We start from the raw sequence: 288,358 nt of genomic DNA, 5'->3' as shown, positions 1-288,358 counted from the left end.
AACTTGTAGAATCACAACTTAAGATAGAAACAAACATTTTGTTGGGGGAGAGGAGAGGGGTTGTCGATTTTTCATTTGTGCAAATAAACAAGCATATGAAATTGAGGTTCTTGTTCATTTGTCAAAACACAATAATGTCAGACAAGAATTTACCAGTGACGACAGTCAGGCAATCGGCACAACCAGGTCTTTGTCTCCCTCTAGTGTTGTGAACGACACCTCTCACTGGTGCGTGGAGGATCAAGGCCGTTGGGATCCAGTACCGACAAGTGAAAATCCCTATGTTTTCCCACCTGTGTTTAATCCACTCTCATAACTAAGGCAGGAAAGCCAGCGAGTCCTCTCAACCATAAGAAGTTTTCCCAATAAGAGAATAATGGCAAAACGTTCGACCAACGTCTTTGACGTAAGAGCATAGACAGGGAAAGCACAGATGTCTGTGTTGCACAATGTACCACGATCTATAACTGGCGTCGATTTTAATCACCAAAGCAACATACCGATACAACTGCAGACCCAGACTATTTCCAAAACAGCTCTGTTTACCGACACAGCTGGATATGCCTGTAAGGCAGAGCCATCATTATGCACCGTTCTCAGATTTAATAAGCTAGTTACACAACATAACTGGAAATAACATCACTTTGTTATATTTTTATTTCCCATATCCCACCATGCACCTTTGGGAAGAACTCAATATTTCAGATCATATATTGTACCACAGAATGTTTGCACTGTATAGAAACTGCAAAGTGCAGCTATAATATTGCTGTAATGTTCAAATCATAGTGAGGCCTTAACATTCAATTCAATAAGTCTGACTGTCTTTGCAAAAATAAAGATTAAGAATGTAACAAATGCAGCTGCTTGTATGAAAATTCACATAGCACCGTTTGGTGCAAATATAAAAAGCAAAACAAAATGTGCACACTAATTACAATACATCTCAACAGTTATGGGAGGAACTGGCCACACAGCACAGGTCATGACTACATAAAGCAACACAGATATAGCAAACACTTTAATTCACTTGTTTGTCTGTCTGCAGTGTCACTCTATAATGAAATTCCCCATTTAACTAGTTGAAGGGTGACAACATAGTTTATAGGACAACATTTCTTTTTTTCAGGTATCACATCGACATATGCCATCAAAAAAGGAAATACACAAAAATGTGTGATTTTGTACAGTCCACTCCTGTCCCACTCTATTTACCACTCGGCACTACTCCACACCCTTCAGTAACTCAGTATAACACAAAGTGGTGACTGATTTGTATTTCAAGGAGGACAAAGCAATGACTGCTGAAGAGCCACCTGTCAATGAACCCAACCAGATGATGTCCCCAGAGGAGCAGACAGGGTCTCCATTAGCCCTCTGGATGATGTTGAACACTAAAGCCACCGCAGAGGCCCTTACCGTGAAACCAATACCAACGGTTGCAGAGAAGGACCCCGGAATGAACTTGCCCTGGTCAAACTGCACCAGTAGTGATGTCTTTCCAACTCCGCTGTCACCCACCAGAATGGTCTGTGGACAACAGAGTAATTACTGCATTAATAAAAAGCCTAAGCTTTCATGCATGGTGTGTGTAAGCATGTACTGTACTTGTGCCCATGTAAATGTGTGTGTGTGTGTGTGTGTGTGTGTGTGTGTGTGTGTGTGTGTGTATGTGTGCGTGAACAGTTTCTGAATAATCAAGAAACCGAACCCAGTGCAAATTAACAGTCACACTGAAAATCTCTGCTTTTATTTTTATCTGAACAGATTTCTCAGGTCCTGAAGGGGAATGTAAATATCACGCTTCATTTTCTCTTGACTGAAAAATCTCTCACACAATGAGACACATCTCTCACTACATTGGTTTTCCAGTTAAGGACTTCCTTGGTATAGAACCATGTGATGCTCTTCTCTTAAAAATATATTTGTTTTCCTTCATAAGGGCAATTATTCTATGTGAGGATATGGGCATCCATCTGCCTCATCACCATGGTAATCACATCCCATCTTTGAAGAGTCTCCCTGATCACATGATTAGAAAAAGGCTTGCTGTATTTTATCAGTTACCTTACAGTACTTAACACCTGAAAATTATTCTCAAGTTTAAATCACTGAAGACAGAGACCTTTCTCTTTTGCCCATCCTCACAAAGAATGAGTTTCCCATGGGGTCTCTTTTGAAGAAAGTCGACACAACGTCAGTTCCTGATCGTCTCCCTTTTTGTGGAAGCTGAAACCTTTCTTTTTAGGTTTGGGGGGGGGGGGGGGGGGGGGGTCTATAGCCAATCCCACTTAAAGAAACAAGGGAGAGGTGCAGACAAGTTGGAGGAGCTTGTGCATTCAATCCCCGCAGTTACATAACAAGACTTTGCAGTCAGCAAGTCCGGGGGATTTCTGAGGCTTCCATTTGCTTCCAATTTGGAGCACAAAAATATTTAATAGCAGCTCAAAGGGTATTTTCACAGTTTGCAGACTGCTGCAGAATTTTTCAGGAGATAAACAGGCAGGCATATTGGCATTGTTAATGCATCGAAACACCATATCAAGTAATGTACAAAAATAAGCAAATTGTTCTGTATTTAAGAATGTGAATTTTAAACTAGAGGTAAACGTTAATTTATCAACCCACCGATATTTACACTAATATTTGCACAGCCTTTGCTTAAGACAGTGAACTCGACTGAGGGCTTTTCAAATTAGATGCACAGTAATGAAAGGATTCAAAGCAGGCACATTAAAAATGTCGACCATAGTGCTCAAAGAATAATTGTTCCATTAAGACTTGTTTTGTGCTTCATGGTAAATCTGTTCTCCAACTGAGAAATAAGGTGTAGTTTCTCAGTTGGAGAACAGACACAGCTTCAGTAGCAGCAGGTATAAGCATGTCTCTATTCACCTTTCAGGCATTTGTATGAGCTAAAATGTTAAGCACAAGCACATGTGTGCATCAGCTCACAGAAACCTTTCTGTGTTCATTCTGTCAACTTTCAAATTACAGGATCTGGCTACATTAAACTGACTGCAGGGAAGGAAAAGTATTCAAATGGAAACAGATAAAATGTCAAAGGATGAACTATGTTGCTCATGACAGCAATTTTATTAATGTGAAAATAGAAAGCAGCCAAAATGAAATGGAAGAAATAAGCAGTTACTTGGCATGTAAAATGCTCAGAAAGCAAAAGTGACAGTCAGATTGTACTCAAGGTTCTGACTGTAGTAAATATGTTTTAAATCATATTCATATACCGTTTTTACCTCTCAAATAAACATTTGTAGTCAGCTATGGCTCATGTGCACTCAACAGCTTTTGGATAATGAGATTGAGCGTGATGTGATGTGATGTGTGCAGCTTGAAAATGACAGGTTGCACTTAAACAGCTATATTACTTTTTTATACTGGCTTCATTAAATTTTTATGTCTTCATTTAACTACAGTCACGACTGTGTAACTTCCGGCTGGGACGGGAATAAAGAGAACTGGAGCAGGCGGGGTTAGTTGAGTTATTACCATACCAACTGTTTTATTTGCACAGGAGATCCCATGCGACTTAAACATTTTAGGACAGCTATGAAGGAGCTGCATCATAATGGTGTGCTTAGAGTGAAACTGGAGCAAAAGAGATGGATTTGTAGATGCAGACAACTAGATGTAGTTCTTTACCCCAAAGACTGAAGGATCTGGGGCACTAAATAAATTGCTTGAAAAAGAGGGCAAAACATGAACCATCATAAAGAAAGAGAAGGCAAAAGAAATTTGAATAGCTACCGAATATCAGTGCACTTGTTCACTGGCGGAAGCCATCAGGCCAGTTCTGGCACAGTGAGCCCCTTTCCCAGAATCATGTGTTATGATTATCATCAGGGCTGAAAATAACCCACCCCTCTGTTTTAGTGTTGATACTGACCCCATGGTGCGACATGTATAACTGCATCTGCAGTTGGATGTCACAACCACACATCAAAATGTAACATTATTTATGTTCATAGTGGGCAGCAACTTAAAATGGCGAACACTGACTTTTTTCATGCTGTGGGATTTAGCTGATCAATGTCCGAATTTAAAGTCTTATTTAGCATGATACCACAAAGGGACCCAATAGCTGCTAACCACAACATGTTAGTTTTAGTTAAGGCTTGGCAGAAATCATATTTTCATATCTATTAGTTTTTTTAATGAATTGAAATCTATCCACTGTTTATCTGCATTAATTTAACTGGTGTCAGAGAACAAGGTGCCACTGACTGATGTAATTCGGGAAAATAACTAACTCTAGACACTAGAAAATAAAGGTGATGTATTAGAAAGCCTTTTTTGAATAATTATTAAAAGATTAAATATATATATATATATATATATATATATATATTGTTTACCATTGTGCACAGAAAGGTTAAATATTTGACAAAATACAAAACTGCATTCAGTAAACACGCTTTAATGTCAAGAATAGTTCCATAGCTCCCATACATAATGCTTGTAATATTTGTAAACTGCATACATCAAAGCTGCCAATGAAAAACTTATGTAATGCTAGATCAGGATGTCTGGAGTGTGATGGAAATTACTCTCTTAGTTCCCTCCTCACTCTTTATTTTATTTAACATTTAAAATGCAGTTGTCCTCCCTACACCAGCACAAACTGCCCAAGAACCAGAAAATCTTAAATTTATTGTTTTGAGTTTATTAGCGCCCCAAGTATTCTATACAAATATAGAAATGAGCTGTGAAACGTTAAGCTGCAAGGAGGTCGGTACGAGGGAGTATGACATATAATTAATTGCAGTATGCAGTCCTGCCATCCATTTTTACTGCAGTTGGCAAACCGTTACGCAGATTAATTATAGTTAATTATATAATTATATTAATTATATAACATATATATTATATATATATGTTTTCAGAGCACAAGTGACTCGGTAATAATACAGAAGAAAACCTTCTCGTGTTCATCTGTCTGTCTATCTACCTATCTATCTGTGTGTCTGTCTGCCTGTCGTGAGAGAGATACATAGCCAGATATAGATGTAGATCTATGAAGTACATTGTCAAATCATGTATCGTGTCAAATTCTGCCAAAAATATTGTCTGAACCTATTGTAACGCTATCTTGCAGAAATAGCAGTAAATACTTTTCAAAACAGAGGACTTTACTCTGTCTTGAAAAGTTACTCTGTCTTTTTAAGACAGAGGACTTTACACCCCTTTTAATGGAATTGTTTCAGACTTAGTGGGAAATGCTTCTTTTTAACAAATCAGTACCTGTATTTGTAGAAAATGAGTGGGCTGAAGACATCGATCAGATGGATTGCTGTAGCTTATAAGTTAATTATCTGTATTACAATTCAAATGGTACTTCCAATTGGAAACAGAAGATTTTTGATTACTGCCCTGCTTATTATTTTTAGGCCATTTTCAGGCTAAGTGTGCATTGTCTGAAATGTTTACAGCCCATTATATTCAGGAGCATTTATGTCAGGGGGTTACAGGAGAATCAAATCATATTGCCATTACTATTTTTATGGTGCTGTTCCCTGGATCTTTTGGACTGAATCACCAGAAGCTCCACCTCACTCCTTCACCACCACCACCACCACTCCCACGCTGAGGCCCACAGTCCCTGAAAGGGTTGAACAGGTTTTGTCTCACAAGGTTTGTGGTCAGTGATTTCTGTCACCCTCCTACGCCTACACCTACGTGCCCTGTCATGGATGCTCTCTGTATTTTTAATGGAAGGACACATGGACGTTTGTCACACTTTAAATATATGATTTAGTATTTATTTTGAATAACATCTATAATTATATTATTTGCAAATGTTCAGCCAGTTCTGTCATGATAGCTTAAACATATAATTACCAGAGAAACTGCAGCCTTCCACCACCCACACTCCACCTCACTCCAGCATCAGCAGGTAGTCCCAAGCAGTGCCAAAAATCCTTGGATTGCATAAATTGCATGGGTGTCACTGTAGAAAAATCCAATGTTTGTTTTTCATTAAGTCAATTACACAGCCAATACTGTCCACAAATGCAGACAAATTGCATTTGCATCAGCTCTTTTTTATCCACACATGAAGGGGTCTGTAACCAAGGCTGCTCATTATGTGTGAGCTCCACCTCTGCATAATGATATTTGGATGTGTAAATATATATTGATTTCCATTTAGTGAGACTACTTTAGAGGAAAGCAGATATTTAGTTATTCTGTAAATTATACTGAACATAAATGAGTGAATGTGGCTGTTTCCAAACACTTTCCCAAATATGTGTTTACTTCATTTTCAGGGCAAAATATTTATACTCTTTGCTTTCTGTAGAAGCAAATAAGTAGGTATTATACAGTCACTTTGTTTTTAAAGTGACATGATGATTCAGTGAGTTTTAAAATGGCTCTTGAGGGGGTGTTTCCTGAGCCTCTTACCAAGGCTCCTTGCAGAAAAACAGAAGAACTCAACTTGAAAACCTGGAGAGAACATCATTTTCATCTTACACTTATTAACACAGCCTAAATGAAACTGGTAGTCTGGCCCTACACTATTCACTGCTCCTGCATCTCTCTCCATCACAGTCAGTCCTGAGCGGGGGGATGTAGACACCATCAGTGCATTACACACAGCCCTCTTCCCAAAGGTGGAGGGTCACACCTTTGCCATTTGTCTCATCTCATTAGAACACATACTGTTAACTAGTAAATGAAGCTGCAAGGGGGAAATGCTATGTCATCTATGGAGAGTGCAGCTTTGCAGTGTATGGGGGAGGGGTGACTGTCGGGGAATAGACAGTAAATCAGGGTGTGTTAGGCCAGACACATCCTTTGTGTACTGTTTTCAGATGCTTTTTATTTGTGCTCTCCCAGCTTCAACGTCAGCAGTGTTGGGCTGGTCTATGGTCTGTAAAGACAGTGTAAATCCATGTCACAATTTTATGACACTGCTTCATTTTGGCACATAAAAGAAAGACTGAGGAAAAAATATACCTAGTTATTGCTGAAAGCACAAGGTCTGGGGTGAACCTGATTCTAAGCTCTGTACTATACTTCACTACTCCCTTACAATTAGCATCCATGTGATATTGCACATGGTTTTATTGAAAAACCATGTTTACCAATCATTTCCATCCACTATATGATATGAAACAGAGTACACAGTGGCAGACTGCACTTGGGGTCATGTGTACCGCAGGCAGCTGAGGCAGCTGTGCCTGTTTGTGCAGAACCGCCTTGGGGACAAAGACAGGAGGTTGACTCAGCCAGGACTTACACACTTGACTGGTAAAGCTCACCCTTGAGCAGGTAAGGGGATTAATAACAGATACATGAATGCGAAGAAATTACGTGAGCTGAGACAAAGTAACAGCCAGTTCTCCATCACCACATGCTCCTGCTCTCTTTTTGCCATGTTAGCATTTTAGTCTATAGCCTATAGTCTTTAGTTCTATAGTTAAGAAATTATGTGAACAAGAGTTACAAATGAGCTGAAATTATTGTTTTATTTTCAGTCCCTGCAGTGTTTGTTGTGGTCATTGTTTGTGTAAAACCAATTTCTCCATTCCTGTACCTCTCCTATGAAAGGATGATGAAACTAGAAACAGAGAATGTATCACAGTGCATGAATACTTACGCATACTGTAATCAGTTTTCAATTTACCCTAATTGATATTCTTAGTGGCGATTGCATCAAAACAATTTTCCCATCTGGCAACACTTTCACCGTCTCCTTTTAGTTTTGAGACATAATACATAACTTCAAAAAAGGGTCACTGAGATTCTGGCACATTCAGGGGCTGGACGATACTGACAGCTTCCTGCACATCCATCCAAAACTTTGAGTCTTAGGTTGCTGGAATCAGCATGAAAAAACCAGAAACAACGCACCTCGGTAAAGCCATGTGGAGCATTAAACGAGCCCTGCAGGAAGTAGTTCTGGGAAGACATAATATGCTACTTATTTCTGGCACACAGAAATGTCTCTGAAGATGTGGCCTGTGTTTAACCACCCAAGCATTTCATCCGGCCTATTTCCTCACAAATTATTCATATGGTGCTTTGTCAACAATCAGTTTTTCCTCTCTTACGTGTACATGTGCGTGGTACAATGATGCACTGAGGTGATATGTTCAGCACAGATCAAAGGCTCTCAAACAGTGCTGTGTCTCAAAAGGAATCTGACTTTTCTGTCCTTGCAGGTTATAAGACCATCATACTTAAACACAGACTCTCCCAGAATTGCTACAAAGCACAAAAGCCATTCAAAAAGCTTATCTGTAAACATACTGTATTTGCAATGCTACTCAAATCCATAATAAACATCATTAAGTATTTTGGTGACTGTAGTGGTAGCAGATAAAAAATAAACAGATTGAATGATTTTTTTATTGTATGTAAGTAAAGTACATTGTCCTCAATACTGTAATGTGCCCCAATGCTATCCACCTTATCATCATAGCTTCACTTTCCAGCTCACAGATGACCATTGCTCACAGATGACCACCGGCTACATAACCTAAATATCCAGTACATCTATAAAAAGAGACACTTCGAAAGGAAGTGGGGCATGACAGTCAAGAACAATGATGAGATGAGATGAGGCCCATATGCTGACATAACTTAAAATTACTATGTTCACCTATCACTGAAACGTGTACTTAACGTCAACGAGACACTCTTGCAGAAAACACTTGAAAAAGATCTTAGTTGCACGGTTATCTAAACTCAAGATCCAGCAGTGGCTTGTGTAATTCTCTTCACAGTACAATACTGTGCAGTGGTGCTGGCTGAGACGCGGGATACCCCGCTGCTCGACAGGAATATGACAAATCTAACTTTTGCCAACACAGGAGAAGCAAACAAGCACGGCGCGTTGTGCAGAGATGAGTGAAGTCCAAAGGCTTATATTGCACATGCAACGTAACAGTTCACACGCTGTTAGTAATTTGAACAGTGGTGTTATAAAGAAGTGGTGCATTGGAAAGCGCACACTGTAAATACATTACAGTCTAGATTATAATCGTATAAAATCGTTGTTTTCAAAACTGGATACTTATTAAACGTGCGTACGCAACGTCACCAGAGAGGTAACAGGCTACAGTGGATTACAGAATGTTCACCACATCACACGGTTTTGAGCCCTGAATAATACAGTATATTTAAATGAAAGTAGCACTGTTACACCGAACTGCAATCACACGTTTTCGCATACAGAGGTCCAACCTCCGGACGGTGTTAGCTCATCGAGCAGTAAGTTCAATATCTCAATTTCCATATTTTAACAATGGCAGGAATTTATACTGTGTTAATGAAATAAAATGGGTGCAGTTAGTCAAACGCATCGAACAACATATGTCAAGGTAAGTTCGCTTACTATTAGTCGTCTGTGCAACTTTAAGATAAGCGTGGGGGAAAAAATCACAAAGTATTTAAAAAAGTAGCTCGATTGAAAAAATAATTATAATCATAATAACATTTACCTTATGCATCAATTCTTCGTCGTAAGATGACGTGGACGTGGAAAGGATCTGGCCGTCCTCCGCGTCCGTGTCCATTGCAGATGACCCATACGCACTGTCGGGATATACCATTTCGCCATGGCAAGTAGTCTGATGTTCAGAAATCGACTCCATAGCGTCGATTAGTGCAAACCAAATCTCCGTGACAGCGCGAGGAGCAGCCCCTTTAAAGCACACCACGAAAAAACACGCAATTCCGCGCACTTGCTGATTCCCTCCCTCCCACTGAGCCTCACATGCTCTCCTGTGCAAACGGATGCTTCAGACACGAAGTATAAGAGCTGCGGAAGCCAATTTCCGCGAAACCCACTGAATATTTTAATAATCTGAAAAAAAAAATCCCAGTGGAAGGGAAATAACTCAAGTCGTGTCAACGTAACAAAGTCTGTTACAGAAATAATGTTCAGCACTCTGGAGAGCGACTGGCAGGATGTGTCAGTTTACTGTCGTATGCAGCCTTCACCAAAGCTAAAAACATTAAACGAAGGCTACGTTTGTAAGTTAAATTTGTATGTCCAACCATTGGATTTCATAAGAATAATCTAACTGTTTTAATTCATAAATATATTTCACAACCTGGGGTAACCATGACCCAGTACCACCTTTCTCATCGAAACGTTTGTAGACTATGGTCTGTTGAACACTGGATTAGACTGTTCGATCGAAACGATCAGCACGAACACGGTATTTTATATTGTACAGCATACAGATCTATTTTTCAATTATTCGATCAAGACATTAAGTAGTGATAAGTCGGTCTCACAACATATTTGTATGTGAAATTGCGTGTTTCGATATTTCAAAGAGAAACTGCATCCCATAGATATTATGCTGTGCACCGCCCAGACTCAGGGGAAACAAAACGTATCCCCTGTGTGTTTTGCATCTATCCGCAATCACATGAAATCGCTGTATAAGGGCATTCCTGGAAAATACTCAATAAAAAGCTCTCACTATCTCAATGGATTTCAAGACGTTCCTTGCTGGGGTTTAGGATCTTTGGTAGCAATAGTGGGAAAAAAAACATACCCAGAACCCCTTTATAGTTTTTATTTGGTGTCATGGGAGTGAAATGTTTCTTAAATGTCGTGAGACTCATGACACACAACTTCCAAAAAATGGTAGTTCGGTTATTAAACCCCTGTGTTTTGAGGACTGTCTGCTACAACAAGGCCCAATAATTCAACAACCCCTTGAGACTGAACAAATGAACACGTGCGAGAACAGACGTAGCCTATTACGTTAATAATCTAATTTTCCCCTCTTGATGGGTTCCATTGAATGTTTGAGTCGATATTAGGTGGAATAACACGGGTAAGGCCCATGTGCACTAATGTTCCGGCCACTAACTCCAACAGCTCATTAAGATACTATCTTTTATCGCTTAAAACAAAGATCAAAGCCACAATCACAGCAATGTGATTGTGACCAATTACTAATGCCCTTGGCAATTCATTGGCTATTATTTCGTACGCATACATGGGATAGCTACACCATAATGGCCTACATTAATACTACAGAATGAGTAAATACGTCCATTTGCAGTAAACTACGATTCACAAAGCATATTGATTTGCAAATGCTAGGAACTACGGATTGCACTCACCCCAACCAACCATTTTGCACTTCTTGAAACAAAAAATATATCTCACTCCATTCCGAGAGTAATATGACTTAGCCTGCATCAGTCTCAATGACAGATATTTGACGTACGAAAATTCTTAAATAAATGTTGACAATAAATGCGTAAGTAAATAAAGTAATAAATGTACAAACATGTAATTGCGAAGAATAAATACATACATAAATAAATCTCTATCATTTATGCATTCATTCATTTCTGCATTCGATATGATAATTAAATAAACTAATCTTGCACACCATTGATTTATCGTGGTCTCTAGAATATGCTTGATTACTCTTGCTTTGGAGTGACTCATTCAATGAAACGTAGTATATGGACTTTTTAAAATGTTCTTAACTATTCCAGTAGCTTAGTTTTGCCCTCACAAATTGTCCATTGTTACTACCATTAATTGGGTTTCAGGACGACACCATGCTCAGTGACGAGTCATTGGGCTCTCCGCCTGTGGCTCTGAACCAAGTAATTAAAAGTCCTACAAAATTGCCTATTATCAGACTTTAAAGCTCTAAAGTCACACTTGTACACCTAAATTATCAGAACAACAATAACAGAAGCTGGCTACATATCCCTCTTTCACTTATTCTTGTGAGATTTTAATTTAAATTTGTTGGCATGGGGTCACCATCCTGATCCGTTTCCTGATAAAGTTGCATGACTGTCTAATTACATGTTATGGCTGACAAAAATGGATATATTTCTGAGTCATGTGAGTGGGTCTGAAAATTAATTTATGTTTAACACAGACGTCCTTCATGCCAGGTACAACCGTATGTGCTCACTACTCAGCCAGTAGGCTACACTTTTAGCTAGCTTGCAGCTACATAATTACAGATCTAACTTGCAAGCTAGCTAGTAAACAAGTAGAACTATCACAAAAACCGGGAACGTTCCATTTGGATTTCTGACCCCTGGGAAAAGTCAAGACATGCTGGCCAATTAGCTAGTTATGTGTGCACCAGCACCTACAGTACTTAGCTAGCTAAAAACCTGCCGCCTGATGTTAGCACTGCCACTAATTTTTACCGAACTTAAATGAATGAACAGAAGGGATTTAAAAGTTACCTAGTTGGAGAACTACATCCCGGAACATTTTGAGAGAACGGGCTCGAAACATTAACAGAAGCTACAGCGACACGAATTTATTAGCATTTTTGTTGCTTGTGTCTAACAAGCCTACCCGTACGTGCTCCACCAATGGCGCATTAGAATCATGTTAGGATTCCCTCCCCCGCCCCAATCCACATTATAGACTATAGACGGAGAAGTAAATAAATGTAAGCTGGTAATGTAGAGATGCAGAATTAAATACATGTAGATATGTAGAAATAAAACAACAACATTTATTTGTTTAGTCATTTATTTATACAGTTACGTATTTACTGACTTACTTATTTACTTAATTTTAAATAAGTCAGCTTTATACCTGCAGCACTATCAGTTGAAATCTACATGTAGAATTATGTAGTGAATGAGTCAAAGTTAATTTCACCTTCTTTGATTTGTAGCCAAATTTAAAATGCGTTTTACCTTAATGCGCTTTACCTGTTAAGAATTACATTGTTTTGAAACTTACATATGCAGTTCTTCCACTTCTGTTATTCTGATTGTGTTTCTCGAATGAAGATATGAAGCCTATATGCACGTTTGATGAAACGCCAAAGTGACGAAGGGTTCTGATTTGAAGTCCCGAGTCCTTATATAAATATATATACCTCAGGAAGAGAACAATGAGATTGCATCAGCCCGGGGAAGGTTAAAAAATTGCACTGGGCTCCATCAGTCCACTGTGAGACAAATAATACACAAATGGAGAGCATTTAACATGGCAGTGACCCTGCCTAGAACTGGGCATCCCACTAAAATATCACCAAAAGCCACAAGAAAATAAGAAATCAAGTATAAGCAACCCAAGAATGACATGCAGAGATCTATAAACCTCCCTTGTGGCATTTGATGTCATAGTGCATCCATCAACAATAGGAACACTGAATAGAATTGGCGTTCATGCAAGGGTAGCCAGGAAGTAGCCTCTGCTGTCTAAAAAGAAACAAGCTATCCATCTTAGGTTTGCCAGAGACCACCTGGAAGATTTCTGGAAGTCTGTTCTCCAGATGAGTCCAAAATGTACCTTTTTGGTCACAATAAAAAATGCTATGTTTGGCAGAAACCCAACACCGCCCGCCAACAAAACATCCTTATCCCTATGGTCAAGCCTGGAGGTGGGAGTGTCATCCTCTGGGACCGCTTTTCTTCCTCTGTTCCTGGACAACTCAATGTCATGAAGGGCACCATGAATCCTGAGGGATACTAAAGAATTCTTGAACAGGATGTCATGTCCTCAGTCTGAGAAAGTCAAAAATGGGTGTTTCAACAAGACAATGATCCAAAGCATTCAAGCAAATCTAAAGAATGGCGCAGAAGAAATAAGGTTTGTGTTTTGGAAGTCAAAGTCCTGACCTAAATCCAACTGAGATGCTGTGGGCGAGAATCCCTCAAAGAAGATGCCAGGGACTGATTAGTGGCTATAGGAGACGTTTACTTCAAGTCATAGCAGCTTAAGGAGATGCTGAAAATTACTGATTGAAGGGGCTGACATGTTTTTTTACACAAGGATGTATTACTTTTTGTTAAATAAACAAGGAAAACATATCATATTTTGTTGTGTGTGCCCTTTATTTGTTGTATGTTAAGAATTGAGGTTTAGATGAAGATTTTATAAGGTTGTTTTTCTATAATATATGAAAATAATGCCTCCTGTTGGGTTTACAAACTCTCAAGCACCACTGTAACTAGCAAGGTAGTCATCCAGTTCACACAGGTATATATTTAAGTCTTTATATGCTAGCTTGTGTTACTTGGCAATACAAAATACGCTGCCTTCATTTGGCTAGCAAAACACAAATGCAAACTGGTGTATTGCATATCTAATATCAGCAAATTTTGGATCTATCAATGTTTACGACCTGTAGTAACCAACTTTATGGTTGTTTGAGACATGAAGTCTAAGACATGTTTGTTGTATTGTCAACTAGCTACCTACAGTACCTTGGGAAGAAGAGCATTGCTACTATTTGGTTGAAAATAATTGACCTTGACATTGGTAGAGTTAGTGTTTAGCTCTGTTCTCTTCTTTGTCAATACAGTGCCCATTTACTGTGGTGTCAGTAAAATGTCTCTTACTTGCCAATGTGTACATTTGCCTGAGGGTGGATGGAGCAAGTGATTCGAGACACACAGCCTTCATCTCAAAATAGCTAGTGAAGGCTTGAACATGTTCACACATTGCCCTCCAGTGGTCATAGAAAATATTACTCACAACAAAAACATCCACATTAATTAATTTTGCAATGTATGTAAACAAAGAAATAAGAAAAACTAGTCACAACCAGTTGTTGTAATCGAACATTTTATTGTCCCATCAGTCAACCACACACTTACATTTAATTGACAGTAAACTAGAGGATTTCAATTACTGCACTCCCATATTCCAGCATTAAGGCTTAGGAGCTGCTTATTGACCATGTTAACACTGCTTCAGGATGCCACAATGCAGGGGACTGTCTCAATCCAATCCTCACCCATTAACAAAGAATGAAAGGATGAGTTGTGACCAATGTGGATCTGGGCTTCTTTCTCTTCTAGTTCAGTTACTGGCACTGGTAGCGCTGGCAGGATTAAAACCATTTTTCTTTTTATAAACTCATGTGCATGTGGGTGTATTTTTCCAAGGCTTCAATGAAATGTCTATCCTTCTAAAAGGTCACTTTAACCCGTGCAAACATGTGAGTCAAAAACAAGGGGTCTAAGCAGGCGTAACATTTGCCAACCAAGTTTAAATTTGTAAGACCACATAGCAATTGCATGAACTTCCACATTCTGAGAAAAACATACTTGTAGTTGTTTTGTGTGACTTCCCATATTGCAAAGTACCTTTACAGAGAGGTTACAGAAATATTGTCTTTATTTCTTGAGTTAGAACTATGAAGGGATATTTTGCTTTTGAGGTCTCAGTCTATATTGTGTGGAAAATAAATTTCCATAAAAATACTAAGACTTGCAAAGGCTTGTAAACAGAGTGAAAAAGGTAGTTTTATTTAACTTGACTCTTTACCCACTAGACTGTGGGTAGACCCACTGAGACTTCTGCTCAGATCTTATCCAAGCTAGCTACAGCAATTCAAAGTCATCATTTAACTCAAAAATGGAAGGGACACTCCTTACAATACCAAATTGATGTGAGTAAGGTACTGAACATCTGGGACCAATATGTGTAAATAATGCAGGCAGGCACTTCCTCAATACCCAAACAAATGGCTCTGCCAGAATGGACGGTAATACCATGATATCCCATGAAAAGCTTATAAAGAAACAAATAAATAAACACAAAACAAAATACCAGGCCGTAAATAGCCTGGGAAATTGTATTGCAAGGGCATACCTTTTCAAATCCCAGTAAGGTTTATGTTGTCTACACATACGCAGCCATTGATCTTAGCTATCACCCTGTCTAAGTTCAGTCAGTGGAACAGTGTAGAGCAGAGTAGAACTTTGCAACAGTTTTGCAACAGCATACGGGAACACAGCAAATGAAGATCACTGTTCTGTGAGATGACTTCACCCACCATTTCTAAATAAGTTCCTCCATTGCCCAAGCTCCAGCCACTGGCCCTCTGAAGGAAGGCTCACTGTAGTAAAGTCTTACAGTAAAGTGCACTTCTTCTATCAGTTCCTAATGTTTTCACAATAAGGCCCAAATGATGAGCATAAAAAAAAAAAAACAAGCACCCCTGTTTTCCAAAAACAAACAAACACAAAAACATGAAATGTGGTAGTCAGGTATAAAGTTGGCCAGTTTCATTGTCCTTAAATTACAAAAGGCTTCTTGTTCATTTCAGTTTCACATCTGTAATGTTTGTGACACTGTCAAAAAAATAAAGACCAAAGCCCTCACCTCTTTAAAGTTCAATCCGCAAGGCCTCTGCCAAAGCCTGCATTTCAGAGTTGTGTTTCAAGAAACACAAAACAATGCCTCAGCGACAAAAGTCTCCTTCCAAAAATAAAAAAAACCCAAAAAGTAAGTCTAAATATTTATGTGCAAAATTCCAGAGCTTTTCTTCGGCTTCCTCTCACAGGCTCTGCTGACCACACTGTTGTGGTCTTTACTGAAAGGAACCTCCCAATTGCCTCCGGCCCCACCAGCATTACAGTCCCTGAGGCCTTGTTCCTTACGCTTGACCCTGAAAGAAGTTTTTCTTTTCATGACTCAGTGTCCGCCAGCTTCACACACGGGGTTTCTGGGGGCTACCTGATACGGCCGTCTTTTTTGACAGGCCCCAATTCGGATTTGGGATCAGGGGAGAGAGAGCTCCAGCTGGACGTGGTACAGGGCACCAGAGACGGGCAGGGCGAGGGCTGAGCGGTGCAAATGTCACCCGTTACCCAGAATGCCCCGACGCTAGTGTCAATCCAGTCCTCAAGGGGCTTGTCCACAAGCTCAGCATTCCGCTGGGCTTCCTCCAGGGCCTCCTCCCCCTTGGTCAGCTTCAGGACTTGGTTCAGCTGCTGGAAGCCCTGCTCCATGTACAGATTGCCAGGAGGACCAGCATGCAGCCAGCTGTCCTCATCTAAAAAGAAAACAGCACATAAGTCACCAAATATCAATACAGCAGAGGGAGACAGTGAGAGTGTTCATATCATGGTAAGAATAAGCCTTTCTGGACACCTCAGAAAGAGAGATGAGGTAATAAGGGGAAGATGACCTGGCTAACGACTGAAATTATCATCACCCTTTCCTATACTGTGGCTCTCCAGAGGGAGACCTCATGTAGTGAGAAACACCACACCCATGGGACATGAACAAACAGACAAAGAACAGTCCCTATGGTCACAGGCCCTATGGTTCATCAAGATTAGATTGGACCACTAGGGGAAACCGAAAAAGACTCTACAGTGTAAGAATGTCACTGGAGTCCCTTTGGAATAAGGGGTGGGGGTAGATGAATGAGGGCTTGCTTCACTTCCTCCTAAGATATGAGTGACCCAATCATTCGACAGGCCAAGCACTACAAACACTGATAGCAGAGCCTCAATGAGAGAACGAGCGGGGGGGGGATCTTCACCTTTTTGCAGTGGCTGTCGCCCGTTGAAAGCCAGGGGCGTGACGAGGAACCGTGTCTCCGCCACGCTCTCCCACAGCCTCAGTACTCGCACGGTCCAGGCTCCCGGCCGCAGGGGGCGCTGCAGGGGGGGCTTGTACTGCGTGAACTCCGCCTCCACGTCCACGCTGATGTCGTAGGAGGCGGCCACCACCTCCGATGGGTCGATCCAGACTATGGTGGCTGTCAAATTGGGGCCCCTCGCCCACTTCTGCACTGCCACTGGTTCGTCCAGGGGGCCCATCACCCCCCCAAAGTTCCGGAAAATCCTCTCCTTGGGGTCCCACTCTGTCCCCACCTGGTGTGAAAGTAGACATATATATTACAAATAATAATAAAGTACTGTTCACATACTTCGTTTGAGAACAGACACGGCTGGGACACAAATCATAAAAAGGGCAGGAGGATTTGTATGGTAAGGCAGGCAAAATGGAAAATCCACAGTAAGTAAAGGAACTGAGTTCCGGACTATGGTAAAAAACCTTACATGAGAATAAAGTACAAGCTTAACACTGCCAATCTTTGGCCAATTTATCCATTTGCATTCAACATCTTGACCAATGTGCAAACATGATCAGCATAATTTTTATATCTAATATTGATCCTAATACAATATATCATTTTTATACTCTTCATATTACATAAATGAAGGTAGGTCTTTTACTCTAACTTTTACTCTAACATGTCGCAGACAATCTGATAAGGACAATATTGTTCACACAGAACCACAGCTGATAAGCATAATTTAGGATGACACAGTGTTTACATTGGCTCAAGTCTTGTTCTTGATTGATTTCAACTATATGAAATCACAGTGCTTAAAATTATTTTTACTGTACTACTCTGACTTTCACAGGCACTATTTCCCATGTTGGACAGTCAGTATATTGGTATGTACACCACATCGCTATTAATCCAAACAAGACCCCCTCCCCTTTCACAAGCCTACTCTCACCTCCAGGTTTTTGAGGCGCTCGAATTCCCGCAGGTTGCCCTCTAGCTGCAGCGTGGTCTGGGGCACCGCCCAAACCTCCAGGGTCTGCCTTTCCCTTGTTGTTAAACTCAGAACCTCCTGCTTTACTAGGTAGCCTTGGAAACGGTCGTCATAGAAATACAGGTGCACTGAAAGAGGGTAGCCAATGGGCTCATACCTGGATCAAAAGGGAAATACATAATTTGGGGAAACATCTAAAAAAATCAGAATAAAAAAAAAGAACTGTTGTACTTTGTACTTCCAAATATCCAGTTTCAATTATTTTCTGATTTGGAATTAAAAACTACACATAAAATATTGATCCTTTCAGTTCAGTATGGCATCTAAGACTCCTTTCACTTGTTCTCACATCTTTAAATTTCAGGTCTTATCTGGACTAATCCAGATAAAACCACTCAGATGATTTTACAAATTGTCAATTTATTTTAAATCCTTCATTTAACCGGGAAAGATTAACATTTCTTACCAGCGAGACCTAGCCAAGAGGACAGCACTGACATACATTTCAGAACAATAAAGTTTGATATGACAAACAAGCACAGTAATCACAATACAGCCAATAACACGTCGGATTTCCAGCCGGTCTAAAGGCATATGTGCCTGAGTGTAGAGCTGGGCAGAGTAGCACAGTAAAAGGTAGTGTCATGGCAACGGCGGCGCCAGGGCCTCACCTGCAGGCCTCGTTGCTACCCTGTGTGGCCTCCAGGCTGCGGAGCCCCAGCCGGAAGAAGGAGGAGTAGGAGGTGAGGGCCACGTCACTGAGGGAGCTCACCCCATCTGCGCTCTCGAACAGGCTCTCCCAGTAGGCCTTGAGCGCAGGTGTGCCGGGGGGGTAGTGGCCGTACAGATGGGCGTCGAGGATGCTGATGGCCTCCTGGTTGACTGTCGACTCAAACTTGCGGGCGAAGAAAGTGGGCCGGGTCAGCTGCTGCTCAGAGGAAGAAGGAAACAGGAGCTCACTCCAACCTTTCAGACATGTGCCGAAGACACACCTCTTCAGACTCTACCTGGACTGACACCCTTGCCATTTGACCTTGTAAATCTAAGATTCTTGGCTCATACTTGTAGCACTATCTCTTACGTTGTATTTGTATCACGTTTTTGCCTAGGTAGTATAGCAGCACTTTATTGTCCCAGTGACTGTATTTGATATATGTAACCTTAGATCAGATTAGTTCTGTCACCGACCTTTTGCTCAGCTTCAGCACTATCTGCATTGTATGACCTGTACACATCTTGCCCTTGTGCCTGTTGTTTGCCCACTATATGCACTTTTTTACGTCGCTTTGGATAAAAGCATCTGATAAATGAATAAATGTAAATGTAATGTAAATGAGTTATGCCTTTTCCAAGTAAGAGAGGAGGTACACAAGCCAGATTTGGTTTCAGAATTACAAAATTCTGGGAACACACACCTCGTCAGCTAATTAGTACTAATAGTCATGCCAAAATCAACACCGCTTTGATTCCAAGTCGCCTTGTGAGTTGCAATAATAGACTTGCCACATTTCTGCCTTACATAACAAACATATATATGTTTTTGAATAAGACTTAAATTTTCTCCATAATCATCCAATATAATCTGCTGCTGAAATCAGAATATCTTCACATTATCATCTATGCTTTATTGTCCTATACCCGTCTAGCAATATGTCTGTCTAAAATGGGAGAATAAAAACTGACTTAAGCTTAACGCATCACTGTGCAATATCAAACTTTTAAATGTGTCAAGATAATAATTATCTGAATTCAACCAGACACAATAATCTGCACGCAAAGCACACGTTGTCATGCTGGCTGACCTGGATCCTGACGAGGTCGCTGGGTTTGAAGTCATTGGGAGAGCAGCCACACCAGTCTACAATGTGTTTGTACTGACACTTGCAGCCCAGCTTGCGGTTCCAGTTGGTGACGCGTAGGTTATTGTCAACCAGAGAGTCACACATGTGACTGTTGCCTAGCACTGTGTGGAAGAAAGACTGGGGGGTGGAAAATGGAAAAAAAAAAATTAAATGCATTTTTACATGAGCCAAGACCTCAAACAGTGCAGTTCATAAACCTGGCTGAAAACTTTATATAAAATGCATTCACAAATTCACAAACTCACCTATATAGCCACCCTATTTCTTAATGCCTTACTTCAAAACATTGACTGAAGACTGGATTTCACAAGTCTGACTGACGGAGGCCACAAGTTGGAAAAAAAAAAAAAAAAGGACAGGTGAGAGTGAGGAGGTTCTGTACCTCTGCAGGGAGGAGTGTGTATGTGTAGAACTGCTTAAGCCCTGACACCAGCTGGTCCTGGGAGTTGATGACGTACTCGACGAAGCGGCGGTTGAGAGAGAACCAGTCGGATCCGCCCGACACCTCCAGGCCCTGGGGTATGATCCTCTCGCCCAGCCTCCACATGTGGGAGTCGCACTCGTGAAAGAGTCGATCCAGACCCTGCTTCTTAATGAACCTGATACAGTACCACAGGAGGGAATCATTGCCTTTGTCACAGGATTACAAGCTGCATGTGGTGTCTGCCCTGCAAGGGTATGATGATGGGCACACAACATCAAGGAGCCAAACACAACCCTATATCTCTTTAAAGAAACATTTTCATGAAAAATGTAAAAGTGTACCATAATCCACAAACATTTAATTATTAAATTACACCATGGGCAGGTTCTTTTAAAACCAAGCAATAATGGCTTATTTTTTTTTTTTTTAACCAATGGTATGGTACTAATGGTACTACAAAATTTTTTCTCCCGTATCATGACAGTTGGGAACCAGAGCTACAAGGGCTGGAGCTCAGTTGCAACTGCAGTGACAGTGGAAAGCTCTTCTAAACATTTTTGTTTAAATTTTTGTAATGACTTGGATCTTGGAGGATGTCAACACACCAAGATTACCTTGCATTTTCTCTTCCGTGTGACTTCAGAAAGTTTTTGTCTCGATACCGGGAGAGAAAGTCCACTAATTCTTCATTGGTCCTGTCGAGATGAACAGAGAAAACCATATGCATAAAAAGAGGTGATATTAGAAGTAAATACACAACAGAAGGAGCAATGCAAATGTGCTGACTTTTGCCTCGATAGAATTAAGTTCTTTCCTCAGGATTTGAGAGGCATCGGCTTTGCTGTTCTGTGAGCCATTCAGTACGCATTTATTTATAAACCATGGATGCTTCAAGGATTGGATGTTGCTCGGGGAAATCTCTCATGTCCTTCAAAAATCTGTCCGTGACTGACTGGCTAAAAAAGACAGATTTTCAAGCATCCCTCTGTGTATCAGGTGCTGAATTGATGCTTACAACACAAAACTGTAAAAGCTGACAAAACTCAAATGCAATAGGACCAGCGGCTATCACGTTTTTCTGATTTAGAAAACACTTTGTCGCTTAGTCATTTGTATTAGTAAAAAATATTATATCTGATGTTTTTAATAGATTTTTAACACAAAGCACCTTTCAGAGTGCATATTTGTAAAATCCTATAAGACCAGCAGAAATTAAATTCAGGGGTTACAACATACTTCATGATGCAGCTACGTAAAACAGAACAGAAAACAGAACAGTCAAATTTACAGACTATACCTTTAGTGGAAATATACATAAATATACTGGAATAGAACGGTGATTAAAAACTATAGCTGAAGAGAACATTATTCACCAAAATAAACATAAAAAGAAGCTACAGCAGAAGCTATAGCTACTGTGCAGATAATAAGCTGTATGTTAAAATGTTCTTCTCTAGAGGCGGAGCACTACCTGGTAGGGAAGTCGGTGGCACTGAGGTTGATGAAGAAGTCCCACTTCCAGTCCAGCATGGAGAGCAGGTCCTGCATGCTGCGCAGGTAGGTCTTCAGTAGGCTGGCGCCACCCCAGATGGTCACCATGCGCCAGGGTGTGGTGCGCACATTGGGGTACAGTTTGGCAATCTGCTGCACCTCACGGTGCAGGTAGTTTGAGCGCTGGGAGAGGAATGAGGCAGTAAGAAATCTGAAAACCGTGCAACAAATTTTCATTAAGCTCTTTAAAAGGACCCAACAAGGAGAGGAGGCCTGGGCCTTGTGCAGTGCCCACTCACATGCATTCATGTGCACTTCTTATTACATCAATTATATAACAGCATAACAAGGAGATTGGGTCTTGATTCTAAAAAGGATCAATCGATTTTAAAATAACAACAGCTAACAGCTTTTTTTAAATTTAAGTAAAAAATATTTCATGTAAAGTTTTAGGTACTGCTATCACGTTGGACACAAGAAGTACCAAAGGAATTCGGCTGCTGACTGGTGATCCCTACTAAAATATGCAATTGTGTTCATTATGAAAACGATCAGAATGGGCAGAGGATGGTTGTCAGTTCAAAGGCAAGTTCTTCTTTTTCCTCACATACTGCTCAAAGCCCAACACAACACAAACAATATCAACAATATATCACACAATGCGTGAATGAACAACAAACACTTACAGCACAAAAACAGCACTGTAAAATGCAATGGGAAACAGACTGTGTAAAAAAAAAATGTTAAAAGAGGAAGAGCTGACAGATACTTTCAGTCACAGTCTAAAATCCTATCAGTGCACAGGACTGCCCTCAGTGCCTGACAGACAGACCACTGTGCGGCGGATGATGGATTTACTGCAGCACACAAAGAACCTCCTCTTCACTTGAATCCTTCTTCGGCTCTTAAGCACTTTCATGTTCAAAATTCAAAAGGTGTGACGCACGAAACGTTCTCCTGCCCGTGTGGACGATTCTCATTTATCCTCCCCTTCTTAAAATTCATTCATTCATAAAGCACCACTTCGGTGGATAATTGAACCTTATAATGCTGCAGCACTCCTCATTTCCTTATAGTCCGTGATCCTCCACATCAAGCGCATCTAAGAAATGCCTTCCGCATCATTCGAGGCCCCTGTATCACCCTCCTTACCTTATCCACATGGATGTAGTAGAAGTGGTCCTGGTGATATATGGCTTTGATCAGACGCTTCAGTTGCCGAATGGCACGACCGTGGACCACCAGGACAAAGGCTAGCCTGACTGGGTTATCCACCTTGGGCAGGTCATTGTCCAGGTCATCCCCTTGCAGCATGGGACTTGAAAGAGCTGTGCGGACAGTCAGGAGATGGAGAGGTAAGACTTGAAAGAACGTTCACACATTCACAAGCCGAAAGAGTGACCGAGATGACGGCGATGATACAGACAGCTGTGGCAGCTTACTCACCGTGCTGCTGGCAGAACTGAGGCAGTGACTGTGGCATGAGCAGCCCTTCCTGGTGTTGGCAAACAATGTTGGCAATCTCCTGCTTGCACTGGCGTGTGCTGGCGCGGTGCAGGGCGGACAAGGCGTCCTTGCCGGCGATCTCGCACTTGGGGACAAAGTCACTTGCGGGGGCCTGAGGGGCGCCCTCCACGCTGCCCATGTCGCCCTGCTGCGCCGGCGCGTTCCTGGCCGCCCCCTCCCCGCCCTTCAGCTCCGTGAAGTTGCGGCTGCTGGAGGGGTCGTGCGGCAGGCCCTCCGCCGCGCCGCCCTGGCCCTGCGAGCCCTTGTCGCGGCCGCCGGCCCTGTGGCGCTGCGGCCCCCGCCTCAGGGCGCTGGCCGCCGTGGCCCCCGGTCGCTCCATCCCGGGCTTCCACCGGCTGCGGTTCCGACCCAGCCGGTCATTCTGCCGCTCCCAGGTGGGCGACTCTTTCTTTGGGTTCTGGCTGTTGTTGTCTGGGAGCTTGGACCTTCTGTGCTTCCTCTATAGGGACACCATGAAGAAGATCATGGGTTAAAAGGTATTGATTACCTGCCATCTTCTACCCCCTGGCAACCTGCTATCCAGCTTAAATGAATATCCAACAGCTTGCTATGGTGCCAATTCAATGCTCAAGCAGTATGTTGAAAACGAGGAACACACTTTAACTGGGTGTCTATCCAAGGATAATCAATAGTGAAAATGACACAGACACAGGCAAATAACAAGAACCATCACAGGTCCACAGCATTCATACAAAAATGGCAACACGACTTTTCTCCTGTTTCAGGAAGGTTGTGACTAATAAAAGTTAGGAATTTGGAAGACTATAATGAGTTTCTCCATCAGCAACAATGTTATAAATAGGCTGCTACAAGACCTGAAAAATCTGAGAGTGAACATTGCATTATTTTCTGAAGCTACGACACTTGCTAAATGGCCTCTTGTTCCAATGTCTAATGTTTCTGTTTTTTTATTCTGTGATATTTTATTTCCATTACATGTTAAAATGATGAAGAAAGCTACACAAATGTAAGACACACAGAGTGCTTATGAGTGGAAAAAGGCATGCAAATCAGCCATTAGTAAAGCACCTTTCACTTGACATGTCCTTGGCACCCAGCTTAACATTCTCTCTCATACTCAATTACACATGCTAACTAAACTTTATTTAACATTCCAATTAAATATACATGTCAAATGATAACAGTAAAACTAAGACCGAGAATGTTTTCAGAGAACAATGTTATAGAAAATATTCCAAGAGACATTTGTGAGAAATGAAAAAAAAAAATGCTACAAGCTGTTGCACAGCATGACAAGGAAACTTATTTCGCAGTTCGTTTCCTCTTGCTTCAGATTCGTTTAACTGCTGGCCTGCTGCTTCATCATTTGCTCACTTTGTCGTCTTATTGCATCAGAATTTAAGTGAAAGAGCAATTGAGCACTGATCATATAGTGTCCATTATCCTTTTTTTCCATAGTTAGCTTTTTTCATTATTGTTTTCAAGTCAGTGATGAATGTAATTTGCTTGCCATCAAGCTTGGCTGATATTTTTCTAAAGGTTACTGTCAGTAGTTCTGTGTCACAGCTCATCCCGCTCCATTTTCTCCCCAGCAGGCCATACTGACCCATCCCCTACGTGACTCTCAAAAGCATGGAAGAAATGTAAGAACAATTCAGAATGGACACCTCACTAAAGTCATCTGCTGAAAAAGAACGCCTTTTCTTGAGAATAACAAACCTCTAATGCATGTGGATTGTACTTTTTGAAGACGTAGGTTATATACAAGATGGCCGCAGAGACCGCGTGTGTTTATTGGTTTGGGGTGTGTAGGCCTAGATGAATCTATAGATCTACCCTCTCAATTATTCTCATGAGAACAACCACCGAATAGCATTGCCTTTCAAATCCACTAGGATTACATAACTGGTTGCAATGGAAATCTGTTTTATTACAGTTACAAATCTCCAGCTACAATGGAAATGAGACCTTCCATTACGGGTGGCCAACTCCGCAATTAAGTTAGTGATTCTGTGATTCAGCAAGTGATTCTGTAGTTCATATACTGATTCTCTGACTCACCTAGTGATTCTCTGATCCACCTAGTGATTCCCCAATTCAGCTAGAAATTCTGGAGTCTTACTTCTCAGATGCTACAGCAAGCAGAGCAATGAGGAGATCGAGTATTCTAAACTGGAGGCAGCTGGCGGGCTGCCGTACTTAGAGAAGCCTAAGAAAAGCTCTGCCGGAGAGGGAGCAAATGGCCTTATCAGCACCATCTCCTGCTGCTCTAGGAACACTCGCCTATTAATTATCCCTGCAGTGCATGGGGCTGTCAGTTAAATTTAGCAGAAACATCTTCCCTACAACACTCACAGAGGGGCAACTAATCTCAGGCCCGCCCTGTACGGCAAAATGATGACGACCTTCTCTGGCTGCCCACCGACTTCACCGGCCTTTCTACCAACCTCAAGATCATTAAACAATAAACACAGTTACATGCTTCAGTGTAATTAAACTCACGACACACTTCTGTTTTTTTTCCCCCTCCTTCGAATATGAGGTCTAGCACATGGTTCTACTCCATCGTTTCCTGCCACAGCTATGGGCACACTTTGCTGACGCTTCAGCAACGTGATCCCTTTCGGCACGGAGCAGACCAGTGTTTACGGCACCATTACCCGCACCTTGGGAAAAAAAAAAAAAAAAAACGATTTCTGCCTCAGAGTGCCGTTTCCCACATGCAGAATAAAAATACATTCCTTTTCGGGGAGCTGCTGCAAACCACACTTCGACCGCTGTCGCACCCCATTACGCTGCACCTCATCTCAGAAGCGGGAGACTGAACCACAGCCAGCAAGCAGCTGGCCCGGGGAGACCGGGGATCGAATCTCTAAAGTGTTACCGCCCAGGGAACAAAGCAGAGGAAAACGACGTGATTAAGCTCTCCCAGGGCTCGTCAGACAAACACCAGACGACACAGTAACATTACCGATTACTCCTCTGATTACCGCGTTCGAGCAGATAGAGGGGGAGGCATCACAACAGGAATATGACTCAACTGCTGAAATCCTGGCCAAAGGCCACTCTTCTGTTGTTTGTGTGAAGGAATTTGAACCCCCTGTTTAGACTACGATTCTTTGTAATTATTATGACAGTGGTTGTTGTCATGTTGGCTTTGGAAAGTATCTCTAAATTGAGGCGTACCTCAGTGAGTGTGAATTAAAGCAGACTCAATGCTATCCCAGACTTCCAGGAAGGCGGCTACAAAGCAGCTCTGTGCTAATTTAAGCATTTTTTTCTTCAGTGATGTTCTCACAACGTAGACAGTAAGTGCTGTTTATATTCGGTAGCAGCTTGTGGGCTTGAAATAGTATGGGCAGAATTTATATACATATATCTAAATATATTACATATGTATATTACATATACACACACACATTATATATATATATATATATATATATATATATATATATATATATATATATATATATATATATATATAAAGGTCATTGCCCTCAACTTGTTTTTGTGTATTCTACTTGATTAAACAGTGTGTCTACCTGATTAATCAGCACTCACTTCAAGGTAACTCCTGTCCACATATGTATGATCACACTTCATAACCTATGTAAGTATCTCTGGATAAGAGAATCTGCTAAATGACAATAATGTAATGTAATGTAAATGAACATCACAGAGGCTATTAGTGCAAAGTGCAACAACAGATTAATGCATCTTTACAACAGCATGATCTGGTGGCACAGAGAATATCCAGGTGGTCAAAGACCCAGCAGACATCTACAAATGCTACTGAATGTTGCAATGAAAAGGAAAATTTCCACAGAATACAATTAAGAGATAGAGAATTTGCTGCCAACTAGTATGGATTGCAAACTAGCGTAAAGAACCCATATTCTACTTTTCAATAATTTACTGAGTATTTACAGATATTACAGTACACACACGTTTTTGGAATACCTGTAAGGCTGTTTTTTAACAGTAGCATTTGTCTTATGGAAACTTTATATGGGTAGGCGGTCAGCTTTTATTGGGGAGAGAGACATCCGAGGCACTCATAACATTGCAGGGGACATGCTCCCTCCTTTCCCCCATATTTCTACTCTCTGGAGAATGTGCCGTTTATTTATACAGTTTCAACTGCAAGCGCTGCCAGGGTCCAGTGGCTGCAACATCACACTCATTACAGTTAAAATAAACTTCGCCCATGTGATGATTTTCATGGCATATTCATTGTGTTTTCTGGCATTACCAACTGTTGCCCCAACCCTCATAGTGCCAAAGTAATATTAAAGAAGCTCTGAAACCACCACCACATAAAAGCGGAGAGATATCTCATTTTGGGGACACAAAAACGAGCTCATAATTTGGCACAGTGCTACTGTATAACAATACTATACTGCAGTGTGCTGTATATTATTCAGTTTGTGGCAAAGGATGCTCTGTAGACTGTATCAAACATTCCAGGGACATTCTTTAACCCTCAGTTGTACATTCCTACACACACACACACACACATGCGTGCGCGCGTGCGCCTCCCACCATACCAGCTTCCTTCCACACTCTGAGCCTGCAGTACAGCCTACACCCTGAGACAGCACACTGACATACACAAGTCGAAGAGACAGCGCGCTGCTGTTTGAGTCATCTCATTGGGCTGAGCTCACTCTTCATACTTGCTCCAGGCCTTCCATTTTTCTTGATTGCCCTGCAGGCACCCCACTTAATTAAAAAAGGTTGACATTGCTTAGACTGCACAAGAATAAGTCCAGTCTTGAATCTTTAATTCTAATAAGGCTACTTACAGACAGTGACCACAGTACTAGTGGCTTACATTACATGGCAAGCTTGCCTTCAGCTTAAGCCTACAGAAGTTAGGGTATCAAAGAGATATCATGCCAGAGTTCACTCAAAACCAACACAGGTATTGACTACAACACACACTACAGCCCAGTGTCAGTTGTCACATCACAGTTAATACCTTGCATATTTCTCATGATTCAACCTGACTTCTGCCATTCACACATATGATGTAGAACCACCAAATGAAAACACAGCTACGAACAGTATTGCTAAGCATTCATCCAACATTAGACTGCCCCTGGCATGCATTAAAATTGACTCCTGCCTTCTCTATAGGAAATCCTCAAGAACCGAATATTACTTTTTCAGAGTTGTAGAGATCAGAAGCTCCGTTTTTTGCTGCAGTGAGCAGACAACATTTTGTCTTACTTAGCCATAGGAACCTGCACCTTATGCAGCGGTCACACAAAGCTACATTTGTATTTTTTTGACTGAGTACAAATACTTTCCATTCACTTTTTTCAGAGTTTAAAGCAACATGCGACACACTGCTTGGAATAGCCTAAATCCAATAAGCAAACAGTTTACCGAAAGCAACTTTCTTCATTTGTTGACAAAATGGAACAGGCACTTCTAAAGAGAGAGCGACATTATGCTTTGAGAATACGTGCTGGCCAGTACCTCCAGAATCTGAGATGGTAGGCTCAGTGAAGGTGCAGTGATTACTCCATGAGGAGTGACTATGGTGATGTCTCTACTGATTGACTAATTGAGTGTGATAAAATTACACATTCTACGAAATGAAAGCACTTCAGCCTAAAAGGGAATGCAGTCCTTCTGTTATGGACATTTAGACTGTTTCAATAAATGTCATACATACTTAATACCCTATGTTTAACCCCCTTGGGGGATACTGATAAATGATAACCACAATAGACAGTAAGCAGCCACAAGCACATTCTTTATACTTGCAGAAACTTGTTGCCAGTTATGATTTTAACATTAGCCCAATGCAATAATCCGTGCACAAGGCTGCTGTGGGTAGTTTGGTGCAGGTTCCACAGAATCAGTCTACAGAGCAGGTTCACTGTCATGTTAGTATTTACATGTTTGCTTATGACTGGCCAATCCCTGTTTCTGCTAGATGCAGATGGCTCCAATACATAGCAGTGTGTAATGGGGTACAACTCTCCTAACTTATGTGCCTGTCTGAAATTCACAAAGACAAGCATTTTAACACCAGACTTTGCTGCAGTTAGTCAGCATCTATGCATAAAATAACCACATTCATAAAACTAACATAAAACTATGCATATAACAACATCTCAGACATTTCTTTACGCGGTTGGGGGGGGGGGGGGGAGTTGTTCCTAGATTACACAGTACAATGGTAAACTTTTATGTAGTGATGTATAACATAATATATATGTGTGTGTGTGTGTGTGTGTGTGTATAACTGGATTATATTTTCCTCTAACCTATATATTGAAATCTAACCCTCACCCAACCCCCAAATAACAGCATTTTCTAAAATGCACTGGTTGCTCAGTATTTTCAACGGAAAAAATGTATGTGAAATCGGCACAAAAGGAATCTGTTTTGTGGCATGAAATTTAGCACGGACAACAGCTGATAAATCACAACTGAGTTTCTGCCCAAAATGTCACAAGTGTCCTGAAGTTGTGGGAACATGACTGTATAACTAACTGTAATCAAGTTCGTCTACTTTTCCACGAGACAGTCATACGGATAATCGAATAGACAGCCCTTTGCTGTCGCTGGCTAATACTTATGAATACCATGCCTGTGTCTAACACGTTGCTTTTGGAATCCAAGGTAACACCAAAATCCAATTATGAAATGGAATGTGTGTGATTTTTTTTCCGCACACACCATTTCATAGCCAGTTGGCTAGCACATGGTGAGAAAACGTAGCTTTGCCACCTACATTAGCTGGCTGTAGTGTTAGCCAATGTTAGCTACTTATCCCAATACGACAGAAACATGGGTTCGATGAGCCAACACTTGACAATTAGCGAGTACTCTTCAGCTAGTCTGCAATTACCTAGCCAAACAGCAAACGGTGTATGAAATGCTGTGGTAATAAGTGTCATCTTATTTTAACACTTGTAGCTAGCTAACATTACTTAGCTGTGTAGCAGTAGCAATCCAAGAGTCTTGTCTTGCTTAACATTTTACATTTAGCTAGAAGCTAGCTCCAGCTACAGCTAGAGTTCGCTAGATAGCTAGGCAGGTAGTAAGACAGTTAAGATAGCCAGTCAGCTCTACACAAAACACAAGCTTGCTATGTAATTAGCTTACTCTCTGTGAGGCTAAGTCATCTAGCTAGCTAGCTCGCTAGCGTTAGTGACAGACATCTGAGCCGTCACCGCAGCAGTGTTGTGTCGAACATATACAGCACCCATAACATGGCTACTCACCTCCACCTCCCCTTCCTCCAGAGTCCGCAGGCTCCACACAACTAGTCCCTGAATGAGAAGAATAGTAAGCGCGGCGGCGATCGCCAGTTTGTATCGGCGGAGTAGCTTCTGAACCCGTGTACTCGCCACCATTTTTTCAGTCCCAAGCTTCCACACGGGGACGAGCCAGCAAGGCAAAAAGGGGAGGCGTAGCAGCGCGGACCGCGCACGCAACAGCATACGGAAGAAGGTGCGTAGAGGGGTCTCTTGTCCGCATACAGGGGGGCGTTCCGATCCTGGCTTCCAGCTGCCGAACGCTAGCTATATACGGTGAAGCAGGATGCCAAAAATTTACATTGCGGCCACGTGTGGGCTTTGAACGTGAATTATAAAGGACACCGAAGTTGACAATATTGGAAGTCTGTATTTGCTTTCTGTGTTGTAATAACATTTTAGCTAGCTCACAATGAGTTACGACAGTTCTTGGCTGTTTACTCATTTCCGTAGGTTATGTCTAAGTTTTGTAGAAATTTCTGGATTTCTAGAGTATTACTAATAATAACTAAACACACTCAGAGCACACAGCAAAACGAAACCACGAACACAATTCACTGAAATTTCTGTTACACACAGATGTGGGTAAACAAGGTACTTATGAAAAATTGCTTAAGTATATATACACCTGTATGAAAAGACGATCTATAGGGCAGCCAATGTAAGTTGCTCGCTCGGGATAAGGATGTGTAATGTAAAGACACAGTATGCAAGGCCAAAAATATGGCCTTGCATACTGTTAAAATGAAAAATAAATATGGTATACAGCACATTTTATTCAAACTGTAGAGTATTTTCTTCATATATTCAAAAATTAAAGATTAGAATTAATTACTACAACACATCTATGCTTAAGATGTTTCACTAATGGTAGCTTGTCTCTAAATTACATTAATTTAAGTGGAGATACATTTTAATGTGTAAGTATTAAATTTAATCTATTGGAGTTATTTGTGTTTGCATTTTATGTGGAAGAAACACAGAATATGGCCCTGTCAAAAGGTTTATTAGACATGCATAATTATTAGATGTGAAAAATTACATATAGAATGCTACTGATCATTAAAACTTAACTACAGAAATACTTGATAATTTTAGTGACAAAGCTATCACTGCACCACATATTTTCCAGTAACAGAACACATACAGACATTTTTGTAATAAGCAGACCTAATCTGTTATTTATCACAGGTAAGTGTTACAGGTTATATATTACTATAGGTAATAGTAACCTACAGTGGCTTTGGAAAGTATTCAGACCCCTTCACTTTTTGCATACTTTGTTGTTTTATAGACTTAAACTAAAATGGATTAAATGTATTCTTTTGGCGGTCTACACACAATAACCCAAAATGACAAAGCAAAAACTTTTTTTTAGAAATGTATGCAAATTGATTAAAATCAAAAACTGAAATCTCATTTACATAAGTATTCAGACCCTTCATTCAGTACTTTTAGAAGCACCTTTTACAGCAATTACAGATTCGAGCTTTCTTGGCATTCTACAAGCTTTGCACACCTGGATTTGGGCAGTTTCTCCCACTGTTCCCGGCAGTTCCTCTCCATCTCAGATTGCATGGAAAGCATCAGTTCGGTCTGCAGATCAAATGCCCTGAATTATTCGCGAAGCCACTGTATATGTGTCATTTCAAATTACTTTGTAGCCATGTAGTTAGTAGGTTACTCCAATGTCTACAACATTTTGATTTCAATCAGTTGTCTCCACTAACAAAGGTGATACTAATGTGAAAAGGCTTTCACTCCTGGCCCTGACAAGTACACATTCATATACCAAATAGAAACATGGAGAAACATGTTTGTGAAGTTTGTGTTATCTTCTCACCTTGGGATGGTGTGTAGTGAATTTCAGGTCAATTTGTATTTGGTTATCACACTGTAAATGAAAATGTAGAGATTCCTTTTAGAAGAAGAAGAAGAAGAAGAATGAAACTACTGGATAACAATAGTTATACTTGCAATGCTTCGCATTGCAATCACACCAATGACACTTTAGAAGGGCAAGACAAAGCATTTAAAGGGTGCTAGCAGGCTGTGGTATGGGGTGAATGGGTGCCTCAAACTATGGGTCTCAAGACTTTTGCACCGTGTCCTCAGAAAGTGTGATGAATTGTTTTTCATTTTCAAATAAGAAACAAACTGTTTAAATATCAAAAATTTAAACTAAAGTTTAAATGTCTCCTTCTCACTCTGCTTCCTCTGTATTACCCCCTTTTAACTGTGCCCTCAGTGCAATGGAAATTCCTCATTTAAGTCCTTACAACTGAAATGGACACTTACCACTGCTATGTGATAATGCCACTTGTTGGAGGAAATGCCACTTATTGTTGTTATATGATAATGCCACTTGCTTGAGAAAATAACCCTCTAGACAAGGATACTTGACAAATGCCTATCTTAATGTATTTTCGTCATGGCAAAATATTCAGTTTAATTTTTTATTACGTACATTCACTGCTCAATGTTTCCGTAGGCTACCCTTTAATGCGACCACTACAATGGGCAAAAGGTTACTTGTGTATATGTTACATGTACATGTTAGGTAAAGGAAAAATCCAATTTATCTTTGCCACTTGAAAGGAAAATGTACTTATAATTTAGAAAACTCATTCTCTAATGATAATGAATAAACGGTTAAAACGACGTCAAGCATTTGGTGCCCATTTAGTTTTGCAGTTCCGCACAGTTCCAGCAGAGGTTGCAAAAGACTTTTTCTTGGCATCTCGATTCTCGAAGTAGCCAGCGGTAATGACCAGGGAGCGAAGCGGTGTCCGCTGCTTGCGTTCCACTCACGAAAAGAGAGAAAGTTGTTCTCTAAAACGCTACAGAATTATAGTTGCCTTTGTCGCCAGGAGCCAGGGAGTCACTTGATAGTACTCACCCAACGTATTCATCATAGACACGCTAGGCATCCAGCTAAGTTTTCTAGCTTATCTACTCTAACTTTCCAAGTTTAGTAAGAATGTAGTTAACGCAACAGTTTAACAGGGTCGCCAGCCAGCTGATGTGCCACAACAAGAGTGGCCATGTCAGCAAGCTGCCAAAAACACAGCTTTCTGGCTTGTTTGTTAGCTAGTGTAACGGTATCGAACGGTTTTTCATACAGTAGGAGTGCACTTCATTTTTTTTTTTTACCAGAGAATCGAGGTAGGTAGCAAGCTGTGTACAAAGTCACCTATTTAGTTCAGTTGAAACATGAAAAACTAACTTAAGATGGGAATAAAGTCATTTTACACATCGTAACTAATGTACAAATTACGTTATAGCTAACTGGGCGGATCCGCGTGTGGTTGGAATTTCGTGCTCACTATAGTGAGTCTCCTGAGTCTGTCATTGATAAATTGATTGTTGTTGTGCTAGCTAAGTTAGTCGTGACGGTGACAGCTATTCAGTGAATGAGAGTGCAACTGGCTCCACCACACCACTCAGATGCGGGGAAAGTGTAGATCAGTGGCTGAAGTTTGACGAAGCTTTTCGGTACACTTCGTCTGTTTAGACTACATTTTAGTTCGTGTTCCGTGGTAGTCAAGATGCAGCAGGGGCTAGTGCCAAGCAAAACTTTGGGTCAGCACTCCTAATAGCGCCAACAGGTCTTTCGCCTCTGGTTATATCCCTTCTTCTGTACTGCGAATTAGTTGACTTGTTTAATAGAGATGTCCACGTCGTCTACTCCTGCAACTGTCTCATCTTCACACCTGACACCAGATCAACTCACAATCATCGTGGCTTCTAGTAAGTAGAGAGATGAACGTAAAGTTTTCTGTCACTTTTCTAGTTGTATCCAGGTAACATTAGGAAGCAACCATAACATCTTAACGTTAGTTCGTGCAGACAAGAAATAACGTTAGCAGCTAGCTAGCTAACTGGCATAACAGTCTTTAAACACGCCTTTCTGTTTTTATTTGCTTTTTAATTTCAGCAGTAATGATAGTTTTTTCTTTATTCAGCGTTGTAGTATGGCTTGACAAGGAAAATCAGCTATAGCATGTTGCAATAGTAGTACTGTATTTCACATGAATAGCAAACCACAGAAATTAGTAATGTTAGCTAGACATCTGGCTGGGTAACTAGACACTTTCAATGTAGGTGTATAGAAGCATAAAAGTGTAATTTTAATGACGTTATTGTTATAGGCTATTTAGCTAACCCACTCACTTAACGTTTGTTATAAACAGCTTGATAACTAGTTAACGATAGCTAACAAGCCACTGTTTAGACTTTGATTATACGCGTGTTTAGCACTATTGATATAGTAGCCACTTAAACAAAATGCTGTTTTTTTAGCTGGATAGCTAATTTGGTTTATCACCCTTAGTTTTCCCGGTCTTGTCTGTTTATGTGTAGACACTAAATGACTGATGTAAATCCCAAATTCATATGCAAATATAACTGTAAAAATAAACTAAAGGGGAAAAGCTAGCTAATAGTACAGCTGCGATGTAGGAGCAATGTTGAGAGCAAGCAGGCTGAAGCAACAACCTGCAAATGCAAGTAAAATAGTAATAATAAATCTAGTATGTAATGATAATAAATTATCACAAGAACACCTAACAGTAATCATTCACACTAGAAATTCAACTACCACATGCCAGCTAATGTTCGACTATATCAACTACTTATTCATTGGTGAGCTAGCTGCCTGAGCACATGCCTGTGGACTGAAATGCAATGATATAAAACAGTTGTGGGAAAAATTCAGTGCTTAATTTTTAGTTGCATAGTTTCTGTAGTGAATGATGTTTTCTCTCTCTTTCTCTTTTCACCTTCTCCCCTAGTCTCCTGCCTGGTGTTTTTTGTGGTGATCCTAGTGTTGCTGACTATCCTGTATCGGAAGGACCCGCTCTGCTGCAAAGTCAGGTCTTACCAGGAATCGCATCAGTACTCTGTAAGCCCTGTTTAAAATTTGGTGTACTATACCCCGAAAAAAGTGTAACAGGAACCCAAGTGCAGTGACACAGCATAGGGTTGCATTGTCAAATTTATGGGCGCTGTAAAGTACAGAAACCTTATCAAGCAAGAAAGGTCAAAATATCATGCAAATTAAGAGCAAGGATATTCAGCATTAATTTGCTTGGGCAGTCAATCATTCAGTTAGGTTTGATAAAGTACAGCAACCTTAAGAACTGTACTGATATTAAGTACTGTGCAAAGCAAGGCATACAGATGTAATTGCAAGAAATTTATTTCATGTGTAGCAAAGTATTTGAGTAAAGGTTAATCGTGGAAAAGAGTTTAAACTGTTATCATTTAAGATTTTATAACCTTTCTACTACAGATGTCTTGGTGTCATATCATGCTCAACATCGTACTTATGACCTTTGAGATGTGTTCATTCTTGTGTTGCTCTGCCGGCTATTGTAAAATAACTGCAAATGAATAAATAGGTGGTTTTAAGGGCATGACCTTTGATGGTTATGCCAAAGTTGAGTTGTTAAACCACATATCAGTGCAGCTAACTCTGGAAGATTACACATCTGTTTAGAGACAACACAAAAACAAGAACCAGTTCTTGAAGCTGAGAGCAATCGTGTGTGTCGTACAATTTCCCCGCATGACAATAGGGTAAATGTAGCCATTTAGAGGGAACATCCACTTAGTTTAGCGCCCTTCTTAGCACATTCCAAATGGTTAGTTTTCCACAAGTGTCTTAGCTTCAGTTTATGCATTAAAATCACCCTTCTCAGTGGTACAACAGTAGCACATTTTAGTACTTCTTTTTGGGCACACTTTTCAGCTTCCCTGTCTTATGATGTGGTAAGGCTCTGAAAAAGGTGTTTCAAGTAATACATTCAGGGTTTGCTGCATGTGTTTCCTAAGGTTCAAAGTGAACTTCTCTCCATAAATAAAACCAGGAAGTGTGTGACAGGAAGTGTAATCGATCTCCAAGGGATCCCCTTCCTTTTAAAGGGGAAATACTATCTGTTGCTGTGTTTGTCTGATTGAAAAAATAATAAATCGATTGGACAGGATGAGATTTAAATGACTTCTCTCACAGTGTGACCTCAGTGACCTGCCATTCATCACAGCATTACAGGAAACCAGTGGTGCTTTCACGTATCCCTTTTTGGAATTTGTGTTGAAGAGCATTTGTCAGCTTAACTGGTGTTGTCTGCCATATGTGAAACCAAAACATGCTGTAGAGAGATGAATCTGGAATAGGAAGATGAAGTGGTTCAGAGTCTGGGCTAAGCTGGCCCATGTAATTTGATACTGGGTGGGATGTACCCCCAGCCTGTGAACTGGACATGCAAAGGGCTGTGGGCATGTTGCTGTTGGCAACAAACAATACATTTGTTTGTGGAGGTACAGCGAAAGAGAATTGTGTGTGTGAAAATAATGAAAAATAATAGGAAAAAACAAACATGCGAAGTGGGCAGTGGAGTGATGAATGTAAAAGAAGCATGTTGTTTTTATTTCAGTAACCCAGGCACATATTGAAATAGTGATTTTTTTTTTTTGTGAGGGACAACAGTGCCACTAAACTTGTTTACACTGTCACTCTCCCAGCATGTTTGAGTTGTGTATTTCACCTGCTAACAATTTCCAAAAGGTTGTTACTTTCAGTGTACCATCTGTGTGAGTGATAATGTGTACATATTTATTGGACTGTTTGTTGAGGAATTTTTGAAAGTTTTTAAAAGATTTTTTTCTTAGTTTTTTTTTTTTATATAAACTTTAACCAGTGGAACATTATACCTACACTGAGAAAAAGGTTATGTGGTTGAAGATTAATTCTGGTATAACCATGTTTTTATTACAAGGACACACATTTTATGAAAGGAAGCCAGATTGAGAGGGAGGCATACTGGAGTTAGAAACATTTCCAATTTACTTTTTATTTATAGGTAACTTCACTGAATTCCATGCTCCTAGCCCTTTTGCAAGAATACTGGTAAAAGAGTGCAGTTGGTGTGGGTGTGAAGAGGACAATACATTCTTCATTTCAATGTAGACAAATGCAGACTTCCAAGGGACTCTTCTGGGGTTTCAATTCTGATTTTACACGCTTGTGCCTTTTAACATAGGGTGAATTAGCTTAAAGAAAAGTAAAAGGACGTCACATTTTCCAGAGTCACTTTTTTGATTCTTTAAAGTACAAACCAGTGAGGAGAGAGTGACCTTTGGCATTTGCTTTTCTTTGGTGTCTCTGTGTCACATGCTGGGGGGTTTCAGAGGTCAAAGTGTGCCAGAGTTTGTGCGTCACCGTCCAAGTCACAAACGGCTTGTCTCTGTGTTGGTCTTTTCCCTTTACTCCTTTTAATTGAAACACAGCTCTGCAACTTACAGCTCTTATTGACATATAAATACATTGAAAGGTGTCATATTTCACCTTCCTGCATGTATCAGGTAACAGTAGTGGTAGTAAATGTGCACGATGCTGTGTAGTGCTTATACCCTCTCTTTAAGAGCTACCTGCTTGTAGTTAAAAGGGGAGAGGAAGACATACAATAGGCCATCCTGTGGGCTGTTGCCAGGATCCCCATAAAAAGCCAGAGGAAGACACTGCATTATCCCCAGCACAAAGACCCTCATTTAGACCCAGTGCAATCACTGTGTTTTCCAAATGACGTCTTAAGAGTTTTAGACTCACACACAATGGACGTGTCCAGTCCCCTTTCTTCCTTTATGGGGATGGGGGCTAGTGGAGTAAATTTATTGAAAGATAACCTTTTCCTTTTATGTGTAATAGTAACAGGTAGCGGGACAAAGAGATCATTGATTGTCATTGTGCTTCTGTCTATCTGTCACTGTAACCGGTCTATCCAGTATGAACTTGCAGATAATTCAGAATTTGAATATTGCAGCACTTCCTCATATTAAAGTCAAAGTACCTGACTATATCCATGGCAAAAGAATCGTCTACTAATACATACAATGTGATTGTCACCTTTTCTAGGAAGCCCCACCTCAGTACTACAGCAGTAGGCAGACGCTTGTGGGGTCTCCATATAATGAACAGAGCTCAGAGATGGCCTACGACAACATGAGTACTGAGGTAAGAAGCCCCAGATTCTGTGCCACCAAAACACCTTCATAAAGGAAAATATTTCTGTGATGGCTATATTTCAGTGCACATTAGGCCATGTGCTAACTTAGTGACAGTGGTAGTGATGTAAGTTAGATTACTGTGAATGTGATGAGATGTGAATTTAATTCTCACTGGGCCGCATAGGACCAAACGTGATAAATGTTTGGAAGTCAGCATCAAAGTTTAGAAACTGTTTCCAAGTCTTGATGCAAATTTAGCAGGTTTTTCCGCATTTAATGGGATGTTGCAACTCATATTTTTCAACAAGTGTCCCCATGGCCTCTTGTTAAGAGGAAACACTCTTTGATATACTTTAAAGTTATGCATATACATAATAGTACCTGCCTTTAGGGTCAAGAGGTAGGTAGGTGTACATATATATTTGTATAGAGAGAAACAGAGAGGGGGTTAGGGATGTATATTTACTGTGCTATTGAGCTGTTGTCATCACAACAGATAAGCAAATGATATTTTGTGTTCTGAAGGAAATGTAATACAGCCAGACACCATTTGTAACATTGAACATGTAAGCATGTTCAGCTTCCTTAATAAAAAGACACACTCAGAATGAATGCTAATTCTTTACATTCATTTAAGTCGTTCGTTTTGTCATTATGTGAATTGCTACTGTAACACTGGAATTTCACCCTGAGGATAAATAAAGTAATCTATCTATCTGTCTATCTATCTATCTATGTATCTGCAAAATGTTGTGTTTCAGTTCTACAGGTAGTTTGAGGCCAGTGTAATATCAATAACAAAGAAAAAGAAAGATATGTTGTGTCTTTCTTTCAGTTTGCTCTCTCTGAGTCATGCTTGTAGCAAGCCAGGTGGCAAAGACGGCTTACACAGTGGCAGATATAGCAAAATCATTTAGGTATACTATTATGAGCTGTTTGACAGCAGAGTGTGATTCAGATATGTACCTGCTTTGTTTGACAGCTGAATATTTACAGATATGAGGTGGGGTACAAAGAGTAACAGTTTTAGTTTAGATCGTGAGGCTGGAAAACATACTGCGGAATTATTAAATTCAATTAATATGCGAGCCAGCTTCTGTACTGTTGGTTTTACCACATCCCCTAATGGTATAGTATGCGTGATGCTGCTACACGTGTGCTTGCGTGAGAAGAGAAAGATCAAATGTGTTTTTGAATCGTGATGCAACAGCTTGCCAAGGATTTTGATGTTTGGATAGTCTGAAAAGGGCCTGTATCACACAAAATTCCACTGGGGAGAACTGGGGAGTCTTGCATCTCGGCGGACAGTTAAATTAGTCCATATCTCTACTGCAGCAGCCAGGACAGCTGTTTGTCATCGGGCAGCCCAGCAGCTACCATCTGCCATCCTTGGAAGTGCCTCTCCCTCGCCCGCCCTCCTATGAGAGTGTTCGCAAAAAGGACCGCCAGCGGCAGATCCACATGATGATTGCAGACCGATTTGGCCTCAATGCCCCCAATATAACTGAGGTGAGCGCTCGAAACCGGTCATTGCTGAGACTGATTCACAGGGAGGCTTTTGAAACAGTTTCTCTGAACATCACTATTTTTGATTGAAGTTGTGTTTGCAGCACCGATAAAGGTGCCTTGTGTGAAAGTCTTATTTGAGACTTTTGAGTCCTCTTTGGGAGGCATTACAGTTGGACATACACCAAGTGCACTAACTTGGTAAATCAGTATTCTTTTATGCAGTAGAGTACTTTAAAGTCTTATGAAACAATGTCTACACTTCACCGAATATTAGTAAGAAGTAAGGTTTGGTTTACATTTCATGATCATTGTTTTTGTGTCATGACATGGATTTTTTCGGGTTTTCATGCATTTTTTTGCAGTGAGGTTTATCAAGCATAAAGCCTGAACACACAAGTTAATGAGATTAAAAACAGGATTGTGTTCCAAGAGGTGAACAGTGCTAGATATGACACCTCTTACATATGCATTTCTGTTCTCCTACTTCTAAATGACTTAGGGGTCACAAACTCTGCCTCTCTGGCAGTTAAGGGTTTTATTACTTTTAATTGCACCATTGGAACAAGGTTCTGTCTGCGCAGAAGACAGAAATAAAACGTAGCCCCATTCAGCAAGTGTACAGTCTGCTTTTTTATTGTTCTCGGAAGAGGAAAGGGCTGATGCTGCTGTCTGTGGAACCTGCAAGCATCTTAAAGATAAGAGATGCTAATTAACAAAGCACACAGCCTGATGAGGGAAGTAGAGCAATGCACTCTGGGTTAGACTGCTCACCACACAAATTTATCATGCAAGTAAATACCCAGATTGCATTTGGTGTCCGTGGGTCATTTGGAGAAGACTGTGGAACACCTTTCTGGAATGATATCGTTATTGGTATGGCCTTGGTCCTCTTTAACGGTGCTTCTTTAAACTTTATCTGTGCTCAAACGCTACATAGTGAGAATGACGTAAAAAAGCAGCTTGAACATAAGGTTTTGTTACCATATACATATAACAAGGTGTGAATTCCCACATTTGTGAGTACAAAAAATACTGCTAAATTTGAATGCAGTCAGTGCATTTGTTGAGCCAGTCTAATGTGTGAAGGTAAACACAAGGACCTGCTGACCCAGTTGCTTGCTATCCAACAAACATTTGTGCTGTGATGCCATGTCTTTGCTTATATTTTATAATGACGGGCCCAGCTGAGTAGAGTAATGCGTATGTGATATTAGTATTTGTGGATCTATACTGTGCATGCTGTAAAACTGTGTGGGCACAGGCAGAGGAAGGAGGATATAAGGAGTATTTATGGGGCTGTTAACTGTGTGCATGCAATGAAGGGGGAGCACTTCCTGTCCAGTATGCTGAGCTCAGAAATTGATTGGAAAACCTTTTGAAGCAGTTGCCTTCTGCATTTCCAACCTCAGCAATCCATAGTTTGATGTTTTCCTTAGACTTTGAAGATGTGAAGAAATGTATTAGGTTCACACTCTTAAGTGAATTTCGCATTACTAACAGAGAAACATATGATACAAGTAAAACAGTGAAAAAATAATCGGCCACTTTATTCAATTTTCAGTCAGTGTTTTGCAGTATTAAAATAATTTTAATGCATCACTGAAACCCCTTATTGATGTCAAAAGCCCCAGGATGTATAAAACTATATCAAGAACTCAGGGTTTGTTGATACCCATTTACATCCACATCTCTCACTGTTGTTTTGATCTTCTCACGAGCATGTCTTAATTTCCGCAACTCATTCCAGCTCATTTGAAGAGTTGGGTTCATGCACTTTTCTTTCTACAAATGTTTGTTTTTTCTTTTCCCCACAGCCACCCCCCACTTATGAAGAGTCCATTCGTCAGTCTGTGGAGCTGTCCTCTGTCAGCTTTGGGTCTGGCGATGCAGAAACCCCAATACCTCCAGCGGCTCTGTCATCCCTTGGTACACACTCCACTGTACCACCCCACTCAGAGAGCCAACAGAACCCCTCCACCTGCCCAGAATCAAACACCTGAGTGCTTTCCGCTGCCCCCACACACACAGTGGGAGAAAGAAACATGCTCCAAAAATGACCTATTGAAAAGTTACATGCTTTTCTGTTTAGTTCAGATTTCAGGAGGATTTTGAGCTTTCTTTTGAATGCGCTCGATGGAAATGTCTGGTGAACATGGAATGACAAATGTAATGAAGGGATTGGACAGGAAACCTCTTGTGCAATGTGGAAATTGGCTGGACAATAACTAGCATTCAGTTGAAGGAAAAAGCTTTAATTTGCTCAAAGCAGTGGGGAAAAAACCCAAGGCTGTCATAGTCACCACTGATACTGGTTATTTGCTTATGAAGTCTAGAGGTATGAACTTATGCAGTTAGTCAAAGTCACATTTAATGAGTTAAACAAAAATTGCTACTGTCGTTTTGAAGTACACCGAGACATAAATGACTAACAGTTAGATGAGAGGACATCAGTTAACAACCTCAAAACCAACTTAAAATGATTAATCCAAGAAGGCAGCTCACACTCCTGTTTTTCAGCCGTTGTGGAATTACTCTTTAACTTGGGTCAAATTCCATCCACAGGGTCATACATCATGTCCCAGTTGCTACCAGAGGTGCTCCTTTGTCCACGCTTTTGCTTTCACACGACTGTAGTTTTAACAGTTCAGCAATTTTACTTCAAACATATTTAGAGTATTACCCTGCTTCACTAAGCCTGCTGCTGGCTTCCCTCCCTCACCCTCCAGACACTTTCAATTCATCACACTGTCATCCTCCCTCTCTCAGTTCACCACGGCCACGTTTACATACCCCATCGAGGAAATTAAGTACATGCCCATTACAGTACGCAGATGTGCTTAATCACATCTGCCGGGGCAAGCTCAAGTACCAGGCACTCGGGCTACCCCTCTCTCTCCCACACACAAGCCCAAGACATTTTTATCATCTTCATCGTTCCATGGTTTAAGAGAATTTCAATCATTTAAGACATATTTTTCTAAAGATATTTAAAATTTTTCACATAATACTTTTTCTTGGAAATTTCTTGATATGATATTTGTAGAAAACCAACCTCCAGGTTAATATTTATAAGAAAAGGGAAATAAACAGTGTATTTTTCCAACGACCTACCTGTGGAAGAACTACAGCATCAGATTACAGTTGCTTGTGGCTGAAGATCGACAGCAAGACGAATGAGGACGCTGAAAAGGGACCTTTTTTATTGTTTTTTTTGCACTACTGACTTCAGCATCATTCCTGAGCCTTGACCTTTGACTGGTACTCCACCTGATTCGTTCAAGAGGGAGCCCAGCTGAGTGGTAGTGAACCAGAGGGAATTTCTTGTCTGCATATCTTGTTCTCACAGAAGAAATGGACACGTCTTTCCTCAGATGGATAATGTTGTCTATAAATATAACTTGGAGGACACCGATTTGTAAATGATATACTGTACCATTCTCACGAATGTCACAATGAAATGTCTGTAAATAAAATTATTTTCATTTTGGAGTTTGGTTTGTTCATTTCTTTTCACCATGCCTTTTGTGAGAGTGAGTTAATCCTGTTCAAGAACTATCAGGGAGTATCTTGGAATAGACTGAAGAAACTCTAGTTCTGGGGTACAGCATGCTAGCTTTGTTGCATTTTTCTCACCCTACAACACAGATAATTCAGCACAATTTATCTGAAGATGAGCAGTTCGTTTTAACATACTGTTAATCTTTCCTGCAAGGCATTTTTGGAAGAAATCATATTCTATAAATAAATGTACTGGAAGAGGTTTTTCTCTTGCCTCAGCTGCATCTTGAGACACCTTGTGGTTGATTGATGAACTGCATGTCTGACCACTACAATCTCTGATTCTCAAGGTCCACCTTTTTGTTGTGTACTATTTAGATACTATTTAGATAGATTAGAGAATTCATCAAATAAAATAAATTCACAGCATGGCCTTGATACTTCCAGACTAGCTCTATATGTACTTGTAAACCAAGTATATTTACCCTAATGGAATTTCCATAGAAAGGTTTTAAAACACTGCTCACACATGCACACTTTTTGTGAATGGCCTTGTATTGTTGTATGCGGACAGATATTTTTCAAACCCCAATGAATGACTCAATCTCATTGTGATGTCATGGAGGTCAGAAAAGCAATGGGGAAAAAAACAAAAGCACAAGAAATACAATTAAAGGCCTGAGGAATGACTGAATTTGTTCTAACTGTTCAGGACATGACAGACAGTATTTAACTCCCCTGGTGTTTTTCTGTGGTTTAATGGGCCTAAATCCCCTGCGAAAGAGGGTATCTAAAGACTCTTTTATTGAACACTTAAACAGCACAGCTGGGTCCTTTGGATGGAGACACTAATGGGATCTATCATGCAGTACATTTTCCTAATTGAACAAACACATTTGAACTACTCTAAAATCCTCAGTTCTCCTTAGTAAAAACAGCTAACATCGTACATTTAACAAGCACTGAGGCATTTCAGACTCTTTTCCAAATGAAATACAGACCTCTAAACGAGGTGTCATGGGAAGCGTGCTTCATCAGGCACGTTACTCTTAACTGAGTGAACAGATAAGATCACAACAGCTTACACAAAGGAAGCCATTGTGTTTATGAAAACGCCTTTCAAATGACACCAATTACATCCTTGATATCACACAAACCTCAAAACAAAACACTGAATATTTGATGATGTTTAACTTACCTTCAGAAAGTAGTTTTTATGAATGCTGTTTCCTCAAGGTAGTCTATTATAAATGTACCTTAATTGTATTAATGTATTTTGGCTTTACAGTGTCAAGCAGCAACTTCCTGACCAATTCTGATGCAACTGTATATACAGTATTTTATTGTAGTAACAAATAATTGCAATGTTTGCAAACATATGATACTGCCAAACTGACACTGCATTAATTAAGCATTGCTCTCATTGCAGGAACACACAAAATCCATGACCAAAGTGATGCAACTGAAAAGAATTTAAAAAAATGAATAAGTGACAGATGAGTCTGGTGGGGCAGTGCAAACATATTGCCCCTTACAGGCAGAGATAACATCTCTGTGCTGTGGCGTTCCACTGGGCAGGGAGACGCCAGTCTCATAACATGCCCACAAGTTTGAAGTTTCCCTCCTGCTTTTTTGGGACGACATTGATGAATGTCTTATAGAGCAATGCACCCTTCGGGAGCTTGCAGATCACTGAGAACGCTTCTCTGCTGCGAGGAGGTGGTATGTAGACTTCCTTGGTGAATCTGACAATACCATCTTCAAGGGCATACAGGGTATTGTTGGTTCCGATCCCGACCTGAATCATTTAAACATATGAACTCTCAGTTTAAACACGTAGTGTGGGAGAACAAACACGGCACATCACAATGGAATATGACTGGTGAAAAATCTCTTACATGCGCTCCTGGATGCCAGCGTAAAAACCGCTGTGTTGCTAGGATGTTTCCAGCATGGACAAAATTTCCTGGAAATAAATTCAAAATGTGGCCATGAAATCACACGAGTAGGTTTCAGAACTCACAGAATTAAAACAAAAAAGAACTCAGAAAAAGTTTGTTCAAGTAAATATATTTAAAAGCTGGTGCACTGATTTATTAAAAAAATGCAAATGAGTTTAGCTAGCTCATCACCAAAAGAACTCAAGGAGGTCTTTTGCCTGCACTCTATCACATCAATGAAATCTGTCATGCGATTCACTAAATACAACAGACAATTGGACAGAACTCGATTTAAGTTTTTAACAAAATTACTAGACATATCGTGAGAAATTCAATTTCAACGTACCATCTCTTTTCTTGTATCCATATCTGCGACCAGGACTTTTCCCACCCAGATTCTTACTGCTTCCTCCTGCCTTCTTGGACGCACACCTCGCAGACACTGTTATGGAGGGCTGGCAGGACAACTGGATGCCTTCCATGAGAAAGGTTGAAAGACTACGTTAGATGTATGACAGGATGCAGCTGGTTAGCCTAGATACCTGGCTATGTTCTGAGCATATCGCTAGTTTATGGGGACCTCAACAGACCAGCTAGTTTGAGCTTGGTGGCTAGCGCGGTAAACGGACAGATTGCAGACAAAATCAGCGTTAAACACCTTGCTAATAAGGACGCTAGTTAGCTAGACAGCTATGCTGCGGAAAGGCACTCGGTAGCCAATTTAACTTGGCTAGCAGCATGGTAGCTAGCTAACGTTGCATACAAGGACTTAGGGAAACATAGCCTACAGGACACTGCGAATTAGGAATTCAAAATCCAATCACAGACGAAGTTAAAGCTCGCTAGTTTTTGATATGAGAACATTCACCATCGATTCCATGGCAAGGGAGCCCTATTAGGACAATAACCCACATTTACTATTACCCAGTCTGGATTTCAGAAGCAAGGACGCGAGCAACGCCATCTTGACATCCCACACACACTTTGACCTTTCACACTGCTGTACTCGTCACATGAGAACAGTATTGTCCAATCAAGTATCTGAAGATTCCCTATAGTAACGAGATGTTCATTTCGAAAGCGCTGATACACGCTGAACACAACCATACGTTATCTGGCCAAGCAAGCTGTTACCGGAACTTATTTTTTTTGGTAACTTAACTTATTCTCTGAACTAGGAAGAAGTGAATAAGAAGTACTCTCCGAGGTCGTAAATTGTTATGGTTCCATTCATCAGACGAAAACCCGGGAAATCCAAGATAAAGAGTTGAACGACGTACAGTTTTTTTACGGATGTGTGCAGGTCAGTGCTCAATCACATAAGTCAGTTACAGTTTTACAGTGGTAAATTACAGATATGTTTCTAAGCCGTACATCTGAAAGGATGAATATACATGCATAAACGGAGCATACACATGTATTGAACTTTCGTTTGGATTGCTAAATTGCAGAGCATTTCGGCAGCCATCCAGCTCATCGGCTTGCAGAGTAGTAGCCAGAGTCAGAGGTATTTCTTGGCAAAGTGGCTCGCTAAGTACGTAGTTTACTCTCATTAAGTTATCGTTCGTTGCCGATCATAACTGAAGGCATTCGTTCGCCAGTTCACTATTTATAGTTAACTAGCTAAATTAAGTGGGTGTCACACTGGTGCTTACAGCTGAAGAGCCACTTAAAATGACAATGCTGCAACGGCCTGTATTGCGCACTACCATTTAACAGCTGTTATTATTGACAGCTAAATACACATAATCCAGTTATTTCAATACTCTGGTTTAATCCCAGTCTTCTATTTGTTTTTCCTCTATGGCTTTTCCGAGGATAAAACTTAGCGAGATAACTTGTGTATATGAGATGGACATCATCACTTATTTTTTTCTTGATTCACCTGTTGCCATATCAGAGACCACAGCAAGCGCAATCAACCAGAAGTGGTGAATTTCGCCATGAGGCGCAGCAGACTGGATGCCCAGCCCAGTGACAGTGACTCCAGTGAAGCAGAGGACCTACCTGTCTTTGACTTCTTAAAACCCACACGCAGTCAAGCAGACCACAGTCGAGCGGAGCCGGCTCAGTTGGTGGTCCTTGATAGCTCAGACTCGGAGTCCCTGGGGCCGCCTTCCCCTGTATCACACCAAGAGCCCTGTCCTGCGGTCCCAGAGCGACAGGGGCCCAAGGTGTTGATGGTCAGCAGTGACAGCGAAGAGGAGGAAGCTTCTGTGCCCCTGGCACTGAGATTGAAACAGCGCCTGGGTAATCCTGTCACGTCCACCACCGCCGCTCACCAAGGTCGGCCCCAACACCCCCCCTCCAGATGCCCAGACGTCTCTGTGCAGCCCCACTGTGCTAAATCCAGCTCGGACCCCACTCCAGCTGGCGAGTTCAACACCCCTCTTCTCCGCAACCCGGAAGCCGATGAGGAAAACGAGGGCCCTAAGGGATCTGCTGCAGTCTGGCGTTCAGCAGAGTCCTTCCCATGGACAGAAGGCGGCGTGTCTCCGCCTAAGAAGAAAGTGGCCAAACGGACTCCAGCGGAGATAGAGGCAGCCAGGCAGGAGGCCCTGAGGAAGAGGGCTGTGCGACAGAAGCAGCAAATGGACAAGGAGGAGCGTAGGCTAGAGCTGGAGAGGCAGAGGGCTGAGAAGAAGGCCCTGGCCGATGCTGTGAAAGCTCTGAGGCCTGAGGAGTGCATAAAGCACATAGTGGTGTCTGTGGACCCAGGCAGGTGTCACGTCCTCACGGGCACACTGTTACACAGTGTCGGCGATCTTATCAAATACAGTATCACATACCGCAATTAAACCCAGCAGCACTATTCTAATTTATCAAAGATAATTGCATTCAGTCACTTGCTGAATACCTGAATACATTGTGTATAATGCTATGGTAATTGCGTGGCATAACCTATGTTAGGGTAATTAGTGTGAAGTTGTTGTAGGGGACATGTTTGAATCTGGCTGACTGTTTGTACAGGTTTGCTGCAGCTGGAGGGTGGGGGTGCACTTCTCACATCCCTTCAGGCTATGGGGTGCAGCTGTGCCATCGAGAGTCATGTTATACCCTGCAGTATCACCTGGGCAAGGAGGACACCTAGTACACAGGTGAGTCAAGCTAATCGCAGGCGTGCACACACACACCCAACTTCCAATTGGCTTTATTCACATATGCATGAACACTCACGCTTTCATACATAGGTACATACCAGGGTTTCTGCTAGGATTTTTTCTTGCCGGTCTGGTGTCCAGAAAGAATTTATTTTACCGGACAAATCTGAAACTTACCGGCCACATTTCAATAACAGTCTATGTTACAAACGCAAATATAATGTACACCTAGAATGACGAAAGAATGACAACGACCTTAAATCAGTTTGACTATTTAATGAAGAGTAATGGTTAAGCAAAACTAACAGTAATGATTGAGCAAAACCTCAACATTAGCCGCTAAAATGTAGGCTATTACAAAACATCTGTAACCTGTAACATCTGTAGCCTGTTTAAAAAAAGTCTGAGCCTACATGGCATCAAATGTAGCCTGTAGGCTACTAGGTAACATATTTTCTCCTTTTTTTCATTGCAACAAAGTCCTCTGCTGCCGACTTGAAATCAGACCTTTCCAATGTGTCTTTGCAGCTTGCAATGCGCATAAGCCGCGTCACTCTCTCCTCCTCCAGAGTCTAGACGACTTCGCAGAGCCATCTTAATTCGATTCTGCAGAGAGAAGCCTCTCTCTGCTGGCATGCTTGACACGGGCAGAACACAGGCAATTTTAGCCAGTGTAGCCCAGCGCACCCAGATGTCCTGTTTAGGGATAGCCTTTGTTATAGCTGCATTTTGTATGAGCATTATTGCCAGACATTTTGACCGGCAAGTTTTTAATTTATCGTTTTTTATAAATTTTACTAGGCAAAAACCAGTAATTACCGGCTAATGAAAACCCTGGTACATACATGTTTTGGTATGACTATCTGGCATATTTTAGGTTTTACAAACCGCTTGGTTTTATAAACATCTGACTGCTGTGCTACTTGACCAACAGACAGGAGAAGTACAGTGTGTTCCAGAATCCCAGGCAGTGATCAATGTACCGGTGGAAGACTTCATTGCTATGACCCATAGCTACAGTCAGGTATGACCAGTGGTCTGGAGAGGCATGGGTGAAACAGTGAAGCTTAGATGCATATTCAGACAGTAAAAGCTGATATCAGATTTGCTGTGGACTTTGCAGGCACTGCTAATTTCATCAGTTGCATCTCTGCTGTGTTAAGGTGGTTATCATCTCATCCTCAGGAAGGAAAAACGGCCAAAAACCTGATTATCTTATTTTCTGACACTTCCAGGTGCAGAGAGGCAATTCATTTGATTATGGCCCAACTCTGACTGCCTGGACGCTCCGCCTCCTGGCCCGGAGTCCAGGCCTGACCCTGAGCTTAGTTGTGATTGACCTAGAGAAGTACTTCAGGTAAGGAGGATGGCAAAACTGTTGAAACCTAATGTGCAGTTAATGCTTTCCCATAAACATTTATTAAGTTATTCACTCCCTTTATCTTTTTTCCTTATAAGATTGACTTCTGACAGTGGGTTCTCTCATAGGGAAATTCGGAAGTGTTTGTTTTCAAAAGTGCACTCGGCATTTGTATCTTTGAAATGGCTTAAATTCATTCTGCAGGTCCCAGAAATCCCAGGCTCAGAAGAGGTACCGTAAAGCTGTGCTGGGAGAGGAGCAGGGGGCAGGCGCAGGGGCGGCAAAGAGGAGGAAGAAGAAGGAGGAGGGGGAGCAGCTCCCCGAGGTGTCCCGGGTAGAGGTGGAGGAGGCAGGTTCCTTCTCATCTATAATACTGATGTGCATCTGTTTCCTCCACATTTGAAACCCGTATCACTTTATATTCCACAGAGGAGGGAGCAAAAAAAAAGGAAAAAAACATAACCTCATTTTTTGTTCTGTGCAGCGCTGTGTTATCTGTCACCTCAGCCAGCGAAGAGACGCTGTCTGCATTGTAATTCTCGATACCCTCAAAAGAAGTACATTTTGGGTCTGTCTCTAACCTTTGTGGTTTCGCACCTTATTCTTGCTGCCCTGCCAGGCCCTTGTGGACCTGCAGCTGCACACAGGGGTCCAAGTGCATTTCCTTCCCACATGGAAGGAGTTCACAGATTATATCACCATGTCAACCAAAGCAGTAGCAGAAGCGCCTTTCAAGTAAGTACCTAGATACACCATATATTACAACATGTATAATGCTTTGTTGAGGATGTTAGATTCTTTAGATTCGTTTGACGACAGTCGATCCAGTCTAAGAAAGTCTAGAATTCACCAGTCTGAAAATGTTTAAAATGGATGTGTATCACTACTACAGTTGTGTAGAGCTGTATATTGTACTGTTCCCACCTCTTCAGACTACATCTAGGTTCCACCTCAATCCCTGCCTCCTAAACACCTGCTACCTCTAGCTTTGCAGTGTATTTTGGATTTTGTGTTCGAGTGACTGATGTGTGCCGGTGTACTTTCATTCCCTAGTCAGATCGCACAAGTTAAGTTGTGGTACAGCTTGAATAGTGTCATGCTCATAGCCACTGGTCTGGGAGTGTTTTTAGCCTGGTCTGACACTCTTGCTTTTTTAACTTGAATAGATGCACGTATATTCTGTTGTGCTGGAAATCACTCTGGATAAGGGCGTCTGCTAAATGATTGTAATGTAATCTAATGTTCCTTGGCTTTGATTGACAGGAGGGATCGGGACAGGACAGGCTTCAGTTTCTGCCTGGAGAGTGAGTGGGCAGGGGGGCAGAAGGTGGACAGAGGAGGGAAGGGCCTGCTGCAGGTCTGGAAGAGACAGATCCAGCAGCTGAACCGGGTCAGTGCTGACATCGCCAGCGCCATCCTTGCTGCCTACCCCTCCCCACAGCTGCTGGCTCAGGTGATTGCATGCGCGCACACACACAAACGTGAATACACATTACACACACACAGATGTAGGCACATATGACTGTGTATAAACATAGGCCGAAATGCAAAAAGGTGTAATGCTGATCAAACAACAGCTACAAGTAAACAGATGCGTAAGTGCACTTTAGCAGTAGCAATAAAATGTATGGAATGGTCTGAGGAGTAAACTCTTCATCAAATTTTCACATCGCTCATGAACTTCAGCAAAGGGTGTCTGAACTGTTTCGATAACAGTATGATTAGATGGTTGCCAGATGAGATTTTTTTTGCATATATTTGTATATTTTCCTGTCAAAATGTGATGAAAGACCCAAATCATTCTGAGTCCACACTAAAGGCGGTAAGATGGCAACATATTGAGTATCTGTTTTATTAGTTTCCCTTTGCCATCACCAACAAGGACATGACTCTTTACAAATCTCTGCTTTTGATGGTAATAACTTGAAAGTCTTATTGAAATTCATAGGACCATTGCGCTCAATTAAGGTGGCAAACTGGCTCAGAATCATGTATGATAGAGAGAGACTGTTGTTCATTGGGGAGTCCATTCAGTTCTATTAGTCGTCACATTGTGATCCATTATCACTCAGCATAATAGCGTGTGATATGAGGTGTTATTCAGCGAGAGATGTTACTCCTGTCCAACACCTTCACTCAGATGTTAGCTGGTTGGTAGTTAGTAAGACGGAGCTATTTATGGGTAACCAGGACACTATTCTTATATAGTCACTGTAGACAATAGTGATAAATTTCGTTAAACATTTATTTGCGTGTAAGAAAATTGCATTATTTCTCCAGTTTGCACATGATAAGCAAATCTAACACGCGAAAACCCCCATGTGTACTTTCTCACCTTCTGTTTTCCAGCCTTGTTATTTGATTTTAATGTGCTCAGTTGCTTTGCTTGTCTAAAACAAATCAATGCCATCTCACGTGAGTGGTTAATTGCTGTCTAGAAAGATGCAGCATTGCCACATTAGTAAAGTGGGATTTTGACTCCAAATAAAGACAGTATTTTATTGTAAGATCAAAAGAGTTTTTTTTTTTTTTTTTTTTTAACCAATAGTGTAGTGTGGTATCATGAGGCGTGGGCTATACTTCATTTAAAGGGTCCTTTATACAGCACATGTTACACGTCCTTGTCAATTGATTATTTGTGTCGGGGGCAGGCATATGATCGATGCAGGTCAGAGCGTGAGAAAGTCTCCCTGCTGTCGGACATTCTGATTCGCCGTGGGGAAGGTGTGACCTCCACAACACGGAGGGTTGGCCCAGAGCTGTCTAAACGCGTCTTCCTACTGATGACATCGACGGACCCCAACCAGGTTCTTGACTCCACAGGCGATTGACTCCAGATGTGAAGAGCTCAGGGGAGTTGGAGCTTCAACTATAACTACACACGTGGACAGACTACATACACAGTATATACTATAGCAGGCATGGTGGGATTGCTTTGATATTTAATGAATTTTAAACTTTCAGTTTTATAGTGGATATCTTTATGGTTTTTATGTGGTATGTTTATTCTAAATTAAATGTTACCCAATAAAAATTCTTGGGGTGTTGAGTTTTTCTCACAGTACAGCTGATGGTCTGCATCAGGGCATTTTAAAGCAGAGGCTGTCATCTGTTTATGTGACCTAGGGTACTGACATCTCTCCTGGCAGCAGCCACATAGAAAGTCTGTTTCTCTCTCAAGACATTTTGTTCTCGCCACATAAGAAATCCATGAAGTTCAGAAAATTTGGGGTAAACACTTATGGAAGTTGTTCATTTCGTGTTGATATCCAAATAAAACCACCAAAAAGACCTAGGTAGTGTGTCAAGAACAGAGTGAGTGTTGTAGCTTTATGGGTATTTATAACAGTCATTTTTCATGCTGAGCTGCTCGCTGTCTGATTGTCAGTAGCTACACGTCGTTAATAAGGAACAGCTTCCATTTTGAGCAGAAGCTGATATCTGGCTCCAGCAAACTCCATCTGGTTTTGCTGTGTTTGGGTTGGAGGCCCATTGCAGCGTCTATTGTCCTTTCAGCGTGTGGCTTCACGCGTAGCCTCAGTGCAAAAGGCCCGTTGTCATGACTGGAGCTGTTTTCTTCCTACCCCAATGGCTGTGTCACTGCTCGCTGTGTTTCTCAGCTCTTGTTTGTTGCATTTACTGAACCCGTCGTTTGCTGTGCTGTGGTGCAGCTTTAGTTCCCAGTGAGGATCGACGGCACTGACTCAAGACTGCACCGCTCACGGCTCATTTCCACCACATTAGCAAATGGCACCTGACCAAGAAGTGGCGTGCGCCTGAAATGAGGAGCAGGTAACGAGCTGTGAAATGTGCTTAAGAGATGAGCCTCGTGTCTCGCCTGTGTTCCTGAAGGCGGTGTTGACTGCACTTTGAGAAGACCATGTTAAGTGAGGCAGGGTTGGGGGGGAGGAGTTTTGGGAGGAGTGTTCAGCCTCTCTCTTTATCATTGCTCTGGCATCCCGAGTGGCAGGAGATCAGTGTTTTAATTTCCTTCGCTTTGACAGTGAAGTCGTGGTAACAGTGAGTGACGTGGGCTTTTTGTCGCTGTCCATGGTACATACAGAGGAAGAGGCAGGGAGCACAAGTAAAACAAATATGGGCTTCGGCATATTAGTACAGTGATATACAGTGTTATTCTCTTTCAGATTAAGATTAAACCAAGAAAACAGAGCAGCACACTACCCAACATGTCATCAGAGCATTTCTCCAGGGAATGCCAGTACTGGTAGTGTCTGTGGCACGGTCCGCGTGTGGTTTTCTTCTGAACTCCAAGATATGTTACTTCATAGAGACAATGTGATAAGAGCTAGTCTGATGAGGGCCTGAAAACATCAAACAGTATGTTGTTGCTTGCTTTTGTAACTTACTTGTATAATTTCATTTTGAGGTATTATTTGAATAGACCAGACATATTTTTTGGAATCAATATAGTAGTAATTGACAAATTAATTCTAGAAGGGTAGTCATTTTTCCTTACACATGAAACAAATATTTTCAGAGGAAATTCCAAATGACATGTTTGTTCTTAATCAATGGATATGAAAGCAGCAATTTTCTTGTAATTGAGTCAGTAGAAAGATATGGTCCTTGAAGTGTCTGAGAATACACATCACTTCATTGTGATCATTGAAAGCAGCTGTTGTTTAGAAATTGGTGCTTCTTCTCATGCCAGCCTGAAAAGTCAACTTCCAAGGCTTAATAAATGCCACATTAAGCACCGATTCTTCACTAAAACACTAAAGCACCTGAGGCCGTTCTTCTGACCTCATCCAAACAGATGAACATGAGACAGAAAATGCAGAGAAACAAGTCTACATTTATTTAAACAGCAAACCAATGTGTGGAGGTCTGGAACATTACCTTGCTGCTGGCATTTATCATCAATTTTCATTGGTTCCTGTAAAAAAAAAAAAGAAAACCCTGTCGGCCTTTGTAATTCTTTTTACTTGCAAACAGCACACAGGTGATGTTCAAGTACTCCCAGCGATGCATGTAAAAATAATGGATGTGAATTGTATATGTTTTACCCTCTGGCAATCAAGCCATGCACTCTGCTTTCTGTAACTAAAACTGGGGAAGATTTTTACTTGGAGCTGCATAATGATTGTTGAATTACACCATGTTGTAATTGTCTGTCAATTCCACTGTAGGGCACACAGTATCGTCTCAAAGGTCATGTATCTTTGAATTTCCGGGACAACAGAGAAACTTACCATGCGCCACATGGGGGCAGACTTGTTCCATGTTCAGACCATCATATAACCACGTCCAAAAAAAAAAAGGGACCAGCACGCACGGGTAATTTTTATAATGAATATCCAGACTCTGAGGTTTAAAAGGTATTCAAAAAGGTATGGAAAGGATCATATCTTACTGCCAATCAGGTCTTTAATAATAGCACTGGGTCGTATATTGGGTGCATTTTCAAAATGACAAGAACTTGATTGATCTAAAGTATACAGTGGAGAGGGCAGCTTGGCTCTAGAGCATGAGATTTTGTGAAACCAGCGCTTGTTCTCACTCCCATTCGCTGCCATACACAGAAAATGTGCATCTCTGCATCTGCAATAGTGTTTTTTACTGTCCTGTCAGCTAATTAAGTATTTATGAAACAGAAGTGCAATATAATGTTCCTGTGACTCAGGGGACACAGATGGAATAGAGTGAGTCTCTGCAACATGGGGGCTCTAGACTGGAAACTCCCCTCTATGTCTGCAGACATGACATTGTACTTGGAGATGAATGGACACACTGTCTCATAACTGCCTCATTCTATATGGAGGACGGAGGACTGATGTATCCCAGTATGTCCAGCATGCTTCTGGTAAGAACTGTGATGCGTGCCTGAGTCAGCCTTGCTTCACTGCTGAGCATTCCCTGTCTGGCCCTCTGCCCTCAGTCTGGCATCCTCCATCTTACAAATCTCCCATTAACTTAGCATATCTTTCCTTCTACAATTTTGATCTAAGCCTTGAAGAGTTTAGCAGTACTGGCTTTACATGTTTGAGGTTCCATACCACTGTACACCCTATCATTTCTGTACATTACAGCTTTGACTTGCTGGAGGGGAGGACAAGTGGAATGATCTATGATTTTAGTAACTGCTGTATGTGAAATATGATCAGTAGCCACAAAATAAGATTCAGCATGGCTTAAATTAGATTGAAAGGTGGAATAGATGTCATACACAAAATTAGAATTCAATTATTGGAGAAGATGGAAGACTAACCCCCTCAATCCAGATCTTTTGTTGTCCTCATGTAACTTTAAATGGGAAAATGCCTGTCAAATGTATAACTTTGGGTTTGTATTAGTTTGAAATTTGACTGCTACAGGGAGGAGTTGAGTCTGCGCACTACTGCTAATGCTCCCAAGTATTTTTGATAAGTTATGATTGTGATTTCCTGCAGTGTTCTCACAGCCCTTCTTATTATTTTCATAATTCATTGAAAGTTAAAAAATCATGGAAAATTCCCCAGATCTGAAAAATGAAGTTCATTCTTCTTCCATCATTTTCCATCATTAGATCATTTTTGATAACTCGTTAGCCTGGTGCCATTCACTATCGAGTTCATTGTTGTGAAACAAAACTGCTCACTCTACATTTAGTCATTGGTAGTACCAGACACTGGTGGCTGGTTTTTGCATCTGGTGTATGTCCATAGGGATTCAAAATATTGTTAAAGTGTGTCTCAAAGAGTAACCCCCCCCCCCCCATTTCCATATTTGAAGTACCATGATTGCAGTATCTATGATTGCAGCAGTGAAAAATAATCCTTGAAAACCATATATGAATCCATATATGAATTGTTGGTAGAAAAACCATGGAAAATATAAATATGTTTTGGGTGGGAATGCAACTTCTGTCATTTTGCTAAATATGTTTCTAATATCCATTTCCAAGTCTTGCTCAGTGAGTGAGCTTAAGCATTGAGTCAAATTCAGGCAATGGGGGACTGGCTGTAGAAAGACATGCTGGTGCTGGGTGCACGTTCTGGGCTCTGTGTTTGGCTGTAGAAACGTGCGCAGGTGCTGGGTGAATATCCCGCGCTCTGTGTTTATCTGCATCTGAATGCAGAGGCGTGCACAGGCGCTGGGTGAGTATCCTGAGTGGCGGTGCTCAGTATTCATTACACACCGTCACCCTCCAGGGCTTTTTATTAACATTCCGATCAGCACTGTGCCAGATTGCTTGATCCTCAGAAACAAATTGGGAATAGTCTTTGATATAGGAGCTGAAAACACTCACACAAAATGCGCTCATAGTTACACGCCCTCTCTCACACACACTGCACACACAAAATGGAGTTAATAATTTAATTCTGCTGGTACACTGTATACCTACTTTAAATGCTTTATTCACAGATGTTTCCGTACTGTACTTCTCAGCCTATACATTCCTCCTTACTTGAATTCCTATTGTAAGCCAGCAAATGCAACACTTTTCCAACAGAGTATTTTTTTTTTGGAGGGGGTTACAGGGGCTCTTGTCTGGCATCATCTTTTCTTGGGTTGCGGATGTTATTTTTCTCGCCTTCGCAGACTGATTGCCAAAATTGAGGTTTTTGATTGCCTAAGTTGTTGACGAAAGGGGCGCTCAGATTTCACAGGAAGCAAAACGTGCAAGGTACAGGCATGAGCAAGACACATGCTGCCATTCTTCAAGCCTTCAAGACTGTCACAGTCCTATGTGAAAAAAAAAGTCCCACCAGAGGTGGCATCGGAGTAACTCTACAGGCTGATTCACAGTGATGATTCAGTGTGTGATACAGTGCCATGGGTCCTTTGGTCAAAACAGGTACACTTATATTCAAAAGCCATAAACAGGTTGTGTTTCCTTGTGTATTCAATCTGTTCTTGTTAGTGAATCTTCATTTCATTTGTTTTTAAATGGGTGGTGGTTGATCAATTAATATACGCGTGCTGTATGCTTGCGTAAGGAATTGTACACACCTATGAACTGTGTTTCAAAGGACAGGTCCTTTACTATCTTTTCTGAGGTACAATGTGATTAATAAGAATGTTACATTTTAACAAATTGCGACAGAACTAAAGCAAATTCATGCTCAGTTTAGGAAAATGTGATTTTCTGCTTATAGTTGTGCATACATATTTTCATGTGTTTTTTTCAGGGTTTCACATCAAAGCCATATAGACGGTTAGCTGGCCAGAGATCACATTGAAGCATGCATCTGTGTGGTTGTATGCCAGTATATTCACGCCTTACAAAGACTGTCTCTGCTGAGCTCAACAAGCCACGTGCAACCCTGCCGGAACGAAGCCTTGATCTTTTATATATTACATTTATTTACTTAATTCAAGCCCTTTTGCTTGGGGACCTATCTGTACAATGGAACATCTGGAACATATGTATATTTATATAGCTCTTGATGTATTTAATGTTTTGATTTATTTGGAAAGCTCAGAGTGCATGAGTATATGTGAAATGAAGAATTATATGTTTCCCTGGCCTTTCCAAAAGAAAATGCAATTAAACTTTGTCTTCTCATTGTCAATTCAACAGTTTCTTAAAAAAACTGTTAATTCAATTTCATTGACTGCTTTATATATGTAAAATTCCCTACGCTATCCACGTCAACACTAGCAGTGAACATTTAGGTGCAGATGGAAGATAGATAGATAGATAGATAGATAGATAGATAGATAGATAGATAGATAGATACCAAAAGCAAATTTAATCAAATATTTCATAATCATTGCTGGATATGAGGTCAATTCAGGAAAACATAGCTACTAGAAGTGGTGTAGGTGGCAGTCTTCCCTCTGACACTGTGCTGTTAGAGATGCCATCTTTCAGATGTTAAAATGAGGAGATCCCATGGCATTTTTTGCAAAGAGCAGAGGGTTCCCCTAAATTCCCAATCAGCACTATAATTCCCGATTGCTATATAAAATGAAACCTATTATTCATAAAAATGGAAAAAATCATAAAAAAATAATAATCACATAAATGACTTTTCTTGCCCTACATAAATTTATTCAGCTGCTTTTTAGTGGCATTACTTAAGAGAAAATTCTTTCTCAACAACTTTAGTCATTATGACAACTCAATATAATAATGATTTTCTAACACAGAATCAACAGAATATAGAGTACAAAAATGAAAGATGATCATAGACCTGTCCATGGCATTATACAGGCCTGTTGTTTCACTTTTGCAGACACCAGAACATGAGGATACAATTTTGGCCATAGGCTCTGTCTCTGTTCAGCAGGGTTGAGTCTTTGAAGTCAATGAATTCCCCCTATAATGGCTACTATTTGCCAAATGAAGATCAAAATCATTTTGTTTCCACACAATGGGGGCATTTTTGTAGACTGTATTCTTTTTAATGCCACCTACATTTTCTCCAGTGGCATACTGGACCAGTGCCATTATTCTTTCACCAAGTCCCATTGAGAGTTCTCCTCAGCTTCGATTGGTCTTCGAGCAGTCTGGTCTTCATATACCAAGGATTTCAATGATATTGCATGCTGGAGTCGGTAAATAATGTTGAATATGGAATGTACTTTGCATTTTGGAAGCTCTGGGATTTCTGTAATTTTCTAGACATGTAATAATGATTGATAGATAGATAATGAGGTAATTATCTAACAGAGACTTTGGTGCACATCCATTAAATTGGGTAATGTTGCTTTTGTCCTTATGGGTTTCAGCATGCTGCTAATTTTACCCTTTCAAGCTATTAGTTGAAGAACAATTTAAAATTTCCTTAGCCTGCCCTGCCATGTGAAGTGCAGCTGCAGGGTCAAATACAGCCTGTAGGATGAGAGTCTCTTGTTCTTCAGTATGATCAGAGGCTGCGTCTGTTTTTGAGCTCTAAAGTATCCAAATGTTATTTTAATTACACTTGGTAAATGTGGTAGGTGAACTTTGCTCTCAGTGTGTTGCGTGGAATAATGTTAAAAACAGAAAAGTATACTCTGCCTTAGTTTTGCCTTGCCATCTTTCTACAGCATCCTGCAAGACCAGTCATGACCACATAAGTAATACAACCCAATTCAAGATGTTGGCATATTACTAGTGTTTACAAGAGGAATTTACATCATTTTAATTAATGTATTTTTGATTGTAGGCAAACCACATACATGTTGTAAGATTTGATTCAAGCTTTGATTCAAAAGCTAAATGACACTTGTACTTTTCATCTAAACTAGTTAGAGGCCTTATGAATTCTTCCTGCAACATATTTGTATCAGGCCCTTCAGCATCAGCCTTGTACATAAAGGTCCACCAAACCAAATGATTTTTCATTTAAAATGAAAAAACAAAACAAAAACAAAAACCCCCGCAAAACATGAAAGCTTACTGAGGATTGACAAAAAGAATGTCAGGCATGTTTGATGCACCAGATGTGTGCTATTTGATATGCTAGTGAAACAGAGTCACAGTTTGTTTTCATAGACACCGAGTTAGGGTGTTTTGTGCCCCCTGCATGTTTCATGTCAACCAAATACAAAATCACAGACTCTACCGTCAAACCCTCACTCCGCTTCACAGTCAGCTCCGACACCGACTTCTGCTGGTCTGTCTCCAGCCTGCAGCTGAAACCGTGAAGAAGCATAAAGAACCATGGGAGAAAAAAAGAGAGAAATAAAAATAAAAAGCAACATTTTTAAGCCCCTCAGTTTGAAAGATGACACTCACATTTGTAGAAAACTCATCAACGTTTTTGTTTACTGGAAAGCTTCGATGACAAATAAATAAGAAAATGAAAATAGGACTTGTTTTCTTAGCTCTTCATTTCTGAGAATAATTGTTTTTCCTTTTCAGACAATCTCCAAAATGTTGCAGAAAATTAACTGAAATTGCTTTTGTAGTTATGAAATAAGAAATGTTTGTAACATTTGAATCAGCAAACATACAATTAAAACCAAATATCATTACTTTGCCAGCTCATTGAATTGATTGACTAACCATCAATGATTGTAGTTAGCAGTTCATAAGATAAGTAGATAAGTAGTTCAATTAGTTATACACCATGCTTAACCTCCAGGTCTGTTCCCAAAGAGCATCATTAAACTTATAATGGTAGCTTTGCGCAAAAAATGGCATTTTCCTCAGTCTTATCTTTGCATCATGAAAGGGGGTCTGACATGGCTTCTGTACCTGCTGAGCTTCTGAAAAAGCTGATGATGTGGATTTGTCACTAGCATTGGAGTGTCAAAATGTGTTACAGACAAACGGTTGCCATGGCACCTGATGCAAGACCCTCTTTATTTTGGGAAATCAAAGACATTTTGTTTCAGATGAGAGCTTTGTGATGAATTTCAAATGGAATTCAAAACACAAGCCAAGGTTATCTCCACTTACACCTCCGATACAGTATACAGCTGCATAAACACATTTCTTATTTGCTAGTAGTCCTTCAGGTCTGTTCTGGGCAGAGAGTGCAATGTATCTCTAAGTGTATAGGGCAATGTGGTCACAACAAGCCAATGAGCCTGGGACATGGGAAATGCCATACATAAATAAACATCACACGCAACATCAGAAAGGAACAACACAACACACAATGTTTGGAGGAGCGCTGTCCTGTGGGCAAAGCCATGATACCGCGTGACAGCGCTACTTCTCAGAATGAAAAATAATATAATTTACTGATATTGAAAATATAATAAATTTGAGTGATTTGGTGTGGTATTCATAGTCTGGCATTTTGTTGTGCCCTGCTGAAGTATAGCACTCTCTACAAGGGATCAGCCACAATGACAAGGATAAATTAGATGCCACCCTTACTGGAGAATTGGTGTGTGTGAGAGAGCTGATCTGAGTGTGTAGTAGCCCTGACATGTGGGGTGGTTGAAAAATGTGTTGAGTCAGACTGATATTCCACAAGTTTGTCAAAATGCTGGCATAGCAGTCTCAGTGCAGGTGCTAAAGGATTGTGGGAAATGCTGGATGTGTCATGCTTTTTCTTTACTGCCTGTGGAATTTCATATTAGATGCACAGATCTGTTCTGTTAATCTTCACAGGTCTCCTACAGAAAAATCACACCCTGTCCATTTTGTATGGTTTGTCACAGAGGTGACATATCATTTTTATTGATTAATGACATTTTAGATCTATGAGTTTTTTAAACTATATCTAAATAAATAGTTATAAGAACTGTCAGTGGATTTTTTTTCTATTAGTTGATTCATTTGATGGTTGAATATATATATATATATATATTTTTTGCTAGTGAAACTGGTATACATTCCTGCAAATTTAGACAGTCTAAACAGTTACTTAATTATGCATTGCTTTGTTGCACTTGTTGCACTCATAAATGCAATCCACATTGCATTTGGGGTAGTAAAGGCTTTGTGCTTTGATTCTCGACAGGCATCCGGTCTGACACATGAGCAGGGCTGTCTAGTTTGGCTTTTTCAGCCAAATTGGCTGAAGTGTCACTGTTTTTCCACTTACATGTGGGATTGAAAAGCCAGCAGGCATTTTGGCTTTTTTCTGGCTTTCTGCTAAAGCCACATCAACTGAACAAAAACAAGCATTTTGAGTTAACAATAGCAAGATGGATTTGATGATAATTTTGCTTCCTATGTGACTAGGTTGTTGTTAGAAGTTAGGTGGCAGCCTGGTCTTCTTTTCTGCAACGCAGTGTCATGGTTTGAGCCTTTTTTTGGCTCAGAGATGATGTTACTTGAGATTTTGAAATAATGCTTGCAGCCCCACTCATCAGAGGAAGGTTGCTTGCCTACTTTCCAAAGTGGTGTTGACTATTGTCAAAACTACTCCAATTTAATTTTTCTGCAGTGCGCTACCTGCATTAGCAAAAGTATGCCTTCCTCATAGCTAACTCAAATGATACTCCATTTTCATGTTTTCTTCACCAACAAATTTGAAGGTAAACCTTTAATGCAGAGTTTCCGTTTTACTCTTGCTGATTTGTGACATTAGATGTGGGTAACCTTTTCATGGGGATGCATGTCTGTGAATTTGCAGTTTCCTACCTGCTGCTGCTAATGGTGAGTTAATGGTAGGTAGGTATCTGAAATTATTGTTGACTTTATCTAGCTAGTTACATCAGAATAACTAGCAATGAAGTAGCTTCCAAGCTATAACAACCAATAGTAAAGCAACTGCTGGCTATTTAGTGATCAAAAGTGACCCAGTCAGGGTTGATAGCCATTTCTGAGGGTAGATCTAGAGTAGTACATAGTAGCTGTAAAACATGGCCTTGATCTGTAATGTTTTATTAACTCAGCCTATTGCCATGGGCTATGCATCCTCTTTCCTGTTTGGGAGAAATTGCTAAACTGAAAGACAAATGTTTAGGCTACTCAGTAAATTTGCATGTGCCATCTGATCTCTGCAATAACTGGCTTTTCAGTCTTATCAGAGTATGAGCATTATTGTGGGCAAATCATATGAAGGTCTGGATGTTCAAGTTGTTTGCTACAAAGATTGATTTGGCTTTGAAAATTTGTGCATGGAAACAGCACTCCTATGTTTGAAAAGTTGTTATCTGATATAAAAGTGTAAGAACAGTGTTCCTCTGTACATGCAAATGCTTTATTTCAGTTACGGGGCAATAAGCGGTAGAAAATGATCCATTATATTTGTGAAGCACAATAAAATTAAACACTGAGGGAAGACACTTAAGATCTAAAGGACCAGGCCCATTGCTTTCCCAGAGCCAGATGCAGTACCTGAAAAGTACAGCATAGCTCCCCACAGAGTAGCGTAGTGCCTCAAAACACTGATCCAGGATCAGATGAACCAATAATAATAATCCCCAAACCAGATATTTTGTACAAGTAGAAACTGCAGTGGGATCAATTCTTTGGATGTTATCTATCTACACCAAACCGTTGTGGGAGACCCAGTTCAAGTTGTTTTGGTTGTCATCTGCGGTAATTACCATGGAAATACATCATTCAAACCAGATTCACTGAAGCAATGCTGCTCCACATTTGGTTTGCACATTTGTAATCAGATATTTTAAATCAATGTAAATTGGCATATATTCTGTGTGTAATACACAGTAGTGCTTTATAAAGATATGTAATTGATATTTAGCACATCTGAGGAGAGTTGAAATGAGAGCACAGAATTACGGTCTCATGTGATACACTATAGAATACCCAGCCTTTAAATGGATTTACATGGCTGAATATTCCCTCTGATTTAATATGTAAAGCAAAATTGACCTATTTTGCTTCTAAATTCCTTACTCTGCATACTTTATCATTTGATCTCCCTCCACAGGACCCTTTATGCCGATTTTGTCTCATAGAGAGATTGATTAGATATGCTAATCAGAGGGGATAATGGTGCAGTTTGCTGCTCCTGTGAAGCATTCTGTGTTCATGTGCCCTGCTGTGAGTACTCATGCTGTTTACACTCCTAACCGGCATCATAAGGGTGAGCAGCAGCTTTGCAGATATCAACATAATGTGCGCCGAATGTATTTCCACACACGAGCGCAAGCCAAATAGAATTACGTTAACAGCGTCTTGAGACGGCGCAAATAATAGAGCAGATTAGAGATCTATTCTCTTTTTTTCTATTTTAGTCCCTCCTCTCCTGGCAGACAGATGCTTTCAAACATGAGTAACTGCTGACAAACAAAAGGTGCTGTAGCAGTGTGACAAATAGCATGCTGAGGAGGGGTTAGGATGCAGGAGAGAGCCATGCCCGTCACTCCTCTTGCATCCCACCTCTCCTGAACCCACACAGGTACACAGTGAGAATAACTCGTAAGACATCACTGAGGGGAAACCAACAACTGCATCCTTGAGGTGATAATGAGTGATACCACCAGCATGCGGTTTTTGGAAGCTATGCTTTTTGTCATGGGAGGAAGAGAAGAAAGGACCACTTCAAAATGTTCCTCTCTAACTATTTTTTTTTCTGTTTTGTTCCAGAGCATCCCTTGTTACCAGGTCAGCTGAACTGAAGGTAATGCTGAGCCTGCAGTGTGAAAAACTGTATTCTCTTCAGTCCTCTAAGTGACACAGGATCATCACTTCAGAACACACTGCTGAAACATGCAGCACATGAAACAAAAGTGTTTCATGAAACAAAGAGCAAGACAATAAATTAGGTGACTTCCAACGGCATTCTGCTTTACCTTAAACCCATTCCCAGTAAGTATGGGAAATTAGTTAATATAGCTGTCTGCAGGCAAACCTGCAGGCGAACTTGAAACATTGCTGAGAACACTAATCAGGCATTCTCACTCAGTGCTATTTATGTATTGGCTGCATAAATCCTTTGCTGTCATATTGACTTTTTCTACAAGGGGAAATCAGCTTAAATAACTCATAATGCACAGAGGGAGTATTTATATCTGATATTAACATCAGCCCTTTAGGGAGAGAAAATGCTGGTATGACTTTTATAAAACTGTCAGATAATTATACACTGTAGCACTTGCAGAAAGGCATTAATGCCCCATTGCCCATAGGCCCAGCGGTGATAAAAAATACAAATCAAACCAAGAAATTTTTGTTCAATAAGCCATAGACTGCCCTTTCTCTGTATTGATTGGTCGTTTGCACCCATAACACTGCCATAATTTATATGACGTAGCCAAATTAGTCTTTAACATCGATGAGATCCCTTTTTCCATTCCTCCTTTTTAAAGGTTACTATTGGCACTGTACTTTGGAGTTGTTACAGCAATGTCTTTCTGAACATTTCATTTCAATTCCAAGGGGGCAGAAAAAGAAAGGAAAAAACAATCATTTCTTCTGTAGACTGAATTTTGAGTTACTGATAGACATCTTGCAAATATGTCAACTTCAGTAGCCCCATTGTCCACCTCTTCCTGTTTCCCCCAACCCTAACTCACCCTCCCCGACCCCCGCGCCCCAAAATAAAAAAAGGGAAGTAAGGCTATCACAATTGATTGTGCCTTTTTGAAGTATTAGTTTCCATTTGGTACAAGAGGCAGTATCTTTGAAATGGCTATCTTTGAGCACCAGGGCACAGTAACTGACAGTACCCTTTAGAATATCAAGGCTAGGCAGCCATAAGATGCTCACTTGCATGCTAATATGTTGCCCACTTAAGACGTTCCCCTATCATGCAAAACTCACATACACACACACACAAGAAGGACTGAAGGATGATGGGAAAGGGCTTTGTTTACATTGGGATTACTTAACTATCAAGCAGCTGCAATGGTCAGAATGGAGTGGCTCAATAGTCTCTTTTCTCTTGTTAGAAGTATAACTCAGAAAAAGGATGACTAATGATCTAGTTTTTCCTTTGTCCTCTCGCATTTTCTTGTGAGGCGCTGCCCATTAGACCAAAGCAAAAACAATAATCAACACACAACTAAAGGCTGATTCGCATTAGAAACACAATGCAACAATGTGGTTTCAGTATTTTCAGCTCTCACGGAGTCCTAACTACTCTAGCAAGAATTGGCACAGTGGCACTGCTGTCTGGCAGCTTCAGGTTCTGGAGTACAAACCTGTATGGGCTTTGCATGTTCCCCCTGTATCCCTGTGGCTTTTCTGTGAGTGCTCCATTTTTCCTCTATAGGCCCAATATGCTGTCAGGATTAATTGCTATATCTAAATGACTGTATCCCTTATGTTCGCCCTGCATCCAGGGTGTGGTCCCGTCCTGTACCTGGAAGATTTGGCTCCTGCTCTTTTCAACCCTCTATAGGATAACGCAGTTGCTAAAATACATGTATGGATGGATGCTCTGATGAGAGTGCACTGAAAGAAGGAGATTGTCTTCAGAGGGAAAAATGTACTCAAAATGTAATCAACTACAGTACAGAGTAAATGATATGGCTAGTGTATGGAAGTAATTTTGTACTGTGTGTTGGAGCCTGGACGAGAGAGTCTGGTCACTTTTTGGCAGCGGTTTTATTGCATGGATGCTTCAGATCTCTATTGTAATATAAGTCAATTAGATCAAACTATGTTTGTGATGTAATAACAAGAAAAAATAGTAGGCAGGTAAAGACTGACCGGGTGAAACTTAAGATGGTCTCAGTGAGTCCACAAGTACATGGTATCATTTCAGCTTCATGCCAAAGTGTGGCAGATTTTAATCGGTGCAGTTGTAATCTCTGACCTTACAGTAGCTCTTATGAGAGCTCTATCAGACAGTCTGGAGTGGAGCAGCTTTATATGATCATATCTCACATTTCAAAAAAAAAAAAAATGACACGCAGCCCTGCATATCGCACACCTCTCTACCTTATGGAGCAGATGCCTGTGTTTCTCTGTCTAAAGGTAGCCAACACCATGTCAGACTCGGTTCACTGGTCTTAGTACTGTTGATTACAATTCACGGTGGGAGATGGAATGATTCTCTCAGATGGGAAGCTGACATCATCAGCTATTCCCCTTAGACAGAACAGATAATAAAACAAGAGGCTGATAAAACAACAAGTTGGAACATTTTTTCACATACCAGTGCAAATGTATGTTTTAAATGTAACCAAGTTGTGCTCTGAGGTCATCTGTGACAATGAGTTTTCAAGAATATTCAGCTTTGACAAATGTACAGTGTTCTGTGCAAATTTCTGTAACAGCACAACACTGCAGAATGAGATAAAAAATACAAAAGTAGAAGAATCATTCAGCTGAGGGAATGTGGTGTCATCAAAGTGACATCACTGGCGTGTTAAGGTTTGCCCGAACACAATGAAATATTCAAGGAAAAGGGCAGCACTTTGACAGAAATAGGGAGAAAAAAACTCCTGGTTTATTCTTCAATCAGCACTCGTTTCACATTTACTTTCACTGTCAGATCGTTGAAAGATCTCCTCTCTGCTTGTCTCATGCAGACTGATTCAGCGTCAATCTCCAGAGCGGCACAGCCTCCGTGGGGCCCTCCCGCCTTGATGAATTCTCTCAAGGACCAGGGATAAATTGTCAGCTTTTTCCTCCATCTCTCCATCAACCCAGCTCCTCTTGCACACTCGGAGCTGCGCAGCTATTTTCAAGGAGGTCCTCATGCCCAGTGTTTGCAGTGAGATCTGTTGGGAGGGGGGCTGTGTTCACACCCATCCATCAGGCCTTCCTGTAAAGGGGCACAGACAGGCCTCCTCAGAGTTATTACAATGGCTCTGTAATATAATAAGAAAGGTTCACCAACAAGAATCAATAAAAGTATATGTATGTATAGATACATTTTTTACAACTCTTTAAGATGGCAAGATTGACCCTTTGACTGTTTGCATTGCATTTATTCTGAGTCTACCTTAAAAGATTTATTAGTCTGTGACCAAAGCCAGATTGTTTCAAATAATTTATTCAGCTCTGCACATCATTTCCCACATATTAAAGCTGATTTTGAATTTAGTTACATTTGCGGCAGTCCACTCAATCTCCTACTGCTGTATGTAAATGAAAATGTAAGAACTTGGAAAGCAACCTGTTTGAGAGGAAAGTACATTATTTGCACACATAAACGTACCTACCACACACAGCAGACTTCTTAATAAATGACATCTTTTGGAGCCGAATGATTCCAATAATGAGTAATGAGGTTTAATCAGTAAAAAGCAGCCTATTTGGCCAGAGGTTGTGTACACGACGAAAGGCTAGAATAAATCTAACCCATACATGCAAAATATTATGGCTGTCATTGAATAATCATAACTGGAATACTATGCCACCACATATGTAACTAAGCTTTGCTTTGTTCACTGCTTCCTCATTATGTGTGATTCCCTTAATGGCAAGCTGAGCTTAACAATTTCTTGATTTAGACTGAACACTGTTGAATAAGTCAATTATTGACTTTATCACAGTGAAATCCGTAGTTGAGAAACACTGAACTAATTTCAACCCTGTGTTTCACCTGTTATAGTATGGTGAAACTGGATCTGCCAAAATTATGTTCATGTTCTGCTAGATACTTTGATAGTGCTGAATTTCCCCCTTGCAAGCTTGGAGATCATTCAAAGATGTTTTGCTCGCTGGTGTGTACACCTCTTACAACAGAATTTCAACCGTAAATGCTGAAACAATGCCTACAAAAATATGTATACACACACACACACACAAGCAGTTCACTGCCCCCTGTAATGGCAGTTCCTAGCAGGGGAATGAAGTTTCCTGGATGCCTAACAGAATATTGTACTATACTGAATGTTTCGTCCCATAGCCATACCAATGTTTTCCCTCTGAAAATTGTTTTATTTAGCTGGGTCGCACATTAAGGGTAAACAGAAATGGGTCCTCTCCAGTAAAAAAATCAATAAAATGTAATGATCCATTTAATTAATCTAACTTGCCTGTTCTGAAGCCCTCTTAGAGACTAACATGTGAGAAACCATATATTTGCAGAGTTACAAAGGTAAAGAGTATATCAATATGTGCCAGTATATACCATCACCAGGAAATATACCTTGCACTGATATAGCACATCTGTGCTTCCATTGCTTTCCATGAAATCTAACAACATTAACAACTGACACCAAGGTGATAGTTATAGTGATAATGTGAATCATATTATGATTGCATTTATTATTTGTTCACACTTTATTCCTCATAATCATATTTATTTTTACAGATGCAGTATGTTCTAACAATATGCTATATGGGATTTACATGCCATTTACCTGCCATTTTAGCAGAAGGAACAAATAATGTGGGTTTACACAGTAGGCTGCTTCCCTCTGTCCTGAAGCCATTGCTCCATAACTAGCACTTAACAGGCAGCACACTGAATGGATTGCACAGTGACATTCATTTGCTGGGCTTTTGATACCCCGGCACAATATGATTACATATGATCCATCCCTTCATCAAGGTCTCCCTGTTAATATGTGTTGGAGAGTATGAACAACTGCAGGCACAGGTTTAATATGTTTGTGTGCCATATAATTTTCAAAAAAATTATTTGTGAGTGCTTTGATAGGGAACAACATGTTAACCAGGAAATAGGAGCCATAACTCCTGTTAAAATGGAATCAAACAATATTTTTTGTTTGTTTTATTCCAGCAACCTCTCTTTAAACAGGCTGCCTCTTTTGAATGGGGCTGATTGCCACTATTTGGGATATTCACATCCACAGCAACAAAAAAAAAAAAACAATATTTGTTGGCCACATGGTTGTGGGTGAGTTGAAATGGCTCCATCAGCGGATCGGTGGTGCTACGTGTCCCATGAAATGACACCCACTGGGGGAAATGATGCTCCACATAACACGACAGCAGATTAGTGCGAGCCAGGCGGACAGAGGCCAAGACACATCATTGTTTCGTGACACCGAGCCAGAGATCTCCTCAGCACCACTGCTCCTCCACCCCTGCTTCAATCAGACTCCAACTAAGGCTCAGCGGGCCTAATGTGCAGCGGGCACAAGCGTACCCCTGCCAATGGAATGGTGTGTTGGCAAGATGTGAAGCTGTCACATGTTTAGGAAATAAAAAAAAAAGAATAAAAGAGGCCGGTCCTGTATTGTCCCAAGTACCTTTAACAACTGACCTCCACACTCTCCGAGCTGCATTTTATGAAGTGCTATTCAAATTGAGATATTGGATTTAAACAAGGGAATCAAAGAAATGTAAAGACAGAAGTCAATGACAGCAGAAATGGCATTTGAACTAACATTAAACAGACACACACTGGAGACGGGAGAGAGTGACCGAATAGAAAATACATGCACTGGCCCCCCATTCCCCCATATAAAATCTGTCTTTTTAAATTTGCCTACAAAGGCTGTCATGTGCAGTTGTAACCTGCTTTTGAACCTTGTAAAATGTTTGGGGCTTCTGGAAAACCTTAGTGATGGTGGTGAGAAAAGAATTCGAAAGTATAATTTAATAGTTACTAGGTACTTTTTTCACCTTTTTAACTATTTATGTGGAAGGCTGTTCATAAACAAAAATAAGTACAAAATTATGCAAAGAAATACATTACATACATGCAGTTAGTGATCTTATTTTGACAGAATTATCTGAATTCTTGCACATCAAAAATATACAGTTTATTCACATTTTCCCCTCTAAAAACCTCTTTCATGTATTAAGTATACATTTCAATGATTATATTTAATATTACATTAATCTTGCTTATGAGTATCTGTGGGCTATAATTCTAAATCTCAAGAATTAGTTTTCTGTGACACTTCACTAAGCATAACTATAAAATCATCCTCAGGAGAGACTAACATAGAATCCAAAAAGATTAGTCAGGCCACTTGAAGAAATTGCTTTATTGTTTTCACACTGTTATCAGGGATGAAAATGGGAACTGAGCAACAAGAGAGCCTTCAAAGTCAATACTCTACACACCAGTAGCTCACATTCACAAATGGAAAGTCAATTTAGTGACGGTAGTCAACTGTAGCAATGCAGTCCCTTTATGTGGCTGCTGCTTTGTGCAACGTTTATTTACAAAAAGTAGACAAGAGGCATTAAGAACCAAAATACGGTAGTGGAACAGCATTTTCTTGATATACATTGTGAAATAAGAGCTGAAGTATCACAAAAATTAAAGTTCTCGTGTAGAGTACAGTACAAGACCTGAATAGACTGAGTGTGTGAACCTGAGTGAACATGAGTCCCCGTGAACCTGAACTCTGTGACTGGAGAGTGAATTTCACAGGGCACTGGGAGGTTTCTGTCTGTGGATTAGATGACCTCTTGAGGCCTTGGAGGCTGAGCGGAATGGCTGTGGAGGCCTCAGTACGCACAAACATTTCCCACTTCATCTCGGCAGTGTACCATCCATACGCCCACTTTTCTTGCTGCCCCCCAAGAACAGGTGAGGTTCAATGTTCAAGGCGGGTCCAGGTGAGGATGTGAAGAAACTTGAGAGGAAACAGAGAGCTGTGTTGCTCTCTTTGTGTGCAGATATTTTAAAATCATTACATTTAAATTAACATTTTTTTTACTCCATTCTATCTTATGCCACTCAATACACATCCTAAAGAACTGGTGAGTCTTTGCGATGATTAGAGCTCCCTTCCAATATTTTTAAGGGTGGAGCAATCAACATTGTTATGCGATCAGTTGCTTAACTGAACGTGACATACTCTCATTCAAATGCTAATGTTTTCTTCATCATCGCGCATAGCCTCAAAATGGATTGTTATGCTGTAGGTGTGACCAAGTCAAACCTGCCAGACACAGAGGTCTACTTAGAGGGGCATTGCTGTGTCAAGTACACTCATAATACTGGAACTGACCAAGAATACTTATACGTCAAAACAACACTATTCTTATGGACCCAGCACAGTTTCACCTTTGATCAGATTGGGAGATCTGTCTTAGGACCAGCTGCACAACATTATGCAACAGTTTTGCAGCTCTGCTTTCTGTTTTAATTTTGTGAATACTATGTTGTCTGTGTGTGTGTGTGAGAGAGAGTACGTGTATGCGTGTGTGATACATTATTCATAAGATACGAGGTACAGCTAACGCTTCAGACTGCAGCAGATCCTGAGGCGAAGCCAGACCTGGATCCTCTGTGTGGGTAAACTCCAGCCAGTCTGAGAAGAGCCTGTGTTGTCTTCTGTTTTAGCTGCACAGCCTTTCTCCCACAGAGAGCCTCCTACTCAACATGCATATCCGCTGCTCCAGAAGCAAGGGAGAGACTCCTGGCTGGTGCTTGGGAAAAGGTCACAGTGCTGAATATTTAATAGTGCCCACAACATCTGTAACCAAAAACTTTATCTAATGTAGTTAGGCAGGTATAAAGGACATATTTGGTCTGTTGATTAGCGCCTGCATTACCACCAAAAATTATTAGAAGAGCCATTGGGAAAAGAATTTTTAATACAGGAGGTTCTATTTCCTCCAAATTACAGTCTGTGTTTTCAAAAGCTGCTGCAGTGCACATTGACTGTAGCTCTTCACCTCAGCAATAAAGCAGGCACAGATTTATTCATCTCACTTTCTGTTATACAACTGTGACATTTCTGAGAGCGGTTTATTAGTACAAAGGGGAAAATTATATCTGATTTTGATAAATTACGACATGGTCAAGACATCTGCGGGATGAAAAGCTCTGAGAACCCTACCTGGAAGTGAGGTATTCCGTGCAAAATTGCAGATGAATACTGTAAGGCAACAGGCACACAAGAGCCACGTCAGTGGTGTCTAAGAGCTTCAGGCTCTTCCTGGACTGACCTCCCTCCATCTGGATACAAATCCCCAACATTCGCCTTTGTAATGTGGACATGACTTCTTTCTGTCACTGTCCCCAAAGGAAGGAAGGACGAAAATGAAACAAAACAAAGGTGCATCCTGCATATTTTATTTGATTTACTTTGGTTTCCTGCCCATCTTTCCTTTTGCAGAAATAGAAGATTCGGGTATGGTTGAATAATTCTCTTTGTGAAAATAAACTTTTTTTTTTCTTCCAGAAAAGGTTAAGGAAACACTGTCTTTCAAAAGATCTCCCTTGGGCTCTAGAACCTTCAATAATAAAATACCCCCTCCCACAATTCTCCTATTTACTTTCAAAAGCTAAAATAATACTGTTAAAGATTACCTTGAGCAAGTAAATCTGAGTTTACACATACAGTATGTAATTGTCTGTTTTGACACCAGAAGACTCATTTTTATTTCCAAATCAGATTGCCTTTTGTCCTTTGCACAAAATGTCCTTTTATCATAGTTCTGATTCTCAGAAGTTCAAAATTCCTCCCATCACTTTTCAAAGTTGTCACTTCAACAGTTGTGACAGGAGAAAGGAATTCATGACTTATTCCCTTGTGTCCCCAGGTGTACTTTGTAATTATTATATTATTTTTATTTCTTATTTTTTGTAAAAAAAAAAAAAAAAAAAAACTTGACTTGATTATTTGCTTTGTTCTGATCTTTTGTTGCTTTGTCAGTATTTTCTGTTGCTTATCCCATAAAGACTATATCAATGTAGGAAATACATTGCTTAAAAAGCAGCCAAATGTTAGGGGGTGAATGGATATGGCTGATGAGTTTCAGTGGTGCTGCATCTTCCATGAGGCATTGTTATTCTGTGACTGAACCAAACTAATTTTCTCTATCAAAACAGAACAGGGCCAACATTTGTTTATTAATTTGTTCTGCACATCATTTCCCACATATTAAAGCTGATTTTGAAATCGGTTACATTTGCGGCACTCCATTCAGGCTCACGCTGCTGTGTGTAAATGAAAATGTAACAATTCTGAGAACAACCTGTTTGAGATGAAAACACATTATTTGCACATTTAAACGCACCTACCGTACCCAGCGGCGCACTGCTTAATGACTGACAGCTTTAGGGAACCCGATGATTGCAATAATGAGTAATGAGAGGTAATCAGTAAAAAAAAAATCTATTTGGCCAGAGGGATAATATAAATGTGACTCGGACAATGTCTATCAAATTGATGTCTCCTTGTCAGTGAGTTGCTGTGTATGTATGTGTTGGAGAGATTGAACAAACACACCATTTATATAAATGTGTGTGTACACAGGTAAATTCAAGTGTGTGCTGGTATCTTGGAGTTGCAGCATTTGTGTGTATTTATATTAGATGAAATAGACGACAATGCCAATGCAACCAACCAGGCAAAACTCTCCTCAAGTTAAAAAGGCACTGGATCACACGATCATTACTTTCTCATAAGAACTTCAAAATTCAGACATCCAACTTGAACACATGACAGTCAGAGGGGTAAACTGCTATATTAAAACAAATTCATATATATGGTGCCCTGTATATTTATTCATTATTTATACCCCTGACTACTTAAGAATAAAACATTAAAAAGCTATTAAAAATTTACATAGTGGACATTTTTTTCTGCTCAGAAAAAAAAAAATGTTACACTTATTAATACTGTTGCACAGAACAAATTCAGAAGCCCTATTTTATTTTATTCAAGAAAACATAACAGTCATATTTGCTCACACTCACACAGTTTGTATTTTGTACTCCTATGTTATCGACTAAACATAAAAATGCTTCTGGTGCAGTTTTATGAGGTTCTGGTATACCTGAGGGGAGAATTTTATGCTTTTTTGCCTTTCATGCAATCCTGTTTTGGAATCACCAATTGTACATTAGGCTCATCTCACCGTGACAACCTCTGCACTCTTGCAGGAACACACTGAAGTGCGACAAAAGCAATCCTCAGATATGCTTACAGCCAATGGCAATTTTTTTCACACTGCAGATCGCACAGAGCAGCACAGAGAAATGAGTGCTCATCGAAGGATAGGTGCTGCACAACAGACGTCATCCAAGCAACTTCCAAGCTTCTGATGAATCGCTGAGTGCCTGAGAGTGGTGATACGAGTAAGCCCTGGCTGACCTCTCCACCCCTACACCCAGTGAAACAAAACCATCTTGTTCTGCCAGTGTGGACTCCCAGTCATTTTTGGCAGTTGACATGGCTGGTTTTGAATCCAGGCCATAGGGCTCAGCCTGCACTCAAAACAAATGCCTTGCCAACCAAGCCACTCAGTAATCAGAGCAAAGATTTTTGACCATTCCTCCTGGCAGAATTGGTCTAGGTCCTTCAGAACTTTTAAACCACAAATGTTTGATTGGATTGAGGTGTTAAGATTAAGATGATGAATTGAAAGCATTTACTTTGTGCTCTGTTGTTTTTGAACATTTGTGAAACCATGAAAAAAAAAACATTATTCCTCTAACAGTTAAAGAGAAATAGAATTTGTAGATCAAAAGTTTTTTTTTTCCAGAATGTAAGTTATGTATACATAAATGGGCTAGAGGATAAGTGCAGTTTCATGAGAGTTTGGTTTTTATCCTGAAGTGGTATTGAAAAAACTGAAATCCCATGCTGATTAAATTTTATTTTATTCCCTTTTTCGTTGTAGTGACTAAACCATTTTCTGGTTTTCGCAACAATTGTTATGTGATCCTGATTTAGGTGAGGGACCTAATTCACTAGCAACCCAACTCTTCAGAGTGATTTTTTGTCATTTTACAATATTTTTTATTTTGAAAGTGTCTTTTGCCTGCTTTTGAAAAGTTGTTCCATTTTACAATAAAAGAAATCAGCCACTGTGAAAAAGGGTTAAAATGGAACTGATTAGAGTGGCATTTGAAACACTTAGCCTTTGTGATGACACCAGAAGAAATAACAACCTAAATGACACAGCACTTATTCAACTATGTCACCCACCTGATCATGCCAATGGTGACATAAGTTTTATTTATACAGACATAGGTTATATTCTGTAAACATTTTCCATTCACAAAATCATTTTCTTTTTGATGATTTGCTTAGGAAATATCATCTTCTATATCATCATTTTTTGTGGTTTCCACAAAGAGTTGTTCTGTAACCCCAGTCTGGATGAGAACTGCTGTAACTAGCTACACAAGCCCCTCACCCTGTCTTCACTCTGCCTGGCCCATTTTCTGTCTCACAACCGTGTCGATCACCAGAGCAGAGCTGAGATTTAAGATATAAACAAATTTAAATCAGATTCAAATTGTTAATTTAATCAGCACTTGTCTTTTGAAAGGGAGAATGGGTGAGACAAAAGATTTTAGTGTCTTGGTAGTAGGTGCCAGACACGCATGCATAACAGTGGCACAGATGTATCGAGAATAGTCCACCATCCAAAAAGCAGTGGGGTTCTATGCTCGGAAACAGACTGTTGATGGCTGACGGAGGCTGAAATGACTTGCACAGAGTAGCAGATAGTCAACAGTTAGTCATCTAACAGCTGTGAGTACAACTGTGGTGCCGAAAGAGGAATATCAGAATTCATAAATCGTTGTACCCTACAGATGTTGTATGGCAGCTGAGGACCTGACTGAGTTCCACTCTGGTTAGCAAAAAACAAGAGGCTGCAATTGCAATGGGCTAAGGAACACAAACATGTTCGATGGAGGATGTGAAAAACATCACCTAGTCTGATAAATCCCAGCCCCTGCTGTTTCATGCTGATAGGAGGGCCACAATATGGCAAAAACCATCCATACTATACGATCCATGGACCTATCCTGCTGAGTGTTAACAACACAGGATGGTGGTGGCAGTGTAACGGTGTGGCATGTGTTTTCATGGCTCTACCCTTGATATGTGTAGAGCAATGTTTGAGTGCCACAGCATATCTAAACACTGTTGCAGGTCAGGCCCATCCCAACATGGCAGCAGTGTATCCACCTGCAAATGGGCTTTTTCAGCAGGGTAATGCTCAATGCAACAAGGCTAGGATTGTTCAGGAATAGTTCTGGGAACATGACACTGAATTAAGGTTACTGCAGTGGCCTCCGCAGTCTCAAGATTTCAATCCAATGGAACATTTGTGGGATCAGATGGAAAAAGTTATTTGGAGAAGAGATCCACCTACTATGAGATGCAACAATTATGAGACGCATTGGAATCGACTGGAATGGGCCAGCATCCCTGTGCCACACTTTTGACACCTTTCTGAGTCCAAGCCTTGACAAATTCAAGCTTTCCTGAGGCTAAAAGGGGGACCAGCTTGCTCTCATTGTAATCTGCATTTCTCTCCGTTCCGCCCTTCCGTCTCTGTATGTTTCCCCTTGGATCTGTCTTGCATCTCCATACAGCATATAATAGGCTGTATAAGGGTCCACTACAGGTCCTTGCCCCCTCTGCAATGAACCATTGGCTCCGCCCCTGGTCTAAACTTTTTATCTCCATCTGAAAGATGAGAGTCACAAGTGTGAGATTGTTTATTTGCTAGTGCTGAATGCAATTAATTCCAACTATGAATAACAATTCTGTGTCACATGCTTTCTCACTGCATTTAAACATTGGTATTACACTTATCAGCCCTTATCGTTGCTTGGGTGGAAATAAATGTCACATTAGAAAATTTTGCAAAATTCTGGTGTCTATTGCACTAACTAAGATGCACTGACAACATGGCATTAAAGTGTGAGTGATAGCCATCTATTCCCTTTTCTTAAAGTGTCAGTTCATCAAGGTGTAACAGGGCTCTAAGAATTATATACACAGTTTAAAGATTGAAGATGCTTAAGGCAATCTGTGTGAGAAATGAGCTCCAGAGAGCCAATTACACTGCTGTGTCTCACAGGCCAGTGCCAACCAAAGGAGTGTTGATAGACGACAATATCTCTATGTGCATCAAGATAGGGAGAAATGATGACAGCTGCTATGCTATTTTTTCCCTGCATAAGATAACAGTAATCTGAAAGAGGGAGAAAACAGAGTAACAGCCTTTGTCACCATACATAGCCTGTGAGTGTCGTGTCTCTGTGAGCTTGTGTGTTTAAATGGTACGTCATGCATGAGGTAGCATTGAGTTTATTTTACAGCATGCTATTTCCCAGGAAAGTACATGGAAACTTTGATGAAACAAATGAGCAAGTACTTGGTAATGCCAGTATGGATACTAATATGTTTACTAGAAAACTACCTGCTAACAACTGGTACTTATCTCAAGTAATTCCAGTGAAACTAATTGGCATTTGTATAGTAGGATTGTCATTGTCACTGGTAATTAATAACTGTTTAGAAGAAACTATGAGCATATTTGTGCTTGATTTGTGTACTGACTAATTACCCTAAATTTTTCAGGTAAGTTTTATGAAACTATTATGTACCTAAATGGTAATATTATTTTCCATAGGAACTGGACTGTAAAATAGTAATACTTTTTAGCCAGTGTTTGCAATGATCAACGACTCCCCCAGGGTTTCAAAAATGTGCATGCACATGTGTGCACACGTCTGCTTTTCTTTTGCAGCTATATGGCTACACTGAAACAAAATGTGAATCATTTTAATGCGGTCTATACAGTTGACACACACACCAGCTGGTTCACGGAGCAGCATGTTAGGTTAATAGGAGACTTACATAGCATCACCTGCACAGAGTATTAATGTTACACAGGTCGTATTGGCAAAATTACTGCCTGGAGCATGTTAAGCCAGGTGCCTGGAGCAAGTTATAATCTCTCATTCCATACCAAAACCATGAACAGTTCATGTCCTCTGTGTAATTCAGTCTGATGAATGATCCTATAATGTCAAAACTGCTCTGAGTCCTTCAAAGTTTGAGAATGGAGGAATTTATCTGGAATCTATCAATGTAAAAAGCTTCAGGGCGGGATGCAGCGGTAGATGTAACAGAGTTTGGATGTATGCAGATTGTTTAAAGACAAAAAGATGTGTGCCATTTAAATAAAAAACACTAACAAAAATTCAAGCAACTCTGTAGCAAGAATCCTTGTTGGATTAATCAATAAAGCAATAATATATGAGAAGGTGTGCGTTATTGTGATTATTGACACGACATTGATGAGGTCGTTACACATGTCGGCAACAGCTAACCAACAGCTAATAATCACGATAACTTACACCCGAGTGTATGCTATTATTTCTTTTATAAAATGGATCCACATGCTAATTTTAATTTTTGTGATCAAATACTTAAATCTTATATAAGAGATACAGAATTCACTGCAAGCTTTATTGATTAAATAAAATATTTTCATTACAAAATTAGTGTAATGCATTGACAATCATACCACATATTATATTTCAATTTTATTACAAGTTAATTAAAGTAACCAGAAAAGTACAGTACCAAGTTAAAATTCATTTCCAGTGGGCATTGTTCTATTATAAACAGTTTGTAAAGACTGGATATGTCAACATTAGGCTACAAAAGTAGCTATCTACTCAGCTAATGAGACCTAATTTGTCAACTCCCTTCGGTCCTGTTGCTGGGTCAGCATGTCACACCTACTTCATCCACAGCAGCTAGCTAGATAACTGCTAGTTAGGCTTACTTTTATACAGATTCATTTGTGCATTAAAGGTAATGGAATAAGAGTCCAGGTCCTGGCCATATTACTCCAGCATTTTCTGGTCTCGTTCGACGGCTACCTCTGAAAGGAGCTGTCTGTCTGGTGGCAACCGCTGACATGATCTCCCCTGTTTGTAATCTGGCGACAGGGTGTATTTTTTGGATTTTGTGGACTACAGGTGCCCCTTCTTTATTACCTATGTAGCATTAGTATATCATGCAAGCCAGTTTAACCCTGATTACTCCAATCATGGCCAAGCAACTTGTTCAGCTTTGAGATACATCCCATGCTTATTGATAGCATAGCAGCCTGTCAGCCTGTAAGTAGAGCTAAAGCTAGAGCTGAGTATTTCTAACCACATTACTGTTAGCTATTGCAACGCTGTGCTGAGCGAAAAAAAAAAAATTAAATCAACCTCAGATTCAGTCAGCAAACAGAGAATTCGTGATATGATTACTTACACGTTTCATTCACATCATAAATTAAATTTACTTAGTACGAAATTCTAAAACTGAAGAAATGCACAAGAGAACTTAAAGACTGTCTGTCAACATGCTGCAGGTGTGCTTCATAACAGCCTGTGCTGGCAGTGACGCTAGCACACAGCATCTTGGGACTCATGACTGCCCTGACCATTGGCTTACAGAAATTTACCGATCTGACTAAAAGTCATCGTTACACCGGTGGAATTTATTGTCGCCATTAAAACGGCAAATGTTAAAATAAACACGGGACCCCATGGGGAGAGGGCTTGTGGCTTGTAGGTGGTCCCAGATCCTCCAACCCCCCCTCATTTTGAACTCTGCGTTTTCCTGGATATAGTTACCCATTAGTTTTGTGTATCCAACTATAAATCTTGTATTGGAGTTTTACATAATAAATAGCATCTTGCCATTTACTATGCCTCTATGCCTATACCTTACTTTAACTCATCCGGTTGTTATCCAGTAATTGCCCTTTACCTTCTACATTCACCTTCCATGACTTGTACGTCTTGAAAATTACCAGCAATGTCTTTATTTTTTGTGCTGAGACAAAATTTCCTTGTTCATAATGTCTGATGCCAGAAATACATGATTAGATAAATATATACATACATGCACACATGAAAGACTAGTGGGTCTGCACAGTGCCCCCTCCAAACTCATTTCTTACGATTAAACTCATTCAAGGGAGCAAAAGGCTCACCAAGATATGATATGCATGTAGTTAAGGAGGACTGCTTCCTGCCAAGCCTAGAGTCCAAATGGAAAACCATCTTTTCTAATGGAATTGATTTTCTCATTGCCATCTGCTTTGAACAGCAGCTGGATGTTCATGCTTGCCATAGTATTATAAACACAGCAATTGCTGTTCAGTTACAAATCTTGGTGCGCACAGTGTGTGAATACACTCTACCCGACTTCACAGGTTTGGTTAATTGGTATGATTTAATGTTGTAATTAATGAGTAGTAATATGTGATATTAGGAGCTTGTCTCCTGTGGTGACAAATTATTTCAAACAATTTTGATGACACTTGGTGTAAATAAGCAGCAAACATGCCAGTAGGTAGGATATCAAATGGAGTAAGAGCGATGTTTGTCATGAAAAAAAGGTTAAGTATTAATATAAAGTTTATAGTGCAAGACTCCAACAGTGCTCAAGCACAGCAAAGATAGGATATGCAAGATACATTTTTACCTGGTCTACCAATAGATGCAATGCATTTCTGATGAACACACAGTTTCACATTGCATATGGCCATACATGTACTTTTTGCTGTTTATTGCTATGGATACCATTGATCACTGCATCAGTGTGGTTGCTTCTTATAATACAGGTCCTGTTCTCACTCAGCTTCTGAATGAAATGTCTGGTCAGAAAAATAGTGTGTGCTCCCTGCAAGCCTTTGCCTTTGAGTTAATTAATGTTTAATATTCAAAGGGGAGCAGAAATAAGAAGGATCAGTACTTTGCTGAATGTGCACTTTCAGAGGAGAATAATATGTTGTATGTGGAGAGACCCTGGGGGAGAAAGGTGGAAGTGAGGTTCTCCCTCTCTCTGCCAGATTGTTAGAATAGGGGAGCTCTGCTGAGCCCCAGGTCTCCTGGCTGGCTCCATTTTAATAAAATGATCAACCAGAGGCTCTGGCAGGCAATTTCTCATCACCGCCTAGCTCAATACATGGAATTCAACTGCTAATGGATTCAGACATATAAGCCCATCTTAGAGTGTCAGTGGTAACACTTTATTTGACACTCCCTTCCTGCAATAAGGATTAGAATCCTTTTCTGTGGATGTTTAAGCAGATGTGAAATGACTGAAAATTATGATGTGTGCAATGTTACAAAATGATAAAAATGTGCCTGATGTTGCAGAAAAAATTCATATTAAATAGATCATTATAACATAAGCCATTTAACCCTGTATCATACATTGCCTGCCATAAATACGTTCAAAATATGATATCCATTTAACTAGAATGAAAAAGGAGTAGTTAATAACAAGAGCAACAATAACAACAAGAATATTACTACTACTTTTAATAATAATAATTATTATTATTACAAGATGAAGGAAATGTAATAACATAACAATAATAACAACAACAACAACAATAATAATAATAATAATAATAATAATAATAATAATAATAATAATTACCTTTATGGTGAAGGGAAGGACTCACCTCAACCACCACCAATATTTAGCACCAGCCTAGCTGATCTACAGCAGTCGGTTTGCTCCAGAATGCTCACCACACATCACATATTATTTACCTAATACATTAGGGGATTATGAGATGTACAGATTGAAAGAGCCTGATTGGTAATTTAGCCGGGACACTGAGGAACCCCTTGCTCTTTGTGAGTAGAACCATTGCATCATCATTGCATCAAGGGGATTTGTGAGTGGAGCATGCACAGTATCAGTACAGTACCTGTCTTACACCTTATATACCTCTGCATTTGAAAACACAATAGAAGGAGACATAATTTATCACACAGTTCTAGGAAAAAATGTTAACTCAATAATAACTAATGAAATTGGTATTACCTTTGCCCTTCAGGAGCAACTGCCAATATCAGCTTGTTTCTTGACTAATGCTCGTTCAGTTGGTTAAGTCTCTGGAAAAGTTAGTAAAATTTAATGTTTCAGGAATTATACATGTGATTGCATGTTTAAGTCTTTTAAGTGGAGAGATTCAGGTATACAGATTTTTATTTTTTATAATATGGCTTGCTGGCTGGCTTACTAGTCTAAAAAAGTTAACTAGTATCTCTTGATTAAAAACCTTCATTCTAGCTAGCTGTCTCGTTATACTGCTAGCTATTGTAACTGTATTTAATTAGTTACAAAATGAACATTGCTAGCTAGTTAGATTATGTTGGCTATCAGACAGCTACCACCCTTACTGCTGTCTGATAGCCAACATCTGTCTGATAGTCTTTCACTCTCACATTTAACAAGAAAGACCTCACTTTTCTCCAGGCAGGATCCAATCACTCTGGGGAATGTGGAGAGTGGTATGCTGTTGTAAGTGTGGAAAATTACTGTTCACTGCTCCAGGTACTTGCACTTTACATGGTCCTTGTATCCCCCTCCTGGCAATGCCACTTGTAAATTAATTTTTCTCTGAATGAATGTGTTTTGTCTCTCTTACAAAAATCAGCTCAAACAATAACAGTGAAGATATATTTTCTTGGATTCTCAGCCTGCTTCATGACATTACATACATTACATTCATTTAGCAGACCCTCTTCTCCAGAGCGACTTCCAGCACAAAAGAATGTAAGTGTATCCATTCAAGTTGAATGAGCTACAGCATCAGACCAGGCTAACAACACTCCCAGACCAGTGACTGTGAGCATAGCATTATTCAAGGCTTATCTCAAGTTAACTTGTGCAACCTCACTATACAAGGGAATAAGTATACCACCATACATCAATCTACAAGTAGCAGGTATTAAGGAGTGGGGATTGAGGTGGAACTGAAATGCAGTCTGAAGAGATGAATCTTTAGGCTGCATTGGAAGCTGGCCAGTGACTCTGCTGTCCTGACCCCCATGGGGAGTTCATTCCACTACTGAGGGACCAGTATAGATAGGGATTGTGTCTGAGATCCCCACTTTATGAATTTTAGTGTAGAAAACTGGGAAAGCGCATTTCCCCCCAACTGTTTTAGTATCTATACCTGAAGTGGCCGATGCCCAAATATTGGCGTGGTGAAGGTACAATATGTCAAGAATGAGGCCTGAAGCAGTTAGGTAAGGACAGCACGATGGCCAGATGTTTGAAGAATGAAAGATGTCCTACATGGGCATTGTGTTGTATTGAAAAACATAATTAACGCCTCCCTCATTATATCGTCCCCTGATACTTTGTTATTTCATTATTTTCGGCTTAGGCAGTTTTGACAGAGACTCTGCCAGCTTCTTATTTCACGAGCATAAAGAGGAGCACAAAGGAGAAAGATGGCATACTGCATCACTGCTGACTCCCTTTGTGGTGTATTACTTAATATTGTTTAATCTTCTTTCTTCTCAGCTGAGATGCCAGCATCAGTCCATGTGGAAGTAGTGAGGATCAAAGATGAGGGTCATTAATTCATAGCCACAAGCCCCCAGCTGCTGGATGATCCTGGAAGGTTTGACATCTTTATCTCGGGCCCTGCTTCTGCTGATGGCTCTGATAAGAGAGGCTTCCTCCTCCTGTTCATGTACAGAGGCGCTGTGAACAGCTGTTAAAGACAGCCCTCTGCATGCACTCTGTTTAACTCTTCCATCTGAGCCTAAGCATACTCTGTGGCACCGTAAGTCAGTGAAGGCCATCTGCCTTCCTCCTGCCCATCCCTCACATTGCAAGTGCTCCATTTTGTCTTTGAAGTCAGCAGTGTAATGAGTGAGAAGACACAGGTTTTTCTGGCTTTAAGTGTAGCGACAATAAAAAAAAAAAAACACAGGAATCCACAAAACACTCAAGGTCTTGGGTAGATCATGCTGGTGGGAGAGTCAAGTACTCATAAAGAATGGGGGGGGGGGGGGGGGTGATTGAGGACCAGATCATTAGTGGTTTTAACACTGGATTAGGCCACATTTGACCACTCTTTTTTTTTTAACCATCATCACAGCTTGTGACAGAACACACCAGACTGGTGATCTGCAGACGAAGGGGCAGTCCTTTACAAAAGGCTGGACAAGCATGACAGTGCCATGAAGAGCTCAGAATCTAACCTCGTTCATCACCCCTTGTCCTCAGCAATGATTGTTACCTTAAGCACTTCAATCAAACTCCAATCCCCGGGATAGTTGCCTCTGTTTCTCACCTAATATTTTAATGGCCCTCTCAGGGGTAAAAGCAGGATTAGATCCTGATTTTGCAAGCAGATTATTCAGGTGAGCTGTAATTTGTTTCATAGTTAATGATGATGGAGGTCATACCAGGTTGTCACAACAAACCACTATAATGGCCATAGATCAGTACAATCAGAAACTCTCATACAGACAGATTACTATATAAGTAGCAAATGAGCATTGCTGTGTCTTCCATGTGTTAAGTCTTCAAACTCTACTTGTCATTGAAAGTGCTCATCTATACCTGGTCAGCTGTCTGACAGAGAAGTTTGGGGAGAGAAAGGTGTTTAATCTCACCTAATTTTCCTGATGTAATTTTTAAATGGATGTTCAACTTGGCTCATAATTTCCTTAACCAGACATATTTCATAAACAGCAAAAGGGCAGTGTTGTACTGGGTCATTACAATTAGTATGTATACAATTTTATTGAAATTATTTTAATATTTATATCTACCATCTGTCATTCCATACAAGCAATGATACTAACAGAGAGAGTGGGAGAGAGAGCGAGAGAGAGAAAGGGAGAGAATTTACAAAGAGAAATTTATTTTACATAGACTAACATTTAGTACAATGAAAAGGTCTTTGAAGAGATAAAACCAAAAAGAAGTTTAGTTTCATTTCTGAACAATGTATTTCTGTTGGATGAGACTGGTTAATACAACTTGCTGTGAAGTAGTTTACTGACTCTGTCTGCTCCTTTAATTTGGTATTGAAATCCAATATGAGGAATTTCACTACATGCTGACAAGAGCCTCTCTGTGTTGATCAATGCAAGATAAAAACAAGTATGAAACGCAGCCAGAGATTATTTGGTTAAAAGTTTCTGTATCTGCAGAACCAAACTCATTTAAGGAGATTTAATGGTGATAAATAAAGAAATAAAACTGTTAAGTATGCATTTTGCATTAAGGGCTGTATAACTATGCAGTGAGCAAATATGGCTTTCCTCATGAGTGAAGTATTGGGTAAAGCCAGTGCCTAATTGCATATTGATTAATCAATACTTTAGGGAAAGTCAGATGGTGCTGTGTACATAACATTTCTTAAACTGTGGCAGTATGGCAGAACCTCTGAATGACTGCAATGAATTTCAGTTAGGGATTAAAGTTTAATCAATTGAACTTTCAAAACTGAAGTCCAGAAGGACAGAGCACTTGAAAGACAACCATACCATACTTTACTAATCAGGTTCTTAACAAGCTATCAACTAGTTGTAAACCATTAATTTAAAAGCATATACACATTTATCCTGATTCCAAATCATTATTTCATCATTATGTACACATTTGAAATATTAGCATGTTACTGTCTTTGTCTCTGTGGTAGCAGTCCTTCTTCCTACCTATATATACTGTTGGGGCGAGGACACTTATTCAAGCATGTCTTTTGAGATGCAGCTCTAACTTATAAAGGTAGAAACAAGACAGGAAAAGGAAGTTAATGGGGACTTACCCACCTCAGGGCTGAGGGACTTGCTGTATTCAGAACAAATATTGGCAACCTGATACCAGAGCAAGATATAAAACAGGAGGCCTTTTTTTCCTATCACATCTTTATACATCTCACCAATTAATCAACTAATGTGTTAGTTGACAACTATTTTTAATTAAAAATGATCTGCTAAATAAACAGTGTGTACATGAACAGCTGCGGGTACCCTGGGTCTGCACATTGTCTTTCCCTCCTTGCTGTTATGTCATGCATGTTAAGTTTTTTTTTGTAAGACGGATGGGGTATGGGTTAATTGGCTTATAGAGTAGGAGGTGGGGCTATCAAGGAAAGAGAAGGCCCTAATTATATTCTGGCAAAAGGCAAACTAGGCCATTCACAAGCAAAAAACTTGTCATAAGTCACCAAAAAGTGATTGACAAAACATGGACAGCTACTTCACTAGCTACACAGGTTTGACTGAAAACAATGGGTTGAGCTGCGTTGCCACCACACTTCTGGTTAACTTGGCTACTGTAGCCACCTTTTAGTTCTGCAGAAATACAATGTAAGATGTGCGGCTTTTTCTCCTTTCTTCAGTTCAGCTATTAGTGAGGTTTGAGGTGAGCACAAAGGCTTAAGATGGCAAGCACTGCTTTACAGGAAGTTTTGAAATGTCACATTTACATGGGGGAAAGCAAGTAAGTGCTGATGTAGTTGTAATGTTTTCCCTAAATCTGCTGATTCTGTTTTTTGAAAAGGAAAAAAATATGCTTTACAAATGTCAAGGACAGATCCACACATTTCCTGTAGGAAGAAATCAGCAAAACATCAAGTGACTTTAGATATGTATATCAGAAATGCAAACAGCTCTCTGGGTGAGGCCTTAACTGACAAGCTCTCTCCATAGTTAATGCCATAAAATGTGAATGGATTGTTCCCTGGTCAACACTTGTTATTATACAAAACTAATACTAGATAAGGGACAATTTTGATATTTGCTCTTAATCTATTAATATAGATAAATAATCACAGCCCAACAAAGGCATGTTGTAAGGGGTGAAAATTTTATCTGGGGTGGAATCTTTGTCCTCAGTATACATGTACCTTTTCATGTACTTACGTACAACTATGTGATCAGAATTTGATAGAGGGATTCTAGGAAGTCATGCAAGTATTCCATTTAATATACCACACAGGTTTTGTTGAAATTTAAAAACATTCCAAAAAGTGAATAAATGTCAGAATCTATGTATCTATAGGCCATGGTTGTATGGCTGTAAGCATGAAAAAATGAGGAACCTGAGTAAATCTTTGTTTTTGAAGACTATTATTGCTATTGTGCACTTTTGTTCAAACCTAAGGAATGACTCATGTTAGATTACAGATAAATTATGTGTATATAACAATGGATACATCGATTGATTGATTGATAACACACTCCGCAGCAGTTCTATGCTTGCCATTAGTTAAAGATCATGATGGAGCAGAATATTTCTTGTTATTTCCCTGCTGTGTAAAGAATAATACAAAATTATCTGGTAAACATACTGTAAGGAGCAATAACACATTTTGCAGTTGAGATTTAGTTTCCTGGAAATTACAACAACAAACCCCCTCAATCATCAACTGAGGACATTATTTAAAATATTTTTCTGGGTATTGTTCTCAACTAGGTCACAGAGGTTTAAATTATTTGTTTTAAACACTACAAGTCTACAAGACACTTTTACTGGAATTCTCAGTCTGTTCAGACAATAGGGATGAGTTCATGATTATGTTAGATGAAGTTTCTACTCTCCAGCTGGCTGTTCGGTAGTTACAGAAGTTGTAGAGGTTTAGCAGAGTTTTGCTGTTTGATCTTAGCATCTGGATGAGCGAGGTTGGAAAATGGATCTCTCATGAAGAATTACTTTGTTTAGATTTTACACCTGAGATATTTCAAATTACTGGAAACTAGTTTTCAAAGTCTTCCTCTTCCACTGCAAGCATATGAGATATACTCAAACTTTTTTGTATTGTAAATTTGCAACAAACTGAATTAACTTGTTAAATTGTCTGTAAGGAATCACATATGAAGGTTTGCTTTACACTTGCAAATTTGAAAATCACTGTTATAGTCCTTGTCTTTTAACATAACACAATACCAATTCCTGCTTATTCAGAGCCCCAGGGGAAAGGATCATTCAAGTCTTGCCTTATACCATGAGTCAGGTAGAACTAAGTCCTGAGATGAATTCCCACTGACATGGGTGCAGTCTATTTTCTGAAAATGCTTAGTTTGACTAGTTTGGAAAAGGAGATGAGGCTAAGTCCATCCCAAACCCTATGCCAGTGTTTGAAAAAAAACATGATATTTCCACTGATTATTTGTAAGACTAGGGTGTGCTGTCCAGCTGTAGTACTATCATTATATGTGGGGTATATGAGTCTAGATTCCCCAAAGAGACAATTTCTTTCAAAATTCAAATGTATTTACTCCCCTCATTAAGGCTGAGCTTGAGGTAGAATCCAACTTTTACAACCAGAAAAATGATGACTTCATTATACCACAGAAAATAATTTATACAGCCACTCAGCAATTCTCATTAGTTATTTTCAGATTCAATGCTGTGGCTTAATAGCTGATGTAACGTCCATGTTAGAAGGATTCTGTCTAAGAATTTGGGTTGGTGGAGCTAGCTTCTACTGCAAAGTCTTTTAGGTAAGAACAACCACTCGAATCTCATCCTGTTGTCTCCAAAATTTTAATTTTCTGTTCTAAATATTTGATGCCAAATTAGTGACAGTACCAGTATGGCCACATGGGGACATTCCACCCTCCAGAGGATAGAAGCTCAAAAACAAAGGATACACACAGTTTATTTCTGTCAATGAGGAGATTTAGAATGAAAGGGCCGATGGGAACATGACGCCTTGGCTTGTAGAGATTCATTTTCATTCCATGTTTCATTAGAAACCACTATCAAATATGAAAACTCTGTAATTACTGTGTCAGTTAATGCTCTCACCAGGTCAATCTCAGATTTCCTCTAAGAGCAGCGGATTCACGCTCAATCTACTGTACCTTCTTATCTACTTGCAAAATTAAATGTTCACCTTCAAATAAACGGGGCATTTTAGTCATGGAAAATGTAAAATATTATGGTTAAAAAGCTCTTCCAACATTTGTTTAGGGCACATTACTAAATGTGGCTCCTCATGGAAGGTATTTTTACCTTTCTATTTTTATGGAACTTTTTTGCTTTTAGGCACCGCTTAAAAGCACATTAAAAAGCTCTAACAAACCGTCCACTACCTCTGCACAAAGATGGCCTTTCATTCTTACCTCTGATGTCTTCTAAACCCAGTGCCATGTTTTTCCTCACATGCAGTTCCATTTCCCTGAAGCCTATTGTTCTGAAGAACATACATGTTTTATGTAATAGAAAACACAATTATACATGTGCAGTCATCCAAATAATGACCTTGGACATGGTTTCTGTTCATTATTCTCATATGGAAGTCAAAACAGATATTGTCCCACTAATTAATTTGAATAACTTATTATTTTCACTTAAAGTTGCCTGCATCCACAGTCTGTTTTCATTTCAACAATCCAGACGTTTGAATTGTCATTTCATAGACTTGAGGACAATACAGAACTCAAACTCAACTCTAAAAGGAGGGTGACAACAAAGTACAAACCACAAAATCCTTTAAGTATTCGGAGTTTCTTTGGTGTTTGGTATTTTAGCCAAAACTTTGGGATTGTGGTATTTACATACTGTAATAACAGAATGAACAAGATCAAAAGATAATTCACGCGGTCCACCTAAAATGGATTCAGTCAGATTTCAAAGTTACAAGACCTACTTGCATTTGACATCCCAAATTTTTTTGCCATGAAATCCATACTCTTAGCATGCTGTGCTGATGTCATATGTCAGGAAACCTCTGGAAAGGGTGACACTGTTAATGTTTGGCCTACTGCAGTCCCTGCTTATATTTTTCCATGAGGTGTCTAATTGTGCTATCAGTCATGCATGCCTCTGGGCAAATGAGAGCAGGGAAGCGTGCTGAAAGGGAAGGGCAGATCATGAAGAGTGCCAGGACAGAATAGGCCGGGGCAGGACAGCAGGGAAGGGGCCTACCTGTGGCAGGGGTGAAGTTTAGAAGGTAAGAGTTGACAGGTGGCAGAGGATTCAGGGAATAAAAAAAAACAGTGCATGTAGAACAAAGACCGCAGCTTTTGTGCTCTTACTAAATAAAATCTTCTTCACCAGTCCCATTTGGGTGCTTCTGCTAGCCAATTTCAGCGAGAAGCAGTCAGCAGTGCTGCAGCTGTATCCTGATGGGATGCAATTCTCAGTCAACGGACAAATGGGAGGCAGTGTCATACTGTAACAACACACTGAAAAAAAGAGGCGATGCGGCAGTGGTTCTGTTACCAGACTAGACAACACCACAATGACCCCTACAGAAGCAGCGGAGAGCTGTGTTGCACGGGGGGATTGAGGCACAGGGAGAGGAGGCCGTGGCCATGGGGTCGTGCCTTCACAAGCTGTGCAGGAGGCTTTCTGTAGTGCTGCAGTCTCTGCTTCAGTCCCTTAAGCACCACGGGCAGCTGCCCAGCTACACTCACTGAACGCACCTGCAGCGTGTCTCCTAATCACACAGCTGCAGGCAGTCCTCCAAACCAGCTCGGCAGCCTCATGAGGCGGACCAGCTATTCCCACAGGGGCCAAGCCAAGGAAGTGGAGCTATTGGGGGAGTGGGGAGGTTTGCTGATACAGGTTCCAGGCTGCCTCTTTTCACAGAAATGGGGCGCTGATCCCTGCACTTATGCTCCGTGATGCCACAAGTAGACCAAGTGAAGTCTCGCCCCAACTTTCAAGTTATTCTGTGCTTTTATTTTTTTCTCAGGCTGTTGATTGATTCTATATCTATTTTTCTGGACCCTGCTCATTACTATCTTCTTTTGACCTTCTCTTAAAGGCACACACTCTTTAATGCCTACACAAAATCGAGGAGGTTGCTCTGTTAAGCACCCTTAACTGATGGCCCTGCTGTCTCTATTCCCAGTGCTGCAGCAAAAGAGGCTCATGTGTATGCAGCTGTAGCTGCATCAAAGCAATGCATCTGAGTGATTAGAAATGCTATAGTGAAGTTTCCTTTTCACACACAGAGCATATTCTGTTCTGATTAGGGTACACTGCTCATATGATGACTTACTATACAATCTAAGTGAAAAGAAAAGGAACACACCTGCAAAGACTAATTAGCTGTAGTTGCACATTTGCGTAGATCACATTTGCGTAGATCTTTTCTGAATTTCAATTTTAGTTGAAAATTTGACCTACATACATTCTTATGCATTGAAACTGCCCTCAAAGCTTTTTATTTAAAAATCCCAATAAGTTCTATAAACGGGTAGCACATAAATTTCATGGAAAGTCAAATCATCATGGCCTGAAGGATTTATAGTTTTTGAACCAAAACAAGTTTGTATCTTGGGTGCAATGGGATAACACACGAAGAGCTCAAGCTAGATACCTTTTATATAATGTTATTTATCTTGTGGAGATTTATGTTGATCCAGTACCTCAACAGATACATGATTAATGACAGGCCAAAGATAAACTGGTAGTGCCGATGTTGTACTAAAATGCCGTGGTCACTGAAAGTACACTTACCTTCAAGTACATTATGTGTGTATGTATGAATGAGCATATCTCTGTTAGGGGTGGGAGAGAAGTAAAACATAATGGTAATAACCTCTAAAATCCCTCTGGCAGTACAGTGATGGGTTGCTAGGTAACCACAGAAAAGGTAGTTCTCAGAATGTGCCTGCCACTGAACAGCACAGATCTGATTAGTGTTTCATTTTTTCAGATCATAAACCTACCTTTTGTTTTGTGTGTGTGGCTAGTGTGTATGAGGATGAGTGGGGGGAAGTGTGTGTGTGCACGGGGAAGTGTGGAGTACTGAAAGAGCCCTGAGACAGCTTTCTTAAGAGGAACCATAAAAACATTACCAAATTAATCAAATATGAAATTAACTGTCCAAGCTGCCTGGATTCAAGATTCCCAGTTCAACAACTAATGTCCATTGCCTCTCATCTCGAATGTAATACAGAATTACGCCTTTGATAACCAACAATAATCCTTGTATTATCGTTGCACTGTAACAATAGAAGGCCACCATGCAGAATGTGAAAAGTAAAACTGGTCATCATGAATGACCAGGGAAATATGTTGAAGGCAAATATATAGCAGTTAGCATGATAGAATGCAAAATATCACATTATATTCTGGTATTAAATGCGTCCTTCTGTGTTGCAGCTGTATTTACATTCATACAAACACCCTCCCAGCCTGGCTAATGACAGTTGTTTCCTCCTCTTTTCAGCTTTTGTATTTTACTTTTTGGTGTGCTGTTTAACTCAATGTTAAATACCTCTGTTGATTCACCTTCACCTGCAATGAGGAGGGTAAATCCCACTCAAAGCAAGCAGATGAAAACAACAAGGATCAGCACATCTGGCGGGTCTTCTGCTCTCCAATCTCTTTAATATTCACAGGAACCCGGACGACTTGGGTGTAAAATGAGAATGAATAATTGATGCGGCCTGGCACAGCAAAGCACTCTCTTTTAGTTAATTGGATTTATGTTTAAAAGAAAAAAAAAGGAAAAAATATATTGTTGTTCAGCCATAGTGATTGGCAGATATACAGAATAATACCACATTTTTCCTGTAGTGTAGCTTATTCCAAATTCCAAAGCTGGATGTATGTATTGTCTGGTAAAATGATAGTGTGACTGCATTTACCCTGCCAACTGAATCCTGACTGAAGTCTCCCAATATTTCTGTTTCTGCTGACCTTATTTCTATACTTCTGCATCCAGTTTTGGAAAGTTTATGACTAATTGATTCTTTATTCCATTCAGTACATTAGCACTCTCTTAGAACATATGTGGCTTCTAGTAGGATCCCTCTGGGCATCAGAATTTAGAAGAAGCTCCTCTGAAATGCTTTTGAGGGGTTCTTTTCAAAGCAGAGGTACTTGGATGTGGTGTTCGGGAATGAACTCGTTTTAAAATAGCATTGCCAGAAGGTGACTGCCCGCAATTTCTTTAAATATTGGATTGGAGTTTGCATGTTGAAGAGCAATTCTGGTGATGGCAACACAGCTGGAGCAGAAGGACTGACATGCAGAGAGGGGCAGAGGAAAGCAAAGGAAACAAGAGGAAGAGCAAAACAATCAGGAGAGAAACCAGAAGAATTAGGAAACATTTCCCTGAGGCTCCATCATGTTGTACAGGTTCCACACACATTTGAAACAAAGGTGAGCTGCAACTGCACATATATTTTGAACACTGATGGCTTGTAAAGAAAAAAAAAGAGAGAGAGAGAAAAAAATCCCAATACTCTGAAGATAAGAATTTGCCATCTAGCTCAGGGACAAGACAATTCCAACAACATATTGGATAGCAAGGACACTCCATCTGTTGGCTAATAAAAGAGGTTAGAAATAAGAGAGAGGGAGAGGATAGTTATCTTGCCTGCAGTGAGACATACCTTTCAATAACAGTGGGCCTCTGCACCCTGTTCATTTTTAATCACAACGGCACTTCTATTACTCCGCACTAAAGCCTGTTAAAACCTAAACACTTTTGTATGGTTTGTAGAAAAAAAGAGAAGTGCAGCAGATATTGTACCTGTCTGAAGGGAGAGAGCTGTTATCAAAGAGCAGATAAGATGACACAGCAGGGTTCAATAAACTATTGGGTTTGTTTTATCTGGACTGAAATTTCACAGCATAAAAAATGGCACCCTGGAGTCGTGAGTGAGTGAAGGGGCCTTGTGCTTCACCAGAGTTATTAGCATGGGCAGTGCCAAGGGGGTAACTTGTGGATGCTGGAGTCACTTGTAGAGTATAGTGAATGTGATGTTTGGCATGTCTTAGTCTGAGCTTAACGACTTCCTTCTCTGCATTACAGCGCAGAGATGCAGGAACTCTTGTTCCATTTTAAGTGTGCATTCAACAAAGGGCGATAGACCTACGACTATGCCTTATACATCTCACTTTCTGAAGTGTGACTAGTGGTGATTGGTTGACATCCAATCCAGGCTGGCCCTTTCTTTTTACCATCAAAGATTCTTATTCAAAATTCAAGAGAGCTTTTAAAGATCCTTCTGCTTGGTCTATTTGGGGAACCAGCCCTCACCATATGGTGAATCTTTCCTTTGTCTCCAAGAAACAAGAAACTGGCATCTGGTGAATAAAATAAGAAGTCTTTAGCTTGAGAAGGAAAACTCTCAAGTGAGACTATGCCAACATCTCTTTGCCATTCTGGCGTCAGTGAGAAACGAAGTTAGACAGACTTTTAAGGAACCTTAGCTTGAGTGGAAGATCTCTGAGCGAACCTAGACCAGGAACATGGCCTCTAAGCCCAACAAAGGAAAACCACATGCAGCCAGACGTTCAGTTCAAAGAGAGACAGAGAGTGAAGGAACCAGCTGTGTCCTGCTCCAGCCCACACAGAAGAGTTAAGCCAGGGATCCAACCCTACCCAAAACACAGAGAGGGCAAAGCGACACAGAACGACCTGCTGTACTCAGCCAAGGAGGGATCATGTCAAACACTATCTTGACAAAGATCATTAATATGAAAGACAAGAGTATGCTTAACACCTCCACATTTCTCATGAATTTTGGTATTTACTTTTTAGGACACATATGAATACACAGCATACAATTATAATACAACTTAATTGATCAGAAGAATAAACCAGAAAGCTAGACAGAAACCCAGATACTCACTCATTCCTGTTGTGGTAAGTTTGTAAATAGTTTTTAGGAAACCAGGACTATGACCAAGCATAAGTATTGTAAAATATCACAATCATAAATGTCAAAGAGTCACACTCAAAAGTAAGTCAATCATAACATGGTCCCATCAAGGACAGGCCAAATATTCAAATTCAAGCTCTCAAAATCTGATTAGTAAAGGTCCATAGGATAAAGTTACATCCAGACATTCTCCCAGAACTGAGTGCATGGGTCTATCAAAAACAAATGAGTGGAAAACTATTCACACCATGCTTGTGATTTCCTAGTTAAACTTAGATGAAGAATCTAGAGTCTAAATGGGGTGACATTTGTGAAATATTATATACACCTGAGGTGTCCATAACTGTATTTTAAATATTGTATGAGAAATTCTCTCATGAAAGTTAAGGACCATACACATATACAAATATTAAATACTAACAATACTGATATGAAATTGGCATTCCATTGAATTGATTCATAGCTGACAGTTTGTCATTTTAGACTACAGTATCATGCAATTCTTAAATTGCTGCCCTTTTAATGTAGTTTAATCTGAATGTCCTTTGTATTTTTTAGAGAATGATATTCTGAGTTACACAGTAGTGGGTATCTACAAAGTTTTTTTGGCAACATTTATTTTTCATAGGCATGGTACATTGACCTATCGTCATATTTTTACACAAGGATAGACACAAGGATACAACGATCGATGGATGGGAATAGATACACATCTACATGATGGATACCTGAGCCAACTGAGGTGAGACTGAAGGATTCAGTGGTGCTTTCAGTAGGCAGACAACTGTACTTTGCTTGTAATTCTATCTTGCAAAATAATGTATTAATAATGGAATTGTTCACTTTTCTGTGTTATTTTAGTATTTTTAGTAGCATAGTATTGCTATATTAGTACTTAGACAAAACATATTTCCAATGGCAAACAGATTGCTACGGCTATCTCAAGCAGAAATCTCTCTCCCATTTAACAAAAAAGCTTTCCAAAATTGGTCGAGTATAGCTGTGTAGCCACAAAACATCCTGCATTTCTGAAATGTATAGTGTTGAAACATGTTCTCAATTACATGTGTTAGGCAGTGTTGTGTGTGTGGTGGTGGTGGTGGTGGTTGGGTGGGGGGTGGGGGGGGATGCAGATATCTATAAAATAGAGGGATCTGGGTACTGACAGCAGATCAGCATAAGACATTATGCAATGACACACATCATAAGTACTGGCTACATCAAAAAATATACTTGTGATTTGGGAATTGGACCATATTTATGTATGCATGTATGTATTACCAGTTGGTAGATTATATATCAAATGAGTTCAATCATTTTCAATCATTTATGGCCAGATAACTGCATATAGCAAACACCCTCCACACCTAGTGAGACCCTGACTAAACACTAAAAAAAGTAAAAATTAATTTTTTTTCTGCTTAAAGATATAATTTCTAATTTAATTTCTTTAATGTTATGTTGCAAAATCCCAGAGATTTACCACTTCAATTAATACTCTTTATCCCATCATGCTGTTGATGAATGAATACACACATTACCCATTTGTCAACTGTACTATTATATTACATTCAATGTGTTTTGTGTCACGCACAAATCCCTCTTTGCACATAAGTTTATTACAGTACAGTTCAGTAATCGTGGATTTCCCCACTTGTGCGTATCTCAAAAGGTATGACCTGTGAATTGCAAAGGTCAGTGTACTTACTGTGTCTTTGTGTATTCTCCTCACAAACATATTTCTCCATGTCCACATCTGTGTATGTCCAATGTAACTCATATATTTAGAAGATGACAACAGCAAGGTTCCCTCTTTATGGAATTGCACGCACGTGATCAGAATACGGGACACCGTAGGCACCACCTCAAGAAACACTGTACAGTAGGAAGGGGTGTAGAGGTTATTGTAATGGCACATCCATAAAAGTTTAATGTCCATGCAATGTTTTTGGATGAATTGTCCCTATGACCTTCTTGAAAAGCAATTCATGGGGTCAGAAATGATAGGTACAGTATGTGTGTATGTGTGTGTGTGTTTGTGTGTGTTTGGATGCCAGTAAAATTTGCAGTAAGGTTAAGCATCAGTGTTTGTAATAACACTCATATGAGCTCTTCTCCTGCGGGGAGGGTTAGACTCTCCATCTCCTGTCCCCTGCTTTAGAGCTAATTTACTTCCTGCAATTCAAACGCAACATCAGGACACTGGTGTCCCACCAGACACCATGTACCTTTTTATGACATTATCCGCATATGCTCTTGCACAACAGCTGTCCCGTTCCACTTGAAAGCCCTGCATGCCATGCATTTTTATTGCCTTATTAATGTAATATCATTAATGGTCTCAGAACATCTGAGCATAGGCTCCTCTCTTCTCTATGTTAGGGATAGCAGTCTCTCTGTGAACCAGAGGAGCTCTGCCTTTAGAAATATACATATGAGCTGCTCCAAAGGCTAAAATAATACATTTTCCAAAGTGAATCATTCTAGGCCTTTTTGTCACGTAGCTTTTGCTCAATTGTATCTCTAACTCTCAAACAGCAATAGAATAATAGCTGCCATAACCCTGAGTGGTAGCTGTGAGACCCCCCCCCCCCCCCGAAACCCCCCCCGGCCCCATTTCTTTTTATTACCGATTTGTAAAGTGCAGAGATAAAACAGCGGAAATCTTGGCAGACACCAATAATGTTTTTTTCAACATCAGGGATAATACAGAAAGCATCCTAAATTGATTGAGAAATAATTAAACAAATTCAAAGAAAGGAAGGAATCGATGATGCCTTTTTCCCCTTGAAACGTGGACACTGGAGGATCAGGAAGAAGCATGCTGGGTATTTTGTTCAGAGCGCTTGCTACTCATTAACCCCACGCTCCATCAACACTAACTTCGTTACTTCTACAGAACCCATCCTACCTACCGCCCGGATGAAACGCCATTAAGCAGCTGTGCTTGGCTTGGCCAAATCTTTTCTTCTTTTCAAACAAGTGGAAGGAGGTGTTTTCAACTCCCCCTCATAACAAGCATTCCTAAACAAGCATGTAGTACAGACAGCTCAAAGTCACAACTGTGATATTACAATGATAGGGAAAAATATGCAAGACAATCCAGGTGCGGAATGATGACTTCTGCATTTGTGTATGCCAACATTATATATACATACAAAACAAACAAAAATAGACAGACACAGTCAGGCATGCTTACAAAAATGAACTTTCCAAACACATTTATTGGGCTGATAACATTAATCAAACACAGTGTATGACCATTGTAAACAAGAAAACAGAAGAAAAGGCATCAGCTCAGAACTGTTCCAGAATTCAAAGTGCGCCAAGCGTAAAATACTCAACTCTTTTCAGGTTTTTTTTTCTCTTAATTTTTTTTTAATTTTTTTATTTTCACTTTTGTTTTAATCCTTTTTTTCAGCATTAGTAATAATAATATATACAAGGCCAAAACACCCATGTGAACTCGGACACTATCATTCGGTTTTTATTGTATATGGTTTGTCTTGAGACTTCTGAATACGTTGATGCAGGCTGCGTCCTGCTGTTCTTCGCAATCTGCATGCCTTGCTAGTACAATGACGAGATGACAGTGAAGACATAGTGATGAGCTGCTCGGCATCTTCCCTCCGATTGGCAGGTCCACAATGCAGCCCCCTCAGTCGTGTATGCAACAAGACGTCCATATGTACAAAGGCCAAAAAGTCAGATTTGTTTTCACTGATGATGAGGCTAGGATATAAATGCTTCGTTTGAGGGGTTTTGTATGTTTTAATATTTTTTTTTTCTCCCAAAAAGTTTGGTATCAAAACATTTTCATAGATAGATTTGTATTTGACTAGTTTGTGTTTGATTCAAATGTTCTTGAAGTATGAAATAAGGGTCTCTTTGCTGACTGCAAAGTCTTTTCTTGTGTATATATTTATATATTTATATATATATCTTTTTTTTTTACAATGTCATGAAATCTGGCAGGAAAAAAGCAATGCAGTCTTGATCCTGTGAGTTGTATTGTGCCGCTGTTGTTCTTGATTTTTTTAAAATAATACTCATCATGTCTGTGTTCATTGTAGTGCTTCTATTTCAGAAGCCATTCATTCACTGAAAAAGAAAACAATGACAGACTGATCAGAAATTAACAGACAGAAATCACAATGGTATAGACTGTATAGTGGTACTGTAAAAAATCCCAGAAACACTGAGGTTCATACTTTCCCAGCATGCACTGCTTCTATTAACATTCTGAAATTGCCCTCTGTCCAATCACAGATGTTAACTGAATGCATAATTAGCCTACAGATGTCTTTTTGTTGTGTGGGCTTATGAAGGAAGATGTTTAAGCAGTCTGAAAGGTTAAAATCTATGCCCCTCAATGCATAACAGTGTTTAGTATTTTCCAGAGGCTCACCCGGAAGATAGTTAATTTTTTTTTGAACAACCAAAAATGCAAGAAATATAATTCAAATTAAAACATTTTACTTATTATTTGTGTTACTTCTTGTTTACTCTTTGGGTAGGTGGGGGTGGGGTTGGGTTGGGTTGGGTTGGGGTGGAAATCTCAGCAACTGCTGCACAAAACTTGAGTTTTATCAAAGAGCATCACAGAAACATGGTGACTGTAATCACGACTCCTGAAAAAGAATACAATGAATATAATAAGAGTTACCTCTTGACCTCAATGTTTTAATGCTGCAGGGGTAAAATTCACATTTTGTGCAGCTGTTGCAGAGATATATTAGCTGAAACAGACAAAAGGAAATGGTAAACAGCTTGCATGCAGCTCCTTCTGCACACAAAATGTCTTAGTTGGATTGATGCAAGAAAATCACACAATGACCATCAAAAAGACCTAACCCTCACGGGCTGACATGACACATTCATATCAGATAAGGTGTACATTTGACTAGGGAAAGATGAGAAAAATGGTAATGAATGGGGAGCTCCTTCCTTGTAGTATCAACATAAAAAACAATGTCATTTCCAAACTTTAAGTTCTTCTGATTTTGTCTTCTTACTGTCAAAAAAAAAAATCGTGTTAACACATGAATCCGTCATTGGGCTTCGTCGGTATCTCACTCCAAAATATATTTCAAATTACCTAGTAGGGGGCAGCGACAGAGGTCAGTCAGTCAGACAGACGGAAAGACAGAGCGATAAACAGATAGAAAGATGGCGGAAACAGATTAAGGGGTACAGAGTTATACCTCACACAAAATGATGGAGGGGGGGACAGAGTCAAGAATCTGCAAATGGACAATAAGAGGGATCGACAGACGTACAACAAGACGGCTATTGAGATTGTCATGACAGAAAGATGGCGGACTTTCACCTCGATACTGCAGCTTCTGAGCCCTGTTGTTGGGGCAGTCCTTGCCCTGCATGCTGAAGTTGATGTTGGTTCGGATGCAGCGGTTGTTCAGCGGCTGGACCGGCCGCACGTTGTCGCTCATGCTGAGGAAGATCTGCGAGGGCTGGTTCTGACTCAGCAGCCGCAGAGAGTGCATCTGCAGGTGAGAAGCTTGACTTTAAGGCGGAAAACCTCATCGAGTATCTCTATGAGATCTGCCAAGTATTGAAGGAAATGGCATTAGATTTGAGGCCTATTGTAAAGCTGTCATTCAGTTGGCACGCAATTACCTGCATCCGTGTGACATACACAGGCTTGTTCATCAGGATCCACGTTGCTGTTTCAAAGCATGGTGGTATAGTCATCGATCCGTCATAAGTGATAAAGCTTGAGGTCTCTGGGTAGAGCTCTTCAATGTTTAGTCCCGTCAGTAAATATGCATCATCTACAAAGAATACAACATATTGTTACCGGAGACTCCAGAACTTTTTTATTTGTCCCTATCATGTTTCCAATTCAACCCTTGGAAGGATTTCATTTCAGTAGTAAAAAATGTACCTACTTAAAAATGCTTAAGCACAAAAAGATTTTCTTCTGCACTTTTCCAAAGATCTGATTGGAGATTTAGATAGGGGGCCTTGTTGTGCCAGCTGTCAATATTTAAAATTTCATGCTCTTCGTTTTTTACTGTGCATGAACATGATTATTTTATAATTTAATATATTATCATTGTCATGAGTGATAGTTCAATGAAATGGAGTGCCATCATTGTCCATGAAATATCTGAAAATTCATTAAAATGCCATGGGCCATGTTTATTTTTAAAAGCAGTGAAACTAATCACTGCCCTGCTTAAAATGGCCCTGGGTATATTTTGTCATTGAAAAATTGTACTTTTGCTCTGTACTGTAGTAACACCCTTTCAATGTCTTTGCCACTTCCTTGGTCATGGTTGACAAATAGTGAGCAGCAGCTGCTTGGTTATTATGATGATGGCCACAGTGGCAGGTTTCCCTGTGCTCACACTGTCAGAGTGTAAAAAGCATCCACAGAGAGGCTTTAACTCCATTACTGACAGTACAGCACCAACAGCTTTACCCTCAGCAAAAAAAAAAAAAAAAAGAGAGAAAGAAAAAAGAGAAATCATTCCTCCATTCAATTCATTATCATTAAATTCCACCCCGCAAATCTTTGCAATCTTGTGATTTCATTGCCGCTACAGCTGATCTTCGATAGCTCCGGTTGCATGAATAATTCTGTTTGCATGTGGGGTGCAGGTTTAAAAATACATGGGCTCTCTGCGCTTTCCAGAGCTCAGGGAGCGTGCTGACAGCTGTCAGAGGCTGCGCTCCTCTGTCCTCCCCTGGCAGTGTGGCAGAGGCCCCCCGCTGGTCCGCTCCTGCACCGCTGCCAGCTTGAGGGACGCCTCGGCCACCAGAGGTCAGTACCTTCATTTATTTATATATTTACTTCATTATTTCACCATTCCATTAATTCAATTATTGCCCTCTCTTCTGAAATTTCACATGCCAGACACAGGTCCCTACAGAGATCTGCAAAGTGCCACGTCGAACATATCAAAGCCTCCGCCTTATTTTGATGCATTTTGGAGAATAAACCGGAGAAAGGGGGATTGTCTGGTGAAAATCCTGCATTTGGGCACTGGTATGCTTAGATTGTTTAGACTCAGCATGCTGCTCTGTTTTACTTTTACAGTATTTTAATGGTAATGATAGATAAACACTATTTGCAAATTGCTTCTCTTCACAAAAGATCGGTTTACAAATGACCTCAAGAAAAGTCCTTCTTTTTGAATCTGCATGTAAATATATTACAGAGAAGATTAAAATATTAAAATGTGTGATTTTGATGTTCTGAAAAATCAGACAGAAGTAGCATGCTGTAAATGTTTTACACTTACTCTTATATGTTATTCTTGTGATGGTGTCTCTGTTCAACATACGATTAAGAAATGGATTTGAAGACTCAGCTATCTGTAAAAAGAGAGAAAAAAAAATCACATTTTGAGCAATTAAGACGAAGCAAACAACAAAAGATTTAATATGGGCTTCTGAACGTGTCCTTTAGGCATAATGATTTTTTAATCCTTAAATCTGAGTATCAAACTAAGCCCAGTGTAAATTGCTTTGTGGTCACTGAGTAGCTCTCCATTTAAACAGCTGCACCCATTATAGAAAAAGGTAGTCCCACAGCAGTTGCCAGCATAAAGTCATTTGAGCTTCACACACACAGGTAAAGAAAATGAGCAAGCAGATGCCTTAAAACTGTGATATTGATGTTTTTCCATTGGAACAGATGTGGCAGACAGCCTCTGAGCTGTTAGCGTGATGTGCTGCCACATTTACTGTAATGTGTTATAAAAGATTCTTGACTCTGACCTCTCCTTCCTTTGCCCTCTGTTAACTAATTGTAAAGACTTATCTGGGGGCTAAATAATTAAAGAGGAATCTATATTATTACTATCCCTCCAAACACTTCCCACTTTGACCCCCCTCATCGGCAGTTTCTGTCTACTTCTGTTCAATCTTTTTCAGACATTTTTTGGCACTCTCTTTCCTGCAACTCACTTTGAGGTGCTGCCATTTTCTTTTTTTTTACACAGAAATACTAGTACTGGTGGTACTTTTTTGAGGAACAAATAAAATATGTATGAAAAGACTGGCACACAAATAAAAAAGGCACAGACAGTGGCAAAGCAGTAAAAACAACTACATGCCCGAATCATTACTGGCTCTTTACTGTTAAATACAATAATAAGACGGCTTTTTGTCCACACCAGTGCGCAATCACTCACTCTCACCCTGTCCATCTCCACAGAGACTCAACTAACTTAAAGCCTCCTGCCTGGTGCGATGAAAGCCCTAATGTTAGCTCATCCCCACTGAAACCGGAACAGAGAAGGCCTTTCTCAGCTGGGATACAGTAGCAAGGATCACAGTGGGTGGCACAAAGGTTACAGCCTTAAGACTCGCGTGTTCTTACTGTCCAGGAAGGCAGCTTTTTGTGTGACCAACAACATATTGCATCTCAGTTTACCTCGCTGTTTACTAAACTTCAATCTAATTCAATGACAGAATTCACAATGAAGAATGTAATGTAAATTACACTGATCCAAGAATAATATAGATGCATTTTTACATTTATCCTTGAGGGCACGATACATAAAGATGCATTCATGCAACAGAATTAACAACGATGCTGTGTTGGTAGAATGGGAAAGTGAAGTTGGAACTTTATTACAGTAGAGGCCTGTAGTAATCCAGTAGCTAGGACAAGGAAGAACCCCAACGCCTGATCATTAAGAGCAGAGACAGTGGTTAAGGGGAAGAACACAAAGGATCTAGGTCATTCTCTAAGAGGGGGGTAATTGATATTGACATTGAAGGGCTAATTAGTTCAGCTCCCGAACTTCTTCACAACTACTCTAATGGGAAATTGTGGCCTTAGCAGGGCTTCGCTAAAAGCCACGTAACAAGAGAGGTAAAAAGGCCATCTTTGACCTTATGCTTCTCGAGTGACAACCCGCCAAGGAATGACTTGTACTGCTCCAGTATGGAAATTACATTGCTAATTGTTGCAGAGATTCAGAGATTTTTTTCCCCAAATAGGTCTGACCTACACACATTTCAAATAATTTTCAACATTGTGCTGCACAAAGAAATATTGGAATTCTTTGGACAGAACTGGAGAGTAATGTCCATATGCCATCTGCAGGGATGTATAATGTAATCTGACTTTATCCTAGTTTAATGACACTGGAAGCATGCAGGAGAACATGGCTGAAATATTAATTTACAGCATTAAATTCCATCAATTAACTTCCCAACTGTGGAAGTGCTAGATAGAAAGTCCTTAGCCAGACATTAAGGTACAGATCAAATGGCAAATGAAACCTTCAGTCTGAGTCTTTGCCTCTCATTGTGTTATAGCACTTTACATCAAAAACATCTCACATTTATACTGCACTGCATTGTTAATGAAGAAACTGTGTGAGCTAAAACCAAAAAAATGTACTAGCTTGCTTGTATTACTTTCAAAAGCACCCTGCCTGCGGAACCTGAAACTAATATGGTTTGTCTTGATGTCTTACAGCTTTAGGACTGTACTCACCTTCATGAATATAGACACTATCACCAATCCATTTGGACTTTTTGCTGCTTCTGTGTAGTTTGTGTAGAGCTCATGGTTGTAATGTATAAGTTGAACCTATAGATAAAAAAGAAAAAAAGAAAGCATATTTATTAGTAAGTATTACACATAAGTAATAATTTTAAAAATGTATTTACTTAGCAGATACCCTTTACAGAGTGATATTGCATATTCATACATTATCCATTTATTCAGCTGGTTATTTAGTGAAGCAGTTCCTGTTTAGTATGTCACTCAACAGCACAACATCAGTGCCCCACCTAGCAATACCCATGGCAGCAGCTCCAGTGTTATAAAGTAAATGCTCCATAATACCACATTTGAAAAAAAAAAAGAATTATGCTTTTTGTGTCCACGTGCAAAAACGTCAATACCCAACAATACCCATTTTTGACCCAAAATGGTCAAAAAAGGAAAAAAGTATGTTCAGTTTTAAGGACACCAACCAAATCTTTGTTTGGCTCTGCATGGCAGGGTCGTGAAAGTGTACAAATTCTGCATAGTTTTGAAAGATCCTCTATCATTTTTCATTCGCACCTAGGTTTGACAGCCTTTGTGATTGTGATCCGGCTGCCTGTTGACAGAGAATCAAATCTGATGTAAACAGATTCACAGCTGTGCACTTCAGTCTTATGAAAGGGGTTGCATGTGAAGGTGAAATGAGGTTGAGACCTGCCAGTTCAGAGCAGTGAAAGGTAAAGACTTAGCAGTATGGTTTCAGAGAGGAGAAATTTGTCAGTATATATAAAATTTGAGAAATTCAGGTAATGGGTTATAGCCTGAGCACTGTGTTATGGTACATTCATGTTGTGTATTGTGTTTTTGTTTGTGATGGGCGTGCTACCAGGTAGGGCACAACTGAATGCAAAATGCCTAAAAAGTCAGTGCTATTAAATTATATTCACTGAACAACAAAGTTTTAAAAACCAAATATCTCTCCCTCAGCATTGCATTGTATTGAAAATCCCCCCTCCATGTTTAGTTTCATGGTGGTAATGTAATACTAACTGAACTGAAACCTCCACCAATTTCCTGATTGGTCTGCAGTTAATAACATCACTTCCACCTGTGGGAAAACGGCAGACAAGTTGGGGGGGGGGGGCAATCCTCCATAGAAAACAATGACTTTGAAATGTATCACTACATTTTTGCATGCTGATGCAACTATAACATTATACAGTAAAGACATAAGTTTAGTTCAGAGTAATACAGTGCTGCCAGGAGAGAAGAAGCCCTAAACCTTTTTACCATGAGTGTCATGAGCAGAGAGTGACAGATGTTTAATTAAAACGATGCAGTGCTTGATAATATTTGCATGGAAATTAATTGGTTTATGGAATCCTAATTTACAGTTTGGTGATGTAAACGAGAGCTAAGTTTAACTTATCTTAAACCGATTAGTTGCTATGTGTGATGTGATGTATATTTGACATTGACAACAAACAAGAAGAAAAGTGTCCACATATAAAGCACAGCCTACGGCTGTCAGTCTTCGGTCAAATGACTCTCATTATGCCATTAAACCATGTGCTGAAGTATCCTATCAAGTGTTTTTCCTATTTTATTTTAAACTTGTTGAATTTGACTGAGTGAAAAAAGGAAGTTATGGCATTCACATTTCAATTTAGACAATTTAAAGAACTTATTATAAAACCTATTAGATTACAGAGGCAGAGCCGCTTTTCAGTTTTGTACAGTGTGAACTCACCTCTGATTCACCCAGACATGTCACATGGGACCTCTGAGCCAATTACAGGCAAGAGCTCTGTGTGGTCTGTCACCTAATGTGGGTAAAATGCTATAAACCGTCTGTGAGTGATTAACTGATGAAGGCTGAATTATACATTCACATTAAAGATGACAATTTTCACCGGATGAGAGGAATGCATACAAACATGTATGCATGCTACAAGAGGCTATGCATAATTTGCAGAGGAGGTTAACAAGAAAAGCAGCTCAGTAACAGGTTAAAAGCAAAGCAAGGGTGTGTGTTTTTTCAGCATTTACGCTTTAAAATGTTTTGATGCATTTGTTATTAGAATAAAACAAATCTTTATGCACACATCAAAAATGTTTTGACCACTTTGTCATCCAAATGGATTTGTGCGTCACTTTCAACAGTAACAGGCAAAAAATGATATAATAAAACCATTCCACAATGGCCATTTTTTATTATTCCAGAGTATTATTAATTAAAGGATCCCTCAGATGTGAAAAGGGGTGGGAATGGGGGTAGGGGTGGGAATGTAAAACATTGCTGGTCACATTTGTTATAATAAAGTTAAGTCAGAGCAATCTCAGTTAAGTCAATTTACAGACCAGAGCCATAAATCTCACGGAACACAGAAAGACTAAATTATGAACATGCTTTGCAATATCAGCAATTAAGACGTAGGATGAATATGTGTCTGTTTACAAGGAAAGCACTCGCAAACTGTTTTGGCAAAAGCTCAGAGAAGCTTGCTCTGTGCAAAAAAGGGTCTTTGTGACTTTTATTGTGTGAGTAGCAGGATACCTTCATCTGTCTCCTTGGTGTGTGCCAGCAATGTTATTGTCTCCTTTTCCCTTCCACTGCTTCCTTTTCTCCACAAACAAGGTCTCCAGGAGTCCTTCAGGCTGATATAACTTTATTCAATTTTACATACTTTTCCTTGTTTTATTATTCTTGTACTGCTATTCTTGAGGAAGAGAAATGCAAATTTGATCACAGAGAAAGAGGTCCTCCTCCTCAAACCCTGCCAAAATAACATAAAAATCAAATCTGTTTGCTCTGTTCCAAACAGCCAGCCGCAATGTGAAACTTTGCTCCCTTGAAATTTCGAAGTATTTTTCTTTGTATGTGTTTGCATACAGTGCAAATACAAACTATTATTTTTGAAAAATTGCTGTTGGTTATAGTACACATTTGGCCACATGTACTTAAGCTTCTTTGAGAAATTACAATGATTGATAGATAACACATTTATCTTTAACACCAGAACTAGTAATGTACAGGGGGGAGACAAAGTAATGAAAACACAAAATGAAAAAGGACTCGCATTTTGAAGTAACTATGTCACAGTTAAAAAGGAGTCTGCACGTGTTTTATACAAATGTGAATACTTATTATCAATATGTTTCTGTTATAAAAGATGTTTTAAAATCAACACTGCTATATGTGAGTTTCTAAATCAATATGAGAGGTCAAACAGATTTTGAAAGAGTTCAAATAGTTAGTGCTGAAATTGCAGGTGCATCAGTCACAGAAATGGCAAAAGTATTAAATGGGTCAAGGGTACAGTCTCGAAAATCATGATGGAATACACCAAAAAAGGAAAAGAGCTCACCAACAGGGATAGACAGCACAGGACAGAACAGTGCAGAATAGTTGCAAGAAACCACAATACAATGGCCTCAAAAAATACCACAGAACTGTATCTAGACCTCCATGACCCAGTCGGGGTGTCTCCATGACCCAACTGTACGTCATGAACTTCACAAAACAGTACAAAAATTGTAGGGCTGCCATTCAGAAACCACTTGAAATGAGGGCCAATGTACAACAACGCAAAATGAGCACCTGGACTTCTGAACAATGGAAGAAAGTAATATAGGCTGATGATGATCTTTTACTCTTTTTCCTCTCTTTCTTCCCCTCTGAATCAGTTTACATTTGGAGAAAGCCAAGGGAAGCCTTCAACTCACATTTCCTGTTCCCAACTGTTAAACTCAGTGGTGGATCTGTTATGGCATGGACAGCCATCTTGTGGCAGTCATTCCTTATGACTAAGGAATAAAAACTAATTGAGGAAACCAGGTGCACTCTATGGTGGCAACATTGTTTCCTCAACATGTCCCCATATTCCAATATGATAAGGCTGCCATTCACACTGCCAGGGTGATTTTGAGGGTGGGGTTTCATGAACACTAGGATGTCAAACACCTTCCAAGGCCTCCACAATCACCTGATCTAAACAACACTGAACTTTTATGGGAACTGGAGTGTGAAGAGTAGATTTCCACCTCCTTCATCTCTCAAAGTACTGGAGGCTTACCTTCCTGATGAATGGTTGAAAATCCAGAAAAATTTCAAAACTTGTATAACTGCACTCCAAGGACTGGAGCTGTTCTGAAGGCAAAGGGCAGCCCAACTCCTTATTAGTTCACAAATATTCATATACTGTTTGGTATTTCCATTATTTTGTCTTATACTTGCATTTGAACACTCTTCTAATAACATTTATACATTTTTCTGCAAACATATATATTTTTTTTTCATTACTGGCCTTCCCAACAATACATTAATTGTCCAAATCACTGAAATAAATAAGTTGAAAATAATTAGAGTTACTGGCATGGTTAATTTGATTTCCCTCCCTACAAATTCCTTAAAAACATTCAAAAGTGGCCTGTCTTGATATATCAAAATGTGTTACTGTAACTGACTTAATAAAAAAAAAAACAAAACCGATATGACTAATCTACACAATCAACTAATGAGGAATTTAAAACATTTTTTGATTGACTGACAGTCCTATTATTTATGCATACCCCCAATTAAATACCAAAAGTAAAATGACAATGTCTTCTGCTTAAAGATGTTAAATGTAATACATCCACCTTCATTGCATTATACAGAGTCAAATCATATTGTTCTCAGATAATGAATTTCATTTTGTTGTGGCCCTACTGGCTATACTCAGTGGTACATTTATGTATATATTATGTATTTATGTATTTCCACTGACATTTCAAGCTGATTATAAAAAGTTATTTCTCATGACAGCTTCATTATTATCTCCTTGATTTGTTTATCACCGGTTTAGTCATATTCTTATGCTTATGACAGTATGCATATGTTTACTACTTTATATAATATACTGAAAATGTGTATACTGCACAGATCACTTCAAATATTTTACTAGCTATGTATACTTTCTTTGTCCAAATGTGTTAATTTCCTTTTTTTCAATTAAATCTATTAAACAGAACCATCATCCAAACTGATGGTAATGATTGGTAGTTTGCACAAACTCTATTTATGCATGTGTTAAAAAAGTCCATCACTTTTCAAAAAAGTAAAAGTGCATCCTCAGCTCATAAATATGCATGCAATATTTAAGTGACCTTCATTACAGATTTGGTCGGATGCACAGCAGAGCAAGTTCATTGGTAATTGTTTGGAAAAAATGGAAGCACTCTAAAAAGTGTGAAGAAATGGGTGGGGTTACTGTCAGGCTTTACAATGCTCTTGGTGCATGAGGTTGGTCAGTGTGAATGGCCTTTAATTCACAGTGGACGTGTACTTTCCTGCTGTGCCCTCTCTCTGCATCCATCCACTAGCGCATCTATCACTTCCCTGCACCGTGACCCACTTATCTCCCCTGCTGCTCTCCATGCTCCTCCTCCATCACAGGTTGAGGTTACTGTCAGGACAGCGATGATGACTCTTTAGTAAATGCTGGCAAATTGCTTGCCATTCACTACAGCCACATTGTGACAGGATAAATAAGACAAACATTACCTCTGGCACCCTCCTAAATCACCTGAGAGATTAGGCGTGTGCTGCCACAACAGCCTCGTAGCACAATGTGCTTTATATTGGATAAGTCAAGATACATAACAGGAGTTTCGGAACAGGAAATGAACCTTAGAGGGAAAAAAAAAAAGCCCTCAAAACTTTTTAAATAATCTACGACTGCAATGTCAGAAACAAGCCTACCAGTCATGACGACACAGAACTAAACAAATGCAGAACCTGTTGTGATGAATAAAGGTAATTAACAGGGACTGGCTCCATTTAAAAATGACCAACAGGGCAAAATGACAAAATAGCACCCAATGGACAGAAATAAAAGGCTCTACAGAGCCACATATTTGAAAGGGTGCAAGGGTAGTAAACTTGTGTAGGTAATACATTAATGAAGAAGACACAACTCAGTGTGATATTCATAAATGTACTGGAAGCTGCTCTGTACCATAGAAATTGGAATAAATTCTGATCCAGGGAACCACACAGGGTCTGTGACACCTAAATGATAGCGAAGGGTATATTTACTAAGAAACTTATAATCAGGAATATAGACAAGGAAATAGACTTATCAAACAGAATTACCAAACAGAATCTATACCAATCAATATGTTTCTTAAAACATGTTTACTTTTCACTTAAACAATAGCTTGAGCTTTTAAATAGGATAAAAAACATAATAGAGCTCTAAATATAGCAAATGGCGTAACAGGATCAGACGCCTCCAGACTGACCTTCTAAAAAGGAAGGGAATCAATATAATCAAAATTCAGTGGAGGCGGTGGTAACTGACACAATCGCATCCAGTGCTCTGCCCCGACATCTGTTGTCTAATTCTGTACGCTTTGTATTGGCTTTCATCTGCGCTCAGCAACCAAAGGGATATCAACCAGGCAGAGGTCCCATGGAAACATACTAAACCTAAGCAACACGAAGAATCCAAATCCCAAGACATGATCTTGGAATGCACAACAAATATAAATATAGCTGATAACTTTGTTTTATAATACCACAGGGAGAGATTTTCATGGTCTTAAAGGAAAAGGAAAGGAAAAGTGCTGCCCTTTAATAGTAATGCATGTGGGTGGGGATGACGTAAAAAAATGCAATTTTTCGAGCCACAAGAAGCAGGATCCCTGACAGAAAGGGGCTGGAAATCACTTCAAACCTGGAGGTAGAGAGGAGAGGTGTGACAAGCTACTGAGTAATTAGGCTGCATAGCCACATTAGCTTTCAGGGCTACAAAGAAGTAAGTGATTGAAACATTATGGAATTACCAGTGCTGTTAAGACAGAAAAATAGACCATAGCAAGTGTTCATGAAAATAAAAAAAAAACACACAGTACTTTCCTGAGTGGTAAATACTCAAACAGTATTAATGAACTCATACCATAAAGGTTAGACCACTACCCAACCACTCTCCCTCACAGCAAACACAGCAAAAATACTATGGCACAAGTATCAAAAACTACAACTGCAAGCTTTTAAACTTTGCATAACGTTGCACAATAAAAACTTGGGACGAATTTGCAGTGTCTATTACAGACATTATTATGCCCTCTTACAGAGAAACCACCCACTGTCCTCCCTCAAAGCCCACTGTCCAAATATCCACAACCATGGGAGGAACATTTACGTAAGTACATGAAATGACTAAGTCATTCTTAAAGATGCAAAATTTAACATACAGATTACAAAACAATGCTAGACTGCCTTCTTCTCAACTCCATTTTATCTTGACATCAAGAGAATAAATAAATGAATAAGCATGGCTGCTTCTAATTATGAAATATTCAAAAGGGGGAACTGCAGAGCGACAGATCATCTGTAAACTTAATCAGGGTATTTCCAGTGAGGAGAGAGAAAGTGATTACTGAGCGAATGTTGATTCAATTAGAATTTTCGAGAGGGTGAAATGCAGCCAGTCATGCTCCCAAACTCCCAGAACTGCACATTTCACAAGTTCTTCTTGGTCTGAGGGTGGGTTACAACACTGTAAGAATCCTGCCAAGAAATATGGCTTAGGCTAAGATCTGTAATATATGACTGTAGACAAAATAATGAAGAGTGATTATGTATTACTGTGGGATAATGAACAGTCTGGAAACTAAATACCACCAAAGGAGGACAAGGCACCTTAATGAACACGACCACACACACACACACACACACAAACACACATAAATGTTTTCAGTGGTTGATGTATGACCTTAGGTAACTACTGTAGTACTTGACAAAACCTACATGGCAGCAATCACAATTTATCCTAACACATTTTATATATAATTACACATAATTATATCAAATTAAAATATTCATAATTACATTACATAAATTATTACACTGTGCTTTATGACATTTTTTTGCTGTACTTAAAAGCACCTTGATTTTTTTCCGCTAATACTTTCAATCTTTCCCTCTTCTTTCATTTAGATTTCCAGGAAACCATTAACATCGCTGCCCTAGGCCTGTTTTCGGTGAGTCTTAAGGGGATGTTGAGCGTAGTGGGAGCGTGAGTCAGGCTGATGAGCACATGGTGGAGGTTCACGGAAAGGCAAGTCTTGGAAAGTGCCTTTGTCAGGGAGTGGCGAGAGGTGTTGGGGTTACAATCACAGTCAGCAGGGTCTCAAGTGGGCTCCTGACAAGGTCTTTATTGTGTGGTAGCTGGCTCAAAGTTGGACCAGGTAATATGAAGACAGCAAGTCGATAGTGGAGGAGATGTGGACAGCACTAACAGGGAAAATGAAAACCATTGGTCTGGAACTGCCTCGCCATGGAAGACTGGGAGCGTGTTCTCATAAAGTAAATAAACAGACAAACTGAAACCACACAGAGCAATCAGATCTGATTACAGGCTGGATGGAAGCACCAGTGAAGCACTTGTACCCTCTTCCACTCCGTGCCTCTTTCAGAGGTGTTCACTGTCAGCACACTGTTGCAAATGAGAAAAGGGGGGGGGGGGGGGGGGGGGAGTGTAGTAATGACGGAGGACTGACTTCTAACATCTGACGTGATTAACATTCCAATTATTGTCCCATACACCCCGTGGGCTGCTCATAAAGGTGACAGCACAGTAGTTCTTGCACTGAACTTAAAAATAGCCACTGCCTTTAAAAAAATACATAGATAATTATATTCTGAATAACACAGAGAGATGGGGTCTTAGCCCTTAGTAGGATTAAGCTGCTCTACTTTAATTTTCTCTTTCTTTTCTATTTTAAGTGCTCTACTTCCCCTCTACCATGGGTGATTCTTCCCTTCAGTGAGTGGTGGGCAGTTTATTTTTATGATAAATAAAAAGACTTCAGCATCTAGTCACATAATTACACTGGAAAATGTACTGATTTGTGGGTAGATGCTGAAACTATCTTTTTGAGTGACGATAATTAGAACTCAGTAATTAAAAAAATGAAAAAAAAAAAACAGCAAAGACTTTATACAACGGGAGAAAACTGCATGCAACGGCTGATGTAGTATTTTCAGGATAAAGCTAGGCCTGTCATTTAAAATTGTGATTAGAACCTATGACAGATGCTTTAAGTTTTTTCTCTTTTACTAGAACCACTTGGTTCTTCTGTAGGAATTAGTGTGATTAATTTCTATTCTGTTAATTAATTCCTAAAGCTGTGTTGCCTTTCTATGCATGCTCAGATAAATCAGCATTTTAAGACCTCAAACGTTCTCTAAGATGAATAAATCAACCTAGAAGCTATAGGAGCAATATTTTCGACAGAGCAATTAAAGTACATGTGAAAGAGAGTAAAACAAGGCATTTTGGAATGGCTGTTACAAGGATCATTAAGTAAGTACTGTATCATGTATGGAGTATGAACCTGCATTGTGTCCTGACTTTTTCCAATCATACAGTGTTTGGTTACAAACACCAGCACTGTGTGCGGAAAAGAGATGTTCTTATGATAGCGCAACAGCTTTCATTAGGCCTGGGATGGCTGCAGTCATGAATCTCATACTGTCAGTTAGATATTGCCCCCCCCTCCATGAGCTGCAGAATGATCAGCCTGACAAAGTGTGAGGCAGTTTGTCACAACTCGCAGCTGGTGACAAACACACACTCATGCTCTGCTGTTCCTCTCAGTGTCCCACCATCTTTTATAAACTTCTATTAATTTACAACCACCTCCGATTACTAAGGAACGCACAATACATCAACCCACGGATTCTGTTTATAATCATGAAGTAAACCTAAGTGCCTCCAGTTTTAAATAGTAAAAGGTAATCTCATTACACTGGATTTATCTGTGCTGATGATTTTCTGTGATAAATGAAAGATACTGTATTTCCAAAATGGTTTTGGATTCTATATAAAGAGTATTTATACAGTGTTTATAAACTGTCAGAATGTTTGATGAGATTGTTTTTCAGATTCTTAGGTTTCATAACCATGCCTCAGAGGAGTAAATAAACTGGAGCGGGAACCGCTCGGCCTGGGACAGAATGAGTTCCAGAATAATACCTTGAATATTTTAGCACCTATTAATCCGGTGGTGTTTCATTTTCAGAGGTGCTATAAAGCAGCTTGCAGAGAATGGGACATGTATAGCATAAATTATCCAGGAAGTGTCTTATTGCCTATGCTGCAGCTTAGCAACTTTGCCCTGTGCCATGCAACAATAAGTCGCACAATTTTTGTCTTATTCACATTTTTGTTCAGAATGAACTTCAGAAAAAAAGAAGTCTTATGTGATACAAATACAGCTCTAAAACTCCAGCTGCGTTTGTGCGTTAATGCTTTGAATACAAACCCCCAGTCTGGAATTTCAGAGGGATGTTTTGCTTTTGAAGTTTAATATTGCTCGCTTTGTTCTCCTTTCAAGGGCATGCACAATCCAACTCATTTACTCATCTTTTGGCATGCAGAAATTCACATTTGGAAGCAGTGTTTTCCATCCTTGCAGTCATACCTATATTTTCAGCAATGAGGGGATGTTTTGTTCTACATTGCTATTGCCACAGCCAGCAACAAAGATATAAAACAGGCAGTTGTTGGATGTTAACTTCTCACAAATTTACATTAAAATGAATTCTGTGCATCCTCTTCTACCCATGTTGGTGTTTTTTTTCCTTTCTAAAGTTCTGTTTGAGGAATACTTGCAGCTGGTAAGTGCTGGATGTTCCCTGACATTCTATGCAGTATAGATAAGGGATGGTTGCGAGACAGCAGCTTTGTTAGAGGCGAAGGAGGCAGACCTGTCAACTGCTGCGTAATCCCTTCTCTGGGTAAGACAGCCAATTACATCACAACATTACCCAGTACTGCATGCTCCCCATAACGTGTTTGTCAGAAATAAACATACAAACAAACACACACAAATTGAAAACTAGCTCCAAGGTGCTTCCATAATGTATGAGATATCTCTACACAATGTTTTGATTTTTATCTGAACAAGTATTGAAAAAAAAACCCCCAATAACAATCAAGCAATGAATAACCAAATGAATCTACCCAAAGCTGGATAGTGGTAGGGAAAGCGGTGTTCCGGTTTCACATGAACAGTGGATGAAGGCTAGCATTCGTGATTTGTGTCACAGGTCACATAGCTCTGATGAAGTCAGTGCTCTTGTTGTATTATTATTTAAATATCAGCCGGCTGCCACGAGGGAAAATAAATGATTATCATTAATTACAATGAATTCGCCTGTCAGGCCCACAATTATTTTGTTACCATGCAAATTGCTGTTGTTCTTATTACCCTGAAAGAAAAATGCCATGGATTAACTAACTCATAACTGTATTATACTGTGAAAGCCTCAGAAGCTACTGGCATTGCTTCTTCAGTATTCACAGGCAATTGGGATCCTACCAGTTCCAATCTGTACCCAGTCTGGGGTCTGCAAATACCTAGGAATGCGTGAAAGAACAGCAAGAGGTCTGTGCCAATGATCCATGGAAATCCGAAGAGCCGTTTTATAATCGGGTACAGGCTGACATCCTAGTTGTCAAAATTTCCTGGATCAATTATGCAACAGACAACCAAAATAGCAGAATGTTATACATATTGCATGCGCTAGATGAAAAACCCCTGCATTTCCTGAGTTTATTGTATGAATTAGGTTTGGGTAGGTCAATATATCTTGCAGCTTAATGATACATGTTACTTATGCTACTACTACAGATGAATACTTGTAAGGATTTCCCAATCATCATTCATCTGTGGTATAATTTTAAAGAAAATAACCTGAGGCCCTGTATGGGTGCTTTCAGCATATTTTTCTTCTCTTCTTTCAGAAGAAATTAAAGGATATATGGATCTGAATGTTTGTTCGTAATATTCAAACATGATTATTTTATTAGTAGAAAGCATATAAAAGCAGTAGGGGAATTGTAAACATGAAAAGACCATATTTTTAAATGCTTTTCTGATGTCATTGGTGTTTTGCTTGGAATTGGATAATCAGTTTCTGGATCTCAGAATACTTTGATCGATGATCTTCAATATATCAATGCATCAGGAAATGATGAAAATGTTTTTTTTGGGAGCCTTGAAACTAATTTACATATTTCTTGTCATGATTGATGTGACATACGTTAATTGGCAAATTATAGCAGATGGGAACCATCGTATGATTTTTTTTACAAATATCATACATTATCTTTAAATACCACCATTTGTCCAATCACTGATTTTAAATGTGCAGATTACATATTTTTACTTATGAAATATTCTGAGTTTGAAAATGGGTCTTCAGAATGTATAAGTTTGCAGTTCACATTCATTCATTCACCATTGTCTCCATAGAGCAGAGTTATTAACCAAATTTCCTCCCTGGCTGGTTCTTTCAGGGTGTCTATTCACCTTGCAGCCTACAGTGATGGACCAATTAAAACCTAGCCTCTTCCCCACAACCAATGTGTACTGGGTGCTCTCACTCACCACCCCAATTATACAATGAATACTAATAATAATAACTTTATTTCTCTAGTACCTTTCATACATGGCTGTAATGCAAAATCCTTTGCAGAAGTAAAGAGAATAAAAACGATGCCTGAAAAGGACAGAATGAAAACAGGGAGAAACAATACATAACTGATAATCATGTGAGCTGCTATAGTGATGAGAATATGTGTACACACCTCTAGAAGAGCTGACGTGTTTGTGCTGATCAACTAGAATGTTTAGTCTGAAAACAGTTGTGTTTAAGCTATGCTCACCTCCCCGGAGAAAGCCTGCCCATTGAGGAGGTGCTCAGAGCCCTGGCCATCCTCGCTGCCAAAGTGTAACCGGATCTCCTCTAGTCGGTGGCTGTAGGTCATGGGCCCGCCCGAAATGTTCACCAAGTGTTCCTTATCCAGACGCAGGGACACATGGCGGCCGGTGTTGTACATGGTCCCTCCCACCTGTGAGACAAACAGGAAACGGGCGAGATGAACTGATCCCTCTGACAATACAATAAAGTCACAGCGACACATTGGGATTGATTCAAATCACATATGACAACGAGACAGAGGGAGACAGCCAATGCTAATGCTATTGTAATACTTTTTTTCCTTCAGCAGGAAATGAGCAGGTTACAATACAGCCCAACAAAGAAGCGGAGATTAACTGGCTTTTGTACAGTAAATATGATCGATCAATCAATCATCAGTCAATGAGTTTTTCAATAGGTGCCATCAAGAACCCAACTTTTGAGTGATTCACTGAGCGGTAGTTGAGGTCAATGATTAAATAAAATATAAGTTCAGAGACCACGCTCTTTTCAAAAGTGAGGCCTGTGTATAGACAGAATAGACAGGGTTTAGTCATAATGATGAAAAAACAGAAGAGGATTTTCAAAGTTACAGACAGGCAGAATTAGCAGAAAATTGATAGGATCTGAGACTATGAGGAGGAAATGCAGCAATACATAAGCCCTGTATAATGATCTTTATCATTGTATATGTTTATTTATTAATATTCAGGAGTAGTTTCAAAGTGAAACATTGATATTCTGAACACAGCTCGAGTGAGACTTCCAAGGCTCCGATCTTTCTCTTTCTTTTTTCTCTTTCTCTTTTCCCTTTTACCACTTGCCTTCAAAATGATTTTCCCCTCCAAATTCCCAGAGAAAGAACTCTGCCCACACATCGTAAATATTTTATAGAACCTCTGAAAAATCAATGATTTGAAAGGGGATAGAGAGAGTGTAAGGAGAGAGAGAGAGAGAAAGAGAGAGAGAAGGGGAGGGTGAGAGAGAGATCTGGTACCAAAGGCAAAAAAGGTAGAGCAAAGAGTGTGTAGCAGCATTTATAGGATTACCAATGTGTGGAGTTACCTTAGGGTACTGGCTACCCCACGAAAGGAAGCCAAATGTGAAAGCCTTGAAAGAGCCATCACTCATTATTCATAAGACAGATGTAGACTGCAGCTGGAATGTCTTAGCTTTCACATATGCGTCTTTTAAATGCAGGAAAATCTAATTAGTAGCATGGAACAAAGGGGAAAAACAAAAAACTAAAGAAAGAAAGTTCTCGATATAGGCCTACTTAATGAACAGACACTCATTTAAATCTTATGCTTGGTTTCACTACATACTGATGATAGACTAAGGTGAATTTAATTTTATTTGTACAGAAAAGATGATTAAAAATTGAATTTTAAAACTATTGCCTGATTGTCATTGTGTTGATGTAAATCACACAAATGTCATGGTGTGATGTGTAGGACAGCATAACTGTATGCAGAGGAAATAGAGGTGAGACCAGAGATTCCAGTCTGAGTGAGTTTAGACGGTATAGATTGCAGTTTAAAACCACAATAGGACCTGCACAAAGTCCAGCACAGTTGGGGCCCAATTTTAAAACACAATTCTTTCCTTTCCAATGTTCCTTTTGAAAGCCTGTTTTAAACTTAATTCTCAGCAGTTAATTCCTATTTTCCCATAAATGCAATGTTATGCAACTGCTGTTATATTCCTGAATAACAGCTGCAAATTAAAACAAATTATGAAAGATTCATGTTATCACTTGTATATTAAAATATATTAATATAGTATGTTTTTGTATTTTTAAATGCTCTTAGTCATACACATAATATACACACATGTATACAGTACAGTATACATAGTATAATACAGTATTGTAACATGCTGTGTGTCAGTTTGGGAAGGCATGGAAAAGAGCAAGATAAAAATCATAGACTGATGTTTAATTACAGGGTAAGTGAGGCAACTAAATCTAAAATGAATGAGTACACTTAATGGCAACAACAAACTAGGTAACCATTTCTTTTTATTGGGACCAATCATCATACCTTTCTCTTAGCTGCTCTAACAAAATTTCCTCTTTTGTCTGGATTACAGCAGTGTTTAGGATAACTGGGACATAGCTATGAATTTTGATCAACAATGAATACTTTTAAAAGTTTCTCCACTTGCACTGGTGAATGAATACTGTTAGCTAGCTAGTTACATTTTACTTTTTAAGCCAATTATCTACATTAGCTTCATTAGTTTACAGCATGTGGTGTGATAGTTTAACTTATTAAGTTGTGGAAGCTGGTTGTTAGTATAGCTGCATAAAGAGTTGGCCAGATAAACAACTACTACTGTTGTAGCTAGTCATAGTTTAGCTGTCATAGTTAATTACAGTTTATTAGATTGCTACTGACATTGTCATAGAGAAATGATTCGCTAACTAGCAGCATATTTAATATGTACCTACTCATAGCCTTCCAGAACCAAGACAGTTGCTCCATCACTGTGGGATCACAGTCACTGCCAGCAAATGACACACCTGGCTTCGAATTTGCGCCCCTGCGCTCAAAACAAATGTCTTGCTGACTGAGACACTTGGGACCCCTACCAGGTAGTTTTACTTCTAGTCACTAACATTCTTTCTTTGTTATTACATTTCTCAAGTAACAGTACTTTTACTTGCATAAATTTCAACAGTACTGCAGATATTGAAGCCACATCTCACAAGGGTCACTCCCCATTTCTTTGGAGAACAGTTATGGTAGTTATCAGTATATTGCAGTGTGGTTCAGATAGCACATTTCTGCATTAGTCCTCCATTTCATATGCAGAAAATGTGAACTTCCACCTTAATATTAAGAAGAGCTTTTATCTCTTCATCTTAGTGAATATCTTTATTAACACACAGAAAAATCTGAGAGTGAATGCTTTGCTACACTTTAATTTCTTGACATGGCAATTTTATATACACCCTGCATGGCTGTGACAACAATTCTAATTACTACTGAGACCCATTCATATTTAATGCTCACTCAGGTCTGAAAAACATTATGCCCACATGGGATTCTGCTTGGGTTTAAAAGACATCATGCTGGTGGGAAACACACTTGTACTCAGACTCACATCAGGTGCTTCATATGATGTTTACAGACCATCAGCCTGGTTTAATATATATTTGTGCCTGTAAAAACATCAATTTACACCCAACATTTTCAACAACAAAAAAAAACAAACAAACAAAAAAAATGAAAAGGGAGTGCATAATTGAATTGGAAAAAATGGTGTCCCTACCAAGCAGTTGCTGTTTGATCTGCACTCACACTTTTGTATGTTGGATGGATGGTGGAGGATGGGAATTGACATTTTTCCTTTCAGCACAGGACAGCTGGACCTTGTAGGAGTCATAGCAGTGCAGACAGGCCTATTGCACATAGAGAGTGGTTCCTGTTAGACCCATTAGTCTATACTGAAGAGCAGACCTTCACAAGGATCACTCATTGAAGTGTGAATTTAATGTCTGTGTGGTACACCAAGGCTGTATTATTTTGCTTTTTCTCCTCTCCTCACTTTATCACAGGATAAAACATGTACCTTTTTACAATTACACAAAACACATAACATATTCCATAATTTCAGTGTGTTTTGCACTGGTAAGTGTGACTGGAACCCGTATCAAAGCATAAAAATTAATAAGCCATTGGAAAATGAAACATTCTTGGCACGCAGCTTCAACGGGAAAATGCTTGTAAGCTACAATTTCCAATATTCTACCTGATTACATGACAGTATCTCATCATTAAACAGAATTGGCTTTTTTCCCCAATAGTCAAGTGGAATACTGTATTTGCAATCAGGTTCTTGTTGCTAAGCAGGATACTGAGGGCAGATCATGGCATCAGCAAGCTTTAACTTCACCAAACATGAATATTGTAAATCAAATGGTAGGAGCAATTCAGTATGATCAAATCAGTTTGGCTTTGAAGGTTTATAACTAGAGATTCCCACAGCAATGTGCTCAGCAATTCCAAATTAACAACTCAAAATGTGTCCTTTTTGGTGCTGGGAGAATTAAAGATTTTGATATTGGGAACAACCTCGGAATGTATCCAGTGTAGTGTAATTGTGGAATCACAGACATATATTGTGGGGTTATTACTGATGCTGTTTGCTATCCCAATGTACATATATAGGTGCACTGTTATTAAACAAAGATGTGTTGAAAATGCAATCCACCCACAGCCCAAGACATCAGCAAGTGATTATAATTCACTGCAAGGTCATCAGCAAAATTGGTTTGTTAAAAATTCCCTGCAGGTGCCCTGATTTTAGCAATCATGAATGGTTTTAATAGTGTTCTGGCATCATGCAGAGAGCACTGAATCAAGGTAAAACTATAATGCATTTGATTCAATGACAAGATTTGTGTTTTTCATTAGTGTGAGGAAGCAGTGATGCTGATGAATAAAACACCAGATGTTTTGGATGCATAGCTCAATGAATAAAAAGAAACAAAAATGACTGGATGTGCACTGTGAATAGGCAGATTAATTTCTAGCAGTGCATAACCTGTTTGTTAGAACACTACTACATTGCCATTCAATGCCAAAAACTGTTCAATGTTTTTAAATTTCTGTTTAAAGTAATATATAGATAAATACACTAAAAAATAATGATCATAAGAAATAAGCAATGTAATGACAAGCCCTACCAGGAAATATGTGTGAATCTTCAACTGGGGCCGTCACTGTTCTGCTGAAAAACCATTATGCCTCTAAGAAGGTCCTTTAGGAACTGACGGAGTGATAAAGTCAGTCTGAAATACACTGGGCCTTAGATCACTGGCTGAATGTGCCACAAGCAAGGGACTGTTTGCCCATCTGCCTCTGCCTCCATAATGCACTCATCTCCCTAAGAGATGATGGGACACAGCATATGAGCAATTAGCAAACTGACAAGGAACTCACAGTTAAGCTCACAGTACAGTGGCTGAAAACCCACAAGAAGCTTACAGCTGAATGAGACCAACATTCACACACTCACTCACAGAATACACCTCCGTCCCCTTTGAGAATATTAGCGGAATCGTGCCTTCCATTTGTATCGCTAAGTGGTGATATTGTCATTAATGCCAATGGAAGCATTGCCCTTAATTTACAATGTTTAGCAATGGATTTTGATGAGGGCTAGCAACCCCATATTCTGTGTAAAACAGCATAATGTGCAGTAGCAGGTGAAGGGTGGTATTATCCAACCTGCACATTTAAACATGGCCTAAGGGCTGCCAGTTCTTGCAGAACACAAAGTACAATGCAGTCTCTTCTGAGTAATTTTCTAAATTGGCGGCAGCTGAAATGGCTCCTGAACATGGTATTAAAGCAGCTTACTCTACATGATGGAATACACATGGCTGCAAGAGGAAAATCCTGCCTTGTTTCATTTAGTTAAAAATGCCCAAATCCTTTAAATGATTAAATCACCATTGTGCTTCAGTGAACTGAGGTAAAAAAGGAGGCCTATGTTTTTTTTCATAACTCATTTAGTGAGTTTGTGTTGTTTTATTCTGGAATAAAATCAAAACTTTCTTTTGAAAGGGGATTATGACTTCAGAATTCAAGCCTATGACAATTTTGACAAACTATGTTTTTTTTAGCAAAGGTATTCAGGCTTCAGTCACAGAAGGTACACCATGTTCACACTGAATGTACCATCCAACCTTAACTTGCAGACCTTGGACAGTCTTTTCTGCATTATTGGCCTCTACCTTTTCTGTTAAATTCAAAGATATAACAAAATAATTCAGGCAATGGTCAAGCTCATATTAGCTTAATCATGTTGTCTGTCAACACTTTTTAAATATAATGAAACTTGAATATACTTCTAAGTATAAAAACAGCAACACACACTGGCATCTGTTGATACACAATATATTTTCACAATATATTTTTCATATTTTCGTTCAACATTTAACACTTTCCACAGAAATCTACAGCAAACCAGCACAAAAGAAACAAAATAAACCCAGGAAACGAAGAAAAGTAGTGGGAAGAGCAGAAAACTGTCAGACAGATTCACTTTTCCTGAGCCTCTGCTGGTATAACACCACCGTCTTGTGTCAAACAACAGCCTCCTTGCTGATCTGAAAACTGCTATAGCCATTAAAAGCTTACCATTTTGTATTGTAAGTGTTGTAAAAAGAAAAAAAGAGCAAGTAGACAAGAGAACTTGTTTCAACTTAAACTAAACAATTACCAATGTTTTGTTTTATTTGCAGTGCACAACTCCAGCAAGATGTGAATAAACTTTTCAATCTGTTTGTAAGAATGAGCAGAACCATAACCAGGATGACATTCATCATCCACAAGACCAGCAAGCTCTCTCCCACGCAATTAAAAACCTCTGCCAAGTTCCAGCAGTCTCTCGCTTGGTGATTTTTTAGGATGCCTGCTGTTGAATATTTTTGTCTAACATCTTAGTTTTTCCCACTAGCTTCACTTGCACTTCTAAATATTTAGTGATAATCAAATGCTACATTTCTGGCATATGTTTGATCAGTTTGTGCAAATATCTCAGCATATTTTATTTTACAGCAATTTACAAGGGTGTCAGCGAGAAAAATGCATTGAGTGTGCAGTTTCGCCAAATAGCTGGGAGGTCACTGAAAACATGACAGGCTTGGGTTTGATGTGCGCAGTGCATCGAGAACCTAGCACCCACTAAAGAGTGAGAACAGGAGTCTTGAGTTTTTGACAAAGTCTTGCTTACCTGGGGGCAGAAAAGACAAAAAAGGAAAAGAAGCTTTGAGGAATGACAGGTAACCTTATAAATATTTGATAACAATGATGGTGTGAATGGAATCAAAATAGCTATGGGAATCCACTGTCTACTGCAACTTCACACAGAAAAAACCAACAACTTTTAATTCATGGACAAAGCCCGTCCTCAAGACCTATTACTATTTTGAATGATTCACATGCACTGTACTCAGCAAATACTAATGAGTGCAAATATACAAGCTTAGGAATACACAGTAAGTGAAATACATTCAGCCTGTTTTCTTCTGATTCTCAACTCTAGTGACAGATGCACAAATAGCTGTGCTGTTATTTAATACAATCTAATTAAAAAACTAATAAAAAGTTTTGATTTCACAAAACCTATGAATTTATACATTCTTAGCTATATAGATTTGCTGAATCCTTCTGGTATGAAAGAACAATTTAACTGCAATTTAACTGCATGCTTTCTTAAATATATGAAAAGTTTCTATCTTGATTTCTATAAAATATTACATTTTTGTAAATATTATGATCATACATTGAGGGCACAAAGATTTAATCAATGACTTGATTTCACAGTTCCAAAATTCCTTGGATGTTTAAACAATGTGGGTTCCTTGTTGGCTAATCATACCAGATACTGCTACAGTAGTGAATAGCACCTTTTTGGGTAAATCACTCTATAATTGGGAGGCTGTCTGAAGCTTATCATCCCTCAACATAATGTTACAGCAACATAATGTGACCAAGAACGCAAGAAGTACCAGCCCTGCACAAGTACCTTCAAGGTGCACTTGAACACCTCCCAAATACCATCTGTTCACGCTATGTCATTGGCCTGCCAATGAAATACATTAGCCTGAATAGTACACTATCACAGCTGACCAATTAACACTTAACTACACCACAGCAAGAAAGGCCAAAGAAGAAACGTGACTAAATTAAATTGGTATGTGAAAACCCAGATACTGTATATTTTCCAGTGTGAACTCTGTTACTTGTTACGATCCACCGTCCTTATTAAATTTCAGTAGCAGGGGTGCTCTGTAAAGCCCTTGTCTCGTCAGCTACCACTGAGTTCCAGCCAGCAGAAACACATTTTCCTGTGGTTTGACAACACAAAGCGGCACCTCGAAGATTATAAACACAGGCAAAGAAGACTGTTCCTCTGGTGCAATCTGCCCACTGAAGCTGGCCTACAATCTCCCTGATTGATTATTTAATCTGACTTTCCAGTCACATTGGGGAATAATGTCTGCAGGTACACTTCATTATACCTTCAGAACTGCCTGAGCAATCAACAAACTCATGTGTAGGTAGACTGACAAAGTCACTAATTGCATATGCTAATAGCCTCTCTGTGACCCTGAATGTAGATATGTTTCTTGCAATGATGCATTTCAGTGCATTTGGGCCTTTGACCCAGCTCTCCATCTTCACCTGACTGTAAAGACAAGTGAGCACTCATTATACTGACATACACCTCCCTTACGCTATCAACTTGCAAACAATGTTAACATCCTACTACATCCTCATGATACATGTCACATCCTACATTCCTTTACCATGACATCACATTTTCTTTGCAAACATAGCTGTTCTGGAAAATGAGAGGCCTTCACAGATCTCCCCTTTGTGAAGTGCTTTAAAGAAAAGCAGAGGGGAAAACGTGTCTCCCTCCACTCTTGGGCAGTTTCGTTTTATTATTTTTTTAATTTAATTTATTTATTTTCTGCTTCCAGTGAAGGCAGATGCACTGGGGACTCTTCAAGGGAAGGCTCGATCCTTGGCCCGAGGCTCTTTTCCAGGCAGGAGTTTTTCTTGTGGGGTGTTGAGTTGTGCAGCAATCCAAGGGGGATTAGACAGGGAAACAGAAAAAAAAACTCACAACAATTTGAAGCCACTTAAGCTTTCTTTGTCTTTTTTGGCAGACGTATTCTGAGGTAGCTGTACACATAAAGAAATAGAGAGATTGACAGCAAAAGAAAGAAACAATTAAATCTTTGTTGTTCAGGAGTATGGCATGCAAACTGGACAGTGGTTTCCGGTAGCAAACTTTGAGTGTAAAGGCTGGGCTGGGTGCTGTGTGATTGCCGTATAGCTAGAGGTGCTATAAATAAAGGAGAAGGAGTATTCATAATGAAGGGAACTGATGTGATTAAAGCTTGCAGGGCTGATCAATGTCCCGCATACTAGCATTGATTAATGTGTAGATCACTGCTATTGACAGTGGGATTAAAACTGATCAATGTGTGATGGCCTGATTCTGACAGTGGTATGTAGCATCAGTATATAGATGAATGGCACTGAAAGTGGGTTTAACATTGATTAGGGTGTGGGTGACTAGTAGTGACAGTGGGTTTAAGAGTAAGGCTGTAGCAATTAGCTGATTGTTCTTACTGATAAATGAACTAAAGCAAAAGCAAAGTTGACAAAAAATGTTTTGAACAAACTTGTGCGGATTTAATATGTTAAATATTTCGTAATTAACATACGACTTCCAATCAATCAACTAACAGTGCAAAATTTATAATCTATCAGAGAATTTCTGTTTTTCTAAAACGTCTTTAAAATAAGGGGGGGGGGGGGGGGGGCTGTCAGGAAGTAATGCTATTCCACATTTACTTATTCATTCATTAAGTGCTTTCATCTAAGTGCTTACAGTATATACCTAAATGGTGCATCAATAAGGCTCTCTGGTTCACATGTCCACTTCCACAAGATGAACCTCAGCCTAATGCATGCACTTTCAGTATCTGGGGGTCTTATTCTTTGTGAAATAAAACATCAATGCCTTCTTCTGGATATGAGTAAAGGGAGTAAAGGGGGCTTTGAACCGATTGAACCACCCTGTGAATTAGTCTCAAATCAATGTCTGAGAAACCACCACGCAATCCATATTCCCTTTGAGATACAGTAGATAGCAGTGATGCTAATCTGGTTGCACCACACTGACTGTGTGTAATTTTAATACAGATAATTAAGTGCCAATCTCACAAGCAGTGCTAAGGGTGAAATTTAGGATTCATACCTTCTAGTCCACACCTTCTCTTATGCTTTGTAGTTTTATACAAAGAAGGCAGACACCAGCATCAGGATGAGAGTGAACATCACAGAGAAGCCTCTGGGAAAGCAATGTGAAATCTTTTCATCACTATTTGTTCTTGAGAACACACCTATAACCTTCAATGTCATCATGTTCCTGTGATAAGGCTCTGACCTGCTATCTTATATTAGAATTCACTGCTTCATTTAGTCACAGTTTGAGGCTTTACTTGGGGTGACTGTTGGAAACTGCATCCAGCTACATCCACTGCATGTCTCGCTCTATGGCTCTGAATGCCCCAATGCTATATCAGCAATACAATAAGAGCCAATTAATCAGAAACTCAAGGAGGTGTCAGAGCTCAACAGATGTGTATGTGTGTGTGTGTGTGTGTGTGTGTGTGTGTGCGTGGGGGGTGGGGGTATGTATGTATGTGTCGCTGCATATGTGAATGCATGCATTTACTGCATGTGCTAAACACACAGTGTGACACATGTGAGTGACTTTGAGGACCCAGAAGCAGCTTGCATTGCTGGCTGGGCTCCAACTCTAATGTAAAGCGTGTTTTGGCTTGAGCTACACAGATCTCCGCAGCACATGCCAGGTTTGCTGCCAACCACAAGCCAGATGTTCCTGTCCACTCCCTTCTGTACGCATGCTGTGCTGCTGCTGACAGGCCGGTCGCCTGGGAGACGCCACTGTCACGCGCTGGATTTGGAGTCAAACACTGTTTAGCTTTCATAATGGGGCACAAATGCACCAGACACTAGACACTACTTTGCAGCTTGATGCTCAGAGGTTTTTCTTGATGTCATTCTGATTAATCTAGTCCCATCAAGTAATCCAGTCTATAGCCTTCAGACTAAGATGTATGCATGGACAACATGCCCACTGTTCTACAGAATCTGTATGCATAGATAGTGGGGAAAAGGCTTTGGCAGACATAGACAAGACCAGATAATATGCAGCAAACTGAAGATGGAAAAATCATTTTCATGTTTCGCAACTCAAAATGCATGAAAATCACACTAGAAAATCCATTGGATAACTGATTCTTAACCCATGAAGAAGACAGTACATGTTTCTTTTCGATACTGTTCTTCTGCATTGTACAGGATTATGGATTTAGCGTTTGAATAAGGAATAATGAGTGGGCAATGGAGGAGATTAAAGACGTGCAGATCCTGATATTGCACCACGAGTGAACCTTAGACATACATGGAGCATAGAAACTGAAAACAAAACAGAATTTTCTGTAATAGAAAACAAAAAAACACCTGTCCTATTTGTAGTTTGTAGTCAATATCGTGGAATGTAGAATCTTGTGAGAAACTGAAAGGCTACTGGCAAGCCAAGGTTGTGATGCTGTAGAAAAATTTCTCAAACAATATCTGCTGGCATAATGCTGCAATGATTGGTAGCACTGCTGGTGGTATGAGCTCACGTGGGATCAGATGTAAACTCTATGGTGTGTGGGGGGTGAGACAGTTACAACCTGGATATGAATGGCTCTAAATCACATACTATACCAGTCAGGTGATCAGATGCCTGTGCATGATATACTCAGTATCAACATTGACTATTGAGGTTATTTTAAGTGAAGGACTCTGCAGTTTAACATACCTAAAACCGCTGCTTCAAGCAATGTATGCCCTCACAAGCCTACTCACAAACATTTCTTCATATTCAATATATTTAGTTTTCAGTGGCCTCTCGTAACTTTAAAAACTGACTGTTTTCTCTGCTATATTTTAGAACAGGTACCTGAACCTTATCAATATGCAGCACCCTGTGTGCCCACAAGATTGATTTTAGGAGGAGCAGAGATGGCATCAGGATTTCTCTCCCACTCGGACAGGCAAGTGATAATCCTTGCACTGCTTTCGACAACATGTGGTATTTCAACAATCCCCCGGTTAACGTGTGATTCACCCAGGAGTTAACCACGTGGACGTGGCAGGAATGAAAGGGACGAGAAAGGAAAACAGCACCTGAAAAAAACCTCAAGGCTCTAATGCATCACAAGTTTCCCCGACGTGGAGTTTTAATCTGAGTGCAGTGGATATGACTGCATCAAGAGTTGGAGCGGAGGGCAGACAGAGGGGCAGAGCACATACAGAATGGAAGGAGTGGTGTATATCCCAACACTCACGGTATGTACCAATATTTGCGTTCTTTTCTAGTCTTGAGATGACATACATAATGTTCATTCGCACCCATATCCTGTAATATGTGACATCTTGATATGAAAGCAAAAGGGAATATCACTTCTAAGGGCGTTAGCACTGATGTTAGCATGGTTGTCATGGTAAGATCAGTCTCTGTCCTGAATCTCTGTCATCCCTGAGAAGTAAACATGGCCCACTCTCAGGTGCGCCATGCCATTGGCGTAAAACTAGCTTTGATATGACATTTGACTGAGCACATGAAACAGACTTGTTCAGTGCGAAGTCCTAGTTCCTAATTGATATTAATCTTGCAGCTGCTGATGGACAGCTTGAGAGTGTTTAAATCAGAAAATCCCTTTTAAAAATGTAAAACCCCCAATCAAATCCCACCACAGACTGAGGTGGGACTTTGCTGCAGAGGCTGAATAGACGAAGAGTGTTAAGTCTGCCTTTATGACTTCAATATTTGAATATTTATTATATAATCTGTGTTTTTTTTTCATGAACGGTAATTTTTCTCTTGTAGGGTGGTACCAAGAACTGGACACAGAAGAAGTTTAGTCTGAAGAAGGCAGAAACATGAGGTTAATGACGTTAATATGATCTCCTCTGATTTGCTACATGTTTGTATTTTTACTGCTTTGGCACAATGTCTAGATCCATTAGGACTATTACAAAGTCTTTTTCATATTCCATAAACTGTAATATAGTGCCTTCCATAAAATAATTCGTTCTCAATATGTTATTGCCCACATTTATACTTGTCAATGTTAAATTTAATTTACCAGAGATCTTTGCCAAATCTTAATTCTGCTCAAATCTTCTTATGGAATGTTGCAAGGGGTTTGTTTTACTCCTGCGTTTTGTGTCATTTGTGAATTTACTGATATTCCCTGCTTGTCTTTATTGAGATAAGTTACAAAAATAAGGAACAACAGAAGTCCAGAAAAGAAACCATTTGCCATAACACTTTGCTCAGATGTGGTCCCTCTTATCGTCACTCTTTGTATTTTACCCTGAAGGTAATTTTTAACCCAATTTGAGATTACTCCTTTAATTCCTACTGATCTCACTTCTCTGCATCACTCATATGGTACTTTCTTAAACACCTGCACACTGCAATAAACATGTTGACATGTTTTCCTGATGTTACATTACTTAATGATAGAGTCCAAAATCTTACAAGAAATGCAAGTTAAATGAACTGGCCTACAGTTTCCTACCTTAATGCAATAGGTGCACTCAGGAACACAGCAAAATGATAAGATAGTTAATGTCAGTTATCTGTCAACTACCTCTCTTCTATACAGTAGCTATACATCATTACCATAATCTAAAAAAGGTTGGTCACATTAAAATGCAGTGTCCATGTTAATATGCAGATCAATGTTTAGGCCTCTACCTCTAGATAGCAAGAAGTTGGTTTATTCAGACTGAAACATGCTGTATAAGCATTTGGAACTGTTTCTCTAACCTCGTTTTCAAGGTGGAACTTTGAGTTTTGTACTTTCAGCTCACTTTTTACAAACTTAGAATTGATAAAATGGAATAAGAAACACATTTTTTACATATTCTTTCATCTACTATCTAATTAATCTTTAAAGAGACTTAAATGTGGAACAGCTTGGATTCTCTTCAAAATCAAAAGAGATTTTGACTTTGAGATTGCTTCAGTTGGTATTGTTGCAACAGACAGTAAAACTATATTACATTATTTATTTGCATAGCAGACACTCTTATCTGGCATGACTTAACTTCCCTTGTATCTTTTGTACACTTAAACAGCTCAGTATTTTCTTTCTTAGGGGTAAAGAGACTGTGTATCACTGGAGAATCATAGCAAACCTTTAGGTCATAAGCCCAGCTGCCTCACCACTCTGCAACATTGCTGAAATATATTGCTCTCCTTAGTCTACACTGCTTATTCTTTGGACAGAATTGTTCCAGATAACAGCCTTGCTTTTGCAGGAATGCTTCATTACTGCTTACCCTGGCCGATGTTTTGGTGAGGTGACACAACAAAGTTTTCTTTTCTTCAAAACTTTCAAACCTCTCTCGCTAATTACAAAGCACAAATCCAATTTGAAATTGGAAGTTCCCAGTGGGCTATAAACACAACCCTCCTTAACAAAAACAGCTGCCAGTACAGGGATTATATTCAGGAGTGGGTTGGTAAGTTTTTAACATGATTCCAAAAAAGGTTAATGCATAGAAACTAAATACAGGCATCTCATGAGCAACTATTTCACAATAAAGGCTTCAGAGACAGTAGTCTCCAGTCTAATGCGAAACAAGCATTGACTTTGATGAGCACTAATAGTTAAATGTAGAGTTTGCTCCTAAGTGGAGCTGGGCATGGAGTTGCCTCTGTAATCCTCCATTAATGCAATGCCCTGGGAACACCCTGTCCGTGAATGCAGCTCTTCTGCTCAATATGAGCCTGTTGGAGATTTGCGATTTGGCCTCGAGCACTCCGAGCAGCTCACAGCCCCTCTCCTGCTCCAGGGCATATCACATTAATTAGCTATCAAGTGATTTTACAGTTCATTCCTGTGCCTTCCTCTGCATATTTTATTCAGCCTGTTGAAATTCCACTACAAAAGCATAATTAATTAATACAGGACAAAAGAGTTGAATTTAACGGTACACTAAAGCAAGGTAACCATACACTGTTTTGATTTTCTCTTCTTAACCTATCAAGGAAACCTAGATGGGGCACAGTAAGCTGTCCTTTTATGTCATGTGCATTCTTTTACTGTAAAAACTTTCAAGCATAAACTACTGCACAAAAAGGTTACACATTTTCTACCTGAAACAGTCTTCTTTTTTTGTTGGTGATCATACTCAAAGGTGTTGCACATATTTTGATATTAAATATTAGGTGATTGCATCTCAAAATTGTAATGTTACCATATTTTACTGTATTATTACACTTTCATTCTGAAAGGATGCAGCCGGATTAATTCTATGCCTTATAATTTGTATTATTTTATTTATTATTTTGACAAATAATAGAAAAATCCATTATTATCTACCTTCATGATTACTGTGCAATTTCAAAACCAAATTGATTTAACAATGCCATACATCATTTAGCAAGTGCTATCAAACAGTCAAATGTCATCTGCGCAATTTCCTCTCATTGATCTGAACTGGTCTACTTATTGTTTAATTGCAAGGTCAGTGTTGATACTATTTTCTCTCTGCAGAACTCTTCAACAAGCATCAGTGTCATATTATTTCATATGGTAGATATCATATGTCCATTGACTCGCAACTAAAAGGCTGCAGTCAAATGATTAAGTTCCTCCTCTAATTGTGTTGTAGAAATTACTCAGTTCAATTGTCTGACAAATGACACGTCTTAAAGAAATAGCATACCAAAAAACAAAAAACATAACATATTGACATAACCTTTGCTGTATAACCTTTGCAGCAACATGTTCCAATGAGCACCAGAGAGAGATAAATCTCTGAGCCTTTTAAAACATGGTATCCTACTCTGCAAACCAATATTATGATAAATCATTTTGAAGGGCATTCTGACATGCATAGAACGTGTACATCCCACAGAAATGGTATGGATGGATGAAAACGTATCTGAGGAGGTAGGTGTTACATGATTGCATCGACACAAAACATTCAGTGACCCAGGACTTTGTTTTTTTTTTTTTTTGTTTCAGGAAGAACTAAAAGTAGTTGTAATTCAAATGTCTGACTGACATACTAATGTGGTGTAGAATGACTTCTGTTGAAACAGACCTGGAGGGGTCAATGGCAGAAATGACATGAATTTCTTACGTGTGTGACTACTGTGTGCATTTTTATTTAAAAAGAGCTTCTTTTGTGGGTATTACTAAACATCTGGGTATTTGGGTAGCTGTTTATGTCTGGCTGGACATTTTTAAACAGATAAAAAGCATACATTAATGTCAAGATTAAACTGACAATGGGTCTGTACTTTCCTTCTTTTGATACAAAAGTAGGGGTAACGTAAGAGGTTTTCAAATGATGTAGCCAGAACTCCTTCCATTCTCCTACAGAACAATATTTTCATCATTACGTTATTGACAAACTACCATTGTATATTTGAAGACAAGTTAGTGTGAATTCTCTTTCGATTCATCAGCTAAACCTTTAATGCTTGAAATGGGTTAATTAATTAATACCCTCTAATAGTAGTTAATTCCATCCCTTGTTTAAAAGTATGATTTATCCCATGTAACACAAGAGAAAGAAAGGTTGTGATGGTGGTGATTAATAAAGATAAAAAGATGAATTACACAAGCCATAAGATGACTCACTTTGTTGTGTATGAATTATGGGTAGCACTTCATTTGATCAACATGCTGTTACGATGCATTGTGAGCATACTGGCATTTACACGTGCAATGGCACCCTGTATCCTTGGAAACATTTTTACCATTCAAGTTTCTCAGGCCAATTATAGCTTTAAAACTGAAACACTTTTATGACTGATGCTTTTTCAAAGCATCAGGGTATTGGGATTTTTAAGAACAAAAAGACTGTGTTTATTAAAGTAGGTATGACCACAACACCACAACATCACTTTGCCTTAATTTTATGAATCTGATCCACCATGTAATCATGGCAAGGTGCCATTTTTTTTGGAAAATGTGGCATCATAGTCTAAATATCAATGTAGACTTTTTCTCAGGTTGTGTAAAATGTTAACATGGAGATGTTCATGGCTGTGTCATACGCGAATACATTTACACAATGTATTTTCCATGGGGAGCTGGTGAAAAGGAGACATCTGAGGTTTAATGTTTCTGCTTGGCCAACCTGGGCAATTGAAGTTTCTGAGGATGCAAAAGTGCATCGCATTTGAACGCTGTGAGACACTGCATTTTCTTCAGCCTCCCCTCTTAATCATCCAACGTTCTTTTTCAAAAGATAAAGCAGCCTGTCACAGCAATGACTCTGCCTGTTTATGCCCTCTTCCTCACTAAGATCTCTTTGTAATTCCAGGTTCTATGCGCACGACACACAGCTAGATTCAAAATAAAGTGCCACAAAAAAAAATAAACAAGACCTATAAAAATGAATTATTCTCTGGTTCGTTCTGTCTTAGTCTTTCCAAAGTAAGCCGTTTTGGAAGTACGTGTCGGATCTTTGCAATGAAACATTACACTCCAATTTCACAACAGTTGGTTCCATTTCAATTTATCCATTTCACTGCTTTCTGTTGAGAGTCTTATCCGACTCTTTGCTTTTTCTGGTAAGAGCAGAAACAATTTACTTTTACATGCTTGAATATGGATGGTTTAGCATTTTACAACGTGTGATTTCTTTTTTTGCAATACAAAATATGCAACAATAATTTAGCATTCACAGACACTTAGTCGCACAGAAAGGCGTATGTGAAGCTACGGGGACAGGGTGTGAACTGCCTTGGCTTGAAGCGTGCCTCAGCAAGAAATGAACCGCAACACATTGTTTGTGTGAAAACACCCTTGACAGACGAACACCCACAAGCTATTTGGCCATGCTATGATGCGGTGTGATGTAATGAGATGAGATGGGAGCACCAGCAGGGCACTTCCAAGTCCATTTACCCCAGGCCCCTGAACTCTCCAGCACAGATAATCACTGGAATCACTCCTCGTTTCTCCACAATTAATGAGATCATGACAATCTTAGCTTAGAGCAGGGGTGATAACCCTGGTGCCCTGGCAAAATTGTGGGACAAGGTTTTCTCAATATCGCCACCAAATCATCCCCCATGGCTGACTGGTTTGTGCCCCTTGGCCATCACGTTAAATGATCTATTAGATCTTGCTTTCTGTCTTGGGTCAAATAAAGGTTAAATGAAGTATATACACCTGCTAAGAGGGGGCCCCCTGTCTAGTCACTTCTAAGGGACTTTCACTCGAGGGGAATCCAGTCTTCTGCTGATTGTTTTAGGAAAGTCCACATGCTGGTTTAATGTTTTTTTTTGTTGTTGCCCACAAAAGTTTACAAGTATCTTCACAATAGCTGACAACATACTTTGTAGTAACTCTTCATCCATTTTTAATGTCTTCTTCTGTGTGCATAATCTTATTATGCTGTATAAAGGTTAAGAGCCTTTTTTTCACCTATTTTATTTTAATTGCAATTTCACGGTGAGTGCATATGACATTTAGCAACCTTGCAGAAGTGGACAAAGATTATTGAAGGGGAAGAGCAAGAGTATGCTGTAGTAATGAGCATCTTGCATCCCTTGCTGCCACTGTCAGAACATAATGATGCAAAATAGGTCTGTTTCGTTACCTGACTTCCCAGTGCCTCAGGTGTAGCTACCCTCTAAAAACCAGGATACAGTTTCTAAAATGATGTCAAACTTCTACTACTGCTATGAATAATAATCCTTATCACTATCACAACTATCATCATCATTAAGATAAAGATTAATTGGATTCATAGCCTTAGCTACCTAGTGATTACATGAATGGATGAAGAGTGGCAAATACTCAAACAGTCTCAACTGACAATATTGATGGGCTAATTGAGCTATTTGAATTTGACAATAGGCAAAGGACTGAAAAAAATGCTAGTCGACACAACAACGTGATGGTAGGGATACATTTTCCTAAACAAGAACAGGCTTCACCAAAGCTGTTGATGTGTACAATGTGTAATGTAACGGTGATTGGGCAAGTCCATTGTCTGCCATGGCTTTAACTAAACTTCTACCTGGCTCAACTGGATTTATTACTCCACTTCATTGATGTAGTTGTGAGGGTGACATATATATTTTAGTGGATAAACTATAATTTGCTTTGGGTGATATTTGTTCATCACGCCATGTCCATACACTGCCTTTAAATTGTACCACTTTATCCAAATGATATTTTTATATCTTAACAATGGTCCAAAGAATGAATAGTTAATTCACTGTTTGTAATAGTTTATATTTTCCATCTCTTGAACCGAATATTGCAATTTTCTACTCAAAGGCCTAACCATTTCTTTTGCATATTTTGAAGGACGTATGGTATTAGTAACTGCCTCATCACATGACACAATTTCACCATTCCTCATAAAAGGCACTATTCAAGAACCAATCACAACTGATTGAGTTTGCAGGTGAAAAGCATGTGGAATCTGCATCTGTAGTCATGCGCTGAGATATGTCAAAATATCATCCCAGGCCTTACTGGCCACCTTTAAAAAGTCAGCGAGTGATGAATCATTTTATAGGGATTAAATCATCAAAAAGGAAACCATCCTCATCTGCGCATCAGATGCATAATTACAGTAAAAGATTGAGCAGAGATTAGGAGATTTTAGCTTCAGCCCTGCCTTCCCTCCCTCTGATTATGCAATTTCTCCTTTCAATTCCCTGAAGAACAGCCTCTTAAAAAACAGTCTAATTGTCACCTTCTCTAAAAAAAAGAGAAGTAAACAAACAAAAAGCTCATTTCCTATGATGTAGTGATTGCTCTATCTACTGGATGGTCTCAAGCCTAGGAGATTACAGCACTGACGCACGACACAGAGAATCAAAAAAGGACCTTCATGAGGGATTCAGATGAAACAACATTGTTCTGAGAGGAAGCACTGCTAGGTAACACAAAATAATGAGAAGAATACAACACAGCAGGGTAGCAGAGAAGGTCAAAATGAAGCCTGAACCAGACGTTTTTTTTTTTAAAGCCAGAGCAGCAATGAGATATCACAGACAAACTGAACGCACAGAGGTATGTAAATAAAATAAATGTTTAAAAGTACTGTGGCTATGAGTAGTCCTAACTGACTGTTTCAGCATATCTAGCTGTTGATACATGGATCCCATGGTATGCAAACACATACTGTTCAACACACTATTACCATGAAATCTGTTGTAATATCCTTGCTGAAATACAGACTTTGGGTTGTGTGTGCATGAATATATGCATATGTATTCTTTTTTTCTCTTAAATGAATATTGTCAAAAGCGAGGGTTTACAAAAAGGAATCTGAAATGTGGGCTGGCCATATAAAATTTATTTTAAATATGTCATATTTGATATGGTGCCCGATTCAGCTTTATTTCATGCACGTAATGGTCTCTGTTAAATGAGTAAGTTTTCTGACATTACTCCAGGATTGTCCTGCAAATCATACAGCTCTCTGAAGGGTCACCTTGAACCCTATCAGATCATCATTGGAACTGACATTTCATACATTATTTGCCCCTGCCTGAGGATGATGTGAGGACATATCTGGGTAGAAAGAGTATCCTGCTCATTTTACTACTGATCAAAATACAGTTAAGAACCTCTAAATCTGCTGGAAATAACACAAAAATGTGAGAGAAGATCATTCTAAGCAGCAGTAAAAATCAACAGGAATACTTTTACCTCTCTCCTAACAGTTGTGCAAATCCATGTTAATGAAACAGATAGTCGTCAGCAAGCTGGTGCTTTCTGTAAGCTGCAAAACATACCCTGTTTGTCAACGGAGCTTTCCACACCAGCCTGATGAAGTCGGAAAGTTGGGAGTTGAAAAGATTAGAGTGACAGCTGGGCTTGTGAGGCAGAGACAGCTGCCTGGCTGCCGGGTGACTCAACCAGAGCGGGGACTGCTGACTAGTCCAAGGGGCCAGGACTTCTGCTCCTCAGAACAAATGCGGTGTGCACCATGCAAGCACACTGAAACAGAGCCACATCTTACTTTCCTTTTTTCATTGACTTCCTGGATTCCTCACTTTGTATTGCCTGTTGAGCTGTGGGTACTGTGCAATGTCAAATGCCAACCCCTGTTAGAACTCTATTGCTGTTGTAGTCAGTGGTCACGAAACAAGTGCGCATCATGCTCCTTGAAACTTCCTTCCTGGCTGCTACTATAACAGCACAAATGTAAAAGTGAACAGTTATTCGATATATAGTGAGCCTAAGTGTACACACAGTGTTGTACTGCAGAAAACCCTCGATAATCGAAAACTACTGGTGTGAGCACAAAAGGCACATTCATAGGAGCAGTGCCGTCCAGCGCACATTACGCCTGTGTTTGATTTGTAACACTGTAGCATGCTGGTTGTACTTTACAGAGCCAGCCCACCCACACACTTGCATCAGAAGGAAAAAAGGGACATAGACAGGGCACCGTGTCTGTGGTGGAACCAGAAGAGAACAGAAGGAAAGAAAAGCTTTTCATCCAGCAGCTCTGTCAGACTCCAGGAGAAGAAGCCTCCTTCCTACATAGTACACAGAGATAGTGAGAGGGCAGTGAGCTGCCATAAGCATAATTCCTGGCCATTGGACCTACGAAAAAAAAAACAAACAAACAAAAAAAACCACCCTGCATACCAATCGCCTGCATGTTTCCCCTTCTGGGATTTTCCCTCCAGAGAGAGAGAGTTGTTTCCTGTATACTGAAATATTCCTAAAGAATATTTTTCCCCTGCCTATGACTGAGCACGCAGTATGGTATATATGATTATGACAGTCAATTAAATAAGTAACAAATCGATTTAAAATTTATAGAAATAATGGGAATACAATCACAGCAGTAATAACAATGATAACAACTACAATACTTATTTTAGTAGTAAGAGTTATAGAATAAGGAGTGTTTCTATGCCAGAGTACAACAAAAGTAACATCATTTACAACTGGGCACATCTCACAATAGAGCGAACAAATGTATCTTGGAGATAAAAGTCAACGAAATGTCAAAGCACAGAAATGCTGATGGTGATATAGCCTGAGTCTTAGTTTGTTTGAACAATCAGAGTTCGATGGGATAGCGTGGGCAGGCATGTATGGACAGATGAGGGTTATGGGGGTAGGTAGCTGTGTACAGCTGAGGGCATGGTTTACCAGTATGGGCAGCTTTATGCAGCATATGGTTGTCAATTTTGGTAGTACTAATTCTGAAGGTGACTCAACCCCAGGTATAAAACACACAAAAACCATAAGTGGATGATGCTGTGCTAACTAGGGTACTTGGTTGTTTATGCCACTCAAGAACTAAGAAAAGCATTTTGCTACTAAGGCAGATCTCAACCATAATTGCAATGCAAAACTGTCGGTTGGCAAATTAGTCAATGGAGGTACACACAGTGAGAGATGAATCATTTCAATTCCCTGGACTTTGGAAAGCAGTTGTCTTGTCTTAGTTGTATATTCTTCTGCACCCATCTCAGCTCTGACCCTTGTTTCATATAAGCGCTCATCAAGGCAATATCAGCGTTTACCTACCTGCTGCGTCCCCATCTGCCCGACACATGCTGCTTTTAGCAGAGTTTTCTCTTCATAATGGCTTGATGAAGGGGAAGTACATTTCAAAAGAGAAAAAAAGGTGGATAAAAAGCAGAACTGAAACACTGGGGACTTTGAGCTCGCCACTTCACTCTGTCTCCTGGAGACGGTAGAGGCAGAAATGCAGCTGTTAGTTTGCTCATATCTGGATGTTTCAGAAACCCCCCAGCTGTTTCAAACCGCATTTGGACCTGGATACTTGGGACACTAACTGTATCTTGTCTCATATCGGCATGGTATAGAAAGGGGAGGCTACAAATCATTGTTGAAATGAATCTGATATGTAATGTTACTTATTTTCACTATATTTATATTCATGTGAATTAATGCTCAACTGTTGATGGATTTGATTAATTAATAGCACAATTAATTATTATCAGATCTTGGATATTGTTTAACAGGATTGATGTGAGTATGATTGAATTTTGCACTGTTTTACAATTTTACACACCCTGGGGATGTACAACCTATCCAAAAAACATTTCTACATCAAACCTTTTTATGATTGTTTATCGATTATGCAATACGTTGCATTCTCCTGAGGTTGAGTGAAACGCATCTTGAGAATTAAGGAACTTGATTGATTTTGTGGACATTCTTTCTCTTTATTCTCACAGCCAGCCAGCAGGGGGAGTACTGAGATTGATAAACATAGAGAGCCAGATACACCTCAGCTTCCAGTGTTCCTTATGGTCGTACTGAAGAAAATAATTTTCAGAGGCTTAAACACTCAAACAGACCCCGTTTTAATGCCAAGATCTGTAAAATAACAACACCAGACTCATGGAGTGCTGTCTCTTTCAGTATCTTGTGATGGGAGACTGAAGGTACGCACCTCTTGATAGTTCCCAAAACCTCTGCTTGTGAGTGATCACATATATTTGTAAATCTTTGAGATCCTCTGGAAGGGCTGGTGTTGCCGCCAATACTTGGCTACAGCCTCAGCCCTGTTTGGGTGGGACAGGAGGGGAGACTGCAAAGTGGTTATGGCAACTACCTTTCCCATGGCAGTCACCGGCAGTGATGAGGGCGGACACGTCCATTCTAACAGAGAAAGGCTGCCAAGGGGAAGCCAGCTCTGCTGAATTTTACATGAAGGTGTCGATAGAACACGCAGAGCTGCAATTTCACTCCTACCTCAGGGGGAATGGGGGCGGGGAAAGGGCCATCACGCCTCTAATCTATCACATCGCGCAGAAAGAGAAATAACACAGTTACCCACTTCCACATCCGTCAAATCCATTTACCACAACCCGAATCTGGCACTCCCTTTTTTTATCTCTCTCTTCTGATCCTTCTTTTCTTTTCTAAATATCATACATCCTCTGATTTGTAAGTGTTTGGCTGTAAAAGCTGGAACATCAAATGGGAGTGTGAGAAAATGCTTTCATGTCTGTTTTTATTAATCTTGCCGATTTAATCCATTGACAACTCCCGATGTTCGCTCCCCATCGATTTTTTTTTTTTATTCCTTATCACTCAGGTTTACTGTAAATGAGCTGTGAAGCTCTTTGAGCGGGAGGCATTTGTTGGACTCCATCCATGCTAAAAAAGCTTTTCTGGTTATAGTTACAGAAAAAAAAAAAAACATTAGAGAGAAGTCCCTGGAGAGGATTGGAGATAGAGGGAACCTATTCACCTTTGATGTCATTACCAGAAAATTTCAAACTTTTAATGTATTTTGCACTTCTGGTAACGAGCAAAGATGTTTCTGGCATTTAGAAATGTCTGTTTTAGGGGATTACTGTTATCAGCACTCAAAAGCAATTTTGTGTCAAAACATGCATTTCCCAGATAATGAAAACATTTAATCGGTCTGCTTTTGTACCAATTATTAATTACTATATACCAAACTATTGCTATCGAGGAAATAGGAACATTTTGTCAGAAAAAAGGGAAAAATTACTGAAAACTGTCCAGAAAAAAACCAAAACAAAACAAAATAACAAAAAAAAGCACTTATCTGTAGCTGCATGGAGAAAAATGAATTTGCACTGCAAACTGTATCAATTAAAATTTAAGTTTGGACTGAATAATGATTTTGTGCATTTACAAGATCCACAGTGTTGGCACCCAAACCTAATTCTCCAACCATCTCTACTTTCAGCAGCAACTGACAACAGGGAATAAAGACTTAATTTAGCATCTGATAAATTATTAACTCTGACCATTTTCAGTTCCTAATTAGGTTGTGTTAAATCCATAATGTTCCGCACTAACATTCCTCCACCGCTTGTCTCCATTAGCCATTAGCATACGTCTGCAGGTTAGAGGAAGATGCACAATGCATGTGATGGATGTGGAGCTGGTGGAGGAACAGCCTGTAAATGGTATGTACTGAACAAGGCTCAATTATGTTGTGTTTGCAGAGTAGCACGCACACATACACCAGCAGGGGGGCATTAGGAGGGCAGGAGAATACTAATCTGAGGCAGTGGGACAGAGGCTCCCCATACTCTCACCCGAGAGGAACCACTGTAGAAAATAATTAGATGTTCAACCCATCCCCCCTCCTCCCCCTCCTGTGGTGACATCCTCTCACCTATCACGTCACCTGCAGACACACATGGTGCACCGTTGTCATTCTCTAATGATGGGTCTCACAGCAGGAAGTTGATGGGATGCCTCGTGACCTCTGAGCCCGTGACACACGGACGCAGCTCGAGGAGCTCCTCAGAATAAGATGATCAATTTGATGTACTTCTTTCCGGTCTGTCGGAACAGGCGTGACTGAGCACAGCGGAGATCGAGTATTTTGAAAAGCACTCCATTACCCTCCCCTGCCAGGTGTGTCAAAGGGGATAAGATTGACAGGCAGACATCAGTCAACTGTCAAACGCGGAGAGGGACGTTAACAGCATCGTTGTGCGGCTGAGATGCTTGAGTGGCCTAGACCGCTTTGAGGAGCAGAGTAAAGCAGTTAAGTAGCAAATGAATGGCTCTTGAAAACAAACAGCAAATAAAAAAGCATCGTGACAGCAATGTCCGCGCCTACTTCTAAGGTGGGCTCTCTCTCAATGTCTGCACAAAACCCCTGCCTGTATACAGTAAGATCTTGGCCTCCAGAATGAAGACAATGCTCGTCTGGGCCCATTTTGCATGAGACAGCAGAGAAAGGCTCAGCCGCATCCTCTGCCAAGCGTGAACACACAATCCGTCTTTCTCTCGGTCTCACTTGATTGATCACCCGCCATTCAGACTCCGAATCAGAAACTCCTTTTTGGTGAAATCTTTGAGCGTTTCAAATTTATGCACCTTTCACGCTCAGTCTTTTATCTATTTTGGGGATTCAGAGCTCAGAACAAGCATTTTGAAAGATACTATATTTATTTATAAAGGTAGGCAACATATCATTGACAATATTAAAAGAGACACCTCTGTTACATGTGCAATACCATCTGTTGTGATTTACGGTACTAATAACTAAAACTGAAAGCTACATCTGTTCTGCATGTCTCCCTCCATCTTGGTGAAGCCCATTACTTTATTTGCCTTAGATATCAGTTCTCTGTTTATATATCTATGTGCATTTTTATCTGTCTGTCTGTGTCCCCTCTGATGCCCCTTCTCCCCATCACACTTCTTGTGTTTCCATCTTTTGCAAAGGAAAACCAACCGGTTGTCTCTTTCACTCCTCTGAAAGAAATGAAACCACACAGTAATGTCCTCACAAACATTCATAAGCTTTATAAGATCACGTTCCTCTGTAAAGTTAAAAAGTAAATGCACACTGATGTGAGTTAAAATCTTAAACTCTTATTTCTATCTTTTGTCATTTCTGTTTCATTGCACTGAAGAGTAGTTATCACTACAGTAGTTATCACTACACTCTATCTGTTTTATGCACATTTTACATGGCTAATCCCTGAGTGCTAGACAACTGATGAATCTACATTACATCTATTTTATTCTAGCTAATAAAAAGGTTACAGCATTGTTGGCCTCAATGAAGAGACTGTGAGAGCAGTTCAGGAAAGAGGCCACAATGATAAGTGAACATCTTTGGAAATGGTCCATAGCTTTTCAAATATATATACATCGAGAAAATGCAAGCTCTGTAAATATTTAATGTTAGCAGAATATGGTAGACCACTTTACAGCAAGGCCAAAGAGGCATACTTCCTCACAAGACAATGTTTTGATAATCACTTGCGCAACTGATTTTGAATTATTCACACTGTTATGAGTGCTTGTTTTTATTTGCCTCTTTTAAAATTCTCATTCAGCCATAAAGAGAAATTTTTACAGATCTGTTCCATTTGCAGATCTCATCGAAGACCTGACAACTAATATTTCTGAACTTATTCCAGGGTTTTGTGTTAGAGCAATGCTGTGACAGCAAACCTTACTGAAGCTTCATTCTGAAGCATTTCAACTACCTTGTCCAAAACCTAAGTGACATTTTCACAAGAAGGGAGGATATATTTTCAACATGATTCTGCTTATGTTGAGCATTTCTGAATCAAAAACAGCTATGCTGTATGTGCAAGTTCCAGAAGTGTGATGCACTGCAGTTATGAATCTTTCTGAGTTGTGTGTGGGTACTGCAGGATTATAGAGGTCTGAAAAGGCTTGCGTCGGAAACACCCAGTGAATCACAGTGTGGATGGGACACAGGGCGTTTTATCACAGAGGTCAAACCAGGAACTTTGTGAGGGGCAAATCTATCCTTGTGACATTAGAAGCAGGACTGTAACCTATCTGGGATGTCAGCAAATCAGAGAGGCAATCTAAAGCAAAATGCCATCAGGAGAAGCTCTCTAGCAGAACAGATTTTTATTGCAGGCCTCCTCTTTTCTATCAATCCATCTGTTTGGCCACCCGTCCATCTGTCCATCCATCCATCCAACCACCCTCAACTCATCTATGAAATTTAGACTGTATGTTGGATGAGGCGGACTGCATTCATTTCCATCTCAGCCAAGTCCAGCAAAGGTAAAATAGCGGTGATACACAAGGCATGCAGCTAACTAATGCACAGTAAATGGAACCTGAAAAAAAAAAACCATTACACAGACAGAAAGGGATTTTTAGAGAGCCAAGACAAATTACACCGATATCATTGTTTTGATGGAGCAACTGTATTGTGGCTTCTGCCAGTATTTGTTCAAAGCAAAGGAATAATCCTGCACAGTGTCATATATGTAAAGGAGATATTAAGTGAATGATTTCGTCATCATTATCAAAATGTATGAAAAGACAACAAGAATTACAAGGGATAAAAATGCTCTCTTAAGGGCAAGTGATTTACATAGCCATTCTGTATGCACAGAATAATGTACAAAATATACAGTGATTCATAAGCCAGATAAAGCTTTGAGATGCTTCACACCTGCATTTCTTTATCATTTCAGAAAGAGGGATTAATGAATGTGCAACACTATTTGTTCCAAATCCAGCTTGGAATGTAAGAAAAAAACAGACAGCAGACCAGAATCTGTATCCACCATTCAGTATCATCACCCAGAGCTCAAGTGAATCCATTTGAATTTTAAATTTTACCAGGCTGCCAGGCAGACAATTCAAAATAAACATATTTTCATGGCTTCCTTGATTATTGAGTGCACACTTACACAAAATCTAAGATAAAAGCTTTCAAGGAGTAGCAAGGATGCACTTTGCAGCTCGTATTGCTGCAATTCATCATGCCTTAGCGTTTGCATCGAGTGATCCAGGGTTTACATTACAGTTTCAGTGAAGAAAGCCACTTACAAGAACAGATAAACAGCAAACAATACATACAGCACTACCAGCATGGGCTACTGCACAACATGTTCTCACATTTCCAAGATGGCTTGAAAGACATGAATGAGATGAATTGCATACTTTTTGCAGACACAAGAAAAACATAAATTTATTATTCATATTTCAACTCCAGACATCATCATGTTGCCTGTACAAAAAGTATAAGCAAGTGCCTTTGACTCTCCCCTGCTTTGTCTGTATTTCACATCAAGGTCATATGCACCTCTGATCATTAATGCACGACACATCCAAACCACACGCTGAAGTGGTAAGTCATTGTTGTAACTCTCTCCTACATGGACTGCATGATAAGTATATGTTCCTTTGTAATATGACCTGACATTTTCATTTTTGTCGTAGTACAATGGCTTAACATTTCCCTGTCTTAGACATAAAATTGTGGTCAAAACACACACAAAATGCCATTTGCAAATTTTGGTGGACCAGGTAGTTCAACAACTTTTTCGGGTGTGACCCCATTAAACTTGCATTATAAAGCTATTTTGAAGGACTCTTGTTTTTCTTTTTTTTTCTTTGAGTGGTCTACTGCTTGAAAGCTGCCAGGTTTACAATGCAATAAATTCTTCTGTGAATGCTGCAACACCTAACAGGCTTATTCTGTGAATTATGGTGAGTTATGAGACCAAAAAATCAAACAGAGAACACATTCAGAGCCACACATGCTAATTATTATAGGTCAATAAACACAATCCTTACAGTTGATGCTATGTGTGTTTTACAATACAGTAAATGCATTAAAAAATAAGAACAAACTCTTACCTTGATTCCATGCAAACATCTGTTGCTAAAGAACTGTGCACAATCATCCAATAAATACTGATGAAAATCTCTCAGGAGTAGCATACACTGAAAGGAACCTCTATGTCTATTATTTGGGAATGGAAACCCTTCAGATCAACATGCTATTAACAGCTACAATATTTAAGGGACTGCACTGCACACATCATAAGCCTTTAAAGACAGGCTCACATGAAAATGGAATATAACAAATTAAATATCATAAAACTGTGCAAGGAAACTGATATCCCATGCAGAACACAAGGAAATTAAGGGTGCTACCAGCCCAAACCCATAACTTCTCAGATCACAGCCGTCAGTGGGAGACTTTGACTCAATTAGCATCCATTTAGAGAAATTGAAAGCTGGTCACCACCAATCTTTCTGAATAGGTTGTTCATGAGTATGTAAGAGGAGCATCATGGATCAATGACAGCAGTAGTTAGCCACCTAGTAAGCCACTGAAAATACCTAAACTGGTATTCAAGTCAACTTGTCACCAAAAAGACACTGTTGCTCCATTGTTGTCACAGCCCATATAAATAACTACCACTCCAGAACAGCAAAATGGCATTCTTTTGCCGCTAGGTTGACTTGAATACTGATACAGCTAGCTAGTTACCTCAAGTTGAAAACATATTTACAGATACACAGTTACAAAAAGTGTTCAATAGCTAGACATTTTGATAGCTAGTGACATTTTGACTAAGCACTTAATACAGAATTTATAGCTAATAGTAGATTACTAGCTAAAATGTCATTAATGCATTTTTATTGTTGAACATCTGCCAGTTCCACAGTTCTGTAGTTGGGCTTAAAGGGTGAGAGTAAGCTGTGAATAAACTCTTGGAAACTTACAAACACACTCTCACTCTATTAATTTGAATTCACTATTCAAAAAATTTTGTTTAGTCTACAATTCTCCTCTGGCTGTAGATTATTTCCCTGTTGTGGCTAGTGGCAGTGCAGTCAGAACCCATTTGAAGTGGTTGATTCTTCTGTCTGTTGTAGTAGTTTGTGAATTTACAGTGCATTTGTACTTTCTAATTCTTTAATCATGTGCTTCATTTTAATGTTGAAGAATTATCAAATATATTTTCTGCTACGATGTATCTGACCTACTGCATACAGCACCTTTTAATGTAAGTTTATCAGCATGTCCCTTCCGTGGTTGGAAGAAGGCAACTTTTACATAAACAATTTTGTGATATGATGTGCCAAACCCAGACAGTAAAACATCTGCTAGCCAGCAACCCTGGCAATTGTTGTTGTCATTATGTCAAAAGATTTCAATAACGCAAATTGGTTGAGTCAGACACATTTAAGTGACAATTGACACCAGCTCTTTCCTTTTTTCCTTTAAACACAGTGCAAACCTTTTCTTTCATGACTACTGAGAAGGAGCACACAGTATATTGAATATGAAGATATAAAACTGTCATTCAGTTAATTTCATTCTTGTCACATCCATAATCTACATCTCAATGACTCTGATTCATCAGTCACCTTGTTACTCTGAAATGTCATTCTATGATTCATGTGACCTTGTGGAGTATGAAAAAATGAAATGGTAAAAAAAAAATCTTAATATGACAAAAATGTAAATATATATATCTTAATGTAACAAAAAAGTAAGAAAAAAAAACCTAAACCAAAAAACACTGAGGTGCCTGTGGTGGAAAATCCAACTGACATAACAATATTTTGATCTCAATGTACCATGTACTCACTGCACACATTATTTTTTGTTATTGTAGAATTAGTTATCAAGTTGTTTATTTCTTGCCAATCTGTACAGCTTCAGGTTAGAGTGAACACTTGAAAGGCATTTTGAAAAATATGTTCACCAAACATTATTATTATTGTCACTGAGGACAAAGTTTGGAGAGGGAGAAGATCAAAGCGTGCTGTAACAGTGGCCCCTGGCAGTCTCTGTGAGTCGAAGAGGTGAAGGACACTCTCCCTGCAAGACCCAGGCTTTGTTCACATACTCTTTGAAGCAAACTTCATGTCCTAATTTAACTTGTCACACTTGGTTAGGTTTCTCTTACCAATGCTGTGTTTTTCATCTCTTTCTATTTTCTTTTATTTATTTATTTATTTATTTGCTTGCCTCAATATGTGGAGATCACAGGATGGATTGGCTCAAGTTTTCTAAAGGTACTACTGCTTCCTTGAGAAACTTTAGGATGAACTCATAAATTCTGGGAAATAAAACCTGAATGGATGGAATTTTTTTCCCTAACTTCTTGCTGCTTGCCATCACCACGGGTGGCATCTTCTACGTGTGCTGTGGCTATTTGAAACCAATCAGAAATGAGGGGAATGATTCCCTCACATTTCTCTCCATCCAATTTAAGAGCTCAGAGCATGCTGATGTGTTTGAAAACGGTGGGAATGGAGGACGGAAATGCAATACCAATTTAATCATAGAGCAAGAAGGTTCTACTTTGTATGTGTTGTCCAGACACATACCATACAAAAATATGGAGATTAAAGAGGCTTGAGAGATATTTCTTAGAACAGTAGGGCAGAATAGTATTGACTGTGGTGCCTGGGTGGAATTATTCAGTTTGGGCCAGCCTCAGTGTAATGTTTCTTCTTACTTGCAAAATCAGAGAGAGTAGTTATAAATTACTTTAAATATTGTCCTCACAGAATGTATTTGTGAAATTGAATACTGGGTGGTGGTGGGAACAGAATGTTTTCAATGAACTTCATATAATCCAATGTGGAGCTCAGTCCCCCTGACTGAAGAGCTGACCCTTGAGCCCTCCAGAGGGGGATTAGTGAACTATGACTGGTGTCTCTCAAGCTCAAATCAATCTAACCACATAGTTAATCCAAAGCCAAGGGATTTGAGCCTCCTGACAATGCATGGGAGGTTCTGTTAAGGTGAGTTCTCCTTCACAGTTTTCACCCTTGGGGAGAAAGGTAATGAGGGCTGTATTCCGGAACATGTAGCACTCAGTGTTAGTTTTGTTGACGAAAACGAAAAAATGTTCGTCAACCAACCTTTTTCCATGACGAAAACAAGCCGATAATGAAATAAAAATCCACCTTGGACATAAAAACTGTGACGAAATATAGTACAATTGACGAATAATAACGAAACAATGTCAGAGACAGACGAATGGATAAGCAATTTAGCTGCCATATTTTTAAAATCAAATTATGTGCAGGCACTCACTTTACAAAATATGCATAACCGTGTACCGCATGCTTATGATTGGTTGATATACAGGTCCTGGTCATGCTGCCCCACCAATGTAACACTCGAAAAAAAGAGCCGATTTATCGAGAAATTGTATCTATATCACTAGTGCTATTGACAATAAAACACAATGCAGGCTGTGCGGGTACAAAATTGGTGGGAAAAACAAGGCATTTGAAGGCGCTCCAACCAGAAATATATGATAGGGTAAGTTCTATAGCAATCAAAATCAACTTAACGGCTTGACTGTTAGCTTGACTTGTTCACTCGACTTGTTAACGTTAATTGTGCATATCAGTAGATAAGGTGTTTGAGTTCAGGATGAATGTTAACATTACATGAACAACCTACTACGTCAATGTTCCTTGTATTATCTAGCTAGCTGGACTGCTCCTTAATTCGGACTACCTCTTACTTCCCCACTCTACAGCATAGATACAAACAGCTCTCACTCTCGCTCTTGCCATTAGTATTGGCAAATTAGCAAACTTATAACTAGAATATCCAGCAATGCTAGCGTTGTTCTGAGCTAGGTCCTACACTGAAAGACAAAGTCAGTGGAAATATTGTCTTTTTTCACTCTGTCGTTGGGAACAGCATTTCAAATGAAGCGGTGGCCAATATGTGTTACTTGTTAGTGTTTAGGTTAGCTTACCACCACAATAGCGATCGTTGGCGCTGTTTGTTTACAGGTCAGCTAGTGTACAGTCTCCTGTTATGCTTGTGTCGTAGAGATATTGCTCGAGTCAGTTCTGGGACTAAATGGTAATTCTGAGACTACTGGTAATGCTATGTTCCAGATGCACAGTGACAATGCCCTTATCATTAAGTCTCGTGTGCCTTATTTGTCCAGCACTATAGTATGTTCTTGATGTTCATCTGCACTACTATTCCAAACATATATGTGACTTAATTATACTATATTTGCACTGACTTTGTCTTACATGGTGGGTAGGTTATATGCTCTGAGTATACTGTACTGTAGTTGTTTTTTGTCATTTGCACTGCAATGATAAACAACCCAGTGAAAAAGATGTTTTAAATTAAATAATTGTCAGGTTTCTTTGACAAACAGCCAAAGAAAAGAAAAGACACATATTACATCTTTATAAAGCATACAGTGCATGACACAACCTTTCTGGATGTTACTGTATTATTAAATGCATCAAGTTTAGGCTACAGCTAGGAGTCCCTGAGATGAAAACCTAAGGAATGTAGCTGGCTTAAGAACACCTGTATGCTTGATGAAAGGTCACTGTAATGATTTAATAAAAAATGTAAATTGACTAAAATGTGACAAAAATGCATTTGCCTAAAATTAGACTAAATCTTCAATAGTTTTCATTGATTAAAACTAGACTAAAACTAATATTTTAAAAGACTAAAATGTGACAAAAACAATTACGCATTTTAGTCAAAAGACTAAGGCTAAGACTAAATCAAAATCAGGTGCCAGAATTAACACTGGTAGCACGTTTGGTGAAATACATACCCACGGGGAATGAAGATGCATTCTTCGTACCAACAGTTTGCCATTTCAGCAATATAAAAATATACAGCATGGGCCAGCTCTAAGCCATTGAACAGGCTTGCTAGTTAAACACATAACAGATGTTAATTCTGAAAAATGTAATGCATGTCCGGGTACTATATCCCTCCTTCACTAAGGTGAATCTTACACTGTTGTGAAAACTGCGGGAAAAAAAGAGAAAAAAAAACAAAACAAAAAAACATTGTTTTAAATGCCACTAATTGGAAAAATGCTGAAAAATGCTAAATTCACAGATGCTGATTACAATATATCTCATTTATCTTTCTTTCTCACACATTTTCTCCACGTTCAGTGTTTTCAAGGTTCTGGTACAAAATCTAAGTCAATCAAGGGAAAACAATAAAAATACATTCTTGATATCAGATATAAACAACATAAATGTCAGGGAAAATGATGCAAGTAAAAAATAACTTTAATGTTCTCTCACATGGGTTGGCTCTACCTTGTAAGTATCAAGGAAAGTATGACTGTAAATTGAGAGTATGAAAAATGTGCACGTTGAACTTTGCTGGATTCTTTCTAGAAATGCATTTGCAGGAGGCCAGCTCTGCAGAAAGCAATGGGTTCAGTCAAAATAAAATATATCCCAGATCTGCACTTTCTCAAAAAAAAAAAAAAAACCTCTGTCCCAAAGACCGATACCAAGTTAGCTACTGATTTTATACATGTACCCCTTCTAGCAGCTCCAAATATGCTGACACTACTAAAACATCTGTCAAAACAAACTTCTTTTAGCTTCCATTCATTTTAGCCGTCATCACTACACTAGTGCCATGAGTTACATCCTGTTACTTTAACTAAAATATTAAATATATTCCCTGATTATCTGAGTCTTAGCTTTCTTAACAAATCCTGAAGAACGATAATGCAACAGTGTTTGCAATCCAATGTCTTTCGGTATGACTCACAGCCACGGAATAGGGAGAAAAAGTACATATTCATGCTCTTAACTGAAAGGAAGTTTAGTTTTCCACCCAAAACTGAAACTGCTCTGGTTCTTTTGCCTCCATTTTTATCTGCCTGACTTTGATTTACAGACAACATCCAACTGCCTCCCATTTACTAGAATGAAACTCATTGGCATGAATTATACATTCAGGTACAGTGGTGATCTGTGCCTTTCCACCCTCACTGGCTTCAGCTACATCATTGGCTCCTTTTTCATATAACCAATACAGTACAGCAAAATTTTAGACTGCTGTGCAGTACATCTTTGCTTGGAGGAAGTAACATCCAAATTCTGGGTGTAGAAGTGAATGAGTGATGGAGCTGGGAGAGGAAAATGGACACCCCTGATGGCTCAGAAGACAGGCATGATGGGACATGAGGAAATGCCCTCAAATGGGGAAACTCTGGGGAGAACAAATGGCACTGTTGTAACAAGACCAAAGTGACATAAATCTCCTGTTTCTAGATAGTTACTGGAAAACATATTAGAGGTAGCAGCAGGCTGTGGAAGCCATCCATGCGATCCTTCTTAAATCCTCAGAGGAGTTTCAACAATGTGTGTACAACAGTGTAATTCTGGGTTAAATCTGCCAAATCTAACATTAGTAGGTGGGAGTGGTAATTCACTAGTGTGAGGTGGGGTGCTGGGGGGCAGCCATTGTCCCCATCAGGTATTGTTAGTGGGTTAATTGTGATTGTTAATGGTTAAAATCAACACAATGTAGGCAGCTCCTCAATTGAGCCATATTAATTCCAGGTACAATGCACATACTTCAGTGTCTGATGTACGTGTAATTAAAATAATGGAACTGGTTCAAAGCTTTTTAAAGAGGATTACTCCCATTTTTCCATCTTTCCATTTTGGATTTCAATCCAGGTACATGACCTTGGTATTTTAACTAAACCCAAATCCAGAGATGTCATGTGCTTGTAGCATCTGGGTTTTTTAAGGGCCCCTAAGCACAAAATTCTTCTCTCCCAAGGAGGAAATGAAGATAATTGTATGAAGTGGAACAGGCACTTCTACTGTGTGCTTCCAGGGCTTTTCAAGGTTCCTGACTAAATGTACAGAAATCAAGGAGAACTTCAAATGATTCTGAGGGTGCAGTAATTATTAATTTCAAGGAATTTCACCGTAGGTGCTGGCAGCAATTTAATGCCTTTTTCCTTTTCCTTTTGCAAAGCACCCTCTGACACATTGAAAGGCAGCAGAAGATTTATTTTGTCTTTATTTCAGCCTGACAAGTTGGGTAATGCTTTATAGCCCTTGCCTCAGCTCAGGGTAGAATGGAAATAATATGTTTTCTTCATCTTCTACAGATGAGGTATCAATCTTCTAATCTGCTGTGAAGTGGAGGGGGAATGGCTCACCCGAGCTCAAACAATATAGTGTAGTTCCAAGGTTTTTTAATAAGTATGAAAAATGAAGAGTCATATGCACATTGTGATGACACACAGAGAGAGACGCAGAAAAAACAAAAAGGATATGGGGGAGGGGGTTGTAATTGTGATAGCTTTCTTGCTTAGATGTTCCACAGGATGTCAAGTCGCAATTACTGTTTCTGCAGACATCATCTTCCCTTTTGTATTGTGTCTTGGCTCGTTGGGAGAAGGACTGGGAGGTAGAACATGAACCCACCCTAGAGTTCTCATTGAATCTTAATGGCAGTGCAGAGGTTTATGGTTCAGAGGGTGGGTCAGGGATAGAGACCTGACTAATTTATTCAGGTCTCCCTGTGAGGGCATATACTTTGCCCCACCCCCCGACACACATCCTTAACCCCCCACATACACAACTTTATCCCTACAGGCATCTGCATGCTGCGACTCATGCTGGCTTAAGCTTCTCCGCTACAGGATGGAGCCAGCAAAAGGTCAGGCTCTATATAGAAATCTGCCTCTCCTTAGTCTGTTTGCTAGCAGGACTCCGATGCCCCACATTACTTAGGACTACGAGCTGATTCGAAGGGCATCGCAGTGTCGGGGAATCCGGGTGGAAAAGGCCAAGCGATGTTCGCGATTTAATGATGCTGGCATATTAAGCTCTGGCCAGCAGAGGCTTCATGTGGCTCTGAGAGAAATCACTACGGAGTTAAAAGGCCTAAGAATCTAGTGCAAAATTGAACCATAAATGTCCTAATTGATTTGGAATAATTGGGTGCGGTGTGACCGGACTGACACCGTGGTGAAGTGACTATCCAAAGAGCCCTGATTCTTTGCTCTCACATTTCAAAGGGGAAAGAGTGACTGATATTGTTCATGGCATTTCCTCTGTTGGACCAATACTCTGGCTTTGGAAGCAAAAAAAAAGTGAAAATGACAACAGCCTCAGGGTTTGTCCTCCATGGATCCCTTTGCATCAACTTTTCTGGAAATCTCCTTCAATCAAGACTCACGTCCAATAGCAGTTTTCTCTTCCTCTTCCTTTTCCAGGACGTCTGCCTTTTGATCAGCTAGACTTTGATGCATGTCGGACAGCCTGGACTACTTAAACAACAGATCGGTTTTAAAATTACACAGAACTGTAATTGCAGCGTACCTCCTCTGAAAAAAATGTATCAAATTGCAACTTCACAAAAAATATCCTGTCCCAGCAGAAAAGAGTATTTTGGTGGAAAATTAAAATTGCAATCTGAAACATGCCTGCAAATGAGCATGCTGATCCTGCTGGCTTTGGAAATAAAATGGCTTAATAATGCATGTACAGGCATTTACTGTTTCTATGCATTACCTCTTTGCTTTTTAGTTAAACTCCCCAACCAAACACAGGACACTTTAGTTTTTGGCACAGCAGTTACTGATAGAAAACAGTAATTCCAAATGCATTAATGTTCAATTTGTTATCTATGGTCAATGAAGCTGACAAGCATGAAGGAACTGCTCTGTCTTGAGACAACTCTTTTTTGTCTCAAACATTTCAGCTGGGTGCTGTAAATCACCATAAAATGTGATGCTGCTGCATCCAGCAGATAAATAGCATTAGCCATGGCATATTTGTAAAGAGTGGCAGGGGTGTCCACAACTTCAAGTGCATAACAAGATAAGGTGCACATATTTATTATCATCAATTAACTCTGCCATCATTATCATGAAATTTAATTGAGTTTAAGAAAAAAAAATGCAAGTCAGTTTCCCTAGAAAATAACTACTTTGACATGTTCTTTAGCTGTAAGTTAAAGGTTTAACCTCTGATTTAATACACTAGGTTAGTCTGGCTGCCAGGGGACGCATTACTAAATGAAATGACTCAATGGCCGAGGGGGATTTAATAACCCAAACACTCTTAGCATAAGCAGACAATAGGAATCCAGGTTAATAACTATTAAGTGATTAAAGCACACAGAGAACAGTGTCTGCTATGAGCATAAGGGAATGGTGTGTGGGAGGAAGAAGCAGTAAGAAACACGCACAGCATGATTACATGGAAATGTAGAGGAAGTGGCAAATATCTTGAAGTTAGACCGGCACTCATCACACTCTTGGTGTCAAGCTTCATGCAGAGATATGAACAATTGCACATTGAGTTTAAAAAAAAAAAGGCGGAAATCTACTTTGCGGAGGGTGTGTTGGACAAGGAGACCCAGAGCCTCATCAACTGATACCCTAAAACCCTGGGAATCCTGCACTCATCTCTGACACGCCCCATGAGCACAGAGGGCTGATCAGGGCCACGCTCTACTGGGTCTGGGCTGACAGCAAGCAGAGAGACACTCACTCGCCTGATCGCCTGATCTTCACGGCAATATCTCAGGTGTCAGGGCGAAACCACACCGTCCATGCCAGCTTTAGCTGCCAGTGTGGAGAAAACACACCTGCTCCTCTCCCAGGATCTTCCCCAAAAATATCCCACCTGACATAGCATCTGGGACTGTCCTACATGTTTATTCTTGCGTATTGTCTCTATGGGGTTGTTTACTGCTCCAGTGCCTCTAGGTAGTTGGTGACCGCGAGTCATGGTAAATGCTCTTACATTCCTCATATTTACATGTCTATGGCCTGATAACTTTGCTAATAAAGTAAATGAGATGGTTAATTAAAAAGGCAGGGATTTGCATTGTAATTGCAACACTGTCATTCCCCTTGCTCCTTTGCTTTGCTACATACCACACAGCACATTGCACGGTACTACCACACTGTGACAACACATCGTTCAGCACAAGTGAAAACTCAGCCCACAGCAGAATAGCTGTGTATGCACATATTCATGCAGCTGTTCAGGTGGTGAAACAATATGATTACTCTCACGAATGAGATGCCGTGTGCAGGCAGGGTGACACAATCCACTTGCAGACAGTTAGCCTGTTGATTAGGAATCAATGCGGCGAACTCATGTAAAGACTGCAGCTGAAGGGTCAAGTCTGATCCGACAAGCCAAGAGAACTGCAAAAGTCTCTTTGAGCCATCTACATTCAGGTTAGTTTTTATATCCTTTTTTTAATCTCATGTAAGTGCGTACGGGTGGGGTGCAGTGCACCAAGCTCGTGGCCAGGCACATCCAGGCACACGAATTTGAGAGTAGGGTGGACGTATGAATGTAGAGTCTATTCTATAAAGATGGAAAATTGTGAATCAGAATACATTAGGCATAATTCTAAGCACATTCTGTATTACTGTGTAATGACATAAAAAAGATCTCCCAGTGGGATTAACTGAGCAGGAGACTTAGGTCATGTTCGCATACTGTGTGAAAATTCACAGTTGTCTTTGGATACTGAATTTAACACCAAGGTGTGAAATTTCACCTCATGCTGTAATGAGAATAAAACCAGACCAGTGATTCCAATGCAGTCACTACAGCATGTGGTAGTTTTCTTACAAATCCATTATGCAGCGACAACCACACCCACAGCATCTTCCTAATTCTACCATTAGTTAATTCTCAGATGACTGACAGACGACTTGATATAAGTTTCCATATAACATACAGACCAGTGCATCTGTGCAGTGCTCATTCAAAGCAGATATCTGTGAACAGGCAGTGGGGAGTCTTACTTTAAATGCATTTATGCGAGAGCACTTCCTGTCCAGTATGCAAAGCCCACAATTCCAATGGAAAACCACTTTTTCAATCAAAGTTGCTGTTCACATTTTCATCTGCATGGAATTGCAGATGACCGTTCACATAATGCCCAGAATTTGTGATAACCATTCCAATAAAACTCTTTAATTATTATTATTATTATTATTATTTGGCAGAGCATTTATCCAGATTCCATTATGTGGCTAATATGATACAATGCATGAGATAACATGTTATAGGAGCAACAAAAACAATAACAGATGCACACAATTTCCATTTCATAATATGTTCATTATGCTTACAGTTCCCATTTCCTCCTTGCTCGTATGGCATTAGTAATCAGACCTCATCTACACCCTTGCAAAATTTCATTGAGAATGTCAAAATAAGATCAACAGCATCAGAAAGCACATCCTGCCATACCTTTACAAAATGTAAATCCACAGAGGTAGTTTTAAGAACCTGCCTGGGCTATAAATCTCGCAGGAAATGCAGGTGTTGACAAACTGCGAACGTCAGCAGGACATGCTGTAGCATGGTGAAAAAGAGAGAAAAAGCTTACAGTGGGCTTACAGTGCCATACAGAATGTGCTCGCTAATAATGCCGCATGTTCAGCAGATGAAAGACTTGTCACATACTTAGAAATACTATCACTCTTCAGAAGGAGTTGACTGCATATTGTGATGGACAGGGGGCTTCACCAGGTCATAAATATTTTGCGCAGAGATAAGACAAGTGTTCTGACAGCACGTACCCATTCACAGACCCATTCCTCCCGCAGCACTAACAAACCCTGGAAAAAGTATGGTTTAAACTGAGGTTTTTCTTTCTCAGCTTCATGGTGCATGACAAGTTGTAAAATTAATAAATGTCCTCTGCTAACATGTCTCTAGCTGTACATAAGACATACGTTATGATGGTGCAGTGCACTCTCTGAAGCTTTTTGAAATTGAAGAAAAAAAAATGGACACTTGAAAAAATACTGCTTGAACCAAGCAAAGCAAACCTGCCTAATACCATCTGAACAAAATAAAACACTTTATATATCAGTAAGTCTGATGTATAGAATTAGTAGTGTTGGAAAACTTACACATGGCTTGGCATGATCCAAAGGTATGCCAAAAATATTCTTTATAGTAAAACTGACTTAAAATAATGTAACATGGTCTGTGTCCAAATTGGTCTGACAACATTCACACACATTTCTCAAGGAGAAAATGCTAAGGGCTAATTGCGTGTCTAATTTACAAACTGCAAACCACCACTCCTCTAATTTGTCTTAAAGTAAGTACACTAGGGATCCACTTGAAAGGAGCTTTTTCGATTTTGGCTAACATGTTTACAAGTGTACAGCTGTTAAATGGATGAAGCCATAAAGTGATGACCAAAATGGTCATCTGTTTCATTACCTTAAAATGTGTTGTAGATGTATCCTGATGTTTTTTTGATTCCTTTTGCATTCAGTTTACTTCTACTGTGTCATGCATACTTAACTTCCACTAGAGCATTGTTTTTTTTCTCTCAATGATGACTGTACAATCTAGCTCCATACTTTTCAAAGAAGAATGTTCTCCTGCTGGACTCACTGCGGCTGAAAAAAAGTTTGCTCAGCATCGGCATCCTCCTCGCTCATTACCATAGCAGCATTGGATGCTCACATTCTCAGACATTCTTCCATTGGAACTCTACATCCAGAGTGAGTTATGGCTCTACTTCTGTGTGTGAATTACAAAAGAAGGCTTAATGCACATGGAACACGGTGTGGTATGTTGAAGAAAATTTCTAAAAAATTATTCTCTTCATGCCACCATAAAAATTCTTCTAAATACTTTTCTCCCATTTATGCAATGCTTTTTTATCAATTGTACACTAGGATCATCTCACTATGACAACCACTGCACCAGCATTGGAGCGATGAGGCAAGGTGAACACAATCCTCTGATTCGCTTGCACATAGCCGACGGGTGTTTTTCACACCACAAGTCACACAGCACACCACCGTGGAATGGGCTCTCATTGCAGGATAGGTGCTACTCCGCTGACGTCTGCTAACCCCTGCTGACATACTCATCACTATCCCTGGTGGAACGAAGCCAATTTGTTCCGCAACTGTGGGGCCCGGGTCACCATAGCCTGATGACACTACTGGGATCAAACTTGAGCCGTAGAACAAATCTTGTGCACAAGACAAGCACCTTAACCAGATAGCTACTTGGCCCGTTTTTCTTTAAGAAATGCATTTATACAAGCTTGATGACACTTGTTTGAAGGCCTTAGCAGTTACATTAAATTAGCTTTTTATTTTTATGTATTTGCTGAGCAGATGACCATACAGTGCAACTGTTATGTCTTAAATTACAGATGATCTGCTTATACACCTAATATGCACTAATGAAAAGTTTACCACTACAGGGAAAAAAGGCAGTGCCCCACCTGGGAACTGGACATGAAACCTTTTGAATACCAGCCTAGATAAGACGATTAACCAGTTCAAAGTTTTATATTTGATACTCTGTGCTGAAAACACTGTGCAGATTATATATAATTTTTATAATTTATATAAGATTTATATAAGAAATAACAACTAACTAAATAGACAGTGACTACCCCCCCCCCACTTATTGCTTCAATCGGAGTTTGTTTACTACACCAAAGTGAAGTTTCTATGGTGCTTTGAGGAATGAAAGTCATTTAAAGTTTACAGATATTACATTTTTAAATAGTTTAATAAAAAATTATTATAAAAGTTATCTGAAGCAGCGGTTGTTAAGATCTTGGTAGGAGACTTGTACAATACTGCCCTCACAAATACTGCAGAGTTTGAGTGACGGCTCAGATATACGCAGTTTTCACATTTACCCCAGGGGTGCATTTACCCCAGCGCTCACCCTACATGTTCTTCATTGTAATTTCAGGTGAAATTAAACCTTTTAACCCCTCCAAAAAGGTTCAGTTTCCACATGGCATGTACTGCCACTGTCACCACAATTCACTGACTGCAGAGGCAAGGTAGTGTAGGTCATTTATGATCCAAGAAATGATATATGACTTTTTCACTTATTCAGTCATTTCCATCAAACTCCACAGTGGCTATTCAGTCAGCCCTCAATCTCAGATTCTTGCCATTTCACTGGCAATAACTAAGAGCACTGGCCACTGAGAAATATGCACAGGGACAAGACTACACAATTATAATTTGAATCATGTTAAACATATTTCAAAACTGAGGAAAAAAAGAGATACAATTACCGTAGTAAGAAAACCGTGGATAACTGTATTTAACATTTAGTGGACCACAGATATCAGTTATCATTGAAGTTTAATCTCTGAACAGATGGCTTATCTTTATGTGTGAGTTACATTACCACAATGACATTTTCCTGCCAAAAACTTCAGGGCAGGAGATGAGAAATCACACCATGTGATACAACTGGCAAGATAATTTTGTACCAAGAGCTCTTTACGGAAGGACATCAGGTCCTATACTGTATTTTTCCCTATATTTTGGTAACTGGTGCTGTAACTTTGCAAAGAGTCCTTTGTTCAGGGGAACCCCTAAAACCTTATCTGTTGGAGGTAGCTGTGTATTCTCAATGCAACATCTCATGGAGGAATTCCCAGGGGCACGGTAATGATGAAAGAGGCACAATACTAATACCACAGGAAACAAGCAAGAGATGATTTATGCTGCTCTCCTCTCCTATTTGCAGTTCATTAAGTCACTGTCTACTTGTAATGGCCAGGCGAAAATTAAGGTACTAGAGATAAGAACTTTAGGTTCAGCATCATTAGGGAAAGAGAAATGGGCTCTTTGATGAGGGTGACTGCAGAAATCTATAGCACACAACTTAATCAGGCGGCACATTGATCTCGAGCATTGAGGAACCAACGATGCGCCATAATGTCCTTTGGCCGAAGGAGGGATTCAGATCGTGATGTCCATGCAAGATAAAGAACTCATGGTCATGCGTCTGAATGTGGAGATGCACTGGTGCAGATTACAGATGGCTCAGGAATATAAAATACAGGGCATGTGATCTTTAAATGGTTACATGGCTTGGGTTGCACTCATTTTGTTCATGAGCGTTAATCCTTTTCTCTTTGTTTCTTCTCAATATGTTCATCTTTAATCCACTGGTTTATCTCTTTAATCACATCGTGTGTTGATTAAAACAACACTAGTGCTCAATGGTTTATTCATATTTCTGCTTTTCATTAGTCTTGATGGTCACTTAGAGTCAACTGTCCTGCTAAAGACTTGTGTATCTGATGCTTGAAACTAGACCAAACATCAATGCCAGAAGTCATGTGATTTGATTGACACAGTTTTTCATTGGGCAGCAGTTTCGCTAGTGAAGTGGATTTGTGAGTGGAAATATACATGTTTCAATCCTAGCTAGAACACTGATGTTGTTACCCTCTAACAAAATTTTTAGCCCAAAGATCTTCAGTAAATACATTACAGTACAAATAGATAGCAAGTAAAATATTAGCTATATAAGACATGTGAGTCCCTCTGGATAAGCACTTCTGCCATGTAGATAAATAATGGAGGATTGTTTGTAGCTATTTACCGTTTTACAAGTGAAAGATGTAGCATTTGACCAAACTAAGGTGGCAGGTGACCTTATACTAAACGGAGCATTGTGGGGTATGTGGCAAGCTATGCTTTCCTCACAAGCTGTTTCTAATTATATGATGAATTAATATGAGAGCCACGAATGACAAGATATTCCCAAGTCAGCACTTTTGAATTCTGCTGCCTTAAGATGCTGCTGGCCTCTTGGCAATGACTTCCTGTCTGGAGTACACAGAGAGAGAGTGAAGAACTTGGTGTCTTATAATACAAAAAAAGCTGACAACACACTCAGATTTTTATTGGGGATAAAAGCTTCTCTTCTCCTTTCAGCTGTCCTTCTGATTCTCTTTTCTCTGGCGCTATGGTAAAAAGATGGACAATATTGTATAGTACACAGGCAGAAAGGGTTTGAAAATGTGCACTGTTCAGTCTGTTTTAGCAAACCTTGTAAATATGAAAACTACTGACACACAAGAAAAATGAAAGATTGTGAAAAATATGATGAAAGTGAACTGGAAACAGAAGGTGAGAAAGAGGGAAATACTACAATATATGATGAAACCAGTCACAAAAAAATTCATTACAGTAAAAAGTTTACCTACTTATTTATTCCTATTCTATTTAACATTATGAATACCTCTTTATTTTTTTTATCTAATAGGGACAATGATCAGGCATTTGACATCTCCAGAATTAGCTATGAAGCTAAATTTCATAATTTTTATATGTAAAGAGTAAATATGAATTTAATAGAAGTGAAATACTGTTGTATCCACAATTTATGTGGGTCTGCCTTGAAATAACTTATAAGTGTTCAAAATGTTTGTCTGCTTTCATCAAATGTGTTATGTGTCAGTTAAGTGTCAAACCCCTCAGTCTCAGCAATTAACTTCACTTGTAAAGGGGAATGCATACCCTTTAAAAACAAATGATCTAGAGAGAAAATATTTAACAAGGCATAAACAGTTAAACATCTCAGGTGGTGTATTTCACATTTGAATTTACAGTACAAACCATGGAACTGCAGCATTGACCTCCTTTGACTTGCTAGGTCAAACAAGAGACATGACACAAGTCACTGTGAATTACCCAAAAACCAACTGTTGTAATGATTCTGCAAATGAGAAATATAAGAGGTAAGGACACAGACCTAGAGAGATATTTTGGTACCGGAAGGACAGTAACAAGAGTGAAACACAGTGCTTCCTGACTCCAGAGGACATCATAAATGAGCCCTCTCCACACAAAGGATTTTTCAGAGTAGATTAAAATGGAGAATGTTTAATATAATTTAAAAGCTCTCCTCTGAGCAGGACAGTTCTGCTGTGATGCCTGTTTGCATTTAAACGAAAACACTAGAACATTGACAAAGCCCCCTCTCAGCATGGGCATTATGACTCAAGGTACTGTCAATACCGATATCCTCATGTGAACGTACTGAGGATTCTGCCACAGACCCTTTAGAATATGAAAGCTAATCAAATTAAAAATCCCTTCATATGCTAATTAACATTGGATCACAGCTATAGTCTTAGATATTCAGTGGAAAACCAACCAAAATTAAAAAGTGATTTTTATTTGCTTTAAAATGATATCACTTAACATGACTATACCTTCAGTGTTCCTTTTCACACACAATGGTTGGTCACATGGTGCACTGGATTCCGTGAGGCAGAATTGTCACACAACCGCAACAAAAATTGTTGGGAAGAGTGTAACAAAGGACTCATGCGAAGTACATACATTTGCCTAATTGGTGACTGTGTACACTGTATTACCAGACAGCAGAAAAGAATTCTGAAATTTTCTGAAAATTCTGAGAATTGCTTACACGCTGTATGTTGAGACAGAACCTGGGGAACAGTATGCAGAGCTCCTTTCTCTTTTCTCTTCTGTTGACAAGAGGACCATTCTCCTCACTCCTCCACAATCAGTCACCCATCCCGACAGGAGGCCAGAGGCTCAGCAGTTATATATCCATCAGGAGAGAGGAACACCCTTGTGCCCCATCCCTCACGCACATGCACTACTCATGAGGTTTCCAAGGTAATTTTCCTTCCTTTTTTATGACACCTGGAACTGAACTGCCCTTGTTAAAACTATTTAACAACTCCCCGGCATTGAGATGAAAATGATCTCAAGCTCCCTCCTCTGCTAAAAAAAGATGTCATTTTATGAGGTGTGTGTACAGTCCTATGCGTGTTCATCTTGGTGTAATGATCACCACTTAAATATTTATGGACAGAGTAAATACAGATTATTCCCACTACCCTGATTTTGCATTTTCATTTACATTTCCTGAACAACTTTGCTTTTCTGGCTGGAAGTCATACAGAAAATGGAAGACGTAGGAAGATTGTTCTATTCTCTTTTCACAGCTCTATCTCTGCAGCTCTCTGGGAAGGGTGAAAACAGGCTGCCTACAGCTAACACGTCATTGGAAGACATCTTTGATCATTTTTTAATGCATCTTTTGCCTCAGAGGTGGAGGACGTCATGCCTTTAAAACATCCGAAATCACTACGAGGTGTCCATTACTTTCATCACAGCTTTCTTTTGCGCACTTGTGAATGATGATGCACAGCCATCAGGGAGTGTCTCTGTTTTCACAGACTGTCCTGTAAAATAATTTCTGCCTGCTTTGTCAAAATAGTCTGGGCTGGGGAGGTATGTTAGTGACCACATGTGTTGGTATGAAAATACAACAAATTCATGACATTATTAAAATTTTCAATGTCTGCATACAATGCAAGGTGTGTCTACTGCAGTGCAAAACTGCAGTGTACAAATAGAGAGGTGTTAAGTGTAATGGAGTAAGCCTTCCAAATATGCTCATATATTTTCAATATCTTCAAAACAGTAGGAATATTAAAAACTGGCACATTCAAAAGACTGCCTAATATAAACTAATTTATTCAGACACAGATAATTGTATGAATTATATTTAAACTAACAGTGGAACACAAGGATGCACAGTGGCCACTGTCTATTGAGTGCCGTACACTACAGAGCACTCTCTACTGGCTGAACACCAGTAATTTTTCAGTCGAAACTTTGAGAAACAAGTCCGTCAAATCTCATTGGCTATACCGTACTCCCAACTGTTATAGTTATATTCTCACATTTTGTTGCATCTTGCACTTCATTTGTATTATGTCTTGTAACTTATGTTGAGTAGTCTTCAGTATAGGGTTGTAATGCACTACTCCAGATGTGAACGTGCTTCTACAGTATGCATATTTTACTTACCAACTTAGTTACATTTCCAAATGACACAGCATTATAGTTATGTAAGGCTGCAGGTAATCTAGCACTATGAAATGTGGAAAAAAAAATCAAACATGTAATTCTGCCTGTGAAACTCCAAACTTTTCCTTAACTATCATGTATCAGTCCCTTCTATGACATTTTCTCTACATGGAATGCTTTCAACCTCTGTATCACCCTGTCTGTTCTTAAGTGCAAATTCAGGTTCTCACAAGGTTATCACACATGCTTTGTGTGTCAACCACCGCCCTAAGTGAGTTTACTTATTCAGCGGGAATGAGGCGCCATGTTGATGTCGGAGAAAAGAATTGCCATCCCGTTGCACAGTGTTGTGTGGGTGCCTGAATGGCATATAGATGGTCTTGCTCTGGAGGGGGAACTGACAGGGATGTCAGCTAATTAAAGCCTGCAGTGTTGAAGGTGCAGGGTGGCAGATACAGGCATTGTGAGGTTGTGCTCTCAGCCTGAAGCTCAAAAACTCACCAGGAGTTGGACTAAAGTTGCAGGAAACTAATATGTCTAAAACAAATCTGGGTTATGTTTTTTTTTTTTAATTCATCAAAAATGAGTCCCTAAATAAATATTGAATTCGTCAGTAGGTGCAAGATGAAACCACAAAGCACATGCACTCTCCATGTGACTCGTGCGACAAAATTATCATCAGTTTGACGCTCAGTGAAAACCAACTTCATATTTGCCTAGTCAGTGTTTGATGCTGAAATAGTTTGCATGGGGTTTTGCTTTGTGTAACTCTGCCTCAGCAGGGAAAATCCCTCTTTAAAATCTGTTTTATCACTAATGGACCATAGCACTGAGTCTAGATGGCAAAACAGAAAAAGATGGTCAAATAATTTACCCTCATTCAATATTGAAAGCATCTTTGCAAATTTAAGTACGAAACCAATAATGACTTAGAAATCAATGATTAAACATCAGCCCCGCTACTATAAGGAACAGAGCAAGTAAAACTGTCATTGATAAAAAAGACTCCTCTCCCTGCTACAGGAATAAAGTAATGATTCTTCTTCCTGCCTTGGTGGCTTATTTTCCATATTATACCGCATATTAAGAAACTGCGCTACCCTTCCAGAATGTCCTTTAGGAAAAGCCAGCTGACAGTAAGATTTGTTCAGTTTACCATAGGATCCTATAGTAATTCAGCATTTCCTATAGGATATTTTTGTAAGGATTTTTAAAAGCATAATCTCTTTCACAAAAGATTAAGCCCAAATCACAATGGGGGATTTCACATGCATACATTGCTCTTCCTTTCCTCTGGAGCTCCACTGCAGCTCTGCCTTGCTAATGCCGCCTAGAACACCAACAACGATCTGCATTAAATCACAGTTTGGCGATGTACGAATCACAACTGCAGAGAAACCAGCACCACTGCGTGTGTAATCCGCTTAAGTCATTGTCAGGTCGCTAAGACAAGGAGAAGGTCATTAGAATTCTAACGTGGATTCCCTCTAACACCCAGGTACATGTCAAGACTGCAGGAATGAGTAGATGTGAGTCCAGGAAAAAAAAATAATAAATAAAAAAAAACCTCTTTTCCCAAATGCACTGACGGGTATCCCTAAAATCACACTGCATCACACAGCAAATGGCAAACAGATTTTTGTAAAAATGAGGGAGCAAATCTGTAAATCTTTTCTGCATGTGAAACATGTATGCGCCGTGTAAGAAAAAAAAAAACATGCCAGAAAAGCTACACATAATTATGGATGATATATGCGCAAATATTTGAAAACAGCCATAATCTTTAAAGCACTCCAACAATCCCTTATTTCATTACTAACACCATGCACTGCCAAAAAGACATGTAGTTATGCAGCTCAATCTCGCCTGGGCTGCGTGTGGTAAATTGCCGTCTGCATTTCCCCCATCGCACCACTTAAGAGACACATTATTATTCAATTACCGTGGTGAAAATATATATTTTATAATCATGTCTCTGCATCGTTAATGTCGTGTGCCCTGTATGCATAGCAAAACAACATGGATTATGCCTTCCATGTGTTTTCATTCCTTTGGACAGATGTTTTGTAGCTTTAGTAGCACTGCTTATAGCCTTCTAGATTTCTGCTAATGATTAGCGGATCTGTGTGAAAATATACAGCTCCAGACAGGAACTGCAGTGCTGTTAATCATCTATTCAAAAAGAGAGAGTTATTACAACACAGTAGAACAGTAAATATAATGAAAAAAAAAACATGAGCAAGTGAAGTGAAGTGTACCTTAAATATTCACATATGGAGCATTAGTTAGACACACAGGGGTATAGTCCCAGACAATGCTGAACTGCATAGCAGAGGCAAATAACGAAGAAAAAACATAACATTTGGCTGGATGGTTGTTTGTTGGGTACTTATAGTCTCCAAAACAGAGCTCACAAGGTTTATGTAGATCAAGAGAAATTATGTGTGAGGACTCGACACATTGTTGATATCATAGCATTTGCATGTTGGGGGTATACCAGCTTTGCTGTTTCATTAAGCCAAATGTTTTAGGGCAGAAGACATATGCCTATATTGTACCAGGAGCCTTGCTTGTTTGAGCACATAGGTCTCTTGGGTTGGTTCTTGCTCTGTCGTCCATGCAGGTATAAGCTGCCATGTGTCCCTGCTGTTTATAAAAGAGGCATAATCATGAGTCAAGTCTCAAATAAAATAGAGCAGTTGCTAGCATGTGCACATGAGGACATTTTGTTTTTCATTGGAATCAGTGGTGGAATGCACAGTTATATTGAACTCTGAGGCAGATATGCCACACAACTGTTAATACCCACAGCTGGTAAACTAACAATTATTTCTTAGCTCTTCACAACAATAACAAGTTAAATGCAATTTAAAATGTAAACTATTGCCTGAAGATATAAGCAAAATTAACTATTCTTTGAACAGCTTTCTGAGCTGTCTGTCTGGAATACACAAATTGATTATGTCATTAGCCGCAGTAATGCCAGAATATATAAATGCGATGCAGAGTTGTTCTATTCAGATTTTGATTTTATTGTCCACACAAGGAAATTTGGTTCCACAGTTCACAGTGAAAATGGTCACAATCAATTACAGTTGTGATGCACACTTGCTCACACTGAACATAAATACAACATTTATGTTGGTGTTATGTGGTTTTTACAATTCCAAGAAGATGCAGTGAGGAAGAATGCATTACAATACATGAATATGAAATAGGTGGTCTGATATCTCTCAACCAGTAGACAATGATACATTTACATTTATTCATTTGGCAATGATGGTGTTAACATCTAGCTCATAGAGAGAGGGCATGCTGGCATGCCACTGTTTTTCTGGAAGCAATTATGTTGATAAATTTTGTCTCAATCAATATTAAAAAATTAAACTAATACAGTGCAGCTACTAAAGTTCAATACTACAACTACTACAGTGCAATAACTATTTTTATTCATTCAAGTGTGTGTGTTGTGTGTGTGTGTGGGTGTGTGTGTGCGTGTTTGTGTGGGGTCTTTTCAATAAGTGTGAATAAGTGTAACATCATCCTTTATCTTAGCTTCATCTGCAAAGCCGAACTCCCTCATCTGCTGTTGCACCCTCTTTCAGCAAACAGTAATCTGCACAGATGGTGAAACCGTTAATCTTCCTTACCAGATGTAATGTAGCCTTTTTCATGACATGGGGAAGCTTTATGGAAAATACCTGGAATCCCTGGCAATGTGTCTTACCGAGCCACCCTTCCCACCCCCTCTATTATTACAGTGTACTTCCTTTATAAGCGTGACCACTTCCTGCGCAGCTGAGGCGGAATGGAAGGCGAAGCGAGTCCATACCCATGAGAGAACCAGGCTGATGGGCAGGATTTGGCTCATCTCTAGAGGCTTTCACAGTGGCTCACTGCACCACCCAAAAACCTAGAAAAACAACTCTCAGTGTATTCTTCAAGGAGTGGGTCTTTTTATCCTCCTACCAGCAGAGCCAGACAAATGCGATGACAACTAACTTCCTCGTTTAATTTATGTCACTTTAGTTTAAAGGATGATGGACATATCAATACATGTACACTGGCTAACCTACTTCTGTTGTGCCATCTGCACCCAAAGCATTTACGGTTTAACAATAAAGTTTCCAGCCCATGCAATCATGTAGTAATTAATGTCTACGTACGTTTGACAGGCATGATGTCCCTGAGAGACAACAATAATTGCAGTTCTCAAAACATTGATGCACAATCTGCTCCTAAAATGGTGACAGATTCATAGGATCGAGAAACTTTGAGAAACAAATTAATTATGAAATTAATTTAAATATGTATTTTACATAATTAAATCAATTATCATAATTATTTTGCTCTTACTGTCACGTAAAAACATCTGTTATCACCACAGCAGTTAAAAACACACTTTGTAACTTGCTTCCTAGAGAAAAAATTGCTAACAAGCTGAAAAAATACAACAATTTACAAGCTACTTCCTTTTTAGTTGCCCTTGCCAAAAATATGATGTCAGGAGGTTGGTTTAGATAGTCAGCAAGCTAACCTATCAGATATTTTGAAAATGAGGATTTGAAACAGTGACTGTACCTGACATCTATTTACTTCCTAGCTGGTGACAGCAATTTCCCAGTGAGCCAAATAACTTCAAATTAGGTATTAACAGTTAATACATCTTCACACCTGTGTCAATCCCGCACATTATTGTCTCTCCAGAGTGATTCTTGTGTTCAATGGCTTGCTGAACTATGCAATTTTCTAAACTCGATTTTCATACAACATTTGCACCTACTATATGTTTAGATTGAAATGCCAGTCAGTACTTTCCTCTTAAATGCTTACATTATGAAGAACTGTGGGCTGGGGCTGTTATAGCAAAATAACCTTTCACTTGCCCCTCCTCTGGGTACCTACCAAATTTGAGTTGGGGCTCTGACATACATTTGACCTTATAAATGAAGTCCATTCCTGATAAAGTTTTTTTTCCCAAAACATTTCCCAAAATGATTTGCTTTGAACAGTGTGACGATGGAATTTTAATGTTAATGTTTTAATGTTCATTTGCTGTTAGGGAGAATGCAAGGTAGTGTAGCATGCCTGAAAAGTGGGTGGTATTAAATTATGTTCACATCCTGCCTCCAGAACAAACACATATTTTGAAATATAAATGTCTCTCCTTCAGTACTGCATTGAATCCTTTCCCATCTGCTGATTTCAGTGTTATAATGCATTATGATATGAACTTCATTGAAATCTCCTTGATTTCAGCGTAATTCAACCCCATTTTTGTGGTCTGCATCCTAAAGTGAACATACTATGAATTTGCTTGGATTTGTTTCTCTGCCTTTTGCAGTCACCCTCTAATTTATGAAAAACAAATCAATCCATCTAAATGTAGTCAAGAGAGAGTGAGGCGTAATGACTTAAGTGACTCACTGATTTTAACCAAAGATATTGTTTGTAAATGGATAGCAAAAACTTTTGATGGGTTCATATGGACACGTGATTGACAGCACACCCAGAATATGGTTCAGATCATGTTTATCCATATTCCCTTTACACGTTACGCTTCTAATTGCATAGCATTTTTTTTTGTTACTTTCAGATGATTAAAACAATGAACTAAAGAAAGATGAAACACTTGATTAACTAAATAAATCTTTTTTTCCATTTATTTACTGAATTAATTAAAATAGGCCTGTACATGTACTTATAGTGTAGTCAATGTAAGACAATGTAAGACAATGTAATTTGAAAGTCTGCTCTCAAGCAAACAATTTAAATTTTGTATTAAGATAGTAAAAACTCCAAACTATACATAGGTGAGATTGCTGACATCAACTAGCAAGCTAGTTAAGTGTACGACAGTGTTATTATGCGGAGTAGGCTTTTCACATGTTCTCACACATCATGCTCGCAGATAAAGCAATAAATGAGTTTTGTGGCAGCCATTTGGATATATTTACATCTAGCTACTTCCTATCCATCTTTTTAAACAAACTATTGCACATATCACCTTAATTATGCTTGTTAATTGTGAAAACTTGCATAAATCTTTGGCAAACTAAAAAAAAAAGTTAATGAGTAAGATGTTATCCTACTTTGTACTATCATCCCACACATTATGTCAGTTTTATTATGCACTCTAATATGCACACAAATTTCAATAAGTTTAATGTGCTTACATGAATTACATATTAGTTATTGAGGTGTGGTATTAGATGAGAGCATTTTGCCTTTGCTTCATGCAAAGCCTGACATAGTTGTACTCATTTCTAACTTACACAACTTACAGAGAGATACGCAAACTGGATGAGTATAATAATGGCTGACAGAGAACACACTGTACCAAGAGGCTTTCATTTTCCTGAACACTTATTTGTAAATGCAAGGCAAGCCTCACAAAACAGGCTACAGCTGTCTTTTATATAAGGACTCTTGGTGCACGAGGCCATCTCCCAAGCCTTTAAAATGGGGTCTGTAATGCAGGAAGCCATCATTAATTTGCTACAGCAAAGTAACAGTGAGGCACAAAATGGCTTCAGTAGTGCACTGAGAACAGAAAGTGCAGCTATAGGAAAAAAAGAGGAAAACTAAATGGTATGATATCAAACACAATTTACAGAAAGCAAATCAAGCCTGTTAAGGAGAAGCAGGCAAACTGACACACTTGACAGTGTATCCCCTGAAGAAGACTAAGGACGTCAGCCCTCTGCCGGATGTTTGTTGTTCCTCCTTGTTCCCCCTGTAATCATACTGATTCAGTATTGCTACCATGGTGTTCACTCCCTACAGCTCAAGAACATGCCATCTGCTCAAGCAGGCCTCCTGCATGTTAAATACCTTATTTTTGATTCATCAAACCCGATCGCCAAAGTAGTAATTAGCTCCCACTTCACAATAAAGGTTGAATCCCAGGAAAGAGACAAGGATAATTTTGTTCATCGCTATGGTTCATGGCAGTTTTGCAAAGATGCAAAAGAGGTAAGATGAACTCAATTCTCTCTAATTTACCAACAACATTGCCCTTAGTAAGATTTGGTTACTTAAATAATTAGTTACATATATAATCTGTATGCCAGTTTTTGGTAAACTGCTCTACAAAAGAAATTAAATTGAAAAGAGAAATATATGTTTTTATAAGGCACTTTTAGTTAGCACACTTGACCCTGCCAAATGAGTTTGACATGAAAATATAAAGTTACACATTGCTACATAAAAATAAAACGAAACACCTGTTTGTCACGTGTCATATTAATGCATACAGTTATTAATAAGAAGCATGAGTGAATTATTAACAATGTGCCTGTGTATTATACTCAAATATTATTTTTACCATGGTTATGATCAGTACAGCTGACTTCACATAAAGAAATTTCTAAAGAAATAAAGACAAACTATCAATATATGCTATTAATTTACCAATATCCTTTTTATTTTTAACTTAAAACTTCCCCAATTTCCACCTTCAAAACCTGCTAAAATAACAATTGTATCATAGTAGCTATTAATAACTATTGTAGTATTGTAAGTATTGTAAGTATTAAGTTACTTGCTACTTATACAAACTTACTCATTATAGCTTCAATATTAGGCTAAATATAAATATCAAGTAGCTATATATGCTGAGAACATTATGTGTTGTTGCCATACTTTATATAGTCCAGCTACTATTTATTAACTAGCTAGCTGCATGGCTTCATGATCATAATTTCTAGCTACCTAGGTTGCGCTGAAGCTGCACTAGTACTAGCTCTTGGCTAACCCGCAAGGTTGCTAAATTGACTGAGATAGCTGTGCAAAACTGGCTTCAGATTTTTTGGGATTTGCGGCACCACAATTACATCCACACACATAGACTGGATAAATATACAATTAAGGACATGGATGCACTACAATAATGCTCCATACACGATAAATAACATTACTCTCCTCTTCAAATTGTTTTGGATGCTTTTAGATGCCATGGTTCATCGTTGCTCAGAAATAGTTTATGTACAGTTGTTCCACCACTGTTTCCTGATTTTTTTTTTAATGTAGCATGTGTACCTTGTCCTGGCTTCAAATAATAAAGACATTCAGTGGTGCCACACTCATATAGGCAATTCTAGTGTTTAGCATTGGGAGAGGAGCCATTGTGGAGTTATACATAGAAATGTGCCGCTTGTAGCATGTGAATTATATATATCATAATATGAGATCTTGTCGCGGGAACTCAGGGGTACTGCAGTTACCTTTAGATTGTAAATGGCCCATGGTAATTTTTACATAGCTGACAGTTCAGTATCACATTGACATCTTGATGTTGTGTCTATTTCTAAGTTAGTTTCAGTGGGTATAAGAGTAAATGTTAGTAAGGACTAAGAAGTTTGGTTAATTTTTCAACGAACTTCTAAAGAGGACTTCACCCTCACCACTGTTTAAACATGGCAGTGAATAGTAACTTGGCTTAAACATTTTCCAAAAAATATCACACACACAGACACACGCCACGACAGGCACACACACACTCACATGCACACACACACACATGCACACGCGAACTCGCACACACACCTACATAGCTGGCTTTGTAATGTTTACCTCTGTGTATAGGGTGCAGTGAAAGTTGGCCAGTCTGGGCGCTCAGGGCAAGAAGGTGTGATGTGCAGGGGGGAGTGTGAAGTGTTGTAGTGACTCACAGGTGAAGTTCCATAACTGCCTTCTGATCTGAAACACTGTACAAGTTCCCCTGTACTGAGCCATTTTTTTTTACAATGTCATATCAGTTATAGTGACATAGCCATCAGGTTGAAATAATTATAATATCTCCAAAAGACAAAGAATCATATTTAAAATAGGGAAATAAATCAAGTTCCTTATTCAGATGGGATTTTCTAAAAATGTGCATGTGGACACCACAGTTTTATCAACTTTCTAAAATACTAAGGTAAGCACTGATAAAATTAGTATAGTAAGTAAGATACCAGCAGCTAAATTGACATCTTGCAGAGGATTGTTGCCACAAAGACACAGCTTTGGGCTTCAGTCATAAATTAGTTACAATAGTTCATATAATAGTCTTCAAATAATATCACACATACATAACACCAGATTTAAAAGGATAAAGACAAAAAATGACATTTTCAGGCCTGGAATCCCTCACTTCTGTGATTTTGGTAAATGATACTGTGATACAAAATTGTCTACTTTTCCCTTGTATGGAAGTGATTAAATTAATCAAAGCCTCTTCAAGTAATTGCAGCTCAGCTACAGCAGAGCAAATATTCAATTATTACAGACAATTTAATAACTGTGATTCCTTCCATCCAATGCACATAACCTTGATGCATGTCTCCTCTTGATAAATTAGTACTTCAATTCAGAGGCCATTTTAATTTCCTTAAACTATTCATTAACTTCAAATATAGAGCAATGAATGGAATTAGGAGATGGTTCTATCTCTTTGTGCAGCTAAAGGGCTGACCATGTACAGGTTTTAGCAACAGAAGGTCAAACACTCACTGCATTATAAGAAAGAGGAAACTCTTTAGACATCTATAATCATGTAAATTAAATGTAGATAAAAAAGAAATTAATAGCATCAAATCATGTCTGAAATCTCAAAAGATCAAAAAACATTCAACATGATTTTCTCTGCCAAGGTTGAAATTTTAGAAGTTCTGAAAGAAGGCTCAAATATGATGTATTTAGGCTACAGAGAATACACACTAATGAGAGTTTTTTTCCTTCTACTAATCCATATCTTTGAAAAACTAATAACTGTATCCAAATCTCACCAATTTCTTAATTTTTTTAACAAATATACCCCTTTTTAATATATTCGCATAGCTAACATGAGGAGGATGAGAATAAGGTTGCATTGTGTCTAGCTAGTGACCAATACACGGCACAGCAAAAACAGAGCAAACCCAAACAGTGATAACTGGAACAAAAAAAAATGAAGCAATTGTAAACATACAATAGAGACACCTCATAGATATTTTTGACTTAGAGTCTGAATCAGCTTCTCTGGTGTTCAGATATAAGGGACACTAGAGACAAGACATGCCTTTTATCTGCAGTCAAATTCAGCAAAGGGGCTGCCTGAAAAAGAGGTATTAGTACACTAAGTCTGAGTTCATTTAAAAAATACAGTAACATTCAAAATGGTTTTACTTCAGAAAAATCCTCTATGCTTTTTACCCTTTAAGCAGCCCCCTGTTTTTTTTTTGGAATCTGGAGTTGTATACTAGGCTCTCATTGTGACAACCACTGCTCCCACACGAGAGCTTAAGTGAGATGAATGCAATCCTCCAATAAACTAGAATGTATTTTTTTGCACTGCAAACCACCCAGTACATTACAGTGGAGTGGGCGCTCATTAGAAGAAAGGTGTTACTCCACTGTCATTGTCCACACAAATCAAAGGAATATGTGAATTGCAGGGTGCCTTTGACTGGTGAGATGAGAAACCCTGGCAAGTTTACCCTGCGCTACATTCGGCTGAATGAAGCCAATTTGTTCTGACGTTTTGAGCTCAGGTCTAGGATTGATTCTGGGCTCTAGAGCTCATCTTACACTCAAAGTGAATGCCTTATCCACTGAGCTACTCTGGAGCCCCCTTCTGGTAATTCACATTTTGATTATGTTTATTGCTGTTTATCACGAAACACTGTTGAAATGGCATACATCTGTCCTACATAACACACAATACACCATATAACATACACAATCTTACCTTACGGCCACCTGTGTTGAGGCGCAGTGGGGTGAGAAAGGGGTCAAAGATCATATGGCTGGTTTCTATGTTCACTGGAGACTGCCTCTTTCCAACAGAGCAGAGATTCCAGGCAGAATTTACTAGCCCCCAGAAAGATGGCACTGCAAACAACAACAGAAAGCAAGAACAACAATGATTAGTCAACAGTGTCCACTGTCGATGACGCAGACTCAGCCCGCACGCATCCAATAACAGATGGATTCCATGTCAGGGAAGTTTCTGATCACAGCACACAAGGAAAAGAACACTGACAGTGACTATATGAGAGGACTACTCTGTTACAGGTTACCTTTATCATAACAGTTAAATGCAGAAAGATTTACTGATTCTTAAAGGCGCAATAAGAACCTGAAATGATGTGCGGCTGCTTAGCAATAGTCTGGGAGGCGAGACATCATTCCCACATGCCAATGCTGCCATTGGGAATTAAATCCTATTATTAAAAACTTTGGCAAGCAGAACTGAAGGAGGATTAATTACATTACACACTTAAGCTTTAGTCCACTAATGTGGTATCTGCGTTTTCATTCTCAGGGAGAAAAAAGAATCAGGTATCCTAAATTAAACCACCACTAAGGGTTTCTTGATGTATGGAGAAGTGTTATTTTGAGTGTGTTTTTTCATCCTCTTACAGTATATGTTAGAAATTGAGGTAATTTGGAGACTTTGCATATTTTCCCCACATTTACACCATCTGCTCTGCATTGGCTTGCGTGCTTTCGAATGTGCTTCTTGCAATAGAGAAAACTCAGCTAAGTGTGCAAATATTCTCACTGCTGTTACCATTTGTATAATGAGACCCGTCCAACTCTTACAATAAAATAACAAACACACATTAAGAAAGAGAGGGACGCCCCAAGCCAAAAAACAGAACCCTCTAGCGAGTGGTGTACTTTGTTAAGCATCTCGGTTTTGATTAATAAAAGCAGGCTCGGGCACACTGCAATCTGCCACCATTGCAGCCTTCCTCACTGAAGATCAGCCACCAGCTGGTGTTTTATTCCAACCCAATACCCCTCCTGTCTGAGGCAAATTACTCCATTTGACAAAATTGCTGGGAGGAAAAAAAGAATAAAAATACATTAGAGAACTGTTGAGTCATCTCTTGTTTAAGGTATTATTGAATTGGACCATAATACTTTCCTCAGACACTGGGAGAAGAAAACGGCAGTCGCTCCTGATGCTAAATCATTCTCGAAAATGACAGGAAATCTACAGCGCAAATGGGAATTCAAGTGTTCAGAATCGATCTGTTAAATCCAGGACCTTGTTGTAAATGTACACATAATTATTACCCCTTGATAGATCCCAGAACGCAAGAAGCCAGGCAGAAGGCATTTCTCACTGGGGCACAACTCAACTGCCAATAATCTACCGCACCTCCTACACAACCTCTCCACACTGCACAGCACTAAAAACAGAAGGGAATGTGTCACTGTCTACTAGTATTTATGAACTGTCCACTGTTTCGCATTAAGGGCAGTTCCTCTTCTTGTTGTCACATGTAAACGTTGAAATATTTTATAGCCCTTAACCACCATGGCCTTATGTAATCCTTTAAAATGGAATATTGCAGATCCCGCTCACCCCCCAGCCCCATCTTTGGACTTCTTAATAGCTGTCTAAACCTGTAGATGAAATGAAGGAAAGGGAATAGATCATGGGATGAAGACATCATAAAGGCAATGCCTTTAAAGACATGAAGTACTTGTCCAGTTTTCTGGGCGACGAGTCGATTTTCCAAGGTTGATACATTGAATCATAAACCACCTCTAAAATGCATAAGTAAGGGCAATGACAGAATCCTTCAAGATGTCTAAAAAATTAAACAGGCTGATGTTCATTTGCATGAAGGCAAAATCTCAACTGAATCATGTTCTGAACGCTCTGAATTTGAGGCAAACTAGCTGCTGCAGCTCCTGCTGCTGCTTCTGTTAAAGGCTGTCTTTCATTAATCATCAAAAAAGGTGAAATCAGTAAAAGGAAAGACGAGAAAATGAAGTTCATTTAATAGCCTGATTTCTTCATCTGAAGTGAATTCTAAGCAGTCTGTAGTGCCTTAATTCAATTTTAAAACTTCTCTCCTGTATTTGGAGTGACAAAAAGGATGGAAAGTCATTTCAACGCAGCAACGGAAGCAATGAGATCAAAAACCAAAAGCTTAAAACTGAATGTTTAAATGTAAATGTTTAAAGGTATAACAATACATACATTTATAATAAAATGTATTATTCAATAAGACGTATTCCGCAGGACCTTTGAGTTCTCAATTAAGAGTTTACCATTTGACTCTGGCACATTTACTCTTCATGCTGGTGAGCACTGAGCATGGTGTTTTTCTTTGATGTGGAGAGGAGGAATGTATTCATTTTTCTCCTGGCTCTGTACCCAAGAGTGTGCAATATTAAACACATCTACAATCAGGTGACTCAGCGGCAGGGGGACTAAATAAAGACTGTGAATCTCTTCAAATCCATGTAAAACAACCAGCCTGAATATTTTTCTCAACTACATCTATCTGAATGTTTTTTTTCCCCCAATGCCTGTCTAAGGTCTCCAGTAATGGATACTATTCCATCAGCATGTGAGGGTCTCGACTGATAATGAAAAAAGAACTAATAATGACATGATAGTGACCCATTTGCCAACAATATTACAGTTAAAACAACTGTGATTTAACCAGTGTGTGTGTGTGTGTTAAATTCACATTTTGCAGGCACACATACTCACACACACAAGCACCACAGACATACACACACACACAAACACACACAGTTATACACACAGACACACACACACACACACACACACACACACACACACACAAACACAAACACATGTAGCTATATACACAGACAGAAACAAACACACACACACACACACACACACACACACACACACACACATCATGCACAGTTATTATGACACTTCATCAATGGAATGCTTTATCACTCAAAGTATTAGCATGGACAGACATAAAAACATCAATGTTGACGATTAGCAGAGGACCACAAATCATTGGGATGTCATCATGCCCTTTCAGAAAGGTAAACACTTCAGGGGTTAACCGGCTTTAAGCGTCACAAGGTGGGGAGGTTCTTGGAAACAGTAAATGGCTGACGACACTTGTTACCACTCGTCCTTTAATGCCAGTGTAATCGCAGCACCTTGGGTTGATATGTCTCATTAGTCTGGTCCACTCAGAGAACAATAAACATGTCAATCACCCTAACTTCTCCTGTCATTTGTTAATGGTCAGGGATATACAACCTGGCGGGCGACTGGGTCTCCAAGAGGAATAACAAGCGCATAGAGAAGGGCTCGGGTGCAGGCGAATCCATCACAGGGAAACAGCAGGGAGGTGCACAAAGGAGGGCTCTGCCTACTGTGGGCAGAGGTCAACACAAGCTCTTCAGCTCTTTTCAAGGGTTTTTTATTTCTATTATTTCCTCAACTGCTACGGTGAGGGCAGAGACTCAAATTTTTTTTTTTTCCAGTATAGATAGTGGAGGAACACCCCATTGGTCAGAATTTTTTTTCTGAACAAGACAATTTTATTTGTAGTGTTAATGGAAGCTAATTTACTTATTTTCATTATTTATATAATTGTTTTTGCCAGGACGGTTATCTGAGCATTCAATTCTCTTTTCTAGTGAGGCCCTGGGAATCTAGACGGATAGTGATTACAAAAAAGAAAAAAAAAATGTGGCCCATCAACTGTAGGGGGAAGATTAGGTGGCTAGATTGAGATAACCAGTCAGGAAATTTTACCAAAGACACCAGGGTCAACACCCCTTCACTCTGCTGATAAGTGCCATTGGATTTGTAATGATCCAGGACTAAATGATATCATGGAATAAATGATGTAGTGACTCCAAGACGGAAAGTTCTCCAGCAGTGGGTCCCCATAACTATATTGCACATTATCACTGGAAGACTGCCCCCTACTGGCTCACCTCCAAACATAAGGTGCTGCTGGTTGCTCTTTTGTAGTGTTCTGAAATATCAAACTAAACTGGTGGGTAATTTCAGTGAGAACCCATTTTTTTGTTGAATAATATTGAGTATTATAGTGAGAAAATGCCTTCAGTATATTTTTTCTCCTTGCTTGTTTTTTTTTTAATGTATTTTCTGACAGGAAAGGGTCTTGAATATAAAAATATTAGTGCAAGCAGGATGACTAAATGCACATATTACATATATCTTGTATTTATGTGAGAAGAATATAAAGTATTAATATGGAAAACACTCAAAATTTCAGCGTGATGTTGCAACCATCCTAGAAATTTTTTGGTCTGTCATGCCATACTGTGATGAATAATATTAATATTAAGGCATTATGAAGTCTAAGATCACTTGTACCGTTGCCCCTACAACTTTATAAGAAGAACTTGGCACTCTTTTAGTTTGTAAATCACTCTGGATAAAAGCATTTTTTAAATTATAAAATGTAAATGTATTTAGGAAAATTGGACATACACATACACAGAAGGACATAGCACACTCATAAGATGAGGACCATCCCCCACTCAGCTCTCTCATCACGGCACTTGCAGGTTCATTAATACTTAAATTGATTAATGATTCAATAATGTGTTTGAAGACATATGGGGGAAAGGACATTAAATATCCATCGTGCATATCCATGGTGGCATTTAAATCAAACCTTGACACATTTCTGGGATGAGCATCAAAAAAACCTCCTCCTGTTTGTGCAGAATAGATAAAATGCCATGTTTTCCCACAACATACTTATGCAGCCCAAAAGGCAAACACCTTCTGCATTCAAGTCTAACAGGGCGTGTCGAAAACCCCAGCATACGGCAGCAATTAACAGAGCACAGCAAGAAACTGCCCTCATTTTCACATGCACAGAGGGTAAAACACTGTCAAATTCCTAGAGTTATTTGTTTCTGAAGAATTAAATGTCCACTGGCTGTGACTGGGTTTCTTGTTAAAATGACACAAGATATTTCCCTTTATCCACAGAGGTGGCGGCAGGAAGAGGAAAACCTCTATCATTCTGCCAGCTTGAACACTATTGCACTGTATGTCTCTGTTGGCTTCATCCTAAAGCTTTCGTTGCATGCCAAAAAAAGGAAAAAAATCATATCCTTTTCACAAGTCATTTAGCAGCCCTTATCTTGGACCCGCCGGACAGTGAGAAAGGCCCCTTTGCCATGGGGTCATGGAGTCCCAAAAATAATAAAATGCATGAATACACTCCAAATCTCCTCTCCCTCCAAATGAGTACCTTGTAGGAGACATGAAAAAGAAAGTGGAGTAAGATTTAGAGCAGCATGCTTCTCTGCTTTCTGTGGATTCACATTTTGCCACATGAGGGGGCTTGCTCAGGCAATGATAAATAAAGAAAACAGAGAAATAAATAAATTTGAATATTACAAAGCAGATGGCTCTGAAATTTTATGTTAGAATTAGAGATGTGACCAGATCTCTTCAGTACATAAAACCTGGTGATGATACATGAAGAGCAGGCTGTCCTGACTTGCTCGTCCTTCTCCACGTCTGTATTTAGCAGAACAAGCTTTACAAGAACGCCCAATGACTGCCAACGTCAATGCTTTCAGCAGCTGTTTTAAGCCGGTGATTTTTACAAAACAACCATACAGGAGTATAAATATCTGTGGTAGAACTATCCTAAGAACATGGATGCAACTAGAAAAGGGAATGAAAGGGAGGAAGAGGAGAATCATGACATTTTACTTTATTTTATACATCCTTTTCTAATGAAAGAACGAGGGTATTAGAACTCAAAGCCATCCCGGCTCACTGGTGCCTGGTATTAAAGAGCAGGCCCCTTTCCTCTCACTGGCAGCCTGGAAGAAATAGCTGTCTCTGTATAATACAAATCCCAAATCCCAGCCTCTGTGCAGCTGGCCTGATAGTTTCCAACACTGTGTAATCTAACACTGCTCCTCTCCCATTGTTGAAATGCACCTTTACCCACGCCTCTCTGCAACAGGAAGCATCTGCACAGCGCCTTGCGGTTGTGACGGTGCCTTTCTATTGCTCAAACAGTGGGCGAAAGACAAAGGAGTGGGAGGAGAGGCTTTGACTGGCTCCACGATTGTCGTCTGCTCCTACAAGTCGCTAACTGCAGTGCTTTCATTTTACACTGTGTGAACGGTAAACGTTAAACTGATGCTACAGGGGAAAATAAAACACAGTAAGCCTAGATGCTCTAAAAAGACAAAGATGTACTCTATCTATACATTTATGCTTTTATCTTATTTATACTTTCCCTCTATAAAAATACACCTGGCTCTCATTTCCCTTGACTCAGTTGTTTTTCAACAAAACAGTGGCATTGTCTTGCCAAAGAACAATGCTAGAATGTACATATTCTTGTTGTCATCCAGACATTGCCAGCCAAGCAGCCCCCACCCTGCATGAGCACAGAATTTTACTAAAAACAATCCAAGGCAAACTAATTGACAGGGACTTGATGGAGATAAGCAAATAGCAAGTGTACAAAAGTTAAAATTTAGTTCACCATTAGATAACACCCCCATGAGGAAATAAAGAAAAAAATAAGAACAGCAACCACAAACGGTGGAAACATCCTGTTATTCAACACATTGGAAAGGGGGAAAAAAAATTTAATCAGTACTAAACTACGCAGACAAATCTGGGCTTCATGCCTGGCAGAAAGAGTGACAGATGTGCAGATTTGACTTCTAAGTGCAATTCTGACTGCGGTCAGCATTAGTGACACCAACCACAGTAAATGCATTTAGAGCCAAAGGTTTGCGACTCTGATTACATCACAAGTCATGGAGAGCGAACATGAAATCACTCCAAATAGTCCGTTTTAGTGGTAGCGTGGTTTCCAGCAGAGTACGTCACATTAAGTGGTTTTAAAACTAAAAGGAAGGAGAAAAATGCATGATCCATTTGAATGGATTATCAAATTGGTTTGTTTTCATTGATAATCCCCTCATCAGTCTCCTTCTGTGTATGTGACCCACCTTTTGTTTTGCTGTTGTTACAGGATGATCATGCTGGCCCCGCTAGTATAACTATATGCCTTGGTGCTGCTAAAGTAACAGCACAGGTCCAGACTCTGTCTCTGTGTTTTGATCCAGTGGGAGATGAGCTCCTGTCTGGTTCCTTTACGGCAGTACGTGGGTGTGCAAAATCAGTAATTTTGATGGACAGCACAATGTGATGGCCAATGTGCAATTCACTCATATCCTTCATGAAGGGAAACCCATATCTTGCAATCCTTAATGTGGATATATATTTGACAGCAAGACAAACAAAATAAAATGGACTGTAAGATAACTAAGATAATCTAGTTCACAATATGCACTGGTGATTTAAGCATTTAAACAAGATATACACTCATGAATAAATGAATGAATTGCACTTATATAGCATCTTTCAACCCTTTCAAAGATCTCAGAGCACTTCACAGCAAAAAGCAGTGAACTGCAACCACTACCATTTATTATAGATAATGGCATTGCTGTTTTAATGTGATACTGTCGCCCTCTATGACAGTACACAAGGATCATAACTTTTAGGACTGAGAATGTAAAAACTGTAATGTAAAAAAAAAATAGAATTATAATATAAAAACCCACAAAAACATTATATGGCTTGATCAGAGACATCAGCTTAACCATCTCCCCAGTCCCTGCCAAAAAGAAGTTTATGCTTGTACAAATACCTGAAAATGATCCAATGACACAAAAACACAATTGTGCATGTCATGTTTGAAATACAGTGTCAGTTTGCAAGCATGACCGTTGTTTTAATTCCTTGATTTGTGCCCTGATTGTCTGCCCAGGGTCTCAATCCTTTAAGCTCTGAAGCTCAAAAAAAGGAAAGACAGAATCAAAGAAAAAAAAACAGGCCTGTATGGTTTTTTTTTTTTTTTTTTTTAAACAGCATGCGGTCTAGGGATGGAAGAGAGAAAGAAAAAAAGAAAAACACCTGATGTGTATGTGTAAGCTGTGGCTGATAAAATACAGGTTGCAACCCACCAATCAACCTAAACAGCCATGTCCCAACAAAGTACTTTGCCCAGAGACTAAACAGCTAGAGAACCTCCAGAGACTGCCTCCTAAAGACAGGCATTGGTTTACAGATCAGATATGTCCAAGTTCACCAGGCAGATGACCCATGGACAGCCTAGCAAATAATAGATAGGTATATGATGAAGTGCATTTATTACTGTGTGATGAGATGATTCCAATGTCAAATACAGAATGATTTGGAGTCGGCTGACATTCCCAAATCAAATGCTCATGTCCCCTCTAAACATAATCATGCGTTCAAAGCAGAATAAAAAGCAGAATAATCCATAATCTAAGGACACAAAATTAGGCCAGCACATGTTAGTAATTAAAATAAATATATAAATAAGTCGGTGACTCATCCCGAAATGCATCGCTTGCTTTTAAATTGTGAGACTCCATTAGCTACTGCTACTTAATCAAATAAATTCAATAGTTCAAGCTGCTTTCGTTTTTCTCTTTTCTGTTAATAGGACTGAGAGGAATGACAGCACTGCAAATGATGAGGCATAGCCGAGGGCAACCTGATCAACAAACTATGCACTGCCTGTAAAGAGCTTGTTAAAGAAGCGTGTTTTCAGAATGACCCTGAGTGTATTACAGACAGGATATGGAACACAATAAAAGTGTGGGTTGATGGAGTTTTCTTTCTCTTTTCTTTGCAAAGAGATTGTTAAGTTCCTGTTTTCAAGGCTCCATTCCATGGGTTATTCAACATGGGACAGAATGGCAGCTCTCCTGCTGAATATGTCTGGTTTTTGAAATGCAGGGTGCCTTTAGCAATCATGAAATGCAGAAATGACCTACCCAATGAATTTATCTTCATTAAAATGTGTTTTGAGGACACACTCCATGGCTATGAACCCTGATGAATGATACCCCCTTCCAAAAAAACAAGAATATTTATGTCCCTTTTCAAAGCTTTCTACTTCTATTTTTTACACATTGAACTTGCCAGTGAAAGCACATTCAGCAAGGAAAAGTGCGTGAGGGGTTAAACTGTACAATTACAAACCGAGATATCTATTACCATATCTGTTATCAGAAAGCTCTCCTCTGTTCTGAACTACATGTGTTTCCTCATTCGGATGCCACTGGGAACTGACAGCAGCCCACATCCATTTCAAAACAACTGATGTAATGCACCTTACCCTCTTACTGTGACAATCTGTTTGCCCCTTTCAGCACTCCCAATAAAACATGCCTTCTCATTCACATCTAAGGCTCCAATAAATTGGCCATACTGTGCACACCATTGTTAAGAGAGCACAGTCACTGACCACTTTCTCTTGCCTTCTGTAGAATCATCTCTACCTCATCTCATCCAGCTTGGATCTGTTCTGAAACTGCAGACTGAGACTCGATTCCACTGACCCAGTTCAGTAGGTCAGCTAAACTTGAAGTGAGTCAGTAGTCTTTCCAAAACAGATGAACCAGTGTCCATGGCATAATGGGCAAATGCACATAAAAATAGGTTTGTCTAGTGCCTGGGCCAGACAAATGGAAGTAGGCATAGTAATCCCACATTGCCAATGTGAATTTGAATACAAATTACAGATCCCTGGTTTAAAGCAACATTTGTACTTAACTTTGACTGACAGTTAAATTCAAGCAATCATTGGAACAAGTTCAGCGATTCCATGAAAGAAAATGATGCATTTATTAAGTCACAGTTAAGGTCAAATGTTTTTATTTAACCCAAGTATGGGAACACTAAACTACATTATTCATCACAATTAAATGCAAGGCATCCATTGACCTGCACTGCGCTGTATGTTTGGCATTGTAATGACAGCCAGTATGGCTAGTATTTCAATTTAATGGGTCTCACCTGCTGCTCAGCTGCAGCTGACCCTGAACCATCATTACAGTTCAAGATTTCTGGCACCGCCTTCACCTGCCTACCTCATGTGTGCTAATGTAAATAAGCAAGTGCAGTTCCAGTGTCTTGGAGGAAGACATGTTAATGCTTTTGTTGTACCTGTAGTCTGGAGACAGTCAAACAAAAAAAATTCTTGTGATTGATGCTAATTATAAGTGTATCTGACTCACTGCACTGGAGGTAACTATGAGTTTATTCTCTAGTGTGAACTGATAATGATACAGTATATGAAAATGATGCTAGCTACAGTGCCTAGCCAGGGGAAAGATATGCTTAAGAAACACACATGAACTCTACTAGGATGAGTGTCTGTTGTTATCTGCCCTCTGTGTTGGGCTTGTATGTTAGACGACAATTCTGTATCCTGTCTAGATTGGGCAGATATTTTTTCTTTGTTTCTGAAGACCCTCTTTGTTTTTAACGCTGTTTAAGCCAACCTAGTCAGGGGCTCTTTATACCAAACTAACTACACAAATCTCAAAATCTTCATAAGTGGGTGTTTCTCAGTATAAATTTAATGCAATGAAATACCAATATTACATTTTGATTGCCTGAATTTTCTACTGGAATTCTACTGCCCAAATATCTACTGAATTTTTCTCACTTCCTGCATTCCTTCCTTTGCCATAATAAGTCTGTTTCGGATTTTTGGGATCTTAGAATACCTAGCTGAAAACTAACGATCTAGAAACAATGGGTATTATATTACATGCTCTTAAGTTAAAGCTCTTAAAAACACCATGTCCTCAGTGATACAGTATCATTTATCTACAGTACTACAGCTATTCTTTGGGATACAGGGCAGGAAGACTGTAACGATACGGCAGAGGCATGATCTGTTGTGACAAGGTGGTCATTGTGCTGCTGTACCCAGCAATGCATTTTAATACGTTACTGCTGGAGCAGACCTCGATGGGCCTGCTGCAGAGGGAACTTTTGAAGATTTTTTGGAGAAGCTTATGCCCTCAAAGGATGAAGTCTGAGGCAGAATTTATCCAACTCTTTCATCCGCATTGGGCTTCCTTCTTCCCTCACAAAAATAAACAGAGCAAAGCAGAAATTCTGGGTGAGATTTCTTTCGCCTCTTCCCCCAGAGACTGATTTCTAAATCATTTGAAGTGTGGCATGAATCAGACCACAGCAGTTGCCACCAATACATGAATAACAAATAAGGGATGAGATTCTTTTGCGTTCATCTTATTCTCCCCATATCTCTTCCCCCAAGACCGATATACAATAGAAAATTTAATTCATCTCAGGATGCATCAGCTTTGGCAGTTTTATTCTACTTTGGAAATAAATTTAGCATTTAAATCCAAGCATTCAAAATATTAGCAGCACCACGGATGCATTCTAGTATCATTTAAAAACCCGTGTATAAACTCATCTTGATTGATATGGTCAAGTTGTCAATGGAGAGTGTCACAATATTGAACTCCTAATGCAGTGAACACACATATTGATTTGAAGTATATTACTGCACCTGGTCAAATAATCTGCTGAAAATCAATGACCTGCCTCTACATCTATCTTTCTGTATGAGATACCTTACCATATCCTTCACATAGGGAAAATCAACAGCTACCTCTTTCCACTATGTGTGCACCTATGGATTTGCGCTTTTCTGGTGCAGATATTGTCTGATCCAATACACATGTTGACTCAAATAAAAGTGAAAGCAAAGAAAATGTCTAAGATGGAGAGGCAACTTTTCAATTTATTTTAACTTCAGTTTTTAACATCTTGTGTGTGTGTGTGTGTGTGTGTGTATGTGTATACGTGTGTGTGCGTGTGTGTGTGTGTGTGTGTGTGTGTGTGTGTGTGACAACAGACAAGGAGGCAGACACATTACATACATTCTTCTTAAATATGAGGGTTAAAAATTCAGATCCTTATGCATTCATAAGGACATTATAGAGAACACCACATGATTTTCTGTGGACTAAGGTGTGTATTGCAAGAATGACATTCTCTTACATTGTACTTTCTGTGAGCTATTACCATACCATGGCTTGTAGAAAATTCAATCTGATTAGGTGTATACTGTGCTATATATTGAGAGAACAGCACACTAAATCATACTAAATTCTGAATTAATGACACACTAGTCACTTCTATTAAACAAATATAATGTCTGCAATTATAAACGACATTTAGTGTTACCAGTTTTCTTTGACTTTTTCCTGATGCAAATGACCGCATTATTTTTGTAAATCAGATATAGATTTAGGAAAACAACAATAAAATTACAGTTCAAAACCAGAGAGATTGAAATTGGACTATTACAGGCAGTCCTTATCTTACAACAGTCTGGTTTATGACAATCTACATTTGCCAAATACCACCATTAATTGCATTACAATATTTAATCTAGATTTACAATAAGTGAGACTGGGGAGTTGGAACAAGTGCAAGAATATCATACCTCATATATTATACAGTATATCATGCTCTCAGCTCATAATCTCATGTCATAAATTAACTGTGTTGACTTACTTTTGTTGTACTATTTTACTATATCTAGTGAGGTCATGATGAGAAACTAATAAAGATTTTTAATCCTTTGGACATGTGCACTGTCTTGCTCACCTTTTAGCCAAATATACACCTGTCTGAATACTGTGATTCGTGTCTTACTGTTCTCTGTCACCTGTCATTTCTGAAATGTTATGCAGTGTGCACCAAAATACTGAATATTTATACTGTTTTTGATGTGTAAGTAAAAAATTAGGTCTCTTGGTAGTTTTTTTTTTTACAAAGGGGGTGGGAGGGTGTAGAAACTAACTCAGCTCAGCTAAAAAAATGAATACCACTACATTTGAAGAATTAATGGTAATGCTTTATGCAGCCCTTTGTCTTGGGCTGAATAACCACCCTCAGCCACAAGCATACATTGAGATAATAAATCGTACATTGTGGCTTCTTAATTACATTTCTGAGTACTGGAATATTATTGCTGTGGTTACAAGTTATATTTCAACTATTAAATATAACTCTTCGATATAACTCAGAAATATAAAAAATGCCTAAGAAATTAGAAAAGGCTACACCATTTGATGAAAAAAAAAAAAATCATTTTGTGAGGGTCAGTGACCATTATTCTGTTTCCACTTTAGTCAATAAGCATCTGCTGTAGCAGTTTAGACAAGCAAAGGCTGTTCAAAAAGAAAGATGTTACAGTAAAATAGCTGTAATGGATGCTGCACTTAATTTTATATTGTGACTCATTTCAATCCAATTCTAGTGTGTAAACTTCTGAGCATAAACATCCACATTCTCCTGGGCTGTCTGATTTCTGGTTAACACAAATTTCTGATGGATCCTGCTGTGAGCCTTAAGGTATTTTTGAACAAAATTGTATAATTTTAAGTGGCATGATATTAAAAAAAAGAAAAACAAATGTTGCATCACTGTCATATGCTTGGAAAGACAAGCATATGACAACAATTCTAGCAACAATATTGTACTCTTCCAAAAAGCTTAAATTGAGAAAAAGAGAACATATCACTTTCAAAAGGGATTTTCATTCTCTGAGATTTCTCTGCATAACCTCTCCAGTGCATCTAGAATGAACATTGAATGGGTTTAAATTCAATTTACATCATAAGGGACTGAATTCTCATAATGCACACTTACAAAAAAATCCTGCATTTTAGGAAATGCACTTTCATGTATTGCACAGCAATCCTCATGAGCTTTCATTGGGGAGTGACATTTTAACAGGATCTCACTGCTAGGCAAATTAATTGAGTGAAGAAACGTGGTTAATATAATGCAAAGAAAATTAATTGTTAACAAAGTATAGATATATTAAACTACAAGGAGGAAATATTGTTATATTGCTAGCACTGTGCACATACCTCGGAGCACTGCCTTGAGTTGTCCGTGCTGTGCTCGTGTCATTCATGTGACGACATTGCTCCGTGGACCTCTGACTGACAGCTGCTTAGGCTCATTGCCACATTCAGGATGATACAAGATACTCAACCAGTATGCAGCTTGTAAAAAATTTCCCTAGAATTTCAGACCATAGGAAACTTGGGTCCCACCTCATATGAACAGCACAGTATGTATACACATACAATAACTTGATACAATAAATTGCCACACATTAGTTAACGTAGAGCATAAGGTTTCTGAAATTGTGCATTCCAGCTCAGTATTCTCTAACTCTGGCCTTGAAGACACAGTATGTATGGTGTTTTCTATTCTAACGACTAATAATTATAATTAATTAGACTTGATTGAGCTATTGAAAATTGACTTTGGGTTTGACATAACAAGGCACTAAGGCCTTGCTTTAAATGCTTGAATGTGGATTGCTGAAAGTCTGTTTGTGAAGACAGACCATTACTCAAGGTATTTATTACTGTCAATATCTGGTATCAAAGCTGGGACCGATCTCTCAATGAAGCTTAACTGGTTGTTCAATTAATTGTTCTAAAACGGTTCATGTAATGACTAGTTAATCTTAATTAAATTTAGTACTAACTGATGTTACTACCAGAAATTAGTCATGTTACTCATATCCTTAAGAAAAACATCAAAGTAACACATTTCACAAATGTTTACCAGCATATATCTGAAAAGCGGTGCCAGCCCAGATCAGTGTTCAGTCCAACAGCTCAATCTAACCTAGCTAATTAATTGCTCAGATGAAACACAAACAAGTATACACAGTATTCCCCTAGGGCTAGAGATGGGAAGCACTGTCCTAGCCCATTAATCATATTTCTTCTCTTAACCCTATGCATTAACCTAACCCCAGAATTTCTATGTGTATTTCTAAAATCCCCACACCAATGCAAATTATTTGTTTATTATTCATCTCTGCTGGACATACATTTTAACATTTTACATTTTTAAAAGGGTGTGTTTTGGACCAGTTACTGTCACTAAGGTAGGCATGCCTATTTATGCTACCTGGTTCTTTTTTCATTACACTATAAAACAAAATACAGAGGTGAAATGAAAATGGTTTCATGTGAATATCTGAGAACCACGGACATGATGTCAATGGTTCTTGAACACTTTTGACTGCCAGAAGTTATTTGTTTCAACATGTTGAAATTAACACTGTGAACTTTTAGCCTGGTAGTTTGATGTTCCTTACAAACAAACTTTTTGTCTCAAAGTGTTTCCTTTTCCGAAAGAGGTGCAGCAGGATCCTCCACATTATGGACATATCTGCAAACAATTATGTTACCGAGTTATGTTTGTGACTCTCATGTGAGACACATGGGAGTCGTGATAATCGGGGCTAGATTTTCATCTGTGTGTTAGCCCACAACTACACTGAAGGTTCAGATATGACCAATTTTACCATCAGGCCCTCTTTAATGCATTGATCTACAGCAGTGTTTCTCAACCACAGTCTTGACCCAAATGGACTGCAGAAGTCTCTACTGGGTTGCATGAGGAAAAAAAAACGAAATCCCTCTTTTAAAGGTCTATTTCTATTAATGCACATGCACACAGTAGGGATATGTTTTTAATAGAGTGTTTATTAGTTTTATCAAGCAATCAAACAGCATCTACTGTTGTGTCACAGAATTCATTTTTGACTTTCAGTTTCAATTCATTTAGGGAAAGTTACAGGTGTAATGAACCACCTACTTTTATTGCTAACTTACAGCAATTTTACCTTGTCTAACAAGCTAGCTAGCTAACTATCCAGTCAACTAGCTATAGTAGCTGCATTATCTCTCAAGAGTTTGTACCTTATTTGCATTCCTTGCACCTACTGAAGCAGCATGATGCAGGCAGGTCATGCGGTTGGGGTAGTGACAGTGGATCAATATGGACCTCAGTATCAATATGAGGCCTAAGGTCCCCCAGTTTGGAGCTAGACAATGTCACCGGGAGAGGATGGGGTGAGTGCAGTAATAATAATTTAGCCGCTCCTATGTGATCCTATACGATATAATTAGAGATGGAGATATCATACATAAACATGATATAAACTTTCATTTTTATGTTGATGATACTTGTCTTACAAACCTTCTGCTTCTTAAATCTAGTAAAACCAAAATAACAGTCCTAGGCCCAACGACCATGGTAAATTTCATGCTCAACTTTTACTTATTAAGCACCTTGACCCAGACATCTCTCTTCAACACCACACCAAAAACCTTTCAAGAGTGGCCAGACTTGCCAAAATTAGGCCTTTTCTGTCCATGAGAGATGCGGAAAAGATAGTTCATGCATTTATTACCTTTCAATTAGACTATCATAATGCACTTTTTTCTGGATGTTCAAACTGTACCTTAAAATGCTTGCGGCTTGCTCAAAATTCTGTCACATGAGTCCTAACAAGAAGCAAAAAATGTCTGCATATTACTCCAGTTTTAGCATTGCTTCACTGCTTACCAGTTAAATCTTGATTTCAATGTACTGATCTTCACTTCTAAGGCTTAAAATGGACAGCCATTTACCTACAGGATCTATTAATTCCCCATTACCTGCCCAATTTACTTTGTTCACAAGATGCTTGCTTGCTGGTGGCTCCAAAAGTTGAAAAAAATAAATCTGGTGGTAGAGGCTTTTCACACCGAGCTCTACTGATATGGAATAGCCTACCTAATTATGTAGAATCAGGAACAATCTCAATTGTTAAGACTAGACTGAAAATTTAATTTTAATTAACTTACGGTCATTTGGGTAATGACTGGGGGGTGGCCTGTGGCAACAGAAAACTTTAAGTGGTTGTAAGTGTGACTGTAGTGGTTGTTTTTCTAAATGGGGTGGGACAGTCACAGCTCACCCTCATGGCCATGGGCCCTAACCTTTCTGCTCAACACCCCTTTGCATGCTGCCATAGTTTATGTCTGTTGAGGCAACATGATGTCACACTGCCTCATAACTTACTGAACCCAATTTCCAAGTCATCCCATGCTAATCACTACATTGTCTTCCTCCCTTCCTCCTCCCCCCCCCCTATTTTTCTCCTCCTCTCTCTATCTCTCCTCCTATCTGTGCAACAAGGGCCTTTACAGCACCGCTAGCACCTATGTTGACCAGTCACAGTGATGCCTGGACCACTGCTGCTCCATCTATTCTCAGGAGGGTTCACACTCAAAACCTGCCCGAGGACAATATTCCCATCTTTTGTCCACCTCACTGGTTATAGAATGTAACTATCCTGAGGAAGTGTTGTGATGAACTGATGATGTGTTATATCAATATTATCTTTTCTATTACTATTTTCCTGGAGTCTCTCAAGTATTTTTCCCAGGGTCAGGGCATAATTTTCCACTTTTTCCCTAATTAGCCCGGGTCTTCTGGTTTTTTGATTCCCTCTGTACAGCTTTTTGTAAAATAAAGAGTGTGGTTTACCGAAACATTCACAGTCTGGCAATCCCGCACAGCATTATGGAGCAACACTCTTTATGGAGTGGTCATTTTACAAGAGTAGGTGTTGCACCTTGGAGAGGAACAATTAAATTTTGTATTAGTTTTTTTTTTTTTTTGATTTTGGAGAAATATCTTTTTTTTTATCGAACAAAGACTACACTTCAGGCTACCATACATGTGCCCCTTATCTAGCATGTCTCTCACTGAACAGGGATATCATTGATAGGCAAAGCACCTTTGTCACTTAGTAAGTACTTGATATTACTAACTACTTAAAAAAGATGTGAATAGTTTTCATAAGTTATGCTCAGTTTATGTATTTTCCTTTGCCCAATGACTGCTGAGACATTCAAATATCCTCAGATGATCAGATGGGTTGCACAACATACCTTCTTCTGACTTATTCAGTATGCACATTAGCCTATTCAAGACACAACAGATATTTTATCAGGTTTACCCATGTATTTTTGACATTTATTGTCCCAAGGTCTAATTTTTAATATTTCAATGTTGTAATGTTTTTCTAGTATTCCTTTGGAAAAATGATGCTGTGTTCTGTAATGTGTGTTGCCAGCCACAACAATGGATGGTTTCTTTTTAGAGATGGCACAATGGCTTACTTTACATGAATAGTCTCATTAAACTGTTTGTATATATTGCACTGATTGAAATCTAATTTCTCACACATTTTAATGTTAACCCTTATTACCTTAGTAATTCTGGCCCTCTGTGTTTGGACATAACAATATTACTGGTGCTGGTGCTTGTGGATTAAGAAAAACAGGAGGGAGAAAACAGAGAAAGTGGAATAGTGCTTAAATACCTAAATCCCCAGGCTTAACCCTGCACGGATTTCTCCCCCACGTGGGGCACTGCCTATCTTGTTGGAGTGACAGCAGGAAGATAGTACTGAGACCAGTGCACTGGATGTAATGAGCAGGCTGCTATGACTCCTCATGCCTGTCTACTGAAATACATACTCAGTCAAAGGGAGGATCCCTCCCATACAAGAGCAGCTTACCCAGCCTGTGTGTGTGTGTGTGTGTGTGTGTGTGTGTGTGTTCTGCTAGCATTACATCTCAGTGAAAAAGGCGAAAACTGCTGTTCTCTCTCATCAATGCCAACTGTGGCTCTCCTTAAAAACAAATCTGAGGACTCCAATTTCCTATGCTTCAATGCCCAGCCCATCTAAAACACTACAAGTTGATTTTACAAGAGCACATGCAAAACCACACTTCATATTCCCATAATCAGAATATTTTTAGTCCCTTAAAAGAAATTGCCTGATTATTCTTCCTCCAGCATTTGTACATCAGCATATTACTGAGCTGAGGGAGACAAAATACATCAGCAGACGATGTGCATTTCAATGCAGCAACACATAAAACCAAATCCCTTTATTATGATCCTGGCCGGGAGATCCAGAGTCATGGGCATGTGACCACCACTCACCTCCGAAAAAAAAAAGAAGCTGCAGGCAAGGTGAGGTGTCTCAGATGGCCAGTTTCTTTGCCTACTCTCACATTTATGGAAGAAATATTCCCACCATGGTCTTTGGTTTCCTGTACCTCAGTGGGCCACAGGGGCCCTTCGTGCAGATTCTGCATGCTGCTGGCTGGTGAGCTTCAGCCATTTTAAAGCCACACTCAGGGACTAAGGCTCCTCCCCCACCCTGCTCTCTATCACTGGGCATTCACCACTCCCTGAGGCCAGTCATTGATTTCTTTAATTCATTATTCCTCTCTGTTGCACACATGATTCTTCAGAGACAGAATAATCCAGCCATTTGGCCCTTGGACCTGCCTTCTTGTAGACAGTCAGCATGAGTGTGAATGCTCCACAATTTGACGTAAGTATTCCTTTTTTTGAGGCAGGCTCAGTTAAGGCTATTTTTACTGCCTGAATCACAGGAAATGGAACAATCGGTAAGAGATAAATAAAAAAGGATACATAAGATCCTCCCTGGAGACAAATTGTATCTGGGTTGCAAAAAAGCAAAGAGGAAAAAATCCCTGAACCCCCTCAATCTTTTAGCTTTTTTGTTAGAAGGAAAAATATATGTTTTAGCAGTGTGAAGGAGGAGCCTACACCTGTACTGAAAATTGTCCCTGAAAATTGCAAATAACCTTTAAAACAGTTTAGTCAGTAATGTGTTTTGTAATAGGTGAGCAAGTGTAATGTTGAAATGCTTGTTTAAATTTGTATATTTAGAGGACCTTTTGTGTTTGATAATTTATCAACTTACCCACACCCAATCTGTTCCACCAAAATTTCAAAATGGTTAACTGTCTGTCAGTGTGAGGAATGTCTGCCAAATGACAAACTAAAGTGTGTGTGCAAAAGAGGCCAGCCATTGGACAATGAGCAACACCTGCCTAATTAGCAGTGGTTTAAATACAGGTGTGTGGCTGCTGGGGGATGGAGCTATTAGCTAAGTTAAGTGGTTTTCTGTGACTCTGCCAAGGATTGCCCCCTGGTTGCTGAGTTCTGGAATAAGTTCTGTTTTTGTAAATTTCCATCTATGTTCCTATGGACATTGTGCCAGTCAACATAGTCACAAATGTTTACACAAAGAGATGGAAATCTGAATATTTATTAACTGTGCTGTAGAAGAGATCTCTGTCTTTAATGTGCTTTATGGATGAAAAGCAGATCCTGAATCCGTTAAGACGAGAGTGGGGATGATAGTATGGTTTGTAGTATATGATAAAATGGAAGCAAACAAATGAACACAATGCAAATAAATGATGCCGGTACTCAAAAGGCTAACATTCAATATACACTAACATAGGAGGACCTGCCTTACAATTGTATTGTCAGCAACAACATAAGCAGCACATAATGCACATTACTCCAAGTGCTATTGTAGCCATTTGGTGCACATTCTTAGTAAAGTAACATTGCAGTGATAGCCCAGTTGCATTTTATTAAGCTGTTTTATTTTATAAACAAAGACGCTTGTTGAAGGCAAGTTCCAATAATATAAAGTGAAATCCCACAAAACAGCAAGTGTCAAAAATAGGTGTGTTTAAACAGAATACACGAAGAAGCAGGCATGCTTTTCAAAGGAACAGTATGAAGCTGGAGAGTGTATTAGTCTGTCTCAGACACCGCTGGAAATAATCGATGAATGGTGAGAAATGAATTCCAAACACAATATAATTGCATTAAATAAAACCAGTCCTGTTTAGATACGCCCATACTTTCTGCTTTCTGAGATTTGAAACTGTATCGAAGAGTTGGCTGCTAGAGTGCATTTTTCTTGAACGTAAAGAAAAAAAAACATGATAAATGGCTCATGGATCACAAAAGATTGTTATGTTATTTGATTTTTGCACATGATGGCTACAGTAGTCTTTTAATGCCATATGGTATGAGCATCCAATCCTGCCTCCAAACAGCCCCCAGTTCTATTTTAATGAAGCCATGCCACAATGGGAGCAAAGGAAACAACAGAATACACAAGACAGCAAAAAATAAATTCCGACTGAGAGTGATCTATATTCATATAATACGCATTGCTTACAACTATATCCCCATAGATAGCAAATAATAAATCCCTCCCTTGACTCACTGAGAAAGAAGGAGAAAAAAGAATGTGGGAATTGCACAATGTATCATGGCAACAATGGAAAATACATTATTGGATGTTTTCTACCAGCAATTCCTTTAATAATTAACATACTCAGTTGACTTGTTCTCAGGACTAATGATTTGAAGGTGGCTATGGTGATAAAAGCAGTTACACTAGCAGTATATATTGTATTAGTATTTGTCACAACACTTATGACAGAGTAACTATCATTAATAATTTCTTCATGCCATAAAGTTTTAAATAGTAGCTTAAATATGGAAGAGGGTTCCTGTTAAACCAATAAGAAATTTCTCAGTATTGCATCAACATCTATTGGGAAATAGTTGTAAAAATGGAAGCCTTTTCCTCTGGTCAGCCCCATGGTGTACTTCATCCAAAGCTAGAATGGCTAAGTACTTTAATAATTGTGTGTCTTCCTGGGATGTCCTTTCTATTGTTTTTAGAGGCAAATACAGCTTTAAGAGCTTTAAGAAAAGGACACAAAAACAAGAAGGACTTAAACTCCACTTGATCCAATGTTGACTACATTCCTTCCATGAGTGTTACGTTGCTCCCTGTCTCTCATTTTATATGAACCTTCATTTAACAATGGAAAACCTTTCTTGAATATACTAAAAAAATGTAGTTGTCAAACCATTCCGTTTTATCTGATCATGAATTTGAAAGCACAATTACATTAGTAAATCTACATCCATTTGGGAACTTTGTTTAGCCGGTATGCACTCTGTAGGAGGGTAATAAGAAAAATGCTGCATGTGCTGTACTTTCAGCTGTGAATTATGCACCTGCTGTCTGACAAGTAGCCAGTGTCCAAAGACAAAGACAACATGGAGCAGTTTTTCAGTGAATGTACACATTTTCTCTTGAGCTCAGTTTCTGTTATCAACACTTTTAGCACCATTGCTACATTTGCAATGGATGAGCTCACAGAACTACAGTACCATATGCTGTATGACTGTTGTGGAAACCTTTTCCAGTTTCCGTAATACAGATACATGGTACAAATACATAGCTTGAGCTACAGCTACAACACAGTTACATTCCATAAATATTTTGATTACCATGTGACAATAATCAGATCAAGAAAAGAACAATATAAAGTGTATCATTCCTTAATGTGTTGAGGTTTACATCCTGTCATTGGCCTTGCAGCACAACTGTTAATTGGTTAATTCTTACTAAATTGTAATAATTGTTAAATCGCTGTTCTGACACCTTCAGCAGAGGCACCATCCAATCAGTATCCCCAAAATTGTGCCAGATTTCAGGTACACAAATATGGTTTCCTTAGAAACTTTATAGTTTTATAGCTTTATAGTTAGTTCATGGGTGGTGTATGATGGAAGAAGAAAAGCATAGTGATACAGTAACATTGAGGACTGCATTCTGAACATACAAAGTAAGCAAAGTATAGACAAAATTCTATTCCTGCAGGTCCAATAATCAGAACTGTCAACGCCAGCAGCTGAATCCAAACCACAATGGGGAAGGAGTTCTTTGAAGTGGGCCAGCCTTCATCAAGATTTACATCAGCTTTCCACAGTGCCGCAAACACATCACAAATAGGCTGGCACACAAGAAACATGCATACACCTGAGAATACCCCCAAACATACTACTTTGAAGGGAGGAAGGTATTAGGATGTAATACAAGAACCACTGCTTTTTTGTCATTTCTTTTTCAAATATTTCCTTATTCTTCCCCTAATGGCTTTGCTGACTTAGTTGTTTGCAGATAGTTTATGGTGTTTTTTATGTTAAATGACAGTGATGACCTTTTTGGAAACATGTTCTTATGTAGACCTTAAAATGAAACCTCAGCAGAAAAAGTACAGAGCCACTGCAGCTGAGCGCTGATATAATGGAATACCTTCCCCTATAACCCAGTCAGTAACACAGGAGCACAGGGCTTTGAAGCATGCATATTAATACAATTATGCTTCTCTTAATTCACAAGTAATGAGGAACAGGATTTTAATATTATTAGCACTCCGAAAGATGATAAAAGCCTCAGAAAAAAAGCCCAGAGGAGGCCTAGGATATGGTGGTGTAATACCATTAAAAGATTATTGAGAGCAAAGGAGACATTATTCTGGGTTCTTCCTGTGTCATCAGTATTTGCTGAGGTGGTGGGAGTGATTTTTCTCTCCATCTCTATGTCCTCCTTTTCTCCTTCTCCCTCCACCCTAGCAAAGACAGTACACATGAAGCTGTGGCTGTCGTGATCTGAGGGAAATTTGTTGACCTACTTTCCAAACACTGCAATGTGTTCCACCTTACAATCATGGCCAACTTCATGGACTTCTGTAAAACATTATTGATCCAACAGTTAATTATACATGGCACTATATGGTTAAATTAGCAAATGACATATTATTTTTCATTACACTGAAATATAATTTCTTAAGCAAAACTGTAAACCTGAAACAACAACAAAAGCTAACATTTACATGAATAATATCATGCAATTCTTGCATGTTTAAGGCCAATTTTTTTTTTTTTTGTCTTTTGTTTTTTTTTTTTTTAATGCCTCCTGCATAAAATTTCATCTCTTGGCTAAGGTGTCATTAAATAATTTAATCATTCATTAGTTAAGATGAGTATCTGTGTGTGTCCAGAGATAATTTTGCTGAGGAAGCTGCAGTTAGAGAGTGACTTCAGCTTTACAACACTTATGGTGTTGACAAACGTAAGCTATCACAGTCTCCTTCAATGGGTAACAGCGAATGTGTGTGTTGGCACAACATTCAAACATAATCGTTCGAACCTGCATGATGAAAATGACAGATTTATAAATTTTGCTGATGTCAGTGTTTGCCTGGCTAAATTAAACCTGAAAAAATTCTGCATGACATCACATAGAACAAGACAGCTTTCTGACTGACATGGCATTTGGTCATCAAATGTTACTACAGAGTTACTATAATGTACAAGAAGAGGTAACAGGAAAAAAAAAAAAAAAAAAAAAAAACTATTGGGGAAAATACACTATGTATCAGATTGGTTTGCTATCAGGGCTCAAATTATACTTTTAATGGCATTTTTTATGACTTAAGCTTGCTTAAAATGTATGCAGTTATGACATCTGAATTCTCTTGCATGATTTGATACCCTCTCAAATCTGAGTTTAACGTCATTTTTATACATTTTCCCAAAATAAGTACAGGCTAAGTATCTCACTGAGTACACAGAAGACACTGACATATTATATTCAATTTAAAATGTAAATTGGAGCCCATCTATAACAAAGTAAGCCTCAACTTCTTCAACTTGCTGTAATGTCTGAATTCTAAAAAGAAATATCTAAAGGCTTTGTTTGACCCACAGCAATCTCCTTGCTGTCTTTTCACAGTCTGGTGTGATGTTAATGAATGAAATATTAATTACTCTACTCGCCCGGAATAAAAGGCATAAATCAACAACCAGCAGCCATGGCTGATTTGATTGCAGATCCTGACACTCCAAACCATTCATCTTTTTCATGGGAATGTACACATCTCAAAAGATCATAAAACATACTTTAAATTCTTTCAAGGCATGAATAGCTTCCTCCCATTTTGCAAGACAGTGTGGTACGTGTGCACCTCAAGTCCAAGTGTAAATAACAAACAAGCAGCATTTGAAAGCCTGTTGATTTGCGATAACTATTTTTCACTGCTTCACATCAAAGCAGACCTAAGCAGTTTAACACTGATCTCTATAATGGAGAGCTGCCTCATCCTGGTCTTCCCAATTACCACCTCAACCAAACATTAACAAGCAAGAAAAAAAAATCAAAAAGAGATCATCAGATTAAAAAATTCAAAAAGTGTCTTACACCAGAGATTGTAATCAAATACTGCAGTTGAAAAAGTACTTTCAAGTAGTATTATTAAAATGGAAGGAAATCAAATGTGTACACCAAATTATGATTGGATTAAATCTGTGCCAATATACAAACTCTATCCAGTCCAGATATACAGCGTACTTTGTAAATGTGAAATTCATTTACCACATGCAGCATGGAACTATGTGTTTTTTTCATTCTTTGGTAGAGGCACTGATTTGTCACAATTACATCACCAAGTGTAGTTGGAAAAACAAGGAAAGCACTGTTATTAAATTGGGTTGCCTTTACCTCATCTTCCTAATATGTATGACACAATTATTGCATCTGCAGAGGTTAGTACTCATATTTGAGGTTGATTTGCAGGGGCTCATTTTCCCTTTTGCAAAGGCACACATTTTACATACAGCTAAGTCACTGGAAATACAAGTGATGCAGAGTTCTGTGACCACTGTTCTTCATAGCTGAGCTTACATTTACACCTGTTCTACCTGAGACTTCCCAATAGGCTGTCTGTATCTGTCTGTCAGGAAATGCTGAAATTGACGGACTGCCCTTCAAGGAATTCACAACAATTTACAACAGGATATTCAAAACAATATTAATGAAACAGTGGTTTGAGTTTTGAGGGAAAGTGCTGATGGATAGTTGGAAATGTCAATAGTTGCTACGATAACATTGAGATGACCTAAATACAGTACATCAATATTTGACAGGAAAATAGTAGTAATAACAATGACTGTATGTCATAAGTAGTTAATAATATTTATTAATAATATATAATATAATATATTAATAATATTTAGGAGGACAATGTAACACCCCCATCCATAAGGTCATAGAGCTGCTGTGGTGTGTATCTTCATTTGTGCCTTCAAAATTGCCACAATATTATATATTTTATATATTATTATTATATATTTATAAGAAGTTCAGTTTTGAATGACAAAATGACATTTCTGATTTCTACTTTAGTTCATGTTACTGTTTTATGAATAGTCTTAGCCACAAATAAACTGTTTGATCTTATCACAAACTATAAAATACAAAACTCAATTTTGAGACCTTTGCAATGAATAATATGTCAGAAATTAAAAGTCAATGATTAAACAGTCTTCTGCCCACCCTCCTCAAATACAGACAAGTAGAATAACCCTCTTTTGATTGATTTTCTCATTTAGAGGTTTTAAAAGATTGATGTGACTGCCTTAATCCCATAGTAAAGAGGAAAAGGTTAAACTGAAGGCCATGTCGAGTAAAATCCATGAATCCATGATTCATTTTCTTCAGAATTCTCTGTGCTCCCAAGTACTTTTGTCATTGCTAAAATATTGGTTGCCCACCAACCGTGGATATCAGACAAATTAACTGAGAGACATAACTGCCATATATGACAACATTACTACTGGGAAAAGAACTAATCACAATTATCATTATCAACAATCAAAGAAGCCCAGTCTGTTAATAACACTTCCATCCCTGTTCTGTGAGTGTTGTTAGTAGTAGGGTTCATTTCGCATAACCTCTTTGGAAATGCTTTATTAAAATCAGTATTCGGGTCCTCCGAATTTGAGACTTCAGTAGACCCCAGGAGAGCAGCTTAATGAAACAGCAGTGAGATTTAAGTCACTGATGGAGTTATCACCAAAATCCATTCACAAATATAATTATCCAACTGCATGTCTTTTTAAATTATTACACAGGTCATTTCTGAAAATTGCAATGACAAAATATCAAAAAGACATACAGACACTATAGAACTAAAAGGGTAACTGCTGTATTTTGGATTTTCAGAGGCAGGAATAAATGCTGGTGAAGAAAGAATGAATCAATGAAATGGGTGTTAAGATTGACAGTGCCTTTACAGTATATTGTATATACCTAAAAGAGAACACAGCATCCTTGTCTGTCACCAATATTAACTGCTAAACACAGCATATTTGAATGTCTCCCCTCTTGAATTAGACAGCTAACTGCCACCCTATTTTTCCCTGTTAGCAAATTACATACAACACATCAATTGTTGCTTATTCACCGACCCACTGTAAGCAGCAGGTCAGCTGTCTGGCTCTTCACTCCTAAATGTTAAATATTACATGTGTCTGGCTGACAAACACATCAATTTGTGACAGTGTTAGGAAATAACCCCAATGTACATCGTTTCACCACTGAGGGGAGAAAAGTGATGTTAAAAAAATATTACATGAAATGAATTAAGAGGAGCTCCATGATCACCGCTAACAGAAACAGGGACATGAGCCCAGGAAAGAAGAGACTTTTTGAATAATTGAACTAACGAACGGAAAATTCATTTAAAATGGCTGGATGCACTGGACAGTTTTGATAGCTCAGTGAAGGACTGGGATACATATATCAAGAGACTTGAACAGTGCTGCTTGGTTAATGATATCAAAGATGAAAAAAGTTGCACTGTTAGTGAGGTTATTGGGGCTACAACCTGCAACTTTGAATTTATTTAAATTGAAACAACCAGCAAAGACGGCAGAAAAGACGTGTGTGTTACAGAACTATTTGAATCTGAAACCAACGGTCATTGCTGAATGTTTTAACTTCCATAGGCGTAATCAGCAAAAGAACAAGACAGTATTAGATTACATGGCAGAGCTCAGAAGGCTTGCAGAGCATCGTTAATTTTTCCTGAATTTGACAGACTTGCTTAGAGACAGGCTGGAATGTGGGTTGCATAACAAGAGCATACAGAAGTGGCTTCTAACAGAGAAAGCCTTAACTCTAACTCATGTAATGGAGATCACTATCTCAATGGATACTGCTGCAAAAGACATAGCTGAATTTTAGCATAAGATGACAGTAGACTGTACTGTGCAAAAGTTACTGAAGACGCATGAGAAAACTGCTGCTTGCTTTCTTTGTGGAAAAAAAGTCCCACAACCTGGATGATTGTTTGTTCAAAGACCAGAAAATCAGGACACATATAGAAAACATGCAGAGCCAAACCACATAACAAAAACACAAAAAGAGAAACACAAATGTGCATGAAGTGTCAGGGGTTTGTCTGGTGCCCCTTTCCAGAATGACCAACAGGCGGCCACAGAACTTCTTTTCAGGATTCTCAGCTGCTGCTTTCTGGGACAACCACTGGATGGCCTCACTTCCTGCTTGTTCCCTGTCTAATTTAGTTAATGTGTCCATCTGTGTTTAGTTATTGTTGTCACCTGTTTCTGTTGTTTAAGCCCTGCCCTTTCCCTTCCTTGTTCCTTACCCTTGAGTTGCCATGCTTTGTGAATGCAGTCCTGTACCAGGCCTGCTTTTGCTTCTTGAGTCTTCAGTAAAGAATTTTTTTTTTTAACCAACCTTTGAGTCATCTCTGTGTTTGGATTCACCCTGCTCCTTGTAACATAAAGTGAGTGTAACTAAATCGAATTTACATTCCAGTGAATCACCTGCATTCTCAGTCATGAGTTCCAGGAGGGCATTGGTAGCCTAAAGCACATGAAGGCACAGGCTGCACTGAAGGAGGATGCCACATCTAAGTTTCACAAGGTTCGTCAGGTTGCTGTTCACCCTCTGCCCCAAGCAGGAGGCAAAGCATTAGCGGTTGGAAAATGAAGATATCCTTTCAAGAGTGGACTAGTCTAGACTATGCTAGCGATTTCAAAGTATTGGTGAATGCTGTGCTGTGCACAGAGCAGTACCCCTTACCATGCACAGAGGACATTGTTGCCTCATTAGCGCGCTGTGAGCGGTCCTCCAAGACCGATCTTGCAAAGAATACATCCGGATTGAAATGGAAGAGACATCTAGTAAGTATCTCACAATCAACACTCACAAAGGCTTGTTCCAATACAGTTGCCTAGTCTTTCAGCAGAGGACAATGGCCCACGTTCTATAAGGGCATTCCTGGCACTCAGTTCTATCTTGATAATATTGTCAGGGGAGCTGATGATGAGGAACACCTTGCAAACCTTGAAGGTTCTTACAGGTTAGTGAAATTTGGACTAAGAGCAAATAAAAGCGAATGTGAGTTCTTTTATTGTGTACTGTGGCCACACAATTGGCAAACAGGTACTGAAAAAATGCAAGGACAAGACTGAGGCAGTTCTGAAAGTACCAAAGCCACAGAATGTATCCCAGTTGCGTTATTTTCCTGGGTCTGGTAAACTGTTGCAACATGTTTTTACTAAACTTTGTGACTGATTTGGACCCAGACTGTGAACGTGTGTTCGAGGGGGAAAGTTGCTGGTCATATCAGACAGTGTTCCCACTCATGACCCCACCTTACCTCTCAGACTTTCCAGGGATGCTTCACCATACATGAGCTGAGCATCCAACTGCATTTGCATCTAGTTCTTTCACCCCAGCAGAGTGTAACTATGTTCAACATTGGACAAAGCTTGCTGGCCAGAGGCTATCACAACAGTGATCACAAATGACACAATTGTTTCACAGATTATTGACCTACACTGACAATGTGGGCCATGACATGGTCTGGCACAGGTCCACTGCTGAACACAGCACCTTGTGAACCCAAAACATAGAACAACCCCAAGATTATCACTCCATCTCAAAGCGCTGACATGCCGGGGTCTCAGTCAGGTGGTTGACACTACACCATAAGACATTACCAGTAGTACTGCGGTAGTTGGTACCCCAGAGACTGTTGGCTCTGTGAGTCAGGGTTCTGTCAGTACCTCTACTCTAAAACTTGTCCAACATCCAACCCTGTGAGAGTTAGGAAACCTTCAGAAAGACTGAATTTCAGTTTCACAAATGTGAAAAAGCATATGGTTTGTTACATTGTTACCTTATAGCAGTGGTTGAAATACATACCTGTTTACACATCTCCATTGTGTTTATGTACAGCAATGCTGGAAGGGAAAAGTTCATGTACTGCATAATTTTATGGAACTACTTTGTGTTATACACTGACACATGCATACATTGTTAAGTATTGAAATACGCTTTGTGACATGTGATTATTGTTTTCCCGAACTTCAACAGCAAACATTGCTACCTTATTTGGAAGCCTGGCTTTTGATTCCTAAAAGTTAAATATTGCAAGTGTTTGAATGACAAATACAACATTTTATACATTTTATTTTAAATACAACATATTGCAAAAATATATATACCTGAGGAGATAACATCAAGTGAAATGGTGTGATGTAATAAATGAATATCAATCAGCTGATGCTATAGTGTCCATCAGATGCTTTTGTATATTAAACACAGGAAAATAACATGTGGCTATTTAAGTCTTTACTCACATACACTGTGTATATTGACCCTTTTATGCATCTTTCTGTATTTATGCATGTGTACATTGTGTAAGTAAACACCATCTTTGAGCAGTTGCCTCTAAGTGCAGTGAATAGTAAAACAGTGCATATATGATAAGGAAATGTACTGTGGCTGATTGTACTGTAGGAGTGCAATGTAATTATGAAGGAATACTCGTTCTCTGTGGTTTACAACAGTTATGTTGGGTTCTTGACAGCTCAATGTGCAGGCATGCACATGTACCCTCTGCTTGTGTGTACTTTATGTATATTCACACCAAGGAATAAGAGGCTTCCACTGCATCAAATTGCAACAGGCACATTTTTCACTACTCTTCCACTGTCAGGTTTTTAAAAGCTATCTTCTACCTTTATCATGCAAATGTAGTGTTAAAAATACATATGACATCTGGTTTAAACCCATGCTCAAGAATACAAAGTGAAGTGACATCAAAATTAGAGCGTACAATGAACATCCCCCAAAAAATTATGAAAAATTGTTTGAGGCTCATCAATGTGAGCAGGAAAAAATATCTTTGTTCAAAAAAACCGCAGGTCTGAAAAGGTTAATGTATTCAGCATACATGTCAAATACATCAAACAGAGCTACACCGTAAGACAGCAAAATGGCATTCACCATAATTCACAGCATGCCAGAAACTGGGGTGATTTATGGGGAGAATGAAAGGGATACAGGCAAAGAAACATTCATGTAGAATGCTACTCTCCTGGCTTACACAGGATTTAGCATACCTGGCTGTTAATAAAATATGATATTTTGCATCAGTCGTATTAAAAATCCACCGTTGAGAAAGGAAAATGAGGATTTCACTTGTCTTGAGGCTGCATTGTAAGTACTTCTGTGTTCAGTTCCACTTTCAACCAAATAATCACAATCTGTGTATCCTAAAATATGTGCCGGTGGGTTGTCATTTATATGATCTGCTTTTTATCGTAAATGTACATTTAATTGAATTCATGTACATATTGAGTGACTGCATGGCCCTGAAAGCATTATCAGTTTGTTTTGAGTATTCTCTTCTTAGATCTTTGTGTGTGTGTAGAGTAATGCAGGCGGTCGGACTAAATGCAGGTGGCCTTCATAGAAACGCAGATGGCTCTATCTAATGAGCACACTGTAATTTCTTCCCTCTTTGTAAAGGCGCTGCACACGATGAACAGAAATCTGCACGAGATTCTTCTGCAATGAACAAATTAGAAAGGAAAAAAATAACTCTATTTTCATGTTTTTTTTTAAAACACCCAACAATAGCAACAGCAGGTTGACACTGCAAACAGGCCTGAAGCTCTAGCAGAAAAATGTGTTTGTAGTTTGAATTGAACCCCCTCAACAATTTTACCCACTGCCAACTCCTCTGTTTCCAGAGGCTTCTTTTTAATGTGTTTATGTTTATGCGTGTGTGCTGGGAGGGGTCCTGTATTTTTAGGCCTCAAAATTCTCGATTTGGCCAGCTCCCAGTGCACCTTGATTTCATAAATAAGGCAAGTTTAGGCATCAAAATGTTAACAACAGAAAATGTTGCAATTCAAAAACTTTTGTCACCACAAGCTACTGTTATTCGGTTCAGGTCCCGGGTCATGGATATGACATAATATTTCATGACTTATATAATAATGTTTTGCAGTGTTTTGTAGTTCAGTATGTTGAGAATACAAAATGAGTATTGGTTGACTAGTAAGACTTACTATCTCCTGTCTGAATAACACTATCACAAGTCAGCTTATTATGTTTATAAATAATGTAATAATGACATCATTTCAGCATACTAACTAGCTTACTCTGTAGTGCAAGGGATAATGAGCACCAAAAACACTTCTAAACACTTCTAAACACAATTTTCTATCAAATGGGACTAACAGTTGATTATCAAGAAATATCACTATTAAGAAATGGCAAATCCAAATCGGTATCCAGTTCACAACCCAACCAAAACTGACTGACTGAAAGCACCCCCAGGACCATATCAGAGGTCACTACCAAAGGGTAATGCTCATTCAAACAAAACTTTGGAGAAAACAAAAGTTTTATCATTTTTTGAAGCAACTCCAATGACCAAAAGATAGGGGCCTGTCATAAAATTCACTCAGCAAGTAAGCAAATCTGCCTCCCAGCCCTACCTGCCATTTATTTCCCAAGGGAGCTTGCGAAAACTGCCATGCTTTGCAGTTCTGAGGCGAAAAAATTAAATACAATTTACGTAGGTGATATAAATCTGGGATGGTTTTGAAAACATATTAGTCTTTATGAGAATCCACAACATGAAAGCTCAGTGATGTGCAGAGTTTTCCAATGTGATTGAGAGCACTTGAACACCTAGACTAACAGAGCAGGGAATGCAGAGGCAAAACTGGGCCAAAAGGAATTCTGGTTATTGGCGGGTGGGTGCATGATGGTCCCTGGGGGACCCAGCACTGTTTGGAATATGCCATTTCAATGCTTCAGGCACCATTTCTCTCTGCAGTGTCCGGTGTTACAGCTGCACTTCCCTCTTGTTGGTCTACGGCTGCACAGAGGCTGTGTACATGCAATAAACATACGGCCATTAAGTCTGATTTTGTGATTTTTAATAAAATTTTATTTACATTTACATGTAATTTAAATTTTTCCTTCTTTACAGTTTCTCTCTGTCATGCCTTTTTTTCCCTCACTGCTACTGTCTTACAATAAACAATTTTTCTACTTTCACTGGAGTAGAAATATTGGCAAGTTGGCAAACAAACTTGATATCTTTGTGCTGAGTAACCATTTCTGCTCAGTGCTGATAAAATGGACACAGCACATCCACACGTATGAGGTCAATTTTGTCTTGACAGTTGTACATCTCTGTATCCTGTTAAAATCGAAATTATTTGATGCACACTGTGATTCCCCCCCCCCCCCCCCCCAGTCAATTTTACTCAGCAGAACTCAAATGGCACTGTCACTTCTACCCCGATAATATCTCACTACATTTAAAGATTTTATGTCAGGTAAACGGAAAGAAAGCTATGCCGTCATGCAGCATATAATGTAGAGCTTAGCACACAGGGGATCTGATCTTTATTCAGTTAGCAATCAACGTAATTTTGCCAAATTATTCTATCCATTTTCTATCCCAAAGTTTTTTCCTTTGGTTATTATATACTACTTTAAAGACCTGTTAAATCAATAACATCTGTTAATCCCAATAGACTGATCACTTACACTTAAAATATCAGAAATTACAACCAGGTACCCACATACTTGTTTGTTATTAATAATGCAGGGAGCCCTAAAAATCAATTAAGGGTGTGTGACTTAAAATGCAAAATACACATTTAGATTCATGATAACTTCAAGAGACTATGCATTCTTTGCCCTTTTGTAAATCACTGAATGTTAATGTAATATTATTGTTCAAAACAAATGTCTTTAGTTATTGAAACAACTGGAGTGTAAGCACATGGGGTATTTATAAGCGAGCAAATACACAAAAACAAGCCACTTTACAACTGATGTCTTTACCCCTCAGTGCAGTGCTCCGACAATGCCCAGTCTTGATTTGCATGTCATTTAGGACACCTTATAAAGTTCACCGTGTGTGTCACACCGTTATTCTTCTGTGCAGAGGCCAAGCTTTTCAGCAGCAGAACTAGATCTCCCCTGTACTTCATGTGGATTGTAACATTTGGAGATGTATTAAAGCACATTTAATTCTGTGCATTGCTTATCTAGAATGCAACTGTTTGCAGGCCCTGTAATGAGGCATCTGCTCTATTATATCAATGAATGTATTGAACATACAACATAATGTACTGCACATGCAACATTGTTTAATTTCAGATTGCTTGTAGAAAGGAAAAAAAAAATCCTAGGAGATGGGTGAAGACAGATGAATGGAACCAGATGACTGTTCGGAGCACCGTTATACAGTACGTGCTTCTAAACAGCATAATAAGCTGGCAATGACATATCTCGGAAAAGTGGCCCCTCCCCCCTCCAATACTCATCCTCACATTTCATATCACCTGACCTTGACACAAAGACATGTGACTAAACCCCTGAATAAACTCCTGCTCCATTTTTTGACATCTCCCTTCCCTTGAGTTGACACACAAACACCGTATTCCAAATGGGAATGTCACAGGAATCAGTCACACTTTCATTGCTGATCTCACGTCAGTATCTTGAGTTAATGGAGTATTGCATGTTTGATAAATTATTGATGCATTCCTTTAAGGGGTCCCCAGGTTAAATTGATTTCATTTATTTTGTGTTCTTGACTAAATGTGATTTTTAATGAATGAAATGACCAGAATGCCCCCTTGGACCTATTTTCCAAATAAACGTGCTGTGATGTCCATGTCGTATTTCAGTATGGTTTTCATGGTGATGATGCATACAGTTAAGGTCAGATTCTCTTGCGGAGGTAATATTTTTCCACAGTTTAGAATGCAAAACCTCAACCTAATCCAAATGCATTCTTTGCTTTAATTTTGATTAATTTAAGCAGGTGTTATATTTATAATTTCTTCTACAACATTTCAGTGATGATATGGAAAAAATAATTTAAAAACCTGTTACTTTCTTACATTTGTCACAATTAAGGAGTAAGGTGCCAATTCAGACTGGAGATATCCATGTGTGGATCCCCCCCAAACACACACACACACAGACACACACAGACACACACACACACAACAAAGCCTCCCAAAAGAGCTGCACATCTGTATTACCACTACTCTGAATTCTGACATGGGCTTCTCAACTTCCTACGTTGGAGATGTGTGTTTGGGGCATAGTTTGCTCAGATTGAGGGCATGTCTCAATTGTTACCAAGATACAAGCTTTCAAGCCAACACATAAGTCAGGTCTCTCTCTGCAACCCTTACATGCAAAAAAAATGAATGTAAGAAGTGAGCCACAAAAAGAGCACATTGTTTGTAATTAGCAATTTGCAGTTAAAAAATCAGAAAACTCGGTTTCTATCTAACAAATACAACTTTTATCATTTTTGACATCCATGCAATTGACAATGAAATTTTGAATGTTTACAGTTGAAATGTGTAGGCACTGAATCAGTATGATCATTTAATTTAGTTTCCAATGGCATGTGCTCGCTGGTCACATGTGCCACAGCTCTTGCATAAATAACCTCAAGTGAAGACCTGTTTGACATGGTGCACTACAACAGCAAATCGGCATGCATCATATGGAATGCATGCATCCTGTGGTACTTCCAGAGAGTGTCGAGGATTTCTCTGCATGTGAACTGAAATTCAGCCTGAATTTTTCATGCAAAATATTCAATAATACCTGAGATACAATGCATAAGACAATACAATAGTATGAGCTACAACAACATAATTTTTGGTATATATGTACAAATGTTAATATTGTCTGTTGCCATCACTGTCTTAATCATCTGCATAATACCCAATATGAGAACTCTGAACCAAGTATGCTGTCCTGCATTTCCTTTTTATTGAAATGGTTGACATAGACATTTATAACTTCATGCAGACGCTTTGAACATGCACATCTTGTTTCCAGAACTGCTTTCATTTCTCTGTAGGACGTGTTCTGCTTTCATAATTCAATTTGTGAGTGTCATTGCAAGTGTTCTGCAATGAGAATAAATGGCTGTAACGGAACTCCATGAGAGTATGTATTGGCCACCAGGGTCCAGGAAGGGAGGTTTGGGTTTCCTAGGTAGAATGAATTTTTTCGTACACAACTTTGCACCGCCATTTTTAAGAGATATGAACATGCATAATTTACTGCCCGTCTGAAAAATGAAACAAGTGAGGCGTGCAAAAAAAGTGCTCCTAAGTCATTGTGCTTAGATTGTATAGACATCAGGGTGTAGCTAGCATGACAAAGGAGAGAATTTTAGGATGGATGAGTTTCCAAAAGAATGTAATGTTATGTAGTGTTTGAATATGTTCACATTCTCAAAATAGATTAAATAATCATAGGTTCTTGATAGAGTAGTATGTGCAGATGTATTGCCATTTGAACCATTTATTGCCATGTGTAGTACCAACCCATTCATTTTTTTCCCTCTGGTGTAAAGTACAGTATATCCTGTTGAGAGCCTTTTATAAGGTTATGTGGATTTGAATGATTATCTCAAGATGTGCCATTTGGATCTACTTTTATAAACCTTGGGAAATCTTAATTTAAACTGGATATTTTACTAACGTCCTGTGAAAAATCAGTCAGATGTACATGCAATGTTTACTACATTAAATGTGTTGACAAACACATTTAATACTTCTCTTACTTTTGTGTATTCATCCATTCTTCATATCCATTAGTGTTTCCTGCTGGGGACAGTTCTATGGAATTCATGTTTACACTCTTCAATTTAGCATAAACAAGAAATCATTTTTTTCAGGGAGAATTGATTTATGATTAAATATGTAAAAGGAATGAAGTGTTTTCTGCTGATGAGGTCACCCACTTTTTTATGCACTTAAAATACATGGTTTATTTTTTCCAAGAGATTTAATTGGACTTAGGTGGGATATTTGCTTATACCTGATTGCTGTATGGGTTAAATATTAGATTATCAAGGTTTAATAACATCACCCTGAATACGATCAATCTTTGTCCTTGACTTTGATTTACAAATATAATAAATGCAAATGCTGTTTTTTTATTATTATTTTTTTTTTAGTATTATCACTTTTTTCATTGTCTTAATGCTGAATTCGCTGAAAAGGAACACTTGCATTTGATTTCACAAATGGTGACTGACTCTAGGGGTTTATTTGAGTATTCCAAACATGTATTTAGGATATTATTTGTAATAACAGTTGAGATCTTCTGCTCTTCTTTGATTTTGATCCAGTCTGTGAATGTTGAGATGTACCAATGTACTGTATCATATCCTTACATTGTATTATTGCCATTTAGCGGATGCTCTTATCCAGAGTGACAATTTTATCCATTTATACAACTGGATGGATGTTGAGACAATTGTGGGCTAAGTACCTTTCCCAAAGGTACAAAAGCAGTGCCCCAAAAGGGAATTGAACTAGCAACCTTGTGGTTACGAGCCCCGCAGCTTAATAGCTTTCCTACACTGCCTCCTTTATTTGGAATACCCCATGGTCATATAATAAAGGTAGAATAGTGTTGAGTTCAGTCCTCCCTTCAATACAGTACCCTACTAGGACTTCTAAAAATAATAAAAATAAACCTTTCATTATGAAATTTATCATTGGAAACCTTATTTCCAATGATAAATGCTGTAGCTATTCAATTTTTCAAACCATATCTCTGGAATGAATACCAGCAGCTTCTTTATGCATAAATGACCCTTGGTAGAATTATCATTGAATTTCACAGACAATATCTCATAGTGACTCTGGACCATGTGGTTATATCTTTTTCATATAATGTAATAAGCTCATGGTTGAGAACAGTAACATCACAAGTGTTACAAAGTGGAGAGGACTACATGGCTGCAATGGGAGGATGCCGTAGTATATTTACATCAACTCTCTAATTGACAATATTCAAATATTAGAATTGCAGGGAAGTCCAAGAGTCTCACTGAGGTCATGAAATTCATATTAAATGTTAACTATGTAGTGAAGTAGGTGTGCCCTGAACACAAATGTGAACATTATTTCAGAATATATATTGGGAAACTCATTCTTTATGGACAAAAGGTTGGACAAAAAAGGACAAAAGGTTGGGGCAATGATTTATCTAAGTTCATCTTGTACTTGTGATTTTCTAGTCCATTGTATTATATTTTCTTATTGAGGTGTAATTAGACCTTAAAAACTTTGCATAGGAATCCAATATAGAATGTAAGCACATCTTTGTATGAAGGAATTGGCTGCTAATCATAATATTGAAGTATATATACTGTTAGAGCTGTACTGAGAGCAATTAACTTGACAAGAAACCAAGTGTTACTGACATTTTACAAATAGTAAAAAAATATCTAAATTATAAGCCAGTGCCCTGGAATCATTTAGTCTGTTGAAGCCTTGTCCTAGCTCTGAAACAGTCTGCCTGTAGTCTGGGAATGGAAAAAGATTCTCAAAAAATCTGAATGTATTATGGCACCACGTTTAAAACAGGGCAGGACAAAGCAAGAAAAAAGAATCAATCAAAGTGATTGAAATAAAAAAAAAAAAAAAGTTAAGAATCACAAAGTGGAAGAGTGAAAATGGCAGCACTTTGGGTGACAACAATGGAACTATTTAGCATGTAATCCTCTTCTAATCAGACAGGACAAGAGACCATTGATGCTTTTAACTTTCAGTATCGATCAAACTCACCAGTCCAAATAATCCTCTATTAACTATGTGGGCAGGTCAGATTGAAGGGTCAGGTGTGTGGGACACAAAGTCTAGCAATGTGACAGAGCAATCAGTCGCCCACCCTTTATTTGCAGGGGTGTCCATCCCACCATTTCAAACCATGTCCTTTCTGCTCTTCCACCTTTGCCTTCCTTTGTCTGTCAACTGATGGTAAATAAAGGGGAGGTTATGAGATGCTTACTCCTTGAACCCCATCTATCACCCAGTCACTTAATTCCTTTAGCTGTCACCTATCCCTTGAATGTCTGCTGTGATATATTTCACAAGGGAGGAGCAAATTAGCTGCTGTAGATCTGTTTTCTGCCCTCTGAGCATTTCTGCTCTTACCATGTGGGAGGTGTTAACTGCAACAGTGGAAAATGATGATACTTGTACAGTGCCGAACTCCTGCCTTAGGTGCTGATTCGATGACTAATTTATGGCAGGATTACTTTTTTGCTGTAACTTATACAACAAATTTAAATATATCACAGTTTTTAAAAAGGTGGAGATTCTGCCAAAATGTAAATTCCTTTTAAATTAGATTGAGACTTACTGCAACATTTCTGTTCACCATTTACACTCATGTTCAAGTGCATCAAGGACCCACAATATTGAGCTATGAGACACAAGATATGATTTTCGATGCTATATGGATCCTCTTGATTGTTTCCATTAATAAATCTGATTCTGAACAGAAAACGATCACATTTCTCCCATGGTATTTCTGTTTAGTTTATATGATCAAGTCACATTTTTTGGTTTATATATAGTTACCTGAAGGTAGGGATGTATGAAGCACTTGCAGTAGTAAATTGTGTATCAACTGTATCACTTTTAGTGGTTAAAGAGCATCATAATGCAGTACGTAACATGATTATATCATACTAAAGTGAATTTAAGAAGCTAAAATCCCTCAAAATAATAATAAGAAAAAAAAAACACTGCCAAAAACTATGCAGAACAGGCTTTGGAATTGGACTAACTTATTAACATAAATATTAATGGGATATAATTGATTTACCATGTTAACTAACCATCTTCAGAATAGAATCCAAGAGGGAAAAGGCTATGACCTTAAATGAACAGTCATACATTCAATATATGTGTAATAAAAGTCATGTGTGGTTTCTACAATGAATAATTGTGTAGGGTGCATTTGAAATATTAATATGACCATTCTTAATGCACATGGTCTTTGATGATTGATTAATGTATTTAATAAAGTGATTCCTATCTATCTTGTGTGGAATTAATGAACATGAGAAAATTAATTAAGTTCATGCAATGGACAAGCAGTCAATTGAAATATCTTTGGGCTGGGGTTGAATTGTGATTTATAACTCTAATAGTTATTTACTATCTATGTGCATATCATACTGGTTTGTAGTTTGCTACAGAACACAGAAATTGCTTATGCCATTCTGATTGTAATTGATGGGTTTCATCTTAAATTTTTCAAACCATTTTATTTTCCCCAGTGGAATTTCCCTCCACAAAATAAACTTTATGACAAGTGGAAATGAGGTTACTTGGTTTCTTTACAGCACAGTAGTCCTCAGGGAAAAGAATGTTCATATGTGTGTAATCTTTTGGGTGAATGCAACAAGTGTCTTTTATTTTGTACATTGTATTATTTCAAAATATCATATTCATCCAAAAAATACAGTAATGATCATGTTAGTCAAAAGTCACACTGTTTTTCCTTCAAAGAAAACACCTGAGAAATTAGTTTTATGTTCTCATTTCAATACATTTCTAATAACTATAATAATTTCTAAAACATTATAAGATGATTTGCACAGTGGACCAAAATAAGGCAAAATGTTATATATACATTAATATATAATGGTAAGGAGAAAAGTCCCTATTGTTATGGCCATATAACTCCACAAACCATACTGTACATGTAGGTGGTGCTTCATTCAAGAACGGTTTACAAGATTTATTACATGTTTTATCATTTTATCATGAAAACAGGCCATAGTGTGCTTTATTCAACATCATGCCAAATCTGGTCTTGAACGCTCCGAGGTTCTCTACTTCTCCTGAGCATTGTGGTATGGTCCTCTTTGCATTTAAACTCTGTTGGAAAATGTATACACTTGTGTGCCTAGCTCCCACATGAAATTTACCTGCAACTAAATTCTACCTATGCTCTCTTTTACTGCTGACAAAACTCTTGAAATAAGTCTGACATCCACTCGACTAATCCTTTTAAAAAATTAAAAAAACTTCGACCAAATCCTTCTGGGTCTCCTTTCACTGAATAAGAGATTAAATGTCTTAAGTCGCTCTTCATAACTTGTATATTGGATACCCTGAATCATCTTTGCTGCCAAGAACTGGAGCATATACAGCACAAACTTCATGGGTAAAGACTTCATTGGCAAAGGTATCTGGACTTACACATGGCATGCAATGTTTGGGCATAATAAGATACGGATCAATGTTAGGCTAAAGTTATACAAAGCAACCTGCATGCAACTTTCATTGCCTGTAACACAGCTGTAACTTGATTGTATCATGTAACATCCTGTGGAACAGCAACCCAATTTGGTCAACTGGATTCATGCAACAGCCAACCAACATACAGATGTTGTTCACACTGGAGAGGCTAATATTCCACTCATAACAATTCATTTTGACTAGCTTGGTCTTTCATTCAGTATCTGGAATGAAAGTATCTGGAGTTAGTTCATATTCAACTGTTGATAGGTTTCTACAAGCAGTCAAGTGATCAATAAAACACCTACAGTTGCATTAGCTAGTTAGCTTGCTAATGTTAGTTGTAAGGAAACCATCTGTTATGCTGCATCTAACAGAGTCACAGCAAGTTACCTTGCTCGTTCATGGTTTGAAATAATTATTAGCTAGTTTGCTAGCTACATAAATGCATATTTGTTCATTTCTATTTTATTTGTCAAATTTTCTAGGAATAATTCAATAATTTTAGCACTAGGGCAATAATTATAGTAATAATAAACATTTGTTTACAAAACTAATACCATATAAAGAGATGAGAATGGATGGATGCAATGTACCACATGATACACACAAAAACATAAATGTGATTGGACATTCAAGGTGATTTAAATCTTGTCTTAATTGCTTATGCAATGCTTTGTGTAATGCTTTAGTTGCTTGTAATGGCATTATATGCAACTAGTGTGTGCAATTTTACTTGCATGCAAATTGCTTCATGGTGTATCAGCCTTACATGTATGAAATCAGATTCTACCTCAACCTTCAGAAAAATCTATTTGAGCTGTGTGCTTACAGTACTGTGTTTAAACCATTCTGCAATCCAGCATGATCCATACAGTATCAGATACACCTCAAAAGGCCTAACAATGGCCAGTTAGCCAATTATAATGGTCAATAATTGTGACATTGAAGCTGCTGTTGATCTAATAAAAATGGTGCTTCTACCTCTTTGCATGTCATTGTTAGACACAAGAAGTAATAAATCCATATCATGGCTTTTTCATCTTTGCAGGACTGCATGCAAGAATGAGCAGGCAAAGTATTACTGGATATCTATTTTCTTCCAATGAACTATGAGACACCAATCAGACACCCCCCTCACTTGTTTCTCTCTTCCCATAATTAGGTTTCGACCAGTGGCTGTCAGTCTGAAAACGCTTCCTTCCTGTTAAACACGCCGGAAATGCCAGGCAGTTAACAACCTCAACTGATTTTGAGGAGCTTAACTAAAGTATTAAATAATGCCTTTTAGGTGCTCTTCATGACACTGACTACTTAGCAATTGAATGCTTCTTACAGTGGTACATTGGCAATTGCCCTCTGTCGCCTGATGATGGAATTGTAATGAAATTGTTCCTATTAAAATAAACCTGGGGATACAGAACTTTTAAAGGAGACAAAAACAATTACAGAAAAGCAGAGGCGAAATGCTAAAGCTGAAAGCAAGAAAGAAATGTCACTGTGATGTGATTTTCTGTATTTCACTAAAATACTACACTTTTTTATATTAAGGAGTATATCTGTAAGCACTTACAAAGATGTCTGATTAGTAATTTTAAACAAAGCCACTGAACTACATTTTAAATGAAATTTGATTGCCCTATCATTTGTTTGTTTGGACAGAAAGTCAAACTACCAAGATCGCAGATTACCTGCACTTCTGAAGGGTGTCTCAGTGTTATTTCAGTACCTCCAAAGCCACTCACCAACACTAGGACTTGGAATACTGTCTGAGCCTATAATGATGTGCACCAGCAAACAATCCATCCTGAAAATCTTCAGACAATGGTTAACCAACAAGAAAACCATATTCCATCAGCCCATATGGAACAGCATCATCTCCAACAGTAACACCAGGAGATCTTTTTAAATCAAAGGAGCGTGTGCTTCTGAAAGAAAAGCTACAGTATAAGAGTTGACTAAGTGCTGAGCATTAAACAGTCACTAGAACAGAGCACTTCTCTCCTCACCATGGGTTCATCTGAACACCTCTGGGTAGAAGCAGAGACAAAATTGACAATTTCTGACACCCTGCCTAGCACCTAAAGATGGTCTACATTTACTCTAAGCAAGAGCCTCTGCCGAATGTGTCTCTGAATCCCTTTCACTGCTTAAAGAAATAGAATTTCTCAGAAGGCTGTATCTCCTTTTTACTTTAAATGTTTAAAGGAGAGACAAGCCAATCTTTTTCTACAGACCCTGCAGAAAATGAAGGCAACACAAGCGTCCATGACAGCTGTGTCATTTCTGATTTCTTAGTGACCCAGTGAACATCCACTTTGTAATCGATGTGACCCTGACAGTCCTTGCTCTGTTAGAATCAGAAATTGGGAGTGGTGCTAGTATATAGTTATGACTTTAGAGAGTGATTTTCCATAAAGGAGGAACAGCATGGACAAGGCAGAAAAGATAATTGATATTTATATATGGATACTGCACACAAACCATTATAGTTACACCTTACCAAACCAATACAAACGTAATTAAATTATGCATGACCCTAAAGGAAGGCATGCATATTGCACTATTTTGCATTGTAAGGTAAAATAACTTTCCAGTGCACATAACCTTTGCACTTCCTAAAAGGAAAGATTCCTAACAGGTTTCCAGAGTTATGTATGTTTGAGTCACATGTTCTGTACTGTGCCCTGTATTAATCATCTACCACCATAAAACCCTGATCCAGAAGCCCTAAAAATGACCGTATTTGATACTATGAGAAATAAGCAGTTACAACTCACAGTTCATAACAAATATGTGAGCCAAAAGTAGTAATTGTGCCAGCAGCTGCATTAAGTCTGAAGGGACCCAGATTGGAGAGGTCTGGGCCTGGACGTTGTGTCTGAGAAAAGCACTGCCGAGTAATTGGCACAGCTACGCAGACTCCTCTGTCACTGGCAGCCTGCATCCAGCTGTTAATGTACATGTTGAGCACACCTGCAAGCCTAAAAAAAGCCCCTTGCTCAGCACTGCCATAGAATAAAAATAACTGTTACAGGCACGATTTTCATAGTCAATGCCGAAGGTGAACACAATTAGCAGCGTACTACTTCTACCCATGGTTGAGAACAATGGAAGAAAAAAATTGTGTTCAGTTCAGTCAACAAGCAGAAAAAGTGGAATAAGAATAAGAAATACTTTATTAATCCCGAAGGAAATTTGAGGGTCACAACTGCACCGTCCGGCACACATCAAAACAACAAAGAATAAATTGAATAAAATAAATAAGAGGTATAAAATACAACAAATAGAAAGAAGTTTGTGCAATTATGCGTTGAGTTATCGTGCAAAAGTTATTGTGCATGTGCTATGATTATATACATAGTATAAAATGAATTATGAAGCAAGAATAAACAAGGGTAAGGTTATTGCTATTATACAGTATGAAGTGCAGTAGAAAAACAGTTATTGTTGTACAATATGCAAAACAATGATAACTGTATTGTGCAAATCCTGACCAGATGGCTAGAGAACAGTTATTGTACACATTATCCCATGTGCAACGATTATGTGTGTGTGTGTGTGTGTGTGTGTGTGTTGGGGGGGGGGGGGGGGGGACAGCACAGGGCATCAAGTGCCAGTCAATCCCATGTTGCAGCGGAAAGGGGAGCTTGTTAAGCATCCTTCTCTCCACCAGCGCCCCTAGTAAGTCCAGCTCAATTCCACCACCTATGACAGAGCTGGCTTTCCTGATGAGCTTGTTCAGTCTGTTAGCGTCCCCAGCTTTCAGACCACACCCCCAGCACACCACCGTGTAGAAGATGGCACTGGAAACCACAGACTGGTAGAACATCTGCAGCATGTTGTTGCAGACGTTGAAGGATCGTAGTCTCCGCAGGAAGTAAAGCCGACTCTGGCCCTTCTTGTAAAGGGCCTCTGTGTTCGTAGTCCACTCCAGCCTGTCATCCAAGTGCACTCCAAGGTATTTGTAGGAGTGGACTACTTCAACTTCTACACCATGGATTGCAACAGGGGTCCGAGCAGGTTTATACTTGCGGAAGTCCACAACCAGCTCCTTCGTCTTGCTGACGTTTAGCTGCAGATGGTTCAGGCTGCACCACTCCACGAAGCTGTCTATCAGTCCCCTGTATTCTGCCTCCTGTTGCCCCTTGATACACCCTGCGATAACGGAGTCATCAGAGAACTTCTGAAGGTGGCATGACTCTGAGTTGTACCTGAAGTCAGAGGTGTACAAGGTGAACAGGAAGGGAGAGAGGACGGTCCCCTGGGGTGGCCCTGTGCTGCTCAGAACTGTCTCTAACACACTGCTCCCAAGTCTCACATACTGTGGTCTGTTGGTCAGGTAGTCAGTAATCCAGGTCACAAGTGGGGCATCCACTCGCATGCATCTGAGCTTGTCTCCCAGCAATAAAGGCTGTATGGTGTTGAAGGCACTGGAGAAGTCAAAAAACATGACTCTCACAGTGCTTCCAGCCTCGTCAAGATAGGTGTAGGCCCGGTGCAGCAGGTATATGATGGTGTCCTCCACTCCGATGCGTTCCTGGTAAGCAAACTGCAGGGGGTCCAATGCTGGTCTGACCAGGGGTCTGAGGTGGGAGAGGACGAGCCTCTCCAGGGTCTTCATCACATGTGATGTTAATGCCACTGGCCTGTACTCATTTAAGACCTTGGGGTGCCCCTTCTTGGGCACAGGGACCAGGCATGATGTTTTCCATAGCGCGGGAACCTTTCCAAATCTCAGGCTCAGACTGAAGATGTTTTGGAAGACTCCACAAAGCTGTTCAGCACAACCCTTAAGCACCTCAGTCCCCACGCCGTTGGGGCCTGCAGCCTTGCCTGAGTGGAGTCTTTCCAGTTGCCTCTTCACCTGGTCAGTTGTGATGGTTGGGGAGAGTGGTGAGGGGGGAAGGGCAGTCCCCAGTACAGGGGCCTGAGAGGGTCTGGAGGGGGGCTGTATGGTGATATCGGAGGTGTGAATAGTTGAGGGGCTGGGGGGAGGGTGGACCAGGGCTTCAGTGTCAAACCTATTGAAAAACAGGTTGAACTCATTGGCCCTGGCCACGCAGTCCTCTCTCACACGGCTGCTGGTCTGGTTGTAGCCGGTGATTCTCCTCATGCCATTCAACACCTCCCTTGTGTTGTTCTGTTGAAGCCTGTACTCCATATTCCTCCTATAGGTGTCCTTGCCCTCCTTGATCTTGATGTTAAGTGTCTTCTGGACCCTCTTAATCTCCTCCCTGTCCCCGGCTCTGAAGGCCCTCTTTTTGTTATTAAGGAGAGCCTTAATGTCACTGGTAATCCAGGGTTTGTTATTTGGAAAACATTGTACTCTGTGGGTGGGGATGACGTTGTCCACACAGAAGTTGATGTAGCCCTATGGAGGACTATGATGGACTATGATGTGAGTAACCATGTACTGGGGATTCAGTAGGGACACATGGCATGTACACTAGACAAGGCATGTAACCTAAACTACTAGACAAACAACAGAGGAATACATTTAAGCCCTTTCATTTGGGTGAATCCATCTGGGTTGTAACTAATTTGTGCTTTCCCCTTTTATTTACTTGTATTTGATTTTATGAGAACACTTAATTATATAATATAATAATTCTACAAATAATTCTACACACAGACATATAGTGTTAACAGGGTTGGGGAGTAACGGAATACATGTAACGGTGTTACGTATTTAAAATACAAAATATGAGTAACTGTATTCCAGTACAGTTACCATTTAAATTGACGGTAATCAAATTACAGTGACATTTTTAAAATATTTAGATTACTGAAGGGATTATGTTGGATTTTTTTTCATTTAATTTCATTTATTTATTTATTTTTTCATTTAATGTTTATTCAGTTGGAAAATCTATCCGATGATAGGAAACACCAGGGTGTATCTCCCATATGCCCCTCACGAAAAAAAAAAAGAAGAAGAAAAAAGCGCACAACCTGCCTGACTCACAAGACAGTAGAATGGAGAGTGAGACAGAAAGCAACCAGTGCAACGCGTTTATGTCATGGAAATACTGGGACCATTTTACTTTCAAACTCGGCAAAGGTCGCAACATAATAGTACAATACAAGCTGTGTTTGCCAGCAACCAAACTGCTATCCGCTTCCAAAGAGTCGACCTCGAACCTGAAGAAGCATCTTGAAGTAAGTTCTCTTTTTCATTATTTAAGATAATATTGATCGCTAGCTAGCTAGCTATCTTACATAGTTTGGCTGCACTGACTAATTGTTAACTAGCTAACAAGTAGATACAGTGACAAAACAAGTGAAATTTCAAAACTGCGTTTACTCTAACAATTTTACACTACGCATATTATCCTGCCTTAAATTGTTAAGCTACTCCTTTCTCCCACACAATGTATTTAGGGTGGCTCGTGCCTTTTCTAACTCATGTTTTCATGTAATGTACAGTTTTTGAATTAACATTTACGATTCTGAAGAAACTGCGATGAAATGGCCATAGACTTAAAATGGGGGTGCCAAAATGTTAGCCACAACAATGCTAAGTGAACATTCTAAAAATAATCGTTCAGAACCTTAGTCGGATGAACATTCTTCAAAAAAACGTTGAAAATTAAAAACACAGTGCTCAGAAAATAATCCAAAGTATTTAAATTACATTACTTGCCTTGAGTAATCTAACAGAATACGTTACAAATGACATTTTAGGTCAAGTTTTCTGTAATCTGTAGTGGAATACATATTAAAAATAACCCCTCCCAACCCTGAGTATTAATGTACAGTATCTGTATATCAATCTATCTTTCATTTCATGAAGTACTCAGAGCTGCAAGATTACTGTGTGCACCATTAACCCAATCCTCAAGTCTCAAGTTTTAGAACATTATCATTCAAAAGGTGTATAAATATTGACCATGCAAGGCTATTCTAAAGAGGATGAAAGGGCCATAGCACACCCTACTTCCCCAAGCACCCCCTGTCATGATTCAGTGGCATTGCTTAACTAGAACCCCGTTCTAAAAATAACACATCTGTGGCTTGTTCTAAATTGGCCATCAAATACAAACAGTATTACTTTTAAAACCAATGTGTATTGATATATATAATGAGCAATTGCTCTGATCATATTTACAAGAAAACCCTTCTTTCAGTGAGATGAAATAATGCTCTTTGCTTACATTCACTGGTGAGCTCAGACTGTCACGACAATGACATTGTACTGCCGATGACAATAGCCAAATGTGAAAAAGTTTAAATTAAGGGTTACCCTAAAGCTTGTGAAGGAACTTGGGAAATGTGGGCGCTCTGAAGCCTTTGCTCATATACAATGATAAAGTTGTGGTCTACTAAATTTATCGCTGATAGCAAAACCATAAATTACATTTAAGTCTCACATGATTTTGTCAGTAGGTGTTTTATTTATGGAAACTAAAGAACAACTGTACTACAGTATGTACAATTAACATCCAATACAAAGTGCAGAGAGCTCATGAAGACAGATCACAGACTGCCTACTGAAGGTGGAGATTACAACTAAGGGGAAACCTAAAGTATTTCACGTCTAACAATGACACATGCCAGAAATCTTTTATATATTATTTTTTTTTTACTTAGCAGACACTCTTATCCATGGTAATTTGCATTGCTCATTATCCATTTATACAGCTGGATATTAACTAAAGCAATTCAGGTTAAATACCTTGCTCAAGGGTACAATAACAATGCACCATTTGGGAATTTGAGTTTGAAGCCCCAATCAACCACACAGCTATCCACGATAAGACAGAAAACAGCATATACAGTCCTAGTTGATATTCTGGTCTGTTTCTTCCATGAAGACCTATTGGTATGCTTTCTGTAGAATACAAACACTGATAATTAGGCAAAGAGAGTGAAAAAAAATGTTTTCTTATCAGCAACTTGGGATAATGAGCAGAAAATTGGGCTGGCAGTAGCCCATTTCATTTATTAAACTGTCTTTCACTCACCTTAGTGTAAGTGAGAGAGACATGTACCAGTGAGCCTATTTATTATTTTCCTCATTTGTATCAAGGAAATTGGCATCAATAAATAATTAATTTCACTCTGGATCATGTACATTGTGTTTTACAAATTAAACGTTACAAGCTAATAATGTACCATTGTACATTTTGTTTATTCCAGTAAAGTTAGATGTGATAAGGAGCATGAAATAAAGTTTCACTTTCTTAGAGACTGCTCAAATTTGAGGATTTTCTCATTTTCTTTTTGTATTTTTCTGTGCTTCTGGCTTCAAATGTAACGCTCGGCTGAAATAAAGTTGTGTCTGAAACATTTAAATATGAATCAGTTACAGTGGGTATGCAGGCATTTTGCTGCAGGTCACGATAACAAGGAAATCATGGTAACGGAATACAACTCTAGAGGCAAGGGTGAAACAAAAGAGAGCAAACGACCAAATGTCAGAAACACAGACAGGCAGACGCAAAGTCACTGATTAAAGTTTGAGCATTTTCATCACTGTGGGACTTTAGTTTGATTTATTATTTTCTGTGTCATTTATGTTGTTTTGTGCAGGGTACCTGTAAAGATTTATGCCTAAGATTTTATTTCTTTTGATTCAGAATTTATAAAAAGCAGTCTCACTCATTTTTAAAATAAAAGCCAGACAACAGACTGTGATGAACGTCCCTTCTGGTGTTCCATCTGATCACTCCTGAGCCAGGACAAGGGTGGCATGTGACACATGCTTATATTAAACATTTTCTTATTTATCTACCGTTATAGCTGTTTGCTGTAAATTGTTGCTTTAGGTTACCCTAAAGCTTGTGAAGGAACTTGGGAAATGTGGGCGCTCTGAAGCCTTTGCTCATATACAATGATAAAGTTGTGGTCTACTAAATTTATCGCTGATAGCAAAACCATAAATTACATTTAAGTCTCACATGATTTTGTCAGTAGGTGTTTTATTTATGGAAACTAAAGAACAACTGTACTACAGTATGTACAATTAACATCCAATACAAAGTGCAGAGAGCTCATGAAGACAGATCACAGACTGCCTACTGAAGGTGGAGATTACAACTAAGGGGAAACCTAAAGTATTTCACGTCTAACAATGACACATGCCAGAAATCTTTTATATATTATTTTTTTTTTACTTAGCAGACACTCTTATCCATGGTAATTTGCATTGCTCATTATCCATTTATACAGCTGGATATTAACTAAAGCAATTCAGGTTAAATACCTTGCTCAAGGGTACAATAACAATGCACCATTTGGGAATTTGAGTTTGAAGCCCCAATCAACCACACAGCTATCCACGATAAGACAGAAAACAGCATATACAGTCCTAGTTGATATTCTGGTCTGTTTCTTCCATGAAGACCTATTGGTATGCTTTCTGTAGAATACAAACACTGATAATTAGGCAAAGAGAGTGAAAAAAAATGTTTTCTTATCAGCAACTTGGGATAATGAGCAGAAAATTGGGCTGGCAGTAGCCCATTTCATTTATTAAACTGTCTTTCACTCACCTTAGTGTAAGTGAGAGAGACATGTACCAGTGAGCCTATTTATTATTTTCCTCATTTGTATCAAGGAAATTGGCATCAATAAATAATTAATTTCACTCTGGATCATGTACATTGTGTTTTACAAATTAAACGTTACAAGCTAATAATGTACCATTGTACATTTTGTTTATTCCAGTAAAGTTAGATGTGATAAGGAGCATGAAATAAAGTTTCACTTTCTTAGAGACTGCTCAAATTTGAGGATTTTCTCATTTTCTTTTTGTATTTTTCTGTGCTTCTGGCTTCAAATGTAACGCTCGGCTGAAATAAAGTTGTGTCTGAAACATTTAAATATGAATCAGTTACAGTGGGTATGCAGGCATTTTGCTGCAGGTCACGATAACAAGGAAATCATGGTAACGGAATACAACTCTAGAGGCAAGGGTGAAACAAAAGAGAGCAAACGACCAAATGTCAGAAACACAGACAGGCAGACGCAAAGTCACTGATTAAAGTTTGAGCATTTTCATCACTGTGGGACTTTAGTTTGATTTATTATTTTCTGTGTCATTTATGTTGTTTTGTGCAGGGTACCTGTAAAGATTTATGCCTAAGATTTTATTTCTTTTGATTCAGAATTTATAAAAAGCAGTCTCACTCATTTTTAAAATAAAAGCCAGACAACAGACTGTGATGAACGTCCCTTCTGGTGTTCCATCTGATCACTCCTGAGCCAGGACAAGGGTGGCATGTGACACATGCTTATATTAAACATTTTCTTATTTATCTACCGTTATAGCTGTTTGCTGACATCAACAAGTTGTTACATGGCCCTGTTTGTATACAGGACATATATGCTGCTTATGTTCTGCCCCTGTTAAACTGCTGAACAATTACAGGCCAATCTCAAGACTGTTGGTTTTAGCAAAAGTTCTGGAAATACTGGTTAGTGACCAGATTAAGGAGTATTTATATACAAATGATATTTTATCTAAATATCAGTCAGGGTTTAAAAAAAAACGTAGCATCCAACTGCTGCCATGAAAGTGGTAAATGACATAATAGAAGCTCAGAATAATAAGCAGCATTGTATGTCTCTATTTATTGATTTATCAAAGGCATTTGATACTGTGGATCATGACATTTTGAAGCAGTGCTTTTTTAACATTGGGTTCTCCGATCATACAATAAGTTGGTTTGTCAACTACCTTACAGAGGGGATTCTGTACTTACAGTTAGTGAGGGAGTCCCACGGGGTTCAGTTCTGGGTCCACCTTTATTTACAATTTATATTAATTGTTTGGGATCAAATGTAAATAATACAAATTTCCATTTCTATGCTGATGACACTGTTATTTATTGCTGTGCTCTCACTGTAAAAAAGGCTCTGGAGTGCCTGCAAGCCGCTTGTAATTTAGTGCAGGCTCAGCTCTGTCAACTGAAGCTTGTCTTCAATCCAGGTAAAAGTAAAATCATGGTTTTTTCAAACTCCAGAAGAATGTTTGTAAATAGGAGCATTGTAACCTTTCAAGGTAAAGAAACTGAAGCTGTTACCACTTACAAATGTTTGGGAATTTTAATTGACGATCGGCTTTCTTTTAAGCCTCATATTCAACACCTGGTTCAAAAGCTTAAGTTAAAACATGGGTTTTATTTTAGGAACAAATCTTGTTTTTCTTTTGTTGCCAGACAACTTTTATGCCTTTTCTTGATTATGGTGATTTGTTATATATGAATGCCTCAAGTCAATGTCTTCATATGTTGGATACTGTTTATCATGGGGCTTTGAGGTTCATTACTAATTGTAGAGTCCTCACTCATCATTGTATATTATATTTCAAAGTCAACTGGCCTGCTCTGTCTATACGAAAACTTAGTCAGTGGCATGTTTTTATCTATAAGGCCATTTAAGGAAAACTTCCCTCTTATTTATGTAGCTATATGCCACAAAAGTGTGGAGGCAATTATAGGTTAAGGTGTCGAGCTTCTTTGCCTTTGGCTGTTCCTAAAGTTCACACTGAATTTGGCAAGAAAGCCTTCATGTATTCTGCACCCTCTGCCTGGAATAGCCTGCAAAAAGAGTTAAAACTTCAGGACTTGGTCACGCTCAGTGAATTTAAAGCTATTGTTAAGAGTTTGGAAACTCTTTGTAAAAGAGATTTTAATCTCACGGGGACAAACCTGGTGAAATAAAGGTTAAATAAAATAAATAAAAAAATATATATATGCCAATGCCCTCACCTCAATGGAGTAGTCTTTTCTAATCTTGAGAAGACCATCAATGTCCCTCCATTTTTGTCATGTCAGGTGACTGGAAAATCTAATTTTTTTTTGCTCTCTGTAAACATATTTAATCATATTTTGTAGATTTTCCCTAATAAAACACTGACAATGCAGTGTATTCACTTGGACATGACCAACGTCTCTGTACCTGAAATATATTTATAATAAAAGATTCTATTGTTTTAGTAGCATTTGCTTTTTTGTCCCTTATGAAAATTTGATAAATGTAATTTCACGTAGAAGTAAACCACAGCAATGCCTTTGACATGGTGGCTCATAGTGTAATCAGAGTACATCATATACATAACCTCTTAGAGGCTCTGTATGTAGGTTGTGTAAACAAACGTTGATATGTCCGAAAATGATTACCTGGAACAAAACTCCCCTGGACAACTTCTTTGTATGCCCACCAGCCTTCATGAATTTTTGGTGAATTTGGCTGTGCTGTAAGGAAAAAGGACAAACAATGAGGAAATTAAAATCATTTAACAAAGACACTTACTCTTTCCATCCCCTCAGAACCAAATCATATATAACATTACTTGTGGTGCAACCCAATCAAACCAGCTGTGAAGAGGTTCACTTTAATTTTATCCTAGGTAGAGGACAGTTATGTTGTCAAGATACTGTGTTTTTGCAGCCTTCATATACATAATATGGAAGAAGTACAAACAGCAATGGACAGCTGTTAAGAGAAGAAATGCTCATTTTGATAGGAAATTGTGCCAGTGAGATCTTCCTTCGGGGCCAGGTGAAGATTATTCTTCTTGTCAAATCTTTTCCTTCCGAGTGGTTACATACATGTTAAATAAATCTATTCTGAATAACTGACCTTGAATTCAAAATGCTTTTTTTTCTAGAATTATCTTTGAGCTCACTTGAAACTAACAACCAGTTCAGACTGGTGGCTGATGATTGGTGGTTTACAGCCCTTTCAGACCAGTCTGAAAATGAAATTTACAGTCTCTTCAATTCACACTGGCACCATTTCAATTCAGTGGTGTGAATTGGGCCTATCACTGTCGCTCTAGGTGACTTCTCTGTTGGCAAAGTACCATTGGTCTTCATTTAATGCCATATCTGCTATAATCCGCGCTGTTTCCAAGAAATGCACTCTAATGCCTTTGTCACAATGGAAATACTTGTTCGATGATTGGTCGACTAGAATTTTTATAACGTTCAAAATATCACCTGGGAAGCTACTGGATTCTTGAAAAGGTATTCAAGGTAAGCAGCATGAAGTCTTTTTTTTTCTTGAGGCATTAGCATGGAAATACCATCTGTCGTGTTGTGTGAGCTCTACAATGAATCCAAGATTAAGGAGTGTTGATACTTTATAATTGAGGTGACTGGGTAAAGGTCCAACAACAAAAGGAGACTCTAACCTAGAAGTATGAGGCAAGTGAGAGGATATTGCATTTTACACCAATTTTTTTTTTCATGATCAACATGTGATTGAAAACCATGACTTAATTGGGAAGGTCAGACCTCGCCCTATTCCTGTTTAATGTAAATGGATGTTGTTTAATCCCCTTACTGGAATAGAGAACTAACTCAAGAAAAAGCTGCAATTTGGTAGGGGGAGAGTGGGTGGATGTGAGAATGAAAAACAGCCTCTTACACAGAGACCTTCCAGTGGTTTGTGTTTCTCACTAAATCCAAGGCTCTTGTTACCTAGGTGTGTTCTTTCTTTTCATTTATATTTTATACATCCCAAAGTGCATGTTTCCTTGTAGGGAAAACTATTCTGCAACACAGCTGAGAGGATCAATTACACACACATTCCAAAAATCAAAATTGGGAACTGTACAAATTTACCAAAAACTACTAGCCATTGCTGTGATAAAAAGCCACTTTAGTTTCCCTGTTATAATCTCATATCTGATTTATTAAATAAAATATAGCCTCAAAGACTACATCTTGCTAAGTTCTAAAACATGTTAACTACTTGTCAACATATGATATGCTATAAGGCTCTATGGTAGGACAATTTCCAATCCTTTTCAATCAGTTGGTGTTTACTGACTTACTGGTTTGACATTTTTGTCTGCAACAAATTTAATGTCAACATTCACTAGCTGATGACTCTGATAAGTGTAATAAAAACAAGTAAAGAAAATTTCTTGGCTAAAAAGCTTGTTTGTTTCGCTTGCTGTTCGTTTCCTTATCTGAAACTGGTTCATTTTGAAATACTAGTGGGGAAAGCAAGGCTTTAGTGGAATTCATTTGGGTAAATTAACAAATAACAGTCAATATATGACAGTACAACTGTTACTACTTGTAATAATAATAATGAACTGCAATTATATACTTTAGATTTGTGCAGTCTATAGCCAGGGAAGCAAGTGTTGTTGCCCTACTATTCTCATTCTATAACTTATTTGTCCACCTTTTGATTCCAGCTTTTTCACAATTTATTTACAATGGAAGACAAACTGGCCAAAATGGATGCCTAGAGGCAGAACCAAATTACTGCAAAATCAGAGTGGCTTCCCCAGTTGGAACAGGAAGATTTGTTAACAATTACTTAAAAATTGAATGAATGATCTCAGTGGCCTGTAACCTTAGAACTGGATTTTGAAAACTGCTGAATTATTGCATTCTTTCTACAAAAAGGCATGCCATGAAAATACAATAAGTACCAATCATGTAAATTTGAGCAACATATAATTTGAAAGCAAAGGGCTTCATATATCATTTGACTGTTTCAACAAGTCCTGACAGAGAGAATATCCTAAGAATTACCGTCATTGATTACTTAAATATATTTCAGGTTAAAATAAAAATACTAATTAAGGGTGTTAGCCTGGGGAGAAGCCAACATGCAAAGTGCAAATTTCTGATTACATAAAAAACACAAACAGCAGAACTAGAACTAGAAATGAAAATAATAAATTGGCATATCAGTATTCTAAGTTGACTAACATTAGTTATAGGTACCATAAACCCACAGTAATGTAACAAAACATTATATTTATGTATGAAAGCATACAAAATCTCAGAGTCTTTATTTTCCTTTATTTTGTTATGTTTGTTCCTTGGTTTAACAAAAGCGGTTAGTAATACACCCCCTCACAAGCAAATGCTGATTTTGGTCATGCCATCATTCACTTTCTCTTTATTGTCCTATTAAATTAATATTTGATACCTAGTAAAGCTTAAGTGTCTAGTCGTTAATAAAATCCAACTTTGACACTTCTATTTTGGACAAAAGATTAGTTCATGCAACCAAAGGATAAGGGTCTGTTTCCTGGCTATGTTGCTCTAGTGTTTCTGTTCTCCACTGATGACATCCAAGTCGCTCTGAAGCGAGCTCTTGGCCTTGTACCCACTAACGTTAGCTGACTTGATTTCTCTGGTTTGTAATCCTGCAACACAGAGCAATTGCAACATTGTGAAAACTATAAACATCCCTGAATCCCTGCATGTGTACCAGTCTTAAATGACATTTCTAGTTCTTAAATGACATTTCATTGCAGACCCAAACTAAAATGGGAAATTGCACAGATGCAGAATCATGGTTGCACATCCACTGACCTGACAGTCCTCAGACAACACAAGGACATTTATCGGTCCCCCACACCCCCATCAGGCAAAAGCCATCTTCACAGTACTGATCAGTAACTACGCAGAGCCATTTTAGGCAAGTTAATTCATGTTAATTCAAGTGCTGATTCTTTACATTCAAAAATTTAATTAGCAGTGGTTAGCTAGTTATCTTAGAGCAGTGCATTTTCAGTGTTTCTTGCTCAGTTACTAAATTAACTTTGATAATATTTTTAAATGTGCAAATTGGTACTTCAGGAGCAGCTAATAGCTAAGAAACAGCCACAATATACAGCAACGTTATAAGCATGTCAGTCAGTGTGCGAATTACCCCTGTATTTTGCACCCTGATGTCAGTGTTATAACCAATTGCTGCCTGGTGACCTTGTGTGCATTTGTACTGTAAAGAAGACATCTTAACTTGCCCGAAATCTACAAGAATTTTCTTCCTTAGAATCTGACTCGATACAACGACATATAAAGTAATTAAAAAACTTGACCGTCTATTAAAAAATACAGGCGAGTGTTCTCTTGGTAGCAGTTTACCATTGTGGACAACAGTGGTGAGGGGATGGGAAATATCACAATATACAGTGTTAAAACACGGCAACCATACTGTCTATTCGGTCAACCAAAACTGATGATGGCAACCTCATTTAGAGGTAAGCGCTGAGCCCTGTAATGAATCAACAAAAGTCATAAGAATGATGTGAAATTACATATCGCCAAGATTGTGACTGATTGATTTGCATGGACTGCTATCCGTATGCATATGAATGTACTCTAAACAACTTGGGTTGGCACTACATAAACACAGCCATTAATATGCATCATAACATTAATATTCATTGACAAGTGGTGCATGTGAATAAATCCTTTTCAACTACACAGAAGTTTGTCATAATGTTGTATTTGTGTTGTTATATGCAAATTCCTTGGCTCTCCTGTGCATTTCCATTTGGCAGTTGTTTGCTTTATAGGTGTGAAAACGTTTCCAGACTGATGAGCTGCATTCACTCCCCATGAAGACATTTTGGCATCCACGAGTAGAATTTCCATGGACCCTCTTTGCCCCAGCTCCAATATTACAGAGATTAGCTTCCCTTGCAGAGAAGGCAAGAAGTTGTGTAGCACATGGTGACAGGCTAACACGTCACAAATATCACAGGCCAAAAACAATTTAATTTGCAATTACTATTGCTACTTTTTCAATTAGGAAAACTGTCTACACAAGAAATAATCTGTACAGAGGCGTATTACCTGCCAGCTAATTGTTCATTGGCTAATATTGACATTGCTAGCTATTGATCTTGCTGGATAGTTGCCTAATTGTGTTTCCACAAGCAACGGATAGGCCGCTTGTCAAGTCTATACTTCACTTTTTTCTATACTATACATTTTTCCTTTTATACAACCTTTTAAGAACTGCCAACTGTACATGAGCCTCTTCTCACAGTGACATCCTCTGCAGTTGCGCAGAAGCACTGCAGCAAGGTGACTGCAATCCTCCAATACACTCGCGCTCAAGACAAAAGCTTTTTTCGCACTAGAAGTCCCACAGTGGGCCACAGTAAGGCAGGTGCTAATTAGAGGACAGGCATTAGGCTACTCCACTAACTGTAGCTAACTAACTAACTCCACTACTCCAACAACTGTAGTGTCTCACCCCTCAGTGTGTTGATTCACTGTATTATGGAACAGTTACCTCCATTTCGGTTATTATTTGACACATTTTATCCATTAAACATTAAAAGAAACCATCTAATTAACCATGGGCTCAAACTGTGCAGTAAGGAGTAATTTAATGACATTAAAATGAAATGAAAATGCCATTTCATTTAATGACATTAAAACAGAAATGACAGTAAATACCACAAGTTTACTATTGTCAGTGTAACACAGTGTCATTATGTTTGAGATTAACAGCATATTCTTAATATGTAATATTTATGTTGGTTTTTGGATGTATGAAACCTTTTCCCAATAGTGACAAGATAGACAAGAGCACTTTGTGTACACCCCCCCCCCCCCTTCACACACACACACACACACATTATGCATCTCATCATTTAAGGCTTTAAAAGTACATTTAGATGATGGTTTTTATATTCAATGTTTTGGTTTAAGGTCAACAACACAATATTATTGTGAGCAAAACAGCATCTGTAAGATGCTAAGATCACTTCACAAAGTGAGAACATTGTGAGAAGGATTGGGAATAACCAGTAAATAGGTTCTGTTGCTTATCCAGAGGCCCATTTGCAATACCAAAGGTGAGATTCCATAGTATATTTTTATTTCAGCAAAGGATTCCATCCTTGTTATACATTTATTTACTTAAGCTCTTCAAAAACACATACAAGGATTGATGTCAGTTGCCTAGGAATATGATGTCATCAATATACAAATTGCACAGAGGTTTGAATGCAAGATAAATGTCTGAAAAAGCAATAAAGCTTATTTACACCCCACTCTACCTTTCCAAACATGTGAAACAAAGTGTATGCCTTCAGTGCATTCACTCAATAATACAGACAGCCACTGTTGCCAGACTACTGAAAGCTTGTTTTCTTACACTGTTTTGTACATGGATCTCCTGTTCAGATGGTCATCCCTCTGAAAGGCAGCATGAGGGAGTCATCAGCAGACTAAGGATAATTGTGCTTTGCATCACAAACCACCCTGGACAGAATGGCCCCACAGTGGTTCACAAAAATGGCACTTTTGTGTGATGATGCATGTAATTGCATGAGTGCAGTAAGTGGTACGAAGGAAATCAGGGACTCCGTACTTGTCCAGAAACTACTGCTTATCACCATTTCACCTATTGGGTATTTAAGAAACGGTATATTCCACGCAAGCACTTCCCTGCCTAAGGCTGATATAGCATGATATAAGAGACAATGGCTGCCACTTGGGGGACTTGCTAGTATTAAACAACCCCAAGCTTTGAAATGTACTGATGGCAAAGGACTTGTTGAGGTTGGTAGAGTGTTCAGTTCATTACAACCAGCAAATATTCTGTTACTGTTTCTTTTTTTTTTTTAAGAAAAGGGGTTGTGTATTTGTAGAACACCTGTGTATATAGAGAACATTAATCTTTATTGTTATTGAAGATTCACTAGAACTGCAAGATTATTACACTGCTTTTATCCAGCTACATACATTGTGAACATGAATATTGTGATTCCAGGACTGCATTGATGTGACTGATGGGCAGATGGGTTAATTACCTATCCCACAGAGATTAGCCCATCAGTCACATCAATGCAGTCCTGTAAACTTTGGTTGTGTCATTGGTAATTAACCAATGACACAACCAAAGTATGACCCTTCAACTTTGCATACTGTAAATGTGCTTTATTCAAAATTGTTTACTGATATATGTGAAAAATCATACATAAACCAAAACATGTAACAATATCATAAAAATACTGATAGATATTAAAACTGTTTTTAAAAATTAAAAAGTGTTGTGATATCACAGACAGGATGTATTGAACAAACACTTGCATTTGTGTTGGAATACCTTTGGCCTGGCAGATTTTTAGGTCCACTTACATAATAGCACACCCATACATTTCTGCCATACCCTGAAACAAATGGTCACAGTTGCCTGTTGCCCCTACAACCGTGATAGGGGAAATAGTAACATTGTCAGCTATCCTTAAGAACTCAGTCAGCTTTCCTAATGACTGAATGCAACAACTCTGCCAAAAAAGATCACCCAACTCCAAATAGTGGTGAGTAAAAAACTGCGTTATTTGTGTTATCCATAAAAGTTGTGGCCCAAAGAAAGAAATGTGGTATTACAAAGTAAGAACACTTAAAACAAGCAGAACAACTACAGGACTAGTAAAATAACCATGCCCTATGTGCAGTGTTTTAACTGAAAATAGAAAAAAATCCCACAAAATATAAGGATTCATGTAGTAATTGATATCTATTGAAATAACAATATTCCTTTTCAGTCTCCTGTCTTGTCTCCTTTAAAAGTAGTTGTTTGCTTGTTATCCAGTGATTAAGTCCATATTTAAGTCCAATGAAGCTTTCATTGAACTACATGTAACTACATGTAATTTTCAGCTCGTAATACAGCCACTTTGTAGATCACCTCCAGTATTCATCACAAACACTTCTACTTTAACAATTGTTATGGTCTGGAGTGGATGTGGGGTACAGAGTAGGTCTGACCTCCCCATTGTAGGAACATGAACTAACTTTGAGAATTTACCCATATAATATATTATAATAATCCTCTTAGAGGGTTGGCAAAGGGACTGGTATAGTTGTCGATACTGTCCATACCACAACATCTCAATTTCAGTACCTCTGGCTGTTCTGTTTCTCTTTTTTCTCTCCTTGTACCATCCTCTTTACAAATGACCTTGAAGTATACTGTGTAATCACTTCCCCCATGATTGCTTAGTCTGAAATTCAAACAGTGTCATCCTGTTTTCAGTGATGATAAGAATCTGTTTTCAGTGTCTCAGGTCATATGTCTGCTAGGTATTATCATGATAACTACTTTCAAAGTCTTTCACCTTGTCATCATCAGGTAGTCAGAGTGGGAGAAACAATAGAAGATGTGATAAATTAGTTCTCAGTCTTTGTCCTGTTGAGACTTCTGCTGGACTGCAGCCATTTACCAATGGAGCATTGCAGTAAACTAGCATTGCCTTTAAAAAGTGTTTTCCTTTCACAATAAGCCATTTTATAGTTTACACTGAGCTTTTGGATTCACTATCAGCTGCTGGATTGGTGTTTGAAGGCATAGTTCTTGGCAAGCCTTTTGAAGACAGAGCAGCTACATTGTGTGCCATTATCAGAAACAAGTGGTCACTGGTATTCTGTGTCTAGCAAACACTGCATGCAGATACTCCACAATAGCAGCTGAGGAATTGGATGTCAGTGTAGTCACTTCCTCATCTCTTGAATAGTAGTCTACTGTGAGGGGAGGTTTCTGTGTCTGAGGTTCTGTGTCAGAAATCTGCCACAGATAATCAGGGAGCATAGCCAGTCAAAGAGGTTCAGCTCAGTTCTTACAGATTTTTCTGCACTTCTTGCATTGGTTGACTTGCACCACCAACTGTGTCCTTAGTCCTGGCCACCACAGATCCTTTCCCTTTTGCTGATACATTGCTTCACTTGCTGATACTTCACCAATGCCTTGGTGTCCTTGATGAAGGTGACAAAGGATTATATCTTGCAGAAAGGCAGGTGTAACTATGCTGGTGCCTTTGAGATGTAAGCCATAAAGAACTGAATGGCTGCATCTCAAATTGCACACTCACATACTTTATGGTACACTGTCAAGTACTTCTTGGCCAGCTGATACATTCATACCTGAGAGTATGGATAGTACAGTATGCTTGAACATACCTGGATATCATACTATAGTCACCAGAAAAAGAAGCATGAATAGGCTTTGCACTATCTAAGAAGAGATATCCCAGAATTCATTGCAAAACAAACGGGTTGAGGCAACATAAGCCATTTGACATACCATCACGTAACTTAACATGGCAGTTAAAATATTATATCTTTCTAGCTAGCCTCTACTACAGCTAAGGTCAGAATTTGTTCATTTAGACATGCATTGATATGTTCACAATTGACACCTACTGAGAATGTGTGTACTTACTGATGTGTATTGAAAGCTTTTGTATAAAGTACATAGTACACAATATGTTTGCATGCAGTATGATAATTTGTGATTTGGGACACAACTGAAATGTCAAACTGATCTCTGTCAAGCCAGTTGGCCAGGGCTTGACATTTTATTTTGCCCCGGTTGCCCATAATGGCAAACTATGCAAAAAAACAAAACCGTTTTTTATTAATGTTTCCCCTCTCACTGCCCTAAAATGGCAGTCTGCATTTATTTCTTCTTCTAATATTTCTTCTCACTTTTGCAGAAAACCCAACAATAAAATAGGCTGGTATCTCTTCCTGTCCTTAAAACCGAACAATATTTTCATCTGCAAAAACTACAGCAGTTGTGAATTGCATGTGTGAAATTCTTGTTGTAACTGCTTAATCTAGCGAATTTGTAATTTACACGTTTGCTGCCAATCAGTACATCAACACTGTGATTGGAGAGGCCAACACATCTCTGATCTGTGTGTGTCTGCACTGTGTGTCACTCTTGACTCACACACACTTAAATGAAGCGCCATTCTGCTGACCAACTTGCAGTTCTCAGCCCTGCCATCAAACAAACAAAAAGTCCTTGCCAGCTATACATCTGTCTCACCACATATTGATGAGGTTATTTACAGGCGAAGAACATCTCTGACAGGGAAGGCATTACACATACAGTATATTATTTTGTATTTTTTTCCACTCATGCAGGCTAATAGCTAAGAAATAACCTAAATAAACAGTATCCACTTATTCATGCTACTAGCAATTGGCACCTTATGAGTTTGAATTGTTTTTCTTTCTTTTTTTTTGATGAGAGAAATCTACAAGCATTTTCTTACCTCAGAACAGTTTCAAATTTACTGGGTATTATTATTTTATAGCTTCTAAAATGTTATTAACCCAAAGAGAAGACGTTTTCATTTGAGCATTCTCTTCTCAGCATTTTAATGTTGGGCAGTTGTGGCGGGGCACCGCTTCCCTGAAGCATGCCCATTGTCTCTTGATGGTAAGATGCACTTCTCTTGTTGGGAATGTTCGTTTTGGTGAGATTGACACAAATCCATGTCATCTGATGTCCCACACACCAGTCTGATAGTCAATTTACTTTTGTGATAATGTTAGGATTCACCACTATGGACAGCACATCTTTTAACTTCCCCATTAAAGATACTGGAATTATTTACTCTGTAGCGAGAGCATATGGTGTTGCTCCTGATTTCACATGAATAGGGTATTCTGCTTTTATCTCCTCTGAGCCTTTATCTCTCCTTGCTATGAGTTTCAGATTCTCAGTTCCATTTCTTCCTGGTAAAGGTGCAAAAGAGATCAAGATAAACACGATGTTCTCTTCCACAGTTTTCCCATTTTTGTTGATTGCAGTGGAGAAGACACCTTTCACATGCAATGTCTTTCTTCAAGGCCTCCTCAGTACTTTTGTAGTCTTCTTTAAAGTGATGTCTGTTTTCCTTGCCAGTAGCATGAAAACAGATGAAAAATACGGGACTGTACTTCAAAGGAAAGTACAATATCAACTCATTGTTATTATTATTAGCCTATTATTATTAGAAAGAGAGATGACAACCTACAGTGATCAGAGAGTGCTGTGTCAGACCAATCTGGACTTGAGCTTTCTGCCGGTCCTGCATTTTTTGCCAGCTGTAAACAAAACTGGCAACAATAAACTGACAAACACCAAATGTTGGGCTGTGCGTCTTATTTGTTGACCGTAGTTGCCATTTGGAGTTAATGAAGTATATAGCATCATTGCAATACTCAACAACATGTCCTTGGTCAAAGTGAAAATGCCTTCTAACTTCAGTGCAGTCTGAACTTTATTATGCAATTCTGGTGTGGCAGGCTTGGTAAAGTATGGTAATGGTTAAAATATTTCCTACCTGGGAGCCTGTAGTGCTCAAGTTAAAGTCAGTGCAAGTTATTGTTAGCATGCAGGTGACCAAGCTCTGAATGTTTGGTATCCTGCAGTCCAACAACAGCCCTATGCCTTGTAAATACTTCTCTCAGACTCCCATATTCACAGTGTTCTGACAGTACACAAAACAGTGATGAAGTCATTGATGAAGATGATGATTAGTTGCATTTACACAGAACTTTTAAGCCTGTCAAGTTTTTCATAGCACTTTATGTTGGTGTGGGAGTAGTTGACTTCAACCACAACCAATGTGTAGCACCAAAATGAGTGATGCAAAGCAGCTATTCTGTACCAGACTGCTTACCAGCAGCTGAGGTGGAGAGGGATAAAATTATTTACCCAATTAAACTGGGGGACAGTTAGATTGAAAGAGCCTGAATAGGAGTTTATGTGGGCCATCAGGGATGCCCTGTCTCTTTGCAATAAATGCCATGGATCTTGACCACAGTGAGTCAAGGCCTCAGTTTAATGTCTCATGCAAAAAAATGGCATCTCCTATAGTGTCCCTGTCACTCCAGTGGGGCAGTGGTGTCCTGTTTGGTCAAGAGGCTGCTCCCTACTAGCCCACCAACACAAACACCATCAAGCAGCAACTTAGATTTCCCAATGCATATCATGCTAGTATCCTAGACTGGTATGGTGGCTGGCATAAATTCCATTGGCTTATCTGGATCTTGGCTTCTACAGTTAATTTTAGCACTTTCATATATTACATTTCTTTTTCCAATAAAGTACTCCCTGAATTTATCCTGTGTTATATCATACACTTTGAACTGAGCCTCAGTTAACCCTGATCCACACAGAATGTTGTCACCCATGAAACAGATCAGTGCATTAAAATGGTATACATCAGAGAACTGAGAGAAGTTTCTTGCCGCTCTATCTGCAAATCTCAAATGGCCCAGGTCATCCAACATGTTCTTTTGGTCCTGGCCCTCAAAAACATACATTTTAGACTTTTTGGCACAGCAGCCTGGGTTGCCTACTAAACGTTTCCCCTCACCCTGCTCTTACTGCATTTTGCATATAGTTGTACAGTTCGGCAAGTTAGCCTGTTAGCTTACAGTAAAGTTCTCTCCTTCTGAAAGTAGAGCAAAAAATAACAGCCTTACTGTGTTTCTACCCTCATCTGAGCTCTAACGTGACCTGTGACCTCTGGTAGGCTGTTTGATGACAGGGTCAAGCCACTTCTGTCACCATGTTTTGTTTGCAGGTGAGAGGGGCACAAAGTATGTCTGGACTCCATCTTGCAAGAACATGAAAATGTGTCCATGTACCATAAAAAACACTCCTCCTAGGTGTTGCTAGGTGTAGTGCTTCAGGCAGTCATATAGTTTCCCGTGCATGCCACTACAGTAGCTAAACTAATATTTGTATTTTATTTCCTGTTTGTAATAAGATACTATACAATACAGGAGATGAGTAGGTGTTTTTACATTACACCAGATGTTCAGTTGTGAAAAAAATCATATTTGTGAGCATTGTGCTACCTTTTCCACCTTGCTTATTTTCCTGTCGTGTAAACTGTGGAAGAATTTGTGCAGTAAGCTTTCTTTCCTCACAGCAGTGTATTGTCCAAATTTGCTTTTTCCAAAAACGCTCTATTAAGGACAAAGTGGCTTCACAAGCCTCACAAAATACAAGGCAATAAGAAAAGTACAGATGATATCATACTGAGATGCCAATGAGTGATTAATTTATATGTATATAATAAATACTGAAGTCTTTATGCATAAAGTGAAATATCTCAGAGAAATTCATACATCTGGACAGCACCACCTCCACATGTGTACAGTGAAAAACCAGGACAGGCCAACATTTCTGCACCAATAAAATATGTTTTTGCTGCCTCTATGCTGACACAGATCAAAATAGTGACAATATATGGTTGAATAAATAGTTTTTTTTTTTTTTTTTTTAATTTTGGAAGGGAAACAAACAGGTGAGCGGGTTTGATTTACTGTCACTTCATTCTGCTTCCTTCCAGTTTGCCTTGCATGTAAGCCTTTGTGTGTGTGTGTGTGTGTGTGTGTGTGTGGGGCGGGGGTGTTATATTTCCTCTGGCACTGGATCATCCACAGAGGTGGGACTGGTCAGGAATTGTTTTCACTGTTGAATTGATAGCATCATTTTAGAGAAGGGGTGTCAGGTCCTTTTTGCAGTCTCAGGGAGACAGGCCATTGTTGGCCTGAGTTCATAGGTGGTCATGACCCTTACATTCTGCACGCAGCGCAGACTGTCTGGTGAGTCTAAATTCCCATCAGGGGGTGTGAAAAAGATTTCAATGATGGGAAAGGGCAGACGAGGCAGTTTACAGTAAAGAGTGACTGTGCTGCATAGCCTATTGTCCTACCATCATTGATACGGAAATAAGGTGTTATCTCTGAGCTCAGAAACAAACCTGACAAGCATAGCATCATTTCAGAGACAAACATGCACATTCTTAAAAATGCAATACACGGCCCATGGCATTTATAGCCCCCCCAGTTGTCCACATTGAGACTCTTTTTATCAAACAAGCTGTCATAGGCACAAAAGGACAGCTGAGAAGATTATATTATCTAAGTGTTTTATAAGTATTTTTGAACTTCACACGACTTCATACTTTAAAAAATCTCATTTTATTGTTAAAGAAAAAATAAGACTCAGAACATTCCCCATCACCTCATGGGTATACTTGTCGAAAGGCATCTTCCGGAAAATATGGTGAAGAGTGTTTAAGAAGCAGTAACAATTTATCAGCCATATGCTCTCTGAGGGGTTACTTGTAATAAGACAGAGGAGCTCTGAAACAAGCTCTCAGACATCTCCTCAGAAGCTGCAGACACCTGTGAACACTGCAGAGGGTCTGCCTTCACATGCTGTGAAAACAAGGTACCGGTACCTCTATCTGAAAAACACAATTATCTGCCACCATTGTGCTTTACAGCGGTTTTTGCAGCATTGGACAGTTACAGTGGACAGTACAGAACCATATACCTGTTCCCTGCACAGATCAAGTAGAAGACACACGTAGGTGTTCATTCTAAATAATAAATTATTTAGAAAATCTGTTGTACTTTTGAATAATGTGATTGCTTCCCATAACCTCAGAGATCCTTTTTAGAATATATTTAATATTAATCAATATGTTTAATATTTATCATTTGTCATATTATTTTGTGTTGTCCATGTGCGTTTTTCAAGAAAGATTCCTCAATATTCTGGAATACTGAGAGAGCTGAAGAGAGGTATTAGCTGCAACACAGTTAACATAGAGACACATATGGGGAAGTAGCATCACAGGCCATCCCAACAGCAGTACCAACAGTACAGACCTGCAAAGACTTACTGCCTCATCCATATAAAGCCTGGCTGCAGCCCAGTAATACACTTACAGACATCAGCAAAAAAAGAAAGCCTTCGATCCATAAAGTGAAAACACAGCAGGACTTTGGGGAAGAGTGGGGGGAGGGGTGCTGAGGAGTAAGAATATGATTAATTTCACCTGCTTCAAATCGAAATCTGACCTAGAGTAATTATCATCATCGGGAAGGGAAGTAGAGCAGCAACGGGAATCTATAGCCTAGATCCTCCAGCATATTGATGAATGCAAAATGACATCAAACCAGTTGCAAAGTTGGCCTGAAGGACTCATGCTAATCCCCCTGCCCCCAAAGCCCCATAAACGACGGATCCAATGACCTCCTAGTCAACTTGCCTCACTTATCTGTAAAAAACATATGGCATTTTGCAACTTAGCATCATCGCTGGATTTGGACATTTTGCAGATCTTAGTTTCTACCAGTCTTGGTTGGTTGAAAAGCATCTGTTGTATAAGACCCAGTTCAGAATTCTAGGACTGAACTCAGTCAAGGAGTCCAACTTTCAGTCATGAGGCTTTTTTGTAAATCTGAAATGCTGGAGTGACATTTTAGGGGTTGGTTTGTGATCTCCCTGAACCTTGCCTTGGTTAGTATGATCAAAATAATACCTAATATATTTTATTTAAAAAAAAATCTACTGGACCCCAGAACTTATTTATTTTTATTTTCAATGTGTTTGTGGCCTTCAGATTAATCATTTCAGCCTATAATGTGCCAGGTACAATTAAGCACCCTGGGGGCTTTCATAAATAATTAATGAGTACGATTAACAATGAGTCCAGATTGGTAATTTGATGGCTCAAATAACTTATCTGAGGGAACTAATTATTGGAAAAATAATCAGTTCCACCCAACACAAGTGCAAGGAAATGGAAGAGGGCAAGCTACTGCTTTTTCACTCTTCTTTGATTCTCTGTATAGAGACTTGATCACTGTCTAATGAAAATGTAATGCTGACAATTTCACTTTGATCAAGATGAAGAAATAATGAATACTCATTATAACCCATCAGCATTTGCTAAATTATGTGACTACATTCCAGATAAACACTTGCTCATTTTTAACACTGAGTAAAAAAGAATTAAATGTAATTTCTCAAAGAGAAAAATTATCTGTAGAATGTTCACACAAATGCCATGGATCTCTGTTCAGTGAATACTGTGGGTGTACATAGTGCCATCAATTTTACTTAGATCTTTGTTATTCAAGAGTCAGAGTCAAAAGATCAAAAACATCTTATAGCAGATTAAAAGAGCATGGCCTCACAGTGCTGTACAGTATGATCCAAAAGAGCACAATCTGACTGTGCATAAGCCATGCTGTGCTTAAATGCCATGTACAAGTCTGATAAAGGCTGTAATTAAGTAAAGAGGAGCTCATCTGAAAATTCAAACTGACTCATTTTTAGTGATATTGTTTGACTCATTGTATCAAAAGTTGGTCACGTTAATTTTCTGGTGGGTCAGAGTGTATGCTACCCACCAAATATGCTAGCAGCTTGAGTGGCCTAATAATTCAATTAGCTGTGCATAATCCTGTTAATACCCCAGCATATTTTGAAGGTAAATTACATATTTTACTTAAGGGCACTCTGTCAATCAATAAATATGAAATTGAGTTCATAATTAGATGTTGAGCTGCACACAGTTTCCTTGCATATTATTTCCTTTATTTGAGTTACCACATGAACTGCACGCAACATCTATTAAAAAAAATCCTTTCAATAGATTTACAAGTGAAATCATTCAAGTTTAACAATCAGTACATTGTAATGCTGCTGGGTAGGGCTGGGTGATCTCCTAATATTTAATGTTAACGGGGAGCAATTAATGATGTTACCGGGGTGTAATTTTCAAATTTTCCAAATTTTTAATAACATTACAAAAGATTGTATGTAGCCTAATCATTTGCAGACATTAATTCACTAATTAATTTGACTAAAGTATTATTTTATTACATTAGATGTTCAGCTGTGCACATTATTATATTGTAGTTAATAATAATTGGCATATCTTCCTAATTCATAGAATTCTACAAATCATAGTATTTGCAAACCTTAAGTTACAAACCAAGTTGACAATTCCCTGTTTGTTTGCAGCTACTACTATTCTAATACTATTACATAGGTTGTGCGACTGCTACACCCATGTTTCACACAGGATGCTTGCATATGAAGCACCACTGTGTTTCCGGTCGTCTTTGCAAGTATCTGCAAAAGATGTCAACAAGTAACAAGAGCACTTGGAGGTCATCGTCTGCGTCAGAATCGGATCGGGAGCAGACACTCCTGATTGAGTGGTAGGCAGGATATACTTTACTAAGACTGCCATTCCAGAACTTTATAACAAAGTGCACACTAAGACTACAGTCACGGGAGCTGAAAATTTTTCTCTGACCAGGGACATACTGTCAAGTATTACAATGATGCCATATATGTCAGTAACAGCGCACTTCATCGACTCTGAACGGCAGCTGTAGTCAAAGTGTAAGAGGCACTGCCTGAACATTTGGTGTTTCCTGGTTTACTGTTGCCACTTTTGCTTACAGCTGGCAGAAAATAGACCTGCAGAAAGCATAAATTGAGATTGGTCTGACGCTGCATTCTCTGATCACTGTAGTTAACGCTTCTTTTTAAAGTAATTACAGTAATAATACATGGATTTATATGGCTCTTTATTTTGGACTACAGCCCTCAGTTTTCTCAAAAAGTGCCACAGCCTGAGAAGTGAAAGTTATTGTAAATGTAGATGATAAGCCAGCATCATGAACACATGGGGAGCTGATCACTTATTAAAAAGATTTATTTCTTAGAATTTTCGATGTGAATATAAAATTGCCAATACACCTCTGCATCGCTGCTATCATCATCCATTGCCACAACCCCAGTGCAGGGAAACAGGCCATGCCGTGTTTTTCAAAAACCCCAACAGAAACAAAGCAACATAGGTAATACATAGTTCATTTTCATATAATTGACAAACAGAGCCATTAATATTCATCACTGCGTCCAAGCAATCGGGCAGCTCAACCATGCAGAGTGAAAGAGGGAGAAGTGAAAATGCCATACATAAATGAAACTTGACCTTGCCGACAGCTGTGCTTACTGAGTTATGAGATAATTATCTCTCACCCAGCACTGTTTGAGGCATTAGATAATGGATACAGCTGCCTTTCAGTTATATTTTGGGGTTTTGTCTCAGGAAGACACATTCAATCATGTCAAAACATCTTAAACTGGTTTCCAAAATAACATGCAGAGATGATAGGCCAGCTTTGTGAAAGCTTGTGCTCACAGCGCTCTTCATCTTTTCTGTGTTGTGCTCACATTGAGAATTGGGCTTCGTGAATTTCACTGCAGAAAATGCATGCTAATGAGAGAAACCACTATCACATTAAATTAGGAAACCAAGTCAAACGGCCTCTGGGTGGTGTCACTATCCTCCACAGAACTTTGTAGTGGAATGTGTTTTCAATATACCACCTATGAGCCATACATTTTGTCTTATGGCTTATAAATGTGAGATGCATTTCACCCTTCCAGTAGTCTTGTTATGGTAATTACTCCCTTTATATGGCACCTTTTAAAGATCTCAAAGAACTTTACTGGGTGTGGTGGGACACTGACCTAGATCACCACGAACATAGAGACATAGACATAGAGACTAGCCATTTTACACCACAACACTCTCCACACATTGGCTGAGGTGGAGGAGAAAGGCTTTATTCAGCCAGTTAAACTGGGGTAGAGTGGGTTGCTGGATTGTGACTTTGACTACGGCACACCTTACTCTCTGTGACAAGGGCCATGGGAACTTTAATGACATTAAAGTTCATCCCATTAATAACATTTCCGATGGCACATCAGTGCAACGGAGCATTGGTCTCTAATTAGTCCAAAAGGCAGACTATATTTGCCTGCCAACATCTCTTCATAAAGCAACCTGGTTTTCCAATGAATCTCCCATCCAAGAACTAAGTGAGCCCAGTGCCACTTAACCTTGGTTGCTCTGAAAATTGTGACCCACATTAGAAAATGTAGCAGTGTGGAATATCTAGTGGAATAAAATCCAAGTGCAAAAGAAACATCACTGAAACATTCAGTAACAGAGATGGGTAAGAAGTGAGAGAGAATGCCTCTTTGTAGTCAAAGACAAAAATCTATACCTGAGGACAGCAACTTGTAGTACATTAGCTATTTTAAAATGAGCAGAATCACATGTGATCACCCTTCTGTCCCCCTGTCTTCACCTTGAGGCTTTCCTGTTTGTTTCCCACCATCTTACTACAAGCCCTTATTCGGCTAGTGAATTTCCTTTGCAGAGACAGCCAAACAAGGCTGCATATTGGAGAAAAACAGCAGCTCAGTGAAGCACAGGTAAAAGACATTCAAAACTGATTGATTCATATTTAACTGCTTGCATAAAAGAACCATGCATTTCTGGTAAGCTGTTAGCTCTTAAGAATAAGATAGTAAATTTACATGTTTATGTTCCTCAAACCTTTTGATTTGTTAGACAGCAGTGATTCATTCTTTTGAATTTGTCCAAAAAAATTTAAAAGGCCCTTTGTTTTCCAAAATTCATTACTCGGTTAGCTTGTCTTAGAGTTTGATGTATCTGCAATAGAATACCTGTCCAAACAGCCAGTGCTAAGAACAAATGCTCCCTAGAAGACATCTGTACAGTTTTAACAAGAGGCTGTTTTTAGGTCTAAAGCTTCTCTATTCCTCAAACAAAACACAGGTTTAGAAACTGCATGAAAAGCTCTGAAACTGTAATATATGAATAGCTACATTTCATTTGTTACATTTTGATTAAAGGTCAAACAAGATTGGATGTGGTCTAACTGTTGCAGAAACTGAACTGAAAGAAGTGATGCCCCTTGAAAGTTAATTCTATATGAAATCTTAGATTAAATAAAACACCTGTATATCACAAATACACTTCAGGGTATAAGCAGTATAACAACTTCATCACAATCTAATTGCAACAACTTGAGCAGCCAATACAAATATCATATGTGAGTCCTTTTGCTAGGCAGAGATATGTTTTGCAATGGAGAATAGAATTTTTTTTTTAACAGAACTCACAGTAATGAACAAAAGAGACCTGCATGGAGTAGTTAACAGAAGCCACTTCTATGCCCTAAAATGTTACAAATTCAAAACATTTACTAGGTTTGAGTATACTATGCATACTCAAATCTCTGTGGTTATAATCTGAGGCAATTCTTGTTTTTTTCTCTACACAGGACATTGCATGTGCAGTAAAGAGGACATAACCAGAGATACAAGTATCAAATTTGGACCCATGCACATGGCCAAAGCTCATTAAACATGCCCAATTCATTGCTCCACACAAACATGTTGAAAACACATTCGTTCTCATTACGATGGGAAACAAGGCAGTTACGAGGCTTCAGAATGACGCACCAGTAAATTTTTAAAGATCTCAGTGCATCTCTCCAATACAAAGCAGATTACAAATGAATTGTGCCCCTAATTACTACTTTTTGAAAATAGTGGCAACGGTTAGTAAACCCCTGGTGCCATGCAAATCCTTTGGATATAAATTGTAAAATCAAAAATTCAAATAAAAAAGAATGAAAAAACAAAACATGATTTCACATAAGAAATTTGGCTTCAAGTCTGGCAAATAACCACTTACATTAGATTTTTCCAGACTGTGGGATGTTTGAATGTGGGATTAAACTCTGTAATTCTGCAAACTACAGCAGATAAATGATACAGAATGGTACTAGTCAACAAGGACCCACGTTAGTCTGAATGCTGTAGTAGATAACCACTCAGAATAAAAATAAAATCCCAGCACTGAATATAGATTTGCACAGGATTATTAGATTAGCAGATGGGTATTATAGAGACAATGGAGAGTTGTAGTGCATCCGGACCCATGAAGCCTTTAAAGTCATCAGAGTTCACTCACATACTGACCAAGGGCCTTATTACTCTTTACAGGTTGAGCGTACCTCAACTCAGGTGTTTAGCATTCAAATCATGTTTACATCTTGCAGAAATTACTGATGCATCTGAGGAGAAAGTGTCTGCCACCTGGGTCGTGTTCTTTGGCAGGCACATCACACAGTGATCCCAGTTGGACAGACTGGGTGGCTGCGCATGGGGTGACAGTGGTCACCAGTCACCATGTGGCCAATGCATGCAGCCAGTGGCCAGCGGAGAGGCGCCAACACATGGCGTTGTCTCGTTTCAGCGAGCTTGCAATACAGGACACATGGCTGAGTTGGAAAGGATCGTTGTCCTCCCATGACACCAGGCCCGTTCGCTGCCAAATGACAAGTGGGCTGATCTGGGCTGACCTTAGAGAGACACACACACACACACACACACACACACACACAAACACACACACACACACACACACACACACACATGTGCACCAGTGCTTTATCACTTATTTCACTTTCTACTGAAACCATTCACATGATGTCTCCACAGCACATTTTATGCCCCTACTTTCACAAATCGACACTTGTTGTAGGTGGTGAGAAAATATTAATTAGGCATACTGGTAGAAATTGCCTATGGAAGCTTTATTTTCTGTTTTGGCAAAAAGAAATAAAGTGAAAAGCCTGGAAGGAAAGCAGAGTCCTGTGAAAAATAACACATCAGACTTAAAAAAAATGATGATAATGATGACTAACATTTTATACTGACACTTCATAACAAAATTCACTTAAATGTTACATCTAGCTATATTTTAAAAAATATTACCTTTAAAAATAGAAGCCTTTAAAAAATGGAAACAATAATACATGGTCACCTATTGCATGAATGTGAACAAATAAACAAATTAATCTAAATAACTAACAGATTATGGACATTAATTCCCTTAATCTGTCAAGCAAATGTTATTTCTAGATATAACAGCACACTGGGACTACCACAAATTACCAACTATACTTTAAAGGTAAAAAGGGAAGCCACATGTAAAGCATTACATTAAATTGATAAATTAGGCCACTTAGTACCTGTGCTGGAGGAAGCATAAATAGCTCCCTTCACATATGCAATGCCAGTATAAATTCATCCCTCTTAATAAATAAGAGGAGCTCTTTAACACAATTGAATCTGGCAGTCAGCTTTAATTAATAAAGTTCCCAGAGAGTAATGGACTGAATGTTACGGATTAAGATGCGCCATTTTCCTTTCAAATGGTCAGAAATGCTAGGGAGCACTTACAATAAACAAAGATGTGTGGGAAATTATGACAGGAAGTAAGGATAATGACAGGAAGTAAGGATAAGATTCTTGACAGTACTGATAGTACTGTGTCCTCAAACAGACCTTGCTCTCAGCTGAGAACTGTCTCATTGTGGAACTGTACACATCCTGTCCCCGTACTGTCGCCATACTTACTGTACGCACTTTTGTAAGTCGCTTTGGATAAAAGCGTCTGCTAAGTAAATAAATGTAAATGTAAATAAATGTCTTGAGTATGTTCAGTGCATTTAAAAGTGCTTGAAACACTGGAGCATTTGGTTTAAATAATAATAACAATAAATAAAAATTAAAAATTACAATGCATTTTAAGATGTAAATACAGACTGAATAGCTGTTGTTTCCTTTTCCATTTATTCCTTACAGAAATTCACAAGCTGTTCTCCTTAATAACAGCAACAGTAATGCAAAATGTGTCTGTATGGATATGTATATTGGGTTACATATTTCTTTTCACTTATTTTTTAAAAAACAAATTGATAAAGAATTATTTTTCTCCACACAAGTTTAACAATTACAATAAATACATGAATAGATTCTCCCATTTTGACACCAACTGTAATAAAACATGTAATGGTCATAATAGATGCATTTCTACATGACATGGCCCACAAAAACTTTTGAAGTTTTTACACTTAAAGTTCTACTCTACAGCAAAGGCCTGTGTTAAAACTACATAAGGTAGGTACCAGCTTTTGCCAATGACAACTCCAAAGGGATCAAAATAAATCAAAGCAAATATCACGTGTTTTTCTAAACTACAATAGGTAAAAATGGAATTATGCATCTGAGTCAATGCGAGAGTGACAGTGAAAGTCATCACAATAATTAAAATTGAATCATATTGGTTAATTCAGAATATGGCATATGTATTTTTGTACATCTACACATTTAATTAACAAAGTCAATGTAGGATAGACTGTACCAGGTAAGATAATATACACATAAATATGACTTAAGGATTTACTCCTACAATGTCAATGTCGTGAAGAAAAAAAATCAGCCTACTAATTCTGGTAGTGAGCAGTGCAAATGAAAATAAATTGTGATATACAAGGTCAGTCTGCTTTCTTGTGCTAGCCTGGTTCCAGTTCTGTAGCATCAAAGGAGGATATTTTATCTTGAGTCACAGCATTATGGACAGTCACAGTAGATGGACACTTGACTTATTATGCTGAACACAATGGTGGACAATACATTTATAGCAAAGTATGTCAGGGTGGTAAGAGACATGAGCTTAATAGTGCACTTACTGGTATGCATATAAACTGATAATAACACCTCTTTGAATGTTTTACATTCTTAGAGACTGTTTTGATTTGCCCATCTTAAAAGCTGTTGAACATCAGTCGTGCTGAGGATTCAACAGTATTCCTTCAGCTAAAGGATTTTGTGACAAGACCAGCGGGCTAACGGATAGTGATTAATAGCACTGTGAATTTCAAACTTGCATATGCAGTATATTGTCTACTTAAATCATATCAAACACTTATGCTTTTTTATATACCAGTCAGCATCACATTTAAGTGACAAAAATAGGTAATCACTAATAATGTACTGATAAAGAGGTATGAGCAGCTGTCATTTTTGTCAATCCTTCAACAAATAGAATATTTTTGTCTTGCTTATTTTTCCCCCAATAAGCAATGCACTTGTTACTGTTTGTACGCTGTGGTTCTGGCTATTTAATGGTTATTTATTCTGATTATTTATGATGAAATATGTTAATTAATGATGACAAGAGGTTTTTTTTTTACCTTTTCAAAATTGATATGTATATATATATATATATATATATATATATACATATCAATTTTGAAAAGGTAAAAAAAAAACCTCGTGTGTGTGTGTAACATACTGTAACCAACTGTACTGTATCCAACTTCCAAACTGGAATGTTTCCACAGAATAATGAATAGACCTATTTGAAAGCATAGGCTTTTCTACATTAAATTAATCAAAATTAACATTCACTGCATTTTCAGTACCTAGTGTTTTGTAGTAGGTAAGTGTCATAACACTTCACAATGTTAGCACTGTCTAACTAGCTAACTAAGTTTGCTGTCTGTCAAGTTAGCTAGCTCATAACAGGATCTAACTCTATGCTATTCTTAGGCTGATTAGCTGAACGTATTGGAGAATCAGATGTTCTGTGACAAGGACAATGACATTTGTTCATAGCATTCCTGATTATACTAACCTAGCAAGCCAGCCAACATTAACTTGCTTGTTGTTTAGCCAATAGAGACAGACATTTAGTGATTTAGTGAAGTGACAAGAAGCTGAAATGAAAATTTGTTAATATATGGAGAATATGTGTATTTTAGGTTTACTAGTTTGCCGAAATTGAAATTGAATTTGCTGGCAAATGGAATGGTATGATTAAATATTTCAAAATGTAGACATCAGTCAGTAAAGGTGTTAGGCTGAACCCTATTGCCCCGGCATCTCTACATTGAGGCAGGGTTATGTCATTACTTGACTGTGACTAAGTGCCCCCCAGCAGCAGGGCATTATTGGCGTCATCCTGGCATGTTAGGGTTTGATGATGCTGGTCAGAGTTCTTTGTTTCAGTGCTACCTGCATAGGAAGCGGGTGTATGGCGGTAAACTGAGGATTATGATCAGTTAGCAGTATCAAGTCAGGGCCCAATCAGGCAGAGCAAAATGCTCCTTAAAGTCAAGCCCTGCAATTTAGCTTAAAATCATCATCAGGTGGGCACTGCTACCCTCACTTGTACAAGAAATCAAGGAAATGGTAACCTACTCACGTAAGAATTCATACATCCAGTTTATCCACTAAGGTTCTTATGGTTCAGTAGCTTTATAAATATGCAATACATGTACAGTCAGTGATGTGTGAGGAGGATTTTTATGTGTATTATGTTTTCCTCTTATTCTCCATCCTAAAAGGGGAGTTTTTTTGGTGACACTTTGTCTTCCTTTGATTGTTCTTCTGTGGCTTTATGTGTCTGATCAGCAGATCAATAAGGAGCCAGATTACCCACACCTGTTTGGGAGACTGGTCTGACATAGTTCTTTTGTGGGATGTTTACAGTGATTTCTGGGACAATGTTCTGTGTTTCCTTACAGGAGCTGCTCCTTAGTTTTCCCTTTCCCAAGATCTTATTTTACCTCAATGGCAAACACTAGGTGAACATCTTTTCTAACTCCCAAAATGACAACTAAAGGGCTTAAGTGGTAACTCTGCATTTCAGATATTGTGTCTTGGACATCATCACTGGTAATATTGTAGTCAGTCAGTAATATATCTGTGAAGTAGAGCCGCCAACACACTCCTACATATTAGCTCTCCCCCTTTCTCAGAAGTATTTTTTGTTCATGCCAGATGGATGGAGCTCATTTGCATGAATATGCCATCCTAAAAAAATGAAATTTATACAACATTTAAGAGATTTTTCAAACATTTGCAAACATAGTTTAAATACACATGAAACACTTATAATATATTTGACGAATTTAACACACACACATACACACACACACACACACTATTAATTAACACAATTAATTAAGCATTTATTCTCCCTCACATATGTTAGATTGGAACAACATAATTAGTATAATATTGTGTATTTTTAACATTAATATTGAAAAATATAGAGACAATGAAGAACTCTGTTAAATCTAGGATAAAATGGTGATATTAAGAATGACTGCATGATAGTGTAAATGAATTTTCATATTTGGCGCCGCATACGGCACAGACAAACTGGCCCATCCCCTTGCACAAAATCGAGTTCCTGTGCATTCTGAAGTTGGAACAGCCCTTAAAGCTACACTGGCTCAAATGCAACTGAGAAGTGCCAGATCTCTTATCGTAATAAGATTAAATGGGTCAGTTCGCAAAACGTTGTTTTCCTTTCTAAAAATATTAGAAAATACAAAACAAACCATTGCAGACTATTGCTATTTGATGTATGCGATAATTCCTGAACCTCTACTACCTAAAATTGCGAAAATCCAATCAAATTTACAGCGGTGTTTGACACACGCACATATACATTTTTTTTCCAGGGGAGAGGGACGCACATGACTCTGCAGTGCCGCGTCCATGTAGTTTTGACGTAATCGCAGCATTACAAGCTCAGATTGATCTGTCTGTACCCGGTTTACTTTCATTTGGATTCAAGTGGGTTGTATTTAAACAAATAAAAAAGATTTCAAACTTCAGCGTAACATGAAAAGGGCATGTAAATACATTCAGTCATTCAACATATCGTACAATATATCAAAACCATCAACTAATAATGGAAAGAAACGGACGAGTAAGGATTCAACCGCCTGTACCTGTATTACTACAATTTTATTGCCAGAGACATCGCGTTTCAAAACTCTTATTACCAGGGCATCGAGTTTCAAAAGTCAATCACATCGCTTCTATGCAATGCTCTTAGCCTAGAAACTGCACATTGATCGTATAAATGGGTTCTTTTAGTATCTAGCATATCATTAAAGTGGCTTGATACTCATGCGTACGATACATGATGGTAAGTGGTAATGCACTGTAGTTGTCTAATCTTTAAAATCGACAAATCTGCGAATATCGGAACCAGATCAGATATGTGGGCTAAAAAATCTGGAAACTGTGGGAAATAAAATCATTCAGTTTATCTTTTCACTGACGTCTAAGCAGATTTGATCGCGAAAGAGAGATGCATGAAAACCTTATAATGTTACCTGATAGGGCACACATATCGTACAAATATCAATTAAATACATCCCAAATAAATCACACTGGGAATTAAATGACCGTGACGCAAACTACACATATACAAAGATGTATAAGTTTATACTAACATGCATACATACATTCACACATGAAATATTCAGTACATTTATAATCGCCTTTTGGTTCACTGAAAACTGGGCAACGCATGTGTCAAGTCCAAACGTCTATAAACCCAGAGCAACTGTTCAACCTGGTGCCAATAAAAGTTGCATTATTACTATAATCTTTTTTAGAAGCAAATGCAAATTTGCATGGTAATTCACATCGCTTACAATTTACCTCAGACACAATGAATTAACCCATTTAAACAGCAGGGACTGCGTACAGTGCTCTCACTACCACTCCACTCTCAGCTCCAACTCGCCGACCCCCGATATTTTTCATAAATCTCTCACTATGGTGTTTTATTCCCCTCGTGTTGGTGCATCTTAAATTTCACCAACCTTTGTTTTCAAGAAAGCCAATGACTATGGATTATAATACATTCTTAAATAAGCTTCATGGCCAACTTTTACATCAGCAAAACAGCGAGGAAATGATTTAGCAACTTTGTATCATTTTAAATGTTCTTTTTCAGTTTGGAAAAGCTGCTTCTGGGTATCATCACTGTGATTAAGTGTGTGAACTTCACACACGCCGCAGAATGGATAGAAATCTTACCTGATATACAGACGATGAAATTAGCTTGAAGAATAAGAAATATTTCCCAAATAATATCCATTCTCCGTCGTTCATTCCAAGTTCATTACGTACAGAAAATGAGGATCAGTTGCAGACTCCGAGAGCTCCTTGTCTATTTCCCGCTGCACACCTTCCACAAGGTATTTCCCAGATCAGACACATAGCACATTCATCTCGAAGACATGACGCCACACTTTCCGAGCAATACAATCCCAGAACGACCGGACTCCAGTCCAACAGGAGAATGAACAAATATCCTCAACACAGTCACAAGGTATTGAAAGTATTGCTCCGATATTTCGCACGGATCATGTGAATTTAACCCCTGCTTCTACTGCATCCCACAAATTTGGTATCAATCCTACCTCTCAGACCATGGCAATGGTCATGGGTATTTGGTGACCCTGAAACGACAAAGTCAAACAGTGAACACAGGTCAAACATTTACATATGTGGTGAAACATAACTTCAACAGAGAGCACTGTATTCACCTCAGGTTCGTTGTAGAAGCACGCAAACACATAGCAGGCTGTACATACAGCTGCAAGGGGGCGTGCTTCCTTCTGATTCGGCGTAGTGTGCATGTATTCAAAGCGCGCACACGAACACGAATACACTCACGTACTAACACACACAGTTTTAGACTCTCTTCAGTGGTATTTAATATCATTTTACTTCAGAGAGGGGAGAGCAACTGATTTTACGTCATATTAATATTGTGACACTTACCGTTGAGTTTTATACTTCTTCCACACCTGCGCAAGTGAATTAGCGACGGCGGGGAAGAGTCTGCTGTCCATTTATTGATTAACCCAGCACCAACCGCACAATGATAACACTATTTATAATACCGCTAGATATGTTCATCAAACTGTAATTTCGTTTCTTGACCGGAAAGGACAGCCATGAAGTTACCCGTTAGGACAGTAGCATCATCACACTTTGCAATACACTACACTACCTACTTGAGCGCATAAAACCATTTAAAGGCACTATACCGTTCAAAGACAAAATTCCGTTGTGCAATATTTTTACTGCATGCGTTCCCCAACTCTCTGACTTCTTCCACTTGTCAATACGGAAAGTTGAAAAGATGTATAACTCGTGCATATTTGAGTCATTTAAGCACGACAGACACGAACGAATGCTTTGGTATCTACTGTAGATTTCCAGTACCTCAGATTCCTAGCACGCACGTCATCAGATTACTTTACTCACCATTTACAGAAAGAAATACAGAGACGACATCAGTTCTTCCAACGATGTAACAACAAACCAAAACAAAACGTCTGTTTTAACGGACACGGAGTAGCAAAAATGAGAAAGTATAACTTCCAAACTGCTTTCAGAGCAGAATGATAGCGGTATAGCCCTCTTTCTCAGTGCCGTTGGAGTTGAGGCTGTGCTGCAGTCGGATGTTTCGGGATGCCACGGGATCGGAGCTGCGGGAGATAAGCAGCCTAAGAGCGCGCAGTCCCGTGCTGAGGTGCGCGTTCACGAGCGCAAGAGGATGCTATGGTGCACGCTTCTCAAGGTAGGAGTGTAAGCCAACACTGCAAAGGCTCATACATGGATGTTTCCATGAATCAAAGCACTGATTCGCAAGAGGATCATTTGCCATAACCCTGAAACTAGTGGATTGGGATTAAACTACGATAAGAAAACTGTTACATTTAGTATTCCACGTTACACCAATGATATGGCATTTTGGGATTCCTATAAGTTCCAAATAGTAAACAACATTTTAATTGAAATGTAATAGGGTACAATATGTTCGACCTACTGAAAATTTCCACTAATAACCTAAAAATCTGATTTTTCTGTCATTTTAATGCCAGGGAATACTGCATATTTGCAAAGCTTGTAGTAAGAAAACAATTCCATTCCTTCAGATGTAGCTGAATGAATAAGTTTATCAGTTAGAACGATGCTATAAAAATATAATTTCTGCCACAGAAATGGTAGAGCAGTATTTAAACCTTTTGAAACTAGACAATTTCAGTTGGTGAAGAAAATTCTTAACAGAACATTAGTGAAAAAAATGACCTCAATTCTGACACTTAAGTGACCTTTAACAAAACCTTTAACACAAGAATTTATTAGGATTTTATAAAGGTGGGGAAATGATACCCGAGGAGACTGTGGAAAGACACTGCAGTCTTGGCCACGTGATATTTATGGGAAATATTTCTCAGTTAAGGCATGTACTTACCATTGAAAATCTGGATTTCAGATATTGTCCTCTGTTTGTTGCTACCCCACCATCTGCCAGCTTTTTGTGTCTTAAAATATCCAAGATCTTAGAAGTATAGGGAGGATCAACATAGTTGGAATGCCAGCATTAAATGTCATGTGTTTTGACATGCTATTTTGATATTTGGAGATCTGAACTATGGCTGCTTATTCAATTTTTAAACATAATCCATACAACTGTTTAAACCAGAAAAAAGTAACATTATTTATCTAATAGTATGACAATCCCATGTACATGCACACTTGTATTAACTGCATCTCATATCCCTCTCAATTCTGTCTTTCCCATTTCAATGTTGATGATATGTTGCCAGGAGGAATTCAACTATTTAATCCTAATTGTCTGGAAAGGGGTGCCATAGTGTCAGGAGCAGAACTTGTAACCGATTGGTTGCTGGTTCAACTCCCTGTTGGGGCACTGTTTCTGTATTCTTTGGCATGGTACTTAACCCAGAATTGCCTCAGTAAATATCCAGCTGTATACATGTACATGTATTAATTTGGCAGATGCTTTTATCAAAAGCGACTTACAAGTGAGGTACAATACAGCACAAGCAAAAAACCATACAGAGTCAACAATATTAGAAGTACTGCATGACAAAGTTCCAAAGGTTGGCCAGGCAAGGTACAAACTACCAGGTAAAGCTAACAAGTGCGTTAAACCATTACAACGAAACTATTACAACCAAACCATTACATTAAACCATTACAACCAAGCCATTACATTTTTTTTTATAGTTTAGTAGGAGATAGGGAGGAAGTGTTTCAGGTGAGAGTGGAAGAGCTATGTCTTCAGATGTTGCTTGAAGACAGAGAGGGACTCAGCAGAATGGATGAGGTGTGGAAGTTCATTCCACCTCCATGGGACAACGGCGGAGAAAGTCCTGGATAGTGATTTCATGCCGTGATGCAACGGGACCACCAGACGCCATTTGGTGGCAGAGCGTAGCAGTTGGGAGGGAACATAGGGTTGCAGCAGTGAGTTCATGTACTTAGGTGTGGTTTTGTTGGTCACCCTGTGTGCGAGCATCAAGGCCTTGAACATGATGCGGGCAGCTACAGGGCGCCAGTGGAGTGAGACCAAGAGAGGTGTAACATGAGCCCTTTTTATAAATGGGTACCATGTAAAAAAGCTGTAACCTATGTAAGCCAATCTGGATGAGAGCATTTGTTTAATACCAATAATGTAACGGAAAATTTCCAGTAGAATTTCAACACTTATGCTTGCTTCAGCTTAAGCAAAGCCGTGAAACATTAGTTAAAACTGAGAATGCTGCCACTCTATAACAACACCTGCATTACACCAAGTACAAAAGTGGTTTCTTGGAGTAAAAAAATCAAACTGAATCAATAAATGAACATTAATATCTGAATATTAACAACAATTAAAATGTAACGTGGATGTTGCCGTGCTACAGAGTGAAAAATAACATGAGGCGAATGCAGTCATATAAGGGTGTGTGCAACAGTGTCTATGTGAGAGTGAAGCAGTAACTTTAAACTATGCACTTTGGTAAAACTCCAGTACCTGCTGTTCCTTCTTTGCAGGGCTGAGATGTATTGCCACTTAGAAGTGTTTGCAAATGAAATCAAATTAATGTTGGTAATATTCGTCCATATGTGCCATCTTCTTAGATTTATCTACATTTAAGTGCAGCCGGTATTTATTAACTAGTAGTATGAGAGTATCACATCAACCTTTCAAGATGAAATGCCAAAGCCAAAAATGCAAGTACATGAAAGACTGGCAAAGCAAACAACAAGAACCCATCAAACCCATTTTCTCAGAGTCTCTGAAAACATTACTCAGTTGAAGACGTTGTGTATGTCTTTTAATGTGACATGTTGATTAAAAAGTCAATCTGTCACTCACAAAATGATCCATTTCAGAAATAACAAAAACAACTCCTCTCACTGTAGTTTGAACCACAGGTTTTTGGTGATAACCTCCTTTTAAAATAAGAAATCAATGCACTTTTCTCATGGTGGTCTGCAACACTTCTTATTAAAATCGTATTAGCTTCTCAGCCATGTCTGTATTTTCTTGCTCATATTTAAAGTGTTTGTTCAGAATTTTAAAATGTTTGAGAAATCTAGTTTAGTTTCACACAGTCTGTGAACTTGTTCATGTATTATAGCTTTGCTACCAAATTATTAGTATCAGTCTCTCAGTCTTCAGTGAACCAATGAATGAATCAATAATTTGATTGTTTGTTAAATTTACACAAAACTGTATATTTTATTGTAATAATTAAAAGTGATTTAATGATGCCCATTGACCTCAGCCCTGGCCAAAAGTCTTTGAAGTATTAGAAAACCCTATTGGAGAGAAAAGAGCCATAAGTATCTACTGACTATCTTGAAAAAAAAAATATGCCAGTGTAAACCTCCTCTACCCACACAAAAGAACATATACCATAAAATAATACAGATGAAACAAATGTTTGCGGGCTGGTTGCCAGGCTTTAAATAGCACATTTAAAAATATAGATCCTCCTACTCAATGTTTTCTCAGAATACACTCTGAAATGGGTAAGCAAATATGTATGCTCTGGGAATGGTTATCCACTACAAAAAGACAATGTTTTATAGCAAAGGTTAATGTAACTTTGAGGCCCAAAAAATGTAGCTCAAAATATTAACAAGGAATAAAGTTAAAATTCAGATTTTGAAATGCTCATCTTGTTGTCTGTGTCAAATATTGTCATTTTCCATTTTCCTGATGAAGTTTAACAACTAATTATCAGACTGGGATTTATGTAACTGCAGATCCAAGGCAGTACTTGCATGTGTCTCAAAGATCCAAAGATAGTCCCTGTAAAAAGTAACCAGGTTAAGAGAAAGTGAAACCCAGTAGGGACTAATGGGGATTGGGAGTGTGAAAAAATTACTCTTTCCCTGGTATGCAATGCTTTGTGTAAATTCTGTACACAATAATTTATCTGCACATGGGTTTACCATGATGGCTGTGAGGATTGCTGAGCATGGACTAACCTCTGAGAACCCATAGTTACCTGGGAAGTTACAGCTGAGAACCTGAAAGTGTTACATCAGGGCATTTTACTGTGCTCAGTGCTGTTGAAATAAAGTATCAGGTATTTGCCTTACCTGTGGCTGTGGTCCTCTGTGTCAGCTGAGGTCTTATAGCCCTATGAGGGGAATTCGTGGTTGTGCGGGTTCCCAGGTGGAGGTGGTATAGGTTTCCAATCTGACAAACGCAATATTGTAAAGCAATTTAATACCATTAAAGGCTTGATGAGGTTGCTTGATGAACCAACAGAACCCCCACCCCCGAATCCTTACTTTACCTTATGGGCTACAAAGGAAAAAGGATCTTGTATTAGCTCAAAGATCTAAAACATGATTGCATATGCAAAGAAACCCTTTGATGCTGAAAAAAAAAAAATTGAAAGCCACTCTGTAAAATCACTCTGTAGACACCTCTTTAAGGAAAATGTTTTGAATTATCACTGACATTAGGCTCAAGATAATTATCTTTAATTTATTTATCAGTTATACAGAGTAATAATAAAAGAAAATGCCACAGCTTGCCGCTATCCCCATGTTGTAGTCTGCAAAAAACATTTGGAAAACATTACACAGCAAAAGTGCACTCAGCTTGAATCAAATTTTTGCAACCTTAGTGTCCTCCTTACTAACACATTTACTAACATTTATGAAAGTTGCAATAAATATCAAAAATATATTCAGGTAACATGTTATATATTGTTTACAACTGTATTGTATTTATAAATGTACTGTATTCTATCCATGAACCTGGTTTGCCCAGGTATGCATGCCATAAACTCTCTGAGTAGATGCCAGCCTTGATAAATTGCATTAAACATTTCCCACGCATTAGTAATGTATTCTCCTCCCAAGAACTCAAGGAAATACACATGTAATTAGGCCAATTCACAAAAATCAGCAGCCACTATTTTTGTATATTTAAATTACTACATTAGTTAAGTAAATACACTCAGGCTATTTGTTGTTTGTGACCACAGTTTGAGGGGTATTAAATTCTCCACAAACATTGCTGAAATCTGTCCCAAAAAGTCCACACTCAGCTGCCACAGAAGTTTTACCAAATAAAATGAGTGTCATACCTAAAGGGATACAAATGCCCATTGTAAAGGTAGCTCAGGTCTCACAACCAAACATGTCTATGCTGGTTTATAAAAATTAAGCAAGATCACCAATGTAAAATGTAAATGTAAATCACCATGTAGTTCTTAAAATTTAAGAATAAAGAAACATTTCATAGCTGTCTTGGTAGCTCACTGCCTGTTACTAGTTAGCCTCCAAAACAGGGATGCATCTCATTAAAATGACTTGTTATTTAAAATATTAAATGCTGCAGCAGTATAGAAAGTCTTTCATTTTACAGTTGTGCACTACATGTTTTAATGTATTTAATGTGTATTGGTGAGATGCCTTAATACAAAAAAAACAACAGTTTTAACTTTTATTTAACTGACCATATATTAAAAATGAATGAATGTGTGTGCAAAAAACCAGAGAAAAGAAGTATTTTTTCACTTGCTCATTATTATTTTAGAGCAAGTAATATGGGAATTGATTCACAATGTACAGTATTTTTCTTTAAAATCTCATATAATTTATTACATTTGTTGACATTCCTAAAAATTATTTAGGAATTGTATTCATAAATCCAATTTGTTTTTGTTTGTTCCATCTAACATAAAACTTGACATCCAAACTGGCAAAATTTGTTTTGTAGCTGAGAACTAGTAGATACGTTAAGATACTAAAGTCATGTTGAGCCCTTCAACTGAGGGGCCAGATTATGCAGCAATGCATAAAAAAAAATCAAAGTTCAAACGGCATTTCTCATGATCAGCTAAAGTCTAAAAGATCCATTCAAAATCCCTACACACTACTGAGCACTGTGCAACAGAGTTACGGTGTTTAGCATCAATATCCCATTAGGGCTGACATCAGACCCGTCACAGCGTTTGAACCGGGAGGCGGCCTTAGCACAAAACCATTTGAAAGAGGTGCTCGTCCGCCCTTTGCAGTAGTCTCACGTGCGCCTGCCCAGCCATGTCAGCAGGATTCCGTGCCTGCATCTCATTAACAAAACAAGTTCACAATCTCCAGAGATGAGGGAGATGTTCTGAACGAGGCCCAGGATGGTATTTATAAGTCTCTTCATCACCAAGTCTCTTAGTACAGCACACTGAGTACTGAATCCAAAATCTTTTCTTAGGTGTTTTTTTTTTCTTCACTCTATTTACTAATCTGCACACTTAGGGGATGGACAGTCTTTGACTGTCTTTGTTAAGTCCGTCATCTTTTGAGAGTTGGAAGAACCTCAGGTTGAATTGCAGAGTTTGCAATTTCAAGACTTCCATTTCCCTGTATTTTATTCACACAGATAAGCAACATTGAACATTTAACGGCATCCCTCATCTACACAAACAAAAAAGCATGTATTCTTTTTTATAAGGGCAGAAACACACCCAATGAATCAAAATTGGTTTCTCTTCTCTCTAATCATTTTTGACATTTTCATTGGAAGATCTTTGATTGTACCTACATGAGACAAAGTTCACAATTATCTAAAAAGCTTCAGTAATTACTACTATCTTCACAAGAATATCACACAATGTGGAAATTAAATCAGTTTTGACTCTCCCATGCAAAAGACTCTGTATATCTGGCAATAATTATAGTTGACAGAATGTTGTTGGCTCTCCCAGAGTTTCAGACCTTTCTTTATAATGTTAGTTTGTTACTGTGGTAGATTAATCTGTATGTCATCCTTTTAAATATTATGTTATCCATTTGTCAGTTTTGTTTGAGATCAAGATCAATAACATGTATGTCATGCTTTTAAACATACAGTATGTCCAAATATACATGTTAATGCAATGGTGTGGTGAACTTGGCAGCACTTGGCCACTTGTACTTAACCTTTGCCACATCTACCCTAAGTTCTGATGCCAGAGCACCATAAACAGGCATAGTGCTGAAAGGCTAAATCATACACTGACCTTAACTGGAAGATTGTATACCAGCTACATTATAAAAGGTGAATGCCTTCCAGCATATCTCAAGGAAAAGTCCAGTTCAAACAAAAACAAACCTTCTTAGATAAATCAGCCACTATATCACAAAAAACAACTTTTTTTCCGAGCATGCATGGCACAGAAAGCCAGATCTTGCAATCAATGATATTGATTTGTCACAGAATAATTGACACCTCGGATTACTTCCTATTGCTCAGGCAGTGATAAATATTCCTGCCCCTATGAACTAAACCCAAGTTGTTTAGTGTAAAACGTCACTGAAAGCTAAGACAACGTGTATTCTTACAATGTGTGAAAAGAATTTCTTCCCAATGCTTACAGCACATTAGTAATAACAATAATAAGAACATTAAAAATATGTAATGTTCAGGTTCAACTGATCCCAAGATCCCAATGCCTTGTTTAGATCATATGTTGAATGGTATGCAATATTTTATCTGCTATGTAAATTTATTTGCAAGAAGAATACACTTTTTATTCTATAACTCTTCTATTGGTATTCTATAAGGTAACCCAGTGAATGTAATTTTATTAACACAACAGCAATCAAGTTTCATTTGAGTCAACTATTTGTAACTTAACTGCAATTGTTGTCAGTTGTTTAACCTGTAGCCTTGTGTGTCTTATAAATGTTTACATTTTTCAATACCTTCCTATCTGTAAATCAATTTCATTTTCACTTACAAGTGAGACATTTTCTTGTCTTACAATTGAGACATGTTAACAATGACAGGTACATCCCTGAGAGTGAGAATAGGGACACTGAAGAGAGACTGGAGCTGTATGATATCATCAGCAAACAAATGTATTGGAAAGCAATCTCTAAAATCGACATATACACTTAGAATATAAGGTATATCTAGCACGCATTATGTTCTTTGTATTACACTGTACAGTACAATTGATATGTTGATACAGAGTAAATTTATTAATTTGCACATTTGCAAAGGTTTTGGAAAACTATTTTTGTTTACACAATATTTTCCTAATGCAGAATAGTTTTAATGACTGATTTTAAATCATTATGTAGATTAATGTATACATCTGTCAATGGGATGTTGCTTTGTTAATGGGATGTTGTTTTCTTACTATACTGAAGTTATGTTTTCAGTATTTTCATTGAAAAATGAATGAAAAAAAAATATTGATAACCTTTCTATTGGACAGTCTCTGTACATTGCATGATAAATATTGTATTTTTATTCAAAAAGGAAGTTAATGACATGTACAAACTGCCCTTGATGAAAGAATTTTCTTTTCTGGAGAAGTTTAAAAATCATCAAAGCAGGTAGGAATCAGTTTCAGGCTGTGCTACAATGCCCCACACAGATTTTTAATTCAAGATATGGCAGTGGCTTTGTAGTCTCTCCCTGTGTGACCTGCATACAGCAATTAGGCAATCAGCATAGCCTCACCTGAGTGTGTGATTGAGAATACAAAATGAAAAGACAAAACACCACTGAATAATGCATTTTTAAAATCAAACAGATCTGTTCTGCTGTAGTTAATGCTGTAGTTAACTCTCTGCAACTACAAGCAACAGTGGGAAAAAAAAAATAATATTCATTTGTTGGCCATACAAATGACAATGGTTGACTTATAAAGCAAAGCTTGGTTCTCATAAATAAATAAATAAATAAATAAATAACTCAATCCAAATCAATAAAAATTCACAAAGGAAGAAACTTACCAGAAGACAAAACTGGCTAATCTGATAATAAATCTGAATTAATCTCAAACTCACAAACACAATGTTCATCACAATGTTTTGAGACAATATCAGCACAATAAGTTTATAACTTATAATGCATTATTTATAAATGTAAACACATAATTTGTCTTTGATACAATGCAGGATGCTGTATGGAGTTTTCTTAGGTTTTTGCATGCTGTACAATAGTTGTGTAAAGATATTCTTTGTCTATTGTAAACCTGTGTCAGTCTTCCTTTAATTTTACACAACAGTATTTTAGGTTTTATGCTCTACCACCCTTGCACCTTGTTTTGTCAGGTATGATGAATATAACTCAGGTTCCCTTTCGGTCATTCACTCGACGTCACTACGTATGGGGAAGCCTGACCCAGGCCTGACCAATCATGTCTCGTTCCCTCCCTCAGGGAACCGAGGTTACGTATGTAACCTAGACGTTAGCTGTTTTGAATACTTTAGTCCAATACCTTGAGCAAACATTTCATTAAATGATATATTACTTTAAGGTATAGAATATGACTCAAATACTTTCATGCAGATGTAGTACAAGGTCACTTGACCAAGAACAGAGAAAAAGTGATTTTTAATAAGGGTTGTGTGATTTCTTAATGAATGAAGAAAGTAATGAAGATGCTGGGAAAGACCATGGTTGTATTAATGTCATGATGATGATGATAATGATGATTGATGGTAAGCAAGACAATAATGAAGGTAATTTGGGAGAATGAAGTGGATGATGAAGAATACATTTATATTTACATTTATTTATTTAGCAGATGCTTTTATCCAAAGCAACGTACAAAAGTGCATACAGTAAGTATAGCGGCAGTACGGGGACAGGATGTGTGCAGTTCCACAATGAGACAGTAGTTCTCAGCTGAGAGCAAGGTCTGTTTGAGGACACAGTACTAACTGATTTGTACAACTACAGCGTATAGAGCAACTGATAAGATACATCTTCAAACTTCAAACAGCAACTTCAACAACTTCAAGCAGCGCAATGAGTGTCAGCGTAAACGCGGTGACAAGAGAACAACACAAAAAGCACACAGCAATTACAATGGCATTGATTGGGGGGGACAGCGATTGTGTGATGGGTCAGTCCAGGTAGAGACTGAAGAGATGCGTCTTGGAATGGGGTGATGGAGCTGTCCGTAGCGGGACAGGGAGCTCGTCCCACCACTGGGGAGCGATGTAGGTGAAATGCCTTTGCCTAGCAGAAGGAGTACCTCCTGCCTTGACCATGCAAGGAGAGAGACGTCCAGTTGCTGCTGAGCGCAGGGGTCGGGCTGGTGTGTAGGGCTGGATGAGGTCTTGGAGGTAGGTAGGGACTGTCCTATTGATTGCAGGGTCGAGGGCGAGGGTCGAGGGCAGGGTCGAGGGCGAGGGTCAGGGTCTTGAATCTGATCCTGGCAGTGACAGGAAGCCAGTGGAGGGATTTAAGCAGGGGAGTAACATGGGAGAATTTGGGGAGGTTGAAGATTAGTCAGGCAGCTGCGTTCTGGATGAGCTGCAGAGGCTGGGTGATGCAGGCTGGGAGGCCTGCGAGGAGAGCGTTGCAGTAGTCCAGGCGAGGGAGCACTGTGGCCTGGATAAGGAGCTGCGTTGCGTATGTTGTCAGGAACAGACGAATCCTCCTGATGTTGTGGAGGAGGAATCGGCAGGCCCATGACGTGCGAGCACTATGCTCCTTGAAGCCCAGGTTGCTCTCGAGGATGACGCCCAAGCTCTTTGCTGACTGAGAGGATGGTATTGTGGTGCCATCGACGGTGATGGAGAGGTCTGGCAGGGGGGAAGGGCCAGCTGGGATGAGGAGCAGTTCTGTTTTTCTGAGGTTTAGCTTCAGATGGTGGCATGACATCCATTTGGAGATGTCAGCCAGGCATGCAGAAATTCTTTCGTTGACCTGGGGGTAGAGGGAGGGAAAGAGAAAGAGAGTTGGATGTCGTCAGCGTAACAGTGATAGGAGAAGCCATGTGATTTGATAACTGAGCCAAGCGAGTTGATATAAATTGAGAAGAGTAGGGGCCAGTACTGAACCCTGTAGAACTCCTGTAATGAGAGGGGTGGGTGCAGAGGTGGAGCCTTTCGAGTAGATCTGGGAGGATCTACCAGTCAGGTAGAATATGATGATGAACATGATGAAGAGGATGATAATGATGACCATTCTTATTATTAGAATTACTCTATAACTGCTCATGACCCAACATGAGTTTGAGACTTTGCTCCAGCAAAGTTTAGTTTCTGCCTCCTCTAAGATATCCAGATACATATGCATGAATGCATGCTCCACAGTCCTAGACTTATCTTTGCATTATACTAATATCTTAACTATTTTAGCCTTCATAGATTTTAGTCACATTCTTATGGGTGATAGGTGAATTTGAGCAGATGGCTCTGAAAGTGTTCCCAGCTAGGCTGCCCAACTGAGGTAGTCTTTATGCTTGGTGGGGTTATTTAGTGGCAATGAATTCATGAAAATATTACAAATTTAGATACTGAACTTTTGTATATGCACAACCCAGTCTGCAAAACAAAATGCCAAAAGTGTTGTTGAAAGCATAAGAGTGTAGGAAGAGATGCACCTTTTACATTGCATTACATTACATTCATTTAGTAGATGCTCTTATCAGAGCAATTTCTAGCACAAGAGAACAAAAGTGAATCCATCCAACTTCAATGAACAATGGTGTCAGACCAGGCTGATGGCACTCCCAGTTATCCTACAGTGTATAACTGGTGCTTTCAGCTATGTGATAAGGAAAAAGGTGTGTGGGGTATGTTTTGGTGAATTTGAGAGTAAAATGTGTGAGTTATTTGTTTTTGTTTTGCTATTCTTGTTATTTATGTATCAACTTAAATTAAAATATTGTATTTCTGAGTTTGCCACAGCAAAAGGCACTTGTATGATTTTCCCAAAATCTTCAAAAAGATTTACTTGAGTGATTAACATTTAAATTTGTGTGGAATAACAACAGGTAGACTAACTAGAATGTTTTGTAGTTCTATGTAGCACTAAACCCCAGTAGTTAGACCTAATTGTCTGCAATAATTGCTTTTCTGTATAGTAACTGGAATCCAAACACTACTCTTGTCAGTAGTTCTCTAATTTCAGGTTTGTTATATACTTGTTTTGCTAGATCGCAAGAAGTATACATGGGATACACATCGCTGACATATTTTGCTTTTCTAGATTTAAGGTTATTTAGAATAATACTGTGCATACAGTATGAATTTGGTGTTTCATAGAAACCTTTCTGATATGCAGAAAGGGAAGACTCATAAATTATTGAAAGGTATAAATTACAGCTATTTTAAGCACAATTAAGAAATAGACAGATGGCTTAATGTTTCATCATAAAAACTACATTGATTTCGGTTTGCAGTTTGTCATTCTAAAAAGAGATATCATAGTCAGACAGTTTTCCTAATTTCCTAATGAACTTTTTGCTGGGAAGTCTTTGCACTCAGTAACTGAGTATATGGAAGTAGTGAGTAACTGACAGCTGGCTTCAGTCATTGCTAAGAATACCATGTAATATGCATGGACATATATAGATGATGCCTTCCACATATGGATAGGGGTATTTCTTTTTACCAATAACCCTTTGTAATGTAACGTTCTGACAAATTACAGAATGAGAATATCACCTTCCTTTATAGGTTTCAATTACTTTTCTGCACCTACTGCTTGGATCTAAAGATAAACAGGTACACGCATGTAGCATCAGTGAAGAAATTGCATCATCTAAGTGCAGTGTGAAGTTGAATACATAAATACACATTTATTGTCCCTGCTGATCACAGAAATAAATTTAGCTATGAATATTACAAAAATAAACCACATTCGAATAACCGCTGTACATATTGGGCAAGTCTTAGTGTCACCATTTCTAAGTCTGAAATGGCTTTATGTCTTTGTGCTGGTGTTGATGTGACTGAATCTCTAACTCAGCATGTCACAAACAGAGTCTCTGCCTGATCAAATCTGTATCTTTGTATAAATTTATTGTCATTGTAGACCTTGAAGACATTCCATCTTGGATGAAAATTGCAAGCTTGTTGAAGTCATTAATGACCTGCAGCAGCAATTCTCTTCAAACTCTCAGCTCTTTGAACGTACTCTCAAGTGATTAGGTGTCCTCATCAGTACTATTTTTTTGCCATTTTATCTTGACATCTAAACGGCGTTAGGAATTACTTTGCAACCAATTCTTACAAGTAGTGCAAGGCTTACCCTTATCCTTAGAATTTGTCAGACTTAAAACATATAATGATGAGAACTATTATAAATGCAGACCCTATTCTTTGCTTTTTGCTGTCACTGTTCCTCAGTCTTTTATTTAAATATACATATGCAATCACAACCAGGAGGGCTAGAATTTATAGATTACATACAGTACTATGACTGGACTATAGCTTTCAATGTAAAATTACTGCTTAGTAAAGATAGTGTTTCTTTCACATCACTTTGTTCTATTGTACAAAATATTGGTTTGCAGACATTTTACTTAACCTACCACTGCACCACATAAGCAGCAGAAGACCCAAAACACTAAGTAGGTAAGAAATGTGAAACCTAAATAGTGTCTTAATTTAAATTTGCTGTATCAAATCTGCTTTAGCGTTTGGGAAATGGTTTAACTTACTTGTAAGTATGAGTGGAATTAACTGTTCTCCATCTTAAATATTCTACAATAAACTGTACCTAGGTTCACCAACAGTTCATTAATAGCTGACCATGCCTCGTCTTGAACAAATAACTGTAATTCATATAAAAGTAAAGCCTGTACTTGAAAGGGCTACATGATCCCATGATGAAGAGTATTTTGATCTGTCCACATTAGGGTTTGATTCAGATATTTTTCTGTTGTTGTGTTGTGTTTAGTTTACAATATTTTTCTTTACTATTATGATGATATATACATTTGTTTAGTGTTATATAATTTTAAATTAATTTTTCTAAACCAATATCAGTCAGTTACTCTTTGATTTGCCTCTTTAGAGTACACTTTTCTGCTGAATCGAAGTGTACTCATATTTAAGTGGTATGATGTGTTGTGAGGGAAAAAGATGTTTGTTAGAAAATGGAATTCCATGCAGAACTGGCCTTGAATGCACAAGCTTATGTATTGTAAAATTACTGCCTGTATGAAGGGCTCTAACCTATAATATCGAATTGATGGAAATGGACATTTTCTTTTCACAATCTGAGAGGAAAAAAATGGTTGCTTATTTTGAGCCAGTTAATGATTTACAAGATGCAGTCTCACAACTGCAGTACCAGAGTACATGTCATTTCAACTTAATGGCAACAGTTGGGTTTGGTCCATGATGGGTTAAGGTGTCATTTAATCTAGTGTTGCCTTGGACCTTCAGTGGTGGTCTTGACTCAGATCTTCCTGAACACATGAAATGTTGGCAGCTAATTCATCTTCACCCATCCCATTTCTGGTGGTCTTTCTGTACCTGTTCTGCAGAGCTCAATTTTCAATCAGCCATCAGAAAAAATGTATTCAAACCAACCACTATACACTGAGCACAAAAGAGAAGGTCAGTAGATAATACGGATGGAAAAGATTGATTATAGATTAATGAAGCTAGAATAATAACACATGATGGAAATAGACATAGCTAGACATGATAAAACATGATAAAACTAGAATAACAAATGAAGGATTTATTACTTTCTTGTAATGTTGGTAACATGATAAAATTGTTAAATGATATAACAATAAACAAGTATAATGAAAACAATAACGAGATTATGTATGGTTTGAATATAAATAAGTTAAGGTAGGAATTTATTAAGATATATATAAAACTCAAGGAAAAAATAATGGAAGATAATCATGGAAAAGGTAACACATAAATAACATTAGCATATCACATCAAAATTAACAAAAACATCTATACATATCCACTCAAAGGATCATCAAGGTATTCCACACGCTATTTTAATTGTTTTGTAATGCCAAAGTTCTAAGCTTTATGCATGTCAGTTACTGTTACGTGCTATTGTATAAGCTCCAATTTGATTTTTTTTGGCTGCCATATTATCATTTCCAAGTGACACCACGCAATTTGATTTCTAAATTGTATTCTTCATTGTTACAGCACATTCTGAAACCACTTTCAGCCATTTCAGTTTCATTCTCTGCTGAAGTTTGAGTGTCCCATGGCAGCTATGTGTTCATATAGCTAACCACAATGCTTTATGATTTATAATGTCAGGTTTTTTGCAAGTGGCCACTACACTTCAAAATTTAAATAATTTAATCACAAAAAATTACTTCCAATTTGCAAACCCAAAAAAATGATAGACCACAGTTTATGCATGGAGAGTTTTATGCTAAATTTTAATGAGATTCATGTCAAAACTGTTCACCACAAATCACCTACCATGAGATACAACCTTCAAATAAAGATTGTTGTATTTTAACAAGTCCAGATTTGGAGCACAAAGAAAAGTAGTCTGCATAGACTCTTTCATCACAATAAATGTTTTCCTTTGCTTTCTAAGAAGGAATGATTTCCTTTCGTGGGCAGGGATTACAGATCTTGGAGAGAACAAGTTTAATCTAAAAATTCACATAAACAACAGATTATTTCCTTCCCTAACTTTAGCAAATACAGAATGACAACAAACACAGGTGCACCCCTGTGGCAAGCTATGCATGCACTCAAATTACACTGATTAGCTCACCCACCTCCTGAATCTCACCCCTGCCTATACTCATGTTTTTTTTTTTTCTCATAGCTTACAGGCACATCAGAAACAAACAAAAACAGCTCAAAGTCTGTCCCAATCATGTAAATTAGGCATGGGTATACTTTACAAGTTTTTTGTTTGCTTTTTTTCAATGCAATTGTTAATGAATACTAAGAACTGAAAGAAACATGGACTGGACTGACGGAAACATGAGGTGATTACAACTTTTATTAAATTTGTAATAAAAATACACCAGTTTCAAAACATTGTGAATCGATGAGGACTACACTTGGACACATTTTTTATAAGCTCCACTGTAATATTCTGAGAAATATGCAACTCAAGAATATATTGAAAATACAATTAAAACATACTATACAAATCATATGACACCATGACACACATGAGAGAGAACTAAACAAACAGAATTTATATGAAACATTAATTAAAAAGTTGAATTTGTGGATTTAGCATTGAAAAATTTTGGCAGTGTAATTTGAGCATGCAGTTTAAGCCAAAGCATTACGGTACCATGAAAAATGACCCCAGACAATTACTGTAAATCACTGCTCAGTGATCATGCAAAATCATGCAAGCTCTTTCAGACTAAACGAACTTGTTTTTGGTATGCAAAGACAAGCCTGTTTAATGCCTTGAGTTTGTGATGATCCTTTGAAATCAGTCCAATATTTTACAAAATGCCAGTGGAAAAAAAATGCTGGAACAGGTGCAATATTTTTATGTTTTAAGGTTTTATCTTTAATCTGCAGTATTTTGAACAGATCAAGGGGTTAGGATAAAGTTCACACTGCATGAACATAAAACATACAGTAGCAACTATTCAACCTTGACGAAAGAAATGAGTGAATTAGTGGTGCTGCATATTTAAGAGGCAGGAAGTGTCTGACTCGGGCAGTAAGGCTACCCTTTAAATATTTCACAATCTGCAATCTAAATTTAGGATAAATTATATCATCCTGTCGGTAGGACTTTGCTAAGAGTGGTCACTGCTCTGTGCAAATGAAGGATGTGAAGTAATCCAGAGCTTTTGTGAATTGTAGATTTAAGCTTGGTGACCACCTGCTGGCTGGCTGGCTTCAGTAACACGCAGAGCTATGTTATATACAGAGCAGAGAACATTTACCCAATGTCTGAAAATAATGTCACTGTGGGAATTGGTGCAGCAGAATCCCTGTGAACAGGCAACAATTCTGAATGAGACAATGTTCACTGAAATGCAACAGACCGCATATTTTAGACAGGCCAGCTCTGATCCAGTTTCTCTAAAGTTTCAGGAACATGAGTTCTTTGGGCCTATGATCATATATAAATATGGATGATAAAGGGTTGTCCAGCACATTTTAAAGACTTAAATGCACCTGTTGAAATCAGAACCAAAGATTGCTTTCAAGCACCATGGGAGGCACCATGTGAGAAAACTTCTTTTAGCTTTAGTTTTATTTTACCTAATAGAAAATTCCACATAGGCTCTTTGGAATGTGCGATTATCACTAAAAAAAAAAAAAAGCATTTTACAATCCCACCTCTAATGTTTTATGTGATGCCAATCAAACTACTTGATTCCAGTCAAAATAATAGAGGTGTTATTTATTCTAACAGTGGTATATAGTAATGGTACATGTACATGGTAATGGCACATGGTAAAATTCTAGTAGTATTTGCCACCTCTCAGCTATGGGTGTGTTTATCTAGGTGTATTGACATGTACATGATAATACAATTAATACAATACAATGTTAATGAAATAAAATTAGCGATCAAATTGAACATTAAAGAAATATTCCTTTAAATGACACATACCAAGTAGTGTGTTACATCTCATGCATTTAGTCCTTGCATACCAATCTATATATCAGATCATTTTGGAAGCACACGTTTATGTTTTAACGTCCTGCATGCTATGGTGGTGATAGTGATGAGTGTCCATGAGACAGTAAAACCACCACAGTGTTGAAGTGGCCCACTGGTCAAGGCTGATCTCAGGGTGTTTTAAGTGACACTCTGGCTGGCTGCTGAAAGGGGAAATGAGTTCTGAGGATGCCCATTTGGACATCAAAGAGAGCATCAGCTGTTGCCTCTCTCGGCAAGGTCACAAGAATGGGACAAAGCACCTGGCTCTCGTTCTGGGTTCAGCAGCTGCGCAGCTGCAGGTGGTTGGGTTCACTGCTTCCGTGTCTGCCTGCGTAGCCAGGCGAAATAACACTGATGATCGATTGTAAGTCAACCTTAATTTACACGTCAGTCTTTGGGGCTGGACAGATGACAGGGTTTTGCACAGGGGCCCGCTCCAACATGGTGATACGTGAACTCGGCAAATGGAAACTGACACACAACACAGACAGGTTTAATTTGCCTTGATTAATATACCTCCTCTCCTTCTCTACACAAATCAGTCATTACCATTTAATACAAGGCAGGTACACCTATATGGTGCCGGATCAATGCTCCTGTAGTTCAGCTGCCAAAATTATGCAGATGAAAGACACTAATTACAATCATGCCAGTGCAAAAAGAATGACTGGCTTGCTAATGTGAAAATCAAAACACATTAAGCAATGGACAGCCAAGTGATTTGATATTCTTAAATGACTTTACCTTAGCAGAAACAGATGGACACTGCAGCCTGTGTGAGAATGCCAAGCAAAGAGGATAATACAGTATGCTTGAAGATTTTATGCAATGCAATTAGGATAAATGAATGATTTTCCAAAACTGATTTCAGAGAATGTTCAAGGTCGTTTCTGCAAAGCTACACATGAAGTAGAGCAAGAAAAGACCTAGAAATGTTCTTTAGTGAAGCTCTCGTGAGCAGTAAATGAGTAGGCCTGTATTCAGTCTTGCAAGAGCATTAAAGTTAGTCCTAATGGGACTAACTATATACAACAGGACATTTATATTCTATACTCTGATCAGAATATCAGTGTTCAACTCCTGGTATTTGCACTAAACCAGCTCATTACTACTTGTGCACCCCATTCTCAAACTGTCAGCTATTCTCCACTTTCCTGTTACAGGATTGCTCCTAGTCTGAGACAATGTAGGTCTTCTGTTTGGTGCTGCTCGTCCCTGGCAAAACCTCCCTGCGATGGGTCTTACATAACTCCTTCTGCTGATATGATGACACCTGGGTGACTCAGACAATGTTTTCTCAGCCATCCCCACCATTGTGGAGCAGACCTTGGCATCACCAGGTAGATTAACAAAAAGTGGGGGTGTTGTGTGATAATGTGGGAGTGGGGCGGGGCGAATATTTTTACAGACACTTGAACAGTCAGGAGCTGTTTTTAGCTGGTTATTACATTATATTAAATTGCTCAGCAGATACACTTGCCCAGAGCTACTTACATATCTTACCATTTTTATATGTTATACATTCATACAGATGGATATGTACCAATTTTAGTATATATTTTGGTACCAAGGCAATTTTGGTACATATATTTTGGCATATAGTCAGGTACTTTGCCCTATCATACAACAGCAGTGCCCTGCTTAGGAATCAAATCAGCTACCAGTGGAATATGATTGCTATTCCGTACCATTACGCCACACTGCTGCTCAGTTCTAAAAAACACTTGAAAATATCGAATCAATAACTTTGTTACATAAACTTTTAACTTACATAAATTTTCTGTCACCTGTTGGTGTTCTAAAACAAGTTATTATTGTTGTTAGGACTAATATGATAGATGTCCTTGTTCACCTCAAGTGATCCAAATAAGTCATCAGTGAAAATGAATAAATTAAAAAAAAAAAAAAAACTTGGAATGGTAAGCCTACAGCGTACAACCAAAGGAGTTGTGTAACTGTTTTTCTGAAAGTGGCAGGTACTGTGACTTGTTAGCTGAATAGCGTAGTTGGAAGGGAACAGACGGAAACCTTGTATGTTGGACTGGAGGAACTGGCAGACCTGTGTGGGTCAGTGGACACTTATGCATTTGGCCAAATCTGTTTGGATATGGGAATTTCTGGCTTGGACTTGCACTGGCCAGATAAGCATGCCAGTAATGTGCTTTCCCTGTTGTTTGGAATGTATTTGTTTTGGCGGTACTTATGCCATCAGTGCACCTAGAACCTGTCATGGCAGTAAGAATTTCTGTTGAGATATGTATTGTTGCTGTGTGAATAAAATGTTGGGGGAAAATACTGTGTGTTCATTATTTTATTTTATGTGTTGTTTAAAGGGCACAAGGATGTGGTTTAGAGGAAAATGAAACCCAGGGAAAATGCTGGATTATATCAAACATTTATAAGCCAGCCTTGTAGGAGCAGTGATGTAGCATGTGGTTGCCAAAATTTAAAATTTAAATTTTCAAGCATTTCAAGCATTCTGGATTCCCAGAAAACCTAAAATTGATTTATGTCTCCAAGTGAATATACAATACTTATTAAACGATAAGGTGACACACTATTGATATTTATACAGTAGAGCAATATTTTGTCACAGAGTGTCAAGATGATCACGGACATTTTTTGCTTTTCTTACCATATTGTGTTTGACAAAGCGCTTTGGCCATGTCATGTGTATATATATATATATATATGAGAGAGAGACAGAGAGAGAGTTAGTTTAATATTTTACTTGCAGCCTTTGTTTAACAGTTGAGAGCCTAATCATGCATTCAACACTTATGATCAGAAACTATCCGTTCCAAGCACTGTTTCCATTAAGAATTTATAATAAAAGGGCTGTGATTTGAGTTTTTTTTTTCTGTGGTGAGCTTCAGTGTAGAAGAAACCTGGGTTACTGAAACAAATTGCATGCAGTTTTGCTTAGTTTTTCCTCCACTGAAATCAATATTCTATCCATGCAGTGCTAGACAATACCTGCAAATTTTTAATCCATATGTACATATTTGTCAGTATAAATAAATACTGTTAGGCCAAGTGCGAAACAAAGCATTTAATTCAAAAGTGACATCTACCTTCTTTGCAATAATAACTAATACAGGTGTTTCTATGAAAACACCATAGTCTGTGATAGAAGGGAGATGCATAGTAATGAAATGCACATCTTTCAATTGTGAGCGGCAAAGTCTTATCTCACTGTTCAATATTTATAACCCATGTCAGTGTTTAAACACATATGGTAAATAAGCTCTCCTATGTATATGTAATTCATGTTATTTCACAGTATGTGGATAGAATATATTTAATGCAGCGTTTTATCCTCACCTAAAGGACTGCATAGGACATACTAGGTAAATGCTGCCTCCTCTGACAATCAACAAATGGCACTGAGGTTAAAAATACCCTCTGTACCTACTGCTTATCAGATTAACAGCGCTAATGTGAATTGTTTCATCTACACTAATGGTTCATTTGTTTTATGTAGATATTTTAGGTCAGTTGTAATTGAAGTGAGAGCATGTGCTTTCTCAATTATTTTCTGCCTGGCTTTGGAGCGCTTTTTTATTGCTGCTTTCCTAATATGATGCTCAATTCATGTTTATGATAAAAGAGGTATTCAAGGTAGCCACTGGTGTTCCTTTGATGTTTCACATATAAATTAATCACCACAGAATCTCATGGTACAGCTTACTTTAATATGCCTGTCTCTCAATAAAAGGTGGTGCAGTTGTCTGTCATGATTAAGTGGCTATAAACTTTCAGTTTTAGACAATATCTACATATTTGTATCATGTTGATAATCTCCTCTGTCTGTGTAAAGGGTTAATGAGAAGGGTTAAAGAATGAGAAGGGTTAAAGAAACAATTGTCTTTTACGGTCAATGTGACTCAGGTCTGACTCTTCCTGGAAGGTTTTTTGTTCTTGAAATTAAAAGCTTGAACAGTGTTCTATGAAAGAGGGATATAAACACAGCAAAAGTGTAACCATGCTTAGACCACATACCATGTAATATTTTAATTTTTCAGTTTGTTGTTCTAAAACTCTGAACCGTTTAATTTTTTAAGTGAACATTTTTGAATTTAAGTTATACTTATGCATCTCAGGCAACCTCATAGATACCACACATTGCATATGTATTTGAAAATGTATGTTTGGTATAATGACTATCGATGCAACTGTGCTGTACAGGTGCCGTTATGATTCAAGTTGAACATTTGAACAATTTGAACAGGTACCCTGTAACAGTTTACTCTGTTCAAGAGTTCTGTTGAAATCAGCAAAATCATCCTTTTACTGTAAACATACATGCAAATTCTGAATCACTTTACACTAGGAGTGACTTTCAATGATTGCACTAATCACTTCTAGCAAAGAATATCATGTAATGGAAATATAGTTAAAAGCTTTGTCCTTAGTAGTAGTTTTTTAAATATCCCAGGACCACTCTGAAAATGTATTCACTGTAAATGTATTTTGTTTCCATGTAAAGAAAGCCATGTCAGCTTCAGATTCAAATGCATCATCAAGACCATTTGGGTTGACTGTGTTGTGTGTCAAGTTTAGGAGCTAAAATCAAAAGAACAAAATGATTTCAAACATAGCAGATTGTGACTTGTCAGAGACTACGTTCAGAAATCATTGTAAAATGAAATCACATGTTTGTCTCTGTGTACCAGCGTGACATTTATCAATAGATGCATACCACTCCCTCCCCAATGATAGTGTGTGGTAGAGCCACCCTATCAACATGTACTTCCCTTGAAGCACTGCTCTCCTATAAATGGCTACAGTGTTCAATAATAACACATGACAAACCTACATGTAGATTGTCAAAGGTGCACCCTATTTATTAAAGAACTAAGACGGTTAAAAAAAAAGTCTTTTTACTTTATTGTATGTTACTCCTCTGTCAAGTTATGAAGAACACATTTTTTTCTTTAGTCAGAGCCAAGACATGCTCTTTGATTTATGTTCAGTGTTCAATACCGCTTTACGTGCATGCTTTCACAGTCAGGAAAATGAAATGACACATGCATAGTTCTGTGAGTGTAAGACAGATGACAGATGCCTTGGTTTTATTTAACAGGCAAGCTTTCAGTTAAGCTTTCTGTAACATGCCCCTGGTAGCTCTGAGCAGTATCCAGCATGTTTCTTTTTATTATTTTTCAGGGTACTACATAAACTGATCACATCTGTGTATTGTTTACAATGCTCATGTTACAAACAAAACTACAACACCTGCTATATGGTCTCTTTGTTAGGGTGCTCTGGAGCCTACTTCAACAGGTTCCCACTCTAGTGTCTTCTGTCAAGAATGGGATACTTATCATTTCCAGCACTCGTCTCATGTTGCTGTTCAGGTGGGCTGCGTGTACCATGGAAATGAGGCTCTTCATTCCTTGTAGAAGTTGCTCACCCAGCAGGACTCCTCAGGCTCTTTGATATTAGGGTAATGCAACACCTACGTAAGTACACTTCTTACCAAACACCCACCCACACACCATTTGGCCACTGTGGACAAGATACGTGTGCATAAGCCACAATGCTTCATGTGCTATTTTCTCCCAAAGTGATTTCATATTTAGAGAAGGAAATTGTGAGGAAAAAAGTATTAAAGTGTGTGTCTGTCTGTGAGTGTGTGCGCAAGTGTGCATGCATCTGTGTACATGTTATTTGAGGATGGCACACCACAGAAATTTTTGTATTAATACTAAGGACATGACAAACTTTACTTGATTGATTTTCACTACTTGTTCTTTTATTAATTGATTGAAATCCTTGAATGGGGAATAAAAATGTAAAAAATATGTTAAAAAATAATCCCTTCTAATGGAGTGGTAAGAAATGGCTTTATAAACCCCGGGACAGGTTGTGCAGGTAGGTGACATTGACCCATTTCCTTCGGGTAAAGCACCTACCTTAATGCCTCACATTTTGTCAGATTAAATACTTAGGGCAGATGATTTGATTTTTGGCCTGAGAACATGGATGAGGTATTTACTGATTAGAGTCACCAATACAATTAATGCAACCTGCTGGAGTCCCATGTTTGCATGTTACAGATTGTATTCATAGGCCCCTATCCCTCTGCTGATTTAAATATATTTAATCCTTGTTTTTGAATTTGTTTTCAATTATTGATGTTATTACTATATTCCCATCATATGGTGGCCACTTAGAAAAATTATACTCAAAAAAAGTGCCTCTTGCTGCAAAAACATGTTTATAGAAAAGAGATGTTTCTGTGAAACAGGTCATCAAGTCAACCTTTTTCTTTCTTATTGTAAAGCATATATGTTGCATGAAATTACTAAAAGGCAATGAACATGATTTTACAGTGTTCTGTATGTTATGTGAATCAATATGATGAAATGAATTCTCATCATGTTGTTCAATATCCACAAACCTCACACAGCATTCTGAATTATTGTCACGCATACTTGTCTAAGCCCATAAATTCATATTAAATGAAGATTACCCAGCAATCCTATGTGCGTGTAATCAGTTTTTATCTTTTTACAATATCAGGAAATGTAGTCACAGCAAGTGTTCTGCTTTGGTTGCATGACTGGTAAAATATGACCAGTCAAAAGGTAGGTTCTGTGCATTCTGTGTTTTTGTATTCTTGTACTTAAATGCTTCTCAAACCTCCAAATGATTATCTAACAACTTCCAACCTCCACCCCCCCCCCCCCAAAAAAAAAGTCCATTCCATCCTCCCTCCCCACCTCCCTCTTCATCCCAGCTTTAGGAGTAAAACATAATCACAGAGACAATATCATCATAGATATTCTGTCTTTTATGTCTTTAAGTAAATATACTTATTAAATACATTTATAAAAAGGTAAAGAAAACCTAAAACATGTAAAAATTGCAGGTTTCAATACCCTTTCCATGGATTTCCCAATCATTACTCTGAAGGAAGCCTAGAAAGATCTTCAACATAAGAAAGTAACAGTTTCCTTGTAGTGTAAGTGTTCTTTTGATCCTCTGAAAGCGTATTTAATTTTCTTCCGTGTAAAAAATGACATAGTAAGTGTTAGCCATCCAGAATGTGTGTGTGTGAATGACGGTAAGGAAGACCTCCAGGCTTGAAGGATTTTATGGAGAGCCAAAAAAAGATAAGAATGCAATAATGTCAGTTTGTTTAGTATTCAAGGACAAAGACGCATTACTTGATGCCCCAAAGACAGTGATTGAAGGACATGACTAAACATGCACACCAAAAACAACTCAAAAGGGTACTAAAAATATAACACCAAAAATTTGAGACAGTACAGCATGACCAGAATATGCTGTATGTGATTCTGTAAATTTTAAATGAGACAGCATGTGTGATTATGAGTGATGTAATGACTGTGAAATGTACAAAATTGTTAGTCAGGCAAGCTAAAATAATGAAGACTATATGTTCTGAATATGATTTGATAATTAATTAATTTGATAATAAATTTTACATATCACCTGTTGTTGCCATTCAGCATTAAATTAGCTGCAAGCATTAAATATTTTGATACAACAGAACACTTGGATATGTCTGAACATTTGGCTATGCAAGGCTATTTGCAGTTAACTCTGCCTTCTAAAAATATGAGATGAAGCAGGAATTTCTGCACAACAGCAGCCAAAATTAGCATGCTAAAGAATAGTTATAATGCCATTGGGATGTCCTTTATGTCTGCTGTCTTTCTCCTAGGTCAGCATGAGCTGAATGATAAAATTATGTCTGTTACACTATTTGTGCCCACTGGAAGAGGCAGTCACTGGATGAGACTCCAGAAAGTGTTAGTAAGTGTAGAATATTAATTAATAATAATTCATTTAATTTATATAGGGCTTCTCTGATACTCAAGGCAGTTTGAGAAAAGCGCTGTATAGATATAATTAATTATTATTAATTATGTGTGAAGCATGGTATCTCAATTACACGCACACACACACACACACACACACACACACACACACACCTCTGACTTCTCAGAGCTGCACCACATGAACCAGAGTAGACCTAAGGTAGAGTACAGAGATTGAAGGAACAGGTACATCATATGATTAGAAAAAGTTTCCTCACAAGTGAGTTCTGTCTTGGTATTCTGTCTGTATACTTCATATACAGAGGTGACCAATCAATGGCTGTCTGCATGGAATGTGGCTGTGAAGATGAGTATTGTCCTGTACCGTGTACGTAGCATAGAACTACTAAGACAGGTATGCACATAGTTCCACACAGCAAATCCACATTGTGACTTGCAGATAAAGAAAAAAAGGTAGTATGATTAGGGTTACTCACTGTACTGTGTGGTTGCCTTTTTTATTGTTACTCCTAATTTACCTGTCCAGGGAGACAGCCACACTAACTTGTGAAGGACATAGACATGTGAAATTATTTATGGAAATTTACACTGAAAAGCTTCACTTTTCCTCCAGTCAAGCCAGATGAGTTAGGTCCTTTTGGTTGAGTGCTCAATGGCCTGTAGATGCAGAGGAGTTTGGTGGAAGGGAGTGTTGATCTGGCAGCCCTCAGCTCGATATGCTTGTATTCCATTTTTCAGTGTTCGGTTTAAGTAATGAATCCACATTGCGGGGCTACTGTACATGGTTGTCCTTGTGAATCTGATGGATTGAGCTCAGCCAGTGTGAGCCGTGGTCCATTGTCAAGGTTGTGATTGTGCTTGGCAGGCCCGACTGCCCAAAAAGGTTGTCAACTGTAAATAATAGGTAGTAGTTCAGGAGAGATAAATGACACAGCTTTGGGCTGCTTTGAATGGAGGTCACGGACAACCAACAGGTAAAGCTGGAGCTCCTTGCAGTTTAACACAGAAGTCAATCTGAAGGCTATTCCTCTGCAGAGGCAGAGGTGTCGTCCACCCTGATCTTGCCATGCAGGATATATGTAGGGAAGTCTTACTCTAACAGCTTAATGACCTGATAAACATTTGGCCAACATACCATAACCCTGGAGCACAACTTTGCTTTCACAATCCCTATCTGTCCTTTGTGCAGCATGCAATATATCCAGCCTCACAGACACAGCAGTGCCTCCGGTGCCAAGAGTTCTCACTGACCACATTCAAGTGTACCTGGCCCAAACCAGAGAGCTGTTTAAAATGGTAATGGTTGCTTTTGTCATTGAGCATCCACAGGTATGCCTGACCTCAGATTCATTCCAGCAACAGCAGGTGTCAACTACCCATCACTCGCCCCTACACAACAGCTGTTAATAAAGTGACACGTACAAATGCTTTCAAATTCATTTGTTTATTTTTCCAAGTGCATGCTGGTTACAGTTGTCTGTGTGACAGACTAAGAAAACATGGTAATTGAAGGAAACAAAGGGATTAGGCTACTGCTCCTCTGTATCATTCCGCATGCACTTCTGGAGGGTATTTTTAAACATTTATTTATTATTGCTCCAATACTCAACTTCTAATTGATTCTGCTTAATTTGATGTGAGTCAAATGACACGTAATCAGCATTCAAGTGTAGTTTGAGAACAATGGGTTCATTTTAAATGTGTTTAAAACCACCCGTTTGAAGAAATCAATGGTTTAGTTCATGTACGGTAATGAGGCACATCAATACTTTAATGAATGACTTTTCCCCAGCTGTGCTAGAATGCGCATAGTCCCTGCTCACCGTTCCACTGCCTGGAGTGTCTGCGGCTCACATTTCCATCTGCAGGCCCTGCAGCAGCGTACTGATAGTACAGCTGCTTGAACGGGCCATTCTGCCTGTGTGAATGCAGGTTTAGGGAGCCCTGCACCTTTCCAGTGGGGCCAGGAATCATCATTCATTACTGCACTGTTAATTTACATCCCGTTTAGTCATTTGAAAATGTCACAGTAACCATGCGTTCTTCAGTTCAGTCTACCTTTGGCCATGCTGAAAATCATATTCCAAATGGGCAGGGAGAGCCCATCCCTGTCACGTGCCAAGGGTGTCTAGCTCAACATTTGCCCATCATCTGAGTCATTAATTTAAATAAAACAAAGAGCCGTAGGACTCAACAGTTGTTGTAACTATGCTCAAAGGAAAATAACATTCTTTACGCAAAATGACAAGTAGAATGTACTAAACAAGATCCATCCTGTCATTTAGTACTTGGGCAACACATAAAATGATCACACTCCTGTACTTCAAAATACTCATGTAATTAATGGCAAAGTAATGGTTTAGTTGAATTATTCTATATATCAACATGTATGTACTTTAATATATGGCAAAACAATTCCTAGGAAATTAAATTATGGTCTACTGTCTATGGTCTACTGCTTTGGTAATAGGTATGCTTACAGTGTGAATTTCTATATAATGAAGACTATAATTTATGTGTCCTAGTGTCATCACTTTATTTGCCCCTAGACATAGAAATGAGCAATCACACACATAAAATTCTATTACTCACAAAAAAGTTGTCACAATCTAGACATATTTTTGGATGACAGGAATTTGTGAATATCCATTGAAATCATAACCCCTCTTTTTATGTTTTAAATGCAGCACAGAAATATAGTGGAATGTTTTAAAACCTATCAAAATCTGGGCTAAAGCAATAATGATGTGTTTTCGCAGTTGTCGCTTTCTATATAATGGTTTTGTGTTGGGCGGGGAGATATTAGCCCTCTCACAGAAGCCATAATAATCCCAGGTAAGGCTGCCTCTAAGGTGTGCACCACACAGTAAGTCTATTACGGCCCAAGAGTAAACTTGACACAAAGCTGCTTCAGTCTTAAGAATACAAGCCAGTATCTTACTCACTGGCCTGTCAATCACTCAGCTCTGAGTAGCACTTGAAGGTAATGTGCCTGTGAAGCCTGATTAGCCTGTCTGTGGTAGGACTGCCAAAGCCCTTCTTTGTCAAGCAGTAGTCATGCACTTCATGTTTCAAATTGCAAATTTTAGCCATTCCCATTTATGTCCCTTAGTATTCACTATGATGTATATGAAAATGGAGTCCAAAGTTCATTTATCTTCACATATATGAAAATGCAATCATCAAAAATTTGTAGTTGGTTCAAACTTTTATTCTATATATTATGACTTCCTCAACCCTGTCATGGCCAGGTCAATAGAAATTGAGCTTGTGCCTTTAATGATGAGGTTTGATGAGGTGTTTAGGTCATTTACCAGTTTCATTAGTGCAGCAGTGTTAGTGACTGACTCTAAAACCAAACTGAAAAGGTGATATTAAATAATTAACATTGATTTATTAATATTAATAATTAAGTAACTGAAGTTTTTGATTATAGATTATTTTTCAAACATGTTTATGCAACACTGCATACAGACACCAGCCAGTAGTTATTTATTTTGAGTGAGTCCCTGCCTTTGTGGAGAAGGGTCAGTCTGGCATATTTACACACAGATGGTAACTCCCCTGTAGATAAGGTAGGTTAAAAAAGATCACCTAGGGGGTATATTAACAAGTGGGCAGTTAATTTGTGCTCGAGACCATCAAGGCCAACCACCCTGCTAATATTCACATCGAATATGGCAGACTGCATGTCTGTTGGTGCGATTTTTCTGAAATTAAAGATATTCCTAGGAGATATAATGGTTGAGTATTGTGCAGTCAATTTTTTTTTTCATTGGTGTCTAAATTGTGATTCAAATTCCAAGGGGATGCTACCCAGGGAAAATGCTATTAAAAGCAACTATTGATGTAAGGTACAGCCTCCTACCACAGTGGAAATTGGGATTGTTGAAGGTTCCCCTTAGTTTTGTTTTATAGAGCAGACAGTTGAAATGAAAGAGTTATTATGCTATAATGAATCCTGTAATGAATACTTAAGAAATCAATAAACAAATTACAAAGATTCCTGAAAAACTCAAAAAGATTTTGAAAGGAATTTTGATATTTACTCATTGAAACACTGAAAAAGTAGAATCCTTATCAAAACCAAGAAATATGACTTTCAGTAGGTTTCAATGCTTTACCCCTTTTCAGCCTGACTTTGGAATTCCTAATTGAACACATTAAGCTCACCGCACAGCAAGATCCTCTGATACACTTGCATGCAGTTACCAGCTATTTTTTGAACTACAAGTCCCACAGTGCACCACAGGAAAGCAAACACTAAATGGAGAATATGCACACCCCCTGCTGTCATCATCTGGGCAATTCATAGGTGTTTGATGAGTTGCTACATGGTGCTATTGAACATTACAATAAGGGAACCATGGCTATGTAACCCTCTCACCCACCCTACCCCAGTCAAATAGCCATTTATGTTCCTCCTCAGTAAACTCCTGGTCACTGCTGCCTAATGACCTCCAGCTTGTGACGTCCCGGAAGGTAGGGGTCAGTCTGCACTCAGAAGTGCTTCAACTGACTGAGACATCCCAGAACCACTTAGACTCAATTTTGGAATATGTGTCACGTATACACTGTAACTGAATGTAATGAGCTAGTTTGAGAATGTTGAATTAGATTTTTTGCTTGGCTTGAACTTTGAAATCAAGAGTTGGTCCAGAACATTTCACTGCATAATCAATGATATAGTGATATCACCTGCATATCAAAAATGTATACCAGATTGCTCAAGGGCTGTGCACCAGATATGCTCCGTCATTGAATTTAATAGAAGCAATAGTGGTCCTTTAGCCACTACACATGCATTATATGTGTATGTCAAAACAAGACATGAAAACCTTGTGTCAAGGTTTTAGGCCATCTATTAGGTTTATAAGGTCATCTTTACAATTGTATAGGTTGTTATCCCTATTCCCCAAAAAATGAAACTAAATGTTATGTTTTGTTAAATTAGAAATAATTCATAGCACATAATAACTGACAAAATAAAAATGGACTGCTTAGGGCTCCTGAAATCCCTGTGGTTAAGGCATTCACCCTAAGTGGGAGCTGAGCTCTATGGCCTGGGTTCGGACCAAGCTGTGTCATCAACCGATGATGATCAGGAGCCCACAATGGCAGAACAAATGGGTTTCCTCTTGCTGGGGATAGAGGTATCTTGACAGGGGTTGCTGGTTCCACCTTTCTCCGGCACCATGTAATTTGTCAGGAGCATGTGAGTTGCTGCTATGAGATGTAATTGGAGTAGCGCCCATCCTCCATTGTATGACTTTCAGTGCGAAAAATAGCTGTTGGCTGCATGCGAGTGTATCTGAGGATTGCCTTCATCTGGCCTCATTGCTCATGAGGGTGTCGTGGTGAGATTAGCGTACTATGGTATATGATTAGTGATTCCAAAATAAGGCTACATAGAGGGGAAAAAGCATAAAAATGGATTTCTAAATTAACAACACAAATTTCCACCTTGAAACTTTAAACACCATGTTTAATGAGATACTGCAGGTTGCTAAGTTAATTTAAATTATTTACGGCGAATGATAGCCTGCTTCATTGTTGAAAGAGGAGTTAATGTAAAGTAATGTGCTTTTCAGAAGAAAATCCATTCTCACAAATCAAGCTACCAACTGGAGCTTCTTCTTTAACTGGCCTGTTGCAGAGCAGATAATCCAATAAAAACAGGGATGTACTGTGAAAAAAATCACAAATACATTAACTGCCTCATATTCTGCTATGATTGAAAGAGCAATAATTCATTTGCGGGATATAAACCTGTTTTCAAACCTGATGACATTATTTTCAAATACATCAATCCATTTGTACATCTGTACTCGTTATTTCGCTCAAAGTCTGCGAACACTTTGTTGCACAGTTTAGTTAGGATGCTATTATTGACACTATTGACCCAATTTTGTGGAAGCTGGATTCACGATCAGACAATGTGGAATAATTTGTTAATGTGAAATCAGTGCATATCATTTAAATGAAATGCATAGATTTAAATAAACATGGGAATTAACAGAGGTCAAATCCCATCTCAGTGAAGTCTAGTTTTGGGTTCACCTGTTGAGCGCTGTTGATCTTACAGTGGACCATTTCCAAGGCATAACCTGTCATGTCTTTGCCAGAATGGTTTAAGTTCAAGTTTAACATTCTGTGATGCTGCCCCATGTTGTGTACCTGGTTGACACATAAACATCCATCTGGAATTTCACCCTCATTGGACTGTCTGTCTTTGCACTCCTGACAATGCAAGCTGGACCAATTAGCCATGGGACTCAGAGGGCTCTGGGCCTTAGATAAGATTCTGGCCTGCAGGGAGAGGGAATGACTACTCAGGTCTGTTTTCCTTAAAGTTGTCCCTTGTTCTTCTCCTAAAGGGAGTTTTTCAAAACTCCTTTCAACACTGACTTGCTTG

The 288,358-nt window shown here is 38.8% G+C and overlaps 6 protein-coding genes across 10 annotated transcripts in view; 2 read left to right on the top strand and 4 right to left on the bottom strand.

The window, feature by feature from the left end:
• LOC118792000 (ras-related protein Rab-37-like) overlaps positions 1–9,697 on the bottom strand; it is a 22,781-nt gene extending 13,084 nt beyond the window's left edge. For both annotated transcript variants that reach the window (XM_036549674.1, XM_036549679.1), the window contains exons 1-2: positions 9,465–9,697; positions 1,420–1,530 (exon numbers count right to left, since the gene is read on the bottom strand). In XM_036549674.1, the coding sequence (XP_036405567.1) occupies positions 1,420–1,530; positions 9,465–9,617 (264 nt within the window). In that variant the 5' untranslated portion in view covers positions 9,618–9,697. The remainder of the gene's footprint in view (positions 1–1,419; positions 1,531–9,464) is intronic.
• Positions 9,698–15,391: 5,694 nt separating this feature from the next.
• xylt2 (xylosyltransferase II) lies at positions 15,392–30,977 on the bottom strand. The gene is made up of 11 exons (XM_036550027.1): positions 30,810–30,977; positions 23,521–24,040; positions 23,227–23,402; positions 22,055–22,257; positions 21,198–21,278; positions 20,542–20,758; positions 20,100–20,276; positions 18,969–19,225; positions 18,259–18,454; positions 17,268–17,601; positions 15,392–16,772 (listed from the first exon to the last, which is right to left on the bottom strand). Exons 1-11 carry the CDS (start codon positions 30,939–30,941, stop codon positions 16,450–16,452), a joined length of 2,616 nt encoding a protein of 871 aa, XP_036405920.1. The 5' UTR covers positions 30,942–30,977; the 3' UTR covers positions 15,392–16,449.
• Positions 30,978–34,513: 3,536 nt separating this feature from the next.
• Positions 34,514–42,358, top strand: si:ch73-364h19.1. Its single transcript, XM_036527455.1, has 5 exons — positions 34,514–34,592; positions 35,636–35,745; positions 38,758–38,856; positions 40,185–40,358; positions 42,173–42,358. The coding sequence occupies exons 1-5, from the start codon at positions 34,514–34,516 to the stop codon at positions 42,356–42,358; spliced, it is 648 nt and encodes a 215-aa protein (XP_036383348.1).
• A 2,814-nt stretch (positions 42,359–45,172) lies between these two features.
• mrpl27 (mitochondrial ribosomal protein L27) lies at positions 45,173–46,789 on the bottom strand. The gene is made up of 4 exons (XM_036544623.1): positions 46,721–46,789; positions 46,143–46,271; positions 45,755–45,822; positions 45,173–45,654 (listed from the first exon to the last, which is right to left on the bottom strand). Exons 1-4 carry the CDS (start codon positions 46,758–46,760, stop codon positions 45,448–45,450), a joined length of 444 nt encoding a protein of 147 aa, XP_036400516.1. The 5' UTR covers positions 46,761–46,789; the 3' UTR covers positions 45,173–45,447.
• Positions 46,790–47,739: 950 nt separating this feature from the next.
• On the top strand, positions 47,740–53,088 carry eme1 (essential meiotic structure-specific endonuclease 1). The gene is made up of 8 exons (XM_036527327.1): positions 47,740–48,514; positions 48,767–48,894; positions 49,832–49,921; positions 50,133–50,254; positions 50,462–50,606; positions 50,877–50,992; positions 51,521–51,710; positions 52,909–53,088. Exons 1-8 carry the CDS (start codon positions 47,740–47,742, stop codon positions 53,086–53,088), a joined length of 1,746 nt encoding a protein of 581 aa, XP_036383220.1.
• Positions 53,089–99,532: 46,444 nt separating this feature from the next.
• Positions 99,533–256,928, bottom strand: ca10a (carbonic anhydrase Xa). Of its 4 annotated transcripts, none has more exons than XM_036540371.1 (11): positions 256,744–256,928; positions 255,505–255,929; positions 228,717–228,791; positions 175,840–175,982; positions 117,763–117,948; positions 105,044–105,139; positions 102,834–102,906; positions 101,203–101,357; positions 100,895–101,069; positions 100,232–100,304; positions 99,533–99,666 (listed from the first exon to the last, which is right to left on the bottom strand). In XM_036540371.1, exons 2-10 carry the CDS (start codon positions 255,563–255,565, stop codon positions 100,270–100,272), a joined length of 999 nt encoding a protein of 332 aa, XP_036396264.1. In that variant the 5' UTR covers positions 255,566–255,929; positions 256,744–256,928; the 3' UTR covers positions 99,533–99,666; positions 100,232–100,269. The 4 variants fall into 4 exon arrangements, with proteins under 4 accessions (XP_036396264.1, XP_036396283.1, XP_036396273.1 ...); XM_036540390.1 differs by lacking the exon at positions 256,744–256,928 and adding an exon at positions 256,255–256,313; XM_036540380.1 differs by lacking the exon at positions 256,744–256,928 and adding an exon at positions 256,017–256,097.
• Between the last annotated feature and the right edge of the window lie 31,430 nt (positions 256,929–288,358).

This window comes from Megalops cyprinoides, chromosome 1 (assembly GCF_013368585.1).
Source record: "Megalops cyprinoides isolate fMegCyp1 chromosome 1, fMegCyp1.pri, whole genome shotgun sequence".
NCBI classification, from domain to species: domain Eukaryota; kingdom Metazoa; phylum Chordata; class Actinopteri; order Elopiformes; family Megalopidae; genus Megalops; species Megalops cyprinoides.
Note: the sequence above shows the minus strand (reverse complement) of the source record. Positions and strands in the feature narration are given on the sequence as shown.

Excerpts from the sequence above, each read along its gene's own strand:
- xylt2 (XM_036550027.1), bottom strand. The coding sequence starts at position 30,941 with ATGGTGGCGAGTACACGGGTTCAGAAGCTACTCCGCCGATACAAACTG. Across the intron at positions 24,041-30,809 it reads TGGAGGAAGGGGAGGTGGAG|AGGAAGCACAGAAGGTCCAA; the intron begins GTGAGTAGCCAT and ends GTGTCCCTATAG. Across the intron at positions 20,759-21,197 it reads CACGGAAGAGAAAATGCAAG|GTTCATTAAGAAGCAGGGTC; the intron begins GTAATCTTGGTG and ends GTACTGTATCAG.
- si:ch73-364h19.1 (XM_036527455.1), top strand. The coding sequence starts at position 34,514 with ATGTCCACGTCGTCTACTCCTGCAACTGTCTCATCTTCACACCTGACA. Across the intron at positions 38,857-40,184 it reads ACGACAACATGAGTACTGAG|CAGCCAGGACAGCTGTTTGT; the intron begins GTAAGAAGCCCC and ends TCTCTACTGCAG. Across the intron at positions 40,359-42,172 it reads ATGCCCCCAATATAACTGAG|CCACCCCCCACTTATGAAGA; the intron begins GTGAGCGCTCGA and ends TTTTCCCCACAG.
- mrpl27 (XM_036544623.1), bottom strand. The coding sequence starts at position 46,760 with ATGGCGTTGCTCGCGTCCTTGCTTCTGAAATCCAGACTGG. Across the intron at positions 46,272-46,720 it reads GCTTCTGAAATCCAGACTGG|GCATCCAGTTGTCCTGCCAG; the intron begins GTAATAGTAAAT and ends TTCTCATGGAAG. Across the intron at positions 45,655-45,754 it reads GCTGGCATCCAGGAGCGCAT|GTCGGGATCGGAACCAACAA; the intron begins GTAAGAGATTTT and ends TAAATGATTCAG.
- eme1 (XM_036527327.1), top strand. The coding sequence starts at position 47,740 with ATGAGGCGCAGCAGACTGGATGCCCAGCCCAGTGACAGTGACTCCAGT. Across the intron at positions 50,993-51,520 it reads GTAGCAGAAGCGCCTTTCAA|GAGGGATCGGGACAGGACAG; the intron begins GTAAGTACCTAG and ends TTTGATTGACAG. Across the intron at positions 51,711-52,908 it reads CCCCACAGCTGCTGGCTCAG|GCATATGATCGATGCAGGTC; the intron begins GTGATTGCATGC and ends TGTCGGGGGCAG.
- ca10a (XM_036540371.1), bottom strand. The coding sequence starts at position 255,565 with ATGGATATTATTTGGGAAATATTTCTTATTCTTCAAGCTAATTTCATC. Across the intron at positions 105,140-117,762 it reads GGCAGGCTTTCTCCGGGGAG|GTTCAACTTATACATTACAA; the intron begins GTGAGCATAGCT and ends TTTTATCTATAG. Across the intron at positions 100,305-100,894 it reads TCAGAAGCTGCAGTATCGAG|CTAATATATCTCTGCAACAG; the intron begins GTGAAAGTCCGC and ends TGTCTGTTTCAG.